At 43.7% G+C, this 240,462-nt stretch overlaps 1 protein-coding gene across 25 annotated transcripts; it reads right to left on the bottom strand.

The window, feature by feature from the left end:
* Positions 1 to 16,856: 16,856 nt before the first annotated feature.
* Positions 16,857 to 198,771, bottom strand: ANK2 (ankyrin 2). 25 transcript variants are annotated; one of them, XM_066184811.1, is made up of 52 exons: positions 198,666 to 198,771; positions 132,533 to 132,634; positions 125,944 to 126,042; positions 125,324 to 125,422; positions 112,422 to 112,520; positions 109,131 to 109,316; positions 108,657 to 108,680; positions 106,741 to 106,839; positions 105,481 to 105,579; positions 97,481 to 97,579; positions 96,671 to 96,868; positions 93,766 to 93,864; positions 93,495 to 93,593; positions 90,995 to 91,093; positions 90,572 to 90,769; positions 88,876 to 88,974; positions 88,229 to 88,327; positions 86,682 to 86,879; positions 85,568 to 85,666; positions 85,362 to 85,460; positions 82,689 to 82,787; positions 80,464 to 80,562; positions 75,457 to 75,529; positions 74,102 to 74,182; positions 68,822 to 68,966; positions 64,470 to 64,572; positions 63,845 to 63,948; positions 60,406 to 60,447; positions 59,479 to 59,514; positions 53,334 to 53,558; positions 51,839 to 51,937; positions 50,452 to 50,606; positions 49,480 to 49,691; positions 48,439 to 48,643; positions 47,668 to 47,764; positions 45,274 to 45,502; positions 43,856 to 43,981; positions 42,915 to 43,037; positions 42,106 to 42,135; positions 40,100 to 40,121; positions 31,911 to 37,619; positions 30,427 to 30,501; positions 29,888 to 30,019; positions 29,363 to 29,509; positions 27,937 to 28,216; positions 25,958 to 26,237; positions 24,404 to 24,496; positions 23,904 to 23,987; positions 22,765 to 22,929; positions 21,658 to 21,840; positions 20,695 to 20,786; positions 16,857 to 19,080 (listed from the first exon to the last, which is right to left on the bottom strand). In XM_066184811.1, the coding sequence occupies exons 1-52, from the start codon at positions 198,744 to 198,746 to the stop codon at positions 18,897 to 18,899; spliced, it is 12,003 nt and encodes a 4,000-aa protein (XP_066040908.1). In that variant the 5' UTR covers positions 198,747 to 198,771; the 3' UTR covers positions 16,857 to 18,896. The 25 variants fall into 25 exon arrangements, with proteins under 25 accessions (XP_066040908.1, XP_066040909.1, XP_066040911.1 ...); XM_066184812.1 differs by lacking the exon at positions 198,666 to 198,771 and adding an exon at positions 144,185 to 144,545; XM_066184814.1 differs by lacking the exons at positions 31,911 to 37,619; positions 60,406 to 60,447; positions 74,102 to 74,182.
* Between the last annotated feature and the right edge of the window lie 41,691 nt (positions 198,772 to 240,462).

Genomic DNA, 240,462 nt, shown 5'->3' with positions numbered 1-240,462 from the left:
ATATCCCTTTTACCTACTTTTTTTTGCTCAATTTTTTCCAGTGAGTGGTATTCCAGAAATCAGTTTGGTTTCCATTTTAACCGCGCTCCGGCATAAAGCTGTTTGATAGCAGCGGAATTGCTGCTGATTTCAGGTATGCAGAGAAGAGAGATCAGTGGATAAAGCAAAATGTTCAGCAGGGGCATGGAGAACCCATTTCCTCCATATCAGGCTGAAGATTCGGGAGAGGGGCAGGGTTTGGGGGCTGGTTTGGGGTTTTTTTAGTGGTTGTTCTTTTATAGCACAAATATTTAAATCTGCTGCCTCCTGGTGGCTTTGTAATACTGTTTTCTGTTTAGGAGTGCACGAGAAGAGGCTGTTTGCTCTGAGCAGAAGGGAGCCCACTCCTTTCATTTATTCACTTTCTAATGAGAGTAAGGAACACAATATTTCAGGGTCTGAAAATTACTATTTCCTGGGTCTTGAATATACCCTATACATATACCTGAGGTAATCAGATGGATTCTGTTTTCTAAAAACGCCCTCCCAGGACACGTTGAAGAGAAGTAACATTTCCTAGGACGGTGTATTACATCCAGAGTTCCTTGTGTCTAGGATTAACTTTACTGTTTTTTCAGTGAGTTATTAATCCTTGGTAATTTATCATCTCCTTGGGCTATTCTCTCAGGAAACAGAATTACTTCATGCTTCTCAGGGCTTTTCTTTCTTCTTAAATTTGTGCAGTCATACTTTATACATAACCCATCGTAAGAAAACACCATTAGTTTAAAAAATTAACTGTAGTCATTGAGGAATTGATCCAAATCGCTTCAGGAGTTTCAGCTTCTTTCTTCCTTACAGATTACTGGTGAAAGACAGATGTGGGTGAACTGGAGTTCAGTGCTGCGAGGTCCAACTGCTAAAGCCCCGGTTCCTGCAGGGAGAGCCGTGGGCTGACGCCTCTGTACAGGAGTATAGGGAGGTTTGGATGCTCACAAAAGGGGAGACTCAGTAATCCTGCAGCCTTTCCAGGCCTCACAGGAGAGGAAAACCATGCAGAGTAGACCAGAAGCCTTCCCTCCCTTCCCCTCCCTCTCTAGCACAGATCCATGTGGCTGAGCAGGACAGGTTGCAGGATCCGCTTCCAAGGCAGCGTGCACGTGGAAGGAGGAGGAGGAGGAGGTGGGAATTCTGGGTGCTCACATGCCTCAGAACGGCAGTGCCAGAGCTGCCTGTTCCAGCATGATCCTGTCCAGACCCAGCCCAGGCCAAAGGCACTGCAGACTGTAGGTTTGGAGAAGAGGAGAACATTTAATCAGTGTGGGGGGAAGAAAATCAGTGGAAAAAAAAAACCCAAAAAACAAAAACCACAAGCTGATAGAAAAGGATTTCCAAGGCAAAGAGGTAGAAGAGCAGTATTTCTATGTTACAGCAATGTCACATTCTTTCTTCAAAGCTGTTGCCACAACCCAGCTGTGGGGCTGGACTGTCTTAGGAGCTAATTGGGAATCAGGCCCTAATTCATCACAGTGACCTCTAAGTAGTTATCACTGTTAAATGGCAAAATGTGACAAGTGGTTGAGATGGGGTTGCTTCCTTAGAATAGCAAAGGCTGAGTGTGTGTAGCCACCCCCTGAAAAGTTGTGTTAAATTGCAGCACAGCATTTTTTGGGAATCCGACACACCTTACTACAGCTGAGGGCCTTGCTCTTACTTCTGCTATCCTCTTAAGTCAGCCCATAGTGGAAAGGTGGTGTTTCATGTCAGGACAGGACTGGCAACAGTGTCTGTCACCGAGTCCCCTGCTCACTGTCAGGAAATTCCCAGGAGCCAGCAGGCTGGTGCAGGGGAGGGGGGAGTATTAATTCATTAATACACAACCCACTGCACTGGGAGAGAGCTCATGGCAAACAGAACGACCCTGGGGGAGAAGAGACTGCTCAGCTCTCTTGCCACTCCTTTTCCCGCCCTGCTGAGGCATCCAGGGCTGGCTGTCAGAGAGGACAGCTGCCGAGGGTGGTGACACTCACGGGACCTTCAGTAACTCCAAGGGACCCTGCTAGCAGCAACCAGCCCGAGAGCAGAGGTAAGAGCCTGTCTTTGGGAGCCGCACAGCTCCTAAAGTACCTAAACACAAATCAAACCCTTAGCAGGGATGGAGAAGAGAGTGCTCCCAAGCACGCACCTCTGTCATGTTAGAGCAAGACATCAACTGAATTAAACATCGTGTTGAACCGTTGCTGTGTCCTGTGCACCCAGAAGAGGTGAGTACCAGAGCAAGAAGCAAGAGTTCAGTTTAAGGTACTTGGGTAAGTTCCTCAGACAAAACGGGCACCTGAACATCTGCTCCCTAAGTACAAGTGGTGATTTCTGGGGGTTTTTTTCCTGCACTAAACTTCAGAGAGTAAAGCACAAAAGTGGGGTCATGCCAAAATTTGCCTGCCTTTATTCATTGTAGCAAATGGAGTTAGGGAAAACCTTCAGGAATGAATGAAGTTTCTCAAATGGATACCTCAACTCCCATCAAGTCTTCACAAAGAAAAAAATCCCAAACACAACAAGTATGTTGGAAAAGTCTTGTTTGTATCCCACTATGTTATCAAAATTCTAAATCATCCAGCCCCTGGATCACCCTACCAAGATAAACAATCAGAAGTTGTAAAGGTAGTAGTTCAAATCAATCCTCCACCAACACAGGAAGGGCTATGGAATTTAACCTTATAGGCATTTGCACTGTCATATAGGCATTCTTTTGGCTTTAATCGAAAGTAGATGATTTTAAGTAATAGCATTTAGTAAATTATTAAAGTAATTTGGAAATTGTTTGGAAAGGAGATTAGTGAGGGGCAGTATATATTCTAGGTGAGTAATTGACAGCTTTGCATGCTTCTCTCACAGCAGCCTCCGTGTGAAACCCCCAGAGACAGCACTCCTTAAATCACAAAGTAAGAGAATGTTTGGGGTTTGAAGGGACTTCTGGGGGTCATCTAGTCCGACCCCCTGCTCAAAGCAGGTTCACCCAGAGCAGGTTAATGTCCAGGCAGGGTTGAACATCTCCAGAGGAGACTCCCCAGCCTCTCTGGACAGCTCCTGCCAGTGAGTGCTCTGTCCTCCACAGAGCCCCTTCCCAGCAGATCAGGCTCTCACCTGCCTGAGTGCATGGGGTTACTCTGCCCGAGCTGCAGGACCCCACGCTTGCTTTTGTTGAGCTTCCCTGAGTTGCTCTCCAGCCTGTCCCAGGTCTGGCTGAATGGCAGCACAGCCTGCTGGCCTGTCCTGCCCTTTTGGAGCTCTGGGGTGACTGGCTTTCCTCCATTCCTCTTCTCCATGACCTTTCAAAGACACACCGAATCGAAGATAAATCTAATCTTACCGAAACATTATTCCAAACGGGATTTTAAAGAGCACCTTTACACACACCTAGAGGGATTGGTAGCATGGCCAGCCTTCTGTTGGCAGGCTTGGTTTCTGATTCTCTGGGTGGCCTCAGGCTGCCTGGAGGATACGGTGCTGATCTGAGCACTTGCGACTGGTGTGGCAGTTCCCATTTCCAGCCCTTCATGGCTATTCTTTGCGTGGGTAATGTTCACACCCTCTCTCTAAACCCTGGAGAACTTGTGGATTCGAGGATTCTGTGGCAATGAACAAAATTACCTTCTCTTAAAGACTTAAATTCGCTTCCTGAAAGTATTTTGAGCAACATGAGGAAATTAACTACTTCCCAGCATCTGAGAGGGTGTCGGCACATCCTTGCGGGGTCTGGTTGTGGAGGCACCGTTTCAGTCTCCTGTTGGGACCAAAGCACTGTGCATAGATAGTTAAATTCTCAGTGATGGAGCCAAATAAGCAGAGCAGCAGTAGGCTGATTTCAGGGCCTGGATTTAGGTCCACTGACAGGGATCTGGGAGACACGAGTGGGAGGTTTTGCTCTTTTTGCATTCCGGCCAGGAATCTGAGCACGTGTTCCTTGTGCAAGGTCAGTGCCATAACTACTGAGTGAATATCTGAGACAGTTTTTGTCTATTTTTTTTTTTCCCTGAAAAATAAGCAGGGAATTATCTAATTTTTGTTTGGATGCAGTTTTTTAAAACATGGTCGAAATCTGCCTGACAACAGCAGGAAGGGTCCCTTTCCCTGTGCATTTGTCAAGCGAAGGTGCCCCAAAGGCTAAAAAACGCCCAGGACTGAGTAACACAAAGCTGAGAGCAAGAAATATTACAAGTCTCTTTTCTTAAACAAATGGATGTGTTTGAGGATTGCAATATGTGGACAGATAGAAAAACTGAGGCTTAAAAAGCCCCGGTGCTTTGCTGATCCCTCCTTCGCAGTGGGTTTCCAAGGCTGGAACCCTGAGGTGCACTGAGAGTGTTTCATTCTCCCCCCTGTAGCTGAGTGGGGATCTCAGTATTTGTGTCTCACCACATTCACACCTTTCTGTAAACAGCTTCCCAGTTAAGACCAGCTTTTCACACATGACAAGGCAGAGCTACTTTACAGCCCACGGTCTTGCACTGCCTGCCAAAAGGATGTAAGGGGGATATTTGGGAGAGTGGAAGAGCCGGGGGATGAGGAGTACCGTTTTCATTAAGAGGGCTCAGCAGCTCACGCTACTCGTCTCTGAGGAGGAGTAGCTGGCACAAAGATCCAAACATTTTGGTGGCAAGAGGAGACGGCAGGTGGAGGCTTCTCTTCTGTTAGATCCTTTCACCGCTCCATCCAAACGCCCCTCTGCTGCTCCGTGCCCCTCCGTTCGGATGCTCGCCTCTTACCTTGCCTACTGCTCCTGCCCTGCCTTCCTTCCCTTCACAACCTTCTCATCTTCCTCCCACGTGAAACCCTGAGGTTCTTACCACATGGCGTTTATCTCCTTGAAACCTGCGCTCCTTGGAATGAATCATTTACTTGTATGGCTGAAACTCTATTCCCCCATCCTCCTTTTTTTTTTTTTTCCCCCCCACTTCTCTTTTGTGTCTCCCTTTCATGTGAGACCCGTGTCCCAGGACGCAGCCTGGGACAATAGGCAGTGTTCCTGGGAGCGGTGTTGCCGTGCCCTGGTGTTTGACTGGGAGCCTTTTAAAAGCATTAGCTAATTACTCCTCACGGTGTCACTGCATCAGCCTAAAATCCCGGCGGCGTGTAATTTGCCCAAGGCCACAAAGTTACTGGACGCCGGGGGTTTCTAGGTCCCAGGGTGAGTTTCCTTCCCTGAACGAGAGTGATTGCGGGATGCCTGTGAAGGATTTATGGCCAGAATTATAAGGAAAGCTCAAAGAGTCTCATGCTCTCACTCACTGCCCGGCGCTAGCCCCAGGTGAGCTCCCTCTGAAAAGGCAGGTTCACATCCATCCTGGCACCTGGAACTCTGCAGCACTTCCCAGATCTGATGAAAGGCACATCACACTGTTCTGAGGGCAATACTCGAACTGGGGGCAGCAGCCACACACCGCTGTCCTCACAGAGCAGGAATATCCGGGGACTCCTGAATGTCACACCCGTTAATCATATCAGCTAAACCTGGCTTCCTGCATTTCTCTGGAATTCATAGGTAAGACAGCTGTTAAATATTAGCACTGTATTGTCTTTGCACGTTCAGAAAAAAAGGCAAAGAAAAATAAAGGACAACCACTGAAAATCCTTCCCAGGAAAAAAAAAAAACAACCAAAAAAAAAAAAAAAAAAAAAACCAAAAAAAAAAACCCAAACAACCCCAGAGTTATTAGGGTTTATTATTTTTTTTTCTTTTTGCCACTGATACTGACCTAAATGTTTAGATGCTAGATGAATCTTTTTGAGCTGGCAGTTAGACAAAGGGAGATTTGAGGTGGGGATGAACGATGGAGAAGATACAATGACAAGGTTTTGGTTTCACAGTGACTGGGTTCAAATGTGACGCTACATGGCATACACACACAGCCTGGGACACAACAAAAGGTGCTGTTATATATTTTTGCAGAGGTGGCTTTTTTGAACCTAAGGGGTAAGAGAAGTTTCATGACCAGCCCAAGATCGTTCCGCTACCTTTACTAGGAGATGATACCAAAATTTCTGGGAGCTACTAGCCACTTGTCCAAGTTTAAGTCACCCTAGGACACTACTCCAGGTCCGTGAGCACAAAAAAATCTGTTTTGTTCATAGAATAATAGAATCCCAGAAAGGTTCGGGTTGGAAGGCACCTAAAAGTTCCAACCACCTACCGTGGGCAGGGACACCTTCTACTGGACCACACTGCTCAGGGCCCCATCCGGCCCGGCCTGGAACATTTCCAGGGATGGGGCAGCCACAGCTTCTCTGGACAACCTGTTCCCAGGCCATTGCTGTGAGATCCTGTCCTTTGGCCCCGATTACAAAGAGATCCCGCTCTGTTCCATGGGCTGAAAACACCTGGTGTGCTGACACAAGAGAGGTGATCGGTCAGGTAAGTGGTGTCCTCAGCTTGTAATTTACTGCGCTAGAAAAGGGGAGTTCAGGATTGTAAAAACTTCTATCCTTCACCCTTTCACTAGCATCTGCTTACAGAGGTGAGTGCTGGGGGGGTATTACCTTTCAGAGCAGGGGCTGGGTGACAGAGTTTAGGGCTATCCTTAGTTTTTGGAGTCAATTCCCTACACTTACCTCCTTCTTCCAGGAGGCAGAATTTACACAGCATGAAATAAATCTCTCCAGTTTAGGCTTTTCACTATATTTCAGGGAGCACGTGCGCTTGTGGGAGGTATGGAAGAAAATTTATTCCTATTGCCTGCTTTATTCCTATTGCTCCCGAAAGCAAATTTATGGATGCAAATGGGAAATGAGCTAAACCAGTGCAATGCAGGTATTATTAGGGTCCAAGTCCGTTTGAGATGATTGACAGTTTGAGATGTCCACAGCAGAACTCGTACAGCTGCAGTGAGGTCATTTGGGCTATGCACAAATGGGTTTGACCAGAACTGCTCATTTTGGTAAAATAACGCAGACGTTACGTTGCACTGTGGCAGGAGTCTGATGTGATCAGGTGTCCCACCATGGCACAGAAATAACCCCAGAGGAGTCATTCATCATTTCTGTGGTGGTTTATTGGAGCACCCACTTGTCATTGTCAGCAGTGACAGTGATGGTGATGATGAAGAATCTGAGCACAGCCTAGAAAAATGCATATTTGTATTTATGAGAAACGTTGCATTTGCTTCCACTGCTGCCAGCCAGTCTGTCTCCCCTCAGGAGTCAGTGGAGGTCAGATGAGTGAGGAATGAGATGCTTTTGATTCATAACTCAGGACAACATCTGGGAAGTTTCTGGAATACTTTTTATACATGAGCTGCAGCTTCTCATAAGAGTTTGGTTTCAGGGAATGAAACAGCACTTATGTAGAGAGAAAATGGGAGCGTGAGGGAGAGAAATATTGTGTACATGTCTTCCATTTCCTCTTTAGACTGTAATTTTCCCCTTCTTTCTCCTTTGCAGTCAAAAAGTAAAAATGTGAATTTAGTGGCAGGTGAGAGTAGAGCGATGATACAGACACAGCACAGGCTTAGTCATCCTCTTCTGCTACACATACCTTCTTTGAACTGCACTTAACCGTGTGAAGGGTCTTACATCCTGACGAGCAGAGGAAAGCTCCAGAACAGCACAAAGAAAAGCGTATCGGTATTGTAAATAAAATAAACCCAGCTTCCATTTGGCCAAAGAAGGCCATTGTCAGACACATGTAATGATACTAGAAGCGTTACTCGTGAAAGTACATTCTCCACGTTGGGATGAACGTCTGACCGTTTTTCTCACTCACATATAAAAATACTACCTGGTTGTTTTTCGTCTCTATTCCTACTTAAGGGTCGGTATTTTTTTGTGACTTGGGCAGTGCTTCAAGGTGTGCACAGAATACGTCGTGTGCAGGCAAATAGCAACCCACAGGGTAAAAGTTCTCCTAATGACTGATGTGACAGTTCAGGCGACATCAGAAATCAGAACAAGTAGATAAAAGGCTCGCTGTAATCAGTGGAATGGGAAGGTTAAAGGAGTGCTGAGTGTGAGTGGTGTAAAGACTTGGCACGGGCTTAGTACACTAAGGGACTTGGACTCTGATGTAGTCCTTGGTATAAATTTGGAGCTGTGCTTGGTGATTTATAATGAGAAAAAAATTTCTGTTGAATATAATTCAAGTCTGATAGCAAAATGATGCTGGAGATGGTTGCAGACATAGGCCAGAGCTTAAAAGCTGTCAGGGATATAGAGGTCCTGTCACTATCAAAGTGGGTCTGAATTCCCATATGCGATTTTGCCAGTCTCCTCCTACAGAAGTATTTCCACACCCTGTGGGATGAGGCATTTTGCTGTTTCTGCAACATATTTATTTGTAAGTTTTGTCCCTGCACGCAGCTTTCTGTTCTACACTGAAATACTGTCTGTTCAGGAGACCAGCCAGAAACCAACCAGGACCATTCAATATTCCAGGGACTTATTGTCCGGAATCTGCAACAGCTTTTCTGGTGCCTTTCAATTGTCAGGCAAGGCCATAAATGCCACCCTCTACAAAGTGTAACTCAGAGTCTCTGTTGTAAAGGCCTCAGAGAAATGGCAATGTCTTTTTCAGCGTGTTGGGAGTAAATGCACAGAACCTGCTGTACGCTATTCAGTCATGATACTCAGATAATAAAATAAGCGAGCTAGGGAAATTTAGTGCAGAAGCAAAGACCTCTAGGCAGCAATGTAACATAATACAGAAAAGATATAACTCAATTGGAAATAGCCAGCTGGCACTAATGGTTCATTCGTTTAGACTCATATTTCTGGGCTGTCTGGCGTTTCGTGAGATGGGAGCAAGGAAAATCACGCCTGCCTGCCAAGGGCTATCAATAAAAGCGCTATTAAGCAGAGCCCTGCTGCTCAGGGGCCAGTCCAAACCACCTCGATGATTGGAAATGGTTTGAGGAGACGGTCAAGGACCCAAGCTTTGTCTTCTCATCAGTTTCCTGCGGTACTGAGGGAGGTTTGGATAGCGTGCCACTGCTGGCGGTGGGAATGCACCACACCTCGCTGCACGCAGCCACGACGGAGCGCTCTGCTCCGCCCACGAGGGTGGCCTCATCTGTGGCCAGCCTGAACCAACTAAACCGCCTTTTGTGCCTCTTGCTGGGCCTGACAGCACAGCTTGGAACGACAAGCCCACATCCAGAGCCTTTAGATGTGCTGGAGGAAGGGCGAGAGCAGTGGGAAGCAGTGGGCACGGACCATCTGGCTGGGAATGGGCTGTAGCACAGGATAACGTGACGCGTCTGTCTGGCCATTGCCATTTTGGGATGGGATGCATCATGTCTGCCTTCTTCCCCCCCCCCCACTCTGGACCTCCTGGACACAGGAGCTGGTTTGACTCCTTGGTCAGGAGCATGGGTTTTGTTTCACTGTCCTGCTCCACCTGCTGTGGTCGAGCCCAGGCCCCGTTCACATACCTTTATTATCCCTTCTCCCAGTGTTTGGCCCCTCCATTTTGCCATCCTTCTACCTCACTTCCTTTCCCTCAGTCCCCTCCTGAATTAACAACCTGATCACTTTTTCCTGGATGATCCCAGTCGGAGTACCTCCATAGCCACACTTGGTATTTCTGATGCTCTCACCTAGAAGAAATCATAGTAGTAATAATAATAATAATAACAGCAGTAACAAGGTTATTATTATGGGGTGGCTGACTCTTTTTGCTGGCAGGTGTCTGTGGCACAGTGTTTGCAGCTGTACACAGGGAACAGCCGGGCCACAAACCTGTCTAAGAGGAGTCACCAAACATTGGAGCGAATGACCCAAAGCTCTTGGAAGCAAAGCACAGGGCATAAATATGTCCTGTGGCACCAGTTGCAAAATTACTCATAGAGAGCCATACCCGAATTTTGGGTTGGAGAGGACCCCAAAGTTCATCTAGTCTAACCCCTCTGCCATGTGCAGGGACACCTCCCACTGTCTCAGGCTGCTCCAAGCTTTGTGTAACCCGCTCTTGGACACTTCCAGGAACGGGGCAGCCACAGCTTCTCTGGGCCACAGCCTCCCCATCCCCACAGGGGACAGTTTCTTCCACATTTCCAATCTAAATCTGCTCTCTGTCCATTTGAAGCCATTCCCCCTGGTCCTGTCACTCCACAGCGCTGCCAGAAGCCCTTCTCCAGCTTTCTTGTAGCTCCTTAGCTGCAGTGACTTCACACGTGTGTGCATTTTCCGGGGTTTGTTCATTATTTTTTTTTTTTATTGTTCTCCTTTACTATTCCAAAGAGTAAACGTAAGCACACTGGAGCTGGCATAGGAGGGGCTGAGTTGGCTCTCCCGAGGTGGTTTGGCCCTGCCCCTCGTTTCGAGGATTGGCTTCACCTGGGCATGCCAGGTGCTCCTCGTTTCCCATCAGGAGGGAGCACAGTTGCCTCATTTCTCTGAGGGCGGCCGGAGGGAGAAGGTCCCTCGGTCTGTGGGATTTGTTCTCTGCTCCTCTGAGAGGAAACTTCCAGAAATTTGCTGTGGAACTTGGGGCTCTCAAGCCTTCAAGCCTCGGTGGGAATGAGCAGCTTTTCCTGTGAGAGTGGTCTACAAACCGTGAGTTTCAGCCTCGGTGGCCTTGGTGTACATTGTGTGGGGATGTGCTGTGGCAGAGAACATATCTGGGGGACAGTGCCCGGGGGGAAAGGCTGCCAGGAGCTGGTGAAGCTCCAGGGGTGATAATTTAAGAGTTCATGTCCTGCTGATCTGAGCTTCTGGTGGGAAAGCAAGGGTCTGATCCTCTTGTGCGGGGATTACTCTGTTGTGAAAACTTGGATTAAAGTTGTGATTTTTCATGGTTTTATTTTGGGGGGAGGTTGGGGCCCTCGTATGTGAGGGGTTTGGGACTTTGTGTCCTGCACAGCAAAGAAAAGAACCCGGCGGTGATCTGCCACTGAATGTGCTTTGCTTTGCTTTGCTTCCCATGCTGTGAGGAAGAGGCTTTTATTTTTTAAAGCGTGTTTTATGCCTGGAAAACAGAGTATCAGTTGGCCAGGCAAGCTTCCACCTGTGTTGGGACACAGCTGCTCTTGATACTCTACCGGAGCACATGGGCCTTTGTTTAAATGATGTGTTTCATATTTTGGGAGCTTTCAAGTCTGCCCAAGACGCAGCGTGAGAGCAGCTCAGTTAAATGTGCTGGTTTATTTTCGCAGCCTTGGAGTTAGGTGTCCTTTCGTGAAAAAGGTACTGCTGCTAACGTTCCTCTTGAATGAAAACATAGTTTCCGAGGGTAATGGGTTTTAGTGTTCCTAGGAATTTTGCTGGATGTTTGCCAGGACTTTATTGTTGATGAGTTTTTGGTATGTTCCGAACTGGCCACACCTTGATAAAAGCAAAGGAGCTGCTGGAGTATTTTGTGGTTCTTAAAAGATGCTGATTGGAGTTATTGTAGAGCTTAAAGAAATTATGTAAATCCGCTGGTTGCTGTTGATTATTTCCACATGTTCTTGTTTATCCTGGTCACACTAGAAGGAAACGAGAGTGTGAAAATCTTTCTTTGTTATCAGACTAATAGTAGTGGCTTACTCTTTATAGAAGATAACTGTTACGTTAAATTTTGTTTCCTCACAATTTTTTCATGGATTGATAAATGCTGAAATACTTAATTGCATTGCAATTATTGTAAAAGTGTGCTGGTTTATGTGAGGTTCACTTAAAATATCCCTTTTCTGGCAATGGCACATCAGTCACTGCTATTCTGGTACCACTGTGGAGAGATGGAGCCACAGCTGAGCTCTGATTGAAGTTTTTAACTCGTTATCTCAGATGTGCACGTGACTGAGATGTTCTTATGTGGTTTCCATTTCAAAACAAATAATTTGCTTTGCTAATAAAGTTGAAATGCTGGATTGTGGCCTGCTAAAATCCTCCTGGATGAAGCAGACGAGCCATGCTGCAGTTTCCACCACTGAAGTGCTGTAGGAGTTGTGTTTCTCCCTCCATCTGATAAGTAAGAAAAGATATGTTGTGGTTTGAATTATGTTTGCCTAATTTCAGCCTTGTAACTGAAAAGAATCTGATATTGTTCAGTGATTCATAGACTGCAGGAAAAATGATGAAAAGTTATTTATTAAAAGTGAATGTGAAGCTGTAATTGTGGGGTTTTCACATGTGGGGAGGAAATAGGGGAGGGGAAAGTGATGTTGGGGGTTGTACCCCTTCCCTTTTCTGATTTATTTTCAAATGGTTTGTTTGATAAGAGTCTTGAAATACCAGCTGAACAAAATATGGTGCTGGTTTTTAGTTGTATTGATTAGTTAACTGTTCTGATCTTGTTCTAAGAAACACAAAGGAACTAAAGATGTTATTAAAATGGTAGTGATGTTATTTTACTGAAGCTGTGATTATCGTGTTCTTTAGAGGTACGTGAGGAGGAAGGGGCATTTGAGTGAGTACCAGTTGAATTTGTATCAGCAGAGGATGTTATGTAATGCACGGTTTTCCTGGGGTTTTTATGGATCTGTCCATTTCCGTGAAAAATAGCTTTGTGCAAAATGCAATTAAGAACCGTGTTCTTAGTCGCCACTGACAATTAGCCTGTTCATTCGTATTGCAAAGGGAAAAAGTATCAAATCCGTGAAACTGTAACCTGGTCTCCCAAACTTAAACTGCAGGTGGTCTCTCTGTGTGTATTTCTCCGTTTATTTAACTCTGTTTAAGCACTGTTACTGTTGTAGAAAGCCACAGGAAAACTCTTTGGAATATACTTTAGAGTCAATGAGGATTTTCAGAACACAGACGGTGCTTTCAATGCAGCATCTCCAAGTCCCGTTTGCCGGGGTGGTTGATGAGACACTGAACAGTTGGAAGTGCAGCCGTTTAGGTTTGGGATGAAACTTTCTGAAGGGTCAGGTTGGGCTGAGCCCACAGGTGGTCCAGCCTGTGCCTTACCTTTACAGCCTTCTCTGGGTTTAGCCAGCTAAGGTAGAAACAGGAGGGCAGAAACTGTTCACCTTTTCCCATTTTTTTTTATTTCTTTTAAATATTCTTCGTTGGCCAGAGAATGTATTTGTGTGACTGTAAATTAATTTAAGAAGGGGAAAACTTTTGGGGAGCTTTACAGATTGGGAAGAAAATACTAGGGGGGGAAAAAAAATACCCAAAACCACCAAAAAAAAACCCCCAAAACTGTTACACCAACACCCCAACCGCAGAGGGTTGCAGCCAGTGGTTCTAGACAGATCAGAGCACAGAGTCCTCGTGTTCCCTGGCTGCAGTCCTTCGAATCAGGTGAAGGGTGGGAACAGGGAAGCGCTCTGAGTGCAAATAATTACATACGGTCTTTAAATTCTAAAATTTCGAATAAGGGATGGGAAGTTTTGCGCCAATAGTATCTGACTGCAGAAAAAGCTAAAAAAAATCGTGGGAGTATTACTCTGGATTTTTTTTTTCTACGAAATACTGATGGTTTGCTGCACTCTAGTGGTGTTCAGTAGAAAGCCGGGCCAGCTCTGCTCAGAGAAAGCCGGGAGGTTATTTCTGTCTGACTCACGGAAGTTCCACCGGCTCTTTTAAGCTGTATTTTGGCACTGGAGATAGAAATAGAAATAGGTACTTTCAGATGCTCCTCGTATTATTCTCTGCGTGTTTGGGGAGAGTGGATGAGGAGGGACCGGAGGTTTTGTCCTCACTGCGAGTTATGACTTAATTAATTAATACTCGATATTATCAGCTCAGTCCTGCTGATTAGCACCGGTGGGTTTCCACTGTATAGCTTAGACGGTGCACAAGAAAAAGGCCGGGACTGACTCACTACTCTGCAGTATTTCAAGGAATGGTCCTTTAGGCGTGTGGGATTCATATTTCTTTAGATGTCTTTCCCTTCAGCCTGGTATTGTGCACCTCGGAGCTAAAGCAGCCTCACATGGAGGAGGGAGGGCTGGTGCAGCCTGTGTCCTTACCCGGCATGAACGGCTGGAAAGATTCTCCTGTCTTGCCAGCAACTCCCCAGCTGAAGTCACAGGGGGTCTGCAGATAGAGCAGCTGGTTCTGTGTACCCTGGGAAAGAACAGGCTCTCTCCAAGGTGGCTTCCCCCACGTCCTCTCCAGAAGTTGGGTTAATGTTGGAGCAAATGTTGTAATTCACATCCTCTGGAGTTCATGGAGAGGGACGCTGTCCCGGGCAGAGTGGGAGCTGCAGGCCAAGGTTAGTGGGGAAGGGTCCAGAGCTGCAGAAGGGCCTGCAGGCTTTCCAAACCTCTCCTCAGAGAAGGGTCTGGGTGCAGGCACATCCAGGCTTTGTGCGTGGTCTGTGTCCAAGGACAGGTGTAACTGAAGCTTTACCCTGCAGGACTAAGGATGGTGAGCCACATTTATGCATATAAAACAGGAAATGATTTATTATGGTAATAAATAGACTAAAAGACCTTAATGAAAATGATCTAGTACCCAGTGGGGGTAGCTGGAGGTGTCAGTATAGTGCACTCTTTCTGAAGGAATACGGAAGCAATGATTTTAAAGCTAGTTGGTAAGGAGAGATGGGTATTGCTCATCCATTCCAACAGCTGTGGGCCCATCTTATTTCTCAGCCTTGAGGAATAACCTTGAGGGGAGATCCCACTCGAGGGGAGGCATCTTCACACCCCCTGGGAAGGGCCGTGGTAGGAGACCCCCCGTTTTACTCACGATGTAATTCTGATATTTCCTTCTGGGGCTCATGAAGCAAGAGGGTGTTGTGGGCAGTGTGGGAGTTTCAGACAGATTCGTAGCGCTTCTGTAGGCTTTCAAATGCACTTTTGATTTTTTAATTTTTTTTATTTTAATCCTATTATTCTGATAGCTCCCGTGGGGTCCTGTGGACACAATAACACAGATCTGAAATGATAGGACAAAGGGGAAAAGATAATCCTCACGGTCAGCCAGCTGCTGAAACAATAGAAGCAGAGGAAACAACAGTTAATTAATTTGGTCGAGATATTTCTTTGTGTTTATTTGCTCTTTTAAATTTATTTTTGATTTAATTATAGGGAAGCGAGGTGACAGGTGAGCTCAGCTTTAGCCTTAAGCTCAGCAAGAGCTGTGCTGGGCCTGATATGATGATCACTCAGTATCGCTTTAGTCAATAGACAAAGGAGGTGTTGGATTTATTTAAAAAAAAAAACCCCACAACCTAATTTGACCAAAAAGGATGTTGATTTGATGGAACAGATCCAGAAAGCAGGGGAGAAAAGGGAGTCAGTTGGTTTTGGAAGCAAATGGGTGCCCTCACTAGACAGTCAGTGCTCTGGAAATGTCCTGCCGGCTCAGCGGGATCGATGGGTTCAGGTCTGTGGTGGGGCGTGAGCAGGTTTCCTGTCGGGGGGTGGTTGTGTGGCCGCATGTCCTTGTTCGGGCTGTTATTGTTTCAGCTGAAGGAATGAGCTGTGGGTTCAGTGTTGCGTCTTCACAGCCCCGCAGCGTGCAGTCCCCTGGCAGGGACAGCGGAGCAGGAGTGTGCCTATTGCTGCTGCCACAGCTGAGGACAGGGTTAGGCCTGGCAGGACAAGCCAGCTCTGTGTAGGGCACTGGAGAACACAGCAAAGGCCGAGGATCCAGCTGCTCTTTCTGGCGTTGTCACTGTGCTGACAAGAATCACAGCCACTGACCTCTTTACCAGATATTTTGAGACCTGACAACTGTCCTAGCTTTGGGCTGTTCTCAAATGCTCCTTCCCGTGCCAAGTGTTTGCAGCAGAGTCAGACCTGGGACATGGTGAATGTTTTAGGGTGCGGGTGAAGCCGTTTGGGTTTATTTCCTTAGGGAAGCGTACTGGATGTGGAAGTTGCCCGCTATCAAAGGCCTGAAGGTACAGGCTGTAGTGTGTGGAGTATATGGCTCATAGCTACAAAATCCATCGATTACCCATGGCATGACCTGTCAGCAGAGACATCTGTCTGTTTTCCGGCTCACTGTATTCTGTGTTGTGAATCCATGTGTTCTAGGAAGCGCCCACAGGATGCTCCACCACTTGTAGTCCAATTTTATGGAATATTAAGTGAAAATATAAAGTCATCAATGGAAGGAGACAGGTACCACCCTTTGGTGGCACCTACCACTAAGGTCATCGGGGACAGTGGAATTGAGCCAACAGCTCTCTGCTGGTCATAGAGCCCCACCGGCATCTTCCAGGGTTTGCTGGGAAGAGAGGCAGGACAGAACAGGCTCTGCTAATAAAACCCATTGCTGGGCTGTGTTATGTTCGGACTAGAAAAGGTTCTGGTTCATATACTTTGTAGGCAGAAATAGAAAGCCTTTTGCTTCTCAAGGTGGAATGCAAGAGTAACTTAGTACTTGAATTATTGCTGCTACTTGTGAGGGCATGTCCAGTGCAAAGTCAGTCCCTGGATTTCATGACTTGTTTGTTAAAAAAAAATATAAGAAATGAATGGGACTAGAGGAAAGGTGTTTAGGTATTAAGGAGAAGTGGCCAGTGTCTTTCAGTGAAATAGTGTTTCTGCTTGGGAGTACTGACGTTGTCGGGTGAAGCTGACCGGGTTGGGATTTAAAAACATATAAAAACCAGTGCTAGTGTCTCCATTTCCCTGACACTGCCAAGCTCTCCAGCACGGGCACCGAGGCTCACTGGGCCGCATGCATCTCTGTAATTCCCCAACAGTTATCCCTGGCTGTTTGTCCCTGCTTGTCCTCAGGCCAGCGTGACAGTTGCATGCCGGAGGGGCGCGCGGTGTCATTTGAGGTTTATACACAGTTGCCTGTCCTTGGAAAAGGAGGAGGAAGAGAGGAAAGAGGAGCTTTAGGCTTAGGGGCTGGCGTTGCTGTGTCTGTGATGGGCGAGCAAGCTGGGCACAGAGGGACCGGGGCTCTGACGGTGCAGCTGAGGTCGCCGCGCGGGCACCGCCCCTCGTCCCACCACAGCAGCAGTAAAAGCGAGTGAGCCACCGTTGCTACATTTAACACTTGTACATTTTTATTTAGTTAAATCAGCCATTGTACACATTGCAGCTATGTATTGTTAGTGTTGTATCTTTTTAATTTTTAACTAATACATGCCCTCATAGATATATTCAGTTAGTGTTATCACCATGGGAACAAGATGCTGATTCGTCAACTTAAAATTCACTTCTTCTCACAGTATTCAAGTTCTCTGATAACACAGCAAAAAATCAAAATAAGAGGTGAATAACCATTATGCTGTTACACAGAACATCATCTGCACCGCAAATAACACAACAGAAATGCATTTCTTGAGAGCCCCATCCTTGAAGACCCTCCCGTGCTGTCTCGGACAGTCAGGAAGCCATGATGTGCTGTGAGATGTTTCATCACGGGTCTCATTCGGTTTGGCTGCCAAAACACTTTTTTTTTTCTTGTAGTTTCCTTTCTGGCCTGCCCAAAAAGTGTCAGCATGGCACCTCAGGTGGTTCTGCCCACAGGAAGCCAGAACTCCAGAGATGTTTCCATGCTTTTGGCATCATTACCTTAATGAGGAAGTGCCCTTGTTCTGAGCACTGAGTGAGTCATTGAAAAAAAACCAAACAAAAACCCAAAGAACGCTATAATTGTAGAAGGCCAGATAAGCTTGGACAAAGGATTGCTCCTAGAGGAGAGGGTCGGTTTTACTCTGCTGTTGAGTCTACTATTAAAAAAATTAAACAGCTGTTTAAAAGCATTAAGTTGGTGTGTATGTGTGTAATGCTAAAACCCTACAGAGCTCCCTCCATTAAATATTAAGGTATAGAACACCCAAAAAACATCAGATCCCTACATTCCCCTTTTGGAAAATAAAAGTGCAGACATGCTAATGTGGTTTTCAGAGGGTCGGTTTAGAAATATATATATATATAATATAGTTACATAACAAAATATGAACAGAAACCGTCTGCCGAGGATTGTGAGCACTTGTTCTTTAAAAAACACTTGATCAGAAGATAAAAACTGCTCGCTCAGTGCTAAGAGGGCCAAGAAGCTGACATGGTTCTAGGAGGGTTTGGTTTTGACCTTCAAATGCCGCATGCGTGTATCGGCTAAGAGGCAATCTCGATAAAACACGGTGAATTAATTATTCTCCTTGTATAGTGGGTAAGTCTTTGTCCCGTAGGTATCTACAGTGCAGTGGCCAGCAGGAAGCACCCCCAGTTGGTCGGTGAGGTCGGCTAAGCAGTGATGGAAACGGGAAACTACCGGAGTTAGGATTGTTTAACACACCCTGCCACGGGTCCAGATCTATAGGCTTTAATGCCGTATGCGAAAGTGCCGCAGGTAGAGCTGCTAGCAACTCGGATACCTAGGGGGAGATTTTTCTTTCTTTTTCTTTTGGAAATGTTTCAGTGGCTCTCTGAAGGTGTCTGCACTATTAATGGCCACAGGCAGCTGTGATTCATGTGAACAGCTGCCTTTTGCCTGACTCTCGCAGCCTTTGCCTAGACCAGTTCTCTAAACAGTAAGTCTTAGTACTCGGTAGCTCCGCAGCGCTTCCTCCTGGGTCAGTCAGCGTTCGCGGTCCGGGTGGTGCCGTTCTGTGACCGGTCACTGCTCCGCAGGGTCACCGCACCTCGTAACCCACGACGGGCAGTGAGCGTTCCGCGGTCTCGTGAGTTCAAATACTCTGCTATTTACAGTTTACACGTCAGCTCCTTTGTACGGTGCATGTACACAGTCAGTGGAAGAGGCCTGTCGATGAAGTCTGCTTGGCAAGGGCCGTGTCAGTAAGCGAGCGCCAGAGCGAAGGGACAGGGACGAGTGGCGACGCTGACCGGGTGCCAGCGGGGCGGATAAACCATCCTGCCTGAAGGATGCTATCTTTGGTCACAAATTAGCTTACAGGGTGAAAAAATCCTAACAGCACAAAATGAAACTTGGGAGGGGGGAGAAATGAATTCACTGCAGCTGCACAGGTAGGAGGGGCAGTGACGACTCTGCTACCCGGGGACGGTGACGGCTGCGTACGGGAGGGGTCACGTGGCGCTGTGTAGGGGCGGCAGCTTCTCACTCGGCCTCCTGTGTCCAGTCCTCTTGGCAGAAGTGCCTAAGAAGCTGCTGGAGGTCATGCTGGAGGTCATCCCTGGGCAGCGCTTCTGGGGTGTCTTCCAGCTCTTCTATGTGAACATGTTTTCCATAGCGGTCCTTCATCACGGTCCTCTTCTGTGTGCTGGCTTTACTTAGTATTGTCCTGGAACCAAAAAAAAGGAGAGACCTGAGTTAGAAAGGCCACAGCTCTGGAGGTCTGAGAGAATTGTGGTTTTCAGCATTTTCCAAGGCAGAATTATACATGCTGGAGAGAAGGCACAGCAATGTGTAACCATTATGCAGTTGTCAACTCCTATGGATTTTTACCCCTTTTCTTTTATATAGTCTCTGTATTCTTTACACATATATTTGTAGCCTATTATCATAACTGAGCTTGAGTATTTTCCTAGGCAGAAAGACAAAACAAATTCCAGGACCCCTATACTGTCTTGGTATTCCTTAGACTCCAAGGTTGATATCAGCGCTTTGAGACAGATTTTTACCAACAGGGCCAAGTCCTCATCCAAAGGAGGGTGGCTTTAGGAGGTACTAGAGACCGGGGGCATTACTTCACTGGGTGTGCTTTTAACTGGGGCCTCTTGTCAGATACGCTAAGCTGCAAAATCAATGAAAAACCTTGACACGCGTCATGCAGGGTGCGCTTCCTCAGCGTTTTCCACCTGAGGATTCTTGTTACCACCCCATGTCCGCCTCTCTTTTCTAGAACCACAGAGAAAGGCATGAAAGTGGATGGAGAGTGAAGGATGAAGGTGTGGAGACTGGATGATGAATGGAGACTGAAAGATGGGGGTATGGTGTCAAAGCGGATTGAGAATGAATATTGCATGGTAATTGGAACATGGATGGAGAATGATGATTGGAGCCTGGATGAGAATGAATGGATGGGGGGTGACCATGTGTGGAGGAGGCCCACCAGGGCCTGGACCTCCAGAGGGACTGAGTGAGCTGAGGTAGCCACGGCAAGGACTTGCTACATTTACTGCTCTGGCTTGCACCCCTCTGAAGGAGAAAGACCTCTGTGAGAGAGCCTTCTCTGCCAGAGGAGGGGAGGTCATCTCCTCTCTCCTGCACTCTGTTATCATCCGATTCATTCTCCATCATCCAGTGATTCATCCATTCTCTCAGTCATCCAGTCTCATTCAGTCACTGTTCATTCACCTAGCTCTTCCTTCATTCTCCATCACTCATCCAGTCATTCCTTATCCATATCTTTATTCTCCATCATCCTGTCATTCATTCATTTATGCCTTCAGCCATCCAGTCATTCCATCTGCTCATTCATTCTCCATCATTGATCCCATCCATTCACCTAGCCCTTCATTCGTTCTCCATCATCTAGTCATTCCCCATCCATCTGTTCATTCATCCATCATCCCTTCATTCTCCATCATCCATTCTCCATCCATCACCTATTTATCCATCATCCCTTCATTCCCCATCATCCATTCTCCACCCATCCATTCCTCTCCCTTTCCATTAGAACTCTGCTGCTTTGCTGAACTGATCAAACTCCATTCACCCCTTGTGCAGGTGGGCATTTTCCCCTATCTGGCCCCGGAGGCCTGCAATACAGACCAGCCTTTGTACTAGCTCCTGTAGCAGTGGTGTGTGAGTGCTTTATTTCAGTGTTCTTTATGCCATCGCCGCTGCCGGGTTAGTCACTGCTTTAGTTCCACTGCAGGCACTCACTGCAATCCACTCCTGTGACACTGTTAATTTGTTTGCAGTAACACACCATCAGCTTGCCAAGCCAAACCTTTTAAGCACTGATCCATCGTCTTTCTTGATTTCTTTCTCTACCAGAGCAGGGACGTGCACTGTCATGTGGTGACCTGTGTAGCTCAAAGCCTCCAACGAGAACATAAACTTCAAATTACAACACACCCCAAACACCTGGGTTTGTCCTTCATGTTCACACAGCCCAATGCTGAGAAAATGCTGAACAGGCACCTGAAAGTAGCAACTGCATCCCTTAAAGCATCCCTCCCTCCTGCAGACACATCACATACGGTTTCTCCTATGGGGCAGTTTCATTTCAGCCATGCTTGTACCAAAGCGTGTCACAGTAGTGGCTCCAGACTTGTGGAGTTATTGAGGTGGCAGCTGGGAGCTAAGTGTTCCTTCCCAAGCCATTTCTTTGAACCATTACCAGACAGTTCTGGCCTCTGTAAGGGAAGGGGAACCAGGCTGCTCGTCCAGATTCCTGGTCACAAAACCCAAACCGTATACCCGCATCACTTACTGCGGCACAGCTTTTATCTATTTCTCTATTTTGTGTATTTTTTTCCACCTCTAAGACATGCTAATCAAGGGGAGAAGAGACTGGATCCAGGGAAGGAACGCATCCATTTACCCAGGGTGGGGCTTTACTGTAACCACTTCTGCAGTTACCTCCATGACTGGTAGGTAACACACGAAGGAGTTTTAACTGCACTCACACCCAAGACTTGTAAGAATTTCACACAAAGCTTCCATGATGTTTTCCTTTGGTCTTAGCAAGTGTCTTACCTAATTCTGCAATGTCAGCTTTCACTACACATTCTTTATTTATCATCTTTTTGTAAGATGAGTCTAAGAACAGAGTTACACTCAGCTTAGGACTCACCAGCTGAGTCTGCTGGGCCACCAGCAAAACCTTTCAGGAGAGCAGACTTTGTCCCTGGGGTTGTGGAGACACTTGCTGAAATGCTGTAAATGTATCAGCAAAAGTGATTTTTACCTCTTCGAAGTCCTCTTTGGCTGACGGCAGATCAGAAGCCAGGCTGGCATCCCCCAGGTGTTTCTCCGTCCTCTCTCCATGCACTACCGTGGTCTTTATGACCTTGCTGACTTTCCGGCCCTCCACTGGTTCGGACTGGAATTTGGAGGCACTAGAGAGAACAGCAGGTTCGGACAGGGTCACCTGCAAGGTTAGAAAGCACAAGTAAGCTGGAGATGAATTCCACCCTTTGGGCCAAATTAACTTCTGTGTCCATGGGCTCCACACGGCAAAGTGTAGATCTGATAGGGTCAGCTGGAAAGAAAAGGAGAAAAAAAAAAAAAAATAAGGAAAAAGAGAAAAAAAGGAGGTGGGGGAAGAAGTAAAAGGGAAAAAAGAAGGGAAAAATGGGGATAAAGGAGAAAAAGAGAAAAAGAAGGAATTATAAGGAAAGAGGGGGGGAAAAGGAAAAAGAGGAAAAAGAAAAATGGAAAATAGAAAAAAGGAAAAAAGGAAAAATAGAAGAAAAAAGGAAAAAGGAAAATAAAAAAGGACAAAAGATAAAACAAGGAAAAAGAGGACAAAAAGGAAAAAAGGAAAATAATGAAAAAAGGAAAACAGAAAAAAAGAAAAAAACAAAAAAAGGGGGGAAAGAAAGGAAAATAGAAAAAAAGGGGAAAAAATTAAGACTTTTTTCTTATTATTTTACTCCTACAGAATTAATTCTGCTGAGTAATTCTGGCAAGCAAAAGTCTCAGCGATGTTTTTCACAATTCCAATGACTCCTTGCTCCACCTTGCTTTTGGCCCAGCACTGCTGAAAGCACGCCCCCACTGCCAGCTTTTGCCCTCCATCACAACTCAGCTGTGCTGATCCAAATGCCTGTAGGGCCAGACGGTGCAGCGTGGCAGGAAGGCACTTACCTTTCTGGGTGTTTTTTTTGTTTTAATCACCTGGCTCTGAAACAGTTTTTGTTTCAGTCACAGGAAGAAGAGACCAGCAAGGTAAATTTACTGTAGCCGTGGGGCTCTAGGAGTGAGTGGCAGAATGAGCACGCTAAGCCACAGGGACGAAGAGCCCTGCTGGGGCGCTGCTGCTCTGTGCCACGGCAGGCAAAGCACGCCCTACCTCCGAGTGCTCACTGTCACTCTTCAGCACAACTCGCTTCACCACTTTGGAATAACCATCTCCCTCTTCCACAGTGACGGGGGCTTGCGGTGTTCCCTGCATTAGCACTTCCTCTTTTTCCGCGCCATCTGGAGCAACGTAGCGCCGGATGATCTTCCGAGTCACCTGAAGGAATGGAGTTTAGTCCCCAGAGAAGTAGCAGTAAAAGATCCCTCTTTGTTCTCTATCTAGTCTTTGCTGCTCAAAGGGCATTTTGTCCCACGTGAAAGAACCTGCATCTAGATGGTTCCTTGTTCCATTCCTCAACACCTGCTCAAGAGGCTCATCTGGTGCTAAAGCCCTCGAGGCACTGGCTGGCAAAGCAGGAAAAGAATTACAGGGTTCAAGAAGTAAAACTGCTCAGGAGGAGGATGGTTGTGCATCGTTCTGTGGATGACCCAAGCCTTTATGCTCACACCTGTGCAGCATGACCAAGGAATCTTTGCCTGGGGTGGTTTACTCTACCAGGAATTCAAAGAGGTTCCAGAGCCACCCTATCCAGCTGAGGGGGTGTGATGTCTTCTCTGAAGACAGAACACGGGCTTTGCCACCGGCCCAGCTCAGCCAAGTCCTAAGCCAAATCGCTGAGCACCGAGTTGTCAGATAAAAAAAGGAACACAGAAGTTCCCCTTTCACTTCCAGGCCGTGCAGATTTGCTTTTCTAAGCAGGATCTGATTTTGAACACCTAGACTCTGGGCTTATCTGACCCTTACAGACCCAGCCTTCCATTGCTTTCATTAGGACAAGCAAACAAACAAACATCTCAGATAAGACTGTGCTGGAGTGGGTTTTTTGGTGGGGTTTTTAAACAAGAATCTTTCTTCTAAAATGTGTGGTTCTATGCAGAATTTTCCTTAGCTTTTAGCGAAAGTTAACAAACTACATCCTGTTAGGTTATACACTGCAACGCAGAATGGTTTTGAGAATCTAAATTGTTGTTCAAACTTTGGTATCTCCCATGAGCCGAAATTCTCATTCCTTCCACTGTCTACTCTTTGAACCACGCCCCTTCATAGCAGGAAGTCTGGCATTTCTGTGGATGATTTTTCCTTCCTTTTACGGAGAGGAGGAAGGTAGCAAGGGGCAGAACTGACAATACCTTCTTTACCACTGTGTGGCCATGTTCATCTGTGTACTGCTCTTCTGTGACTGTTTCTGGTGGCATTTCAGGCATGCTATCGGCCTGTACGACAAAGAACAAAGCTGTGTGAAGTGAGGCCTTCGTGCGCGTCTTGAAATAAGCCGTTTTAAAATCAGTTAATTGGTTACAGAATGGAAAGAATCAGCAGCGTTAGGGAAAAAAACCTGTTCTGCAAATAAATCCTCAGAAAGGCATGCAAGGAAAAGTGATGCCACAGCACACGGGCAAAGATACGTTAGTTGACCTTGTTGTGCATGGGGCTGACAAGCCTTCATCCTCCTCCTACCGAGGCATCTATGGAATTTAGAGTGGGGTTAGCAGTGTTACTGTAATCCTAAGGTATTGGAGCGGCGGTATCCAATGGAGATGCATTCTTTGGGAGCATCCCAGCTTGAGGAGCAACACCAACTCAGGGCCTAAGGCAGCACAGGCTCATGCAGTCGTTCAGCACTCGGTACCTGAATGATCACCCGGCGCCGGATGACCCTGGTAGTGACCATCTCGTCCTCGTCCGAGCTGAGCTCCAGCTCACCTAACTCCTCGGCTAACTCCTAGGGGAAGCACGGAAGCAGGACTCTGTATGTGGCACTAGCAGTAGCTACAGCTTCTGTCTCCCTACACCAGCTCTGCGATTCCTACATTTTGCATATGCTTTCTGGGTTAATTACACAGAAAAAAATATACAAAACCCTTTTAATCCTCCACAGGGGGAAGTGCAGAGCGCAGGGTACAGACAGTAGGACTGAACAGTTTTAACTAGAGGACAGTGTAGCAGTAGCCTCAGAAAGATCAGGAAAAATTAGTAACAAGTGCTGAACTTGTCTATCCTGCATAAGGAAGAATTAAAAATTTAAACCAACGCGGCAGAAGGCAAAGAGAGGCAGAAAAGAATCAGTTGGGAAATAGGTCCAGTATAAAAACATAAAGGGGAAAATAAATAAGGGGAGGTGGGGGGTGTTTTTGGTGGTACCAGCTGCTGCTGTTGTTTCACTTCAGTGAAAGAAGAGGAAAAGCAGTGCATTGTTTGGAGGGCAGCCTGTCCTCCAGCAGCCCTTGTTCTGAGCCCTGCTCTAGATATTCTATCAATCGTCTGATACACTTTAAATTCCACCTTGCCCTGAGATCCCAGAGGCAAAGCTTTGAAACCCTTCATTCTAGAGGTGATACCTTTGGCCACATAGCAGCAAAGAGAGAAGGGCCTGTTTCTAATGAACGCAAAGGTGAAACAATTTCTTCCTCAGCACAGCTCCGCCTTCTCTGCTCTGACTTGACATACAAAGCTCATTTCCTGCCCAAGGATGCCTGCTCCTTTTCTTCCACTTAGAATGGGAAAAGCAAGCTGTTTCTTCTTAAACCTTCATCTGCCAGGAAACTTTAATTCTCCACTAAAAGCCGTATGGTTGCCCTCTTTCCTTGCTGGTGGATGTCTTCCCCTCTCGGAACGCTGCAATGCGGTCCCTTCATTCCACACAAGACCTGCCTTGTACAGTTATTGATATCCTCTTCACTCTCCCGTCTCTGTATCTCTTTACTGCCTGCTACATAAACATCATTCATCCCCTACATCCTCAGTACCCTGCAATGCATTGCTGCTGTCTCTTTTCCATCTCACTGATTCACAGACCTTTCCCACCATTTCTCACGCTGCTCTGGGCTAGCCTTGCCTTTCTTCATGAGCTTTACTTTTATTACTTGGCCCACATGACATCTGTTTCGGTTTGTTTCTGCCCCTATTACTGACACTCTGTCTCTCTCAGGCACAGATGTAGCTGTCACAGGCTGAAGAAGGGTAGAGCGAAGCCAGAATTACCAGTCTAGACTTTGGGTTTGCTTCAACTTTGAAAACCTCAGGAGAAAAGCCTTTACCTGACCCTTTTAACCGCAGAGGGAAGGAGAAAAAAAACTCAGTGCCAGATGCAAATTCATCACAAATATTCTTATCTTAAGCAATGAGCGAGACATAAAAATTGGTTTACCGTGTCAATTACATTGAGGAAAAGTTGTTCATTTACCTTTTCTAAAGATTGCTCTTCATAGTCCCTTCCAGAGTTCTCCGTCTGCTCCTCCGTGGACTCCACTATCACGAGACTAGATCTCCTTGGAGAGAGGCTTTCCCGGTGGAGCTGGGGCTCCTCAGGCTCTTGGACGATGGGGGAGTCCCCTCTCTGTGCCGAGGACGGAGGCTGCGGGGGCGCTCTCTGTGATTCTCCCTTTGCCGTGCTGGAGCGCGCGGATTTTCCGCTCGCTGCTTTTCCAGCTCCCACGGACTGCTCCGTTCCTGGAGTCGTGACACTGTGAATTACAGGCCCAAGCGAGTTACCACCACGCAGTGCTTCCCAATTTCCAGCAATGGGACATTAGGCACTGGCTTCATATTGTTATGTTGTCTGTTGTCCAGCAAAGTCTAGAAATAACTGATACCCCTTGACAGGAGCTACAGAGTATTCTGGCTGGGAATCCCACCCATCTTCCCGAGCAAATCTCCAAATGGATATCCAACCCCTCCGTGCAATTCTGCAAAACTTGGCATTTGTAAAGTATTTCAGAGAGCTTTGCTGTCACTTGTGCCCTCACATCTCTACATATTACCATTTATTTTTCTAGTGGGAGAGCCCGGATCACTATAGAAGGATGTGAGGCACCTACAACACTGAGCACAAGCTGTGCAGCTGCAAAGTGGAAAAACCAACTTTCACGCAGAACTCTGGAGCTTTAGCAAATAGAAATTGAGTAGAGGTCCAGGTTTTGTTTGTAATGGTATTTTCATGGTTGAACCCTGCTATGATTAATCAGTGCCCCAAGTCTGTTAAACCTACTATTATATATATGTTACTATGTAACACATATATAAAGGAAATACATCTGCATCAAGCATCTGTACATTCAATATTCCAGGATAATTCCTCTTGGAGCATGTTCCTTACAAGCTATTTAAATCCAGCCTGATTTTCCACCTAATTCATATTTGACCTTCGGAGCAGTGATATTCCACTGTCATCGTTACTCCTGTGTGGTGTCAGCACTATTGTCTCACAAGTATTCCCTGTTCCTCAAAGACTTTCATTTCCTGATGCAAATCCTTAGGGAGCATTGGTATTTTTGCCTAACACTGCAACAGAGGCTTTCCCTAGATGATCTTTTCTGTCTCCCACACTCTCCCCCGGCATATCCTGAACAAAAGAACCTCCCAAAGTCCATTTTCTGGACTCAGCTGCCCTTTGACTACTGGGAGCTGCATCTCGACATCAAAGCTAATCACCTCCAGCAAAATCACTCCTATGGATGGGGATTCTTGATATTTTACTGGCTTATTAACACCCGACTCTACGCTGCAGAGAGGTCTCAGCATGGGCACATAATCAGGGAAGCTGTGGAGAAATAAACATGGTCTATTTCAAATTCCTTTTCAAATGACACCAACCCCACTGACAGCCCCACCTCAGAATTCAAGTTTTTGCTGCACAGGTCTTCTAAACGTGTACTCTATCATGTGTTATTTCTTGTGTCTTGCCTCTGTAAAACCCTGTTTCTGTTCCTCTGGCCATCTGAAATGCACTTTTAAAAGCCCAGTTCTTAAGAGGTAGTTATGAGTTTTGTAAATAATGATTGAATTGAAAAAAAAAAAAAAAGCCTCCATTGAAAAAGCCATCCTGAATCTGAAGACAAGGTCCTTTAGGATTCCTTTCATTGAGATGTCATCACTTGTCACCCAAAACATGAAAAATATCCATAAACTCCCAAACCCCCCTCCACTTCTCTACTAACCCTCTTTTCTTACTGGACACAGTTATTGCTTTGTGTTCACAGTGACAAAGTGACTTTCTCTCCTCAGCCTTACGGTTTCCTCCACAAGGATTAAAAATTGAAAACCACAATTGGAGGAAAATTCTAGTGTGTTCCTAAGTTTCAAAGGCAACTGTAAAATCCCCTTACTACACAGAGCAAAGAGAGCCTGTTCCCTATGGCTTCATCCCGGTCCTTTGGCACTTACAAATATTCCTGTTGTGAAGCAGACGGTTTCCCTGGCACATCTTGAGGTTTCCCTGAGAATTCAGCTTCTACTTGTTCCTTGTGTGCTTGCCTCAGAAGCTCAGCCATGGACACTTCTGCCTCGCTCCTGGGAGTAGTGTCCTGGAACGGGGAATAACTGACAGACACGTCTTCCTCGGAGACCAGAGGGGGATGCTCGGTTGGCTCGCCGTCCTTCGATACTCTCTGCTGTTCTTGCTTGTGCCTGGAGCTGTACACTTCCTCCTGCAGGGCTGAAAACCCTGGCCAAGACAGAGACGAGAAATATCCTTACGAGTCTGACCAGAATGCACAAGTCTTTCCCGTGCTCCGTGTGCGCTGAAAATCCCTCGGCTCAACGTGTGACCTCAAGTTCTCGAATGCCTTGAGTGGGAGGGCACCTGGCCGCTAGGAGTAGCCCAAGGAATGCCGGATTGCCACTACTATGGCCAGATTTGAACAGTAACAGGCAAAGTAACATTGACCCAGAAATCTGCCTCAAGTAATTCTGCTTGAAACCCTCTAAGTATAGAAGATACACAACAGATTTTTTTTTTTTCCAGCTGATTAGGATAGATTTTAGTGACTTCCCCCCCATATCCATTATTTATCTGCTTCTGGGAAAATAACCCATATGAAAAAAAGGACAAAAACACTTCATAGAGGGCTAAGGGCAAGTAGCTCATTGATGTACCATATTCACTGGAAACCTAGTGAACTCTGAGGAATAATCTGGGGGGAAACAGGAAAGCTTGTACTGAATTTGAGCTGGACGAAGAGGTTAACATTCTAAAACTATGCACCTGTGATAAGAGGACGCTAATTGTAACAAACAGCCTTCTATTCCTACATTCTCTTCAAGACTGGGACCTCTGCAGCTGTCTAATAAGCTTCAATATTGAGTTATACACACAAAAGTATCACTTCTGGAAAACAGGATTTTATGCCAAATAATTTGGAGGTGTTTCTTCAGTTTGAAACCACTGGGTCTAATCCACTAAACTTTCAAACTTAAGAAATGCAATAGCATCCTTACAGAATTACAATATCCTGGATACTCAAATCCAAAGGGGTTTTCTATCAAAGCTCAGAGTAGTTTTCCTTTTTAATATCTCGGTCAAATTCTAATACAACTTTCTGAACTTTCATGAAAGCACTAGTATAAGCAAAAAGACCCAAAGCCCAAGGTAAACCGGGCAAACATTGCTGGCTTGCTTCTGAAGAATCAGCTAAAGCACAGATCTTCTACCCGGTGAAATGTGACCCTTGCGATGCCATGCTCGCATCCACCCACGTTGTGCTTTCGAAATGGGATTCGTGTGCTGTGACAGATGAGCCTGGGCCAACGCTCTGAAGCAGAGCGATGCTTAGAGAGGTAGCCCGGGCAGTGTGGGTCAGGAGCCGCTTACCCTCACTGTGGTCCAGGGCCAAGGACTGCTCCGTGTCCGCGTAGGCGCGCGTGCCGTGGCCCTGCACGGGGTCAATGCCGCTGGTCTCCATCAGGTGGACGATGTCCATGCGGTTGATTTTGGTGAGACACTGGGTCAGATTGGTATCTGCGCCATTGGAACGACACCGTGCAGCGCAGTTAAGAACCAAGCACGCTCCCTCCCTTCTCCATGGGAAGGGCATATACATAGGGCACTGACCAATACCATATATAAATTACAGATACGTTTAGAAACAGTGCTATGTAAAATCTAAAAGGAACCAACTGGCTGCCTAGAAGAACTAGCACTCAGTTTTTTTTCCTTTTAACAAATTTGTTGAGTTGCTGTGTCATAGAGAAAAGAGTAGAAACAACATTGAGTACAATCCACAGTCATTCTTTCTGTAGCCTAAATTTTCCCCAGATTTTCTTTGTGATTACAACACACACCTGTCACCTCAGTTAGCAGACTGGAGACAGTCACACACAATAACTGGAGACAAACCTGTTGCATGTTTCCCATCCCTTTCAAGCCAGTATTTGAGGAGTGCGTGGCTCTGGTCTTGAAGCGAATTGGGATTTTCAATTCGGATCTGGTGAATTTGCTCCTCTGTGAAGTCCAGTTCTCTTGCTAGCTCTGAAAAAGAAATCCACCTCTGTAAAGAGGTCTGCTACTATACTAGACCCCTAATTTTAAATCCAGAATTTAAATGGTCTAATTTCATTCAAAGAAAAGTAAATGTCTGCGAATTACAGTTTAACCCCCAAACCTGAGAAAACATCTGATCCCATTCCATGTTACTTTCACTTGTCTCCACTATTGTTTGCTGCCTCAAGCCTATTAAATCCACAATATTTAAAGTGATTGTTTAGAACAGGTTCCTTGTCAGCCCATTTAGGACTCTCAGTACCCCAAAGACAATAAGCTTCTGAAATATTTTTATAAAACATTTTTAGATAATCAGAAAATCATCCAAAATAAACACGAAAGGAGTGTGGACCATTCCCCTTCTTTCTCTCTGGAGCAAACAATGTGCACTTTACCTGTCCAGCTGAATCCAAGATGATCCGCAATGTGGGCCAGTCTCTCCTCTGTCCTTTCCTGATCATCCTGTTGATCTAAAGGTCAAAGAGAGCTGCAAGTTGCCTTTTGCAAGTTAAAAACCCTTTCCACAGGAGAGAGAGCCCAAGAAGGGGAAGCGCTGGTTTTTTTCCTAACTGAACATGTCTAAATGTGGACAGGCTGCATAACTCAAGTGAGGCCTGTAAATCCCTAGGTTGGAAATGAAACCAAAAAGCTTGGTTTCTCAAAAAGCACAGGACTACCTAGCTTTTCTGTTTGAAAATCAGGCGCTCATGTGAAAACATAATCTAGGACTGAGGCACCTACTACGCCAATTTTGGCCAGGCATTTGACTCTAAAACTTCATTCTAAAGTTCGGTTGAAGGCTTTGACTAAGTCAAGAGCCATAGTTTTCCATGCCTCCTTAGTAAATGCCAGGGTTGAAGAATTCATCGGGGCAGCTCTTCTGATCGTGTTCTTTCTGTTGTAAGGGCAAGTTTTGTTCAAACACTCCATACAGCCCTTCAGATTATGGTCTGTATTTGAGATACTGTTAATTTCAGTGTCTTCGACCCTTTGGATGGGAGTGAGACAAAATACCGACAACGAAGGCAAGGAAAAATCAGACGGTCATTCGTCAGTCCTCATTCACTTCACTAATGGTGGGACTGACAGCTCCTCCCATCCCCAGAGCTAATTTGAGGATGGTGGAATTTGAGTTTTGATTTTCCCTGAACGCACACGTGGATTGAGACACCTCCGAATCAGGAAATTGCTTAGGGTTCGTGATATGCACGTGTCATTCCGGCTCCTGGTTTCCACTAGGGCTACTCAGCACAAGCACACAAGTAGGCGAGAGGAAAACCAAGCACCAGAAAACGTGTACTAAAGTTACTGGTGACTCAAGAGTTTTCTTCAGACACAGACTGTCAAAAAAAAAAGGAACATAAAAAGCTTCATTCTTTAAAACTCCTGCAGATCTCTGTGTGTACCAACTGCAGAGTCTATAAATTTGCCTGTCTCACTTTCAATTGACGCCCAAGCATTTTATTATTAGTAGAAGTTAATAGCTAGTAATAGGGCCAGGGAAAGTCAAAAGCCAAAATGTGCATGACCTAAGCAATCAGTTTAATGACAAAACCATACATATTTCTAGAAGTGTTTTTGCTTGTTAAGGTAACACTTCCCATAAGCATTTATGGTTTGCAATCTTGAGATCATTTCACAGACAAGAACACAGACACAAAACAAAACAAAACAAAAAAAAAAACCCAAACGCGGTTCACAAGGGGAAAAAAAAAAAAAAAAACCACCACAGCTAACCACCAAAAGCTGAAAAGAAAACGCCACACGCATTACACCTGTGCACAAACGCACACGCACGCACACACCAAAGAAAACAAAGAACAAAAGAGTTTAATTCATGACATGCGTCGCACAGGGAATCCCAGTCGTTGGCAAATACCTTCAGCACGGTCATGGACATTTTCGTCAGGGATACGTTCAATCTGAGTCTCTACAGACTCATCCCAAATGGGTCTGATGTCAAAGATGTCTTCAGGAACTGACTGCTGAGTCTCACTGGATGGCACATTTTCAATAACTGAAACTTCTAGAGCGCTACTGCTTTCATCATCTGAAACTAATTCTTGTTCTCTCTCTGACTGCGTGAGTCTTTCCACTAATTTAGAAGCTTCATCACTAATTTCTTCAAAAAACTCTATGGAGTTTTTGTAAAGGTCAAAAAAATGGTCCTTACTTTCTTTTGTGGGACTAAAAGCACCGCGGGAGCCTGTAGTGCTTCTGCTTTTAACTGGCAACCGAGAAGAAAATACCTTCGATCTTGGTGTTGTTGCCTCATCTGAGTCTAGCTCAAACTTCATCTCGCTCTCCCTCTCCCTGGCCTCTGCCTCTGCCTCAGCATAACTCCTAGCTTTGATGGAACGTTTGGTCTTTGGGTCCACGGGACTGCTGGCGTCAGATTCTGATTTACTGCGGCTGTCTGGTTTCACAGGGACCGCGCTCGTCACGTCGAGCGCTTTGGGTGACTCTGGCCCGCGGGCGGACGTGTCCGCGTACGGGAGCTGTGGTTCAGCTTTTTGGAAAGCGGCTTTCACGGGAATTTTAGACTTTGGTTTCGCTTGGTCATCTTTTCCTTCACACTGTGAACTGTCCGGGAAGTCATCCGGGGAAAGGCTCTCGTTTTCTGATTGTTGCGAGGATTGCGATGCAGCAGCTGTTCTCACAGGGATTTTGGATTTGCTTTCACAAGAAGGCACACTCTCCATTAGAGCAGTAGGGATTTCAATCACAGATCTCGGTTCCTCTGGGGAAGAGTCTGGGGACTCCTCACCCTGTTCGGAACTAACCAATCGAGTGACCCTGGAAAAATCTAATTCATCTTCTACCGCACACTGCTCGGGAGAGATGGGGCAAGGCACCTGACTGCTATCGACCATGTCGGTCTCCGTTCTGGAGAGGGGCTCAGCTTCAGAGGCAGCAGTTTCTTTCTTTGGTGATTTTGAAGAAGCTGAAATACCCATTTTAATTGGAATTCTGGATTTAAGATCTGCTTTTGCAGTGCCTGCGCTGGCACCTTCACCCATCATTTCTTCAGATCTATCACTAGACTCAGGTGATGGGGGTGAATAATTCAATGCATCTTGTTCTTGGATATCTGACTCCTCTGACTCTGAAGGTGCAAATGGGTCCAGTGAGCTCTTCAGCTTTGAAGATTCTGCCTCTGCTGCTTCCTTCACTTCTTCACATAAAGAAGCTTCTTCCTGAGGCTCCTGCCCCACCTGGAAGAAGTGAAAGCTTTCATCTGGGTAGTTCCTTTTGGTCATGTCAATGGCTCCACTTCTAGTCATCTCAAACAACTTGCCTTCCTGAAAAAGAAAAGGATTTTGTTCGCTGAGTGGCGTCCCTTCTTCTGTGGGTGTCCTGGCCGGTGTCGTGTCAGGGGTCGTGCCTTGAGATCGCCTGTCTACCATCAACCCAAATATCTTTTGTTCCTCTTCTTTCACCCGAGCTTCAAAAGCTTCATCGTCTTCACGTATTTCACTCCACATGTCAGAATCCACATCGGTTCTAGTGATGACAACCTGACCCATCAATTTCCGTGTTTCATCTCTTCCATCCTCAAGGGCAGATTCAGATAATTTTGTTGAATCTGAGGTCGGAGACCCTTGTGATTTTGTCTGAAATCCATCCTCTGGTTTGGGCTCTATTTCCATGTACACTTCCTCTGAAGAGCAACGTTCGTTGCCTGTGTCTCTCCTAAGTAAAGCTTCACCAGACTGATCCTTCCCTTCTGCAGCAGAATAGGTTTCCCTAGACAGCAGACTTCTACCAGATCCCACCTCACTTTCAGAGTCAACGAAGAAATGTCCAGAGGACACATTTTCATAAGGGCTCACTATATACGGAGCACTACCGTCAGCAGCATCCGCTGCACAGCTGTCGAGTTCCACTGTGTCAGTGGCTAGGGACGAATACTCTGGTAAGGGCTCCTCAGCATGACCAGCCCTGTGAGATGTCTCACAAGCTGGATCTGCTTTTCCCAAATCCCCTGCCGAAGCAGAATGGTCAGCGGTGTCACCTTCGGCCAGCTTGCCATCGCATGGGACAGAGTACTCGGTGGTACCGTGTCCACGGGAAAGACCATCTGCCTCCTCTGACACAGCCCCTGTAGAAATGAGATTGCTGCATGGTACCGGGGCCGTGGGTTTGACATCTTTTTCAGTAGCATGGCACTGCCCCATTGTTAGGGAAGGCTCAGCGTGAACCTCTTTTTGAGAACTCTCACCAACGGAGTGACAGGGAGCACACCCAGACGGTGTGACTTCCTCACAGTCGCCCGTACCATCGCAACATTTGGATTCCGCGCTTCCTGCTGATGCACAGCCATTGGAAGGACAAGTGCCCGTGGAAGGCTTACAGCTGCTCCCGAGGATAAGCGGCTCCTCTTTGTCACCTTTGCCTTGTGCTTTAACCTCACCTATCCCGACAGAGCATGGTTGGGAATCAATGGGTTGGAAACCTGCTTCGTCAGGGCTAGAGCTGGAGTCAATACTAGGTGGTAAAGGTGAGGGTGGCTGCACTCGGATCACAGGCTCCATTAAGAGGCCTGAGTCGGCTTCTTTTTTGAGCCGAGTCAATTCTGGCTCACTTTCGGAAGAGGAAGAACTCTTTCTAGATTCAGCGGCAGGTGTCACCACTGCGGGTATGTCCTTTTCTACTACAGCAGTCGGCTCTGATGCTTCAGCCTCACGTGAGGCTTCTGAATTGGCAGCCACAGAAGATTCATCCGGCTTACAACTCTTTCTATAATCTCTCTTCTGTTTTGCTTCTTGTTCCAATTCATCAAACATTTTGATTTTGGTCACCATTTTAAACATCTCCTCCTCAGGGGTGAACCTCTTCTTTGGTTCACTTTCCGAATCGTCCTCTGGTTCTTCGTTCACTTCGGGGATGGTGGCTGACTTCGGTATGTCTGCCATTTTAGGTGTGATTTCATAGCTAATTTCTTCCGAACTAGGAGTTTCGGGGGAAACGGGGCTTTTCCCCGAACTCTCCATGAGGGATGTTTGTTCTAGACTGTCATCATCAGCACTCCCCTCAGGGTCACGGAGAATCCTGGAACGCACCGATGCCAGCTCTGGGCAGGCTTCTGCTTTGCTAAGAACGGACGGAAGAGGACCCTGCCCCAAAATGCAAGCCTTCACTGTTGGTTCTACGGGGCTGCTTTCAAGGGAATCGCGGCAGGGGGACTCTTTCATAGGACTGGGCTCCAGAGAGTCAGGTGTTTTGTGTGATGAGTTATCTTCTAGCACTGGGCTTGCTTCCAGGGAGTCTTTATGACTTATAGTCAAAGAGTCATCTGCAACTGGGCTAAAGCCTTCGCTATCATGGCTAGCAAGTGAAAGTTCCAATTTCTGGGGACTTCTAACTGTAAGACGGCGTTCACAGGCTACATCCTTTTCTTTCTCTAAGGCAGTGTCATGTGTTTCAGAAGACTTAGTGAAATGTGCAGTGGTTCTGGATTCTTTATCCCTGCTAATATCTTTCATAATGGAAGCTGAGCTACTTTCTTTAAGTTTATCAGCCTCTTCTTCAGAGGCTGGAGGTACATGCTCTTCTGATACATGGTCAGAACGAGACTCCCTAGTCTCAGTAACAGCATCTAGCTGTCTCTCAGTAATACCTTTTTCATCTTCCTTTGAGGAGAGTTCCTTCGTAGAATGTGTTTCTGCTGTTGCGTGTACTCGAGCCGCTCCTTTCGCGTCTTCGATTTGCCCATCAGTTTTCTTTGGTGAGAATGAAAGGCTTTCTGGGCTCGTTTCGGGAGTCTCTGCCAGACCCTCATGCTTGTAACTTTCCTCCGAGCTGATCTGAGGGGTTCCATCGAGGAGGCTACCCGGAGAGTCAGCCACACCTTCGTGTTTAAGGCTCTCTGAGCTCCCATCAAGAGCAGCACTTTGCAGAGAAAGAGCAGGAAGGAATCCGTCTTTCCCATACTCGGTGGGAAAAGCAGCACCAAAAGGACTGGTCAGTACTTGCTCCAGGTTAAGTTCTCCCTCCTCTGTCACTGAGAGGTGTCGGAACTGTTGGTATTTGTCATTATCCTCCAGCTCTTCTTTAATGACAGCAGAAAAGTCTGTTGAGGTTTTCCTGTCAGGGCTGATCTGGAAGTCAGGATCTCCCTGATCATCAGCAGTCCTACCCTTCCCAGCTGCCGTTTCTTTGGCACTTTCAGCGACTATTACCGGAGGGAGAGGTTCCGTTGGCTTTTTGCTGCTCTGCTCTTTTACTTGGTTTTTGCCACCAGCTTTCTTGGCAGTTTCGATGGTGGAAGTCTGCGTTTTTCCTTTCTTTGATTGTGGCTCTTTCTCTGCTTTTGATACCGTGCTTGGTTTGTCCTTCTGTTTGTCTGTCTTGAGGTTCGACACTCGCCTTGCTTCACTCTGTGAAGGAATTGTTTTCTTGCGGGGAGTTTCCTTCTCAGGGGTCTGTTGCTTCTGCTTGACAGATTTGTGCTCAAAGAGTCCAGAAATATTCTTGGATGGGTCTTGCCCTGACTGGAAGGCTTTCATCAGTTCCCGAACAGACATGGTCTCTTCGAGTGTCTCTGTCTTAGAAGAAGGTGAGACGGGCGGCTGGGCTTTGTGTGCTGCTGGCTTTTTGACTTGCGCTGGTTTTTTAGGTGCCTTTTCAGCAGGGCCTTCTTTTGCCTGAACTCTGACGGGCAGTTTTGACCGCACTTTTTGCTCATCTTCCACTCGTTTCTGAAGAGCTTTCACTTTATCTTTTATTGAGCCGATGGGAGTTTCCTCGATAACAGGGGACACGGCTTTAGGCTCTGGAGCACCTGTCACCTTTAGGCCAGGCTCCGCAGCCGGTGCCTCCTCCGCAGTGAGCTTAGGCAGTCTCAGTTTCTCTCCGCTGCTGTGCGCCTTGCCTTCCTTTGGCTTTGGCTTTTCTCTTAGTTTTGCCCTAAGGGGCTTTTTAACTTCTGAGGCTGCTTTCTGTTGCTCCTGCGAACTCGGTTTCCCACTTTTTGGAGATTCTTTTCCTTTTTTTTCAGAATCCCTGCTTACTGCTACAGCTTTGAATTTCTCTTCTGCTACCTCCTCTCGTAAGGCCTGTGGCTGTCCCTCATGAAGAGGAACGTGTGTTTTTACATCCTCTGCAAGGTAATCCATGTCCGACTTCCCCTTTTTTGTTGTCCCTTTGTCTACCCTGACTTCTACGTGGCTCGGCTCCGTGACTTCTGATGGAGCATTTCTCCTGGCCTCTTCAATTTCTTCATCGCTGACAATGATCCATTCTTCTTCTAAGGGCTCTTGTCTGGCAGTGGACTTCTGCAAAACACGTTCCTCTCTGACGTAGGATCCGCCTCTCAGAATTTCATTTACTTTTTCCAAGTCCTCTTTCACTCTTTCGACTATTTCAAAAGGTTCTCCCGGCTCTTCTTCAGTGGACTTCTCAAGATCTTTCACTTTAATGGAGGCCGATTTATCAGAAGGATCAGTTGTCAGGATGGCAGTCATTTTGATCAGATCTTGTTTCATCTCAGAAACTTCAGACAACAGGTCTGGACTGGCTAGTACAGGGACTTCATTAACCAGATGGCTTTTCAGGACAGATGTTTCTGTAGATTCTGTCTCGTCATCTTTGATGCGAATGAAAAACATTGAAAGTAAAATGGAAATCAAAAATAGAGATTGGAAAATGTAATCAGGACTGAAAATGACAGTCTTTGGCTGTAGTGGTAGGAAGGTCAACAAAATGGGCCGGGAATGGTGGATCCACAAGATCTGAGGGTACAAGAGCAAAGCAAAGCTAACGGGGGGCGGGGAAAAAAAAAAACAAAAACTGAAAAGGAAAATGGCAGGAAATAACTTGCTTCACTTTATCGCTAGAGCACAACCACACATACAGTATCAAAGCTGGAACAAACCAAATCAGGACACCACTAAAAAAAAAAACCCAAAACAACAACAACAAAATTTCAAATCAAAACCAGAAGAAACACAGTGAAGTTACACAAAGAGAGGCATCTCAAGATTGTTCAGATGTTACAGATCAATGTTCAAATAAAAAGAAAAACAAGAAAAAAGGGGGAAAGCATTAGAACTGATTGAAAGTCAATTTCCTCTAAGAGAAAGCCAGTGTTAGCAAACTGTCAGAATAACATCGGGTTAACAGTTTTGTTTTTCTTAATGACCAAAATAAAAAGCGAAAAGTAATTCTGCAGTAATCTAAAATATGATCAAATACGTAGAGATCTGAATCAGCTGCAAACCGGCATTTCATCTAAGGGGATTTCACACCTACACAATGAAACAAACAAGCTTTTGGTTTTAAGAGGCATGGTCCTTTCCTTGGAACATCCTCATTGACAACTAATGAACTGACTGAGGAAAGAGAAGACAGAGAAGAAAAGGAGAGATAATAAGAAAAAACTGTGAATCAACTTAGAAGTGATTTCAGAGTTTTAAAAAATGTAATGTATGGCAACCCAAAGTCACAGACAGTCACACTAGACACATACGTACAATTCATGTAAGGCAAGTTATTTCCATGCAAAGCAAAGGTGTTGCAAATGCTGCTGGGTATGTAGCTTCGGTTAAAAACAAGAGCTCTAAGAATTATTCATATAAATTAAAGGTACGTGAAAATACTGTAAAACATACTGTGGTGAAATATTTGTCTAATCTGGCAATCAATACACAGGAAGGTGGCTGCAGATAATACCCATTCAGCCATAACTGCCTTCTGGTAATATTTCATTTCAGCAAGGGCTAGCAGAAAATGGATATTGAACAGAACAAAACACTGGAGAACTGAAGCAAGTTGCAAACACAACACAATGCTTAGGAATCACAGATGGACATTTTCCCTTTAACGGTAGCACGTCACATGGAACCGCACATTTCGGCACCCCAGTGAAAGTCAAAGAACTAATGCAAATAAGGAGACCTTAAGCAACACATAATTAGCTGTCGTTGTAAAAAAAGATCCATTTTGCTAGGCTGTTCTCCTGGGTGTAACAAATGCTAAATATTTGCGCTGTACATTAATTAGAGCCAGACTGCTGCAGGGTATTGTGGTGCTGAAAACGTGGTCTTTTGGTGCTGCTGCTTTACAATGAACTGTCTGGTGCACACCGAAATGCCAGCCAGTAATTTTGTAAATCTGTAATATGTACTTTCATAAATATCAAATGTATGACTCTTTCACTGGCCAATAACAGAGTTAATCAGCCTGAAGCAAAGCAACTCCAGTGGGAAATAAATTGGAAGTGCTATCCAGACAGTGTGTGGCTGGAGGAGGAACACTCGCTGGGTTCTCTGGGGCCTTGGGGGACTCAGCAGTGAGGAAGCAGCAGGAGAACATTGCACTCCAAACTAGAAACAAGACAGATGTCGTTCTTTTCCTGAACAGATGCAAGAAACGGCTGCATTCGGAAGCACTTGGTTAGAGACACTTCCGTGTGTGCAGAGATTTGTTTGATTTGCCTCTCCCGTAAGGGAGATGTTTGCGAACCCCTCGCCCGCGGTCTGTCATGGTGACGGCCTGATTGTGCGTGGACAGAGGGTGCCTGTGCTGTGCCAAGCTGTCAGCTCAGATTTCCAGCCATATTTCACCACAGTAAAGGGCGGGGCAAGGGAGGGAGGGTTAAACAGCCTGATTCCTTTGGACAGTATCACTTTTCGGCATGGTTGTATTCCATGAGATTAATGAAATAGATTGGAGTCCTCATTAGATTTTCATTAAAAGTGATACTGTCATCTGTCTCAAATATGAGGCAAGAATGTGTGTCAACAAATGGAGAAAACAAAAGAAATGGAGGGATGAGCATCCATACAAGCAAAATAGCAATAGCAGGTTCACTAGGGATGTCAAAGGAAAGTAAAGGCTTAGATGAACCGTTTTTAACTGTATTACTTGTTAATTTACATGTTAGAGTGTATTGAATTGGATAGCTGCTGAGATATTAAATCGGTTTTTATTATGCTTTTAAAGTATTAATGGTATTAGCAATAGCAGTTAAAACTTAGCTCTCTTTCATGCTTATCTTTACTCTTAACCATCTCTCATACAAATTGCATTATAACATTCTCAAGGAAAAAAAAAAGAAAATCTTACTTTTTTCAGAAGTCATATCAACCTGGAGGAGGAAAAAGCAGGAGATTTAAAAGTTCAAATATAATTGCTATGCAGAAGCCACGGGTGAAGTGCTAGTTCTATGGAGACACATGGACTTAAATGGAACCAAGAATGCATTTAAAATAACAGTAAAAGCATGGCTTAATTTATTTAGGGTCTCTAATACCAGGAAAAAAATGCTTACTTCACTATAGCTATGATCAACAGTAGGTGCAAAATGTTGCAGTGTATTTTCTTTAAACGCTCTGAGCAAGGGTGGAGGACCTAAACTTTTGCATTACCAGGAGTTTGGTTGCATTGCTGTCAATTTATTTCTTCCTGTCTAAAGCAAAATACTCCAATATGGTTACATGAAGGCATATGGTCCATCTGGAAGGCAACCAGGAGGTTTCACGCATTGTGTTCCCTTGGACACGTTCATTCTGAGAGCATGAATTGCGTTTTTGCCTCTGTGCTCAGTGACGCTGAAATGCAGGTGCACCAATGAGGGCAGAACTGCCCGAGGCATGACCTGGGGCTGGATGCCACTAATAGTTATTGATACCTTTAAATGGAAGCTGTGATGGCCCTCACAGGCCCCCTTTTTGATTTTTCAGAGTTTTTTGGGTACAGATCAAAAAAAGCCATACGATTTTACTGTTATTCAAAAGAAAACACAGTCCTCGTCAAACAAGAATTAAACAAAACACAATCTCAGACCATGAAAATCCAAGAAGCAGATTTTTGAGGTTGCTTTGTGATTTCAGTTTATTTCAGTTCTGCTAGCATTTGTCCACACCAGCACATGTTGTTTAAATTTGGCTATGGAAAAATATGCAAAGTTAGAAGTAGCGTTAAAGCTTTAATTTTCTATACAAACTTGTGGTAGGGGTAGGACAACTGTGAAGAACGCAAATCAGCTGTGCAGTACTGCTGGTACAAGATACTGGGTACGGTAAAGCCCCCAAGGTTTTAGTGAGTGCTGAAAAGGTTTAAGTAGTTCAAACTACTCTTTATAAACATAAATACGATATGTTGTCTCAGTCAAGATGTTAGGAAATCCTTGCCTTTCCATGAGCTGACACCGAACAGAAGGAAATCCCTGGCCACATGTGCGTGTTCGTACACGCCTGGCAATCCTTCAGGATCCCATAGTTACAGCTCACAGTCAGCAGTGTGCGTAACAGATCCATAACAGCCTGAACTCTGATGCACACATTGCCCGGCATGGAAACCCTGCATCCCTAGGATGTTCCAGCTTCCCTTACTTTCAGTTCTTCCTCATCAGTCCAGATTTATGTCAGCATACGAATTAATACTATTAACATAAAAAAATTAATGAAGTCAACAAAAAATAGTTTAAAATACTTATAGCCATCAATGAGCTTGTCTTTTTGTGCTTTAGTTTTCTATACCAAAATAGAAGTCATATTTACCGTAGGAGTGGTAAATATTTTTGTAATGATAATAGGAAAGTGCAAGCCATGCCACAGACCTGCTGAATCTGTTGTGTAGTGCATGGAAAAGATGTCCATTGTCTTTGGGGAGCTGGCTATTCTCACAGTGTTTCCAACAGCTGAACATCATCAAAATGTGAGGACGCTTTTCTCCTGTTACTCATTCGTGTAGGGGTCAGAGCTTAAGTAACCTAAGTGCCAAAGCGGGGCTGGGAGCCCAGGGGGGAGCTGATACAATTTTAGTTCATGCTGAAGATGAAAATTCTAAACCTTTTACTTGTTACTCCTGGGTTAACACTGATTCTGTACTGGACGTCAGTCGTCCATCTCAGTAACCTGTAACATCCAGTCTACTGGATGTTATAAATGGAGAAGACTGGTCATTCCGACACGGGGGAAGTTCAACTCTGTCTATTCCCAAAGCGAGTCTGTGCAAGGCTCTCTTTGCTGTGTTTGTAGCACTGAGCTAAGGATCAATTCTGAATGGTGTCTGTTAGTTGGGTTTGAGTAATGCGTGAAGGCGAGAACATGCTGATTTAGCAACATTACCTCTTCTGGTTCTGGATCTGAATCTGATTCCTTTTGGTCCCAAAGTGCCATGCAAAAAGAGAAGGGGGAAACAGAGCAGGCAAAAGGCAATTTTTTTAGAAGAGAGTTGGAAAAAGTTAACTTCCCACAACATTTAACAGCAAAGAAGAAAACGCAGCACATTTCTGCAGTATGATCTCTTATGTCCAAAAGCAGCAGAACTAAACTGTCAATTTAAACACAAGAGGCTACAGAATGGAGCAAAATACAAACAGAAAAGTTAGATGCCTACTGATCCTTATTTGTACCAAAACTTTAAATATCTACACGCTTTCTCAGCCTTAAATTAGCATCTATATACACTTGAAATATTCAAGAAGAATCACCATTTAAAGTCACAAAATGTTGAGATGTTCTGTTTTAAAATTATATTAAAATGCTATAATAAAGATTTACTACATTCTAAAAATGCTGAGAAGAAAATCACCACTTTGGGCAAATACGTCCCTAAAAGGCACGCAGCTTCTAATGTGACCAGGAAAGAAAAAACCTTGTGTTTTCAGAGTCAGTTTTAAGCTGACACTCTCTAAGGAGACAAGTGTTTAACATCTGAGGGCGCTCCCACTCGTCTCTTCTGAGTCCTCAGGAAATACCTGATAATGTCTTCAAACATTAGGAGTACCAGACCCAAGACACCGAAACCCCTTGCGTGGAATTTTTTCCTCTTTCAAACCCCTGCCCAAAAATCCTTAACCCTGTTTTGCCCTCCTCCTCATTTCTCGTTTGTCTGATAAGGCTGATGCCTACAGCTGGGTATAATTTCACAGTACCTTTGTGTAAATGGGTAAAGTGATGTTTAAATTACATATGGCTTGATGAACGAGGCCTCTGGTAGATTTTGGCTCCTTCATGAATGACAATCGTCCGCAGGGCTCTTGAGTGCTATCTCGGACCTGGCACAGTAAAAATACACACATTTAAACCTGTTGCTCTGCTCTGTGAGCTACTTGTGTCTCTCAAAACTATTCAGCAGGAGGGACCAGGTGGAGAGAAAAAAATCCATGTAGGCAAAAATAAAGTGTTTTCACTTTTTTCCCCCTGCTGTTTGTAAATGCGCAGACGGATGTATTTGTGTATTCGATATATGTTGGATGATGCTGGTGGAAAATTCAGCAGGCATTGAAAATCTGCAAAGCCAAAGGAAGGCAGAGGCACAGACAAAGTTGTAAATTAAAACAAGCTTACAAAATATTGCTGGTAAGGAGGGAGAAAGTTTAGAATTTGTCTAGCAGCACACAGCAAATATAACACAATGATGGAGTGGGTTGGTTTTCTCCACTTCCTGCAAGTTTCCATTCCTAAATCATTTCTCCAAGACTGTCATTTATATAACAGTAATAGTTTCCTCCTTTGTAGTCAGAATGTCCGGGTAGAGGGATAAGTTTGTGGAAGAGGTTTCCAGTGCTCTCTAATCTCCCTCTCAGAAGAGGTGGTGCTGGTGGCTCGGTGACAGCAGCCTTTCTGACCACAGTGGGTTAACACAGTACTTAATTTGAGGGGAATGAAGGGTTTTCACTTTGGCTTTTATTTTACAATTTTTCTACTCATAAAAAAGGGTTGGGTTTTTGTTTTTTGTAATGGAATAGTATAGAGATAAAATTAGGTTACAGTTGGGAATTTATATAAATTAAGTAGTTTGCTTTTCCTTTGTTCACAAAAAATATGGTGAAGTGATAACTTGAAATATCCAAAATGGAGCCATCAACATTACCTTGACAAACAGAGGAAGTCTATTTTCTTTGAAGGCAAAGAAACTGAATATATGGTGTTGCCCACTCTTTGTGAGTGGCACCAAATTGCCAAAGCAGTCAACGTAGATGGGTTTTCCTTCCAATACCTGTTGGAAAGGAAAAAAAAGCAAGCTATCAATTAGTCCTTGTGAGGTGATTAGAATTCCTTTTTTAAGGATAATTCTGCAACAGTTCAAATAAATTTCTGGAATTGTTAGGACTTGTCAGCATTTACAAGATTTGTTCTTAGTGACCTAAAATGTGTGGAAACATTTCAGGTTATTAAATTCCAAAGAGAATAGTTTGTTAATTTAGTAACAATAATGCAGCACTTTAAATGACAACAGTGTAAGAGTTGTGTCAGAAATCTGGGCAAACTTTGAAATCTAGATTTTCATTTGGATTTTCGATTGACTCCGATTTTAGCACACTTTCATAACCTGTCCTCATCACCACAGTCAAAGAAATATTTTCTTCAGCCATCAGAATTCAGAGTGTGTGCCTACCGAGTCCATTTATTTCAGCTGGATCTGTAGAGGCCTAAGAGCTTTTGAAAGGCAGGCCTCAGGTAAATATCCCTCTGAAATCTCTCTATAATGGCATTTCTTGTATCTTCAGATTGCTGCTCTTACGGCCTCTCCACATGTTTGAATATCAGATCAGCAGTTTGGGAGATGTTCTGTTCAAAATGCCAATCCATTCATGGCTCACCCTTACTTTCCAGAAATTCAGCCTTGTCATTCAGTTTGATAAGCCCGTATTTTTTTCTTGCTGCTCTGCACAAGAGATGCCTGGCAGAGCTTCAGGAGCAGTGAGGACACTTCTTTAAAAGGTGGGATTCTCATGAAAAAGAGACTGAACTAAGCAGAATGTGCCACATACGTTAAAGCACCTTCAATTTGTCATCCCTTCTGAGGAAGCTGACAGAGCCAGAAAAACTGCATTTAGCAGGCAGTTTGCTGAATTCCGCATAGGAAAGCTTTTGCCTGCTCAGCAACAGATTTAATGTAATTTTATTTCTGTAAAGCAGAATATTAATCAAACCTGCTGCTTTAACATCTTGGTATGTGAATGTGCTGGCAAACTGTGACCCCGTCAGCTGCCTTTCTGGTTAGTGATGTGCATTTATGGGGTTACTGGAAGTCGGGATTTAGCCACTGTTTGGGGCTCTGACCCTCTCCCTTTAGCCCTGTGGACTGGGAATAGGGTTTCCTCACTACTTTTTCCTTACACCTGACTAAAGGCCAAGTTTCCATCTTATCGTGGCTGCTGATACTGCATTGTAACAGTACTTGTTGACAGATTATTTTTCAGTCCTTGTGGCAGGCAGAAGATGGAAAATACTAGTTTAAAAGCAAACACTAGAAAATGGAGAAAACATAAAAGCCTCGTACAGTACCTCTACGTCCCTGCTTCTGGCAACTTCAGCAAAGTTTTCCTGTTGTTCTAGAGTTTTATCCACCTTGTCGTCCGTCATGCAGAAACACCTTAACCGTGCTTCAATGGGATCATGGGATTTGGCAAACACCACAAATTTGGCCATGTAGGGGACACAGATAATTTCTCTGTACACTTGGGAAGCAAAAGTAACGGATTCTTGTGTCTGACGACAGTCTATCAACCAAAATCTGTAAAAGAAAATGAAAGGTTTTGCCATCAGTAGTGAAGGATTTAAGAAAGGAAATTCTATGTTTCCCCATCCTGGCAGCGTTAGCTGGTAACCACAGCAATGGGAGATAACAAGTCAGAATAGAGTAGAAAAAGAATTGTCACTCTTGGTTTTTGCCTGCCACCCAGCTTAAAGGAAATAGCAATCGATTCCTTATGTACAACAGCAAAACCTGAGGTCTTTAGGCGAACGTAAATGACTTTGTCCACTGCGCAAAGCTGCATGCAAAATCAAAAATTATTCCTATGTGAATTCAGTCACCAAGCATTTTCCAAGGAGTGACACATCCTGCCTTCTTTCCCAGCTACCACTTGAGTTTCTCTGTGGAGCTAATGCCATTTCTTTTCAATAAAATCCACCGTGTGGGTGGAAAGCTCAAGCTTCCCAGCCGGCGGATGAAGGCTGAAGTCAGGAGAGGTCAGAGGCAACTCAAGAAGCTGCTCTGATCTAGAGGGGTGTTATTCCTCCCGGTGGATTACGTGGCATTATAACCCCAAAGCACACCTTTGGAGTGTGACTGCTCTGCACTTACTCATCGGCAGCTGAGTAACAGCAAACTCCATGCTGCGCTCATCTTTAGAACACTTAACAAACGCACGGCTCAAAACCCCAGGCTGCTGACATTTGCAAGAGGGAAAGCATGTGTGCTACAGAAAGGCTCTGCTGATCCTTTCCTTTTCCTGCGTGGGAGAATTATGCTGTGCTGGACTCCAACTGGAGAGGCCACATCCTCTGAGAAACCACCAGATGCCTCAGTGATTTGCTGTCAAACACCAGGGGCTAAAAATCCCCAACAGATATTAAGTCTTTTAAAAGCTGCAGCTCAGGAAATGGAAAACAACTACTGGGCCTCCAAGTCTGCAGTGCAATTCACATGGCAAATATCTCTTTCCCAAGCTCATTTTGGACAGAATTAGTTTCACGAATGGTAAAATTGTTGTCCATCATTAATGCTTAACTAGACATAAAAAATTACTGTGAATAGCAAAGAGTTGGAAATTCGATGAAAAATCCCCTTTTTAAACTGCACCAGCATTTCAAATCGTGTTTGGGACAGAGTAGATAGTTGAACATTCATTTAGATTAAAAAGAATAGGCAGAAGCCATTAAAATCTCTGCCTGTATCACAGAATATTAACAACAGTAAATTTCATGTCATCATCAGGATTAAGAAAGATCCACTACAAACATGGATTGTAGGAGCATAAAATGTCAACCTCATCCTGAACGTGTCCCCTGCTGCTGGGGACTTGACAGTTTTAGGGATTTGGACCTCTCAGAGTCTGCATCTTGTTTCCACACGTGGTTCTGAAATTAAATTCCTGCCATTGCACAGACCTCTGTGGCAGCAGCACTGAGCTGAATGCACTGTGAGATCCCCCTCTGGTGGCCACTGCTGTTGCAGAGGAATGTTCAGTTACACCAAACAGAAATGTCAGCAAAGCAGCCAGCTGAACGGGAAAACAGCCCGTTCTGAACTGAGAAAGGGATAAAAAAATAATGCTTTATTTCACCTAATGTTAAATTGGAGGTTGGACTGCAAGAGCTGATCTCATTTTAACACTCAATGAATAACAAACCTAATTAACAGCAGTAACTGCCCCGGACACTGAATGCTCGCACTGAATTTCATGGCAAGTTATCCGTGATTCTTTTAACTGTTTGCTGGAGTACACAGTCTGGACGGAATACTTTCCAGGTCATGGACTGCATGTCCTGGTACAGGGGAGGAGGTTTTCGGGCATTTCTGTGATACGCATGATGGACACAAACTAAAATGCAGACGTACATTCATACGCAAATCTGTTTTCAGTAAGAGAGCAGTTAAATCTCAACACCAGAACAGATATATGGAAGAGATGCTTCTAGACCCCAGTTTGGCACAGCTACAGGCCCTTTCTGCCTGACTTCTCAGTTTTAGATATTCTGGAAGTAATATCTCTTACAAGATGTATAGTGAGGTACCCAAACAAGGCATTTCTGTTTCCATGGAGATTTGCATAACAATCGACATCTCTGTTCACTCTACTCTCCAAACTAAAATAGTTTAACAGAAGTATTTGTGGAACAAAGGCATGCATTTGAGAGTATTCCTGTAAAAGTCCTGCTTGCTTGTGTAGGTACCTGGCAGACACGTTTGTGGTGAAGGAAACACATTCATTAACAAATGTCAGTGGCGTTGTCCCAGTGATGTCTTCCCATTGAGCAGGGGTGGTTCCTCCTGAAAAGACAGAGGTTTAAAAATAAAATCAAAACCAAGCAAGTCTGCAACTTTTTTGCTTCTAAGATATTCATTACAGTTTTTAATTGCCACAAAACAAGTAATAATCTCAGCTATGCTTTCTCCTTGGGTCCGCATTGTTGCACTAACACTAGTAGGACTGGGTGGGCTTACCCTGAAAAACCAAGTGCCCAAATGATTTTTTAAGTGATGAGTCCTGTAGCACAGGATTAAGTTAATCAATTAAATTAAATGCTTGCAGCTCATTTCTCTCTCAACGGAGACTGAAGGAGAGGCTAATCACTTTGGAGCCACGGAAAGTTAAGTGTTTAACTCCAGTATTTTCTTCCTAAGCATCCTGAAACATTAAGTCCGTATTGTGCCAGGCAGAGGTGTGTTGGTTCTCAAGAAACAAACTGCAAGGAAAATGCAAAAAAACCCCACCAACCCCAAAGTCTGTGATTATATTACACATCTCTTGTTAGTGCAAACAACAAATGTTATTTCTGGTATAAAGGAATTGTTTGGGAAGTAGCTTATTTTCACAGCTTCTCGCCCCAATCAGGTTTCCATCCAGCTTCCCCTGGGTGTAATCAGCTCAGCATTTCCAGCCCCCTGACAGGGGACTGACAGTTTCAGGATGCTCATGGAGAGCTCCAGGACTGGCATCCTACCTGTTATGCTGCATAGTAGCCTTAGAGTGGGCGTGTCGCCTCCATAGCCGTTCATGAGCCCATCGCTGGAGGCCTTGGGCACGGGAATCGTCATCGTGATGGGCTTATGGAATTTCCTTCTCCTGGGCTCCAGCGTGACTATGGGGCTGAAGGTAGCCTTGTTGCCCAAAATCTTCTTTGTAAGTTCAGTGTGCATAGGTTGAGCCTTTCCAAAGCAACAGGGAATAACAGAGAAGTTACTTGAAAACAGTTTGATGATGTGTAAAGAGCTGGGCCCCTATACTGCCCACAAACCCCTTAACTTTTCAAATGGCACAATCTCCCAAAAAAATCTGCAGACAGAAGAACTGACTGCCAGTGAGAAGGGGAGACCTCACTTTTTCAACTTCCCCATGTCTGCCCCTTCTTCCTATCCCCTCTCTTGTTGCCCATCAGATTAATTTAACAGCATTAATTTAAATTCACTTAATCAGCAGCAAATGCCAACCTGGTCACTTTTTTCCCCAGAGAACAAACTCTGGCTGTTTTACGGTGCTATTCAGCTAATCCCAGGAGATTTGAACAAGCACAGTCTCCTGCACGAGGTAAATCATGGATGCATGCAGCAAGAGGACAAGATGGAGACCAGAGGAAAGACTTCCCTCTCTGGGGAGTGAATTGCTACACTGGTTCTTTCACATTGAAAATCTGCACATTTAATAATAGCAGCACGTTTAATTATTGCAGCACTTTGTACTTCTCTGATGCCTTTCATAAGAAGCATTTAGGAAATTCTATGCCTTACACTAATATCAGCATCATCAACAACATTTCTTCCCAAACTTCCATAGATAGTTAACAGACAAGACTCTGAACTAACTGGAAAACCCAAAGCTTTACCGCTTGCTTCGACTTTTGCGTGAATGTTTTTCTTTTATTACTTTTACTAGAAGTGTTGTAGACGACACACAACACGACGAGCTGAGAATGCTGGTTCTCCATTCCAAAATGGTGATTTGCCACCAAAAATAAAACCAAAGCCCTGTGAATGCTTCGCCGTACCTGGAGGCCAACACGAATCCGCTTGGTGAGCGCCCCTTCTGGGAAGACAGCCTGCACCTGTGGGACCACGGTGCTGCTCAGCACCCCTCCCTCGGGCCCGATGAGGTTGCTGTCCTGTTTGATCCGGGACACCACTGCGAAGTACTGGGGGAAATCCCGGGTGATGATGCGACAGATGCGCTTCTTCTCAAGCTCCTCTGGAGTGTCGAGTACTGAGGGCAGAAGAGGGGGTGATCAGAAGACCAGAGTTTCATAGAAACGGTGCAGCCACCTTCAAAATGCACTCAAGCTTTTCACAGCTTTGTGCAACTTACACAAAGTATTTTGTCTAGAAACAATGGGAAAAGGAAACGCACCCCTGTGTTCAGCTAAACCAGAGCAATCAAGAAAGAACAGACACACAGAGCCACAAACTGAAGGCAGCAAACAGAACACATTGACAATATCTCCAAGATCAGCAGCCAAAGAAGCAAAGGGATTGGTTCCAGCCCCTTCTACCTCACCTATTTACAAAGTCCTATGAAACCAAACTTCAAAACAGCATCAAAATTCGAGTTCAGTTTTAATGCTGTGAGTCGTCTTGTTTACTCTGGGATCTGTGATGTTTTTTGAAAAAAACCCAAATTAATAACAACTTCTGCAGCTCCTAAACAGCCCAAGGCCATTCTGTTCTTTCAAAAAGCAAGAGTACCCAGGACTGACATTTCCTCCCACACATGGAGCTACTCCGAAAGGATCAGTGTGGTAATTGTCTTGTTTTGGAAAAAATGTTTGCTATGGAAGCTTTTTTGTTTAACACGACGAGGAGAAAACACAAGTCTGGAGTCTAGTGTCAGCTTCACAAAGGGAGACATCCTGTCCCACTGCTTCAGCAGCCCATGCAAAGGAAGTGAGCCCCAAATTAAAACCTGCTACCCCCGGGGTACAGAAGGAACACAGGAGCAGGACAAGAAGCCAAGTGCCGCTGGATACCTTCATCCATCCCATTCAGGATTTCATTCAGCTCATCCTCAGTGTATTCACAGAAATGCTCCTTCCAGCTGTCCCCGTTCTCGCTGCGCAGGATCACCAGCTCTCTCTCCTTCCCACGCAGGGCAGCAAAATGGGGAATCTCCACAATCACGGGCCTGGCACAGCAACACAGCGCATTAAATGCACACGGGAGAGAGGAAGAAACAGGATTAACAGCAACTCTATTCAGTCTGCTACAAAGTGACCTGGAATTCTACCTATTTGACTTGGATACTTTGGCATAATCCTAAACTAGTAGGTCACTAACACAGACTAGATTGTTACAGGGACCCAGGAAGTGCTGAAGGACAGATGAAAAAGTGCATTCACCTCTTTCCACAGTGTGAATGAGATTTGGTAAGATAATAGTGCTTATCTGGAAATTTGGTGATTGTTTTCGCAAATCTATCAAAAACTCATGCTTGTTTTTGTTGTCACTACTGTCTGGGTTAAACTGTGCAACTTCATTTCAAAGAGAATCTACTGTAACGTATAGGAATAGTGGGACAAATTCCGATCTCACTTATACTAGTGCAAATCAGAATAATTTCATTGCAATCCATAGGCGACTGTGTCCTGTGCCAATTTCACTTTGTCATTCTATATATTCCAATGAATTTATTCCTGATTTACACTCTGGGAGAGATACAGGAAGTCTGAGGAGATGGTCTGGGTTACTATTGCAGTATAAGAGATAAGAATTTGCCTTGTTGCCTTGCAAGTCAACTTCTGCACCAGCATATGTGCCCATATATATAAATATATATATATACACACACACACATATACAGCACATATGTGTACATATAATATATCGGTATTGAGATGAACGTATACATACATACTCTTAGAAATAAAGAGAGAAGATATAAAGATATTTGTAGATACGCTTCTCTAATTAGAGGACTCACACAGGTTACCAGGTATGTGGTAAACGCCGTGTGTTCTATCACACTGGTGGTATCTAACAGATAACTTATTGATTGATCGGTCCTTGATACAAAAAAAAAAGTTTAAAATTTACAGTAGATTCTTTTTTTTTTTTTTTTTTTTGTGGTCCCAATCCAGGTTGCTTTGCTACAGACATCAAGCACAGAACTAGGAAGATTTCATGCCAAAACAAAAATGAAGGCCACAGTACTTGAAGAAAAAGATACAAACATACCACCAAAACAAAACCACAAACCACAAAGGTTGAAAAATGGTCCACTAAGGATTAAGTGTACAAAATTTCAAATGATAGAAAGGGACAATATCATGGGCATAATGACATAAAAAAATCATATTGCAGAAGGAGGAGAAGAATGGGGAGGTCAGCATCCATCAATTTGTTTCAAGTCTCTCCTACCCAAGGAATTTGGTCCCAGGAGGCCCCAGCTGAAGGATTCGGCTGACCAAGCTTTCTCCCTCATTAAGTGGGGGAGGAGCCGTAGGCAGATGAAGTTTACTGAGTACATCCAAAGCAGCAGTGAAAGAAAGAACATAAATAAATTTTATGTATTTTTTGTGCCAGAACGCCAGTGCCACTGTCTGGTCCACAGAGTGGAATTAGGCTGTACACTGAATAAGGTTCCGTCCTAGCCACGACAATTTGGTGACCCAAATAACGAAATTCGTTTTGTTAATTTAGGATCTTTTCTTTCTTAGGGAGGTTTTGGCTGTGCACTCAATAGGAGCAAGAACTGGACCTTCGAATGCACCCCTGCAAGCAGTAGCGATTTTCTGATCTCACTGCCAGCACAACACCTTGGAAAATCCTTCCAGGAAGGGCACAAAGATCTGAGAATAAATAAACTACACTATAGGCTTGTCTTGCAGGGGAGACACTCTCACCAGATAGGGAAACCATTGAAAAAAGAATGGGAGACATACTTAAAATCCATTTGTGTGCGACAAAGATAATGGGAAGACTCAATGTGACAGCACAGTATTTCTTCCGCTCTTTAGGTTTCTTTCTCCTTCTTTTTAGGAATGACCAAGATGTGAAAAGAATAAGTGGTAGCACTAACAAAGATGGTGGCTCTGATGACTGCCTGTTATAACAGGATTTTAAAGCAACTGAGTTGTTTCCAAATGGGTTTAAACTATTGGTGTTTACAGCCGCTTTTTTTTTTGCAGTTTCTGAATGAAGTTATTTACGGCATTAGAAGGGGTTCCTTCAGCCATCCACTTTTGGATGTCACAGTTGATAGGGAGAATAGTTGGTAAAAGAAATTTTCAAAATTGCAGATAACTGCCGCTTTCAGCTGAAAATTGCTAAAATGGCTCAGCAGCAGACACAAATCTGATCCTTCTATGGGCTTTGCAGCATAGGAAGTGAGAAATGGCCAAAAAAACCCAGAGCTGTCCTGCTGTTTAATTTAGCAATTTCAACCCCAGAAAAATCAACAGCACTGTGCTTCCCTGACAGTCCAAATTACCGATATCACAACACAAGACTCTAAAATAAGCTCCCGTACCTTGTGCTGTGTAGGTAGCAGGCTTCACAATTGGGGGTTGGATCAGCACAGTACTATTAATTTTTGAAATATAGCATGAACTGCCTTTTCTGGCTGCAAAAGTGTTTTCCCACCGTAATATCACAACACTGAGCAACAATTATATCCAAGGAAGCACATTAGCCATAGCGCTGACGTTTGAAATCCCCACTCTGACCAAAGAGGCGTAAAAGCTTTGCGAATCCTTCCCTGACAGCTGCCCTGCGCTTCACACGACTGCTCTGTTCGTTACCACGCGCTACAGAGACCCTTCTGGGTTCAAGTTTGCCAAAGGAACCGTTTCAGTGCAACGCGAACGCAAGCACAGGCTGAAGGTTTCCCTTCGGGCCACGCGGCCCCCCTTACCCAAGGAACTGAGCCCCAGAGGGTCCCACTTCGATGAGGCGGCTGGCCAGCCCTTCTCCCTCCACCATGGGCGGCATGGTGGCCAGCCTGTGGCGCTTCACCAGGCGGCACGTCACGCGCGTCGGCGCCGTGCACTTGCGCGGGGGGATGATGATGCGCAGCCCGTTGTGCCGGCAGCCCCGCATGGCGCCGCCGCGAGCGTCCACCATGAAGCTCACCAGGAAGCTGCAAAACCAGGGCAGACAGTGAGACCTAGAGCACGTCGCCGACTCCCTCGGTTACATCCCACATACGTACAAACGACGTATGTCAACGGAGCTCTTGCTCAAGAGGTACAATGAGAAAAAAGCCTTTCTCCCACGTGAAGCGCTAAATCATGCTGAGTTCATCGTTAATTAAACTGGCAGCTGCTACCCAATAGTTCTTCACAGAAAGTCTTATGTCACAGGGCTGCTGCAGACGCTAGTAAACGTGAACACGTGTACCTATTGCAGAGTGCAAATATCACTACTCTGTACCTGCAAGCAGCTGTATTTAAAGTTGTCACTCTTTAAATACTTCATGGGCAAATACATCTTATTGAAAAAAATATATTTATTACTCAAAAATGTAAAGCCAATTCTGATTGGATGGCTCAGGTTTTTAGGGTGGGTTTTTTTGAGACTCTCAATATAATTTCCTAGTTATTTGATAAACTATAATTTCTTGGAAAAATGGGCTTGGATAGTAAAAACAAATCAAATTTCAGTCTTGAACGCATGAATATAATTCATACTCCATCGGTGGGGTTATCACCTATTTATGTAAAAAACCCCAGCGTGTTGTTACGGTTTGAAGGCAAATTTGGGGGGTTGGTCAGATGACAAGAGCTAGAGTCACTATATAAAAGTTTATTTATGGATTTGGGATTTCCTGTGTTACCTTGGACAGCAATACAATGTCCTATTGGAAAACTTCGAGATGCAGAAAGGCATCTACAGGGAGTCTACTTCTAGCACAGGGTAAACTATTGATTCTTTTTTTTCTTTGAAAGGGAGAAAAACATTTCAATTTGTTTGTAATTGTATTGAAATTTGTAATTTCTCTTGTGCTGAATGTTTTGTTGTTCCACAGATACCAACGCGTAGATTTTGACAGACTGGGGACATTCTAGGGAAAGGTGTAGAACTACTTCCAATTTTTTTTTTTTTTTTTTTACTGTTTGATTACAGGATCATGCCTGATATGGGATGGTAATGTCAGGTTGCTGGAAGTGAAAATAAGAGTAGATGAGACAGAACGGTGTCAGGCCTACTTCTAGCCACTAATATAGAACCAGCACAATGGGGAGTCGCAGAAATGCTACTGAAGGACCTGCAATAGAGAAAAGCCCTTATAACAGGAGTAACAAATACAGGGATTTTTTTCCACTGCCCCCTTGACCGTTCTGTGCAACAAACATTGCATCCATTCATAGTCCACACAGCGACAAGAATTCCACATGCTGTAAAAACACAACACTCGACACACCGTGCAGGTCAGAGATGGACGATGGGAAGGAGCCACAAGCGCCAGTCGGAAGCACACCATGCACCACGGATGCCAGTCTGTCTCACACATGCAGGCTCCTAGTCTACTGCCATTCAGATACCTCTAGGCTTTGCTTAGGGTAAAACTCTGGGTAGTACAACCATTAGCTCATTCCTTAGAGGTTGGTGTTTCTGTGGTTTTAACAAGGGGGAAAAAAAGAAAATGAAAACATTTTACAGCTTCGATTGTCTGGGGATTTGTTGAGAAAAAATGGGAGCTTCCTTCACAAAACACATTCTTTGTACATATTAGAGCACAGATGAAAGAAGAGCTTAAGAGATACTAAACGCTCAATTGTTGCACTAATGCTCTTGGCTTGTGCTGCAATTGCCCCTGAAGTACACGAAGCAGTGTTACCAAAATGGTTTTGTGTGATGTTTCAGAGAACGTGTCCAAGGCTCCAGGGTGTGTTTGAGGCAGTCAATGACACTGCTGGAAGAAGAGTTTCTCATTTGAAAGCTACTGCTAAGAGCAACACAAACACTCCCCCACAACTCCCAGAAGCTAATGAGAGCTCTGACTGAATTAAAGCAGCGTTCACATTTCTCATTGTGCAAGCTGTCATGAGCACAATAGGTAGGATTCAGTTATTTTCATTATTTACGTAATGCTTTAACACCAGGATCACCTTTTCTTGCTGTCCATCACTAAAATGTTAGTGCTGGGTCACCTGCTATCCCATGTTCTCCTTAGCTTATCTCCCTGCTTGCCTCAGCAATGCCAAACCCACTGTTCACTGCTGGAATGCAGACACGCCAAAGGTGAGGATGCAAACCCTGTAATCTCCCTTCTGACCCTTCTGGGTTCATTTTTTAATACGGTTGCTACTCCTTTCCATTTGAGTTTACTGAATGTGCCTCATGGGTCAGGACATCTATCAAAGGTCTATCTCACTGTCCATCTCAAAAGTCTCTCAAGCCGTCTCTCACTGGAACCAACCACGGCTCCAAAGAGTGGAAAAACAGGCAGAGGTAAGTCTCACTGGGAGGCAGACACAAAGATAAGAGTGCTGGGATAAAACCAGTAGGATATTACTATTATTTCCTGTAAAAACAGCTGTTTCTATCAAAGATCACCTAAGGTTGTTATTCAGACAGCACAGAAAGATTAGTGTCAATTATCACATTAACTATGGAGGAGCCAGTTCCCAAACCCAGCTACAGAACACTACGGAATTGCTGGAAAAGGGATTTTGGAGAACTAGCATGAATATAGCCCAAAGGAAAGAAACTGAAGGGGAAAATTTCTGAACTTCAGACCTGTAGCATAATCCTGGAAGGACAGAACACTGACACAGGGTTTGCAAACACAGAGTGTAAAAATATATCCTTTTCCACTATACAACTCCGCTGATTTCCCACCTTTTTACTACATTCATTTTTTTCATCCACTTATTTAATCCGATTTCTTTTCATCCTTTTTTTTTTTTTAAATCAGCACATTTCACATAATTTTAGCTATGCAAGAGAGTGAAGCAAATAATTCGTAAGAAAACCTTTTCTGAATCACAGCAGCCTCTTATTCTGTCTATTTGCTACATAATAGGGCATCTGGATGAGGCCATTGCTGTTCCAGGACCAGAAAAGCTTTTCCCTTTTGAAAGGAGCGTGTCTATCAATATACAAATAATTCATACAAAACTAGTGCATGACATAGAACATGCTTTCTGAAGTGTACGTTTAGGAAAGTGAAAAATTTGCATGACTAATATAGAGTACATGTAAAATTCAAGCTAATTATTTTGTTGCCCACGCACACGCACATTATTTTTCCTCTTCCACTCTGTTACCAAGTGTTGTTAAGTGACGAGACTGAGACAGGAAGAGATTGCACTCGACAAAAAACACTAGCAGGGATAAATGACAGATGAAGACATCACTCTGGGAAGTGACACCTTATCGTGCTAAATTCCCGTGGCCAAAAAGACACTAGTGCGTAACACTAGCATATGAATAACCCTAACATCTCATACGCTCCCTGAAGCTAAGCAGCAAACTTGGACCTTACTCCGTGTTCAGCTGCATGGAGCACTACTACAGCACTGTCAGCCACCTACACACAGAGAACGAAGGGGAGAGGGATCATTACAGAGAAACACAAACGGCGGAGAAGAGTTCAAGAGGGGGGAAAAAAAGAAAGAAAAACCCAGTTAATAAAAGGGATTAAAGGAACTTTAACTTAAAATTCAATTAGATGATGACTCAAAGTCAAAGCAGATTGCAGGTTAAAGCTGCATCTTTCTCAGTACTAAGACAGCCTCTGAGTAAGTTTCGTTTCCAGTTTTAAAGGTTCCATTAGAAACGAAGCACGACACAAACATGTGGCCCTGGCAGTCTTGCGAATTGGATCAATACTGAGATTTCCTGAGCTTTGGCAAGGTGGTAGTACAACATAATAGCCAAATTGGTGAAACAAATCAGGGAAATCATTGCCTTCTCCCTTTTAAAGCGAATGAAGGGGAAATCAGAATTATTTTTCTAAAGAAAAAATAAAGTGTAAAAGCAATTCTCTTATAGGAATCAGTTACTGACTGTTGGGGAATCTATACACGCTTCTGTTAAGCACACAGCAGTCAGCTCAAGCATCATCCATTCTTTCTCAATTTAGCAATCTTACTCATAAATTAAAGAGGCCATTTCATTCTCTTCAATTTTAGAGTAATTAAGAACTACATGCTTACCATATGAAAGATACATCAAATAACACTGGCTGTAGTGGCCTTGTGATTGCGTACACACACAAAAGGCCCCTAAATCCTTCAGGCTGTTCCCACACCTTCTACAGAAAGCAGAGCTAACAGCTCTTGGGGTTTCTACTTGATCAAAACACAAAAGACAAAATATATGCATAGGACAGAAGGGGCAATACAGTTGGGGTGTATTTTCATGAATTATTTGTATTTTAGATCTGAGCCTGAGTTGTTATTCCCTTTGCTGTTCTTATTCGTACAGAATTAACTTGGGTTTACTCTGTATCTATCCTCACGTGAAAGATAAGAGCAGGACGAACAAAGGCACTGGAAACTGGACGTGTCGGTGCTGGAGGGGGTGAAGGAAGCCACCTGTGTGCTTTGTGAGGAGTCCCTGTCATGTCAAGAGCTTCGCAGAGGCAGAGTTTTAGGCGGCCGCAACTGCAAGCATGGGGGCGCTCATTCTGCAGGGTCACCGGGAGAGCCATGCAAACCCAGCAGGTGAGGGGCCTTTCTAGGACAGGCAACAGTTCTTGGAACACATGGAACCAAACTAGAGCAAGTCTCCACCACCATTTCCACACACTGGGCTCGGGTACGGTTGCTCTTCCCGAGCAGCTGGGCGGCAGGCACACATGCGCTCGGCAGATAGCAGGGAACAAAGCTCCAACCAGAGCACACCCGGTGTAGACACAGTCAAAAACTTCTTGGCACACATTGTCTCAATTTATAAACAGAACCGGGAAACAAGGAGATAGCAGCATTCAGTGTTAGTCGCAGTGTGAAGAAGCAGAAACGAACAATCAGGGTGCTTCGGCCATCGGAAAGTGTTCAGCGGGAGAAGGAAACAGGAGAGAGGCTGAAACTCAGAAAAAAGGCCTTGATCCAGCTCCCACTGAAGTCAACAGCAAAGTCATCCAACTACCTCAGAGTGCTTTCCAGCAGGCTGCAACTATGCCATCCAGAAACAAGGCAAAATTCACATTCCAGGAGGACAAAAAACATGATCCTAACATGGAAACCACTACAATATTAACTTCTGACAGCATTCTCTTCACTGCCTTAGTCAACTGCTGAGAAATTCAGTGACGTGGCCTAAAGAGATGGGTTGGTCGTTTGGGGGTTTAATTAGCCACTTCATAATTTTTCAGAGCTTAATGTTTAAGGCAATTTTCACCTTTCTAGGGTTAGGCTGAAGGAGGTGAACATGTACTGTGCCAATCAACAGTCATTTTGCCAAGGGAAGATAATCTCCTTTGGGAAGGTTCAGCTTCAGGTGTTCTGTGCCAGTGGTTCAAGCACTAACTGACCATCACACAAAAAAAATAGGTGTGGCATGAAAAATAAGATATATTAAGTCTGGGCTGTTATTCAATTAGCTCAAATATGGTGGCACAATTTGGAAAATGGGGCTTAGAGAGTGGCTCTGCAATATTCTTTACACAGACAAGTGAGATAAAAGGCCCACTCACTAATATAATAATTACAATGGTTTGTTGAATTCTCTGGGGGGGGGACTACTTCTTCGAATATTAATATTAAACCATGCCACCAACAAAGAAAAGGTATGGTTAAATACATCAATGGTTAAAACAAGCCAGGATGGTATAAGGAGCTTTGTTTAGACTTTCTGCAGTGGGCTTATTAAGTGTCCAGAATTGTTTTGTTATAGATGCCAAAGCAGATGGGAGAAAGCGGACACTTACTGCATAAGAGAAGTAGTGCCATGCATAAAACTATTACTGCTGATTAGATTTATTTTTTTTTCTCTTGGCTAATGGGCACAATCAAAACACTAAAGCATCCTGAAGTGAGGTAAGAGGGGAGGATAAATAGGGTGGGTGAGAAGTGCAATGTATTAAAGAAAGAAATTATGCAGAGGTTCACCTGCTGTTGTCAAGATCAAGACATGGAGAAGAGCATCTGCAATAGAATAGATGGTTTAACATCAAAAAGGAACAGGAAGGGGGGGGAAAAAAAAGAATGAGTTATATGAAATACTGGAAAAATGAAACAGATTTCTAAAGCAAACACATGAACATATACATAAATATGTGCATATTCCTCACATGTGGGAAGGTAGGAGTATGGAAACCAAGCCCATGTAAATACCCTCAGTTCCGAGTGGCCACTATCAGTACAGCAGTGAAACTGGAGGGATCTGGGTTCTCTACAGACATTCTCACACTGGAAGCCAGACACCTAAAACGCACAGTTGGATTCTGAGTAAAACTTTCAGAAGCAGATAAGGGGAAATGCTGGTTGGTTTAGGTCTCCACATCTGAAATGTGGACCGTGGGATACCAAAGTAGGGAACCTATGGCAAGTCCAGCCAGCGTTCCTGACAGCACAATAAATGATGTTTTTCTTTTCTTAAAATCCTCTATCAATACATTGCCCTCCACTTCCTTCTATTTCAACATGTTTCTTGTCCTCCTTTTGTTCTACAAAACAACAAATTTCAAACTTATTTTGACCTGTTTAGGCTCTCAGTAATCACTCAGTGCCACATGGGCAATTAGCTTTCCAATATCCCTTTTTATCATATGGATCTCCATTGCCATTTTCTTCCATTAACATGCTTTGCTATTAGTGAAATACACTCACAGTTTTTCCTCAACGTAACTTTCTGAACAAAGGCCATAAAGCTGAAGCATAATTTGAAATCATTTAGACTTTCAGATTTAAGAAATGACTATCAGCTGGTCGCTGCCAGGTCCTGTTTCCATAACGATTTCCAGGAAATCAATCTCACATCGGGGAAAAAAGTTATTATGGATTCAAAATACAACACTTGAAATATATTTTGTTTACCTTGTTAGCAAGGATCCAGCCTCCTTTTTTGCAGACATGCAGCTAAGAATGATAATTCACATTATTTGTCACAGTACGAGCTGCCCAATCCCTCATCATTTCACTGGTGGAAACAATGACTTCCAGCAAGATAAAATCACTAATAATATCCCAACTGTGTAATTTATTTCAAGATACAAGTAGTGACACTCTGACCATCCGTTAGTCAAACAGGGTCTTCTTCAGCAAATTATATAAAAGAAAGCAGGATCTTTCATCAGCCAGGAGTTTTACTGTGAGTCAGAGCTGGAAAACCTGCAGAGCTGCTGTGTATTTGCTCTAGGACTCAATACCGAGTTAATATCAAAGCACGGCCCCAAAGCTCCTTCCTCACAGCGCCGCGATCCTGACAACACGTCAGATTTGCTCTCTTATCTACCGTGCCTCCACACAGCTGTGAGGAAAATTCTTAGAAACAGAATCTATGCAGCTAATTTCACTGTATCACCAGAACACAGGTAAGAGAACAACATAGTTTTGCACACCATTAATACTTTAAAAATCTTACACTGACCCTTATCTTCACTATTCATGCATATTCTTGCGGGAAATAAAAACGTGGTACCGCCAAGCAATGCCTAAACGCTGCAAATCTTTCAGTTTGGTGATTTTTTTGGCCTTCAGACTTAATAAAAATACACATGTTCTTCCACAATAGGATATTGTGTGGTATGAGACTAAAACCGTGAAACATATTTGTGTTTATGTAGGCAGTAGTTCTGTCTTTCACATTCCAGCAGGAAATTATAAATTGTATCCCCTGATATCAGCAGCAAAGTCATAAAACTCTATCCTATTGGATATTCAGCACCCAAACTTTTTGGCATACTCAGAGATCCTTAACTTTGCTCAATATGTAAGATAAGTAGTTTTATGAGAAGAAGAAAATCTGATTTGCTTGAAAGATAGTTTAAGTGCAAGAATTTATTCTTTTTTCTTCAGCCAAATTAGGAAACTATCTGGAAACTGTCAGCTGGGTAAAACGACCAGGAGACCTTTATGTTGAGATTTTGAGCCCCACAAGAACATTACCTCTTAGGAGAGAAATATTTTGGGGGTTTCAAAATGGTTGCCAAAGACTCTGACCAAAGAACTTACTTTTTCTTCCTTCCTGATGAAATTATCAACAAACTGAAGGAATAGTTATATTTAAAATTTAAATGGATGGCTAAAACATTTTCCCTTCTAAAATTTCAGCCATGGAAGAAGATTTGGTTAGTTGTGCAAAGGCTGAAATACCTGTGAAGTTCCACTTTGAGAGAACAGTTCTCTGTGAATTTATCTTTTTGCCTGGGGGTGTTACACTGTGATCCACAGGAACACTTCCCTACAATGGGAAATTAGTAAGAACCCTACAGCAATTTGGGGTTCACCGCTGGAGTGATGCAGGGAGAGAAGTGGCATTTCTCTCCTCAGATTGTACAGAATACAAACTTACTGCACCTGTGACAAATAAATTACCGTCCGATACTTTGCTGATGTGTTATTTCTCAAAAACAGCGTCTGAATTGAATGCGTTTTCAGTGTCTTGGGCAAAACCAAGGCCACACCCTTGCACAGGACCACTGCCAATGTTTATCTAGGATTTCTTTGAAAATTCTAAGAGTTTCCTTTCGTGATAGGTAACTACTAGTTCACTGCATGCCCTAAATGTCAGCAGTGCTGCTGCTTCATAAGAACCCACTAACAGCGTGTGTCTGCATGTGGAGTGTGGCTGACGACAGGGCTGTGAATCACAAATACATCTGTTGTTCCAGCAGAGTGAGTGCACCAATCATGAACTTCTACAGCTGTTTCACTTTTAAAACAAGCTCTAGTAGTCAATGTGCTTTTCTAAGAAAACAACTGCACACCAACAGTTTATGAAAACTTAACGACTCAGACCAATCTAAACAAGATAAAAATGAAGTGTTGTACGGTCTTTTTCAAAGGCTGAGGAATTGTTATTATGGGTTTCTTTGTTACAATATTTAGCGTCAGGTTAGTGTGTATATACAGAAAGAAGAACATAATTTGTGTTGTGTTAAAATTCACTATTTCATATAAAGCTGCAGAGAGTGTTGCTCCGACTGAAATCAGATATTTTATCCTACCACTAGCATCCCAAAAGATGGGAATATCACTCATATTTTTAAAAGAAAGCAACAAAATAATTGCACACCCAACAAATAAATGCCACTCTTCTAGAAAGTATTTAGTTCATCCTCAGCAATCACAGGAAAGACTTACCTTTTGGAAAGAGTAAATTAATACATCCTTTGGAAAAAATCTGTAAACTCTCTAGGGTTAGAATAAAGCACCAAAGCAATTTTAAAGCTTTCATATCCATATATATATATAAGCAGACACATACTTTACATAGTAAGTATTTTCATTTCATTTGTTAGTTTTGGAGCTCATGAGAAGCAAATCCAAACAATGCTGGTCAGAATCAACTATCCTATGGTCAGCTAGCAAACAATATTCTCATTTATGTTATGTAAGTCAATCTGGCAGTATGTTTCCTCCTCTAGATCTGAATTGCCTGTTACTCCAAATGGGACTCCAGTGCTATTTTTTAAAAACACAGACTGTAAGATAGTTGCAAACTCATTTGAGATTCACAAAATTAATCTTTGCCCCTGGGCTGTCCAGTCATGCTATGTACACAGCCCACAGAGACTAAATGCTTTTTAATTACTCCCGTTTCTTCTGAGTTCAGCTGCACGTTCCCCATCCAATCTGATGGCAGGACACAAATGTAGAATTCAGCGTGAAGACTGAAACGGCTTAAAATGCAGTAAGAGCATTTAAAACAAATGCAGTCACAGATTTTAAGGCCAGCAAGGATAAGGTTTGTAAATATGATCTGGGCTGGGCCTGCATTTTGGCCTGCCTTATGCCTTGACAGTGAGTTTGCCTAAATGCAAATGCTTATCAAGAGTCAGTTGTACATGAAGAGAGTGGACAAGTATGTGCAAAACACGTGATGTTTAGGTTGCTTGTCTGTTCATGTAACTTAAAGGCAAACACTGGAGCTGGTGCCCACCTCAACTACCTCACCAGCATGGTAAGTACTGACCATCTGGAGTGATTAGGCACTTGGTGTCAATTATTATTAACTCTCAAAGGCATTGTACTTATTTCTCCATAAAATGCACACTTATGCCTGCGTGTTATGTGTCATTTATCACATTGATTCCCCTTGAACTTGACTGAGGACTCAGTGCCTTGCAGTGATTTCAGAGAATAGTCTTGGTCCTCAGGCTTGCTTGGCTGTCAAAAGATCGTAACACTTTATTAGCAGCTCCAGGAGGCACCGAATTAAAATACAGCTCCTAGTTAAGCATTAGTTGAAGCTGGTGTCACTGCAGGTACTCTGTTTCTCACTTTGTAATGTAATGCTAATTGATACACTTACCCTGAATGAATAGGGCTGGAAGAAAGAGCCACGTTGTCCAAGATTTCAGGGCCCAAGCTTAAGCGATATGAATTCCTTTCAGCATCTTTGGCCAGAGTTGTTACCTTGGGAAGCAAAATAACCCCATTTTACTACAATGAAGTCAATTAATGAACAAAAATGAGATGCATTTTGCATAGTAATGCCTAAAGCATTGAAACATTTTCTTTTAAAACAATGCAGTACTAATAGCATTAAGATACTAGAAACCCTTATTGTAGCATTTTGTATTTCCCTGAGGTAATCCTATGTTAGTGGTCTCAGTGAAATGAATGCTACGATTTAACTGAGAAGGCATTTCCTAAATCCCTTTTTTTAGGACAATGGCTATGAGTTCATTACATAGCCCAAACGTGAACATTAGAAACACAGCCCCTGTGCTATATTCACGCAGCTTATCCATTTATTTTGGAATAGAGTTCAATACTGCACAGCACACTATGCCATTAAACACACTTAGAGAGATCTGTACTCAAACAAACCAAGCAGCATGCACCACACAGTCTCACCAGAACAATCTGCAGTGCAAGCCTTCCCTGTTTCCTGATCTCTGCAGGCAAGAAGGGGCGTTGGGAGGTTTGCTCACCTGCTGGCTGGGGATGACCACGGTGTCGTCGATCATGGCGCTGTCGCGCAGGTAGGAGGCGTGGCTCAGCGTGTGGGACCTGTCGGAACTGAAGGACCGCAGGCTGGGAGGTTGGTAGGATGCCAGAGCAATGCATCAGCAGCACACAGGATGTTGCAAAGGTGTCGTGACAGATCGAGCGGGAGAATGAGAAAAGCGTGCTATTAGCAACAACACCATGCAGCTTCCAGGGGCAGCAGAGCACAGTCAGGGGAAACACAGCTTTACACATCTGTGCTGTGCCACCTGTCCGACCGCGGGCCACAAAGCCTTTGCACTGACCTATTTGCTTCCAAATGCAGAATCTAGAGATTAATCTAGGTGACAGTTTATTTTTTTTACTCACAAGTACTTTAGATTTGGCTTTGTGGCGTGATGGTTTCCTTATAACACAGAGCATTCGTTTCTGTTAAGGCTCTTCGGAGAGCTTCTCTGCTGCATCACACAAGCAAACCACTATGGGAAAGCAGGACGCTACCACCTGAAGAAAAGCTGGAATGACACCTTCTGAAGCTTTTAGGACCTACTCTCTCCCCCTCAACTGTAAATCAGCAGGCCTGACATTGTCCCCTGGAAGGTACACACAGCAAGGCGAAGTGCGGCCAGCCGCAAGCTCCTGTGTAAAACAGAATCTTCCCCTGAATCCCAACAGCACCTGCAGGGACACAGCCCCAGTGTGAGCACTGATCTCGCTGTAAGTACACACAGCTCTACAGAGCACTGGTTGCTGTAGCAATGAGAGGTGCAAGGCAGTAAATAAGCTGCTTCCAAGCACTGGCTCAGAATGTAGCTGCAGTATCCACCAGCAATAAGCAAAGAAAAAAAAAAGACAAATAAGACGCCACAGAAGGACATATTGAGGTAAATGGGGTTTCTGCTACCAAATAGCACAAGTTTTGTCCTTTTTTGATATTCACCAGCTGCAGTATGGCAACAGTGATTTTTAAAACCAGATCATCCACCTTCAGATATTGTGCGTGTACTCTGCGATGTTGAGGTAGACCTTGAGGAGTATCGCACCTCTAACTGAAGGAAGCAGTTTTGTGTTCCTGGCTTACACATCCATGAGTGGTGCTCATAATGACTAACATGCTGGATCAGAACAATAGGCCATTTATCCAGATGAACAGAGTTTTAAGGGAAAATTCATTTTCAGCATTTAGCAACAAAAGTCATGCCTTCATTACAGACATGAGTTTCAAATGCATTAAGTGCATATCAAATACCATCTGATTCAGACCACAGCCTTTTTAAACAATAGTTACATTCACTCAGTATTTTTTGATCCATTTATAGAAGCAAATGGTAATCTTATTTTTATTAGAAATAGATGACATTGAAGAATAATCAGTGCTGTTGATCATTATCTTATACCAACGGCCTGTTCAGCATCCCAGGTGGATTGTACAAAACTGGAAGCAAAGAGGGGTTACACAACCGTCAGCCTTCTGAAAGCCTTGAGAAAAGAAAACAAGCCAAGAATGAACATTTTTTCTTTGGTTGAGGAATGAGCCTCAGTAGCAGACCCCATTTGCCATCATTATCCTGTGTTCTTTTCCATGTTTGACACCTCCAGAACTGTTTTGCTGAGCCATGCAATGCTTGTGAGAGAGTCACCATCCAAGTTGTAGGTTCTGCTATTCAGTTAACACCACTCCCTGGATAGATACCGAATGAAGGGAAGTCTGAACTGCATTTGGCTGGTTCTCCTTATGGTCATTCTGTCCATCCTCACTGCTACTACCACCACTACGAGTAGCCCAGTGCTATTCACTGTGTACACCTGTACATAAGCTCTAATAAATACGTCAGGGAGATGGGCTTTATCTGCAGTCAGGGTGGGCACACTCATGACTGAAGTCTGCGGGTTTAAATTCCCTGCTACACTCAATTTCAAAGGTAGTGCTCAGATGGCACTGCCCCATCTGTATGTTGGACCAGCTCAGTGAAGAGAAAACCAGGAGTTAAAAGGTCTGTGCTGCTCAGACTTAGGAATAGAAGTACTGATTGAAATGACAGTCTCCTCATGGACTGAACATGGGATTTACTGTCTATTACTGTCATAAGTATTCAGGAATTCTACCAAATGTAAAAAAGCCTACCTAAATCAGACACAAGACTAACACCTAAATGCAGATTCTTCTCAAACGGGGTTGATAAATCTGAAGTCTGAAGGGTTGTGGGACCAATAGCACTCAGCCCCAGAGACAGAACCGTGGAACCCAGGAATGCTGCAAAGCTCCTGAACCTAGGAGTGCAACTTGTCTGTGTGCACAGGCACACATCACCCACCTCTAAGCCCTGGATAAGGCCCTGGGGGTATCCAGAAAGTAGGATCAGCATCCCCACGCCGAGTTTCTAATCTGCTTGACTGAGGGGCTTGCACACACACCCACTTCCCAGCCTAGACAGAGACCTAACAAGCTCCAGTCCGGCCGAGCACATCTCTTGTTCACATGTAAGTGTGTATTTCCATAGGTTCTTTCAGAAGCTGAGAAAAAACCCTGGGGTCACTGAAAACTGTATAAATCAACCTTGAAAATGTTTCTCAACAGCAGCATCGTTCCTTTGGTTCTCCAAGTCAACTTTCTGCATAGAGCAGGCCTCCAAAGTGGATGAACAGAGACAGGTGCCATAGGAGGAGGTAGAGACAACAGGTGTTCATGCTATGTAATACCTACCTGGGCATGATGCTAATGAAAGCATATGGAAAAGAAAAACGAAGAGGAGAGAGAAATAAAATAAACAGGGAAGATGGTTACAAATGAAAAAATGCATGTTTTTAAATCAAATTGTTTAATGCACAAGATTACATGAGTCTAGACTACTAATGCTATCTTGCTTTACTGAATTTCCTGAAAAAACAAAGTCATTATAATGCAATGAAAATCACATTAAAAGGAAATGCAAAACGACTGAAGCAGTCTCTGTGAAAAATCTCAAAATCAGTAACCTAAAGGCGACAGAAAAGGAGACCACGTCGTTAGAAAGATGTCTTTCTTTCATTATTTCTTCCTTTAGAATTTTGCTGCATCTCAGTATAATTTTGCTTGATACAGGATTTGAAATACAAAATAAACCATATCAGTGACATGTCAGTGAGAATCTACTGAAATCCACTGACAAGATTTAAAAGCTCAAACATTCTAAATGGGAGCTTAACTTGCACTGGCTTAATGCTTGCCTGCACAATCATTTCTGTACAACATCTTAAAACCTAAAAAACTCCCAAACTTTGTTACCATTGAAAGAATGAAAGGTTCTGATTTTAGGCATTCTGATGTAGTTCACAAACTTCCTCTGAGAGTTAAAAAGCCACACAGTCACTCTGTTTTCAGTGGACTCACTGTCTAAACACCAACAGAGACTCCAGGCTTGCAGGACCTGAATGATGGGATTTACACATGCTGTGAGGCAAACCAAACTGTTTCCTGACATCTTTTGTTCCAGAAGCAATTCCCAGCCTACTCAAGCAAACAGAACGGATCCTAACGATTCCACAGAGCTTCAGAAATGCTGCCAGAATAACGACAAAGAGTGGAAAATGAGGTAGCTTCAAAATTCTGTTGCCAACATTTCAACTTTCTTTCTTTTATTCCCTCTAGCGTACCCCAGTTCTAAAGGCAGTGAGTCTGGAGAAAGTGCTGATTTCACCCAGGAATGTCTGGGTGCCTATTCTGAACTAGAACTGTGGGGGTTAATCTGCCAGTTTGAACCTTCACTAATGAAGGCTTTCCTTTTGGGAAGGGAACTCCATATTTTTTGTAGACTATAATGACACTCACCCCAATTTAAAAAAAAAAAAAAAAAAAAAAAAAATCAAAGCTGCAGGCATTATTATTCCACAAAGACATCTAGGCTTAAGTTCAACTTGTTAGAGATAAGCAAATCAGCACGTTGCCTGGACTGAACACACTAATGTTTCTATAACTGTGTCAGTAGAAGGATGAGTACTCTCTTTGCTGCTAATTCAACATGAGTGTGTTGCAGACAGCACACTCACTGCCAGTCCAGTGCAGAATGACCAAGTCCATTGCTCCTCTCCTGATCTCTTGAGCCAGAAAACCACATCAAAAAGTCAGCTCACCTGATGCTCAAAGCCCCTGTCCACCCATCCCCTGACTCGTGGCAGCAGGAGAGGAGGGTGACCACACCTTCCTCCTGCAAAGTGGTGACTGCCACGCTGACACACCAAGTCCACAAGTGCTGACCAGTGCACCCCAAGCAGAGAGACCCTGCAAAGGGATTTCACACGCTTACAGCACAACGAGTGCAGAAGTATCATGAGGAAAGTTGTGTATCCGGGCAAATACCTGTCCGAGCGTCCTCCTTCCAAGCTGTACCTCAGGTAGTTCATTCCATCTAAGAACTGGCTGCTTGGCAAGGAGTCATCTCCCAGTTCTCGGAGGTCTTCTGGCCTCAGGTACTCTCCTCCATCTCCTGTCATTGTGTCATCACCTGCAAATCAACCACACAAGGGATAAGCACACACAGGAGTTTGATTCCTTTGGCACCTCAGGATCCAACAGCTGGATGGCCCAATGAACAGGAAGGCGTTTTTCACTCAGGAAACACTGCAAACCACAAGCAGTTAATGTATTTAATCAAACTGGCACATCAAGCAAGACATTTTGAAAAATAAAATTAAAATCAAGGTGACTAATCAATTAGACTTCATACACTTTTTGCTGTTGGACACACTGGCAAGGAGCTCATTTCTTTGCTGTGCTCTAAAGCATGTTTTTTCTGTTCTTTAATCCATTTCAGCTTTCTGGACACAGCTATGCTGTATCCCAGCTTGACAGTTTATGGTCAAATATCACCACTTATTTGACTGTAATCTACATGTTTTCAGATGAAAACATGTTTTCTGTGGCCTTATGCCATACAGTTGCAAAGGCTAATTTAAACTCTCCACTATCCAAACTCCACATCATACAAGGCTCTGTCACTCATATTCCAATATCCTTCTGTGATCAGCAACAATATTCATATTTCTAGAACATGGCAACATCCAGAAACTGGAAATAAACTCACTTGCATAGATGAGAATGATCATAATTCGTAATGAATCCCAGCTTAAATGATCATTTGTTATCTGACACAGCAATCTCCATGCATATACTCTGAATAATGAAATTGAATCCCTTTTTTTTTTAGGTCCAGGATTCTTTTCCCCAGGAAATTCTGTCTATATGAAGTCACAGTTTGCTTTTCCCCAGCAGACTAACAAAACAGATTCCATTGCCAAGCAACGTGTAGATGTTTCTTTTCATTCCCACTTGCAAGACGCTTCCTCTCCACAGTTTGTGCCTGGATATTTCAGTCGTTTTCCCGCCCGTAAGTCACTGCAGTGTGAGCCTGCCAGAGGCTTGGTGTGACCCACAGAGCCACACAACAGGACCCCAGGCCACCAAGAGCTTCAAGCCTTCTCATTTTCTAAGCTGTGTGGGCAAAATGAAGCTCATCTTGATACTTGTTTTCACAAAGCAAATCAAGCTGTTTTTTCTAGCTTGACATTGCAGGTAAGAAATAAATAATTTATTGTTTGTCATCTAAAACTAAGTAAACTTGGGGGGGGGGTGCATTAAGATTTTTATGCTTACACAAATATTATATGCAAAATTGGGTCTTGAATCTTTTCAGTATAACAACAAAAACTCTTGAAAATTCCGTCTGCCCACATTAAGAGGGAGAAACTGGGCACAGTTTCACAGAAAACAATAAAATGCACTTAATCATTTCATATTTCCTGTCTTCTGACAGATGATGCCTCCTGTTTCCTGGGAATTTCACATTAAAAAGCACAGGGCTTAGTGAAAACTTGGAAGATATTAAGGCGATGCTGTTAATCAAACAGCAAAAGGAATTTCAAGTTATATTTCAAATAAACTAGATAATTATAATCATGCCAGACATTCCATTTATACTAGAAACAAAGGCAAAATCTTTACCGCTTTCATCACACCCACAACCTTTAAAAAAAAACAACAAAACAAGTCCAAAGTCTACTCTGATTTCAGCTTTGGCCTCTCATCTGAGAGTTGTCAATGGCGGGGCTCAGTCGCAGCGTTTGATGTGATGGGACATCTGCAGACAGTAAGAGGACCACGCACAGATCCCTCACAACAGCAGGCGAGGGCTGAGGGAGCCCCCCTCGCCCCCTGTGCCCTCCCTGAGACGAATGCCCCGAACAAACAGTGCCTCCTAGCCCATGGAGAGAAAAAATAGGTATTTAACTCTAAAAGGCTCCGTGTTCAGCTGACCGAGGGCTTCCTGACACAGCAGATCTCACCAGATGGTCACCTCGTGGCAAGACAGGAACTGCCTTTTTTCATCATGCCAGAAACAATCCTTCTGCCAGCTCATTCCCCAGCAAATTAGTGCCAGGAACATTTCCACCGCTCGCTAACCACTTTGTGACAAATATAACCCTTGACACTGATGCCCCGTGGTTTGCAGGGGCCATCTATGAATCTGCAAAATTGCAAAGTACAACTGCTGTACGAGAACTGCTCTGGAATTGTTTCTCACAAAACACAGAGAAAACACAGAGAAACATTTAAAATAAAATAATAAAGGGGGCTGGGCCAACCTGCCAGGAATTGCTTCTAATTGATTTCTTAAAGCCAGATACAGTTATACGAGTTTGCCAAAATTATTGTTTTCCCTGCGGCATGCAGATAAGTCTAAAACTCACCACAGAAGCACTGCAGATGGAGAAAGGGCAACCGTGGCAATAACAATTTTCATGGAATATATATTCCATAACTGCAGAGTTTATCTGACACTTTGTTTGGACACTTTCACTTCCCTAAGTCAATCCTCCATTTAGTGGCCCGCACTAGAAGCTTCGCTGGATTACAGCTTGGCTAATGCTTTAACTTTGTTTATTCCTAACCAGCCAGGAAAGTGGGGTTTCACATGTGGCTTCAGATATTGACACGCGACTTAAAATGAATCATCGTGTCAGCTGTTGGGATGTCAGGGCACCACTCACAGAATGGCAGAAGGTGAAGCAAATCTCAAAAAAAGAAGCGCACTTCTACCATCAAGGACCTCTGGGGAGGGAGAGACGCCTTGATTTTGCTTTCTTGCATATTAACTCTTGGCAAAAAGAATTCCAGTACTTGACAGGTGGTTACTGTGGTCTTTAGGAAGTTGCTACGTTGGATCTAGGTAAGAAACAATAAAATAACAAACTACCCCTACACCCCTAAGCCCCCAAAGCTTTACTTCTGTAAATCAGTATCCTGTGGCTACATTTTATACTACTGGATACAAAGTGCTTTATTTAGAGGATGAATTAACTCAGTGGTGCTATTCTAAACTTACTGTGTTTTAATGTGCAGCAACAGCAACGTAAGTCTATTAAGAACAATTCCTGGCTGCAACTTTAACTTCCAGGTTTAATAAAGGAAATTAAGTCTTCCCACTAATCCAGGTGTTTCTTCAGAGGAATTATGTGCACGTACAACAGCAGTGGATTCTGCCCAGACTTAGCCGCTCATTTCTCACACGTATATAGCACCATTAGCTACTCCAAGGCCATGTGTGGGGGCACTCAGGAAATTCATTGTTGTATTTAAGCCCCGTGGGCGTTTTTTTCCTTCTAATCAGAAATCTGATGCGGCCAGATGTAGGATGAGCTGGGAACTGCTTCCTGGAATCCAAGGTCACTACAATGCAGTAGTTCACAGATACGACTCCTTGTCTGTGAACTCTTTGCAAGTGACAACCTTTGTCTATCCCTTCTCTGCAATTGCAGTGTCAGCACTAATTACAGCTTGGGGTGAGTCAACTTCCCTGGTGGCCATCACAGGCCATGCTGCTCCTGACGGTGTTTCACCCTCTACTTCAGCCTTTCTATTCCCTTCTGCCTGCAAAAGTTATTTTCCGGCTGGAAAATAACTCATCGTTTTCAGCCAGATCAGTTCTCTGGGCTGGGTCACCACATGGTGAAACGTTTGTGCTGCCAGAATGGAGGATGTGGGGCAGCACGGTTAGAACTTGAGACAACTTCTGCAGCAGCCAGAACTTGGTCACGAGCAGACAGTGAAACTACAGCTTTTGAAAATTAACTGGTGATGAGGAGGCTCAAAAAGAAACAAATGAGAGCTCTTGAACATCCTGTTTTGCTGGTTGTATTCTCTCTCCACAGCACTGCACTTACTGCACTATCTCCCATGGGAGTCTCAAAGATAAACCACTGTTGGTTTGTGTAGCTCTTCAGCCACAAAAATGAGGCATGGAATGAATACAGAGGAGCATATTAATATATGGGGAAAAGAAAGAAACCAGGCTCCTGCCTTTTCTAGATTTTCCCGTGTGGCTACACAGACTCAGCCCTAACAAAAATATTTGCTTGTGCTTAACTTCACCAATTCTGTAGACATCACTAAAACACATTTCACAAGATGCTTTGCAGTAATTTCCCTTTACTCTAAGGATCCCTCAGCAGCAAAATGCTTCTTTTGTGGTGACAGCTTTAAAGCAACTGAACTTCACAGCAATACAGCCAAGGCAGATACAATGATAAAGATGTACAAGGTTTTTAGTGCAGCTTTATCCACACTGAACATTTCTGCTGGCAGGGGCACATGTTGCACAAACCACACCACTTAACAGCTCTGCCTATGGGAGTCTGCAGTGCAATCCTCATCAAGAGGGATTGAATGCCATTTAAAATAAAAAAAAAATACAATGTGAGTCTGTTCAAAAGGAAGATTTGGTTTTGCAGGTACCGTAAAAAGTAAAGAATTCTGAATAATAGTTCAGTGAATAAACACAAAAATGAAGAAAATCGAAGAAGAATTAGAGGGGCTCTCGGTCCATTAATGATATTTTAGAATAGGCTACACAGAGCAGGACCTTCCATACCAAGCTGAGTTATCTGATAGACATTTGTCTTTTATTTTATACTGCTAAGACTGGATGTTAACTTTGTTTTAGGAATATGAATACAGCATACAATTATGCAATATAACTGTTTTCCAAGCAAAATGCAAAAATACTTATCATCAGCGATGAACATGCTGCACAATGGGACCTGAAATACTTTGCTCAAGTATTCTTGTGTCCGACTTGATAATAATATAAATACAGCTGGGAGGTTTGCAGCAGCACATCGATTTATTTCAGGACGTATTCTATCACTTGAAAGAACACAGCATCACAGAAACCCTACTGCTGGCCTCTTGTGAAGCTACACCACCACTAAAAGGTTCATCCTCTCTATTAAACAAGTTCTGCAGCTTTCCTGTCCCCAGCTATTTTAAGCCACTGTGACAAGCACCATCCACGTTAGGAGTTCTTGCAGTGCGTGTTAATTCAAAGCACGGGAGAGCATTAGTCATGCGGGACAGCCCCTTCAAGTTCTGCCAACACACTCAAGATATAGGTAATAAATCTGAGATTTTTCTGGCCTCTCTTCTTCCTCCCACCTTTCAGGAAACACACATTCAGCCACACTTCAAAAGTAACAGAGAGGAGCACTGTTAGGTACCCAAATTATGCAAACATGTGTTGTTTCAACACAAAAATTAAACCAAACAGTCTGAGTTAAACAAAAAGAGAAAGTCTGTAGGTCTTACTCCACGAACTCCTGCTAACAGCACCCGTGCCACTATATGCCTCCCCATCACTGAAGGGTTCCTCATCAGAGTGTTTAAAGGCTGCACAACACACAAATTGGTTTAAGGAGAAGGAACACCCTGGATTAATCCTCTAGAAGCAGAAAGACATACCAGGCTTTGTGGATTTAAAGACGGTTCAGTGGTAGATCAAAAGACCAGGAGAAAATTAAACAAGGTGAACATAAGGCAATAAGCAATTTAAAGGCAATTCAACATAATAATTACACAAGCAGTTGAATGTTTCTCAATCAAAGTAACAAAATAATTCCACCGGTCGTGATGTAGCAAAAAATAATTGATTTTAAATTACACTTGTTTGCTTTTGCATTTTGAAGTAAAAAGTTGCATCTGGAGCCTAAGCATCATATTTTCTCCAGAGTGTAACTCATTTATCAGCCTAAATCCCATTTCTAAAAGCAATACAAGCACTTGTAATTAATGAATGCCATTAACTTCGTGCACCATTTAGAACCACAAGTGCATCTGTGTTCTTTGTGAAAGAAAAATACCAACCGTGTAACCTGAGTTTCCAGATTCCTAGGACTTTCTGGAAACTACTCACTCTACAAATTATTTGAGTGAAATAATAACAAACACCATAAAATGGCACACAAAGGATATTGTACTATTAACACTGCCAAGTGTAAAAAGGAACATAGAAAATCCTTCCAAGCGTGTTTGTATTTATTAATACTGCTGTGACTAAAATTTCTAAGAAGTCACGTGTGAATTTCCTTGGGATGTAGCTAAGAGGTGCAGCACATCTCCTGTCTGTACATGCAAAGGCCTCTGAAATCCCAGTCCCAAACTTATCAGCATGTTGTTACTTTTTATCACACCATGTGAGCCCCCCCCCGTGCCAAAAGCTCCCACAAGGGAATGCTCCCCTCACCTTCCACCTTATGCATCTCCTCACACAAATGTTTCCAATTAGGCAAAATTCCTGGATATTTGTATCTGATACAGGTGGCACAGATCCAAAAAATTTAGCGCTCGGATTCCTATTTGTGGGAGGGTCAAAGCCAACTTTGGGACAGATCTACAGTGAAATTTTAATGCCTGGAGTCGGGATGGTCTCATTTGCCAATTTGGTTCAGATAAGCTTTTTCTGGAAAAGATGTATGGGTCCAGGATTTCGCTTCGTTTCAACTTTTGGCATCTTTATACAAATACCATAAAGATTACATCATTTAAAAAAGAACTTCATTACAAGCACAGCAAAATGAAGATGTCAGAGTACTCAAGCAGCTTCTTGAGCCTATAAAACAGGTTACAAAGGTGATATGGAGGAGGAATTTAGCAAAGTCACTCACCTTCCTCGTCTGACACATCCAGGACCTCAGTCATTGTCTCGGGTACATTTAGCTTGTGCTTCTCTGTTACAGTCTGCAACGACAGAATCAGTCAGAGGAGCAAAGGGGATTTTCAACAGACAGCAGCGGGATGTGCTGAGGCATTTCACGTGTTTCCCCTTCCCCTAACTTTCTTTTTCATCTTTATTCCAGAAGCTCCTATTCCGATTGCTGCATAAGGTAACATTTCTTCTGGCAGGAAAGTGCAAAAACGTAAGATAACGAGCTGGTCAGAGAAATCAAATTTATAAATGGTGCATGTAGAACAATTCAGCTCAATGTTTCCAAGATGATTTTAAAACGAATTAGGTAATGTCTACAAAAGAGCTTCAGAAAGTTGTATGGGGCATATGGAAATTATTAAATTGTAAAGCATTTGGAAATGAAGTTATGAATGATGTGAAATTCCTAAACTAAAAAAAGATGCAAAGGATTTACACAGATCACTTGAAACATCTCTCCCCCCTCTCCAGAAAAAGGTGGCTACAGTGCGTATTAATTATATCCTTTTCATAAATCACGTATATTCCCCTAAGCACATGTGTATCAGAGGAAAAAAAAGAAAGCCATTTGAAGATTCTGAAACATCTTGTGCACCTAAAAGCTCAAAATATTGTGAGTCAAGGCAAGTATGGACTGAGGAATAGTGGGAGGATTCTGGTTAAGCATGAGAGCGCAGAGTAGGAAAACATTGGATGTTCAGGTTTTTTTCTTTTTTTTTTTTTAATATAATTTTATTTTCATAAATGACTTCTGGGAGGAAACAGAAGATGTCCAGGGATGGTGAATTAAGAATAAGGACATCCTTTATGCATCCAGATTCAGACTGGAGAAGGAGATGAAGAACATCATGAGAGAAACTATAGGAAGCGCAAGAGCTGAAAAAGTTGCCTGCAGAGAACTCCTCAGTGTGTTATGAAACAGGGGAAAAAATGCCAAGGGCTTCAAAAGGAGCAGAGATCAGAAGTGCCTTGGTCACAACTAAAAAGTACCGATTTCCCTGGCTCCTCCCAGCCCAGCTGGGCAGCCAGCACACGGCCCTTATGGATGTGTGGGAGCACGGGTGTCCCTCTGGCACAGAGAGCAGTGCCAGGAGGCCCCGTGTCCCCCCTGAGAAACCCCCTCGGAGGCAGAGCTCACTCCCTGCTGCACTTACAGTCTATTGTGCACACGTGAACGTAACATGCAAAGGAGTGAAAGCCTTTCGTGGGAGGGATCATTCAATCAGCCAAACCCCGAGGCCCTTATGCAATATTCTTTGGGGAAAATGCCTGCTGATATCAAGAGGTGAAGTCAATAGCAGCTTTTGTTGCACAAAACTTACTAGTTATTTCCTGATCCTGGTGTGTGCTTCTCTGTTTCTAACAAACGGACAAAGCCAACATTCTTGCTCAGTGTAAAATACCGCACTTTCATAAATAACTAAGTTACTAAACGTGTAATTACTTCAGAAATCAGTTTTTAAAGTCTGATTTATGTTTCTGAAATCTATTTAACTCTGACAGCAGTTCCACTTTACCCTCCTGAGGTACAAGGAAAGAACAATGCCCTTTGCCTCAACTGGCAATCCCAATTAGGCTCCTAAATTCACTCTTCCCCACGAGTAAAAACAACTAATTATTTCTGTTGCAGCAGAACACATGTTCAGGGCTGCAAATTCGTTTATATTCACCGAATGTCCCTACCACCGGGACTGACTTTTCCCCCATATTCCCATGGCTTTCCTGGGATAGAAATGTCAGGCAGCAGTGGGGTGACAAGGCCAGCAATGACAGATGGGGAGGTGCTACCATTCAGTGACTTTGTCTCTTCAAGACCAGAGTGAACAAATAAGTTGAGCAATCAGCTAAGTTAAAGCACAAGCTACAGGTAGAGAGGATCACTGTCCGCCTTTCTATCACCCCGGTAACCAAGGTTTATGGACCACTACATCCATTTGTTACTTACGTTTTTACAGGCCGCCCATATAAAAACAGTCTTGTCTCTAAGGCTTGCAGATATTATTATCTATTTACAGGGAAGCAAGGATACTTTATTGACTTCCTGGCTTTCCCATCAGTAAGAAAAAAAAAAAAACAACTTCATAATTTAACAGTTGAAACAAAGCTTGGAAAAGAGATCCAAAAGAGTGTGTGTGCACATGTACATTACAAAAAAATCTTTAATGCCATCTTTGGAACACTGAACTCAGCAAGAATCATTAATTCCACATTCATTCTAATCCCAACTACTTCTGTTGAGAATTCATGCTTTTAAAGGAACTTCTAGTGTGATAGTAGATTGTTTTAGTTGATAAGCAGATCAAATACTCTCAACATTTAAGATCCACATCCAGCCCCATGAATGGCCCACACAGAAAATCGCTCAGTGTGTATTTCTCAAACTCCCTAAGTTTGGTGCTACTGAGAATTCCATGATGGAGTTTACTTCAGACTTCTGTATTTGAGCCTTTCGTTGTAAGGCCAGATTTTCATTGGGTAGCACAGAATAATTCCAATATATAATTCAAGTATGCAAACCCATACGTGCTTTCAGCAATGACTTACTCACAGCAGCATACTGCAAACAACCTCAAAGCTCCTCATATATTCATCTGTCCACAGGAAGGCTATGCTTGGTTGTTTCAATGACCCCAGACTTAAATGCACAGCAAACCTCTGAAAGTCCAGTTTATTCTCTTTTCCTATTGCTCTCTAATCTGCCAGTGGAAAAAAAAAAAAAAAAAGCGCGCTTTATTCTCTCTATTGCTGTATATTCTTGTGGCTCCACTAATAACAGCACCAATGCAAATAAGAGGAAGATTTGTTCCAAGTTAGAGCAAAGAAAGGCTTTGGCACCGGGGATCTTTTCCTCATCTCAAGTGGCAGTGACTTGCATATCAATCACGCGTTGGGCTGTGTACCATCCTCGGTGCAGGGCCCAGCCCGGCCTCGGAGAAGGAGGTAGCTATGGTGACAGCACCTTCTCCCCGGGCTCAGCGCCGCGCTCAGCTCCGGCAGCACCGTCCTCACCATCTGGAGAACGTGCCCGCAGGGAGCACCTGCTACTCAGCCCTCCTTTGCAGGACTTGTTCTAAACGATGGTTAATCAACACCACCCTTCCCCCCAAACACACCATTCCATACATCCCTAAGGTACAAGGGTTGGATGAATTCATAGCTGGAGAATCTGATGAGTTTATCGAGTGCTCCCACCTGACTTTTAAAGTATGCAGACACAGATCAAGATTTCAGATTTCTCTTATGTGCGAGCACTAAAGGGCAACTCTGCAAGAAAGTTTCAGTATTTGATTCAGTCCTAAACCCCGGGCGTCAGGTATCTGGTAGAAAAAACCACTAATCCTCAATGTTTAAAGAAATTTTTTACCCGAAGTAAATAACTCACACGTGCCTTTCATAGTGCGATTCCCATTATTTCAAAGATCTAACACTTACATGAGACAAGGCCCAAGGCTGCACAGTGAAACACAGTGGAGATGAGAAAGGAAGTTACTTTATCAGACAATAAATGAAAAGCCTGTGCCAGGACACAGCACAGAAGATGTGACAAAGGTGTCCTGTGAAATTTAAAAATGCAAGAACTAAAGTTTCTCAAAAAAATTTCCCTAGGTTTTATTTTCCTAAACGTCTGATTAGATACATACGTGTTTATGCACGTGTGATGTGCTTTGTGATTAAACAAGAACATGGAGTAATAAAACAGAGACACACAGTCTTTATTAAGAGACTTCTGGAATTACGCTGGAATTCCTTCTCCAAACCTGACTCAGCCCGCTCTTTTCATTAATAAAATATGACTCGTTCTATTTGCAACCTTATGCCATGTTATCTTTATTGCATCTTCCTCAGTTCATATCAAGTGGGATTTGCCGTCAGCATGCGACAAATTCAAAATTATTTTCCCATTTCTTTAGAAGAGATTTTGGACTTCTCTTCTAACCCTCTCCATGACTGAGCAGCAGCATCTTTTTAGTAATCTATGGATTTTACAGCTCTGAGCTCCTAAATGTCATCTAGAGCTGATTGGGTTTCTAGACCACTAATCTTGCATTTTAACAAAATCAAATAAAATGAAAAAAGCATGACCTTACAGCAGTGTTTCAAGATAAATGCAGTAATTAAGATTTAAATTAAATCTAATTCCTTAAATTATGCACTATTTCTAATGTTCTACCTTCCTACCTGCTATGACATTTGTAGATGGGAGGTAAAAGTGCAAGAAGGGAAAATCTTCTCCCCTCAGGGTGTCCAAATAGATCAGCTTTTCCTGGCTTAAAGCTGCAGTACCACCTTGCTGATGTTCAGCATACACCACTCACGAACCCTGGTGTCAACATAGAGACTGCAAGAGTGTGGAGCACTGAAAGGACTGAGCCCATAAGGAAAGATTCCTTTGCAGTTTGGAAAAACGGGATCTGTTTGAACTGGAAGGGACTTGAGCAAGAATATGATGGATGTGATTCACAGCCATTCAATGAGCATCAGTAGGTTTGGCTCCAGGCCATGGCTGGTGCAGTCCAAACGTAGAGATGCTGCAAGGACTGAGCCTCAGGAGGTGTCAAAAGTGTGGAGATGTAAGGCCAGATGGGAAAGGAGAGGTGAAAAGAGAAACAGAAAAACACGGCAGGATCCAAACAACGATGCACAAACTTCTGGAAAGTTTGGGTTTGCAGCTCAGACCCAGGTCCAGAAACAAGTTCTACTCCGAATTGTTGTTTCCCATCACTGTGCACACAGATTTTGCTCCCTAGCTCAGGGAAGCCTGTTGCCTTGCACAAACTTCTACACTACTTATAAGACACGCTCAAAGCACTGTAGCAAAAATGTAACAGAAAGGGAAGGGGGGAGGGAGCTAAAACTGCCCAAGCAAAACAGAAAAGGAAAGAGATGCACGCAGAGCCTGAGGGAAGAGCAGAAAGACAGCACTCTGAGTTAAGAAGAGCCACATTTGAATGCATGCGCAACTCACAGTTGTGGTGGTGGTGATCTCCTCCGTTACAACCTTCAGAGTATCGACCACGGAGATGTATCCCAGGCGCCTGGCGATGGCTAAGGCTGTGTTACCATTCTGAAGGGAAGAGAGAGGGGGAGAGCGCGCTGAGAGAGAGGGAGGATTGTGATGTGAACCAATGAGATCACTCTCCACGCTGCATGAGCCAGCATTTCCATCCAAAACAAGGCACAGCCTAGGAAAATCACGGCTTTTTTACCGTTACATCTGACTCTGTCTTTGTAACTTCTTTAAGACTATAGCCCCAATTGCCATGGTAACACAACACACTTACATCTGCCAGCGACTCCAAATACTACAGGGCTGTATGGTTTAACCCTTCAGGGCTCACATTTCACTATACAGCGTGTCATGCCTGCACAAGTTTGGGGTTTATTTTGCAGAAATACTCTTCTAAAAAGTAGAAAGTATTTTAACTTCTTACGGTTTCATTTCCAGTTGAAACTGTTACACCTTTACCAGCTACAATTCCTTATCTGGGGTATATAAAATTACAGCTGTGCTGTCCACAATGCTCCTATTCCTTCACACAATAAAAATGTATTTCCATTACCAGTTCACAAAACCTAATGATTTAAATACAAACCACAAAAAGGTGAGGAGTATAGTCCTATTTAAATACATTTATTTGCAGTTTAAATGCTCATAATATAGGGACATGTCCTTCATCGAATGGCCACTAAAATAATTTAGCAAGAGTTTAGGTCTATTTATCCCCATTTCATCTCCTGGGACACTGGCAGTCCACAGTCCCTGTGTCACTGAGCTTGAGGAGGGGAGGAAGGGAAGTGCTCCGTGGTTTTTTGTAAAGGGTTCTACACAGAATTGGTCCATGCTATTTTGCTCTGAACCAAGGGACAACACGCTGGCCGCCTGAGGAATCATGGACTGTCACTGCACCGCTCTTTGCACAGAAACGATTTCTCTTGTGACCCCACTGCACCATGTAGAAGGTTTATCAGCCTGAGGGCTCTCTCCTCTTTAGCAACAACTTCAGTTATCTATAATTTGAACTCTTCTGTATTAGTCTAGCTCGGCCACCCCGAAGCAACACAGAGTTTGTGGATTAGCAGCACACGATGAACAGATTAGCATCTTCACAGCACAAATTATTGGACTGTTACTGTCCCTTGCACATTAGCTGCTCATACACCACTCCCGTATCTCCCTGCAGATGTCTCAGGTTGAAATTCTCTCTTATCTCAAGCCAGAGGTTGCTCTGTGTGGACAAGGACAGACTGAGTATCTGAGGAAGCAGCCAACTCTGCAGCAAACACACATCCCTAAGGCTGCTTGGACTTGGGTTAGATCTGGGCATGACAGCCCCGATGTGAGGACTGAAACCAGGTCAAGAGACCCTCAGCTGAACACCCCAAACAGTACCTACAGCCCCAGAGGCTGACTACAGTGGTCTCTCACTTGATGATCCAGTGCACAAACTGATACATTGGATAACTCTCACACAAGATTATTCCATGTGATTGTTCCAGGACCAAACATGGTGCCAATGCCGATTTAAGCACACACGCTAAAGGCATAGAGAAATCTGATCCACTCTGGGGGATGACAGGAGTTTTGGACACTCTGGCAGTGTTCTAATGATCACCCAATTAGAGGTGACTAGTAACAACATCAACGTGAAATAGGACAGTCACATTCCTGGCTGGCTGACTGCAGAGAAGTTGTGCCAGGAGCTATTGACAGTCTTTGAGGAGATATTAACTTCACTTAGTTCACTGAGGTGAACTCAATAAGAACCTGAAACCAATCCAATGGATAGAGGAACAGAAATTTGGGTCTAAATTAAAAACAAAAGCCCAAACCAACAAGTTCTGAACTGCCCTTGATTTTTATGGAAAGCTCCTTCTGGAGTTACCAATTTCCAGAGAGAAGTGTTGAGGCAGAGGGAAACTGAAGGAGCCTGGCACAGACAGCTGTGTCCAGCCGGATCCTGCAGCTCAGGAATCTGCTTCTCTGCCTCACGTTTAGCTCAGCGCACAGTTAGGTCACATGTGAACTACCTTAAGAGGATAAGGAAAAGCAGAGGAAATTACATTTCCACATATGCCAACCAGCTGTATGAGGAATACTTTCACCAAAGCAATGGCTTGCTCCTGAGCCCTAAGGAAGGCAGGGAAAGAACTGTCCAGGGAAGCAAGCCCCCAGTGGCACGTCAGACTTACAGTGGTGATGGCGTTGGGCTTGGCCCCGTGCTGCAGCAGGACGTTGATGATGTGAGTGTGGCCTTGCTGAGCAGCCTGGTGAAGAGGGGTGTACCCGTTCTGTTATCCACCACGGTGACAGCAAAAGCAAACAAACAACAAGAACCGATTATCAGATCAGACATTTCCCTTCACTTCCTTCTGCTCCTTTTGAGCCACAATATGACACCAATCGACCCCAAAATAACAAACCTTCAGTAATAATAATTCTCCTTCCCCAGGTTAATGAAAACATAAAGGAAGGTAATTGTTCATTCAAAAATAATTTCTCTCACAATAAAAGAAATCTATGAAAAGACATTTCTCCCCCATTTTCTAAATCAGAGGCAGGAACAAGGAGGAACAGCGAAGTTAAAGGGGCATGCTGAGGGCATAGAATCATACAATCATAGCTGAGGCAGAGAGCATTCCTCTTCCTCTCACATCCTAGTTTTCAACAGAGGGCCCAAGATTTGCCTTGAAAATATGTGAGTCAATTAAAAAAACGCATCATTTTTAACAGCAGTGATTAAAGCCTGTTTGCTTTTTAAAAGGCTAACGACACATACCTATTACAAATGTCAATCAATTTTAGGTTCACTTAGCCTCCAAAAGGCTGGACCAAGCTGTAATTACACTTAGAAACTTGTACACAGTGTCTACCTTAATAAACATGCTCAGTTCAAGATCCTCATCCGCTCCAGTGGTTTGTTCTCGTGTCACACAATACAGAAACATAACCAAAGTGTGCTTAAGCTGGCTGATCTGAGATGGTATTGTGTAAGCCCAGTCAGGCAATTGATTTACAAAATTATTCACAATTGGCTTTGAAAGCAGGCAGAGAAGAAACTGGAAGAAAACCCTGGGTTGATCTCACTCCACAGTTACGTAAAGCCTGGGGCAGGCTCTGAAAACGTGCTCTGAGAGTTATCTCTGCTGCAAACAAATAGATGCCAGTACTGCTTTGCACTGCTAATTAGACAGTGATAGTTCAGAACTGCCACAGTTCTTATATTGCCAGTACGAGTGCATGGACTGCTAAGAGCTACTGCTCACTGTAGCTTCTAGTGGAAAATAGATCCACTGCCCTTACGTGAATGGTGCAATCCTTCAAAAATAGAATTCCAGTGTTCCTTGCACAAAGCATCGTGCAGGCTTTCTCTAGTGGGAGCTCAAGCTGCAACAGGGGTTATTCATTCTTTAACATGCCTATCCTGAATCCAGGATTTATCCTTTTAAACTGAGTTCACGACACCAGTTGAAAGATTGCCAGTATGTCTAGTGGTCCCTAGGTGTGAGATTTTGGAGAACTGCTTCCTTATATAAACTTGCTGACTATAATGAAATTATTCTACATAAGTAAAATACCTGGGTGAACGGAATCATAATCTGTCCCAGTGGCCCTTTAAACTCAAAGAGAGACCTTATACTAAAGACACAACTTTGACCCTTGAGTTAGCCTCCGAATACCTCAGCTGAATGTCTTGGCAGCTATAGTTTGGATCCTGCTAGTGTCTGCTTTATTAATTCTCATCAGCTGTTTTTCTAGTAGTGTTGCCTGTCCTTTTGGAATCCCCTGAGTTTTGCCCATTGATTTTGGGTGAGCCCATGAGGGATGGGCCAGAATCTTTTATTTACTTGGCTGTTTCTTACCACACTGAGCTGTGAACACAGTGACAAAATCATGTTACTTTGAGAAATGAATCATCCCATAGGTCCCAGATGGGGACGGGGGAGCTAACCAGAGGGACCAGCAGACCACAAGCCAGGGATTTTGATGGGATTTTAAAAATACTATCAGTGGGCTGCTTCCTCTTGGTCCCAAGACATCCAGCACGAAGCCAGCAGCCAGCAATTGCCCGAAGTCAGCTTTAACCAAGCTGGAGCCCTGCAGTTCCTGAGTGAGCCTTCTCTTTCTGATAACGGTGATGTGATGATTTCCAGGATGCAACACACTGTTGCTGCCATCAGAACCTCTCTTTGTATTCTCAGAAGACACACAGTTCTTGCTACAAAATGCCTCCTATTCAGCTGGTGTGCCCACCAGTTTATCCCTGGAGAAACTGTTGAAGCCAGTGGGCTTTGTTCAGACTTTGGCTACAGTGGATCTGGTCAGATTTCAGCAGTGCCAGAGTCCCCTCAGAAAACCCCCAAACTCTCCTTGAGTAAACCGCATTCCCTTACCACAGCTGCTTCCTCTCCCAGAGTCATCCCACCCACACACTGAGCAGCAGTAACTCTTCCCACTCTTCTCCCAACATATTGGAGAGAACCTGGCATCACCCTCAAAGTGTCTGAATTGTTACTTGCTAGTTTGGCAGCACACTGGTGTTACAGCGGTGTAAACCATGTGGAAATGAGATCAGGAGCAAGGTTTCATTTGCTAGTTTGCAAGTAATAAGAAAAAGGAAAACCGATGAAATTGATAGCCTGTGCATTTTTTCGCAACCACAGAGTTATCTGGCTTTTTTTTCTCCTGAACACCACAGCATGAGATGGAGCGCACAGAGGGCATTCCACTACAGCTACCATGGATTGACACTTCCCATGCCATGGTTAGAGTTCCCAAGGGGAAAAGCACACGTGTCATGTAGGAGTGCCGGGTTCCCATGTTCAGAATAAAGAGCAAAAGCAAAGCAATGGAAAATTCTTTACCTTCGTTTTAGCATTGACATTTGCTCCGTGCTTGAGGAGAAAATTCACCATTTTGATGTTTCCATAGTGACAGGCCACAATTAAAGGTGTATAACCAAGCTACAGGAGGAGAACAAAGAAGTAAAACTGCAAGCTCAGTGGAACATTCCTTGGGCAAGGGTAGCACCCTTTGGCATGCTGGAGACAGCAGCCACTCCGTGATTTACCTTTGTCTGAGCATCCTGGTTTGCACCGTGTTTGGTGAGTATTTCGGCTACATTCACTTTATCCTCCTGAGCTGCAAGGTGTAAGGATGTCAGTCCAGCCTGGAGATGGAATACAACAAGTAAGTAAACAAAAGATAGAGGTGAGAATAAACCCCTACTTTACGTCAGGAAAAAATCTAGACTTTCCCACTTCCTCATCTTTAAAACATGATCAGATCCTAACTATAGCTTCTGAGTATGGGCGGTGTTTTAAAACAAAGTAGAGTCGATGCTGCCCCTGTTCCAGCTGACAAACAGCTCCAAAACAATCACATCACCATAACCATGGAGGAAAACTTTCACACATGAACGCTCAAGACTTCCTACAATAATGTAATTTGGGAAGCTGAGATGCCCATTAATAAAATGTGCTTCCCACTCCTCAGACAGAAAGGGGAACCTTGACAACGGCAGGCACGAGCCAGATGAAGACATTAACTCCAGAAATAGATCCCACTCAAATTCCAGGGAAAAAGGATGCAGCCTTTAACTGACAGCCCACTGTGATCACGTGCAGTGCTTTCCCGTGAACAAGGCACTGAACAGAGTTTATATAAGAAATGAAAATCACCTTGTTTCTATTAGCAGAATATATTAACTCCACACAAGGAGAAACCTGAGTCCTCTACTCTAACTTGTATGAGCAAAAGCTGCAGGCTTTTCACCTGCATAAATCAGATTTGCATACATCCCTGGATAAACTCAGTGACCCATGAAGATTTACATGGTAATGGTTTGGCAGGTTGTTTTTTTTTTAATGACCTTGTTTTCTGTAAAAAAGCTGTCATGCACAGTCATTAAAAAAATTTTTTTGCAAAGGTCTTCCATAGAATTTTTCTCAGTCTGCTCCAGTAATACAGCTGTTTCCTTATTTGCCAGAGAATGTAAATTTCTACATTTATCACTGAAGGATAAAGACATGCAGAAAAGTGCCTTTGCTGGTGAGTGCACTGAATTATTTCAGACAGGAGCTTTCAGGTTTCTGGTACAAATTGTTAAACCTACCCACGGACACAAGCGTTGCATCTTACTGGATAGTCCCACCCATAATACTTTGTTTCCAATTGTGAGTTACCTTTGTTGCCACGTGGATGTTGGATCCTTTCTCCAAAAGCAAAGTCACCATGTCAGTGTGACCTTCCTGGGAGGCCAAATGAAGTGGGGTGACTCCCTGCTTCGTCAAAATGTTGGTCTCAGCCCCGTAGTTCAACAGAGTGGTAGCTATCTGCATCTGGTTTTTCTTGGCAGCGATATGCAGAGGGGTGTATCCATTCTGACATCAGCCAGGAAAAGAAAGGAAAAGAAAGTTACTACAACAGCCACGTAAGCCTAAGAAGTCAGGCACCGTACAACACTATTATTTGGTGTTATGCCTGCTACTAGAGATGAGAGTTCATTAAGTTTTCAAGGCCAGACGTGCCCGACACGGGCCTGCTGTTGTGTTGCTTTGTCCAGCTGTGACTCTCGCAGATAGTGAGGGCAAGACTGTTCCACCACTGCCTTCAAATTATGCCGAGTTCGACACCTACGTTTTGTACAACCTACGTTGCAAATAATCCCTTTTGACTGGTGAGTGACATTCCCTATGATGAGAGACACGGGATGCACACCCTTCGTCACGTGCTTTCTCAGAGCATGTGGGTAAAGATGTGTTTGCATATGGAATTTTGATACGGGTGTCAGTCACAGGCTGGAGACAGCAATGGGGTGGAATGTTTTTGTGATCGAATTAATCATTTAAGCACAGAAGAACGGCATTTTCTGGCAATAAGACAACTTCCTAGTTGCTTTGTAACATTTTTGTGTTATAAAGCAATTAGGAAACGGCTAAAAATTGATCAAAAATTAATTTTGGAGGGGAAAATCCTGGGTGCCAGCACAGAGGTCCTGTGGGGGGGAGCTTGGCTGGGTTGGCCTGTGGTTGTTTCGTCGTGTGTTTTTAAATGGGAGTTTCCCAAACTATCCTGCTTTCCGTGCACTGCCATGGAAACCACATTCCCCACACAATCCCTGAGCACTTCCTGAAAGCCTGTAGATCAGCAGCCTTGCACAGGGCAGGACAATCTCTGTACTGCACCCACCTGATCACCGCTTTCCCCTTCCAGCAGCTTTTGCTTCACACAGCACAACACCCACTCCCAAGCCCGGAACGACCCGTGTGCATGGTCAGAATACACATTTCTAAAATCATTGCCAATATTACCCGACGGTGAGGTGACTTCCAGCGGCAACCAAAGCTCTGACAGGGCTGGGTCCCCTCAGGGCTCCACAGTGTCCCCTCAGAGATCCCCTTACCTGCACAGTGATAACACAACGCCGCTCCCAACCCCCGGAAGAAAACTTCTACCGTCACCGCTAACATTGCACAATAACGACGCGCCAGTTTAGCCACGGTTCCAGCTGCGACTAAAACTCTGGCGGGGACTCGGTCCCCTCAGCGTCAGGGCCGCCCTCGGCCACGCAGCGACCCCACGACACCGCTCCTAAACGCGAAACGAACACCCCCTGCGCTCGTTCCCCATGCTCCCGGTCAGAACGCCCGTTTCTCACGGCGCAGACAGCGACTCGAGCATCGAGCCGCGGCGCCGCCGGGCCGCCCTCGGGGCGAGCGGGCGGGCTCACCTTGGCGGTGGCGTGAGGCGAGGCGCCCTTCTCCAGCAGCAGCAGCGCCACCTTCTGGTTGTCGTAGTGCGCCGCCACGTGCAGCGGGGTGAGGCCGTTCTGAAAGGGCGGGCACGGGGTTAGCGCCTGAGGGACGCGGCGGGACACCGAGGGACACCGAGGGACACGGGGTTAGGGGCGCTGAGCCGCGCCGGGGGGCTGCAAGGGACAGGGGAGAGTGGTGGGGGGGGATAGGGATGGACAGCGAGCGAGGCCGTGGCAGGAAGCTGGCTGTTAGTGGGGAGAAGCAGAGTACCAGGCGAACCAGGGTGGCAGCTGCAGGCTGTCGTCACGCCACACACCAGGGGAAACCCGGGCTTGGCCCCTGTGTGTATCCATTGGGAATTCGGGCAGCTTGATGGGACCGGTGCTGCCTGAGCCACAGACACGCACCTGCCCTCGGAGAGGCCACGCTGCCTCCTGCCAGGGATCCAAATTCAACACGCTGGGCGGCAGCACTCCGCCATCACCCGCGGGAGGCACGACCCCAACAAAGCCACAGCCACCATGCAAAAGCATCTGCAGCCTTCTTGGGGTGCGTATTTCACACAGTTCCTCCTTAAGGAAGAATCCAACACGCTTCTGGACTTTTTGTTCCCCAGCAGTACCTTGCCAGCAGAATCGGGACAGGCACGGCGCTGCAGCAGGAGCTTTGCCACTTCCAGGCTCCCATATTTGGCTGCCACATGCAACGGTGTGAATCCCTTCTGAAAAATTCCAGGAGACAAAAACGCAGATGTTTGCGTTAAAGGTCACGCTGACGTCTCTTGTTCACGTGTTAAGCGCTTCCTCTCCAACCTCCCAATTGATAGTGAACCTAGAAAAACCTAGAACCACCTTTTCTTGTTGCACGACGACAGCTCTGCAAGTATTTCCTGCATCATTTGTTGCCAGTAACAACGAAACACCAACTAAATTCCTCGGGGAAAAACCCCCAAACTCAAATTCCCCTCATCCAGTAGGGTTTGGTGAAAAATTGTTTGTACTCGGATTAGCGTATTCGTACAGTCACAAAGTTCTACTGATGCTAAAAAGAGTCCTTCTCTTTGCCTGTTTTAATTAAAAAATCAGTAAGGGAAGCCCATGAATGCGTGACAGTAGGTGGCAGCCTGCACCGCTGCCTGACAGTAATTTTGGGAAGCTGCAATGACCTATTTGCCTGGCACGTGAGTGATGTTTAATGTTTATTATCATCATCATTTAGTTCCGTTAATCCCACCTCAGAAAGAGTTTATATGGGGTAATCTCAAACAGTTTCAGTTCTCAAATCACAGGTCTATAAAGATATTATCTAGTGGGCTCCATCTTCTCCTATTCATAATCATAGAATGTTCCTGCAATACTAATTGCCATCAAGCAATATGGGAAATTAGGAAAGTATTTAGTGTATTTTTAGCCATTCTAATGTGATTTAACAGCTGGATAAAAGGAGAACAGCAAGCCCTCCCAGTAATCCATGGATCATAATTTGAAAATTGCTGGTTAAGTCTTTTAAACCCTAGAAGACATGACTTTGTTCATAAACATGTTTCAAGCTCCAGCTGTAAAACCAAGGGTATTTTTATAAAAAGTGAAAATTACATGATTCTCACTTATCAAATGCTTTAAATTTGGAAAAGATATCTTGGTATATCATTCTCTTCACAGCTATCTACTTTCTTACATATTCATCTCTCTGTTAGGAATCTATTGGTACCGTTTTTTGGCTAAAATCCCCACTAGTGATTCTGGAGAGCGTTTCTTTCATAATGCCAGACAAAATGGCCTGTTGTGTCACATGACACCTCATTTTAGAACCACTGAAAATAGATGCAGCATTCGATGTGACTAGGCAGATGCTGACTTCTGTTTTAGGAACATTCCTTTCAGCTAGCACAGGGCAGAATTATTTTGCTATTTAAGTAAATAAGTTATTGAAGAATAAAAGGAGGCCTGTTCATAAAAAAAAAACGTGTCATTGCCATCCCCCTTTACTTTTTTGGAAATTCTGCCCAAAAAAGCTGTGCCTGTAAGACAAAGGGAAAGTGAGAAACAAGGACATTTAGAACCTGTTGGGACCGTATATTTATCAAGATCTGCATTTGGCTTCAGTGGCAACCAAACCCAATTTTAGATGAGAGCAAAGTAAGTTGAAATTCAATTAACTTGTGACACGTTACTCCCGTCTACCGGATTGTTGCCGATTAAACGAGAACACAACAAAAGGCCCAAACTACCTCAGTTTCTCAGTGTGAAAGCACACTCGCCACGAGGCAGACCCGTTCCTGTGCCACTGGCACGCGGACGCGGAGAGTTTTGCCTCACCTTGGTGGACATGGAGTGCGAGGCGCCCGCCTCGAGGAGCACGGAGGCCACGTCGAGCTGCCCCTCGCGGGCAGAGATGTGCAGCGGGGTGTAGCCGTTGGTGGTGGCGGCGTCAGGGTGGGCCATGTGCTGCAGCAGCAGCTGCACAATCTCCGTCTTGCCCAGGCGAGAGGCGATGTGCAGTGGGGTCTGTTCTTCCTACAACTCAAATCGAGTGGGTCGTTAGTGCTACGGAGCCACCCTGAGCACAGCGTCCTCCCCGGTCCCCACAGACCTTCCTATGCATTTGTCTTGCAGAGTCATAGGAAGCGATAACAGGAAAAAAAAAACAAAACAGAGTAATGGAGAAGAGGAAGGTGGTGAGTGATTCTTTCCACCATGGTTTTAAGAGGAAAAAAAAACCACTGTCAGCAGAACACCTACCCTGGCTCGGGCATCAACCAGGGCGCCGTTCCTCAGGAGGCAGCGAACCACTTCCACCTGCCCGGCACGTGCTGCCATGTGCAATGCAGTTTCTCCACGCTGCAGGAAAGCAAAAGCATTTCAGTGTCCTAAACCGAAGAAAGATCTTTGCCAGTGTCAGTCCCACCCACGACTATTGGTGCTGAGACCCATCCTTCTTGCCAGCTGAGACTCTGGCTTCAGCTCCAGGGCGAGGTGTACGCGTCACTGCAGCTGGGAATGCCTTGGTTTGCCAGCTGCCCAATCCCAGACAAACACAGCCTCAACCACTGAGAGCCAGAATGAAAATCCTGGCTTAGGAAAATTCTGTCAGATAGACCGGCCCTGGTGACATATGTCCCTCAGCTTTGTACGTAACAGGGCATCGGCTCGTGTGCCGCACAGGAGCTGAGAGAACACTGAGCCTGTCTCTCTCGAGGGATTGCACGGCACAGGAGCCTCAAGATGGAAGGGATTTTTCCAGATGGTCCCTTCCTGCGCACTGTGTGGAGCTGGCAGCATTAAGAGGCCTTGCAACGGCTGAGCACGACTCAGTCAGCACACGCAACATGTAAAATCCATACTCAGCAGTGTGGCTCTGTCTCCAGGCTGTGGAATCAATCTTGTTTCAAGCCTTTTGTGGCCCACAGAATTTGAAGAATATGAAATTTTGAAAAGCTGACTGAAGCAATATGGAATTTCAGATGAGGAATATTCAAAGCATTTACTTTTTTGGATAGGTTTTCAAAGAAACACTGAAAATGAGGATTTGTTGAGGACAGCATTCCTAGTTTAATTGGGCTCTGTCCTTTGAGTGCAGTGGTCCCCGTGCAGCTCACCAGCATCTGGCACATCAGGTCCTGGGACAGCTCCACGACCAGGAGCTCCATTCATCTGTTACATCATGAGATCACAGCAGGAGCCACCATTTCTCTGTGTTAGTTGTTCATATTTCTTACACCAGAGCTGGAGAATATTCTCCTTTCTCCCCTCAACTACCAATTAAACTGCAACTGCCAAAACGAACACTGTAGTCAAGAAGTTTTACATCAGAATGAGGAATCGTGTCTTCTTGTCCTTGTCTAGAGGCAGCCTTAGCTACTCTGCTAATAGGAACTTTTAATTACAGCGAACCCACTTCACCAGGAGTCGACTTAGATTGTCATTTAAAAATAACATTGTATTAGCAGCTGTGATTAGTAGGTATGCAACAACAAAATCCCACAGCCCTAGCTACAAATTTTAATAATTTTAATAATTCCATCTATATATAAATTTTATTACCTGAAGGATGAGCTGTTTAATATGTGAAAAACACTCTAAAGATCAAATTTCTGCAATGACCCTTTTGTGCATGAATTAGCAAAGCAATTCAGGTTTTGGAAACAGTAATTCAACAGGGAACCTCAGTTTACTAAGTGAAAGCCAAGACACTTGTGTAGGAGAAATTGTAAAGTGTTAAACTGTGCACACAAATGCCTGGTAACACAATATTTTTAACAGCTTCCACAAGAATTTTGTGTTTGTTTTTTATTATCAATAAAGTTCTTCTATAAAGACTGCTTCCATAACAAGGTATGAAAAGTCTGTTCTAATGATTCACATAAACAATTCGGCATGCTAACAATTTCACTGGGTTCCATGTAAGATTTTTCTGGCTGAGAAAAACTAATGAGTCCAGTGTACCAGGATTACTAAATTTTTGTTGTTTTTGTTGTTGGGAACACTTACCTATAACCTTATGTACTGGAAAAAAAAGCTGCTTTGCAAGTACAGGTTGTCCCAAGTTGAATACTTTTTTATACTGACAAATTCAAACAGCAAAATATCTTATGAAATACATCTCAGAAAATTATAATGTTGTTTTTGATGGGGTGGTTTTGGTTTTTTTTTTTTTTTTGGTAGCTAGGCTGTTGGTATACAAACACTGATTTCTATGGTAAGTCAGGTTCTGCATTTTGTGTTATATCCCAAAGGTCACATTTTCCAGATTTAAATCACCAGTCCCTGGAATTTCCTGTCTAAAAGGAGCATCTTGAGTTTCCCAGTTTTGCTTTTTGCTTATTTGCTGGGGTTTAAGCATTTGATACTCTCTCACTGACAGGAATGACACAAGTTCATGGCAGCCAGCAAAGTTATGCAGGCAGAAATTAGAGCCATTTGGATTTGAATTTCATCCCTCAGAACAGAAACACAGACTTTGTGGGATTTGGCTTATAATCCATTTTGGATGTTTTTGGTGAGCGTTGTCTGTTTCTAAGGAAAACTTTACCTACTCAAACATTGTTGTAGAGCACATGAAACCAGAGATGGCTTAGGACACATGCAGCCATCACTTTCCCCTCTTCACTAAAAATGCTGCAATAATTTGCCCTAAAATGCAAAAAAGCATCATTAAAATGTGACCTTGGGTTGAGCTAGATGGTAACCAGAGTCTTTCTGTGGGTCCTGAGCAGATGGTTCTAGTGAAAGCCATACTCACAATGTTAGTGACATCGGGAGAGGCTCCGTTCTGCAGCAGAAGGAGGACTATGTTCAAGTGGCCCATAAATGCAGCCACATGTATTGGTGTGAGGCCCGACTGCGAAACAAAGCAAGAGCAGTTTTACTCCTCTGCACGGCTGGAGGGGTGGGCTTCTTCGTTTAAATAAAACATACGGGAAAGTGAGGAGAGACGGAAAGAAGGAAGCAAAAAAGGAGAGAGAGAGAGAGAGAGAAGGAATGTTTCTGCAGGACACGAAACATTTTGCTACCTCTGTTATAGCCTGGATTGAGGCCCCATATTTCACCAGGAGTTCCATGACTTTGATGCGATTTTTCTTGCAGGCAATGTGCAGTGGAGTAAAACCATTCTGTGCAAAAGACAGTGATGTTAGTTAGAAACATGCAGCTACACTTCCCACGCAGCTCCACGCTGGCACACTGGGAGCACGAGGGTTAGACTACCACAAGCAACTGTTCTCTAAGCACAGCAGGTGATAAATTGCAGACATCTCCCACTATCTGAGGCACAACGAAGCAGTTCTGCTGCTTTCTTCCCAGGCAGTGGGGAGAAAGAGAACCTCCGCCTCCACATTTCACAAACATACGTCCGTCCTGACTGCCCACTCTGTGTGTGTGTGTGCATGTGCTTCCTGAGGCTGCACAGGTGTCTGTGAGGAGCGTTCCCAGCGCTTCCCAAGGTGGCCTAACACAAGGGAAATCTAAGGAATTACAGTGAACACTTAAGAATCAATGCCTTTATAAAGCGTTTTCCATATCTCTCTAGGAGAGGCGTGGAATCAGGGAAGGTTTGGGTTGGAAAATCCCATCTCGTTCCACACGCAGGGACGCCTTCCATTATCCCAGCTTGCTCCAAGCCCCATCCAACCTGGCCTTGGACACTTCCAGGGATGGGGCAGGCACAGCTTCTCTGGGCAGCCTGTGCCAGGGCCTGCCCACCCTCACGGGGTAGAATTTCTCCCTAATAGCTAACCTAAATCTACTCTCTTTCAGTTTGAAGCCACTTAAACCGAGAGAGAGAGAGGAACCAAGTACTTCTTCCAGATTCCACCTTAATCTGTCTTTTTACTTGAAATCTAAGGATCTGTGTGTGTTTATTTTTATATTTATACATCAACCTAAAGAGCAGTATCCATGTGTGTGTGTGTGTGTGTACATTCTGAGGTACCTAAAACAGAGAACCACCCCTTCAGCTGCGGTGTCATGATAGTCTGATGACAGTTAATGCAGGTTAAGTGTGCGTCTGAAGCTGAACAAACACGTTACTCACGGCACGTGAACATTTTAGTCAAAAGCACAGGTAACATTTTTTTAGCTGGTGTTGAAAAATTGCTACATTTTCTAATGAAGAGCATCAGTATTGCCAAACAATCAACCAGCAGTAACCAGAACCTAGCAGTGAAATCTTAGTTTATGGGAAGAGGTAACCACGTGACAATTATTCTACAGGCCGCTTCTGTTAAAGGAAATATTAATTACTAGCTCATTTGAAGGTGCTCTAAAGCATATACACATTGAAAAAGGTGAGAATTCACGTAGTGCTTGTATCCCCAAAGCATTTTGCAAATATTAACAGATTTTTTTTAACGTAGCTGCAAATGAATTCTTTGTAATATTTATTCCATCACTGAACTCTGTTTCTCCAATTTCTAAAGAAAGAATCAAAACCATTTGATATTTTACCTCCCACACAACATCTCTCAATATATTTCATAGGGAGTTTTACTGTTTCAGAAGTTTCCATATTTTTCACTGAATTTCACGGCCTCAGTTGATTTAATTTTGCCACTTCTATTTCAGTGAGAAACAGTTTGACGGGGGAGAGGAGAAGGCAGACAAAAATGTATCACTAACAGAAATTACGAGCTTCATTTAATATATTAAACACTATCAACAAGCCAAAGGCGACAAGTCCCTGATGGGAGAGAGAGAAAATGAGGGAGGGAGGGAGGGGAGGGTAGAGAAAAACCAGTTTGGTGGGAAGAGGCAGCAGCTCGAGGGTGTTCTCCTTTTGTTTCACAGGGAGGGAGGCAGGGAGAAAGGGGAACAGAAGATATATTTCTGGCCATGGAAGGAAAGAAAGAAGAGGCAGGGAGTGTGTGTGGGTAGCTGAGGAAAGTGCAGCTAGAGTTAATCCGAAGACTGGCAAGAAAAACAAGCGAGGACAAAAACAGTGTCAAAAGAGATTGACCAAGGGAGCATGGCACTGAGAAAAACAAAGCAAGAAAAGCGTAAGAGGAGGAAGCAAAAGGGGCTATGGGATTTGTGGGTATGGAAAGGCCAAGAAAAATGAGGGGGCAGAAGAAAATGGTGTCAGCTCCAAAGAAGTAAAGGACAGGGAGAGCCAACACAGAAACCCAGAGCGGGTCCTGCTGGGGGATGCACCCAGCAGTGCCCTGCAGTGGGGCTACTGTGGAGGCCCCAGTGCAGCTGGCAGTGGCGGAACTCTGGCCACGCAGGAGCATCTCAAGTGTTCACAGACTCTCTCTCCCTGACAGAGTGCAATTTATTGGTACCTGAACTCCCAGCCAGCTAACAGGTCCTAGTAGAGAAAATTGTAATCTGCTCTGTCCTTGGATACATAAAAGGCTCAAAATATTTACAGAGTCAAATGTGACGTTTTCCCCCTGTTAGGGGCAATGCTTTGATCAGTGAGAAAAAGGAATCATACCTGGTGTCCTGTAAGCATAAGAATTGTTTTTTGGAAAGAAAGAAAAACGGCACCTAATAGAGGGAAACGTCATAATTTGATAAACGCAGAAATACTAGCTTTATAACACGTTTTCCCTATGCCGTTTAACCTACTAATTCAGTTGCAAGCCCAGAAGTTATTTGTGCGTTGTATCACCCGCTTTGGAAAACTGAACCGTTAATTCAGTAAAACACCAACGCATACATCAACATCAGCCGGAACCAGCTGTGACTTAAGGGACTCTGCAGAGCTTCCAGAGCCGACACTACAGCCACGTGCCACGGGGCATGTTCCGTGACCAGGCCGAAGGATACAAGGCACAGCACTGGGAGCCAGCAGGTGTGACAGCCCCATGGCTACTGCACCTATTTAAGGCTGTGGAGTTGGCTGAGAGTTCTCGCTCAGCTTTCCTGGAAAGAGCTAGCAGGCAGCTTTGTTACACGACCCAGGTGGGACAGGTTTACCAGGGCACGGGCGTTGGGGTTGGCTCTCTTGTCCAGCAGCAGTTTGGTGACACGGTAGTGGCCGCAGTGAGCGGCCACGTGCAGGGCAGTCAGGTAGTCCAGCGTCACGTCGTCCACGGGAGCCTTGTGCTGCAGCAGGTGCTTGACACATTCCACGTGGTCCCCCTGGGCCGCCATGTGGAGTGGGGAGAGTCCATTCTGTGACAGAGGAGAACAGAACAGCAGCTTCTAGTGACCCCCACTTCGACTGGCACATATGAGAAGGACGTTTGTTGCTGTGAGCCGCTGCTCAGTGGGCTCTGATATTTCACAACTAACATCCTCTCACTAGTTTCACCAAAGAGAGAGAACTTGAAGGAAACGCGTTAATTTTAGATGTTATGTTTTCCAGATGTGAGAAAGGACACACTGAAATGGTCCATAAAAACAATCAGGAGAAACGGTCCTCATTATCACATACGAGGGATCAGAAAATATGTACCAGGAATCACCTCACAGGAGTGACTGACCCAGTTTCACATCTCTGTGTACTACAGGCTCAGGAAGCAACACAAGGGAAGTGCTGGCAGCAGCATTCCACATCATGTGTTTAGTCTCAGACAAGAGAGAGGGGCAAACAGGTGTACACTTTTCATATATTTGAGAAGGATTATGCAAGAAAACCTTATTTTGGACCATTCTACCCATTAATACATCTCCTTTGGGAGGACAGTTACACTCCCGTCTTCCTCCTTGTCCTCTCGGCGGCACTGAAGGCTCTGTGGAAGGTTACAGGGGTGTTCCATGCTCTAACAGGGCGCACACACACACCTTGGTCCTTGCCAGCAGCGGGGCACCTCGCTCCAGGAGCAGCTCCACAACCTGGTCGTGGCCACTTCGTGCCGCACAGTGCAGTGGGGTGAGTCCATCCTTAAAGTAAAAAGGAGAGAAAACAAATGAGCACGTCCCCAGCTGTTTGTCCCGGCACTCTGGGGAACAACCTGACGGGAACGCAGCCCCACACGTGTGAAAAAGCTCCTTTTTTGACTCCTAACTGAAGCTGGCTCCACAGCATGAAGTTTCATCCCTGTTCTTCCTTGCACCAGTAAAGGACACTCTGAGGTTACTGTTTGAGAGAGGAAGCCCATTGTGTGCTGAAATTCCTTCTCAAAGGATAACGTGAGGGTGCACTCCCCTCCCTCCCCTCTCCGTGGCTTTGAGGCTGCATTGCCTCTCCCTGGATAATGCCTGCTGGGGTTGAGGATGCTCCATAAAGCAACCAATGTCCTTTGGATTGCTTTGGACGCAGGGATGAAACAAGTGATATTCATACTAGAAAAAATCTGCTCTAGAATCTTCTTTTGCTTTTAAACAGGCACCAAGATAAAGAAGATTTTAAAACAAGAGAAAAAGAAAGAAGCAAACGGAACCAAACCTTTCACTTCTGAAACTGAGGGGTGAACACAGAGCTGACAATTCTATTCTAAAATTGCTGTCAGACCACCAACTCCACAATAGTTTTTTTTTCCATTGCAGAACACCATTCTGCACCTAAAGACTTGCTCAGGCTACTAGTAATGATCACAGCAGTGGTAGCAAAAGACGTGTTGATGAACTACTATTTGGATGGCAGAATGAATTCCAGGTAGCTTTCGTATAGTTTGGACTTCATGCAGAAAAACAGTACGAGGCTAGAAAAACGGCTGTGAAAGAATGTTAATGCTGAATGACAGAAAAAAGGTAACACATAGGACATGAAAAGCCAAGTTTTCAGCTCATTAGCCCTCAGAATTGTTCCAGCACGCACTCGGGTGTCATCAACACTCACTCAACAGGGGTGGCTTTACAAAGGTGAAACGAGAGGAGTTTTTAATCCCAAGAAAAGCCTTCTCCCCTTGAGACATGCAGCTCATCTCGCGTTACATCGACGCTGTTATTCTAAGGGGCCCACTGAAGAATCCAGTAACAGCTTGATTAAGAGGAGAATGTACTGGCCTGAATTATTCAGAGGCTAAAAAAAGTAACAAAACTGTAAAAACACGGCACTAGGGATGAGTCGGTGACCCTGCTTCATACGCAGATGGACTGTTTACCTTGCTGGGGTTTTGGAGGGAACCTGCATCACTATGTTTTAAAATTCCAAGTCGCTCTAGACTCCACAGTGCCATTGCAACCGCAATCTTATCTCGGCGAGCACTGCCCTGTAACACCCTACAAAAGACAGCTCTGAGAAGCAGAGCCTCTCTCACGCCAGGTTTCCAAAGCAGGGAGCCCTTTCCAAGTGAGCAGCGCCACAAAGCTCCACAGCTGCAAGGAGCTCAAGTCTGCAGGAGGAATTTTTCTCCCTTACTCGTCTACTTTTTCCAGAGGCTTTTGAGACACACCGATGGGGTTAAGCGTGCCTTGGTGCTCGCTGTCCCAGAGGCATCCCTAAATCCCACAGACCCGCGCTGAAATTCCACAGATGGAAGATGGAACCCAAAACCAGAACTCATGGCCTTCAGCATTGGCAGGTGGGGTCGGTGTGAAGAATTAGGTGGAACTACTTTACTTGGTTTTTTTATGCACTGAACCTCCAGAGTCCTCTACACCGAGTCTTTGACCAACGGAGGTATTTTATCATCTCATTACCAGAGGGATTCCTACAGATATCTCCCACTGGCATTAACAAGGTAAGAATACATTCCAAATGCATTTCTAGGGAAGGTATTTATTCGGTATTTCTTTCCAGTTTCTGGCCTTTTGTGCTCTACATTTTTAATCTACGTGGGAGGTTCACTTTCCCTATCTGCATGGTGGGTTTGATGTTACTCTATCTAATAAAACAGCAAAAAAAAAAAAAAAAAGAAAATTGTGTGAGTCCTTGAACAAAAGCAGGACAAATCCCGAGAGGGAGAAAAAGAAGAAAAATATAAGCTAAGAAGGACATCAACTCCACAAGAATGTCTGGCTAAAATAAAAATAAAAATAATAAAAAACCAACTTTAAATAATTTAAAAACATGATTTCTTCTTTGTTCTTATCTACAATTCCCTTTAAGAGCAGAGATAGAAATTTGCTCCCCATCCTATTCTACCCTGCCGTAGCTGTTTTGAGGACTTCCCACAGAACCCTCTTCCCTTTCTTTCTCTGCTCTGAGGAAAAGAACATATCTATTTTAAAATCATTGCATATTTAATGCTTTAAATTCTTTTGCTTATATCTTTTATTCAAGGATGAGGGAAATTGCAAAGAGAGGGAGCTGTTGTAATAGAAGAATTAGTACAGAAAACAGTGCAGACAAGCTGACATAAGCTAACAGGAAGAGACACACCGGTGTACCAAACTAATCCTTTTTTTGCACCATTGTCTCTTTGCCATGAGCCTCGTTGCCCTCAAATCAGCTTCAGGAGTTGCCCTAAGTACTTTGTCAATCATTCCTTTGCTAATTGAAGAAAATACAGTGACAGGCACATCATTTGGCAGGACATCCAGTTCTGGGTCAGAGGGACGCAGACTTTGAAGCACAGATAACGGATATCCTGTAAACACAAAGGCTGCCATGCCAGGAGACAAGAAATTCGGCAGTTTTGTGTTTAAAGAAGTTCAACAATTACATCCTCACCCTGGATTGTGTGGAATGAAGAGCTAAATGTTTCCATCTCCCCAGTGACGTCGCACACCTGGTGTTCTGCTGTTCCCACACGTGGTTCTCTCCTAACTCACACCCTGTGATGTAACCGACGGCTGGGTCACCCCTACAAATGTCAATGCAATCCCTTCTGTGCTCACGGAAGCCGGGAAATTCCACCAATCCTAACCATCTCTAAAACGGTTCTCAAAATAGAAGGAAAACTTGCACTTTTCTCCCTTGAAAAATCAATCACCGGTCATTTTTTCAACCTGCAAAATTAATTCTGAATTCTGTGCACGACTCCTAACGGTACAGCTCAGAAAGATGAATTATTCGGTCATTTCACAAATGCTTTCTTTCAGCTTGGCAGAGACGCTGAGACAAAAAAAAAGAAGCTGTGCTTATGAGGGATTTTTAATGGGGAATGGTGTGGGCAGCACATTCACAGGACAGTTGCTCACATTCAGTGCTCATCCCACCAAAAACTGATGATAGACATGAACAGCAAAGGCCAAATTATCAACCAATCATTCTAAACCGCAGTTGCGTGCTCTCATTTTCATAAGGGTGAAGTAAAATTGCAGCGTTTCGCATGTCAAACGTGCAAAATTGTCTAAATTTTCCTGACAAATACAGGGCTTTTAATTTGTTCATTTTTCATTACGACTAAACCTCATCTCTTTAAAAATGAACGAGGCGAGTCTCCCTCTTGCTCCAAGCTCTTGGCATAATTAAACACGCTGTAAAGTATTCCTCCAGGTCTGCCAATCAGCACAAATTTGAAAAATACACCGAAAAAGATACCATGTGCTTGCTTGAGTACTAAGATAGTAACATAAATAACTCCAAATAAGTAATTTTCTACACAACTAGCTTACACAATTCATACAACCCCCCTTCCCACTCCCTTGTAAACATTATACGAAGCCACTGAATTTTTAATAGGAAATATCTGCGCTGTGATTAGATATTTATAATCTGACGTGGCTTTAGGAACAGCAGAAGCTGCCAATGAATTATTGCTGCTCTGTGCACGTAGGAAGATGAGGAGAAAATGTCACAGCAGCATTAGTGCAGGAACAAACACCCCACAGATCGCGGTACCAAGGCAGGGCCAGGATCCTGCTACAGCGGTTACCACTCCCATGTGGAAACGGCAGAGCCGAGCCTATTTTGTCAGGAGGCAGATGTACCAAAGGAGATATTATTACTAATAAATCTCAGTAGGTTCCCAGAACGGGCGTTAAGGGGTGTCTGAAGCACATTCCCCACAAAAAAACCCCAAACCAAACTGACCAAAGCCAAGCTGTGCCGCCCACAATTTCCTTCCCTTTCTTTTCCCGTCGGTACCGTTCACCTCCATGAGTGACCTGCCTCTTCTCTCAGCTGCAGCTGAGCCTCCTCCTCTCCATGGCCCTTCTCCAACCCAAATGGTGCAGCAGACCTTCTCCCACCATTCCCACGCCTATCCCTGCTCCAGCTCCAGCTGCCACGCTCCGGGCACACAACGTGCTTACTTTCTCGCACAATAAGCTTTCCCTTCCGAGACTAGGTGCTCTCTTTCATTCCACGGATTTGATTCAGCTGTAAATATTCAGGATGAAAGCCCGCAAGAGGAGACTTAAGAAAAGTCCCAGAGAAAAAAATAAAAAAATCTAATTTCAATGTTGGCAAGATTGAATAGGAAGAGCACAAAATGTGTGACAGCTCCAGTGGCTGAGACAGGTGAGAATGTTCCTCCCCCTCTGAAAGGGTGTTTGCTGACTCCCACAAAAATGGAAATTCCAGCAAGGTGATAAAAGCCTGTGAATAAACCTGTATTTTAAAAGCCATAAAGCATGCAGAACTGAAAAGGCCTCATATTCTTTTTTCTTTTTTTTTTCCCCATGCAATTTATAGAGAGAGATGATAAAAATAGAGATAATACAAAAACTGAATTCAGAAAGAATATTCCTAAAACCTTGTAACGGCCAGCAACGTTTTCACACTCTGAAGGTGCATACTGTTATCCATCATATGAGGACTTTTTTTAATAGAAATACACGTGTTTTGGCCGTGCTAAAACTGCTTTCAAATGCTGACAATAATTCTCGCTGTAAGAATCCTTAGTGTGCTCCAGGAAGGCTGTAAATGCTTTCCTTCCCTCAAAGTGAGAACTGGTAATTGCCACGCTACCCTTGATCACCTGACGGTGAATTAATCATAAATTAAACTTTCCACCACCTTTCGGAGAGCAAATTTCCCCACAATTTTTCTGACCCCCTAACGCTAACTAATCATCAGAATCTGCACGGCTCAGAATTCTGGCCAAATATTAAAAATTTAAACAAAATTCTTACTAATGTAAGAGAATGTATAGAGAATCGAGTAAAATTTTTATTATGAAATGTTTTAGTACAGGAAATTTTACCCATTAATTATTTAGTGAAAAAAAGTCCAGGGAAGGCTTGTACGTAAATGGAAGTTGCAGAACATTTACCAGATATTATATAATAATATGTGTTAACGTAATAGTGTAATATTTTATTATGACATGATAATTATCTACTGCTAAAGGTGACATTTTGTTATTATATAATATTATAATATTATCTTTAATGGACTGTACTAATAAAAGTACCTTATTATTGTATTTGAGGATGGAGTTTCCATTTTTGCTTTGGATACAACATAAAAGAGAAATCAAATTTCACATTTCAAAAACTTAGTTAAGACTTGGCTGAGAAAAAAAATGGTAGAACTTGCAAAAAAAAAAAAAAAAGTAAAATATTATTTTAGAATACGTAATTGTGTCAAGAGATTTACCAGCGCTTCTACGCTTTTATGGCTTTGTGAGAAATGCCGTAAAATTTCAGCAAACACGTTCTGAAATGTATAGAAACTAAAAATACTAATTCCTGCAGAAAGCAGAGCTTTCCTTTGACATGCTGCATTAACTCCGGAACAGCAGGACACATGCATCATTTACTCCCTTTGAGGAACAGACATTTTAATTTCTATTTTTAGACAACACAGGGGCTCCTAAAGAATCATTCCAACGGAACACTTTCAAACATAGAAGGCTCTCGCAGATCAGCTTTGCAAAACTGAAGTACCGAAGCTCATCTGCAATCCGCTAAAATAAGTTTTTGCATCTTAATTTATGCAGCATCAGATGTCGTATAACAAAGCAAGCTAAAAATAAACGGAACGAAAGCAGTGAGGCCTGTTTAAACTGAAGAGCTTATTTTGATGTGGTGCGGAGCACAAGAACTTGGCAGCGGAACATCCCGGTATTTTAATTCTGCTGTTTCGCAGTGACTGTGACCTGCAGGAAGAAGGCAGGCGGTGCGTTCCTGGGAAGCCAAGGGAAGGCAGCAGGGAAGGCAGGGAGTGTTAGTACCGCCGCGGACAGAGCGCATGCACCGCACCCCTGCCTCCTCCACGCCGTACGGACTCACAGCCAGAGGCAGGCACAGCAGGTGAGTGGACAGGGAGAACAGGGACACAGCGAGATAACAAACAGCTGACGCCAAGACACGGACAGCACAACCAAAGCTCTGGAATCTTCCACACCACGAGGCGCACGCTGACCGCCACCGTGAGCCTGGGAGCAGGGAAGAGGTAGAAGGTGGAGGAGCTGTGCTGGGGAGCCTGCGCAAGCTGGGATACGTGTGCCTCAGGATACCTGTATGGGTTTCCAGGGATATCTTTGCACTGACATATCCAACCCGTGTAGCAGCTGACACAGGGCAGGGAGCTGAGACAATGGGAAGACTCTAAAATTGGTCTGTCCCACCTACGTTGGGCAAATCCTGATCTCTCAGATACATCCACAACTGTGCTCAACATTTGCGGGCGAGCAGGGATGGGAAAACGCCTCAACCCCTTAAAATCCAAAACATCCCTCACAACCATCTGTGTCAACTCGTCTAGAACAATATCTAACTACTGAACAGGAAATAGGTGAATTCAATACTGCCATTCCAAAGGCCACATGAACTATTTCCGTATGACATGCTTAGGGGCATGTGCAATGCCCTGACTGAAGTATGATATTAGCACTTCATGCCTCTTTTCCATGAGATTTTAGGTGTTTATTGTGGGAAATGCGAGCAGGGGTGATTTGCTGCACACCTGCTCGAGAGGCAGCTTTTTCCATCAGCAGTAGTTTTTAAAATAAAATAAAAAAAAAAAAAATAGTGAGATATCATTTCATAATCAGAAACCAAATCACAACTGTATACAGAGCTCAAAACAATCACGACTGTCTTCTGAGCATATGAAGCAACAAATGGTGGATGTAATTAATATCCAAGTAACTGCAGAGGTTAAGTCAACCCCAAGGGTAGCTGACTGCAGTATCTTCTACCTTCCTACCAGGTTAAACGAAAACCCTCATGTCCAGATCTAAACTTTGTGTTCTAAAACACTCTTGATCACTTGGACATGTAATTTTGCAGACCAGCTGCCTAGAAACCAGCAGCTCCTAAGAACGAGCCCTGTGCAGCTCAGGCTGAATAAACGATGTTTTCCCAGGTGATTCCAAAGTCCCATTTGAAATAATTAACCCTGCCCATATAAAATGATGTTTGGGTTGTTTGTTGGGGTTTTTTTTGCCCTGAATGACCGTGAAATCACCCATAAATGAAGGGCAGAGAGATGATGTGACATTTCAACGGGACAACTGGGAGGAGGAAGCCAGTGAGAGTCACCTAATTAACACCCCACACTTCGTCTGGGGAAGAGACACATGGCTGCTGGCACTGAGGAGGTTACTTGTCCCCGTATCAGCTCTCCAACAAAAATGGACTGAGCCCACTAGAGCTTCCACAGGGCACACTGCGACCGGCACAGACGTTTAGGGGTCAGGGGACTGAAAGGCTTAGCTGAGTCCAGACCTTCCATTTCCTCCTGCTATGCATCACGTGTGCTGCGCATCATCTTGGGTCATGTAAAGCTGGACCAACTAACAGGCTTATTCCCTAAAACCCACCAGTTTCTTCAGCTTTTCCTAGTATGATGTAGGCAGGTTATACGGGAGAGTAGAGGGAATAGTATTTCTGTCTCCTGCTATCACTAATACCAGCTGTTCTTTAGTCTGATACCGCAGAAAACAGTCTACATAAAACAAACACACACAAAAAAAAAAAAAAAATCCCCAAAAGCAAGCAAGGAAAGAATCCCAGTCCATTCCCCAGAAGGGACAATATCATATTCAGGGAATAGAAAGACTCACCCTGGTTTTGGCATCGATCTGCCCTCCGCGATCCAACAAGAGCTTCACCATGTTTGTGTTCCCCCTTTTGGAAGCCACATGCAGTGGGGTGATCCCATTCTACACCATGAAAAGAACAAACAATGAGCCGGATGGATCTGAAGGTGTGCAATGGGGGTGAATTTGGGTTCGGATCACGAAAAAATGAGACCATCACATCGGAGAGAATAAACGAGAATGTACTAGAGCACCAGAGCTAGGCACACACCATGTAAGCTCGAGTTAGTAATTCCTTCCTGAGCAAGATACCTCCTCCATTGTTTTGGGGTCCTCGAATAAAGGAAGCAGCGCATCTGCCCAAGCAGCAAACATCGCGGCCCCAGGGCCAGACAAATACACAAACATGTATCAGAGCCCCAATGAGCCAAAGGTCACAAAACACTGATGCATTTCAATCACTGCAACGTACACAGAGGACACAAATGCGTCACTCCTACACAAAGGAACCTTCTTGTGTAGTGCCAAGAGCATAAAGGAGTGGTAGGTAGGCTGTGTAGGCTGAAAGTCCTTGAAAACACTTTGGGTGAGGCAAGAGGTAATATTAGCAGCTACTCCAGATTGGAAACAGGAGGGAGCCAGTCTGGAAGGCAGAACCCTAAAGTAATTCAAAGTGTGTCTGGCAAAATTAAACAGCAAACTTGTGACCTGGGAGCTGGGTTGGGATTAGCAGAGGTTTTCACTTCAAACTACGTAACGTGCAACAGCAAAGAGACCGTACTATGTAACTCTGCAGTCGTTTACCATAAAAGAGTAGTCGGGACTAACTAGTTCTTTAATTGTTGAATTTGTATAATAGCAGTATACTTTACTTTCTGATTCTGAAATACAGCTCTATGTGAAAACATCAAATTAAAGTGGTATAGAAAATACTGAATACCGGAAAGCCAATCAATCCTACACGTATTTCCAGAGTACATCTAACAGAGAGAAGAGAGGGAGGGAGTTGAAGCACTATAAGAGCATCAGCTTGCTGGAGCTGGCCAAAGGACCCTGATTCCTCCAGCTGGGAATACTGGCTGTTACACAACTGCCAAGGCCTCCGGCGCATTGCACGGAGACAACCTTTCAGAATTACTGCAAAAAAGACATCTTTGGTCCCAACAGAACTTCAGCCTTGCTTTGCTCCTTCCTTCACTCAGCTCTTGCCTAAGAGCTACCCAAGGAACCCCTCCCATTTCTGTAGGCCTCCAGAAGCAGGAAGATGAAGGGGTGAGTCCGTACCCTGGCTGTGAAGTCGACGGCGGCTCCGCGGTTCAGCAGCAGCGTGGCCACGTTGACGTTGCCGTAGTGCGCGGCGATGTGCAAAGGGGTAAAGCCGCTCTGCAAAGGCAAACAGCCCTCGTTACGGAAATCTTCTCGTACAAGATCACCACGTGAACTAGAACCTGAGTTTAAATTCTGCCCAAACAGTGCATCGTGCCAATTTTATCCAGACCGTGTCCACCTATAACAGGGCACAGCCTTTCAGGCAGAGAGGCCAGCTTTCGGGCGGGAGATTATCAAAAGTGCTTTTCCCTCTTTCATTCCCCAACTCAGACCCCTCCATCAGTGGCCAATAAAAGCAGTTCTCATCACAGAGAATATTAATATATTAGCCATTCTTAAAGAAAATAAAACATGTTCCTTATTACCATTTGGAAGCAACATGGGTCTTTTAGGCTGCATCTACTTATTAGGGCTGGAAAAATGACCACAAAAGCTGTTGGACTTCTTTTACTCCTCTTAGAAATAGAAATACGGACAACGTATTTCCTATGGGGTTTTTCGGTTTGTTTTTGTTTTTCCAAAGCAGTAATTATTCAAAACGTAATTAAAGACTTCGGTTTACATGAGAAAGTACTTAGTAGCACAGTAAAAGGATCATAGTTATTTGTATTTATGTACAGTTTGGATTGCAAGGGAGCTGAAGAAACTTTGCAATCTATAAATCAAAAACTCACATTTTATTTATTGGGCTTTGAATACTACAAGGTGAAACCTGCTCCAGCTATGAGACGTAGAATCGCTTGACAACAACATAAAAAAAGATTAAATTTTCAGAAACTAGGACAGAGAGCAAGCTTTTTTTCTCGTGAGCAATTCAAGTAGAAAGGGTCTTGCTTTTGAGGTTTCCCTGAAGAGCTTTACACTGACTTGATGGGATCTTGCTGATAGTTACAGAAAGGGAGGAATACTTCTGGCTTCCCAACTACAGTGTGCTCTCAGCTAGGTTTCCTTCCTCTCAGTGTGCAAACCACCATTCTAAGCTACTCCTGGAACAAAGGAATGTGGGCACGTGCTGCTCCCCTTGCCATTTCCCTCAGGGAAGAACATGCCCATGGAAGTTGCCACCCTTCAGTTCACATCACTGCTGCCTCCTGGCAGCCTGCTCGTGTGTGCACTCACCAAGAGGGAAGCACCTTCCCATGGGCACGTGCATCCATAATTCATCCCCTCCTCCAGCAGAGAAACTCCATTATTCAAAAGAAGGTATTGAAACAACAGACGCGTTCTTGGAAATTGTTCTTTCTCCTAAAAGTGGCGATGATCTTTCGGGAAAATCCCCGTCCAAGCCAAATCAACCCCATGATTTTTAGTGGAAGTTAATCCATGTAAGAGCTGTCTTATTTACTGCAGGTAGATTCTGAGTACGTACTGTCCCTGAGGGCTTTGCAAAACTTCATGGAAAAAATGGTAATAAGAAGAATGGTAAAAATAAGCAGATGCCCTGAACAAGTTTTTACCTTGGGGAATTTGATTATGCTTATTATTGTGAAAGACGGAAAATTAATTTTACCATTATTCTGGCTGAACCAGACACCCTGATTTAGTTATGCCAAGTGAGTGCATTTTCATAATTAATGAAATTGAGCTAAAAAAGCATCTTTATCCTCTTAGCTCCATTGCTCGCTTCAGACTCCTTTGGACTGATGTCAGTTCTCAAAAATGTCCTTCAATACTGACACAAATAAAAAGAAATTCTAAGGCAAAGGATGAATAAAAATAGGGGTTGTGAGCCACAAATTTCTATGTATTTAAAAAAAAAAAAGGGTCATATCTTCACTTTTATTGCTAAATAATAAAGAAATATCGGCAAAGAGCAGAGAAAATAATCATAAGTAACAGAAAGAATAATTAAAAATTGTTGATCTCGGTACCTCAGTCGTCCTATTCACCATCATCTGATGCAGCATGGTTTGGGAAAAAGAGGAACAACATTAAAGACTGGCCGCAAAACGAAGAACTATGTTGCTTTTTCTGAAATGAGTTACGCTGTTAATTATGGGAAAAGCCATTCAAGCATGCATTAACTTTAAACGCAACCTATGTTCCCGTGGGCAACAAACCAGTGTCCTGTTTAATAGGGAAGCAGTGGCTCTGCTCCCGTTCCAGTGCCTTCCGGTTTGCAAACAACGAGAAAAAGCCGGTTACCAAAGAAATGGGAGGCATAACTAAAAAGTGAAAAAATGAGCGCTCCGTAATTACCGCGTAACTTAACGCCGCAAACTTAAAGGTATTACTGGTGATACTGGTGGAGCAAGCTGTCCTTTCCCGCCGGAGCAGTTCCGTTGCCCCGTGAGGATGCAGGGATTTCAAGGAGCTGCCCCCGGGCCCGCAGCCCGCCCCGTTACCTTGGACTGCACATCGGCGTTGTGGTCGTTCTGCAGCAGCAGCGCCGCCGACTTGGTGTCGTCCTTCCTGGCGGCGATGTGCAGCGCCGGCAGCCGCACCTTGCCCTTGGTGTCGTTCTCCAGCAGGATGGCCACGGCCTGGTTGTGTCCCTGCTGCAGTGCCACAGCCAGAGGGGTGAAACCGTCCTGGGGGGCAGGAAACGGGGGCTGCTCAGCACAGCCGGACGGCCTCGCGGAGCCGCGCCGCGCCCCTTCGCGCGCGCACACCAACTCGGGGAGCACGCTCCCAGCTGTTTCCCACCTCTGCGCTCCATCTCCAGGGACGTGAGATCGGAGCACAACATTTTTAACTCTTCCAAACACCTTCAAAAGGCTTGCAAACATCTGAAATGCTTTGAAAAAATCTTTTACACTTCCAAGCAGTGTTTTTTTAAGTCAGGCGCAAGCAAAGGATCATTCCACAGCATCTCTCTTAATCACTTCTCATCTTAAAATGGGCCACAAAGCGTATTTTTAGCGCATTTTTGGTAAATTTACTGAGCACTGAACAGTGTCGATGCGAAAAATAAAGAGAGAATGTGTTTCTGAATATCTCGCATCTCTGCAAAAAGGAAGAGTTTTAAATGTGTTTGCTGCTGTTCCCATTCCAAGTTACACACGAACCACGAGTCAAGAAATCCAGATCATGTTTAGGAGCATGATTTGAAGGAGGAAAACATTGCATTATTTATATTTTTTCGGAAAAAAGAAAACCAGAAAAATCTCTTTGTTTGCCATTCATCGTTTTAGCTTTGTTTCCAAATTAGTTTGAAATTGTCTTGCTCCTCCACACGTCCCTGGGATGGCCAGTGCTTCAAAATCCATGATAACATGATAGCAGCTTGCTCTCCTGGCTGAAGTAGCAGGGGCCACCAGATATTTCATTCTGATTTCAAACTGAACCCTCGCTCTGGTCATGCATCCTCCCCAAGCACAGGTGTGCCGTAACCACATGAGAGATGGGACAGCATTGCTTTGGAATAGGATTATGGAAAGATGAGAGAAGAATAAAGGCCAAGTTAGGAAGGAATGAGAGCTAACATGTGTTGAAAGAAACATCTGAAGAATTGCCGAGGCAATTTTTCCCCTCAGTAATTGAATAACTTTCTCTCCCTTTTGCGTCGAGCTGTGGGTAGGTGCGTTGTAACAGCGATACCGCTGTGGGTTCTGCCTGTAATAGAGATTAAATTCTGCACAGTGAATTAAAAAGGGAGGAACAGCTGACAAAACAGCTGAACTGTAAAGATTATTCTGAGATTGGGGCTACATAAGGTGTTGAAATGGCTTAATGCATTTGCCTTTTGCCTCTGGGAACATGAGAACAAATCCTGGATTAGAGACTCTGAAACCCAGCTCATCCTTACTCTCCTTTTTTATCTGCACATATAGAAGTGTGAGAGGAAATGAAACGAATCCAAAGGCAGCGCAAGTTTCAAGGCCTCAAAGACAAGTTCATCCATTCGATTTGCACCATTTCATCTTGCATCCTCTCTCTAGAAGGACACAACTCTTTCTGCCTCCCCTCTCCTACTGGCTCTGGAAACTGAAGCTTGGAGACAGCTTTTCATTTCCCTCACCTCCCATGAGGAGGGCCAACTTTGATGCTAAAGAGAAGGACCTCCTCCCAGTATTTCAGCAGCATCCACAGTTCAGGCTGCCATCCTACCTTCCTGAATGTACCATTTCTTCATCCTATTAACGAGATGAACCCTGGGCAAGTAGGAAAGCCGTGGTGGCTCGGGCCTTCTTCCAGGAACACGCACGCAACCATGGAAACCATCAGCAAGACCTGAACCTACAACTGGCCTAGTTAAGCAGTACAGCGGTCAAGAGCCTTTACTTTACAAACTACACTGATCTGTCTGATGAGACAAATTTGGAGTCAGGGTCAGGGCAGCAATATATTTTATTTTTTCTCCTCTGTCTTTTTTTTTTTTTTAATAAAATCTGACTACAGCGTGAGTTCTGTGGATGTCTGCGTTCAAACAGAGACCACGTGAACGACAACCATCTCACAATTCTTGTAAAACGGATGAATTCCCAGCCAGCAGGAGTTACTGGGAGCTGGCTGCCAGCAGGTGACTGTGGGCCGCAGCAGGGCTGGGCTCCTGGAGAGCCCCAGTTCCACCTGGCTCCTTCAAAGGAGTGTGTTTCTGCCACGTTGCCTGGCAATCCTATGGGATTTTGTATTTCAGAAAGCTGACATGTAATGTGATCGCCACATCTACGAGGGGATTATTTTATGAGCTGTCATCAAACAGTACAGTGTCCACTGAGGGAAGGGACAGCAAGACAGCTGTTAACACTGACAGGTTTGAAGGGAAGGAGAGGGAGCATAAATGCACCAGCATGTCAAATTCATCCACTCGTGAAGGCAAACCATAAAGGGAATCCTGGACAGCCCAGAGAACACAACAAACATGAACAAAAGCTCTGGCCAGAGAGGAATTTCGCTACAGCTACTTCTCCCGGCACATCCACATCCATAGAGCAAACAGGAAGATGACACACTTTGCAGCACAGAGCCTGTGCACTCACTCCCTTGGCTAGGACAAAGAACATTTGGCAGAAGGAGCAATCAGGATGAGCACAGTCCTAATGACCAAGGAGTTTTCTCCATTGCCCCCAAACCCCCTCAAACGCAGAAGGAGGCTTGTGGGATTCAGTTCCTCTTGAGATGGAGTCTCCTCTCTCCAACTTAGGTGTCTCTCCTAACGGAGCAGGTTTACAATCCTGATCCCCAGTTAATACCACCCCTGTGTCTATTTACACCCACATGGTCCAGCAGCAGGAGTAAAGCGTCCGTGGAGAAAACAGCCTGCCAAGCTCAGGGATACAATCCTTGTCAGCCACTTGGTTTCCAGTTTACACTGGTCACAGCCGATAACGAACGCTCACGAGTTACACCGAGTCACAGGAGAGCCTCAGAATCAGTGTAACTTAGGGGAACAGCAGCAAGAGGCTGGAGCAGGTGACCTCCCAGACGGTTCTGTGAACCCACCACCACAGAGAGCCTCAGCACTTCTGAATTGAACTAAAATCCCAAAGAACCAGGTGCTGCGTTAATGGCTGGACTCAATCGGACAGGGGTTTCCCAACCTAAACAACTCCGTGATTCTAAAAGGAAGCCTGCTAGCAACTACCTGTTGGTGCCAATTGACACAGACAAGTCCTCTGGACACAGCCCACACACTTCGGACTTCCACTCATCTGAACACACGGGCAAAGGGAAATATGAGAAAACGCCCTCACCTCGGTAGCTGTGCTTTGGTTGGCTCCATTCTCCAGGAGATATTTCACCACCTCGATGTGGTTCTCTTGAGCTGCCATGTACAAAGGAGTAAAGCCATTCTAGGAGGGACACAGGAGAAAACAGTGTCACTTGGAAACGACACGTGCCAACAGTGACGAACCACAAACGGACACGCAGCTAAAAATGCATTTGCGTTCTTGCAATTGAATGTAAGAAGAACTGGCTTGTATTTTTCCCTTAATAAAGTCACGTTCAATGTCATTTAAACCCACAGAACTCTCCATGCTTTCACACTCATTTTCTTCTGACGTATTCTAAGGAAGCAATGGACGCACTAATTATTAATACAGCTATTCCTTGCTGATAATGCTCAGGGATGTAAAGCTGGCAATAAAGTTTTATGCAAGCTGACAGGAAAGCAAGAGTTTCTTCCATTTATTACATTTACTTAACCGAAGACGTCATCCCCTGGAGACCATGAAGTCCAGACCTTCTGACAAGCTCGGTAGAGATGGCAAAGGCTTAACATGCCATGTAAAATTTTGTAATGCATAAAACATCGCAAAGCATCCGACATAAAGGGTGCTTTGTGATTTATGACTGCAAAGGAACAACTGCATTTCTGACTATACGGCAGCTTCAGCCAGCATTTCGTAAAAAACATATATTAAAATGACCTAAATTTATTCAAAGGATTTGCCCTGGATAAAACATAATTTTAAAAAATTATATTCTAAGCCAACCAATCTACGGTAGAAATGTGACTTCTTCCTTCACAATAAAGTATTTTAATGCAAACAATTGTAATTCATTACCTACAAAATCTTGATGAAAGAAAGGCATGGAAGCGAGCTGTCTGCCTGACCAATAATTTATTTGTAAGAGTTTTTAGGATTTCTAAGAAGACCTTAGAAAATTCCTCAGTTTTCTGTAGATTACTATGTAACATAAGAGAACATAATCGCCTATACTTTTGGCTTGAAATGTCACTTTTAACCAGAAAAAACCCTAGTTTGTAGTTTGTAAAACATGCAATTTATTTGATTTTTTAATATCTTGTGTGCTGTCACACTGAATAACAGGGTTGTGCATTCACAAAAGCAACCAAAATTAATACAAATATGACGACAACTAAAAACCTCGGATCAGAGAATCCAATATTATTCTTTTTAGGAAACCTGCTGTGGAAAACATTCCAATAATTTCCTAATTAAATGAAATCCCATTTTTCAGTCACTAGATACTACAGAGATTGTACAACTGATGTCTTTACAACCCCCCTCTGTGTTTACAAATGCAGAGGACTGTTCAGGCGATAAACATAATTTATATTGTGGATGTAATGTGAGATCTGCCATAAAAGTTGCAGCAAATCTTTTAATGCTGCTTTGCTTAATATTCCGGCATTTCCATCGACAACCTTGGCACGCGGAATTTAAAATCGGCGCCCAGAGAACACTTAACGGCAGCTCAACGCCAAAACCTGGGGGATGTATTTTGAGTGGCTTTGCACAGGAGTCAGTTAGTATCCAACATTCTCAGAAATCATTCAAATGATGGACTCTTATTATAGCCACAGATAGTGTGACCACCGTGGTCTGCAGGCCCATCACACCACAGGATCATCATCTGAAACCATGGCCAAAAGACCTAGAAAGGTAATGGAGTAGGGACAAACACAAGTTTCTGCATTTCTGCTGGAAAAATAAACTGCGCACAGAGGGAATGATAAGTTAGAGAAGAACTCTGCAGAAAAGGCCCTGAAGGTCACTGCAGTCTTCCAGAGACTGGTCACTGGTCAAGGAGCTCATTCTGCTGTAATAAAGACAACCCTTGTACTGGCACAAAAATATATCTCCCTAGGGAAGCTATCTTTCTTTGAGAAAAGACTAATAAAAGGTGGTGCTCCAGCTGGAAAGGGCAAAGTGAAGGAAAACAGTCTCAAAAGGGAAGGGGGAAGGTCTGTTCTGCATGATCATGATGCCTAAAACAAAACAAACAAACAATAAAAAAAAAAGCAGAGTTTACAAGGCTGCTGGAGGGAAAATTCAGGTTAGACATCAAGAAAAGCCTCTTAACAATAAGGTCAGGCCAACAGGCAACTTTCCTCCTCCCAAATCACTGCTAAAACCAGGCAGCAAACTGGAAGCACACAGAGCCAGCCTCTCCCATGCCCCCTCTGGGGAAGGAGCTGGGGACTCAGGGACCTCTGGTCTCCCGGCTGCTGCTCAGACTGCTCTTAACAGGGAGGGGGAGATAAGAGACCCCATCACAATCTAAAACGAAGGAAAGCTGTTCACCGAGTAACTGGGAAGGTGCAGGGCATTGCCAGGCAGAGGCATGAGCTGGCAGAGGGAATTAGGAACAGATTGGGTTGTTTTCCAATGCAGTTGTAGGGAACAGCACAGAGGAAGCTGCAGGTAACCGAGCTGGCTCACTGCTCCAGCTTTCCTTCCCAGTCCGGAAAGAACCAACGTGGCAAGACCACGAGGGAGAAGTCGTAGTAATTTTCCACTCTCCTCATCAGCATTTTAGTGGTAAGGTCTAATCTTTCAAATGTAATACATGCAGTTTGGAAAATCCTTCCAGCTCGGAATATCACAAGGGTCACAGCCACTGAATTGGGTGAATATGACAGCATTCAAGCCACAGTAAATCAATTTGCTTAAAAGCTTCGAAGAATCTTATTTTTTTAATCAACTCAAGTCCCTATGGTTGTGGAACAGAACTAGGACAATAAATCCTGGATTAGGAGACTATAAACAATGCGTCCATGACTTCATGACCTTTTAATACCAAGAAATACTACATGTTTTTCTACACAGACATCCAGAAGAGTGCCCGTTCTATCATACCTGCGCTATGATCACACCTGAAACTAGAGCAATTAGGAGAAAAAAATTCTTGCACATCAAGTCATAGTATCTCTGTTTTCCTTCAGGCTCTATTTATAGTCTGAAACTACTGTATATATTTTGCTGAAATCTGGCTCATTTTGGGAATTACAGCATGCAATGTGAGAAACTGCCTTTTACCAGACACGCTGGAAAAGATTCCCCTGAACTTCTCCCCCTGGCAAGGTCAAGCCTGACTTTGTCTGCTGGCAGGGAGAAGTCTGCTTGCTCAGTCTGCTTTCAGCGAAGCTCTGGTTTCAGAGCTTCTAATTGCAGTGTCCCCATCTGCAACAGTCCTGGCCCTCGGCCAGGAAAGTCCTATTTTAGGATTCCCAATATGCCTGCTCTCCTTGGCAGAGCTGTGCCCAGCGGGATTACAGGCTAGCCCTGCTGGAGCTCTTCCTTCTCCCCTGGCCGCTGGACCCCAGGTGTTCCAACCTCCTTCCCACCCACGAGGTTTCTGTGATGTGCCTGTCTCTCTGTCTCCTCCACAGCAGGTTTCTCTCTCAGCCAGTCCTGCACTTCCTCAATAGAAATGCCACAAAAACTAGACCCTTCCCCAAGTTTCCTTTCCTTCTGTCAATCTAAAATCCCCTTCCCAGTTTCTCAGCTTTTAGTTGCTAAGATCTGTACACCAACACTTCACCTCTCTGTTCTGCTTCTAGAGATGGGTCAAAGCTCAAAATCCCATAGCTCCCCAAACTAAAGAAAACACTTCCCCTTGACTTTTGCTTCATTATCCTGAAGTGTCTCCTGCTGAATCCCTGACATACCGGGAAATGATTCTCCATGGCCATACTGCAAGCGAGACTGACCTCTCCCTTTAGCATATGAAATAGCACTCAGCAAGTTTCTTGGGCCAGTGGTGGGCACTTTTTTATTTCAATAAATTTCCCTGCAGTTTATGCTCCCATGCCATCCAGAATTAAAGGAAGAATGCCAACTGTGACCTGGAAAAGGAGAACTGCACTACGTTTGTCTTTCCCGTAAAGCCCAGCTGTGCTATCATGTTCTGTCTGTATGTTTAGGTTGGGTGCATCATCTGAAAAAATCAAAATTAATTGTGTAATGATATATAACATTCATTTTCCAACAATGGTTTCATCAGAGTACTCCTGGTAAAGGACGGAATACTCCAATTTCATTACCCCCACAAATGTGTACTGCAAGATGTTTACCGCTATAATATAAAGTCAAAATGAGAAATCATCACTAAACAGAGTGTATTTCATATTCCATTCTTTCTACTACATCCACTGATTTACTGGCTAATTGGAGAAAATGAGTAGCTCTCAAATGATTCTTCAAGCTATTAATGTAAATTGGCAAGTCTATATATGACTCAGAATTTGTATCATTAAATTGTCCCCGAGCCCTAATGAAGAACACAGGCTGAAGAAGCAGAGGGATTATTAGAGTGCTGAGAAAATCATGCAGTTCTATGGCTTGGTGGAGGTTTATTTCACGGCAGGCTTTCAAGGAACCAAGGTTCCCCTTTGCATGCAGGACTGAGCTGTTAGCTGTGGACTTCAGTCTCCATATACCTACAGAATGCATACACCTTATGTCCACATATATATAGGAATATATATTTTTTTTCATACTGATAAGAAAAGATAAAATAGAGTCATATGATCTCTACATTTTGCCTGTTTGAGGAGGATTCATGAGAGTTAGCAACATACCCTTTGACTGAATAGTTACCATAAACCCAGACGAACGTAACTATTTTCTTTTATAGGCCCCCAGGAACTGCTTAAGATCCCATCAGATGACAGAGATTACCAGGAAAGAGAAGAAAACTGGCCCCTCATCCAATGGTTTACATGCAAATGCTCATTTCTACTTGGTTTTACTCAATAAAAACAGATATTGACATGAAGGATGAGACAAGGCTGAGACAAGCTTAGATTATTCATCAAACAGCTCACACACATTTAGAAAATCCGTGTGACTCAAGGTCCTCTGCTAAAATACTGTTTCGTGCAGTAAGACCATGAACATTTGGGGGGCTTTCGAGTTCAAGACCTGTTTCATGGTTTTTTCTATTCTTCAGAATATTGCTCCCTTTCAACAAGAACAGTAAGTTCCTGATCTAAATCTTTATTCAGCAACAGACAATTCACGTGTTTTCCCCATTTTCTACCGGTACCAGTCTAAACCGGTGACACCTACGCCTCACCTTCGCAGTTCTACCTGCAGGCACTGGTTTCCTTATCCCAGTTGCCAGGAATGTCTGCAGAAGAGGAAATACCTCCAGCAAAGGTCATTCTATCTCAAATAGGCGAACGTTACGCAGGGAAGGAAAAGAACAGAAGCAGTGGGCACAAACTGAGCATCACTTTTTTACTATGAGGGGGACCAAGCATTGGCACAGGTTACTCAGAGCGTCCATCCTTGGAAATACTCAAAAAAACCAGGACACACTCCTGGGCAGCTGGCTGTGGGTGACCTTGTTCAAGCAGAGGAGGGGACAAGATGAGCCCCAGAGGTGTCTTCCATCCTCAGCCCTGCCATGACTCAGTGAAAAATCCTCCAACAATCCAAGCAACAAACTAACTGGAATCAATGAAATATGAGGGGGACAAATAAATGCAATCTGCAAGCTAAATTCAAAGTACACATCTTGACAGAACCATCAATATCACAATTCTGGGAGCTTTGCTCAGAGCATTGCGCTCGGAGCATTATTTCCAGCCAGTCTATAAATAAACCCTTCATAAGAGGATTATATCCGAGCAGGAAAGATTCTCTGTATAAAAGGGTGAATTGAGGATAGATCAAGGTAGCTATGTTAATTGTTTGAAGTCTCTTTTTTGGTGCTCTTAGCTTACATCAAAATCCAGGATTTTAACACAGCAGTAACTTGAACAATTATTCACCTTCATATTCCTTTTTCCATTAAAATATATTTTCCATGAAACAGATAATCCATACTCTTTTTCATGAAAAAAAGATCTCATAAATAATTGAACTATGACATCTGTATTTGCATTCAATCTAACAGCAACCACGACATTTGTGAAGATAAAGGGATAAGATAAAGGGAAACCCATATAATTTAATTTTAAGGTGCCTAAGGAATATCACTTTGTCGTGCAGTCAACAGGAAGCGGGCTGCTCTGAAGAAAGATTGGGCATGTTCAAATCAAGAGCTCCTATATCCGCATTACGAGAGAGGTTCAGTGAAAACACCTTTTCGATACATCCACAACCCAACGAAATGCTGTGGATTTCTGACGAAAGCACCACGTGTTTTCAGAGCAGAATCTCTCCTCCACTCCTCCAGGCGAGCAGTGCATTATACATCCACTTGCCTGGGCTATCACTTCCTTTTATAACAAAGCTGGAAAGTGCTGGTAAGGATGACACAGAGATTAGATGTAAGTATCTGAGCACATGGAAATGCAGGATGTGGAGTGGCACATCCCTAAGGGGGAAGAAAGCTCCTACACTCTGACCTGCTGTAAAATCCCCCAGAAGAATCAGCCAGTTGTTTAGATGACAATTCTTGCATCCATCACACATGGCAGATGCTGAGGCCTACAGAGCGCCATGGATTCAGGGTGAGAAAGGTAGTCAGGAACAAGATAAAAACGACTGGATTTAAGGAGGCTGGACACTGAACTGGTCCAAACAGTAAAAAAAAAATTAAGAGTATTTACTTGTTTGAGAGAGCAGATGATAAACTAACTTGTAATAAATATTTCTTTTTTAAATGTAGTGACACAGAAGCCTGCACTGGAAATAGCACCACCCCTTCAGCTGTCCCACGAATTCCCTGGTAATATAAATAGCGTTTGCCACTCTAAACTTACACCGTGGCAATCATGACAAAGCCTATGGATAAATGATGCTGCCTGGGCTGTGAAAAACTTGGCAAATTCATTCATGAGGGATCACCCAGGACTCCGAGAGCAGCACCACGTATGTGACACCTGCTGCCTCCCCACTGCAAGGCCCCTCTCTGGGGAAGCGTGAGGCAAAGACACTTCCGAGCCCAGATGCTGAGTTTAAAGAGCACAAATATTCTATTTCTGCAGCTTCAAAGATCACAATTTCTTTTCCTCAAGAACAGCAAAGTAATAACAGTGCCTGAAACACGGCCAGGCAGAAATCAAGATGGTCTGTGCTCTGGGAATGGCATTCTTACACCAAGGGAGCCTGTAATAGAAATGGAGCTGATGGAGAAGAACGGGACGAGAACAGATCGGTCGTGCACAAGAAAACACCACCTTGATACTGGGCACAGGTGAGGGCCCAAAGGCTTGGTCAGGGAAGAGTCTCAGATTTGAATCTGGGCACTCATCCAAAACTGCATCTGAGGTTTGCCTTCTGAAACATGGCAAGGGGAAAAGCAGTCCTGAAAGCATCCATTTATTTGGTGTGGCCGAGAGCTGGAAGGAAGACAATACTGGGCTAAAACAACAACAACAACAAATGTTTCTACGTATTTGGTTGTGGCTCAGTCATCCCCACACTCATAAATATCCATGGCCAACATTTGCACTGCCTGGTTCTCACAGTCACCACTGCATCATCCCAGCAGGGGAGAAATACGGTGTGTTGGTTTGCTGAGCCCTTACCCTTCCGACTGACCTCTTGAGTTCCTGCAGTCTCCTAAAGCTAGTGTGTTCTAAGAATTATTGACTGAAAAAAAACCCCACTTCTTGTTTCAATCAGAATCTTTCCATCTGGACCATTCATCCTTTCGTAGCAGTAAATTGACTAAGATATATACTGTAAATATTTTCGGTTCGTTTTCAGTGTTTATTGAAGCATTTGGGTTTTTTCATTCTTCTCAACGTATTACTTTTGTTTACATCTCCCAAAATCCATATTATCCTCCAGAAGGCATTTCTTCCCATTTTTTTCCCTTCCAGTGAAAAAATAATGGGCCTGCCCCTTTATTACATTAGCAATGACCAACGGTGGCTAAATGACTCCTCTTGACACGCAGCAGCTGAAAATCTGCCTCTCTAAATATATTGGCATAAAAGCAGAAAGCCCTGTCGGCGGAATTAAAACCTTTTGTCATAATGGAGTAGCAAATACTCCACAAAATGCGCTCCGTTCCAAAGGTTAGATTATCCTTACAACCCATGGGGAGAGCAATCCCCGGTGAAGCAAATCCTAGGGCATCGTGACAGAGACAAGCTGCTCACTTCTCTGAGAATCACCTAAATCCTCCCTTTGCTTTTGCGGTAACACGGAACGCGGGCGCTCACGGAGCGCGCATCGGGGCTGGAAAGGCGCCGCTCTAAGGATTGCTTCCATCGGGTGGGAGGTCTGGATGAGAATGCTTGAGCAGTCACAACAGCCTCTCCTGCACGTTGACCTAGGGAGTGGTGACCATAACGGGGGGGAACATCGAGCAAAAATATTGCTTGGCTAAAGTGTTCCCAATGCGCTTAGAGCAGGATGTCGAGGAAAGGAAACCGGAGGGCTTTTAAATAACAAAATCAGCTTGGGGGAGGACTGATTTATCTAATCCTTGCTCTCTGGATCTGGGTCACTTTAAATAATCTGATGATTAAAAGGTAGCTCCTCCTTTCGTGAGGGCCCCCATACAAAGCAGTGGTCGAAATGTAACCTACACTAATGGGGAACACGTTCCACTGTAAACTCAGCGGCAGGAATTTTGAAACTGAAGGGAATCACTTCTTTCTTAGGCCACTCTAGGGTATGACAGTTCCCTTACAGTTCCCAAACAGGAGCAGATTGTATTTCCTCATTTTGCCTTTTACTTTTCAGCTTTGTACCTCAGTCACTTGGCATTTGTCACAGCGCCTCATTCTAGGAGGTGCAACTCTCCACAGGAGGCTTTTCTTCACCTTGTGTGGAGTGGAAGAATGTCAGCACGGACCCATTCACTGAGGAAGGCACGGTCAGGACAGCTCAGCGGGGACAGTCTACAGGGACACTCAGTTATGAGGATTGCTGCAGTCAGGCTATCAGCACACTTGGAAGTGATTTCACGTTGATTTCCAGTGATCAGACATCTCTGATGCTTGCACATGAGTCAGATGGTCCAGGATGACTCAAAGAGAAAGCAACGGGGACAAAGAGTAATTTGTCAAAGGAAAGAGTTGGACTGACTAAATCTGGCGTTGTTTCTTCCACCTGGAGAAAATTCAAGTACTCGCATGAGAATTCCTAATACGTTGAAAACGTAGATCTCATTGAGAGGAAGAGCACAAAAAATACTTTTCTAATGCACAAGCAACAACTAAGACTAGATTTTGGGGAAAAGAAGTGATGCAGCTGTGGAAGAAGGGTAACGCTGGGCTCAGCAAAAGTGTGTGTGATAGGGGAATGGGCGCGGGTGGATGTGACGGAAGTGAGTAGCCAATTCCGCTTCCACGGGTCTGCCTGATGGAACATCCCAATGCTCCCTGAAGACTCTGCCTGAATTTCCCGCTGAAATTCCAAAGTATGTGGAGGATCACCCACCCAAGTGAATACGTGGCTCAGCATGCACGGCATCAGTCATCAGTCCATAGGATGTCGGAGCTTGTTCCGTTCCACAAGAAAACACAAAGCTCAAAGGAGCAGCCTGGATCACCCCCGGTGGATCCGTTACCTACTGTGCATTCTCCTTCACACCATCCCTGCATTATCAACAAGTGCAGCCTGGTCAGATCTACACAGGACCAAAGTCACGGTCAAAGGAGACAAATCGCAGAAATCGAGTTTTCACCTGATGACACCTGTCTCGATCTGCTCACTGAACTGTGTGTGGAGTCAACCAAGCAAAGCGCTTGTAGATACTCACGATATACATACATTTACTATTTGAAATTCTAGCAAAAAATCCAAAAAATCCCACACTTGTCCAGTTCTAGGCGGAAATATGCCAGCAAAGAGCAGCATCTTTGGCCATTCTGGGTGCGCCCTCGTCCCAGGCTTTGCCTGACACGCGCTCCAGGAAGATGTGAGCTCTCAAATGGCACGCACACAACTGGAAGTGGAGCCACTCAATTAATAATCACCGTGCAATTAGGCTTCGCATCAAAATAGAAATTACTTCTCTAAAAATAGCGGCGATGACACGTTAGCTCAAAAGGAACAGAGTTTTTAAAAGAAGAAGAGTAACAAAATAGCAGCTCTGAAGGCCAACAGAAAACTGAAGGGCAACGCAAAGTAATCTGATAGAAACCCAAAATCTATAAAATCAGAGCCCAGAACGCTTAACAGCCTCAGATAGCACAGACGGGGTTTGTAAACCCAGTGGTTACAGTGGCTTTAATAGCATTTCCTGAGATAATTCTGTTATCTTGCTGTTGCAAGGAACTGGAAAATGAGTGTGGTGTTTCAGATGTCATTGCTTGTAAGTTTTGATAAAGGCCAGGCTTTTTATGCAATTAAATGGAGAAAACGAAAGGAAAAACAATAAACTGAACAAGGTCAAGTTGCAACTACTTCTTCATCTACCGGTTCACCATCAGAGAAGAAATTTTGTCACTGTGGGAAATTGTCATCACTGAAAACAAGAATTGCCTTGACAGACACTGAATTCTTTAAAGAGGAAGTGATGCAGCAACCAGAGCAACTCTCCTGGCACCAAATCACTACCAGCAAATGGCATTTCACAGGGGCCTAAAAAAAAATAAAGCGTGAAATAACAGAGATATCAAGGAGAAGATGCGATACACCCTCAATAGCAACAACTTCTGCTAGAAGATTTAGGGGTGACAATACGGCACCTATTCTTAAAAATGGAATTGAGGGAAAATGTAAAAATGAGAAATCGAGCATTTCAGTTGTAATTTCCCACTTTTGTATTCCATTTTACCTTTAATTTGTATTTTTGCTCATTTCTCACTTCCCCGATTAAGCTCTTTCCCAAAATAATTTTCTTCTCCTGTTTTTCATCAGTGATAATGTTTCTAGACAGGAAAACCTGAGATTTTGTGAACTCAAGCGCATTCTGTTCAGTCATTCTTTCTCCTTTTTTTCCTATCCAACTTCACATTTTTCTTCTTTTTTGACCAGCTGTAGTTAGGCATGTTTGAACCTTACTTCATCCGCTATCATAAACCACACGTCTATTCTTTATTAATTTTGGAGTTTCTGGGTTTGTTGGTTTGTTTTTTTTTTTCTACGTAAAAATTTTCTACAACATGTGATTCTAAAACATGTCAATGCAACCCTGAGCAGAACGGCAGCATTCATCAGCCTCATTCCATTCGTGGAGCATAAAAAAGTTACTTTATAATTAAAGGGACACTTTCCACTGGAATGTCTCCTTTGGTGGTGCGGCAGAAAGAGCCTCTGAATTATCTCCTGCCTGAAGCAGCTATCACCCAACTTATCCATCTCCTCTGGAAAAGCACAGCAGGCCAGAAAGACACAACCCCAAAGCTGGATGACACCGCATTAAGGACTCCCACTCCCGGCCAAGTCGACGGGACTTGTTTAATTAAGACAACAAGGCACAAAGGCAGGACATCTGTATGCCAGCAGTTCCAATCCATCCAGCCTGGAGGCAACCAGGGAGCAGTAATGGGGAAAATGTCCAACATCAGATTAACTCAAGTCAAGTAGCAAATGCCTGTTAACAGCTCTGTGTACATGACACAAAGCATCTAGAGCTGACAATATACGTCTTTAAAACTAGAATAGTATAAAAAGTAATACCTGCGAACACATTTTCAAATCCTAATTGGATTTTCTTTTTTTTTAATTTAGCAAACCTCATTTATAAAAGCCCTTAGGAAGACTTTTTGAGGTATAATGCTGCATGAAAGCGTTATTTTTTAACCATAATTTCTCCGACCATGCTCAAAACATTAAAGATTTTTTTTACCCTCTAATGCACATGAAAAGGCTGATAAATGTATGAAGAAATCGTCCAGCTTGTTCATTATGAAAGGAGTTTGCTAAATTTTTGAACAAAGGAAATACATTTCTTGTCTTTAACGGGAATAGAGCATGGGGAACAACAGACCATCAGCTGTCCTGAGAGAGCTGTTCCATCATTTTGGGGCAAAAAGCATAATAAAGGATATATTTTTAACATCTCGGAGTCAGGCAACTTAAAACTTTTTTCAGTTTCTTTCTCTTAAAATGTGCTAAAAGGAACAGACAAACATTCATTTTGTAAAGCCACTTATTCATCTCCTGCTCTCTACTTACCTTACCCTGACCACGGTGAACGTGTAAAATCAAACAACAGGAAACCCTCCAAGTCCCAGGAATGGGTAAGCAAGGTATGGAGCTAGTGCTGGGAAAATGTGGGGTTTTTTGGAAGATGTCACCAGCCAAGAGCTTCAGAACAGTGAAATTTCTTTATTATCTATACCACCTGCTCAGCCCCTCATAGCTACAGACAGCTGCTGTAATTAAGGCAGCATTTACAAACGTTAATCAAATTATTTATTTGATAAATGGTTCTTAATCCTAATCAAAGGAAATAACAGGTAAGGGACGCCACCCTGACCTCTGGTATGTTTTGGAAGACCAGACAAGTTTCATGTCAGTGGAAATAAGAGGGCAGTTTTTACAGCTGGTTTTCCTGCCAGGACAAGGTGATTTTCCCCAGTTCCAATATACATCCCAAACTTTTGATCGAAAATTCTTTCTGATCACACAAGGAAGGAGTTTGGAAGCCTGGAGTAAGTTACCTGCAAGCTTTTAGCCAAAAAATAACCATAAAAAGCGATTGTACAAATCAAGCCCTTGAGAAATTATCTTCTTCGTAACTGCTCACCAAATTCCACTCAAATACAATATTTATACACTTTGAAATCTTTTAGGAATTCCCAGCATGCTTCTGTAAGTTGCTCCAGAAATTTTTCTATCACCAACAACAGGAGTTCCTGTACCTCACAATGAGCACACAATGACTTTAATTCAGCATTTACTTTCATTTTACTTATAAGAGAACGCCTCAATTTGATTCATTTGTCAGGCTTGGATGTTTAGAAGCAGTGTCCAATGCCTCAGATCTTACAAGAGCACACCAAAAAAACTTTTAGAAGTGAGAAGGGAAAAGAGCATCCTACCTGAGATTGTGCATTAATATTGGCTCCTTCCTTCACCAGAACTTTGACAACTTCAGCTTGTCCTGCTAAGGATGCAATATGCAGGGCTGTATTCCCTTTCTGTTAGAGGGAGGGGGAAAATGCAAGTCATTATTACTCTTCTTCAGGAATTAACTCAATCAGCAGGTTTTTTTATAGCATTCACGTGCCCGTGCCTGCCTGTGGAAAGGCTAAAGGGAAAACAATTTATCCCACAGGTGTTTTTTTTTTTCCATTGTGCCCAGGGGTGAAAAGCCTCTGGATATGATGAAGTCAATTAATGATTTTCACAGATTTGAAAAAAATCTACAACTTGGAGCTATACTAATTCTCTTTAAAACAAGGAGGACCTGTCACTGGAAAAAAGGAAAATTTGGCATTGCTAAAAACTCCTAATGCTTCCCCTGCATTATACTACAAATCGTATTTTCCTCTTCATTCACTACCAACGAGCTTCAGCAAAGACAGCTCCTGGGCCATAACAAAAATAACGGTTTAAATATTGGTGCAATACTCATATTATTCTCTTATTCTGTCCTTTTGGGGGTTTTGTCTACGTTTCCCAAATGCCTCGAAGAAGCTTAGAGACGTGCGTTAATTACCTTAGTGGCAGAATCCACAGCCGAGCCTCTTTCCAGCAATTCCTGTACCAGTCCCACGTGGCCTTCTTTGGCTGCCAGGTGCAGAGCATTGAGCCCATTCTGTAAGCACAAGATCCATTACAAATATCAGATCCACATTCCTACCTCGCCCTGGGATAAGGAGAAGATTAGGAGGCGGAATACTGTTACATCTCTTAGCTGACTGTCTGCATAGGTCAGATATTTTGGAGATGGCTGTTGGAGCTGAGGCTCCGCGGGACAAACTTCTCTGAAAACATTTTTCTCATAGCAACAAATTAATCAGAGCAAACTGTGTTTTGTGAGTATCCAGAACAGATTCCTTATTTTCTAATAACTTCCCATTACCACAGACTACTACCTCCTCCCCTGGAGCCCAATATTTCAGAACTTGAGTGCATTTCTGCCTCACTTTACTGCAACCTTATGCAGCCCTGCTGAGGTTCCATCAATACTGATAAATCACAGGACTTAGCCAAATTTACACAGGATGTGTCTACTCAGTCGGGGTTATTCCATGCTGACACAGCCACCCTCAACTCTGGTCTCTCCTCTGGGACAACTGGAATCGAATAGAAACCCAAAAGCACAAATAGGCCAAAACGGCTCTTGATCACTTCTGACTTGAAAACTGATCCTTGATCTGGTGCTTCTGCTGGTGTCTGATGAGCACGTCCTCACTAAACTTCGAGGTTTTGCAATCTCGGTCAAAAAGGAAAAGAAAATTAATGAACTAAAAGCTGGGATCGTTGAAAAGGCAACCTAAGAAAGGCAGCATTTAAATCCTCTCCACGTTAAACAGGAACAGGATACTTTCTCTCATATAAATTCCTCCCATGGAAACTTCATCTCCCTCTTCCTAGTGTCCCCCTCCCGCTCAAGGAAAAAAATTAAATTGCAGTCTATCGTAGCTGAATTGCCAACCTGTTTTCCACAATCCTAAGGTATTTTTCATGCTCCATCAGGCAGGTGACAGCAACAAATACCGCCACTGCCTCCAGCACTCTCCCGGTTTCCATATTGCAGGCGTCAGGAGCAATGCTCAGGTGTCTGAGTAACCAGCAGCCACTTCAGCGCTGTGTGATTTTTATCACTTTGCTCGTCTCTGAGTAGCTCAGAGTCATTTCAATTGTGAAATAAGCAGGCAACTTTCTGACTTTTATTTGTCCATTCACAGAGGCAGTTGGAGCCTGTAATCCCCGGTGAGACTTTAAAGCACTTAGCACTCCACAGGAGGGATTTGATGGGAGTGGCTCCAATGGCTTCAGACAAAGCAATCCAAATGCATTTCGGCACTAACTCCGTTCGATTCCACATGCGTGGAAGCAGCACAGGCAGATTTTGTGGTCAAACTCAGAAGCGGAACTACGAGAAAAGCGAAGGGACTAAAGGCAGGCCACGGTCACAGGCTGCCCAAAGCAGAGGAACACCTTTCTGCAGCCCGGTAGTTCGGAAACGTTAATGAGAAATGCGGTTTCAAACCCCGATATGTGGGAAAAGCTGCAGCAACCTTATTCCAGAGGAAACGCTCCTACTACAGAGCTGCAGAGCCCAGGGGCAGCAGCGGTGCCATGCCCTGGTCAAGGATAAACCCTCAGCCAAAAATACGTGGCGAGGTTGACCATAATCACTGTGATGAGGAATACTGCACATGTCAGGGAATATTTTGCAGGCTAAACGTATATCAGCAAGCTCTGGTCTTTCTTGGGGTTTAACCTCAGCTGAGTATCAACTAACCATAATTACTGCCGACAGTGGCTGAGAGCTTTGATACAGTACTTTGTGGGGAAACACACGGTGTTCTCCTCACCATTTCAGAACAAAGACCCGTCCTCGTATCTGATCTCACAGGTTCTGCCATCAACACTCTCCATGTGAAACTGAAGGGCAGCTTGTCCTCCTCAAGGACGAGCTATTGCTGTGACAGGTTGTTAACTTTCCTCAGTCTTTGGGAACAAACAGCAGAGAGACTGCAAAATTCACGGCCCATAAACACCTCTGAATGCAAAAGGATGAGGATAAGCCTCTGTTTTAGTTTACCACGTGCCAAAATACGGAGAAAGCAAGGCTTGTCCCAGGGCTTAATAGCTAAAAATACTTGTATTCCTACCTGTGAGTCACATACTTGTTGATGCCACATTATGCACCTGAAAGTTGACATAGCTGCATAAATTAAGTTTCTTTGCAGCGCAGGACTTTTTAATTAATTAAAACATGAGCAAAACTAACAGTTGAAGTCCAGTAAAAAGCTTACAGGAGGAAACTCTGGCTTAAAAATAGGACTGTAGACATTCAAATTCCATAATCCCTTAAATAAAGCAAGCTGGGGTAAGCAGTAGCAAGCCCTGCACTTTAAACGCTGAGGGCCAGCACAACCGAAGCCTTAAAGCAACTTTTGTTCTCTTTCTCCCTCATCAGAACCAACGCTGCAATTATTTCCCAGCCCACGTGGCTGATCCCTGCTACTTCTGATGATGGAATCTCAGATTTAATCAATGCAACTCCTCCGTTCCTGTCAACTGGATTTTTGTAGCTCACAACAACAAAGGTTTCTGACACGTCCCTTTTTCTCTGCCCTGCCCACCAAAAAGTTGGGGAGGGTGAAATTAGTTGTCTGCTAAGCAAAACTGTGCTTCATAAGGACAAAGCCTGCACGTGGCGTAACTGCCGTTCTTCTGGAGACCCCTTGGTAATTTGAACTCTCATAAAATAATGCAATACCAAACCTTCCAGGCTGGTTCTTGTTTCTTGCACTTCCCTGCAGTGCCTGATTCCCTCAATTCTCCTTCTCCTCTGCCACTGAGGCAGAGATGTCAACACCTTCCACCCCATGGGGTGCTGCAAACATGCACGTACCACCGACTGCCCACAGCACTTCCAAGGTATTCTCACCACACTGGAAAAGTCCAGGGGTTTCTTGGACGTCCTAAAAATCACCAGCCTATTATTTTAAGCCGGTCCAAAGTCAGTCACTCATTCCCCGTAGGACAGGTACTGACACTGCTCTTGTCTGGAAATCACCCGCAAATATTCCCTGCTACCTCTGCCTTTGCATTCACTTGCTTCAAGGAGCAATCCTCACGCAAGGGAAGCTCTTTCATCACTGCCTGGTTCAGCATCAATCCTGCTGCGCCATTTACTCCTTCTGGGACATCACCCAGATCCAACAGCTTCTCCCGTTCCCACCTAACCCTGGTGTGCCAAAGCAAAGTGACACCACGGAAAAGCGACGTCCTGGCAGAGCGTCAGATCAACCTGTAGTTCAAAGGACATTTTAAATCAGCCAAGTCAGTGTTCTGTGGGTTTTTACAGCCTTCCCTCCAAGCTCAGCTCTAAGTGACAGGTATAGACAATAACTTGGCAGTCCTAGAAAGCTCACCTCACCTTCTGCTGGTGAGACTTAGTGAGGATGATAAAGAACTTAAAACACAGAAATGGGGAAAAGAAAGAGTTTGAAGGCAGTGGGGAAAAGGTTCTATGATAACGGCCCGAAAGCAAAGCATAACTTCAATACACAATGAAAATTAAAAAGCTTTAGTGACTGACTCTGTATGGTGGAGCTAACTCCTTTTGCCAGCAGAGGCAGAAACTAGAAAGCAGTGGCAGGGTCTTTGTTAAACTCAAATACTTTTCTCTCTTTAATAGATAGCTCTGCAAGCCGTCCTCTGAATAAATGTCTTGGGGAAGTAAAACGCGCGTGTGGTAACCTCTTCTCAAGAGACATTTGGGAAAGGGCACATCAGAGCTTTCTGAAGTCCAAATGTTTGTGGAAGTTTTTCCTAAAAATATCACAAAGAAATTGAGTGGACGGTGGGGGGGGAAAAAAAGCAAAACATGATCGGGTTATGAAAATTCTCCCTTTGTGTTGCTTTCTAGCCTAGGAAGTCAAGAAACTGAATTAACCTACGGAGTGACATCAAATGTGGTGCTGCTGACCTCATTATGCTACAGTGCTCCTTCAGACTCTAGCTGGCACTGCTGGGAGAGGCAGAGCCTTTCCACTTGGAGGGAGGCAGGAAGGGAGGGAGTAATTAACAGCTGTGCTCTGTCTCACTGCCACCAAAGAAACAGTAACCACATCCTAAAAAAACTACATTTATAGAGTAGAAAAAAGCTTTAAAGGAAACAGGTATTTCCAATGCCTATTGGTTATCCATCCTATAAAATACCAGGAATTGGATTTTTTTAAGGGACTCTTCATAAAACTGGGGGATTTCATCCCCTGACATTTCTAACTCTCTCCAGAAACAAACACAATCGATTTATGATTTCCAGGATAGATGACAGCGTTTGAATTCAGATTAAAGTAAGCAATTCCGTAATAAGTGAACTTGTTACGATGGTAGCGTTCAACAAAGCATATTTAAGTAATATCTAATCATTAACTATATAATTGTTTCCTTAACCACTCTCTGTGTTCAGTATAACCAGAAACAGTAAGCTCCGTCATATTTTGGCAACAGCTGTGTTGGGAAAACTCTTCGATCATCTATAAAGACATATCAATCTGAAAATTCAGAATCTGAGCAAAAAAAACCATTGAAACTGAAGAAAGAATCTCCTGGTGTTCTCTCCATTCAGGAAAGCTTATATTTAACATTATGTATGGTTTTCTCAGATGAGATCTAATCTAAAAATAGCATTTCACTGAGCAAAAAAACCCTGCACATAACAAGGCTTCATTTTTAAAAGAGCACTGAGATATCTCACTCTTAAAAATAAAACACACCCCTGCATTTTGCACACACTGTGTCTGCTTCCCCCTTTAGACAGCTGGAACACAATGACATGGGCACCCCTGTCAAGCCCTGAGGAGGAGACAAAGGAGGAGGAATAACTTGGGAGGCTGCAGTAGCAGCTGTCATGACTTACTCAACATTCCCTGACCTCTAGAAGAGGGAATCTGCTCCCACTCCCAACAAAATTCACAATACACCAGCGATGGCAGTGACCAGTGGGAGCACTGAGAGTCTTAGTTACCAAAAAACTCTGTGAGCAATTTTATACAGCACCAGAATCGGAACCTGCCAGAAGCTGAAGAGCTTGGTTGTGGCTCAGTGGATGGTGAAAGCTCTGACCTCACTGACACGGTGCAAGAGGAGCTTTGTCACCAGCTGCAGGTGGGAATGCACTTTCCACAGAAGATAAACCTGCAGCAACCTTTGCAATATTCCTCCCATAACCAGCAAGAGAATTTGAACATCGAGAAAAAAAAAAAAAAACTTTATAATTTCTGAAGTAATTATCACATTAACTGCGCTCTGTCCTGGGCGTGAATCTCTCTGTTAATATTGGCGCTTATTATAAAGACTGAAACTTGCTGGATCAACGTGACTCTAGCTTTACTCTCTCCTAACTGGGCAACTTGAAGTTTGCCAGGTCATGTCCCATATAACTTGGGAAGTTTTTCCTTGACAGTAAGTCTTTTAAAGGAAACCTTCTCCTAGACAGTAAGACAAGAACGTTTCTGTGTGTTCACAATAAGCAGAACAGGAAAAGCCCCCGCTCTTATCCTCCTCATCATTAAATTCCTTGGCACAGCAAACAGATCTGCTCTCCCTCCTGTGCCCCAGCATCCAGACACATGCCTGCTTTAATCATCTGCAGCTTTCATTCAGCAGGGAAGGTGAGGAGGCCAAATATTTTAGGTGATTTCATTCCTTATCCTCCCATTTACTATTTTTTTTTTCCTCAGTAGAAATAGTGTTCACTTTTCTGGGGGTTTACTTCCAAACGGCATAGTCATTGTCCAGTTAGTGGCCACTCTGATCAAATCTGGCTAAGAGTTAGGGGAAAGCTGGGCACCATAAACCCCGAGCTGCCAAATTCCCCATCAAAGAAACTGCAGTGATTTCACTAGAAAGCCAAGACACTTCCCAAAACTGATGCGGACACTTATTTGCATATTTAAGTCACAGTTAGAGTCTTATTAAACTTGATGGTTCTAGTCACTTAAATAAACCATGCAAATGTAGGTCCCTAAGCTATGAAACCAAAGCAATTGGACTTATAGGACGGACCTACAAAAGAGCCAAGCCAAAACACTGTATCACATTACAGTCACATCAACCCTGAAACTCCAATAGTCTCTTTTTACAGCAGTAATAACTTTCCTGAAAGGACAGACAGGACCTTAAATGCAACATTTCGGTACCTTTTACGTTATGCTGTAGACATGCTTGACCAGCGATAAAAACACGTTTAGTTTTGTGAAACAAGGTGCAAGCCCATGGCTACCCCTTTAGCCATCAGAGAGTAAGCAGAACTGCATTGCCAGTGCAGGTGAGAGCCAAGATTTTAATCTGCTTGGACAGGAGTTATTTGTGCAATTACAACTACACCCACTCAAGTGCTTACCTACCCCCCTGAGATCTCACAGAAATAACAAGGGAACTCCCAGACTCCCACACCTGAGCTCTCAGGGGATCAGGTGCTTCACGTGGGACGGCTAAGGAAAATCCATGGGCTGAGCACGCCACGTTCAGCAGGATAAAGACATAAATCGCATTTCTACGGTGCCCAGGTTTCTTGCAATTCACTCTTGCAAACTTGGGTCCATCAAATATCTTACCTGATTACAGGTGTTAATGTCTATTCCGCTTTTCAGGTATTCCACGACTTTGTCCAAATTGCCAGCTCTGGCAGCTCGGAGAAAGCTTGCATTGCTGTCAGACTGTAAATAGAGAAGAAAAAAATTCTCCAATTAGCCCCTGCTTAACCCAGAGCAGAGCTTCATCAGCGGTGAAAGGTTTCCACGTTTTATGCTGCGGGAGAATAAAACCGTGAAACAACTGAGTTTGAATTATATCTGCATTAATTAGCATATTTAAATTAGGCAATAATGGCACAAAAGAACTGCAGACCTGTCAGAGTGAGCAAAATAGAGCAATAATAGCTGACATTCAAAACTCAGCAAGAACTAAAAAAACCCTAAAAACCAACCATAAATCATAGTAACTGATACTGTCAACAAAAGAAAAATAAATGCATCAACTTGCTAACTATAGTTTTCTGAGGAATTACATATAAATATACGTTCTCTTTATATACATAATTTTATGTATTATTCACGTATTTATGTATGCTGTTGATAGATTTGTATGGACGCTATTTACAGGTTTAGATCTATTATTTTCAGATGTATGTGCTCAAGGTGGGCGGCAGGGCGGCACTGCACGTGTAGCTAACCTTAGAACAAAGCGGATGAAGTACTCAAGGCTGAGTATCTAAATCCAGGAGCACGCTGTAAACATTCCCATCCCTAAACTGCCTGCACTCGTGCGTTAAAAAGAGGTTTAGAAATCCTATAAAAATACGTGCTCGTCTTTCAGCCAGGTTCTGGGATGCACCACTAAGCAACGGAGCGCGGAACACCTCAGCCCTCTTGCCTTTGTCCGTGACACAAAACCACGTCGGCTGCTCGAAACCAGCCCGGATTTGGGTGTTCCCCCCACACAGGCAAACTGGCTACCGAGACACCTGAGGCAGGGCACAAACACAAGCCGTGCCACGGGAGCAATGAGCACGCAGAGTAAGGGTCTGGGAGCGCGTACAGGGACAGCAAGCGTCGTCCCAGTTAAATGAAGCGAGTGGGAGCGAGCGCAAGGAGCAGGTAGATGAGCCCGATGGCCGGTTCGCGGGGCTGTGAGCCCGGAGGAGGAGGACTGCCCGCGGGAACGGCTCCGGCTGAGCGTGTGGTCAGCTAATCCCATCTCCCTGTCACAAACACCGGGCGCAGCCGCTCCTTCACGTCACGAGGGTAACCTAAAAGCCTCCCACCTCCAGCCACTCATTTCAGCTGCCCGACCCATTCCGGTGCGTTTCTTTCGGCCACCCAAAACTTATCGCACTCGCTTCGCAATCCCCGATTCCAACCTATTTTAATCTGCAACAGATGGATGTCATCCTTGCAACTGTGCTACATGCCAAGACGAAAATATTCTCTTTTAAATTCCTTTCAGAAAACTTCAGCACATTTTCCACATCTTTTACTGTTAGGGAAACGGACCGTCTTTCTAAACGTGCAGCAGGGGGAAAGGGAAGGTAATGCAGGAATTTACAGCGACAGAACTTTTGGATAGCTGCAGGCCTCAGTCAGGGGAGCACTTGGCTGAGGTTTGATGCCAGTGCAGCTTTTGGCAGGAATCTGAAGGTTCCCTTTGAAGACAAAAGGATAGCTGTTGACACCCTTTCCTGGGATGAGGCTGTGCTCATAAAGACACCAAACTATCTTTTAATGTTTAAATATCCTTGGGAAAAAAAAATCGAGTGTCTTGGTAAAAACATTAACCAAGAACAAATACCTGAGTGCATGAGGGGTAAAGCTGGGCACTCCGGTTGGGAACAGCATCTTTGCCCTCTGTATCACAAACATTTTAACCTTCTTTCCCCCCATCTTTTTTTATGCTTTACTACTACGACAGTAATTTACCATTGCAAAACTACAGTCATCAGCTTTATACTTTTCAAAGGTTAAGAAAGAATGATGCAACAAATTACCACCTACAGCTTTGGGTTCTTAGGGATGAATCAATCACTGCTTGTTTTTCTTTCACACAGAATAACACAAAAAAAGCTAAAAATGCTGACATCTCCATCATTGCTGGAAGCTCAGATTGTAGCTAAGCCCACACAACTATATGCCATTTGTTTCTGGCTAAGAAGACACAAGCAGCGCTGTCCAGGTCGATTTTCATTTCCTTGATTCAGAATTTTATTACCTCATAATCAAATTACTGCAGTGTACATCACGTCACTTCATAACCCTTCCCACGCACCAAAATATTGATCAGAATGCAGAATATTAACTTCTTGGCTACATAAAGAGTAATCCAGCGATCCATATGCTTCATATATAAATTCCCATACAAATACCAGAGATTGGTTGCACGAAATATTTAAAAGATTCAGCACCATGTTACAAGGCTTTGAAGACTCAGACGTCGGGAGTACTCAATCAATTTTCTTTCCCAGTTGGCCAAATCTAATTTTTCAGTAGGTCGTTACTAGTTTGGCCTTCTCCCCATTCTTTTAATATTTTTTAAAAGCATTTCTGTCAGCGCTACTGTCTCAGACATTTATTCACTTTAGCACACTCCAAACGCGCATCGACGAAATCCCCTCGGTAAACGACAGCAGCAGTTTCCCGTAGTCTTACCGTGTCAGGAGACAATGAATTTGGATTGACTGTCGGCTTTTCCGATGGATTCTGCAATCTGTCGAAATGTTTTGTTCTACAGCCCCCACCCCCAGTCTCCAGAGCTCCTCACAGCCCATCACAGCCCTTTAAAGCCCCTCAGTGAGAGAAACCACCGCCTCTTGTGACTGGTGAAGAGAAACTGTCAACAAAACCGTGGTTTGAAGGCGCTTCCTTTCCAAGGAAGAAGACAAAAAGCACAGAGCCAGAGTCCCGTGCACCATATGCTATTTATCACATCTCCTCTTCCTAAGCACGCACCCCTGAGGGGTTTTCTTAGGGGTTTTACACGATGTAAGCACATCGCGCTTGAGAGCAAATGCTCTACCAGTGAGGAAAGGTTTACAGGAGAAGAGTTCACTACGTGAGCCCTGTAATTTGGGAAGCCCCAAAGCTGACATGCTGAATGCGCAAAGTCTCAGCTTTGAGACTGAGCAGCTCTGCCCAGCACCCTCAGCTCGGTGAGGCAGCATTAAGGCTCGTGTTGTGTCCATGCAGGGACTGAGGTCAGGCCATCAGATCAATACGTTATAAACCCAACACAGGAGTGTGGCATGAGGGATTAGAAAAGACTGAGCTGGTATTTTATAATATGGGATGAATTCACCATGTGTGGATTTAACCAGCCTTTTCTAATGCACTGCTTTCAATACATTTACAGGGACAGAGCACTACAAGTCCCCATTAACTACTTTTTTTTTTTTTTTTTAATTATGCTTGCAATGCAACTCTAGCACATGATATAGATACAAAGGTAAATGTATATTAGGTAAGAGAAGAAATTGTTCCCTGTGAGGGTGGGGAGGCCCTGGCACAGATTGCCCAGAGCAGCTGTGGCTGCCCCATGCCCAGAAATGTGCAAAGCCAGGTTGGACAGGGCTTGGAGCAACCTGGTCTATTGAAGGTGTCCCTGCCTGTGGCAGCGGGGAGAACTGGATGACATTGAAGGTTCATTCCTAAACCTATGACTTCTGAGGAATATTTGCTGTCATTGGACTTTGTAAAGACCTCCTATCTTTTAACTTTCCTTACGAACTTTTTACTGAGGATAGGTAATTCCAGCTATAAATGAGAATTTTCAGGCCACTAGGAACAGATAAACTACACTGATAAAAACATCAATACAAGCTTAAGTACACTTACAGCCCCAATACAAACATTATCTTGTAACTACCTGGCTGTCAGATATTGCATAAGGAAATACAAGAAATTATCAAGCGGCTATACGAATATATCACTGCAGATTCTCCCTCTTTCTTGCTTGTTACATTGCTGCAATTTAAGCCGAATTTGAAATATATATTTCAATAAATAAATAAATAAATGGAAAATATTATATATAAATATATGGAAATAGGTATTTTAATCAAATACTCAGACCTTCCCTTGTGGTTCCTCTGTCCCCACTCTAGCTGCCCTTCCCATTCCATTACGTACCACATCACTTATCGCACACAGCACACGCCTGTTTCTCGAAGACATTTTAGAGAGAAGTGCACAAATAAATCTTGAAATCATACGCTGTACTAAACCCATAAAAATTTCTCCAAATATTCAAGTTTGCTAGTCAAAATCAGCCTCATACATAAGAAGGAAAGACTAGGGGAATAGAAGATTTCAGTTTTCAAAGGATAGCTTTCATCATAACATCATCCAAACCGTTCAAATATTTGTTTTCAATTGTGTCTGTAGAAAAAACTATTCCTGCGGGTTGGATTTGAGTTTTTCCCCCTCCCAAGTAAGTTGAATGACCCCAGTCTGTCCAAAATCAGAAATATCTCTGTGAGAGAACACAGTCCAGCACGATGGGCCCCTGAACATTTCTCATCTACTAAACACAGTTTGTTAATGGAAAGCTTATAAAAAGTGAATTCAAAACTCAAGCCTAATATCCAAATAATATGCTCACCCCTTAGTTTAACCTATTTGTTTGTTTGTGTATTACAATGTGTATCTGAGCTGTAATAACCCTTTCAGAGTTACTTTTCAAACATGGACTTGGGGATATACTGCTCTGATTTTATGGAGAAAAATTTATTGAGCTATACTTTTGAAGATACTGTCCCCGATCAGACATGAGACAAACCTGCTTTACATAGATTAAAAAACACTCAAAGTGTTATTGGTTAAAAAACCTTTGAATTTAAAGTGAATCCTTGTTATCACTGCAGGTAAAGGCGGCATTAAGCCACAATTAGTCAATATGGCAGGGGCAGGTGACAGTGTTAATGCCATTTACAAACTCCAGAGCTGTGAGGCACTGTTTGTCCAACAGCTGTTTCTATAATTAGCAAAATGCTGATAGCTTGTGAACTCTTCTTCATTAAGAAGCTCCTAATTGACTGGCGGCTCATCATGTTAATATATTCAGGGAATGCCTGGAGTTGAGAATTCAGCTCATGGCAGGAGGAAAGTTGCGCCTTCCAAACTCAGATTTTCCTGGTTTCTTGATGTTATTCAGTACTTAAAGATGCAAAGGGGAAAAATGGCAGGTATGCAAACACGTAGCATTAATTTTTTTTTTATTCCCTACTTTCTAAAGTGTCAGTTTAAGCTCCTACCCTTGAGACAATCGCTAAATTCTGTGAATAACCAGTTGGCTTGGTTATTCTCTGATTTCAGGAACCATCTGTTCCAACCAGCCATCATTTAATTGGGTGCAACTCTAAAAGTGGCACAGGCCAGGCGTTACCATTACCCAACTCACTCGTCACAGACGGATTTTCGCCCATTAAGGAACCTTCTTCCATACCAGCATTCAGATGTAAAAGACGGGAATTCAAATACAATGCTTTTCCTCAGGGAATACTTTCTGTAAAACTTGCCAGCAAGTTTATCAGTGGCTCACATTTTATCTACTGCACACGGAAGTGGTGGTTTGTTTTTTTTTTTTATTGAGCTGAAAATGCAGCTGATCTCCAAAGGGATCACTCCAGAAGATGGAGCAGTGACTGCAAAGAGGCAAAGGCTTTTTCTTTTAATTAAACCCCCAGAGGAAAGTGTGAGCCTGTAGTTCTGATATACATGCCATAATGAGAGCTATATATTCCACTTGCAGTAAGAACAGGCTCAGTAATCAAACACTGATAAATGACTCAAATGAGATAATAACAGCTGTAATGGACACATATTTTCCCAGCCCTTAATGAAATAACATTCATCTTCTGAAAGAAAACAAATACTACAGTCCTTTGCTTTCAAAGCCACTTCCTTCGCCCAAAAAATTTATGTTTTCCCCTCATTCATTTACTGGGAGCGATGAAGGAAGACAGATTACACCACAGATCCGAAAGAAATTCCAGTATCTAAATTCCTAGATGAACAATGGGCCCAATTTTCTTATTTCAATATCAAAACAAGAGTTTTTATCGCTCAGCTTTTCCCATTCAACCGTGCACAGGCATTTCAGATCAGAGTCATCCTGCTGTGTACCCTTGGTTGTACGGAATTTGTTCACGAACAGTTGAACTGAAAAGCCCACAACTGTAAAAGAGCAGCTTTCACTAAGCAAACATCGTGTTCTCATAATCTAGAGCAAGTTCTTATCCAGGAAAAAGACACAACTGATGTTACAATAAATTAATATTTGTTAAGACAAGAGGAATCGCAGGATTTGTGAGATACGAAGAGGAAGTTAAGCTTTCGGGGGTAAGAGATCACTAGCAAGTTAAATACTCTCTGCCAAGATGGAACTAATAGCATCTAGTAATTAATTATTTTAAAATGCCAAAGGTCTGTCTCCTTAGGTTGATATCGACGATTATAAATCCGAAAAATAAAAATATTCTTTAAAGTATGTATTATGAGCCTGAATAATTTAAGGTGCTTTGAGTACTTAGGATAATTAATCATAGAACATCATGAAGGATATGGAAAAGCTGGCACCACCTTTTCTGGCACCAAGCTGGAGCTGCGGCTGGAGTTGCCCTCACCATGCTGCTGCAAACATTGTGGACCTGGCCTCACACTTTGCCACGAAGACTGTTAACATTTTCAGCAAAAAAAAAAATATTTTGTAATAACAAGACGGTGAAATAGGCACAAGAAGAGAGAAAGCTTTTGTGCTACACACTGCATATGACCCAGGATTCAAACAATCCTTGATTCCAAATCAAAACATTTTTAAACACAGAGAATTATTCCCTGACCCAGAAACCTGGGATAGCATTGACCAGATTCCTTTTAGTATACGCTGCGCTCCTCAGAATGAATATTCTCTCATTAGCTGCACTAAGGGATGTGTAGGAGCCCAAACCATGCAATGCCAGAGCAGGTGGGAAGGGCAATGTTTGCATTTATTATATATACTGCTAAAAGCTTTCCTGTGTCAGACAAAGAGGCTGCAACCCAAAGGAGATACAGCATGCAGCAAGATTCAAGATTCAGAGTGTCCTCAAGAAGTTAATTTCATCGGTATGACTGGAGATGGAGAGAACTACGGCACAAAAAGCAGCTCAGAAAATAAACTAGGTTAAGTGATTTATGATTAATGCACATTATAAATAAAAAATGTATTACAACTCCAACATATTTTCATTAACTTCCAGTGATTTCAATATTTGCATAAAACAGTTCTGTGGTAGTTCCATATCTTTTTATGAGACTGTTCTCAGAAAGCTGCACTTAAAAATTACCAAGTTTTTTTTTTTTTGCTGCTACATTATCCCAACAAACACATTTTGAGGAATGTGAGGAGGAGGAAACTGCCCAGGTAACAGCTTTACCTGAACACCAGTTCCTGCTCCACGATCGCTTCAAACAGACACAACTGAACAATCATGCTGATATCGGTACACATGCTGATATGTCCATCAGAAATGCTGATGGACGCTTTTAATTTTTACTAGTCGAAAAGCCAGGCTTCAGCTATTCCAGCTCTTGCTATTGATAGGAAAGTTCTCAATTATTCACAGGGAATTACTTTAATTTTAGGCTGGTTGATATATTTTGACACCTTTGACTCCTTTGCCAACTCTGTGAAATTCCAGAGCTTGCAGGATACCATCCAGCCACTCTTTTCTCTCTGCTGGAATGCACAAATGCCTGATTAGCCTGGCTTTGTTTTTAGCCAGGAGAAGAATAACAGGATATTTTGGCAAACCACTTTCAACCATGCTTAATTTTTACCACATCTTTAAGTCTAATTGATCTCAAACTAAACAGATGTAAGTTATTTGCTAAAGGGGGGGGGGGGGGGGTTAAACACACACTTAACCTTGCTCCTGAATTTAGGCCAATATTGGCAAATAGAGTAGCAGCAGAAAAGGAAGAGAACACTGATGTAAAACCACCCCTTCCTTAGCCAAGAAGCAAATGCCTTCTATAAACCTTTTATGATCCTTAGCTGCCTCAGACATCTGTAGGAGTCCTCCCACTCCGTTCATTAACTTGCCATACTGGCCTGGGCTGCTGATTGTCCTGTGTCAATGAAGGATTTGTGAGAACTGAGGCAAAACCGCATAGCTTTCCGTGGAAAAGAATGGAATAAAAACCTTTCCCCCAGCTGCATGTCCCTTCCAAAGGCAGTACTTGAAAGGACAGAAGTTATTTTAATCCATACTGATTTTACAGTATAAAGCAACGTCAGTTATCAGGGTTCTAATATGGGACAGCACATCGGTACCAGCTGAACTTCAGGCATGTGTAATCCCTGTCCTTCCTTCCCCCTGGGCTGTTCATCTTCTCCAAAACAAAGTTTTTGGTATAAATCCCAGCTTGGAAATGATGTGTGGGTGTCTGAATTACCATTGGCACAAGAATAAAAAACAGACTCTCAAACGTACCTGGGGAACGTGATCTTTGTATTTAAAAAAGAAAAAAGAGGAAAAAACCCCAAACCACCCTGAAAAACAACAAACCAAACCCCAAACTTTCAAGAATGAAAGATTTTATAGTTTGAATAATCCTAAAAACTAGGAATGCCTTCATTACTCTAAAAAGTAGAAGTGTATGATCCTGCTGTGTAACGGGAACGTTTCTTTTGCTGGAATTTGAGACGAAGAATCATTTAATCATTCCCTGAAACTGTAAGGATTTGGGATACGTTCAGAAGAGCCACAGGATTAGTCTTGGTTCTCCTAGCTGACACACACATTTACTGACGTCTCTTAAATACTGATATGGAACCAAGAGTTCCTCTAGGGGAACTGAATAATATTAAAGGAAGGAAAAATATTTAGGATCCTTTGGATACCATATATTGAGCTGCTGAGGTGTTGGTAACAACTGTAGAACTTGGCAGGCATCTAAACGGTTTCCATGGCAAGTTTCCATCACTACTGATGTTCCTAAATAGAGGTAATAATGCTAGAACACCTCTAGAAAGAATTAGGATGCCATTCCAAACATTATCTAGCAGGATAATAACGAGGCTTAAGAAAAAATCCAGGCTGTAAGGGAAGTTTATGACAGACTGTTGACAGATAATTCTATCACTCTCAATTTTTCATTCCCTGTGGCCAAAGTGACATTCCCGAATAAAAGAAACGTGCTAATACCATCCATGCTAGAGAGCCCAACTGCTTCACCCATTAACCGATCGCCCATTGATTCAAAGGTACTGGTTCCATAAAACAGAAAAAACGATTTCATGTTGCTTTGGGATGGGCTAAAATAGATGTAAACAAATGGTGTTCCCAGAGTTTCTAATTCAGCAAGACTCATCGCAGAGGTCTTACTTGTACAGAGAGGCAAAAGGAACACTCAGGTAGTGAAGGAAGAGTCTTGTAATCCTGGGCCTAGACCTTGAACAATTCAGCTCTGGCCAGCAGAAGCTGGAACCAGTTTCACCTAACTCCACCTGCAGAAAAGCAACAACGATGTAAAATCCACCCTGCCAAATCCACTGCCTTGAGCAGGGAGGAAAAGCTATGAATGCTGGGACAATCCTGTGCTGAAACTCAGAGAGCAGCCTGTCCTAGGCAGTCTGAAATACCTGGTCCTGAAGCAGCAGGCTGCATTTCATTCATAGCTGAGAGAAGATTAGATCAGCAAAGCAATTTTGCCATCTGAGTTGGCTGAATATCAGCTGAATTGTCCCGAACCTCGTATCTGCTACAAGGCTCCTGGAGTCATCGTATTCAGCTTGATGTGGCAACTCTTTTTAGTGAGCCAAGCCAGGGAGCATGGTGACAGTTACATAAAGGCAGAGGAAATCTATAACAGCTAACAGGGATACCGTACTCTTGTTTGGGGGAAAAAAATAGATATACAATTTCTCTCTGCAGAACAAAGCTTTACTGACATTTCTAACTTACAGACACCTCTTTGACTTTTGTATGGAATAACAAGGATGACGAGAGACTGCAAACCTTCTTAGAGAAATACGAGACTTTTCCTTTGTAATCTCCCAAGCATTGTAAACCTGAATCAAGACAGACATTCTAAAGAAACTTGGCCAGTCCCTACCAGGGTCACATAAAGCCAAGATCTTATGATTGAACACATCAAAGACATTATCAAAGTGCCTGATCTCTGCCTGCTAGGAAAAGCTGCGTGGGCTGAATGAAAAGTATCCAGAAAAATAAAAAGGAAAAGAAGCCTCAAAGATCACATGCTGCTCAACTCCTGCCTCCTCTGAGGGCTGACCTTATGCCGAAGGGCAACTCAGAGACTGGACGTGCCAAGAGAGCTGCTCCAGTTTGCTTATTTGTGTCACAGGGGCTTCCATACCTTTGCTAACAGCTTCAGAGAGATCCTCTAACGCCCAGTGAAACCATTCCCTGCAAAGGAAGCAGGCCCATCCTCCTCCACAGCCCAAGGAATCCCGCTGTCCCTCCCCCTGACTGTGTGCTTCCCATCACGGACACTGGAGATTACTTGTTAATTCAATCAAAAAGTGCTTGGTAGGAGGAAAAAAAAAAAAAAAAACCCTTCTGCATGCTCAAAGAAGAAAGTTACTTTCATGTTTTATCTTGAAGAAAGTTTTATTTCAGAGGGTTTGGAACTAGAGGGTCTTTATGGTTCCTTCCAACCCAAACCATTTTGTGACTCCATGAAGAATGGGTCCAGCTGTGTGGTTAGTGAAATAAAACACAAAACCGGTCAGAAAAATCCAGCCAAAAAAAAAAATGTGCTACTAGAAAGACAGGACAGCATCAAAAGTGTTTTCTAGGACAATGCAGAACCCCTTGTGAGCTGCTGCGGCGAGTGCCTTGGGTCTCCTCTTCCGCTAGGACCACTGGAACTCAGCTCACCTATTCTGCACTGCAGTAACTGAGGCATGTGCAAAGCATCAGGTCAAACTGAGACTAATTCTCGTACACATCCATTGTAGAGAACGTAAGAGTTGGATATACTGACAGAGGAAGTTAACTGATCTTTCTGTTCTGCCAGAAGTTTCGACAATATACTTCCACTGCCAATTTTGAATGAAATAACCACTTAATGAATTTCTCAAACAGAATGAAACACGAGGGGAAAAAAAGAAAGAAGAGACACTTAATTTGCCATAGAAGCTATACAAGTATTCACAGCTTAATGATTTTTTTTTTTCTGGTTTGCTGCACAAACGGTGACATTACTGCCATAAGCGTGACCCCCTCGCCTGTGCCTGGTCCCACTCACTGTAACCCTCATCAGCATTAGGATCTGTGTGGCTCTGTCTCGACTGCACACAGAAAACAATACCATATACTGGGCAGGCAGCAGCTCAAAAGTAAACTACCGAGTTCAAGTTTGGAGAATGATCAATACAGGATTATTCCTAGCAGCTGTGCAAACCAGGATAACTGGGTAACCTCCATTCATTGCAGGGCTCGTGTCGCCCACATGGTTCTCTCTTCACGTACTTCAACCTTCTGGTAGCTGGCAATGCTTTGAAGCCGCTGCACAGCTCAGTGACAGCTGCTTTTTAATCACAGTAAGGGCAGCAAAGCAAAGCTTCAGCGTGGACACGTTTAGCAGATCCCTCAGTGCAGCAAGCTATCCAGTAAGGTTCTGAGCTAAGAGACCCACTGCAAATGCAACATGCACAACCCTCAGCTCAATTTTTCCCTGTGATTCCTGTTTTCTTCAGCCAAAACTTACCAGGGCTTCAGGCTCTTTACTTTCTTCACTCTTGTATCCATAATAATCAGGAGTTTTATCCAAATCCTGTATGTTCCCTTGTGTCCTTAAGCCCTTTTCTGAATGACAAGCCTGGCAAATCGGTGCATTGCCCATATCAGTTCTTCTGCTCCCTCCGAGCAGGGGGACGGCCGTGGTGCCCAGCGCTGCCCAAGGACAGGTGACGGGCCGGGAGGAGGGTCCCGCCTGCGCTCCGCTCCCCGGCCACGGGTCCCAGACTCCCTTCCCCGAGCCGTCCCTTGTCCCGGAGAACCCGAAACCCCAGCAACTGCGGGCAGCGGCCGGTGACCATTTCCAATTCAGGCGCTGCCCGGCTATTTTTACACCTACCAGGCCAGCTATGCATGTCAATGGCGTGGGGTGGGCCGGGGGACGGCTCTCCAGCACGGAGCCGGAGCCGGCCGGCACAGCTCGCAAAGTTAAAGTCCCGCTGGGTGGAATGCCCTGCGCACACGGGTTATTGAGTTACCCAGTTGCGTGCCTTTCAATGTTTTGATTTTTTTTTTTTCCCCTGCCCTGCTCGGTCTCACTGTGCTTACATAAAGCACTGGATTTCAGAATGTTGCTAATGCCTTCTGAGTTTCTAACTCAAAAATATGATTCGTTCAAGTCTATTATTCGACGTCTACTTGATATTTACAGTCCAAGACAAAGTGGATGAGCACAGATTTCATGACCATTTAATTTCAGTGATTCACATGGTATTTCATGTTTATGTAGCCAATAACTGTGATGAGCCTGCTTTGGATTGATATGTCCCCCGGGTACGATTTCAGATGAGCTCAAACGTATCCAAAAAAGACAATATCTGATGCTAGATCACTTTTGCTCTTGTCTGTGTCATGTTTGGTCTTGTCTGGGAGTTTTATTGTCAATTTGGTTTAGCGTTGGTGTTAATATTTTAGCTAGAATAGTCATGATTAAAAACCGAGCCCAAAACAAAACCCAAAAAATAAAACAAAACAAACCCACCAAAACAAATAAAAAGACAAAAGACAAAGGAAAATAAGACCAATCCCACCAAAACTGAGAATAAGAACATTCACTCTTGGTTGGAGTTACTCATCATGATTGCACACATTAGGATAAAAACAATGTACCGGACTGCACGTTGGAATCTACCCATTATCCAGAAGAGACTTGGTGCAGAATTAAAAACCACCAACACCAAACCACAGCACCAAAACCCAAACAGAACAAAGAGGAAAAGGCAGTTGAGAATTAATTGGATGTTTTGAGGGTAACAGAGGCAGCAGGGACAAAGTGTCTGTAGCTACCACACTCCTGTAGAATACAGCACCACGCACATCCAACCCCAGCAGAGCGGGGCACGTATTTGAAAATTTAAGCCCCAAATCCCTCAGAAACTGAGAGATCCTCAGAGAATTGCAACAACCAGCCAACCCTTCCCCCTTTGTGGTTTCAATCCGTCGGCAGTACGGCAGCACACATCAGCAGACAGTTCTCCACGGCAGCCAATGGATTCCCACCCAGATCCCCTTCACAGCAGCACCAGTAATGACCCAAGGGATCGAGCTCCCCCAGCCCCCTTTAAGGGTTATTGATGGGCACGGGGTTCTCCTTTTTGTTAATTATGCTGAGGAGATTTTAAGGGGCTCTGTAACTCTTCCTTGTTGATGAATGCTCCAGGATGGATCACCTCCGGTGCTGTGATGGATGCATGCCGGAGAGACGCATGCACAGAACAGTTAAATTGCTGCTTTTGCCTTTTTGAGGTTTTTGCCAGCACTTGCCAATTGTCTCAGAGTGTCTGTGCAAGGCTCACTTGCCCATAATGAACTGGTAACAATTTCCTTCAGCTCTTCCAAAGCATCATACCCTGTGACAGTAGAAAGGCACACACACTCTGCCAGAACTTAGTTTTCAAAACAAAAGGATGCAAGAAGGAATCCCACCAAACGCTTGACTCGTCCAAAGTTCCAACATAAACTGCTACTACAAATTCCTGGATAGAGCGAGCTATTCAATATGCAAACAACTTACTGGGAAACACAAGGCACCACTCAGGGGGGAAAGGGGGGTAAAACTCGAGTAACGGGCATTCCCGGGGAAATGCTGCCTGTGGAAAGCAACAATCTGTGTAGCCGTCAGAGGGAGAGCAATGGAGAAGCCTTCTGCCAGAGCCTTTCAACAAAATGCCACTGTTGTTTGTCCAAGTGTCCCAAGACTTTAGGGCAAAATTCTCCGAAAGCAAACACGTGCATGTCCTGCCAGACTCGGGGCAAGTATGTGTTGGGGGGTTCAAAGCCTTTGTGGGGGAACATGCTGCTGTATCTCTGCATTCCCATGCTCTTTGCTCTCTTAGGGCTGCAAATCCACCCCAGCCAGCAGCAGTGAAGAAACCAAGTCCAGAGGCACAGTTTGCAGGCACAGAGCTCATGCCAAAGCACCTCAGTGCTCTTCAGCAGCCCGACAGACTTTTTCACAACGCTAACTCCTAACCTCAATTACTTCCTTACCCAGGAAACGTTCAGAAACTAAATTTAAAGCGCCCGTAAGAAGGAGAGCAGAGTATCCCACGTATTAAAGAACTGATACTAAGTGCCTTAGGGTGCCCTCTTTTCACCCAAATGGGGAAAACATTCTGGTTTCTTCCCTGAGGAGTGTTTCTAAGCCTGCAGCGCATACGATTGTCACCCTTAGGGCTACACAAACCAATAAAGCCCTCAGCAAACTTTAGGAACTGCAACTTTCCCAAGGATTCTGGTAGTAAATGTTGCAATGGCAAGATACTCCCAGTTTGTTACTAGTGGCCATCAAAGAAAGCAGCGTGGTACAAACCCACTGACTTGCAAAATCCCAATGAAGACCTCGAAGACTAACAAGCGAGAAGCAGTGAAACCCCAGCTGTAAGCTCAGCTCCAGAGGGACACTTCATTTGATGGGATACCATCCCACAGTCCAAGAATGGCAAGGCTTGAGTGCCGTAAGACGAAACAGGACTAAGGACAGCCATGCACACCCAGGTAGGAGCAACAGGAGCAAAACTGCTCTGCTGCCAGGAAAAACATTTCTTTATCCTTTTTTTGTCACTCCTATTAAAGCTTGGTTTGTCAGTAGATGTACTGGCATTACCAAATGACAATTCAGGGGGTACTGCAATAGCATGTAGTGCTGCAGGGCAGGGGGGGGAGGAGGAAGGAAAAGAAAAAAAGAAAAAAAAAAAAAAGGGAAAAACAAAGAGAGAAAGAGTTCCAAGTATGGAGACAAATAACAATTGTTAGCAACATAAATCCTCCCTTTTATTATTGTTAAATCTCTCCCCAAAGAGGCATTTCCCACGACACTTTTATGGTTAAAGAGAGTAATTAAAAAAAAAACAACAAAACAAACAGAGAGAGAAAACAGACTGCAGAGGGACCTATCTACTTCTAGGAGATCCCCCAAACTTTGAAATTATTCCTAAATGCAAAGTCTTTCACTCCTGGGGATTTTTTTATGGGAAGGTCAAGTACAACTCAGCTCACTTGCTTCAAGCACTTATTTTGGGTGAGCTCTTGAGCTCACGTAGACTATAAACTCTGATGAGTCATGACTTTATGTCATTTATGTCCCCCTTTATGCTTTACAATAATGACATTGATGAGATCACTATTTCCCAAAAATTGAGCCTTTTCTTCCTCTGGTCACAGAGATCACAATAAGCATTTCCAAAAGCCTAAGCAGCCTTTACAAAGGGCCCATTGTCTGCTCCGGACAAACTAGCAAAGAAATCCTCTTCAGCTTAAATATTTTGAGTCCAATCAATCGCAAAAACCTATTCTGAGCCATTTCAAAGAGGACTTGCTCTGCTTTTGATGGTGAATCGTTTGACACATTAAGCCTAACGATCCTCTCTGGACAGCTCTTTATCCAAGTAGCACCGTATATATTTTAGCCACTATGAAGAAAGGAAAGAGACAACCTGAGGTTTAATCACTGCAGCTCCAGATCCTGTTGGCCCTGGTTCCTACAGATCCTGAAAAAATTATTTTGTAGATAGGAAAGTATGAAATATATAGGAAAAGGCACCTGAGCCTCCAGTATTCCACAGATAAAAAAGATCCTTACTTTGCACATGCGGGAGCTTTTGGATGACAGGTGTGGCACAAGGAGGTAAAAACAACCCCAGATTTCACCGAGGCGACCTCACAGGAACAGCAGTTATGTATCACCTATTTTTCTCTTTAAAAATTGCAGTCGATATTCCTTTCCTCTCTCAGCCTCGGTTCCACCTCACGGGCAATGAAAAGCACATGCTAATGTGAAGCACGGAGTAACACAAGGGATTGTTGATTAATGACAAAACGAAAAATCGATGCAAGGAGATGTATTCCATAAAATCCTGAGGGTAAAGGGTTAAGATGCAGTTCTGGCCCACCCATGCCAACACTGTCATAAAGTAAATTATTACTTCTCATGCCCAAAATAGCATCTTTTTTTTCATTTCAACAGAACTAAGGCGTTTTTTGAGAACTCCATGGTTTTTATATCCTCCTGTGGCACGGAGCTCTAATTGGTGCCTATTTGTATCAGTCTAAATCTAAACCAAATCTCTGGCTCTTTATAAGCTCTGATTTTTCTTCCTTAACACAGACCAGATACTAATTCTGCCTTAAACCATCTTGATGAACATTGTGAAGCTATCACATTGCGAATTGGGAATATCAAGTAAGGCCTCAATTCTCTTCTGCAAGAAAATCATCCAATTTTCCCTTCTGAACACATCAGCAGGATCTCACTGCTGGTTCCGAAGACCTCAAGTCTCCTAAAAGCTCTTGTTGCTGAAGTGCAGAGGCTTCTGAGGTTCTCACTTCTGTTGGATTTCTTACAAATTTGCCACAATTTTCAAAACCAAATATTGCCTATTTTGATATAAAATCAGTTTGTGGAGGGACTACATATTTCACATGTAACATATAAAAGACAATTTGCCTCATACACATAGGAACACAACGTATAAAGTTTGCCACATGTTACATCTTTTGCTTTACTGTAGTTTAACATAATCGATCAGTTCAATGAGGAATGAAGTAACAACGTTAAATAGGTGATTTTGCTTTTGCTAAAGAACACGCTCTCAGGAATCCTCAAAGAATGACGTACTTTTGGTCAGCATTGCGCCCCTGATTTCAGCTTTTCCTCTCCCATTGTACTCACGGCTGCCGTAATGGTGCAGCATTGATGGGAAATGATACAAAGCGGCTCATCACAGATTCTTAAGTGAAAACCCGGAGTTCACTTACTCAGTTTCTATTTTATTTCGCACCTTGTGCCTGTCTTATCTTAGGGTCCATTAAACACATCTGTTGGAAACAAGAGTTACTATTAATCTGCTTTAGAAAATCCTTATATCCTGAATATTAAGCTATTCATTTTAATGATTTGCTCTTGATAGTTAAACCAGAAACATAAAGAGAATATTAGTGCCACTGAAAAGAAACCGAACCTAACACCCCACAATTGCCCACACCAACACGAGTTAGTGCACACTGATCTCGGTACAGGTGCACGCACACTGAATATATCTGTATCGATGCTTAAAACAACCTGGCCATGCCAAGTGCACCCCCTTGTTCAGTTGAATTACAGCCATAAAACCGCAATTTTTCTACTCTTCAATATTACAGCCATGCTTTATGTGCTCAGCTGATCGCACCGACAGCTACTTGGAAAAACAAAACAGAATCCAGCGTTACTGACTCCGAGTCTCTGCCTTTAACAAGGCTCTGGTTAAATGTGCAGATGAACACACATCCACTTTGGAGCGAGCTCCAACGGGTTTATCTTCCCAGTTTTTAAAGAAAGAGTGAGTCACGAAAGGAAAAATTATGCGCTCCATTCATCACATGTCAACAAACAGTACTTGAAAGCTCGAGTTTGTATCACTCCTGTTTAATATTTTGCCTTTCCCCGCACTGACGGAGTTGCAGTAGACAATAAAGAAAAGATGACAATCTTCCAAAAGCAATTCCCTGTGATCAAAAGGGTTCTAACAGAGTACAGTCAAGGATTTTTGTTTCTGTAAGCAAGCAATTTGTGCCTTATAGTTACATAAATCATCCAAATGAGGGCCAGAATAGCGTGAAAAACAAATAAGTCTGCTGAGTAAGTGACTAAACTTCATTATCGCAGCCATACACGCAGTTCTAAATAGCCAATTTGAGATCCTGTGATTGAAAACACACCTCCACATCATTCATCAGCTACTTAAGGCCTGCCCTCCCCCGGAAAAAAACCAGATCACCTCCATAAAGCTAATAGAAACACCAAAGGTCATCGGGAAGAGCACACCATCTATAACCAAGTCTGCATCAAATTCTGCTGTGATTCTGAGTAATGTATGGATTGGAAATTGGGAGATTATGACCAACTGACAAAGCAAGTCCTGAGGCACTGTGAACTCTCGGGATTGTTAAAACCAGCAGCGCCTATAAATTAAAGAGAGCCAAGGAAGGCACAATGACAGAGCTGAGCAGTTTATTTCCAGAGAAATCCTAAGAATGTTGTAAAACTTTCTTCAGCTGCCATTCCTAACTCACAATTATTGTGAGACGCACGTTAGTGGGCTGTTAAACATGAGGCAAAATAGCAAAGGTTTAAGAACTCCACGTTCTTACGTGAAATAAACGCGCAAGAAAGAGATAATCAAATAAACGTTAGTTTTGTAGATAAGACATTAGAAAATTCAGGACAACACTTTTCAAAAAAAAAAAAAAAAAAACAAAAAAAAAAAAAAAAAACCCTACAAACTTCTGAGCTCAAAGAGGAGGAGCTTCACAGGTTCTCTGCAGTTCTCAGCAGCACCCAGCAGATGGGACTTTCACAAAACTGCGCTCAGGGAGCAACACAAGCCCAAATTTAAACTGTACTGCAAACAGGACTCAGCCCCTTCTCTGTCTGGTATCTCGGAAGAAACGGATAACTAATGAACAGTATGCATCTGGCTTGCCTGGAAGCCATAAGCTATGGAAAGGAACGTGTAGCAAGAACAGATCACACAAAGCACTGGTTTCTTGCAAAACCCAATAATGCAATTTTAAGAAAAGCATAATCAACATAAGAACCAAAATCAGGTGCTAGTAAGGTCCATTAAAGGACCACAGTTAAAACAGACAAACCAGCAAAAATCCCAAACATACATAAACCCACAGATTCACTGCCAGGAAGAAACAGAAAAGTTTACTAAATAATCTTGCACAAAGCCTGCTGTTTCCTTTCAAAAAAAGTTTTTACGGCAAGAAAAGGGCTACAGCATTTATTTGAAATTTTATGCTACATTATAACCGCAACATTTGATCATCACCAAAAGCGTTATGCTAATGGATTCTCTTATATACCCTACAGCATCCCAAGACCTGAGAGAACCCTTGGCCACGACTACTCCCCCACCCACAAAGTCCCAAGGCTCCAGCAGGGACAGAGCCCAAGCAGGAGGGAGAGCTCAAACAAGCGACAGAGAATTCCATCTCTCACGACATCCGGCCCTCATCCAGCTGGGAGTACCTTTTCCCACCTGCATTACTGCTTGCCAGCCCTGCTCTGACACTGTTACAGCTCGTTTGTTTGGCCTTCATGGCCTAACACCAAAATTTGGCCCCAAGGCAAGTGGCAAGATGGAAAATAGATCACAACCTCCACAAACCACACCTTCTCTCAATACTGGATTCTCATCTTTCCTCTCTGACAGCATCTTCCCAACACCAACTGGGACAGAAATATAAAAAAAGGTCAACTCCGTGGAATGGAAAATTCATATGTTTCCTATTAGGCAATAGGCAGGGTCAGAAATAGATTTCAATTTATCTGGACCTGCCTTCTGTTAGCCTTCCTTTCTGAGAGTAGCACTTCCTCCTACAACCAGCCTGAGCTGGGAAGTCCCATGGACCTCTTCATTTAAGTGCTCATTAACAGAAAAAAAAATTGCTAAACTGCTCCCTAGTCTGTACTACAGGAAATAAATCACTTTAAAAAACAGGGAAGAGGAACCAAGCTTCCCATCTCATTGGAAGCAACTCCCTATTTTGCGGAATGCAGCACTAAACTTATTCTTTCCTGCAAGACTTGTAGCTTCAGAACTCAATCCAGATGATCTCTCAGAGCAACAGCAAAGCATGTTCTGCATTTGAGACACAAACGTGTATAAAGCGGTCATAGGATAATGCAAATGAAGTGAAAGAGTCCATGTAAATATTTCAGCCTGAGGTCATGAAGATTGCCCCCGACAAAGCCCCACATCTCAGGACTTCATCAGTTTGACTACAATTCCCATCTGAATTTGCAATTTACACTCAGAGTAGTAAAAATAATAGGAAAGGCAAAAAAAAAAAAAAAAGGGGGGGGGGGGAATATGCAAGCTAAACAAGAGCCAAACCCCCAAGATAAGTACAAGCACATCTATTAAGCAATGATACTCTAAAATAAATGAGTTTTGTTGAAGAGGCTACCATTTCCCAGGCCAAATGAATATTAAGGGGAAGACCTCAGGTCCTGTGTGAGAGTTCCAAAAGTCCTGCTGCATTCACAGTGACAAATGAAATTCTTTATGACTGCAGAGATGACTCATTTATGGGGAGATATCAACACCACAGGGGAAGCAGCTGTCTGATTAAACGGATATTTGTCTATTCTTATCCACTCTCCACGAGCCTGCTCTAGCACCCACTGAAGTGAGCCTGATCTTTGCCTTTGGATCTCAGTAGGATCACTTTATCCTGGGCCAGAAGGTCGTCTCTCACTCACTGCTCCAACTCCCTCCAGCACTAAAGGACCGTCAAGGACAAAAATCGAAGAAAATAGACCCCGTGGCAGTTCTGTCAGCCAAGATTCCCTACAACCCACAGCCTCAGTGATCAGCCACAGAGTTACGGAACCATTTAGGATGGACAAGATCCAAGTGTTCCCCCAGCACTGCCAAGCCACCATTAATCCATGTTCTCCAGTGCCACATCCACACATCTTTCAAATCCCTCGAGGGATGGTGACTCCACCAGTGCCCGGGGCAGTCTGCTCCAATGTCTGACAACTCCTACATGGCAAAACTTTGACTCTTTCTTGCCTAATCAGCAACCACCATCTGACGCTGCGCTGTCTTTGCACAGCAGGAAAACATCTACTTTTAATTTAACACTTTCACAAATATCCAAGATAAAGACGCCGATGCCCTGAAGCTGCACTTGGAAAGGGAGGAATTTTGTTCATTCTCTGACCCCGTTTTTATTGACAACAGGGGTCTCCCACCTGCACAGACTCTGAGGGGAATAAAGTTCCACCAAGCTTCTGTATTAATAATCTCAAAGCGTTACTCTTAGTTCCGTATGTTAAGAAGCAATGGGAGATTACAGGATAAAACAGGCAGCAAAACTTATTGCAGACAGTCCTTCCTGAGCTGAAAGGATCATTGATTGGAAGAATCTCAACTGCTGCAAATCACTGTCAAGAGTAAAACCAGACAAGAGTATTTAGAACTTATGTTCAGATGGGCTAGAAGTGCACTAGATGCTGTGCAAGGAAGCATCTCGTTCTGCAAAAGGCATGTGGGCATCTCTAGGAGTTCCAGGTGTTGGGCAAAACCACGCCCACTTTACCCCTCTGCCTCTGCAGATTTCTCTCAAATTCCATTTGTGATTTTCCAGCGCTTTCTGCTTCTCTACTTATTTTAATCATTATTTTTAGATGGGTATTAATAGTGTCAGAACAGCAAGGTTCTTGTGCCAACAACAGGGTGATTTGAACAGGAGGGGTCACAGAACATAGGAATTACGCAAAGAACATTCCGGAGCTCAATGCACATTTGCGTGACATTATTTTCCACCATAAATAATCTGTCCTTCAATCGCAGACCTATATTACCAAAAGTGCACACATGTTTAAAAATTACATTGGAAAACAGAAATCACTAAGATGGTTACGTAACAGGAGGTGAATTATCTCCTGATTGAAATCATCTGGGAAAAAAAATCTAAATCTCTTGAAATCATTGGCAAAGCGTTCAGGGTTAAGTTTTTAAATTAAGAGGTAAGATTAGAATATAGAGTGTTAGAAAACCAAGTGCTCATTTATAACCTTTAATTACAGTTCCCTATCTCTAAATTATCCTTGTCCATCTCCAACACCTCTTCCAGAAGAAGGCTGCTTCCTCTCAAGCCCTCTGCTTTTGTATCATTAAGTTTATATATCGAAGCTGGTTTAAAAAGGATAAAATGCTCCTTCCTGCATTTCACGCTTCTGGGCCAACGATCGTTACTACAGCTACGCAGAGACTACAACATAATGATGGTCTATTGCCCAAAATAACGGAACGTGTGCTGCTAAATCCAGCCAGATGATGTACAAAACGGCGAAACTGCAATAAAGAGAAAACTGGTGTTAATTAACCTTTACAACCACCTGCATGTTCATCAGCCGGAGCAGGACTTGGGCTCCTCCTAAGCTGCCCTCAGACAATTTCCTTCGCTCCTCTGTTTGAAGGGATTTCCGAGCGCCGCTCAGAGCAAACGCACTCAGGTTGGTGTCAGAGCTCTGTCCCACAGCTGCAGGCACAAATCCCCCGTGGAGCCGGCAGGGACACAGGAGCCCCGCGCTGGCATTGCCATCAGCGGTGCCGCCCCGCAGGCACGGGGAGCATCGCCAAATCCTAAACCAAACAGGTTAAGTGCTAGGCTTCCTTAGAAATCCGGGGAAGACAGCCAAGCACGTACTTCCTTAAGCTCGGGAGAACTCGTGCTGCAATGCAGAGCTGGCTCTGGGCACAGCTATTAATTATTTCTGATTTCACTTCTTTGGGAAAGCTTTTCCAGGGCCTCATCATTCACCGGGCTAATACCCTGCACCACTCGAGGGTGCACACAGCTCTGGTAAAGTACCTGGTGCTAATATCCGCATCCCAGGAAAGGAGAGGTTAGTAAATAAATTATTACCAAAGGAGCGGCTGAGAGGTTTGTCTACCCTTCAGACAACGCTGCAGGCTTTGTGCTGTCCTCGCCAAGAAAATGAAAGAGGGGAAAAAAAATGCAACTTGGGGGATTTTTCCTGATCCTAAAAATAGCCCTGATGCAGTCAGTGGCCAGTGGCTGCAGCTGCCATTTGCCAAGCACAGGCAGGCTGCACAGCACAGACGCCGTGGCTGCGGGGGCACTGGGGGCTGGCTGGATTCTCCCAAGAAAACACAGCAACAGCGTGGAGAATATAGCACAGATCTCGTCTAGTTGCTATGGAGTCTCCGTGCGTTTCCTCAGGAAAATTTTGCTGCGATACAGCAGTTGCACTGACCAGTCAAAATAATTTTTTTTTTTTTTTAATCTGTAGCATTTTCTGTCTCCACCAAAGGTCAAATTTTGCAAAACGAATCCGTGCTTATGAAAGCTACCCCACTCTGCACACAGTAGCTTGCCATGGCAATTTAAGGCTCACATCAGCATTTTAGATTTCGCTCAATTCATCCTGCTAAGTCATATCACTGTACCAAAATACTTTCAAAAGGTGTCTATTCACAAGCTTTTCTCTGAATAAGAAGAAGAGAAATGGGTATCATTTGGAAAATGACCGGTTTTTCTTTTGCTGTTACATAAAGTTTTGAGGTCTAGATGTATGTAATGCAGGAGTGTTATTTTAATAGCAAGGGGCAGCAACTTCACACTGAATGAGGGCGGGGCCTGATAGAATATCTGGGGGAAATTCTTCCCTGTGAGGGTGGGGAGGCCCTGGCACAGGGTGCTCAGAGAAGCTGTGGATACTCCATCCCTGGAAGCGTCCAAGGCCAGGCTGGATGGGACCCTGAGCACCCTGGGATAGTGGAAGGTGTCCCTGCTCATGGCAGGGGGTGGAATGGGACGGGCTTTAAGGACCCTTCCAACCCAAACCATTCTGTGATTCCATGACTCCCAATAGTAACTAAACAGAGCCAATATTAAATCCACGGACATGCTGCGGAGAGGCTAAAACTGAGATAACTTGCACTGTTACCCGACTTACCCAACTAAGTGGAACTGAGTCTCTCTGGCCTAGAAATGTGCATGGCAGCAACAAATCAGGCAGCTCTGATGTCCAGCACCACGTTCATCAGCAAAAACCAGAAAAGATTTGCTGACCTTAACTATTCTTCATCGGCACACGGAGGCCTTTTGGGAAATCTTAGTTACTGCCTCCTCTCGCTCCGGCGCTGAGACTATAATCAACAAAATGCACGTGATTTCTTTCCTCCCTGCTGCACCGGTGCCTTTAAAAAGAAATGAAGCAGGGGAACAAGAAGGCTCGAGTGGGTCCAGGCAGTCCCCAGTAAATCACGGCCTGAGCACTAAGGCACAAAGTGCCTCTTGTCTCCCCAAGTCTCCTGTTGCACTGTCAGCCTCACTGGTTTTCAGCAGTGACACGTCTCTGTTAGACATCCTGGCATAGCACAGGCCAGGAGGAGTAAATAATTAAAACTAAGCTTAAATTATTCAACCTAAAACAGCTTAGAAATGCTTGTAATTATGGTTCTCTGGGCTGAAATCATTTTCTACCAGCCTGGGGAAATAAGAGCTACACTCATTTTGGGTGAACACCGCCTGTCAATGCTGCCTTATTTTACATACAGGAATAAAGAGAAGGCAGATCTAAATTATCAGGCCAAAAGAAATCCACACCCCTCCTCAGGTCACGTGCAGGAACAGCATCACATTAATATTTGCTAAATACGAAACACTGCGAGATTTTCCTGACCCAGACAATCAGTCTCACTGGGCTGTTCCAGAGCACAGGCAAGCAGGGTAACTTTTGAAATCTTGTGTTACTCCCCTCCCCTTCCTCCTTCTGCTCATTCTTATCCTATCTTCTTCAGGAAAGGATTCTGCTGAAGGACAAAAAGTTGACCTTAAACGGAAATGTGTACTCTGAAACCTACTTTGGCTCACTTCCCTAAAATGTCTCTTTTCCAAAGCCCTAAGGAGCTAATGAACCTGTTAGATTTTGGGAAGGTCAACATGCCAAATCCTTCATTAGCATCAACAAATAGAAGGTAATTACAGGCATTTTTTTAATTGCAGCCTTTGTTTTCAGTCACTTGTAAAAGGGCAGCTAGCAATCAATCCGCATTGATCCGTATGTGGAAGGTCTTAGCATAGGAATGGGTGTTAACCTGGCTTTGAAGCAAACTCTGAAAAACTATAAGCAACACGGTAAATTTATTTACAATATATGGAACTTCCATGAATAATTACCAAGAGAACACCCTTGAACAGCATCGACTCCGTGAAGCCCCTGAAATTGACTTAATTACATTTGTCAGATTTCAGTAATTCATATTCTATGCTCCAATTCTATATATATACATGTCACAGTGGGGAATATTTAATCCTACCTGGACAACCTCATGGACTGAACAGGAAAAAAAAATCGATTTTAGCAGTCTAGGGCTAAAAGGACAGCTTGCTAACAGGCACATTCATCAGGATGTAGCTAGGTATGAAAGAGCTCATCAGACATTCAAACAAAACTACCGGCACCACGAGTGCACAAAAGGAGCTGCTTGAGAATGATGCAGAGAACAGGAATTGTTTTTTACAAAACCTGAAGTAGCACCTCCGTTCTCAAAAAGTCACCCAGAAGACGTTTTGTGTGCTGAGTCGAGTCAATAAAGTATGACAATCCATCTGACTGCCAGCTGTACCGTGTTGCACCATCTCGGGGAATGGCAGCACTCGTGGTACCCTGCTCAGGGCCATCCCTCCCTGTTCCCACCCTCTGGATGCACTATAGATTGGCAAATACACCCACCAGGGCATGGCTCCAGCTTTCACCATTAAACTGTCAGCTCGGAGCTCATATGCCGCTCTCGCTTCACGTGCCAAACTTTCCCCAGGAGTTCGGTGGAAAAGCCTGAGGGACTAAATTACAGGAGCCAGATTTCAAAAAGCTTGACACTTCACAGTTTAACATCTGACATCCTCATTAAACATTTTTTTAATTGCTTAACACAAAGCCGCCCAAACATCACATAATAATTCCTCCAGTGGTGCGGGAGAAGTCATGAATTTAAAGGACACAAAATATTTTTCAAGGAGGTAAACAAAACCATCCCCAAAGCCAGAAAAGTTTATCAGGGGTGATTTCCTACAACGTGAAAATGCTCTCTCAACTTTCTAAAATCATTCCTGCTAAGTTAAATTTGCAGAGACAGGATAGGTGGACAGTCACCGTAGGCAGGTGCTGACATTTCTCCTCACTCTAGGTTGCTCTTTTAAAAGCTGGGCAGAAGTTCTTCTCACCGATTATGAAAAAGTGAGAGATGGAAACGTGGAGAGATGGAATTTTGGACACTTTCATAACTTCATGGAAGCAATCACATAATGAGTTAATGCAGCCATAAAATCCAAAGCGTCTGCCACGACATTGGATTGCACCCAGCAAGCTCTACAATGCAAAGGGGTTTAGCATTCCAGGAATGTATTTTCCTCCTCCTGTGTCCAGTGTCTCACAAAACAGAGCCGACAGACCCTGTTAATCTTTTCTCCAGTATTCCAGATATGGATTAATTCAACTTAAACTCGTGAAGAGACACAGTCACCCACACCACCAAAACCACACTGAGATAAATGATCTGTGTTCTGAAATACTGTCTACATATGATTTATTAAGACTGAATAAATCTTGTGTTGCAAAAATAACCACGGAAATTAACCGGAATGCCACATATAAATCGAGGAATGATTAAACAACAATATAAAGGTGAGCAAATTTAAACTTGAACATTTCTTCTTTCCCATCAGAAGGGAGGGAATTGGAGACCATCAATCTTGCTTCATTTCAGAACACTGGATTTGTGCCCATGCACATCACACCCCTCAAACGGGACATGGAGAAAACGAAGCAGCAAGTCCTAATCTATTGAGAAGTGCAACGTCATCTAAAGAAGCTCCATTTCACAAGGAAGCAAACTAGTGAGGTATTATTTTCATGTCCATAAATAGCTCCATAAGGGAAATAAAAGCTTGAGATACAGAAGGAAAATGCTCAAAGGGCATCAGGAATAGTCACCTCCTACGCAAACACTCCATTACAAAACACCAAAAAGGTTTTTTTTCATGGCTGGAGAGGCATTTGAAACATCTAGAAATTCTAATGAATCACAGAGACGTTTGCCAAGGCAACAAACACGACACTGAGCAGAGAAGACATATCCAGTGCTCAGGAAAGAACAGCAGGTTAAAGCTGCAATGAACCTTGAAAGCTTCAGTATACAGAGGTCAAGCAGTGAGAGACTCCTTCCCTTCCTCACCCTGATACAAACTCCACAGGGATCCGGCAGCAGGTTCACACCAGGTGAGATGGCGGTTGGCATCCATGAACCAACACAGGAGTGACCAAGAACAAAGGGCTGGATCTCTGCGTGACTTCCTCCTCCTTGGGAGGCCTTTTTCCAGCACACCAAGCACACCTTAATCCTCCTTCCTCACCAAACTCCGGCCCTTTCCAAAAGGATGAACTCTGGGGCTTGCCAGCCTCAGTGCAGAGCCAATGTACCCAATGACAAACACCCACCCAAAGAAGTGCTTGAAATTCAAATGGGCCCAGATCCAAGACAAAACTGACAACGTTTTCTATAATGTGAGAAGTCTTTCATCTTCTTCTTTTGTGAAAAAGAAGATGGTAATGTGAAACAAGGTCTGCTGTTGAGGTAAAACAAAGCAAACTCATTCCCTGTCTCCTGCAGCTCCATAATGGAAGCCACGTACTGCATGTTGACTCTTCCCCACACATGCTGGAATTCTGCTGACAGCAGGATCCCTCCATCCTTGTCTTCCCACAGACACTGTCCAGCAGGAGCTCTGTGTGAGCTACAGCAGCGCTTAGGGTTGCAAGGGAAGGACAAAATTTACCTGATGCTATTGGTTCTCAATCTCTTCTAGCAAACAGTGATGAATATTCCAGATGCTGTGGAACATTTTATGCTAAGAATGCTGAACTCATGAATCTGGCCTTCAAAAAGGTATAAAAGTGTTTAAAACCTCTTAAAAATACTAAATTAAGACCCAACTATATCTTGTAGAGACCAGATGCCAAACTCTGTCCTCACGACTGATGGCAAAATGGCAACAGCCATCAGTTTACCACATCCGTAACATTCGAAAAACCAATTTCATTTGGCAGCAGAACCCATTTTTAGAACACGCTTTTTCCTTGGGATTTCACGCGGGTTTTCGGAAACCTTTTCAGCACTTGTCACACGCAGCGATGGGAAGCTGTGTCTGCTTTGAGAAGTGCTTTAGACAAGGAGAAGCAAGCGTGTGTTACACAGAGCCAGGGGCCAGGCAGCTGGATTGCCTGGCTGTAATTCCAGCTTCGCTGCTGACTCAGTGAGTGACAAAGGGTGAGCCACAGGCAGCTCTCTCCGAAGACACCCACGGCAAGTGGAGCTGGGCTTTATGTAGCCTGAATTTGGGTAAAATGGAATTAGTCGTGCCTGAATTGCAATAAAATCTATACGTTTGAAGGTGCTCACCTCCAGTGTTAGTACCTGGTTTTTAATGCTCTTGATATATCATTTGGCTGTCCGCACAACTGTTCAGAAGGTTGGGGGGGCTGTTTACATACACGTGTTTGCACCAGTGCCCTTCTTTTCAACCTTGCAAGAAAAGCTAATGCCTGTATAAAAGGGAAAATTTCCAACTTGGATGCAAGATAAGCAGACCTGCCCTCTTGTCAACTGGTTTTTAAAATAGCCGAGTCAATGTCAAAAAGAAGGCAGGAGAAGGTCTTCAGCGTGCAAACTCCTTTTCCCGGTTTTTGAGCGTGGAATAATCCTGTTCATCTTTAAAGAACCACTAAGGACGGCCGAGAGGTGATTGCGAGCGGCTTGCTGCTGGGCCTGCTCACAGCTCTGCTGCTGCCCAGGGGTCTGGACAGGCCCAGGGCTACGTCAGGCAGCAGCTGCGACGACATCTCAGAACATTCTGGTCCCACCCCAGCAGCACAGAGGCTGCAGCCACACTTTGTGGTGCTGATGCCCAGACGGGTGATGGTCACAGGGCAAAACATTCAAGAGGCAGAGGCCCTACAGGCCCACAGCCTGCAGCATCCCTGACAGCTTGGAGAAGGATGGAATGGTACTCAGAGATGCTCAGCGTCCTGCCAGAGTGGAAGAGCTAAGGCCATGGCCCCTTCATTTATCCTCTTTTCATAATCAGGATGTTCCAGGGACACAGGAAAAGTTTCTGTCACGAGGCCGAACGAGCGCTTCGTGCACTCGGCACGTACTGGTGCACGGCACGTATCCAAATGAGGGTTGGGAAAGACAGCCCACAACACCTGACACGCTCCCCCACTCCAATGATCCTTCCACAAACAAAATGGATCTCCATTGTCGGGAAAATCCACTCACTGCAGTGTAAGGCCTTTCAAAGGCATCATAAAGCTGGGACCAGATTCCCCCTATGCAGAAACGCTTTTGCTGAGAGCAATCAAAACCATATTAATTTGCATTTTGCCTCTCACGGACCCGCACAGCTAACTTGTTCCTAGCCTCCATTTTCCAAGAAAGTCAACAAAAACTGGGAGGGCCTCTACTAGGAGATAATCCCATTTCACAGTAAAACCACTTATCGCTCTTCAGGAATTAAAGTGACAGATACATAAATATCTCACAGGTACGTATCTCGCTTGAACTGACGACCGAATAAAAAAAACTCTACGTACCATATATATTCTCTGTTTGGGTTGTTCAGTGTACATGATGGGTGTGCATACATAGCCACACATCCGACCTGCTCTACACCCTGCACAGCACGAGCATGTATAGATACAGACATAAACAAGTCGCTCCTGTGCTGCTGTGTGTCTCCTGCAGCAGGAGCAGGACGGAAAAGCCCAGCCTGACTCACCCCCAACCATCTGACTGAAGGCAAGTTTAGGGTGCAGCCTTGTTTATGTAACAGCAAGGTACAGCCGCAGTGGAAGGGAGCCAGGAGCAGGGGCTGAATATTAAAAAGGAGGAAGCGCACACAACACCGAAGTGTTCTCCGTATTTTCTAAGCAAAGCCCACTGGTGATCCCCGGATACAAAAATCTGATTAGGGGCCTGCATCGCCACACATGATTACTGACACAAATGCGGCCTGAGCCTGCCTGCTTGCAGACAGGGATGTGCAGCACTCTGGGAAAAGAGATAGCAGAAGGGGCAGTATTAATTCTATCCAGCTTTAATTAAAGTAGTCCAACAGGCATTTGAACCAAACATGTTGAGGAAATAGGATTTGTGAAAATCAGGAAAAACAACACACGCTGTAATGAAGTAACTGAGATGGGTGCTGGGCAGATAGAAAAAAAAAAAAAAAAACAAAAAAACCCTTCCAGCAAGGACATCCACACATTAAGTACACTTTTTTAAAAGGCTGTTTTGCAGAGGATTCCACAATCAAAAATATAATCACAAAAACTACCGTCTGCTGCAGTGTCCCATTTAAGGGATTAGGAGAGTAATCACAATCTGCCCCAAGCAGCGCTGCCCAGCATCCAGGCACTGCATACATGAGAAATGACATCCCTGTTTTTTGATAAAGACAATTGGGCTGTGACTTAATGAACTCTGCAAAGTGAGCGTTTGAAAAGTCACGGAGATCACACCCAAAGGTCCCAAAGGCATCAAACGGCCTCTGTCGTTTTATTTCAGACATGCAGTTCAGAATATAAAAAGCCCTAAGACTGAATGCAAAACAAATTCAAAACTGCCCAGGTATGCCAAGGGAGCAGATGGCTTCTGAATTCTAGAGATCTGCCAAAAGGATCTGTAAATTCAAATATTACATGGCTGAATTCTAGGCTTTTCTTTTTACAGAGATCTGTGTTTACACGCAGTGTGGCAGAAAGGGTGGGGAGGGGGGGGTGTGGGATTGCCTCTTTATATTTTCTCTTTCAGAGAAATGGATAAAGAATGGATAAAAACACATTGTCGTGGAATGAGTTAATGCATGCCACAAGCTAGAGAATCCAGACACACCAGGAAAAACCAGCAATGAGAAGGCATCAATGCAGGCACTCCCAATGTGTCACAGTCCTAAAGCTAAGGTTAACAGAACCTTCATTTTAGCACTTTCTCCACTATTGTATTTTTTGTGTCCTTGGAAACTACACAGTGATCCGGCAAACAAATCACCTCTATTGATTTTTTTTATTCTCCTCTATTTTGTCATCCCAAGACAATGAGAGCTGCCTTTCCCTCTAACACAGGAGGAAAACAACAGTTAATTATAAATTATGAGAAACCTCCCCTAAATCAGAACCATCTAAAGAGGTACGCCTTAAGAGAACTAGAAATTGCCATCAGTAACAGAGGCAAAGCCGACAGATCGCAGATTGTGGTGCCAGGCCCTACCTAGACAAATACACCTGCAGTGTGCAGTGTAAATACAGGATCCCTTTTATGACACCCAAAAACTGCAACACAGCTCAGCTGATGCTCCCAGCACCCCAAGGCGGGTCCTACACACAGCACCGAGCACTGCCGGGGAGGTGGGAAGCGGAACTAAAAATGGGAAATGGGGGAGAAATGCTGTTGAGAAGTAGAGAAATGCACCTTCACGCCGCAAAGCACAAGCACAGCCACCTCCCTTCCCTTGATAACTTCTCCAGATCAGCCAGAGGCTTGGAACACCCGGCTGGGAATGATGGCAGGGAGCTCCAGGCCTTCTGGGACGAAGGGAAAGTGGCAATACCGGCATGCCATCTTTGTGTGCACGACCCCTGTGCGGCTGTGGGCTGCCATGGCTGGCAGGATTTTAATCTCACTGCAGATGGGCTAAGTCCACAGCAGAGCTCAGAGGGGATGGGAAGGGATGCAAAAGGGAAACGTGATGGGAAAGGTATGGAAAACGAAGCGGAGAGCATTGCACATGGCAGCGAACACCTGTGAAGTGCTGCACAGACAGAGGGTGAAGGGTGAGGGGAAGGGAGAAGGGGGCTGGTTTCCCCCTCATACCTTGCGTTTCCGATCAGCCCTAGAGATTTTCCGCTGTCTTTTCCTTTCCTTCTCAAGGTTTCTCTCCCTCTCTTCGATTTCAGACTCTCGAACTTTTTTAATGGAAGCGGCTGCGTGAGCCATTTTGACGAGGAAAACACCAGCTCCAAGGAAGCTGCTCCCACCACACGCGGATATCCAGGTGATTTCTTTTTTCCGCAAGGGCACTGGCTGCGAGCCACAAGTTCACGGCGTAATCCACTCTTCCTCCTCCGGCACCCCGGGAAAGGTCAGGGCTCTGCCCCAGCCCCTGCAGCACCCATAGCTCGGAGCAGGAGAGCCGTGTCCACACACGCAGTGTGCCAAAGTGCCCGCAGCCACACACACGCGAGCAGGGAGCGGGCAGAAAATCCCTCCTAGCAGGCTGGAAGCCCTTCAGCTTGGCTGTGGCTGCAAGAGAAGGCGGGCTTCAGACTCAGCTGGGAAGGAGGAAAAAAAAAACCGGGGGGGGGGGGGGGGGAAGGAAAAGAAAAATCGGCCTTTAAACACACATCACCAAATTGGGAAGCTCTTCTGGGATTCCTCCAGAGAGGCTGCGTCTTCTGGCTGGGAGAAGGGCTCCGCTTCAGCATCCCCAGTGAGAGGGGGAGGGTGCAGCTCCCGTCAGCTTCTCACATCGCCTTTACGCGGGGTGAGAAGAAAATGGTGCAGTCTGACTTACTGACTTTGCTGCTGCTGCCACCGGCGGTGCCGGAGCCCGGCACACGCCTTCCTGCTCCTCTCCTCCTCACGATCTTCCCTCAGTGCCGAGGAGGTCCGTGGGAAGCCGGGAGGAAAAGGTGCGGGGCTGGGAGAGCCCAGGCTCAGCCCGCTCACCTGCAGGCAGCAGGAGAGACGCCTGGAAAGGGCTGGCAATGCTCAAGTCCTCATTGTGCCTCTGCAGCCACGTGAGGCTGCATCAGGAGAGCTGCATTCAGCGGCGAACCGAACGCAGCCAGGGGGGACAGCGCAGAGCACGCAGGCTCAGCCTGCCCCGCTCAGCTCAACCCCACCAAAGGAAAAATAATACCACCAGGGGTGCTGCTTGTGAGTTTTCCACCCCTAAAGCAGCTCTCAGGCACTTCCTAAAACAATTCCTGAAGACCCGCCTTGAAGATGGACAGTGCTTGTACCTGTGCACCAACAGCCACCGAAAGCCACGGTGACAATATTTTGCTACTTAGTCGCCCCCCCGGTCCCCAAATATCATTTGGATTTTGAACACTAATTACTGGCGTTGATATCTGAGACAGATGGCTCTGTCATTTCCTCATTGCTCATTCCCCCTGCTAAAAGGAGCACATCAAAGTTCTGCTCCTGCCTCCCCGGGTAACTCTTATTACATTTAGCATCAAATTTTACTCATCAAAACAGGACACGGGTAGATCAAAAGAGACTTTGCAGTAGTTGCTAGCAGACAACTGATCCCATTTCAGCTCCCTCCAACACCACTGCTCCAGCCCCTTCAGGCAGGTGCTGAGGGAGAGGCAGGATGTGACTCCCCAGTGCAGCAGAGCCCTCTGCATCCCTGGCTTAGTCACCACCCAAGTCACAGGGACATGGCAGCTCATCGACACCCCCACCAAATCTAAGAAACCGTTCCCTGAGCCAAGTTTCCCCCTGCAATATATTCCCTGACTTCAGGGAATTGTACTGAACTGTCCCTAGAGCCAAGCACCATGAATTTCTTTGTGACACAGCCCCACCACATGAGTGACAGACGTCCTGAGAGCTCTTCATGTGACAGCAGCTCACAGACCAGCCTGAATTCCCCCCTCGCACTGCTGTGGTCTCCAATTCATGGGAAGCAGGACCATTTATTGTCACCGTGGAACCAATCCTCATTGGTGACTTCTGTTGTTACTGTAAGGTCTCCCTTTGAGAATACCACGGGCCGTGGATTGCATATGAAAATTACAAAGCATTATAAAAGCATCTTTAGAACAGGGATATATTTTGTATTTGAGCCAGTCATCTGTGCATTCAATCAAAAACACATTTTCCTAGTGGAAGGAGGCATGGGAAGCAGCAGGGCAGGGAGTGCCAGCCAAGCTTTTTCTGGCTCCTCTCTTCATACAGGCTGACTTTCTCCCAGTTGTTCCCATTTGAGGAAAACTAGGCTACACAAAGCTAATGGCTAAAACAAAAGTGGCTGCAGCAACAGCCACCAGAACAGTGAGACAGGTGGAGGCAGCCGTGGGAATAAAATAGAGGGAGTAATTGGAATCCCTGATAGGACTCTGGCATGCCTTGTCTTCTTCACACTGTATAAACCTCACGGGTGCCATCACTTGTAAAGCAGAAATGAACAGCTGGAAGTCTAGAACTGAACTTTCCTGATACCTTTCCAACCTTTTCATGGGATCTCAAACAAGAAGTTTGAAAATAAGACCAAATCACAAGCTACCCCACCTAAAAATCCCAGTCTTAGGATTTCCCCAGATCATGGTCCAAGGTGTCTAAGCCACTAAATGCTTAAATCCTGAGACACGGTGCAGCAGTAGGGTTTGATACCCAGAAGGCTTTATGGCAGGCATTATTATTAAACAATTTGTCACCTTTTGATGATTGATACATGCAGGTTCATCAGCTCAGTATCAAATAATTATTCTTTCAGAAAACTCACGTAAAAGTTAACCAAGGACTTAATGTACTTTCTAACCCAGGCTGCACAAGAGAAAAACATCAGACCCTGGAACCGAACAACTGATGCAAAGTAAAATCAAAAGAAATAGCAAATATTCTTTATATTTATAAAGAGTATTTATAAATATAGAGAATACTTAATAAATATTCTTTTTATATATTATATTCATAAATATAAATATTCTTATAAATATTTATGAATCTTAATAGGATTATGGGTAAAGAAGAACTTCAGGCCAGCTCTATGAGTTCTCTACTATGTTCCATAAACATTTTCTCCTTAACCTAAAAGAACATATCTTGTCTGAGGAGAAGAACACAAAGTATGTATCAATATTTGACACAGCTTATGTCCCTGCAGGAAAGAAGTGTTCTGTTTTAAGAAAGATTTTCCAAAAAAAAAAAAAAAAGCAGAAACAGGCTTGTCATCGCATTGTGTATACAGATCCTAACTAAACCAAATCCTTCTGCAGACATCAGTCTGAAGGTTACAGTTTCAAGTAAAAATGGAGACTGAGCAATTTCCCCCCAAACATAGAAAACGTATTGTGGAGGTGCTACATCAGAAAAGCAGAATATACAGCGATGCTGTCACAAACGGCGCGTGGGAGGGGAGTGGGAGAGTGGGCAGATGCACAATAACAGAAGAACACAGTTCCAGAAAAAGGGTGGGTTTTCTCTGAAATGCATGTGTCATCCTCAGCCTAGAACACAGAAATAGAGAACTTGTGAGATTCAACAAATTCCCATTCGGGATAATACAGCTTATAAGGCTTCCAGCTGTACAGAGCCCTGGGTGATCTGTGAACAGACTCCAGGTGATGAACCTCGCCATGAGATACCAAGATGGGGATGCTTAACTGGGGTTCCAGCTCCTGTCTGCCTGTTCACAAACTAGCTTTAAGCATCAGCTTCCTGACCTGATCTGCTGATTTCACAGCATCCAGGTTGTGCTCTCTGACCTGCCCCAGCGGCTGAGACACTCAGCACTGGCACTGCAGTGCTGCAATGGCCACAGCTTTGACCAGCACCGGGCTTTACCTGCCAGCTTTCAGGCACACAGACTTGATTTGCTGAGCAAATCAGCATTTGCAGACCATAAAAACCTAGTGGGTGAAACCCAACGGTAGGCGAGTACAAAAAGAGAGGATGTAAACAAGTGATTATCTTCCCTGAAGCATATCCACTATCAGGGGTCCAGCTCACAAAAAGGAGCTTCTCTCCGTATAAATCATGTAGGAAGTGCAAAAACAAAGTTCAAACCAAGCCTAGAAACCATGCCGAGGAAGCGTGACTCAAATTTGTTCCCAAAGGTACAAAAAAAACCAGGGAGGCATTGATGGAGTGGGAAAAGCCTTTCATGCTTCTTAGCCAGAATACAGACTCTTGATTCCAGTTCTAAGCTCTAGTACATTCAGGAAACTGCCTGGAAATCAAAACCAGTTTCAAAGAGCTGAAAATGGGAAAGGGCTGTCCTAGGCAATAGTTGGCCAGGGTGAAAACCGGACAACTCAATATTTTGTCTACTGTCATGGAAGACCCTTCTGGACAAGGCAGATTACAATTCCACAGGGGAATTAGGCTCCCTCCAAAGTGACGCCCTGCCTAACTTGTAAACAATAACGCACGGGTGCATCCACGAGGTGTTTTGCAAAATCTGCAACAACCATCACACCCCTGTCCCTACGAATTGCGCACTGATCCAAACTTCTGCTCCTTGCTGAGAGGCAGGGCAGGTTAGGCCAGGCTTGGAGGCGTGCACGCAGCCGTGAGTGGCCTGGAAACCAGAGAGCCCTGGCTCACTGAATTAGCTCACCTCCACCCACAAGCACGGACGAAGACCTCGCCCCTGCTGCAATCCCAGCCAGGCCAAATGGCAGAGGTGGGCGGCCTTCTCCCTCTGCTCAGGAAGCTCTTCTCTCAACACCTCCTCCTTGAGGGATGCAGATGGAGGTGATGGAATAGTTTTAATAGGCACAAAAATATTTGGAAGTGCCAGAGCGCAGAGAAACAACGTACCTAATTCAACTGTCTAAGAGTATTCCCAGGGATTGTGTGTATTAGCACATCCAGCCATTTCAGAACCTGCAGGACTACGTATTCCTAGAAAAGCAGCAAAGCAATCTTTGCAGAAAGTAAAAGCACAAACTATGGAAGCACAGGCTACAGTTATAAATTGCCTCCTGGATCGCTCATTGTTTAACCCACACCATTAGCTACTAGTCACATACCAGTTATTCTATAGGTATGTAATTCTAAAGGTACGGTAACTCTGGAAGTAAGTTAGCAATCACGTATCCATGCTGTAAAGGTCTCATTTTATATTTCCTGAGGGAAAATACGTTAAGGTTAAAAAAAAAAGCTCTACGTTCTCTCACTCTTATTTTACTGGATATACAAAGACAATGTGTTCATCAAAGTTCTGTGCTGGAAATTAGTGTCACTGAACAGGAACTGAGAAGATGATGTATAAAACTATGTCCTGCCTTTTTCTGTACCTTGAGGGTATCTATTTTATTAATTGAAAAGCAAGCAATACCAAAGAAATAAAAAGAGGCCAGTTGAGCCTAAATCAGACCAGTTTTAACATCTTTCCCTTCTTTCCTGTTAGACCACCAGAGTATAGATCACAGCACTGCCACCTTTAGTGGTCATCACCAAGACCATAACACAGATGATCCAGTAATATTTCAAATACCACCCCCCCACACACACAGCAGGTTTCTGTCTTGGAGGTGTTCAGCTCACCGCTGACAAACATTAAGTGCAATTAATAATTAACCCATGAGGAAGAAAGAAACACTGCTTAGCTACCTCCATCTTGAATGAGCTACTGAACATGGTAATCTCCTCTTACAAATTTATTTTTCCTATATTATGGACAAAGAAAATGAGACCACATGCTCCTAGTAAAATAAGAGCAGTCACTGTGGGATAGGAGCAAAGTCTTCTGGCTCCAACAGTGGTTAAAAACTTGGTATCTAACAAAGAATAGAAAAGGAAAAACAGGGATGATAATTTCAGGTACTCCAGCAGCTTCTGGTTGTTTCAGACTGCCCGGAATCTGCGTCAGGCATCTCCAGTTACTCAGCCATCCTCACCCGCTGTTTTCCACAAATTTGTGCAGCCTCTCTCTGAACCTTTCTGAATTTCCAGCATCCACAACACACGAAGGCCAAGTTCTGCAGCTCAGCTGATCAATCCAAAGTACCACTGTCACAGGTGAGCACTTACGGACCAGCAAGGAGCCAAGATAACATAATTGCCATCATAGAATCATGAAAATCCTTGCAGTCAGCCTTTGTTGCTGCCCAAGCTGCGCCAAGGCAAAGAAAGGCTTTGCACACACCAACTTCCCGAACACCAAGAAAAGGATGCAGAAAGGCCCTTCAGAGACTGATGCCTCTGGTTTAAAGAAATCCCCCAATTATGAGGTAGAGGTATCCCAGCTGCATCCGAGTTGGCAATTCAAGCAGCATATTTGTTTCATCAGAAACCTAAATAAACTAGATAGGCATTTCTACAGTGTCCCCATCCTGTGGTTTCCCAATGATCGCTAAGTTGCATTAACTCCAAATATTGCTCCACTTGTATTTGTTTTCATATTGATTGAAAATATTGATGTCACATTCTATTTTAACTAAGTCAAACAGGGCCTCTTGCAACAGCTCACTAAGGGCAACAGCAGACATTTTATTGATTTCAACGGGTTTGGGAACAGGACCTTGCTAATTTAATTCAACATTGCAATGGGCCTTCTCGTCTTCCTTCCTGCTCCACCTGCATTCACCTTCGTTACTGTGTTTGGTTCCGGCCTTGTGAGGGCAGAAGCTGCAGTTAACACGAAGAAGGATCCAAGGCACCCTCATGAAGGTGCTTCAAGACCTGCCAGGTCTGATTCCCAAAGTGCCCGCTGTGCTCCCCAAGCTCACTTCTTGCCTTCCCTCATGGCTGCAGTTACACTGCTGGATCTGCTGCAAAGGGGCAGGGCCCCACCTTCTGCAGGTGCAGCTTCCCAGCCTGCTGCCTGCTCCTCTCACGCCGGCAAGGTCACCCACAGCCAAGAGCAGGGGAGCTGGCTGGGGTCTGCTTCCGTCCTGCTGCTCCCCCACCACCACAGACAAGTGCTCCAACAGCCTGAGGGAATGCTCCTTCTCTTATCCTGTATCCTGGAACAGGACATATTTCTAGCTTAAGGGTGATCATCTGGGAAAAAGTCACAAAAGCAAGTTACATGCTGAAAGATCCCTGCATGTATTTCACTTGTGCCCCTGACGGATCAATCCTACCACTCGTCATTTACAAGTTCTATTTCTTGTTTTCCCAAAACCAAGGGGAATATTGCCAATGACCAACCTGAGGAGTGGAAAGGAGGGCTCCCCATTCTAACCCCACTGACCTACCTGATGTAATAGTTTAGTCCACTCAGAAACGATCCCAGTACAATAATGTGGCTGAACTACAGCGCTGAATGTAGTACGAACAGGTTAACAGAACATCTGTTGATCTGGAAACAGAATTCTGTTCTCTCAAAGCCAAGAGGGTGATGTAAATAAAAATAACTTTACCAATTATAGTGATATGAAAAGTAATTATGCCAGGGTAGCAAGAGCTTGTAACAGGAAAACTGACTTGTTTGCCTCTGGAAGCCTTAAAAGCCAGTGTGACCCACATCTCTTCCACTTTAAATCCTTTTAGTTGCAACCTTGCTGCTGCACACAATCAGCTCTGCTTAACCAACCTTGCTGTTAGGTGCAGAAGTGTGCCTGCACTTCGGTGTTGGACCAGGTGACACAGGTCCACGTTTCAACAGGTTCTAACTACCTCTAATTCAAAGGTCACCCGCCCATGGCAACCAAATCAAAGACTTGACTGATTCTTACTCACACGGTTATTATTTAATATGTATACATATGGATTTCCCCACTGTTTCTAACGAGAGAAGAGCTGTCTGCTACTTGTTTATAAAACCAGAGGATAACGTTTTGCACTAAGGATGCTCAAAAGCTCACCCCAAATTAACAACCACAGTAATCACAGTAACATACAAAATATTTTTTCTAAGCTAGAAGTTTTTCACCTTTGCCTCACCAAGGAAAGAGGGCGAGATTCCTTTACTTTTGGAGTCTCATCCCCACTAAATAACTTGAGTGGTCCCAACGTGCGACCAAACCAATACAGACACAGCATTATTGCCTGTGGAATACTGAATTCCATATACAGAGCCACACGCTGCCTTTAGCAGACGTTTCTTTGGAAAAGACAGTAGAAGAACGCACGGGATTTGTCACAGAGCGAATCCCAAGGCCGAGCGCTTTGCGCTCCCTTTGGGCACCCTCGGCAGATGTGTCCCGGTGCCTTTGGCGCAGCACCCTGGAGAGAGCCCAGCACCCTGGAGAGCGCCTGGGGCGGGGACGCACCGAGGCGCCGAGGGAAACACCGGGAACGCGAAGCCGAGGGGTCGGGAGCCGCTCGGGACACGTCCTGGTCCCCCCCTCCGCAGCCACTGAAAAGTCAAGTTTCAAAATCTGAGAAAGGCAGACGTGCTTCCCGTGGCACAGGCTTGTTTCTGCTGGAAACATGGAGGCAAGTGAAGAGCAGTCCGTGCTGGGATTTCCCCCGGGAGTGCCTGGGGATGGATGGCAAACGATCCCCCTCTCCTGGTCGAGCAATGCTAAAGCAGCCCCGGATTCACATTTCATCCGGGCACAGAACCATGTGTGCTGGAGGCACCTTAAAGCACAGCCTGTCCCGCCCCCTGCCATGGGCAGGGGCACCTCCCACTAACCCAGTCCCTTCCACTTGCCCGGTCCAGCTTGGACACTTCCAGGGATGGGCCAGTCACAGCTTCTCTGGGCACCCTGTGCCAGGGCCTCACCCTCTCACAGGGAACAATTTCTCCCGGATACGGAGTCCAAAACGACCCTTTTCTCAGTTATTCCAGCCCTACATGCCCCTCTCCAAAGCTCCTCTCCAGCTCTCCCGCAGCCCCTTTGGGCTGAACACCCCCAGTTCTCCCAGCCTGGCTCCAGAGCAGCGCCGCTCCATCACTGAGCATCTGCACGTGCCTGCTCCAACAGGTCCACGTCTCTCCTGTGCTGAGCCTCTAAGGGCTGGAAGCTCCAGCTGGGGTCTCACAAGAGGGGAGCAGAGAGAATCAACCACCTGCCTTGACCTGGTGGCCACGCTTCTGATACGGCCTGTGACAGCTATTTCAGTATGAAAGCAGCCCAAGCACAAAGTTCTGGACTGGCTGAAACACAGCCCTGGTTTAGGGTAAGACAGAACAAGACGGTCCCTGTAGCACAAACGCTGAAATCCTTGGCATCCTGGTGAAATCCAAAGATAGAGACTACAGGGGAGTTTCTAGAGGAAGCACCTGAGAAGATCCAAACACCCAAGGCAGCAGAAATGAAGATGTATTTTTCTCTACATGACAGATCAAAGTCAGAAAGGCAGATATCAACACCAAAGCCAGCAAGAGGCCACAGGCCTCTGACCGGGGTACAGGGCACTGCTGAAGGGCCCTGCCTCCCTCCTGAGCTTCTGTTGGTCTTGGATCAACCATTTACACTCTTCACTGAGCACCTGCCAGGTGACCTTTTAAAAGCATTTCAAAACCTATCACAAATAACTTTTCTAGGTATTACCGATTTTAAAAGTCATCTTTGAGTCAGCTAAATACACACATTCCTCAGAAATCATGCAGGATGTTGTCCTTCTATGACTTAAAAACGTGATGCAAATCTCACTTTCAAATACTAGCCTTTTCCTTGTCCTTCCTAAAAGAAATACTGCAGTATAATTTTTATGTTTTGGCTTCCAGGCCTGTGTTTATGGGATCACATACTGAAAAACTCCTCAAAGACACACACAAAAATATGTTTGATGCACCGCATTTTCTTTCATTGTGAACTCATCAGGTAAAAGGGCTTGTCCGTATCAGTACACCTTCAGTTATGTGAAACAAAGCATTCCCCAGAATCAGGAGATACATCTGACACAAAGTACACATTATCACGGATCTGCTCCCAAAGTGCCTTCAGTTTCCGTTCATTCCTATGGAAGATGAGGATGAAGTATAGGTCTTTTCAAACAACTAAGAGGAGTGGCTCCCAATTCACAGAACAGAGGCAGCAGTGCTCTGTCGAGATTAATCACCTTCACTTTGAAAAGTAGTGTCTTTCTAACAAGAATAACTTCTGAAAAACGCTTTGTTACTTCTTAGGAGCCTTGGGAATAAAGACCTTACGAAAAGGGAGCTGTCTGAACCACTTTCCCAAACAACCTCATACTATTATGGAGACGTGAAAATGCACTGCAGAGAACATTACCAAAAACACCTCCTTGCAAAAGCACGCTGTAATCTGACAGGCCTGATGTAACTGGGAGCCTTGCCGGAACTCAGCTGCGTTCATCACTTCACTATCCCTACAACACTTGGTGATTTAACATTTCACCAAGACAACGGCATTAAAAATGATGAATACAGACTACAGCAATTTACCCATTTCCTTGTCCTTACTCTGAAAGTCACAAAAGGAATGCTCCCCCTTGGAAATCAGACATCTGGCTGATCGGGGTTAAATTGGTTGTGAACTGAGGTGGGCATGGACTGGAAATATTTCTGCACAAATCTAAGCAAAGCTGGCCCTCAGCTGCCAGAGGGCCAGAGGTTCAGATCTGACCCGGACATATCATTTGTACGTACGTGGCAAAAGGGAGATGATTCATTCACACGGGTTAAGGATGAGCTCTGCGTTGGAAAGGGATAAAGGCAGCAAGTAGAGACTTAACGTTACAAAGATGGACAAAAAGAACTGTAAAGGTCTTGGTCTAGACAAAAGACGTACTTCATCCCAGGCTTTCCCTCAGTTTATCATCCTCAAGCTCTTACAAAGAGCAACACAAGCTCCTCTCTCTGCAACAGGCAGCACTGGATTACGGCAGCATTTTAATTCCACTCTGCCCTCCTCATGCCCCTGGAGCACCTGTGAGAAGAGTGTGCAACAGAGGTAATCCTCCCTTCTGGCTCACAGAGCTGCCAGACAGAATTCCTTTCAAGAAAAGCTGATGGCACAATTACATACAATGAGTTTCACCATAGGGGTCAAATGGCCTGTACTGAAAAGGAAAAAGCTGGACTTTCCAGTGAGAGGTAATGAAGACAAACACTAGCTAACATTTAACACATCACCAGGGATGTGAGAAACCCAGATTTAAAATCTCAGGTGTCTTATCACCTCAATGAATTAATGACCCAATTAAAACGCTTATTTATGCAAAGTAGAACAGCTCCCAAAAAAGAAGGAACAGACTATCAGGCGCTGATATAATCATTTGGAACTCCAGAAACCTCTCTGAATCCACAATTTCCAAGCAAAGTCACAACCACCAGCCTTGGACAGAGATTGGACACCATGCAATGAAGCAGGATGTCAGAGTACAGAGCCAGCCAACACATCCACATGACAGAGCACACTGGTAAGGGGTGAAAACAGGAATGGCACCTCAGCACTTTGTGCCCCATCTTTCAGCTGGGTTCATTTGTAGCCTTGTGCTCTCATGCTTATCTGGTCTTTGTTGGCGCTGGCTTGAAGGTCACTGCATTGTCCACTATTCCACAATGCAGAAGAGATCTCCTGAGACATCATCTTTTCTGTACTGAAGGGAAACACCTGCAAAATTTTCAAAATCCTAAATAGAACAACACAGTCCCCAGGATTCACCTCTCTATAACTGCAACCCGCCAGCAGACAGGATTTACAAGTCCCTTCCCCTCCTTTAGGCATCCTCTCTCTTCCTCGAGGACACAAGGATACCCAGCAGAAGGCTTTCTTAAAAAGAATCCGTCTGTAACTCAACATCTGAAGAGTGGGAAGGCATGGCGAAGAAGAACCACCACATGCTGTAGCAGCACAGCATCCCCTGCACTGCTGCAGGCGTGCAGAGGAGCCGGGAGTGAGGGCGGAAAGCTGAGCTTGGGGAGGGGAAAGAAAGGTTTGCTTAATACTTGGGTTGTTGTTGGGGTTTTTTTCCCCCCACTAATAAAGAATGTTTTCCCGGAGTGTCCCGGCAACGCTGGTGGCACCACAAGGGGGCACTGCAGCCCCGTCTGTCCCCAGCCGCCCCGGCACTGCCTGGTCTAAGGAAAAGCCGGCACCTGATCTCCGGGCGCCAACGCTTCACTCTGTCTAGAACCGCGTTCTCAGGCTTTGACACAGTAAATACTACTGAATACTTCAATGCAGTTGAGAGGATTAAAAAGCTGTCCGCTGGGTAACTGGTTTTTACTGCTTGAAATAAAAAAAAAAAAAACTACCTTCCCACTAGTTTTAAATTTCTCTTGGCAAAGGTCCCCTCCACGTCGTCTGTTCCAGAGCAGTGAAATGGCAATTCTGTCCTGAAACACTGCCACAACCACTGATTCCATTCTCCTCTTACCACGACCACGGCAGACAGGTGCTGCCAGTTCACGTTCTCCCACTTTGGAGCAAAGCAGGGAGAAGAAAACGAAACAGCAAACCATCCCGAGTTCCTCCTTACAGAAAACCTGCCGTAAAACTGAGAAGACTTGATGATGAACCTGACGTAGCTGACAATGCCCCTGCTCGTGTCAGGGAGTTTGAACTAAAAGGCCTTTCAAAGTCCCTTCCAAACTAAAACTATTCTACGATGACACCCAGGGTATTTCAACACACTTATTTTATAGAAAATCTGCAGGCAGATTTTCGGCCTGACCCCCTGGCAGTGGGGCAGTGTTGCTCTTCCCACCTGCTGCCCGGAGCTCCTCTGCCTGGCAGCAGCCACACAGGGCTCCCCAAGTCTTTTCCTTTCTAAACACTTCACACTGCAACAACCAGAACCAGCAGCACGAGTCAGCAATGCTGCTGGGCACAGCCATCCCTTACAATGAGCCTTCAGTGTTAATTGCAGCGTAGCAGGTGCTCACAGGCATGAGCAGATCATATGACCCCTAAACACGTGATTTTACACTGGATTTATGATGAACCACCCTGCTTCCACCGCTCTCTGCACTACCCAGGACAGAGCACAGTGCTTCCTGCTTTTTGCACCATCATGCCTTTCTCATTTCTCCAAATCTGCTGCTCTGTCATGGTTTAACACTTCGAGGAGGTTACATCATGCGATCTATGGTGTAGCTGCACACAGTATTCAGAGAGTTTCCCATGGGAGAGAACATCGCTGGATTTCTCACCGACCATCAGCAGAAACGCCTTCGGGATTTAGTGATCCCTTTCAAGACACAGGAAGGACAAATCTTTCCCTTTCAAATGAAAAAAAAACAAGTTCTTTTTTTGCCATAAACACAGGTGCCTTGGAGAGCAGTGTTCTCCACAACCTCATCGTCTCCCAGAGACAGAGAGAAAACTGTACCCAGCGAGGACAGAGAAGTAACCTTTGCAAAGCCTCCTGCTGGCTTTTGCTCTGTATGATCTCAGATTAGTGCTGCTGCGCAGTCATGTGTGAGGGGACTATTTCTGAATTAATTATGCATCAAACTGCATGTGTGTGCAGGAATAGTCACTTCAGCTGCCGGTCTGCACAGAAGGGTACAAGAAACCTCATTATTGCCGTTTTGTCCTTTCATTTCTTCTCCCAGATTCATCCACTGTTGCTGTTTTAACCTGTCCCTATGCTGGGAAAAGGAATTTCTGCAACAAAAATGTGGTTGGCAGGATTCCATGTGTGGTCTCACCTCCTACATCATCTTAAACTGTGAGATACGTACTTAACCTTGCACTTCATAGAAATGCACTCAAGGTGAGACGTGTGGGGGAAGATGCAGCTGGTAGCCTAGGAGAAAAGTGAGGGGGCTGTGCGAGAAAATGGTATCAGATGGGAAACAACATGAAATCCTTGTCCTTTTGAGGAGCACAAAGAGGCACACCTACAGCCATTCCCTTTCTCTGATCTCCTAAGTACAGGCTCAAGGAGGAAATTAACCTCTGTGGTCTGGGAGCTGAACACTGAGTGCTCACTGCACAAAATAATGCAAAGAGGAGCCGTGAGGTTCCTTGATGAGAACCCTCAAGTTGCTCTTCACTGTTCTTTCTCGGGAGCCTTTCAGCAAGTGCAGGGAGTCAACTTCACCACAAAAAAATCCTGGTGAATATCAGATCCAAAGTCCACATGCACCTCTTCACTGTAGAGGGCATTGCCAGAACAGCTTGTAAATAATAATTTCTTATGGACTAATACAGGCACTAAGAGAAAACTCACAATTTTAGCATCACATCGTACAACATGCTTGAAACAGAGCACAGCGTAACAACGTTTAGGTTGCAAAGACAAGCACTTAAAACCTAAAAAATTCCCAATTAAAACCAGAATCTTTATTCAGCCCCGTTACACACGCGAGATAGTCTGTAATTAAGAATCACTCACTAGATATTCGTGAGACCTCTGCCCCTTTCAGTGAGCAGACCCAGGCAGCACACACTTAAAAAACAGCTTCGAGCACTTATTTTCTCCTTGATGCTCAATGGGTGGCAGAATGGCTTTCACTCTGCACAATAAACCTGATTCATGAAGGTTAAATTATTAATTCCTTTATAGGTCGATCTGCAGTTCTCTCTGTTTTATATATATATATATATGTAATAAATACTAATGCATTTATTTTCAAAAACAGCTTTGGGACATGGAAGGCACTTAATCTTCAATTTACAAGGCAAAATGTCCCCTCTAATTTTGTCTGCACCAACCAAAAACACTTCGAACCCTATTTTTTTCAGGATATATTCATGACATGTAGCATTTGTACTGCAAAAGTGATATTTCAATGGGTTTCATCTGCCATAATGGATGCTCCGAATTCGTACAGGTAGACCATGAATCACAAGCCAAGCTGTGATTGGAGGGAACACAGAACTGCTGGCTGTCCTTGAAAAGCCAAATTTTCCCATGTGAGCAGCATCACACACGACCTCTGAAGAGAACAAAGCCAGAATCCACAACTCCAGGGTAGTGCTCAGTTGCCCAAATGTCCAGTTCTGCTCTGTTCCTCACGATCCCACATCTCAGACATCCCTTTTCCAAAACAGCCCAACAAGCCCTTCCCTGATTATTAAACTCACGTGTAACTCAGGTCTAGCTGTGCCCTGTAAAAGTCACATTTATCACAGAAAAATAGAGCACAGCTTCACCACCAGAGGTCTGCACCAGAGAACACACCCCTTATCTCTAGTACTTCTTCATCTTTATGCATAACTGTCCTCAGACTTACTCCCGGGAACGTCTGGATGCTCAGAAATGCTGTTGCACTGACACACCAAGTGCCAGGCTACCGAGTCATCAGCCAGCATCAGCAGTGTCACCGTTTTTACCTGCACCCAGGAACTGGTAAAATCCAGAACGTGCCTCAGATAAGACAGTAAAAAAAACCACACAGAAAGGGAATAACCTCCCATCAGCAAGAACTGTACACAATGCCAGCTCGGCATCCGCCTTCCGAATCAGCTCCTGGACTCAAGGGTCGCCTATTGACATCTCCCTGTGCCTTTTGGCAGCAGTCTCATCATCCCTCTTCCTCAACGCGTAAAGTATTTCCCCACAGCCCTTCTCCCAGCCCTACTCCGCCCTCCCCCCTGGGTTTTTTGACAGCACTTGGTGTTTTTGCAGACGAACAGAAAGCTCGGCTGCAAGCCTGCTTCAGCTCATCCTTCCTGGATTCCGACACCTTCCCTCCAGCAGCGCAACAGAGGCGGGCCCCGGCGAAAGGCAGCAAGGGAGGCTGCGAGCGGAGGGCAGCGCCGGGCCAGCAGGGACCAGCGGGCACACGGCGTCCTTAGGGCGGATCGTCACCGCGGAGAGCGCCGGGCCCCGTGGCGACGGAGCCTGCCATCCCGCACGAGCCGGGCACGGGATGAGCCGCTGAGCTCCGCAGGATGCCCGAACTCCAAGGACCTGCACGACAAATGCTCTCCCACATCAGCTTGCCGCACTCCTACTGACTTCGCCAACCTGCCTCTCGCAGCAAACGCTGCTGTAGAACAAGGGGGAAACACAGCAGGGAGAGACTGCGGTCCAGAAGCTGGAGAGGGAGCAGACACTTGCAGGGTATTTCTGGCTCATCTGCTGATTTTCTGTTTTTCTTCAGGCAAAACATATTGAAATTCTGTAAAAATGTGTAGAGCGCTACATTCTCTGTGGTTTTGCCAAGCACTCTGATAACTTTAGCAGATAAATATGCCTACAAAAGGAAGAAACCTCTGACAGCAGATACATTACTGTACCAATGCACAGAGATAAAAATAGAAATCCGAAGTTCCACACACCTACCATCGTGCGAATTATTTTTTTTTAGCTGAAACCTCCACTTCCCACCACCATTTTTTCCCCCTGCTCTCCAAAGTGGGGGAAGAAAGTGGGCTTCCCTTCCATCCACACATTCCAAGGCATCACAGTACCTACTGTAACACCTTCACGGTAGAAAAAACCGGCTACCTTTCTTCTCTCCCTTTGCTTTGCCCGCTTTCTCACCAGTAGCCTGAGCTACCAAGGAACTATAGAAACACCATAAAACAAATCGCTACATTGATACTGAGTAACAACACCACTTTTTTTTCCCTCCCTCCCTACCAAAAGGCGTGCCATTCCTGGAAACCCTTCCCGGATAAAACATACCGATTTAGACTCTTGCTGTAGTCTGGATTCTCTTGTCTTAAATATTGGGTAAATTGTTTTGTTTCTTTACTCACAGAAGCCACTTTCTATCCGTCTATACATACACAGACATCTGTACCCATATTGACTTAAAGCCTGGGCTAAATTAATCACTGATCAGAGTTTAAAAAGCAGTGGAGAGATGCAGAAATTTCTGCAGGGTATTGCCTTTCCTGCTCTTGACAGGGAGCTTGCTTGCCCTGTCATGGACCCACCTCAAGACAGAAATACCCAATTCTGCAAATGCTGGGATGGATGAAGACCCATCAAAGAGTGACGCCTTGAAAGGTTCTAAAGAACAAGACAGTTGGGGTACAGGGCTGTTGTAAAGTACAATAGATAAGTAGGCTTATTTCTAATTGACCCAGGGCTCAGCGCAGAAGAAAATGAGTTCTTGCAGCCTTTCCAGCTTTATTAAACTCGTATTTCTACAGAAGCCTCCAGCAACAAGAGCCTTAAAACGCATTAGTAAATCATAATTAGGGATTTCTTATCTCTTTTACATGCTTACAAATTAAAATCCAACTAAGTCAAAGAATGGCTTCCATTGACCCAGAAGGCCTTGGAGAATCTCCCTATAATTTTCACTGATGGTAGCAGGAATTGTGTTTATAAAGGAAAAATAAGAAGCTAATATTTTGCCAAGCAAAAACCACAAAGTGTGGGGAATTCTTGCTGAGTATCATTTTGCAACCACGTTTATTCCACTCATCACCTGGAATAAACAATGTGCCCAGAATAGTCGGCTTACAGTAAATGTTTCCTAACACACACCTTACCTAAGCCTATTTACCTTAACCATTAACGGCAGGACACCCACACACACTGCGGTGACCTCAGCGTTAGGGTATCGTGGCTTAGTTCTTCGGGACAGAAAGAGCAAGGCTTACATTTTGCAAATTAAATCAGATTGATTTTTTTTTTTGACCACGATAACAAATTTTTCTAACTGTGACAGACTGCATGGCTCAGCAGCGGGACAGCTGACCAGGCTCTACCAACAGTACCAGTGCTCAGTCTCCGTAGGATTTCTGTGCATTTCTGTGTTGTGACCGGACAAAAGTCAGTTTAGTTTTGTTTTTAAGCCAATAATAATTTGCTTTTTAATTCTCAGAAACACACACATAATATTGAAAAGTAAAATTAAAAACTAAATGCATGTATCTTCTGGCTCTTCTTACACTCCTTGAAGGAACCTCCCAAAGCTACTTTCAAAACATAGACATGTCTTTTACTCTCTTTAAACAATAGTATTCCACATTGGTTTTGTGTTCTATCTCTAGCAACAGGTGGGGGTATCACTTTGGTTAATTTATCTGCTTAATGAATGAAACCCTCTAATTTACAGGAATATTTTGTAGCAGCCAGCATCAGGATACTGAGCTATCGATCCCATGGAGGTGGAAGAGAGGCCATGTGATGCTCAAAATACATGTCCTGATCTAGGGACACAGTTCACTGCTGGGTCCTGGATTCTTCCCTCGGGAGTCAACAGCTCCAGAAACTACTACAAAAAACCACAGAATCATGGAACAGTTTGGGTTGGAAGGGGCTTTAAAGGTCACCTGGTCCAATTCCCCTGCAAGGAACGTAATTTAATGGAAAGTCAGGTACCTTAGGACCTTGCCTGCTTTTAGTCTGAGTTGTGCTCAAATCATTTATTCCATCTAGCAAAAATTAAACACACTGATTCCCCAATATCAAGGGTAAATATTTATAAAAATAGCGAGTAATTCATTACTGTAAACAACTTCTTGCTACCTGTCCAAGGCTCCAGCAGCAAAATAAACTGACAACTCTTCCAAACACAGACAGAAACAAGCACTTCAAAGAACAGAACCCAAAGTAATTGGTTTCCTATTCCTGCCTCCGTTCTGACACTTCCAGCTAAGGCAGAACAGCAATCTGAGTGTGAGGCTTTTGGTGTCTGAGGAGAAGCAAATTGTGGCTGCTCAGGATGGGGATTTGCACCCTGTGTGGAATCGGATCAAATAACTTCCCATAGAAACTCCGGAGTGTTTTCGATAACTTGCAGTGAAAACATCTGTCTGCGGTTACAAAAAATTTCTGAGTGAAACTTTTTAAGGTGGATAATGGCTCTTCGGTACAACACTCTTAATGAGGCATCTTAGCAGATCATAAAAATACCTAGTTTCCACTGTAAAAGTCATCTTTGCTTATTATAGATGGGGAGAAGAGAAAAAAGAAAAAGAGGGAGAAAAGCACAAGAAATAACTTTCACCCTGCTGAAAGTTTCTGCAGAGGAAACTCTCATTTTAAACAACAACAATCACTGTCACTCGGGACTCAAAATTAATGAGGAACCTAGGGATGAGGAAGAAAAAATCCCCAAGCTGTAACTATTTTTGGATGCTAAGCACCATGCAGCACTCGGGAGAGCAGTCTGCACAGGGGTGTAAACAGCAGCACAACCTGGGAGTCAGTTTACCTGCAGGCTGATTAACCTGCTCTAGATCACCTGTTTTGATGTTTTACCTTGATTTGCCTCAGGACATCTCTATAAAAAAAGTCTAAAAACCGCTCCCACGCTTTTCCACTGAACTACCATGCCAGAAACTCGCATCATGGACAATGATGCCTCTGGCTCCAGTAAACATGTTGAGACATCCTGAGATGTAAGGTGCAAAATACAACTATTTTTTTTTGTATTTATCACAAAATTAACATATTTACAAATATATCTGTAAGATTCACACACATCTGCTTAACATTCCAAATTTAATTCCAAGGTGAAGATACATCTTCAGGTAGCTACAGAGTAGGAACTCGTGTAAACGTTACAACCTGAGCGGCTGTCACTGGTGTGACGTACTTTTGCTTTGTTTTAAAATCACATTGCACCAAAGGTCAGCCCTCTGTTATCACCTGATGTGTATCCGGTGGCCAAGCCAAAGGAATCATGCTGATTAGAGCTTGGTGAGGACCTGTCCTTGGAGATGGTCCCGCAGTAGAAGGAATGTGGTGATTAGGAGAGTTTCTTTCCATATCATTTCAATCCTCTATCAGACGCATTTGATCACTTGCAATACGGCACCTTAGCAATTTTCTTCCACCCCAGGGTGGTAACATCACTGATCCAAAAGCTGTGCCAGGAGGCTCAATAGCTTCCTCTGAAAGACTGGGCTAATTACTATAATCCCCTGCAGTGTTACTGAGGTGCCAAAACCTCAAGAGACTGGAGCTGGTGATCACGGAGTGACAATAGGCTTAGGGACAAAGGTTCTATATTGAAAAACTGGCTGTGCTCAGTACCAGCAGCTGTAACTAACACTGATTTCCTTTGTTTTCCTTATAGTCAGAAGGTATAAGTAACAGCAGCAGTCAAATAGGTTGCTAACCAAGCTGTGGAAAACAATTCAGAAGCAAGAAAATACAGCAAAGGCTGCATTTTGTGATTTTTACCAAAGTTCTGTAACAAAGAAAATGGAGAGGAGGGGAAAAAAAGGAAAAGTCAAGCTCTGGAACAGGCTGCCCAGGGCAGCGGTGGAGTTAGCATTCTTGGAGATATTTAAAATCCGTACAGATACAGCATTTGGGAATATGGTTTAGTGGTAGGCTGGACAGTGTTGGGGGAACAGTTGGACTCAATTATATTAGAGGCTTTTTCCACCCTAAATGATTCCATCATTCTACGCAGAAGACAGCAGAGAAAGAGGAGTTCCTGGCTGACCCACCAAAATTTTGATACCCAAATAAAAAAACTAAAACAAAAAAAATTAAACCAGTCAAACGGTAAGGATTTTTGAGCAAGGCCCTGCTGGCCTACCTAGGAATATTTCTGCCCTTTGAGATAGATCTCAAGTATCTGGGGACTGGAAAGGGCTCCCTGCTGACTGGAGCGCAGGGAAAATTGGATAACCTTCACAAACCTACACAGAGGACTTCCATAACAATCAAGCAGCCCTGACATAAAGGGAATAATGATCAGAAGGAGCAGACGAAGTCAATTTTTTAAGAACCTAATCGTGTCAAATAAATTATGATTTCTGGCGTGGTTTTATTTTAATAAGATCTTTCAAATGGACCTGCATAAACAAACTGGTATGGAATAGATGGAGAAAAAATTACAAAAAAACCCCTATTTCCTATTCTTTGCTCGGTATGTCTGAACTGTGAGTGCTGGAGATGAGATACTGGATTTGTAGAAATTTCAGCAGCTTGGAAGGTAAAACACACGTGGGGAGCAGCTTCAATGAGAAGAGGAGAGGATGGGCTCAGATTTTCCCTGCTCATCACATTGCCCAAAACCTGGTTGAAATTTCAAAAATCAGAACTGGGCAAAATTAGACAAAAAAAAAGTCTAAAACATATCAATCAACAATTCTACCCATCTGAGTGAAGGTTTTCTGGTTTTCTGCCAGTACAGATGATACAGAAATACGGCTCTACACTCACACATTTCATACTTTCTTCAGCTCTAATTGCTAGTGTTCATGCAGTCAGCTACTAATTGCATTACTTGTTATTTCCACCACAAATACAGAACAGAGATATCTCCTTACTCCATTTGTCTCTTCAAAAGCATTGCCTGGTCGTGCAAAAAAAGCCTTCAGAGGAAAATAATCAGAGGAAAAACTTCCAAGCCTGCTGCAGATAACGCTAATTCCAACTAGTTACGAAGATTTGCCTTTGATTTGGACACTTGTTTCAAGAAAAATTGACATACAAACCAGAAACTATCATAGATAAGACAAAGGATGAAATTAATTCTAACATTTCTGTCTTGTCTTTTTTTTCTACTTTATCTTAGTAAAAATGGGGACTGGTGCCTTTCATACACCAACTACGAATTTGTCAGGTGAATTTTGGTACCATCTAAAGCGGTCTTTGTCATTCAGCATCAAAATTACCATCCCTTTGTTAACGTGCTCCCACTCCTTTGTTGACACACGAAGGGTGTAACAAAGTCATAGAACCGTGGAATGGTTTTGGTTGGAAGGAACCTTAAAGATCCAAGTCAGCAGCAGAGGTTCATTAATTAGCAACCAGTTATGCTTTAAAAAGCCTAATGAGAAAGTGGGTCTTCCAAGTCAGAAACATGAGGGTAAAATAATGCTTGGATCAAATTAGACGAAATTATTTCCTGCTCATTCTGTGCATGTTATTAAAATTGCTAAAATTTCTCAGTAAATCACAGAGCTGATAGTCTTAATGTTCATTAAAGAACTGCACTGAGAGAAATGCTGATTTAAAGCTGAAATGCCCCAGTGTGAGATGCACACGTGCACCTACAGGAAAAAAAGCACACACACACACACCATCCCCACTAATCACCTTTTTTAGAAAATCTGTTGATTATGTCTCAACATTTCTCAGCCTTCCTCATTTGCAACTTCCATTACAGCTTTCTAAAGTCAATCCCTCCACTTCTTGCCTGTGAATAACCACCAAAATAGGCACGTCCATCCTTCACTCCGAAAGTCATTAACGAAGAACAGAGTTTATCTCCAAGATTCACTTTAAAAGCAGCACTACTGATGCTAAAACGGCACGGCAAAAGCACCGAAATGTCTTTTACCAAAGGGAATTATAAGCTTGCAGCCTGCAGGGATTTAAGAAAGCCTCAGTGACATGATATCCTTTTAAACTGGCTGTGATTAGCAGGTTACCCTGAACATTCTCAGCACCTTCAGCTGTACGTTTCTGAGGTGACAAACACACAAACTCGTACCGACCCAGGAACGTTTAAATAAATGCAGCCAAACTGATACAAACCCTTCTGAAAAGCCTCTTGCAGGCTTTTAAATATTAATTACTTTTTAAAAATGTAAACTACAAGAAATAAATATGTATAGGGTTTCAAATTAATACACAAATGCAAATACAGAGCAGATGACATGAAGCTCAAGTGTCATGCCCAGGTTACTCTGAACAATGACACCTTGAGAGCTCCAGTACAGAAAAACAAAAAAATGGGGAACCTGAGACAGAATTAGATCCATTTCAAACTATCTACTCATTAAAATATCAAAAGAACTAAAATACCATGCTGCTTGATAGCCTTCCACTTTTTTGCAGCAGCAGTCTAAATCAATTCCGATGCTATTTGCCCTCTTTGGTATATCCTCAAATAAAACACCACCTGGCTTCATGGAGCACAATTGAAAATACATCACTCATTGTGGAGGAGCTGAAACTCCTGTCACCAGTGCCAGGAGGAAACAAGAGTCTGGAGCTCCCAGATTGAAAGTCTCCCCAAAATCTACTACATGAATTACAGAGGGTTCACTTCTTTATGTTCTAAACCAAAATGAGATCTTTTTTCAAGAAGTCTAGAGTGGGAATGCACCTTTTCTGCTAAAGACTGGGAAGGTGGTGGGGAAGCTGCTGTCATTAATCTTGGCCGTGCCCAGGCTGCCACTGCCTGCTGTCACACTCCCTCTCGGGGAGCCCAGCACCTGCATGGGGTGACAATGCCAGGGGCACAAGGACAACAGCTTGGATAAACTTTGAACAAAATGCTTGGCTGGCAGCCGAGGCCAGTGAGACAGGGGTTTTAGGCATATTCTGTAACAATACCAAGAGAAAAAATGAAGGAAAGGGGTGATAAACCGTATTTTCAAAATTATGTCTACAGGATAGAGTGATGCTCATAAAACCCCTGCATTTTTTAGAATCAAAACACAATTCTTTTTTTTTTTTCAAGTTATTCCTTTCTGGCTTTCCAATTACATTCCGTAAAACTTTCCCATTATTTTCTGTGAGTCTCCATTTTATTTCACTACAACTATATTACGTGCCAGCAATCCAGTTGTGAAACCCCTGCAGTTAATAAGTTCCCAGAGGCTACAGAAACATTTCTTGATTTAGAAGAAATAGATCTTTATTTGAGCAGACAGACACATTGAAGGGATTTAATGACCTAAGAAAAAAAATCCACTGAACACTGCATGAAGTGACAGCGGCTGGAGTGGACAAAGGGCTTCAGCAACCATTTGAGCCTTTGAGGCCAAACCTAAAGATTCTGATCAATTTTAACAGAGGTTGAATGCGATCAGTGTAAAGAAAGCACATTCCTTTCACCTCTCTCCTGAAATATTTTGTCAGATAAAAAGCAATTAAAGCAGAATAAACCCCTAATAACCCCTGCTGTTATTTATAAGGGTATTCCACACCTGGAATCTTGTTTGCAGTTCTGTATCAGCAGCTCATCCTCTCCACACTCATTTCATGCTCATAACCGCCTGCATTGCCCTTCCCAATGCTCTCAACCACAGCCAAGTGGAGATTCAAATTCCGGGCACCAAAACCATGTCACAGTAAGTAAAACTTGACTATATCCTCTGTTAGCACATGCATCCGATGACATCATCCGAACCCCTTGACACCACTCCTGCACCGACAGAAATCTGTCACAAGTGCCGGCTGTTCTCAACGCTCTCACAATTTATTCATCCTCCCTGCCGTCCTTGGAGCACTACACTGATGTGCCACGTCTGACATCATCCTCGAGGCTGTACTGCCTGCACACCAAAACCCCGAGGAAGGATTCCAGCCACGCAGAACAGTGCAACAGCCTGGGTGAAGTCACCCTCCAACCTCCCACACCAAACCTGCCACAGCCTGGCGGTTTTGTCTGATGTGGCGGGGCAGTGTCAGAGCGTTCAGATCCAAACGCAAAAAAGAGGAGCCTCACTTCATTTTTTGGAAACGATGACGCAAACTGATTGGCCAAAAACTCATCCTGATTTCCAACAGTACTGGGAGGCTTGTAGGAAACCAGAGAAACAGAACTCTCTAAGTTAGAAAAAATAACTAAAAAAAAAAAAAAAAATCAGTGAAAATAACTCTCCAGAAAAAAACTCTTGTAATGCCACCCGGGATAATCCACCTATACATTTCACCACCTCAAGGCAGTATGTGATAGACTTACCCAGTCCTTATGGCTGAGATACAGTAGGTCAGAGCTGAGAACTGCCTTTAGAATTTAAAGGTGAATTGAAATGTTTCAGGAAGAGAAGTAACTGCATGTTTCCACAGGTATCTGCTGGATTTTATGGCACACACTGGGACATGGACTGATAGTATCACACGTTTTCCACAAACACCAATATAGACTAATGGCTGTCATTACTACTGCAATAAAACCAGCCAGTAATTTTATTAGGTAACCAGGAAAAATTTTCCAGAGAGGGATTAAACACTGCGCCCCAGAATCTATCAATCTAAAAACCAGTCCTAATCCAGCTAGTCTTGTAGCCATAAACGTCAAGGGTGAACAAGAAAATATTCAACTTGTTCTTGAATGTATGAATTTCAAAGCCAATAAAAAGCAGTCAAAATTACTGAAGTTAATAGAATCCTTCCATGAAGTTCAGCAAGCTTTGACTCAGGCTCTAAAAATCAGCTGTGGGTTTTATCTGAACACAGCTAAGGTAAGGGTCCTCTTTCCACGGTACATCCAACCTGAAATGAGTCCCTGAATACTTTGAGTAACCTCTGAGAAAAGACTTCGGGCTCAGAAGGTCTTTGGGTGAAAAGTAAAGAGCAGGGAGAGCACAGAGAAGAGGCACGGCTTTAAAAAGAAGAGGTGTGAGGAATAAAGGCCCCTGGAGATGGTCCCCAGCAGTAGGAGGCATGTAGAAGAGCTGAGGATCACCGGATCCTCAGCCTTGTTTTGGCACTTGCACCTGAGGCTGCCCCAGGCAAACCACTGCGAAGCAACCGCCTGCAGTGACAGCAGTTTTCTCCCCAAAGCACATTAGCTGCAGTAATGAAAAACGCTGCTCGAGAAAATGAGTTCATACTAATATCACCACCATCAGAACGGCAGCCCAATCTCAGTTGGTCGGACCAAGCATTACAGCAATGTAAATCACACTCTCATTTCATGTTCCTGCAAATCACATTTTAGACGGAAAGAAAGATCTAAATAATTACCTGCTTTTCAAGCTGTACCAATAAAGGGGGTTTGTAAGCACATAATAGTGAAAAACATCTCCCTGATGATCTAGTCAAGCACTGAAACCCTCACAAAACAAATCACCCTCACCTTCTCTACGCTCCCAGCTGCTCATTTCCATCTCTTCCCACCCTGTATCCTGTAGAAGAGGGAGCTCAAACCCAGATGAATTTCTAACTCTGCTTCCCAGGAAGATCATTTCACTGGTGGCAGCATGGTCTCACACCATTTGTCCAACTGTGGCCTCAGGTTTGGAACACAGAGACCCAAGCTCACAACCCAGTCATTTTCAGAACTTATTTCTAAACAAAATTACAAATGCCACTGCTGCATTACGGCCTTTGGAGACGGGGAAGACTTTGGAGTCTTTTCAGACTGGAACCTGAGGCATTTGATTTCCTTCTCTATTACCTAGGGCTTCTCTTTTGGGGAGTTCAGCTACATCCGTTTTCTCAGAAAGTTTCAGTAAAAGCTTAACTGTTTGTTCCCTCTTTTGGGAAAAATAAAATAAAATTCATCATCACGTTAATCCTCTCAAGAGGACGGGTGGGAGAAAAGAAACAAAGGCCCGAGTTCAAATGTGCCTTCCCATGTGTATCATCCCTTCTCTATGAGTTTCAACATCCAACACACGAAGCTCCCCTTTCTCCAACACATACTAAACCAGTTCGTAACCGTGTCTTCATCACTTTGATTATATCAGAGAGGTGAATGTCTTTAACTGTATTTAACGCTTACATTCAGTAATCGTTTGGTTTGGGGTTTTTTTTAAATGCATCCGGTTTCCATTTAGAGCAAACTACAATGTGCAGAAGAGATTTCCAGCTGGACTTCTCTCCTCAATCAGTGAAAGAAATTGGGATACCATACACAGAAGTGCAATCCAGACTGTACTATTTCTGTTCAGAGGTAAAACCTGGTCTTTACAATGATTTCTAGGAAAGGCATGCTGTACATCACTATCCTAATTGCTGTCAGCCACATTTTGAATGGGCCACACTCTGCAAAGGAGCAATCTTGAATCTTAAAGTGTACATCAGCGCATAATGAGCTCCTGGCAGCTGTTTTCCAACTGAAAGCCATCGCCCGCTGCTTCTGTTGGGGATGTGGCTGTGAAAAAAGCAGTTCTGCTGACGAGCAGCGGGGAGAGAGGCGTGTACAAAAACACAGCATCACATAGAATTAACCACAAGCCCTGACACACTTACGCCTCCAAACGCAACTGCAGTGACTGCAAGCTCTGCGAGGGCTGTGGTTTCCTTGAGAAACACCTCCCGCACTATTACAAGAGATTAATTAAAAATGAATGCAACAACAAAAGCCTGGCTTGTCTTTCAGGCGAGGAACACAAGGTGCAGGAAGGAATATTCACACCTTTCCTCCCCAGCTCTGAAGGCAACTGTTGCCAAAGAAAATAACTCTACTCTACACTTGACCCATTTAACTTGTATTTCACACCAAATAAGAGGCTAACAGCAGATTCAAGGGCTGAGTGGGAGGCTGTGATCTCTAACCAGGTCAGTGACCTTCAGACAAGGCACAGAACACGTTCCCCTCTTTCCCTTCCCCTTGTTTTCATGAGTGCTGCAGTCATCGTTCTCCCTTCGGCCCGGGTAAAGCAGTCAAAGCACAAATGGAAATGCCAGCTCATAAAGCGCCTTTCTTCAGTGTTTCAAAGCTAATGAGCATGAATCACAGATTGATTGGAAAATCTGTGCCCATTCCAGAGCTTGTGCTTGTGATATTCACCCCGCTCTGCTCTGTCAGAGGTGCACAGCAACAAGGGTCCAGCTCCTCGCTGATGGCAGCCGGCTGTTCCAAATCCACGCTGACATCCAGCACAGACTGGAGCCCACTGTGCTCTGTTGCCATGCTCCGGAAAAAAACCAAACATAAACAGGCTGGGACACAGCACCACACCACACACACATATCCCAGGGCCTCCTCCTCCTGGTGTTTATGCCCATCCATTCACTTTCTCATTAGATCATACCAATGTCCCCACCAGCACAGTCAGAAGAGGTTTCTAATGGCTCATGCCGTGAATAACTGCCACTGTTTCTTGACATTTATTCATTGACATCTGCTCTCTGATACTGAAAGCTGCCAGATGTATTAGACATTTAAAATGTTTTAAAAAGGAGGACTAGCAGAGTCTTTTGATGACAGGAAAGCAGCACGATTTTTAATACAGGAAGAGACAAACAAGGTTTAGAATTGTTATCCTGTAGAAGGGTGCAAATTGTTTATAAACACCAGTTCCCACTTCCATTCGCGTACTTCAAAACTATCACCAATGTTCTTTGCTGCCTCCACTACACCGATACACACTTCAAACCCTGCCTTATAAAGGAGCCCTAGGAGTGGAGCAATTAGCAGATTTAATTGGTCATGAAGCTGTACTGTTGCAGGAATCTGTGCATTCCTGGTGCCAGTTGAAATCCATCCGCTCTGCTTGCTGAGATCCAGTACTACAGTGCAATCTAAATGCACAGCAGCCAAGGCTGAATGAAACAAATAAAAGCAACCAACCCCTTCTGAACCACTCAGCTTGTGGCAGAAACCTATATGCTGTTTAACCTGGAAAATCACTTCCAACTGCAATTACTGCCATTTACTCTATCCTTTCCTTCGGAGCTGATCCTATTCCCCTGAAAGCACTTCATTCATGGGCTAAATTGGTGTGTGTGTGTGTGCTAAACCCAGAGAAAACAGAAGTAGGCTACAAATTGTCTACCTGCTTGTAACCTAAGTGCAGCCAGCTGGAAAGAACCACAGAAGAGGTGAGATAACGTGGGTTGGTGTCTACTTTTGCTCTCCCTAAATTGCTGCATGCCCAAGGAACATTTTTATTTCCAGAAGGCTTGGAGAAGACAAATCGATTCCCAAATTGACTTGCAACGCCCAAAAGGATACACTGCCTTTTTGTGTAAAAGGTAAAGACGTAGTACTACATTTTCCATCATTCAAATTCATGTTTAAAATAGAGAAAAAGATGAATTTGACAATCAGTTACATGTCCTTTCCACTATGATTTTTTTAATTAAACTTAACCTGAAATAATTCACTGTCTCTCACACAATTTTAGAAACTGCTTTGAGGGAGCCTTAAACATTGGCCCATCTCTATCAACTTTTTAAATATTTTCCCCTCCTGTATTTGGTGCCAGAGAGCAATGAAATGTAGTAGAAATAAATGAGAAAATGAAAAGCTACTAGAATCCCACTGAATCAATAACAGTACTGCAAATTTCTACTGAAAACAGAAATACTGGATTATTCCTACACAGTGGAAGCATAACGACAGGAAGTTCAAACTTTCAGCTCAGCAATTTGTGTCACCAAGACAAAAGAATCCTACTTAATCAGCTAGGAAAGATTTTGAAATAATTAATTCCTGAAAATAAATGAGAATGGAAAAGCCTCTGGCCATCTTAGTATTTTTTTGGCCTCCCTCTGTTCCTTGCATTTCAGAGCTCCAGGGCTCTCAGTGTCTAACCTAAATATCTACGTGCCGCAGATGTCAGTCTCAATTTGTAAAGTGAAAAAACATCCCTAGCCAGAGATGTCACCAAAAGCATCAACACAGCATGGCCAGTGCAGGCAGGGACACAGCGCCACAAAACCACGGCAGTTTTGACAGGGACAGGCAGGTAAGAGAGGTGGATGCCAGGAGGGCAGGGAGGCGGAGGGAGCAGGCGGCTGCCTCCAGCACGGCCCCGATGTCCCCAGAGAGGCTGGACAAGGCCACTCGGCCTCTGTCACCGCAGGAAGGCATGACAAGGCTGCGAGATGCGTGAGCTCGATGCAGTATGCGTGATGCTTGGTGGCCCCAGGCACCCTGCAGGGAGAAAGGGAAGCTGGCTGGGGAAGAAGGGACTTGGCTTCTCTGACTCGGTTGGTGTTTGCCAAACATTGGTGAAAATGAGCAGGAACTGTGAATGATAAATTGGGAGCCTGGAATGCACTGCAGGCGGATGCAGGCTCAACCAGCCACACCATCCCTGTAACAATCACCACTGATCCAGATCATTCCCCCCGTGTTTTCACAGTATTTAATCTGTGAAATGCAGCACTGGCACAAGTCTGCTAACACACTACAGCAACTCCATCCCTTTGCAGATTCCTATTACTCCGTTATAAAATCAAGAACATTCTTAAAACATTTTAATTAATTACCTTTAAAGGCCACAATTAACAAATTTAACCTAAGACTTGGCTCATTGCATTGATTCAATAGAGCACAGTAATGGCTGAAGTGACCCTGTTACATCAGAGCACAGGGAGCTAAAAAAGCCAGGCTCAGCCACGGGGCCCAGACCATGCACATTCTCAGTCTCATACACTTCATGACGCTAAAAAAACAACCACGAAACCACAAAAGGCTCTAGTTCAGATGTTCAGGTCTAGCACACATCATTATTTTCCCTGTCTTGCTGCTCTAAGTGAATGGAAATTATTTCTCCAGAGTGTCACTCACCATGGAGTTGTTTTGATGGAAGCATGGAGTGCTGATGCAACTGGGGACACAGAGGTGAGACTTTCTAATCCATCGTGGGAGAAATACACATCATTTTTGAGTTGATACCATCACACATAGCAACTAAAGCTAAATACAGCAAAGCATTTGAAGCTAAAATGTTAGTTTTACACCTGGCACAAAATGTGCTGGGAGACTCGTGACAGGAATAAAAGGCAAAGGGAACAAGCAAATCCTGATTTCAATATTGCAAGAATAGCAGTGGAGTTGCATCAGATTAACGATAGTGCAAACCATGTTAAAGCACAGAGCAGACATTTAGGAATACAGCTGGTTTGACCCTTAACACTCTTAACAAACCTGTCCATGACTTTAAAACAAGTTTATCTTTTTCCCCTATGTATTCTCTCCTTTACAGAGCAAATTCTAGAACCATATAGCTGCCAGTTTACTTTCCTGTACACTGGATTACAGCTCTGTACATCGGATTATAGCTCTTCTGAAAGCAAAGCAGTTCCAGTTCTCTCCCACTGGTTCAGCTGAAAGAAGAAGAAGACCTTACAGCAGCTGTGTTACCAATAAAATTAGCAATACTGAGCACCAGTGAATTGGGTTAACTTGAAACTACCACTTTTCCTTTGTGATAAGGTCTTTCAGACATCTACTGCTGAAAGAAAGAAAAGCCTGTGGTTTTTCTCGTTAGCTCTTTTCTGCCTGTTCGATTTACTGCTTATTGACTGAAGGAAAACCTTCTTTCTTCTACAGCTAGAGGACGTGATCTCTCTAAGGTGGCAGGCTCTGGTTTCCTTCTGGTTGGGTCACCAAACAGCACAGCTGAGAGCAGTGTGGCCACAGCCATTGGTCTGTCACCAGTAATAACAGCAGAGCGGGGCAAAGAGCAGCAACCAGAGAAGGCACGGTGGGACTTTGCAAGCGTGGGATGAAGGCAATTCAAGGAAACACCACCCAGAGGACTGGAACTGCTGTCCTACCAGTCCTCACACCAATTTCAGGAGAGATGGTCACTGGCTCAAAGCCTTCTTTTGATGGCACTGAATTTTCCACTAAATTCGGTAGTTGCAAGAGTGAAACAACCAGGTAAAGAAGTATTTTAAAATATTTAAATAGCCACATTTACCACCAATTAAAGTGCTGTGTAATATTATTATGACACTGTAAATGACGCAGAGGAAAGCACAGAAACATGGGAGCAAGAGGGGCCTCCTCGAAGGAGCTGAATCCAGTCCAGTGATATGTTAGAGAAATCATCTCTCATACATAATTAAGTTTCTCTTGGCTTTTTATCTGATTAAGCGTATTAGAAGGCTGCAGAGGAGCCTCATTTCCTTTTCCCCTCAGGTTGCCTTTGCTTGAGCACACTAAAGCCGAGCTCCTCTGGATTCGGAGTAGGACAGGCTCACTCTTCCGGCAATCCCTCTTCACATGTTTTGTGTACATAGGGATCCTTGTTCTTAAACAGAAGTGACCAACATGACACTTGTATTCCAAAATGGGTGTCAATTACCTTATGCATGGAATAAAAAGTCTTAAGTAATCGAAATTAATTAAAAGGATTAGCCTGTACACTGTGATGATTCCATTAGCAAGCATACAGCTTCCACTGGAAGTACTTCACATGATGCAGCCAATTTTAATTAAAACAGGAGATTATGCTTAGGCTAGAAAAGGAAGTCTCATTTCTGTTCCTTTAAACCAACATTACAACTTCCTCCAAGTCTTCCACTATGCGTCTGATTCCAAGATTTTAATTTTTCTTAAAGAATGAGCAATACAAGTAACAAGACTGGAATTCTGCAATAAGCCAAAATGGATTATTTCTGCATTGATCCACCAACAGTGTGGTTTATTAAGAACCTGTAAGTTTAGGAAGAACTTGTGGCTCCTAGAAGTCCCTCTGCCATCAGTGCTTTCAGTACTAGATATAGAAACATGCTTCATTTTCCACATGATGACCAACAGTAGTTGGTTTTCATCTGAAACACTCTAGAATTTAAAACAACATCCTTGAAAGGAATTCTAAGAATTTAGTCCTTGAGCCCTTTGCAATAGACTTGGCAAAAGACAGAAGGAAAACACTTATATATTACAAATTCTAGATCACTCACTGCGTTACTCCTTCAACACCAATCTCCATGAAGCTACACCAATAGCTGAACGAGTTCCGTCCACAACTGCATCCAGTGCTCTCCAATACTAGAGCTGAGTGAATACGGTCTTTCTTCCCAGGAACACAAATTTGATCATATCCCAGTTATCACAGGAAGAAAATACCACAGGAAAACCGCGCACAACCGTACCACTGGATTAACCAACCTATTAAGGCAGCCCACTGACTCGCAAGAACACACAAAGCCACAACCATCATCCCCACGAGGACTAAATTCGGCTTTGCATAGGTAAAAAATTTTCCCCATTCTATGAAAACTCCGATTTTTCCCATTCCGTGTTAGGACAAAACTGAAGCCATCTCATTTTGAAGTGTGCACACATTTTTTAAAGAAGGGTACTGCTGAGAATTAGAGCAAGTCCTACTTGGCTCCCTGGCTAGGACACCCTCCTGGAATAGAGAAGATCCAGTTGAATGCTGTATCCGAGAAGAGCCGCTCTCTGCCTCTCCCAATACATAGATCAAACTCATCAAGCCAAATTAATATTTAATTATCCACACAAAAGGGATCAACTTCCGCAGAACAGATAGAGGGCATATTGGCTGGCGCAATGCAGCTTTGTTCAGCAAAAGTAGTTCAGGACCTGAAAACAGGCTACATTACTTGGGATTTTGGAGCTCTTGCACATGGCACTTTTGTCTCTCTTCCCAAAATAAATTGTGCCTACCTAGTCAAAAACACAGAGGAATTCAACCTGGAATTCTTGTACTCTTAGTTATTCCGGAGTTTATTTCTCTCATCAAGAAAGTTACCAATTTTGAGGTTTTCAGAAAATAATTTATAGACTTTTAAAAGAAATATCAAAGGCAGGAGCTGTATTTCCTCACGAAGTCACTAAGGGTGAGGATTGGTGAGAGCTTATCTAAAACCAGACCTGAGCCACCAACATCTAGGGCATCCAAACGCAGGGATTCACAATACTTTCACTCAATATCTGTCAACTGAAAATGCCCCGTTAATATTTTCTAGTTGTAAAAGAAGATACCCAAGCATCTATTATGCTTTTGAAAAATGAAGATGAATCAGCTGTTGGAAGACTCTGAATATGGAAACTCAATATAAGAGATGCTTTCCAAGCATTCATTTGGCAGTTGTTGCAACCTTGGAAGGCTGTGGGCTACTTTACTTGGAAAACAATGGGAAATAAAGAAAGCACAGACACAGAGATTAAAAAAGAAGCAATGCAAACATCCGCTTTGACTCCTCAGACCTTCAAAACCTCTCTCCTAGTATGATATTGTTTCCAGATAACTTAACAGTTCAATTAAAACGTTGGCTATGCACTTAATCGTTTGATTTTTGCTTCCTTATACAGTTTTCCATAACCCCACAAATAAACCTTTCAAATTCAGAGGTGAGAGGAAGCAGATATCTTCTTTCCTACTAGGTTCTGCTTAAATAAAAGGCCAAGATGCTATATAAAATCCCCCACTGTGTGGAGATCCAGGCAATATTCCAAGCACAATGGGGTGGGGTGAGGGTGGTTTTGTTCAAATTCTCGTTTAGACTGGATTCTCTCATTCCCTTGTGGTTATAGGTACAAAATCTTCCCTCTGTGATAAAAAGGAGCCTAACAGTGTCACCTATTGCAAAAGAGCTTTTCGTCGCCGGGTCCAAGCCCATGCAGAAATCCCTGAACACGTCTGCGTGTTATTACAATCTGTCTTGCTCGTGCACAACGTTGGTTAAAATGCAAATTCTATGCAAAATGAGGGACTGAAGAATTCATTAGTATATGCTGTGTAGGGATTAAATAATTCTTTTCCATCCTGTAAGCAGTCCCCCACATTTCAGCGGGGTAACTCAGGTTCTAGCAATAGACATAAAAGAAGGGGAGGGGAGAGTAAGTGTAAACCCGTTTATGTCATAATTATGCAGCACCACAGGCATCTCTCCTCCTAAAGGGGAGAGAAAGCCCAAACAGAAATAAATAGCTGCCTGCAATTAAAGCCATTAAAAAGAGATTACCTCAAGCAGGGGGTTGAAGCAGCGGGCACGGCAGGCTATACCTTGAAAATCAACCATTTGTGACAGAGACACTGGACACACAGAGAAAGTGCCCTGGGAACTGGGTGTGGCTGGACAAATTCACGTTTTTTACCCAGTTACTTGTCGTTAGCATCACCAAATTACCTCAGATGGTACAATAGCCAGCAATGAATCTCCCTATGACTGTTTACAATACGACCTTAAGAAACATCTCCGGAAAAAAACAAACCAAAGGTTTATAAACCTCCATCTCTGTAGACCGAAGGAAAAGGGATGTGTGGCAGCACACGAGCCAATACCACCTTCTGTCAAAACAAACCACCCGCTCTCTTAAGGGCAGCCGAGGGAAACCTGCGCTGAGCAGCATCCACGACACCAACTTCAACAGAACAAAAAATACAGAAAACCGCCTCGCCTCAGCCATCCGGCTCGGTTATCGCAACGCTATCGATGCCGCATAGAAACAGATGGGGAGACACCCCCTGCCCGCGGAGGAAGGGCAGGAGCATCCCCCCGGGCTCCGCGACCCCAAGCACCGCTCCCGCTCCCGCTCCCAACCTTCTTGGGTCTCTTCCTCCGCTGGCTGCCGCCGTTGCACTTCTCGCCGCCGTCGCTCTTCTGGGCCGCCTCCTCGTTCATCCTAGCGAGCGGCACTGCCGGCGCCGTGCCGTGCCATGCAGGCTCCGCGCCCAGCCCCGGCCGAGGGTGGCACCGCCAGGGCAGGGCCGGGGGCGGGCACAGCGACAGCGGCGGCGTTGCCGTGGTGGCGGCGGCGGCGGCGGGGCGGGGACGGGCGGGGACGGCGCGCCCGGGCAGGGGGTGATGCTCCGGGGGAGAAATGCTGTTGGAATCACAGAGCGGTTGGGGTTGGAAAAGACTCTTAAAGCTCATCTCCTAGTTCCAGCCCCCCGCCATGGGCAGGGACACCCTCCACGAGATTCGATTGCTCCAAGCAACCTACCCCGTCCAGCCTGGCCTCGGACACTTGCAGGGACGGGGCAGCCCTGCGGCACGAGATGCTGCTCACACACCTTCCCCTTGTCCCAAACCCATTCACGACAGCGAGGTGTTTGGCCACAACTGTAACATCCAAGAGATGATTCACTGTCACTATCAAAGCAGAAAATGGCAGCATGATTGGCACAGCACGAGGCGTTGGTTTGTACTACTAAACCAAATCACCTCCTCCTTAGGTTAGGAGAACAACACAGCAACATTCACATGTAAACGCACTCTTCTATTTCTTCTGACGAACGCTTTAAAAACAATTACACTCTTCCACTTCCAACTGAAGAAAAAAAAAAAACAACCAGCCAAGTAACTCACCCTGCTTCTCAAACAGCAGCGAAGGCTGGGGAACAAAAGAAAAAAACTCCCTTTAACTGCTTACTCAGCAGAGGAGAGGCTGGAGAAAGTGGAAAGGACCCAGTGAGGCATGAATTCACTCTCCCACAATCACGCTGTCTGCGAACACAACGAACATCTGCAGCACAACAACAATGTGAGCAGTGTAACAACCTCCACATCTTTTTTTCTTTTCCTTACTTTAAGAGCAACCTCTTTGTTACTGCGAGCAGTAGTAAATTCTAGACTAAAATGAGAAAACTCATGTAGAAGAGGAGCTACAGATCTTGAAGAAGGCGGGTGCTATACAACACTGCATCTGTTATGCCATAATTAGAGCTGCAATCACAGTCACAGCAAGGATTTTGGGGAAGACATACAACAGTCATTTGTTATCAGCGTCAGACTTCCACGGAATTCATTCGGGGAACCTGTGGAGATGCAGCTATTCTTTTAATTTACAAACACAGAGGCTGGTTTTAAAGGGAGAGGTCATCTCCCATTTCTCAGTTTAGTCGAATTTTGTACAAATCCATCCCCCTGCCCAGCCCTTTCTCATACCAAACCAAGCCATTCACAGTCTTTGTCCGACATTGTTTATTCCCAATAAGTGATTCTTGGGTTAAGCACATCGTTGAGGTACGTAGGCATTACGTATTGTGTGTTTTCTTCTTACAGTGTTTCCTGCACTATTAAAAAAAACTAAATCACTGGCATTTCTGAGCGTAAAGATGAAGCAAACTTCAATCACACACGATGGTTCTTGTAACTAATAATCGTGCACGATGATTCTGAAAACCCAGAGATCGCGTGATATTGCAGTGATGTAAAGGGGATGAAAAATAAACTCTCTCACTCTGCCAAATCCATCACTTGTCCCTCTGTCCCTAGAGATGGACCTTCTTATTATGTTTTAATTCCATATTTACTTCTATTCTTCAGGCTGAAAAAATCAAGGAAACAGGATTGCCGGAGACTTCCATGATAGCCAGGAAATGAGCTGGTCCTCCCGAGAGACTTAAATGATGGAAGGTTTGATGCCTGGTGAAAGGAAGAATTCTCTGGGAGTCACTGTGGGTAGCAAAAGGGCAGCACTCCAGGGAGGCAGCCACTGCTAAGTGCAGGCTGGAAGGTGTGAGGGAAGACTGAGACAGAAAGACACAGTTTGAGGATTTCCAATTTCCATCCACATTTCTCACTTGACCTTTCCCTTTTTTCAACCAGCGCACGGGAGTTGCACTGTCCCACAACTCCCTGGCAAATCAAGGGTACAGTGTGACAGTGCCCACAAACAAAATAGTGAAAAAGCCTGTCGTGACAAGTATTCCACCTCCAATTCACAGGTACAAGTTTGCTGAAGGATGACAACCTCATTAACCTGAACTTCTCCAAGCACCACCCTCCAAATCCTGGGCATTCACCTTTGGCAGTGCTGCTTCAGGTGTAGACAAGGAAAACAAACTCCTGCTCAGTAACAACTCATCAGTACTCTTCATTTCTCACGATCCCAGAAATCCAGCACGAAACCAAACGAACCTAACCCGCCCAGCCTGGCAACCACAGCGGGTGTCAACTGACAACAGGTCTAATAACAGCACAAAATCAGCCCTAAGAACTACACAGGCTGCCCCAGAAACACCCAAACCAAGGAAGTCCTAAATATTCAGAAATGCTGAAGGCATTCATACGCATTAAGGCAGTTAGGAAAACAATACTGTAGTATGCATATTCCATTTCCTTCACAAAATTTATTAGCCAGAAAAAAATATATAAGCATAAACTTTCAACACAGGGAATTACATAGAAACTGATTTTTAACTCGCTTGAAACAGGGCTGTAGTCACATACCCGACCAGCCCTCAGCAGTCTGCACAGGGAATATCAGATCTCCAAACCACATCTATGCACCCACAAACCCAGGAGCAATGGCTAGTGATTAATGATGGGACGGTTCCCATGAAGGAGGGTTTAGGTGAGCGGGTGGATTACTCTGTGGAGACTTCCCATCGGTTGTGCTGTTTCCAGGCTGTATTCATTACACCTAAGACCAGCTGCTTAGCTCGCCTTGATCCACCCCACATCTGAACCCCAGCCTGATGTTACAGCCTGCCAGGTTAACAACATACAATTACCTCCCCTCAGACAGCTTCGATCGAGGGGATTTCACCCCTTCAGCTTAAATTTACTTCATGAAACTGAAAAGAAATGATGCAAAAGTGTGAAGCAGCTCCCTGAAAGTCCTTCAGCAGCGTGCTGGTCATTCTCTCTGAAGCACTGCCAGAGGCTTCCTGCAGTACATCAGCATCCAGGGCAGCAGCATTACAGGAATCCCTTTAACTTGCTAAGTGTGGGCAGTCAGAGGGGCTTCCTTGCCGAGTTTTGCTCGGGTATTTTCCAGACCCAAGACTCTCGGTCCCAAATTCATTCCTAATTGTCACGTAAACCCAAGGCAAAGGAGAATGTCCTTGTTACAGCTGCTGGCAGATGGCTCCAGGATGCACCAAGCACTGTGACGGTGCAGCTGGGTCACTGCTGCTGTGCAAGATAGCAGGTTTATCACTACCTCGGGCATGTCTACACTGTCAGTCTGACACAGGATTTCCCAGTGTCATTCCTTGTATCAGCATTCTAGGTGGCTTCGGCAATTAAATATTTAATCCTACAAGAGCAGCTCCATTCCCACTGAATTTAACAGCGGCAGATCCATTAAGATGTTTGTAGCAACAGTCAGAATTTACACAATGAAAATTAGAACTCTGTATTCTAGTTGAACCACATCTTCTTTCTACATCCTGACCTTCCTTCGTATTCTGCACCTGTACTACCTATGGATGAAAAAACATCGAAACAACGTTGTCAGCAAGTCAGAGCACTCCCACATTCACATTTTGGGAACTGAAGACTAGGGGTATCCTATCAATGTGTCAAATACAAACGGGAGACAGTAAAGACCGAGACAGGCTCTTCTCAGTGGTATCCAGCAACAGGCACAAGTTGAAATGCAGGTAGAGAAACACTCTAAAAGTAAAGAAACATGTTACCTAGCTACACTGTGAATTCTTAATCCTTAGGGATACTCAACACTCTACAAGGCATGGTCCTGAGCAATATGCCCTGGCTGACCCTGATCCAAGACAAGGATTGGACGATCATCTCCAGAGACTCATCTCCACCTGGCCTGTCCTAAAAGCAAGCCCTCTGCATTTGTCACGTAACAGTAGTTGTTAAAAGCATTAAAACACTCAGCTATTCCAGCTGTGTAATTGCAAACACTGCCATTGTTAAAATGGTGACACCTGCATTCCCTCAGTCGCTTCAATGCTTATAAATAAAACCTCCTCTAAATACCATGTGTGCTAAGTGCTCTGTGTCTACTCAGCAGTGCACCACAGATAATCATGCGGGATTTTATCGACCCACCACTGCAGGAGTTTCTGCTGGTTACCTTGAGCTGAACCTCAGCTTCCATCTGGCCCACCCTGATAAGAGCGCAACAACAGAGCAAAGAACGGGAGGGGGGAAAAAGCTGCCTATGGTTTATCACCGAGTCATTAAACTGAGCTGTATCAGCAAAGAGATAAACTATGCATCTATTTAATTATATTTAAAAATCTGAAAAGCTTTTTTTCTGATGATTAAGGAAAGCAACATTTATCACCCAAACAAGAATTCTTACACACTGTTACGTGCTCCCTATTTATTTCCTCCTCCATATATAAAGGACAAACATAAATTACTAAATAGCAGATTCCTCCAACCACATCATAGCTTTCCATTAAAAAAATCATAGAATCCTTACAGACCATCTTGTTCCAATCCCCCTGTCTTAGGCAGAGACACCTTCCACTAGATCAGGTTGCTCCAAGGCCCATCCAATCTGGCCTCGGACATTTCCAGGAATGGGACAACCACAGCTTCTCTGGGCAACCTCCTGAGCCAGAGCCTCAGCCTCAGCACCCTCAGAGGTGGTGCCAATTTCCTGCTAATGCCCAATCTAACCCTGCACTCTGACAGTTTGAAGCCATTCTCCCCTTATCCTTGTCCTTATAGAGAAAGTGTTCAAGAAGTACTGGAATGCTACAGAGTTTGACTCTAAAACACAAAACAAAGCGATCTTCCTTTAATCTGGATTTCTGTCACACAGTCATGATTGACTTGGCGTTTAATCATCTCAGGACAGCAGGATAGCCAAAATATAGGCAGCTGACTTCCAGGAAATACATCTGATATATCCTTCCATTGTTTTAACAAATCATGATCGAAAAGGAAAACCAGAAAGAATACAATAAATGAGCATTCCCAGCTCCATTTCTGAGGAAAATAGTTCCGGAGAACTCTTCAGTTCAGCACCTGTGCCTCGGACAGCAGGAGGAGCTAAGCCCCTCTCTCTGCTCCAGGTTGGAGAGGGTCTCTGGGAATGGACCCCCGACACCTGCGCTGCACCAACACCTCACATCACAGATTTCCACCCAGCACAAAGACAGCAAATATTTCTGTGGCAAATACACTCGGCTGACTCATTTCCTCGGAGGAGTAGCTGTTGCTGGTAGCAACCTCAAAACAAAGAGGATGTCTCTGCATCCTTGTGTAAAGAACAATAGGTAGTAGTACCCTGTCATCATCTGTCATATATGACACAGTTGACAATGTGCAGTCATAATGAAAGGGTGGATTACAGAAAAGCTCCTTCTTTCAAAGGTAAATATTTCCAAATCATGAAAATTTAACATATGAGTTTGATACTGTTAACCACTTGTATATGTGTTTAAAATATATATATTTAATCACTTGGCTCGATTCCTTATTGCTTCTGTCCTCTAGAAAAGCATCATTCAATGAAAGTGGCAAGGAAATATCAATATTTAACATGTTTTAGTGGGATTCTCACCAGCCTTTAAACACCCATGGAAGTCAAGTCAGCAGTGCCATATGCTGGAAGGAATCAGAGCCTACCTATCCAAATATCCAGTAAAAAAATTAAGTAATGCAGAATGCAAATATGACATTCTTTTCTTTTTAGAAAGAGTGTCCTCTATTTTTTTTCTTGTTATTGAAGCCAAGCCACTACACTCACTAGACACGGGGAGTAAATGTGAAAAGAAAAAACCTAACTTTAAAACAACGGGTTATTTTAATGCAACACTAAGCTTCTTTGTCCCTCAATATTAACCCCTCTGAGTTGCTGGGATCCTACTGTTCTTCTGCATTAAAATTATCAGCCAAGTTCTGCAGAGATAGGGTAACCCGCCTAGCTCAAAGTGCCCCACAAAACACACACGCAGCAATCAGTGCTACACAAACCAATAGTCAAAACATAGATTTAAAACATGCTAGACCAGGGAGAAGAAATTCCTGCCCTCAGTTGTGGTGTGCTGTAGATCAAACAAATTAAAACCCATGAACTGAACGCACCATTTTGTGCCCAGTGGGAGCTGCAAATTGATCGTTCGCATTATCCATCCATCTGGGAGTCAGGATTGCGGGGATGTGACCTCACGTAACACCTCTGTTGAGAAGACATCAAACTTCAGCAAGAGAAAAGGCTCTTAAGTCCCCTGCAATTATCATGCTGGTCACATGCTCCATGGCGATTGCTATAGTAACCAGACACTTGCCATGGAGACTTTCTAGCTCAAAGCATTCTTCTCCTATGCCTTCAATTATTTTTCTTCTGATAACTGTTAATTTATGTTTTATTTTGGAGCAAAGGAATTGACTTTTTTTTTTTCTTGTGTTCATCTGGCAAAGAAAAGACTACCAGAAATTAAATCTGAAATCCGTTATAACAGAAAGGAAAATTACAATACAGCTTTGTGTCATAGGTTAATAAAATACAGTATTTATATTATTTAGCATACACAAACGACAACAGAAATGCGTCACATTTTCGGCAGAATGTAACAAAATTGGGATTTTTTTTTTTTTTGCCAAGTACTCAAATGAGCTTCTGATGTTGCCATTAGTTAGTAATGTTAGATAGTAGGCTGTTAGATATGATTGCATATATAGAACCTTCTCTCGTTAGGTGCCATTTTCCTTTTCCTGTAAAATATTCCGATCAAATTTCCATCTCTGGAATTTAAGGTTTTTGATACTGTCTCAAGTGGAATTTGAAACGCTTATCTGAAAGAGCTTAGCTATCAAAGGTTTTACATCCACGTGTTTTGGATCAAAAAACACAAAGAGGGTAGCAGGATTGCCAGCAATGTTAGCAAGAAGAACCACCAGGGCTGAATCTGGGAACGGTACTGGTGGCATAGGATGGGCAGAGAAATTACCCTGGAGGTTGAAAAAGAGGAGATGGACAGAAGAGTCAGTGCTTCCTAAAACTGCTATTTTCCAAAAGCGGGGAGGAAAAGGTCAAGAGGATCGGATGCTTGTCTGCTGTTCCAGAAGTAAGGAAAACTAAGTAGCAAAGGCACCCACATAGCTTTTGTTCTACCTGTATTAATGCTCTAACATACTCTAACAACATAATTTTGGATCCGTTACTTCACAAGAGTCACGTGGTTCTCCGGGCTGAGACGGCCACACCAAGGGATCCACAGGAGATTCAGAGCAGGGGCATCTGGTGTGTGATTTGCAGATAGTTCAGAGAAATTGGAATACATAGTGTAGGACAAGGAACGGGACAGTGTTTTATCAGCCAGAGCAGCCCATCAGCACAGCAGATAACAGCACCCATGCTGCTCCATCTGTCCCCTCCTCATGCTTCATACAAGACAGGTGCTTAAAAACAAGCTGTTCACAGAAAGTTTCTCATTTTCTGGATGCTCCTCATCCACCTTGAGATCTTTTCCTCCAAGGGTTAAAAACTCTCAGGCATAATCACAGTCAAAAGGACAGTTTCAATCTGGGATCCGTGAGATGAAATACACTAACTTGAAAAAAAAAACCAAACTTGTTTTTATCAACTATGGGTCCAAAGACCCCAAATTTTTGAGTATCATTTATCTCCCTGTCTTTCAGCATTCCCTCCACTGAACAGGAATAATTGTGTCTCTTCACTTAACAGAAACATAATGAAAATTAATTAATTATTTTCCACACACTGCATAGGACTTTGATGAGCACGACAGATGAACCCTGAGGGACTAATAATTCTGTCTTCAAAGGGATGTTTAAACAACATGTTCTAAATAAGGCCTGGGGCCACAAATCGAGCAACGAGTGGGAAACAAGCTGCGGAATAGCTGTTCATTAAATGTGTATCATTAGTTTGTTCATGGAATGCAGCAGGAGCTGGTGGAAAAAGTATTAGGGGCATGTGTAATTGAAGCCTGTATGGTGATGTTGAGACGTGACTGGGTCAAACAGAGGTTGCAAAAGCCTCTCCTAACCCTGCACTCTCCATTAACTCCTTCCAGTGTCGTTTTGAAGTGTGTATATGTACATATACATATACAATGAGTCAGGACTCAAACATGAGGTAGGGTCAAGAGAGTGAGATTTCCTGATTCGACAGCCCCTGCCATTTCAGTGATCTCATCTCTTAGGTATCAAATGTCAAATCCAGCATTAGAAAGTTGTTCAAAACAGGAAAGGGCTTGCAAGAATTACTTCAGAAGCAAAAGAAAGGTTAATTAACTGAAGATATATATTCCACAGGCAAGACGAATCACAAGCTCTTCTCCCTTAATCCACCACTGACACCAGCTCCTTTGGCTGTTAACAAGTACCACTGGAGCCAATCCTTGGCACTCCAGGAGTGGCTCTGAGGCTGTCGTGTCCAACTGCTCCACACACCAACCCCATCAGGGACATGATCAAATGCATCTCACTACAAACTGATTTTGTGAAGGCCAAAGAGGAGGATGAGTACAGGACACAGCAGCAGTTTGAGTCCACCCACAGGACAAGGAAATGATTCACGCAGAGGCCACTTACAGCACAGAGCTCTGCGCAGCGGTGGGGACCTTCTGCTAAGTCACGATCTCTTAGAAGATTTTACTGTTCTTCACAAGGTTTTATTTTCAATTATTATTATTACTGCTAAATGACAGATTCCTTCAAGCTGTTCCACAGTCCCATTTCTTCATGCCCAAGGAGGAATCACAAAATACCTTGAATGATACCTGCCCCCTAAAAAGCTTCAAATTCTCTGCCTCGCTACACTGGCATCTCCTTGCACCCCATTTCTTCCTGCCACAACGTTCCATTTTGAAGCGTCATAGTCAAATATCTGGGTCAGTTCCTTGCCTTGAGTGAAAAAACACTTCCTCCAACTTCCAGAGAAAAACTGCATGTCTATATATTTAGCAACAAAAACTGGAGTAACGTTTAACAAAGAATTTGTTCTTCCCTTACTGTAAAAGAAGACTTCGGCTCGTCAAGCTGACATTCTTCTACTGAAAACCCATCTTGTTAGAAAATATTCTCTTTGGAACTGTACCAGTATCTACTTGATGAAATACGCATTTAAAAAGTAGGAAGCACTTCCTTTTTATTTTCACCCACAGGTATTGTAGTCTGTAAAAAATATTTTTAAAATAACCACTTTCACAACATTAGGAAAAAAATAGGAGTTGTAAGTTGTTCTCTTTGTTTTCAGATAAGACACTCGGTGCACAGAGCTGTTTAGATCCTCAGTGCTGGACTGAAGACAAGCTCAGGCCCAGGCTGTGCTGGGATTTTCTGTGGATGTGCCTTGGTCATCCAAGGTCAACAAGAGATCCCTCCCAGTCCTGAGGCTGCTCTGAGCTACTCTGGCAAATGACACAGAAGAAATTGAGTTTCAGATGACCCTTTTGCTCTGTCCTCAGCCAAGCACCACATCCAGTGATCTTTTAATGCAGTGAAGCATTTAATCACATTTAAGTGCTTCTCTGTATCATGATGATCTTAAAATGCATGCTGGAGGGGGTAATTATAAAATAACCTCCCACAGCAGCCTGTAAGTTTATCTGTCCTGCAAATTACAGTGTAAAACAATGGCACATCATTTCTCTGTAGTTTTTTACCTTGATTGAATCATTTTTAAACTAGAAATGTTTTTAGGTCGGAATTCTTAAACAGTATGAAACAAATGCTGTTTCATTTGCACTGGACAGGCAGAACTTACTCAAGATATAGAACAATTTACAAGTAAATTATATTTAATAATCAAACCAATGATGAGTCCTAAATAAAAACATCAGCTTAACATCAGAACATGCTGTCCAACAGCGAGCTCCATTTTGGAAACACACTGTAAGGGACCATCTTTTATAGCTGACACTTCGTCCAACAAAAATTACTGCATGTACCAGCCTGACTCTCTCAGATTCACCTTGTGAAGGTGACACTGCTCTTACCATGTGGCAATTAACACTCCCACGGCGAGTAACAGAACGAACCATTCGAACAAAAGCAAAAAATCCCCAAATTTTTCAAGGGAAATGGCTACACTGTCTACTCTCCTGCTTTCAAATGGATCATTCCTTCACACACCGTAATGCAAACGGCCCGGCTACATTGGATTTTAGAATCACTCTGCTGTTTATAGTACCCTAAGCCAAAGCACATAAAGCAGTGAATGCCTTTAACTCCCTGTCTCAATAGGAAACTCTGAAGAGCAAGGACAGTGTCTGGACCCCTGTTAACACCAGTGCCAAGCCTGGGGGTGGCGTGGGACCCCCTGGCTCTGGGAGACAGCGGTGTCTGGAGCCACCGCTCACAGCAACCAGAGATGATTTTCACATCATTTTCCCCAATAAATGCTCTGCCCAAGAGCTGTGTCGGTGTCATTGCTGCCCACACACGTACTTGAGATGACCTGACTTACTCCATCTGATCATTTCGGCTACTGGGAGAAGTCTTCTTCTTGTGTAAAACAGGAAGGGGGATTAGAGGGAACAGAGACACCTCCGCTGCACACCAGGAGCTCAGTTCAGTTTAGAAAATAATAATAATTTTTAAAAGAATACAAATACGGTGCTGGAGAAATGTTCATTTGCAAAGCTCTGGAGGATGAAGGTCATCTAAAAGATGTCTACGTGATGTAGGATAAATTTGCCCATAAAGAAGAAGTTCACAATTGCCGTGGTTTGAGACACCTGCTCTGGGAAATGAAGGAACAGATTACAAACCTGAGCTGGTTCTCAGACAGTAGGATTGAAAAGCTTTCCAGAAGTTATTGCTTGTTTGAGGAAAACCCTTTCACTCCACAGCAACAGAACAGACTTGGGGAAAAAAATGTTATCCAAATGTTATCCAAATGTATTCTTCCAAACAAACCTTTGGTTTGCTGAGCCCATCCTTCATCCAAAAAGAGCTCATTTTCCCACAAAATCATTTTTCTGCTGACATTTACATTAGTTTAAGAGAAGGGAAGGTGACCTCCCCCCTCCTATTTTTGCTCATCATATTCCCAATTTTTTCTTTGCTTCCAGACCATTTGCTAAACTTATTGCATTTTATTTAGCTTTCAAATGAAGAAAAAAAAATCCACACTTTTGGGTAATATATACTATTTATCGCCAAAAATATTTTGGTAAATGGTCCATGTCTTTGTCAATTAAAAAACCTCTAGAACATCTATATCTTGTGAGGTACTGTCCATTTTTCTTTAACATAACTTTGGGAGAGTAACTATCTTGCTGCATTTCTGGTGGTATCACAGCAGAGTGAAAAGTCCAACTTGGAAAGTCACTAGAAATAAAATCTGGGAAGGAACAAAACCACCCGAAGAACTTCATGGCACAGGGACAGTTCTGCTGCAGCCACAAGAACAACTTGCCCTTGAGACACAAGAGTGGAAGATTCTGGGGTCAGTCCAAGCACAACAGGAATTTATCTACTGGTGCAAAGAAACAAAACAGAGAGGAAAGCAAATAAACTCAAAGACAGTTCTACCCTCATCCATAATTGATAAGACACCATGAAGTTGGTGAATTAAATGAACAGAACCCAACTTCAGAGTGAATCCAGAAAACTCTGAAGAAAGATCTTTTATCTATAAACTCTGGGTTATAAACACACAGTTTGTGGATCAGCAATTAACACATGCAGTTATCTGGGGGAAAGCCTGAAATGTTTGAGTCCAATGAAAGGAAGACACACAGCAGGTAGCAAATAAATTTGGATTATAATATTACAGAGTAGCTCTCACTGAAATAGGCAGTATGCATTTAGTACATGTTTTGCTGCATTTTTACAACAGAGATACATTAATAATGCCTTCCTTCTCCTCTGCACTGGAGTCAGGATTCTTAATGAGCACAGATGGAGTAGAGAGTGGCTTTAGCATTTCTGTCCCAGAAAACCAGCTACAATAGCACAGGCAATTTTGAAATCCAATCTGATTTGAAACATCAGAGCTAACAGAACACTTAGGAAACTGGTTATTTTTAACTCTCTGTAACTGCAATTGCAAATTTTCATGCTGGAAACACAGGCAAGATTTCCACATGCAGGATAATCAGAAAAGATAAACAAAACATTTTTTGTAAAATAAATGGATGCCTTCTCCTGCAAAGACTTGAAAATACTCCCTGTTGCCAGCAAAAATACTCATAAAATTTGGAATGTGAAACAACAGCTGGGAACAGTTAGCTACAGGAGAACCAGTCTGGTTTGCAGTCATCTTGGAAATCAATGCGCAGAGTGGCAACCAGAGGTTTTCATTTCCTTTGTGATAAGCCTTTTAGAGAGAGAAAATTCAGCAGTATTTTTCCCCGCCATACTTTGAAAGCTACTATGAATTTCATAAGTTCATATTTGAAGGGTCTAAAGCAGACTTGAAAGCACAATAGTCAAAACAACCTGGAAAGCACCGTGCAAGGGATGAAAAGGATCCCGAGTCATGTGGGAGCATAAAAACCACCAGGGAGCACCAGGCTTGGCCCACAGTCTCAGCACTCACTCCAGGCATCTTTTTTACTGACTGGCTTCTTGATTCTAGCAGAGTCAGAATCAGTTTATTCATCTGCCAGATGAATTTTTTTCCTGCAGCAGATGTACGTCTTATCTCACACGGCTTTTTCACTCTTTTTTTCCCCACAAACACGTTCTTGATTTTACTGCACAGGATGAGAATCAAAATCTGGTACAAGAAAAGGACTTTCAATTCCACAAAAACAAGTACACAGCAAATAAACCTCATCAGTTGTCAAAAGACAGATTTGCTTCCTACCAGAGAAGACAAACATTATTCAGATGTGTATGCCCACAACTGTTTTCAGATTCTAAATACAGAGGTAGAGAATCATATCTGAAATGTGAAGAAATTAAAAAGGCTAATGTCAAATATGCAGACTTTGTTCCAGCAGAAAAGCTTTCATTAATTTCTCACTTGATGATGAGTTTTTGTTCATTCCCTGCAGAATTCGTAATGTTAGAAAAACACTCTGTGTTTTGATAACATTTGAGAAACACAAGAAGTCAATTTCGTAACTCTTTCTAGTTTTCAGTTTTAATGAAAATATTTGCACTGCTGACATTGGCATGAAACCTAGGCAGCACCTCTGAATGAAATAAAGGCTATGGTGAAAAATGGGGAAAAGCGACTGGGAAACAACATTACTCAGTATAGAACTGGGCTTGTTTTACTTTTAAAACATATGTTTTTTTAAAACAGAAAACCGGCTTGGGTTTAAACACATAAGGCTGCATTAATCCAGCTGCACATTACCATCAAGAAGCAAAACCCAAGAACCTCACATAGGGCTTCTGATACAGAAGTGCTCACTCTACAAAGTGTAGAAAATGTTCAACCAAACTAAACAACGCCTTGGTAAAGGCTTTTATTTCCTCTTTTTCAGCAATCCCTACAGCTTGGTGTAGTCTGTTGAATCAATCAGAGATGGAGGCGAACTCTGCATTTTTATATTGTTGTCTATGATTTCGTAAGTTATATGACTTATTTAAAGTGAAATCAAGGACTGATGTTCAACACAAGAGGAAAATTAAACTTCAAGTCCTTTCATTAAGGAGAAGAATCCTAAATACAGATAAAAGGATTACTATTACATTTTTTTATCTCATGTTAATACACAGAGTTTAACCACATCAAAGACTGAGATATAACTGTTATTATTAGAGGCCTGGAAAGAATTCACACAGAAAACACTGACAGATCAGTTGTCCCATATCCAGCTCTATATTCTAACAGGATCTCTTCCCTCCAGAGCTGCTTTCTGTTGTTGATCTCTCCAATCAATAGTGCTTCAGAACATAAGCCAGATCTATCTGCCCACAGCTGCAAAGGCCAAGCTGATCATAAGACCAGTGTTTTAAGGAAGAATGGATCCAGGGATTTCGACATTTGGGAAAAGGAGGAATCCTTGAAAGAAGATCCATTTGCAGCAGGCCTCTCCACTGAAGGCAGAGGAAAGGCCAGGGTGTGCTGAGGCTCCAGCCAGGGTTCACACTGCCATGCAGAGACTCAGCAGGGTCAGTCTAGAACTGGTGTTGTTCTCCAGCACATTTCTGTGAGTACCATACATTTTGAAAACATGGACTCCAGAAAAGTTTGGGAAGCTCAAGACAAGCAAATTCCTTCAGAGAAGGGGCCATAGAGGCAGGTCTAGGGGCTTCTGCAGGGACACAGGAGAAAGTTCAATTCTCTCAAGAAGATGGATAACTGCCTTGGTATCACCTTCCCACTACATAGTATCCTGTTTCTATACAGTTGTATAGCTGTCTGCTGCAAATCCTCCCTTGGTTTGTAATTCCAAGTGTTTTGACTTTTACTCAGCTCCTCCTGTCCTACATACAATTTTTTCTGTCCTATTTTTTCCACTACAAATTCTTCCCTTCTTTCCCTCCTTCCATTCTCTTGTGTTTCCCGTTAACAATTCCCCTTTTAGCTAAACTGCACCTAAATATATATATATGTATATATGTGTGGGGGTGTATATAGAAGCGTATGTGTATGTTTATTAATAATAACACACTGTGAGTGTTTACCAACCCTCCTGCAATTTGTTTGTTCCAGGCCTTCTGTTGCCCTGTGTGTGAATCATCCATTTAGGCAGCAAATTCTTCAGGAAAAGGACTGCTTGTTGTTCCAAATCCATACAGTGCCTAGTACATACGGCCCCATTCTTAATTATTATAATAACTGCACCAGTGCTCTTGGTTTCCTCACTCCTAGAATGCTGGATGCATGCTCTGTGTGCCTTCACTTCTCTAACAAACCCTTAAGAGAAAAACTACAGCACAAAGAGCACGTGTGACACAGCAAAGGCAGTGGCCAAAACAGGTCCTGCCCATTCTCCCTGCACAGAACATCATCCACAGCTCCCAGCGGAGCCCTTGATGCACCCTCTTTTCCCAGATGAAATGCACAATTCCTGTTAACATCCACACCAATTTCACATGCACTTTTTAAGGAAAATTGAGCCCATTCCAAACGAGCGTGACCTACTGAAATCCAGCCCTGGTGGAAGGGCAGCAGCAAGAGGAAGGAATGGCATGTTCTCGCTCCCGGACACTGCAGGACACTCTGAGCTCTGCCTTCACTAACAAAAGCTTCTTTTCATTAAAGGGTGGAAAAAATCCCCTTTTATTCTCTAGCCTTTGAAGGGCTTACATCATCGCTTCTTCAATTTCAGGATTTTAGTGAAAACAAGCTTTCTGCAGGGCTGGTCAAATGACTGTTAACTAAGAATTCCTGGGAGTGTTTAATCTACACTCTCTATTAATTTATCATTAGGGTACCTTCTAATAATGACTCGTCTAATGAAGAAACAAAACCACCACAGAAACCCTCCCTGTTCCTACAGTATTAGTTACAATGAACCTGGGCATCTCTCCACCAAAGCAGTCACCGTACATCTTTTTTTTTTTTTTTCCATCCCCCATATAGCCCCAAGGCTTCCAAGGGAAAAATGCCACGAGCTCTACATATTGCAGAGAAAATATTTGAACACTGGCCTTTCATCACACACACAAGAAGAAAATTTCATCGTCGAGCTTGTGTCCAACAGCTGCTTTGAATGTGATGACAAACTATTTGTGAACAGGAATAAAATTAATAAGGGAAAAAGCAGTTGCACCAGCCTTGTATGGTTTTTCACCTTGCATTTAAATTTTAAAAAACCTATTTTTTCCTCAAAGATGTTTCCATACATGGGCCTGAGATTCATTCCTTTATGAGAAACCTATGTAACCCAAAGTAACACAGCTCCAAGGACAGGAGCACATATTTAACTTTCAGCAAGGAAATCCTGCACTGAAGACCAAGGGAAGCTCCAAATTAAGGAAAGTCTATCTTTTATTAGGAACAAATAAGTTGTGCTAGTGATTTTCAACAGAAGGCTCTAAATGTGATTCCTCCCATGAGCTCTTCCACCTCTGTTTTACTATTTCTACAGCACAGGCTGCTTGAAAGAGCTAAGTGTACCCAACAGCACCAAGGCAAGGCAAAGCCACCACTTCACCTACTTTCCCCGTCACCAGGCAAAGAAAATCCTCTTGGGCTAAAAGCTATTTGTTATACCTCAAACAACACAGGGCCTCTAGAGAACAAATAGCAACAGTTTTAGATTTCAGACTAGATGCCGTGCTTTTAGTTATGGTTATCCTGAAACGCGAGAGGGAATTACACCAATCTCGGCCCAAGCCTGGGCAGCAGTTTCCATCTGCCCCCTGTAAATAAGCTAACTTCATGAAAGGCTCTGCTACCATGAGCTCGTCACCTTCAGTCAGTCTTTGTCTTGACCCATGCATTCATCAAACCTGCCTGCAAGCCATTCCTGACCAAAGGTTGCAATGGACTCAACTGTAATTTGCTATAGGGCTTTCAGTAGGACCCACATAAACCCTGGGCCACTTGTTTAGACTAAGCAAGTGTCAGTTCTTTTGGGTGACACAACAGCCTGGCTGAGAGCAAAGCCAGAGAGCTGGAACAGAAAGGGCCCATCACAGGGATAGCACCACAAGGCACTGGGTTGTTCACAGTTCTCTGCTGTTCAGCTCAGAACTCCAGCATCACCCAGACTTGACTGACCAGATCTCGACAGATGCATCTTGGAAAGGTGGCCATCCCCAACAGGCAAAGAGCCACGGAAAGAAAAGCTGTGTCTGAAAGGGATAAGTCAGAGATGCATCTGCATCCTCTGTTTTCAGAATATGTGCCAGTAAGCAAAGAGAGAATGTCACTGGTATAACTTAGAGTGCATCGATCACAAGATGTGAAATACTTTACCAATTAGGTACTTGTTTAACCTACAGGACACTCACTAATACATATCAGCTGTAATTAACTTTAGCCTACAGAGCCAGGTAATATTTAAAAAACGAAAAAAGGCAAGCCAACTTTCACAGACACAGATTTAGACATTCTTCATATATTTTGTCTGTGAAATTAAATTGCAGTAAGAATTGTTATCTGAGGTGAACACTAAAGCAACAGGATTTCTTACAATTTGTGTGCTCATTGTCGTGCCCCACAAGTGCTCACAATCCAAATCTCTCAGTGTTAAACTAGTAAAAGAGACTGAACATAAAATAGACCTGAAGGAATCTGGAGCTGGAAACAAGCCTTGGCCCAAAACCAGGAGGGACTTTCTTCATCTTATCAACTGGAATGAAAAATTTAAACATCCAGCCAAGGAATAAAACAAATGCAACCTGATTATTCATATGCTTGTCCCTGCAAATGTGTCTCTGACCTGGCCCCTCAAGCACTCCCTGACTTCACACAGATGCTTTCTTTCCCCCTGTACCAGACTACTTAGCATAGTCCCTAAGGATTTACTAAAAGATACCCTTGGGATCAAAAAATTGAGGTTGACTTCCCAACGCGTCACAGGTAGACACTGGTACTTATGAATTCAGATTGATTGCAGGGAAAAGTTTTTCATCCTGGCAACACGGTTGCCATGGTGATCTGGGCTGATCCGATATTCTTAGCAACCGCTCCTAACTCTCCATCCCCAGCACTCCCCGCTTTCCTCCAAGGTTGAGCTGCGTAACCTCATTTCCAAAACCCCACCGACCACCAGCAGAACCACTAGAGCAGCACGAGCTCACAGACTGGAGTGCCTGCTCCACAGGTACCCCCGATGGGTACCTCATACACTAGTACAGCATACTTGGTAAATGAGAGGACATGGAAAGCACGCTTGGCCTCGGGACACTGAGCAGGGGAGAGAGTCATGCTGGACCTATTCACTAACATTTTCAGATCCTGGGGACACAAACAGGAGAGCAGTGAGGGCCTGTGATGTTCCGAGACCACAAAGAACCGCCTTATTATTTCACACACATGCCCAGTTCACTATCATTCCTCTGGGCTAAAACAGTATTTGATAAAGTCAAACCGAAGCTGTGTGCTTGAAACCACAAGAAGACGCACAGAAGACCTCACCTGAGGTTTTACACCACACAGCAATGGAGCAGTTAATTATTACACTATTAACAACTGTCTCTATTGCACAAAACTAGGCACACTGTACTCCAACAGGCTTCTGAGGCAGCCGAAGATAAATCAGGAACTGGCAAACCACAACACCTGTGTTACTCCAACTACACACGCTGCGTTTGGCAGCCGCCCTCGCTTCCTGCCGGAGGCTGTGTGCCGCCACCGCTGCACAGGGCTGGGCTTCCCTCCACTAAACCTAAAATAAAGCCTGAGTTCTCACGCCGATTCCATGGAGGACCGAGTGACTTACGAATCCTCACGCCGGTAAAGCTTTACGGAATTCATCTGGGAACGCAAAAAGGAATAGCAGCAACTGCTACTCTAGTGCAGGTGGAGGGGGAAGCAGAATGGATAGAGCAGCTGCTAGTTAAACACAGGTTTGCGCCTGCTAGCCACTACCAGGCCCAGATGGTACCACTAGAAGCACTCAGTAACGCCAAGAGCAATGAATTTGATGTGACTGGCGGCTGCACCACAAAGCCTGATGACCCAACTGCTCTGTTCTGGACTGCTACTCACTAAACATATCGCTTATAAGATCTGTAACAAAAAATTAAAAACCTGCTTGAAACAAATAAGCCATTGCAAAACATTAACCACATGCCCAAGAAATAAGAGAAGACATTTTGCAAGTTTTAATGCATGTGTTAATGTTTGGGCTCTGATCCCAAAGGTCTTCTCCAACCTAAGTGATTCTATGGAAGCAGACCTTCAGGGAGGTCTCTCCAAAGGGAAAGTCTAAAAGCAGAAGGCAAACAAACAAAAAATAATATGTAATGGCACATTCCAAAGTAAGAGCACCAAATCACAAAGAAGCATAATTTAGAAGGTCTTTTTTGACTGTACTTGCAAAAGCCAAAGAATGGCAATTCTCAGATGCTCGCAGTGTCAGATCACATTTTTTCTATCGCTACGGTAAATTACAAGTTTCAACTAAGATTAAGGACTCAAACACATTCACATCACAAATGCGGAATAAAAGACTGTCATTAAATGAGGTTATTCAGCGTTCCCGGTCTAGAAAACTCCTGATACATTTTTGGCTCCCTTCCTGAACAGAATCCTCTGAAGGTTCCCTGCTGTAATAATGAAGCACGTAGAGTTTGCCACATGAAATCCACAGTTTGTGAGAAACATTGCAGGAGGACAACGGCTGCTTGGCAAACATCCTGATCTTGACCTCGTACCGAGGACAATTTTCCAGAACCACACTGGCTTGCCCTCAACACACCTGAATAAAATGGAGATTGGCCTGGACACTTCAGTTTTGCTACTTTTCATCAAGTGCGAGATAGCAGAATTCTGCCAGATGCTTAGCTAACACACGGACAATTTGATAAACATCAGTTAACGCTTCACTTCTCCATTTCCTGCACATTTCTCTTCAGAGGGATCCTGGGAAGATGCAAGACATAGCATTGCAAAGTGCCCAACAGCGTTGTATTTACTTGGACAGATTTTGCGGTCTCTTTCAAGTGTGCTATATATAGCTGATTATTTTGCTTTCTAGTCTAGAAAAGGAAAATCACAGCTGACACAGATTTCTTCTCAGCAGTCGCCTGCAAGCCCTGGCTGCAGATCTCCTCCCACAGCGCACAACAAGCAGCAGAGTCCTGCAGTTGCAGGTGCTCTGAGCGTACACTGGACATCTACTTGTGTTGTTTTCTGTCCCCGAATTAAGCACAGATAACAAAAGGGAAACGTTAGAAATATCAATGCTTCAGGTCAGTTACCGATTTATTGTGTTTGCAATTTAATCCAGCCGTCAAACAGATTCCACAGAGCATATCGTATTAGCCATTGGGCTTAATGTATTCTGGAATCAAAGCTAAGGCTGCATATATTGCAGTATCCAGTTTATATACACAAGCTTTTTTCTCCTTTTCTTTTTTTTTTTTCCTTAAGACCAAAGAAATGCCTATTGACAGCTTTTCACAGTTATGTCACTTTGATGGTGCTGAGCCAGGACCCCCATGTGAGGAACCCTTACATAATTTATTCTGGTCATTTTCATTCTGAATAGGTGAAAAGAAATATTTTAAGGATTCCACCTTGAAGACAGCAAATTTCCCTTTCTTAACCTTTTTAAAGTGCTTTTAATAAATAAAAAGAAGGCTGATGATACCACAATCGACCCAATACAATTTATCCTCTTTACTTTCAATAACCTCCTTATAAAGCTCTGTTTTTCAAGGTGAGAAAATGTTAGGAGCTCTCCATCAGTAGCATATGGTGCATTAAACAAATTTGCTCATGTCACACTGAAAGAAACGGTGCTAAAAGAACATCATGACTGCAATTCCATAAACTCATGCAGTAGGAAAGCCAGAATCACACAGCTTAGATCTGTCCTTTTGTATATATCAATGTTGTTTATCACAATACCATAGAACAGAGTCTTTTTTTCCATAAGATCCAACAGTAATTAGGGGATGCCTCATCCAATCACCATTCCTTCACTCTATTTTTGGCCCTGTTCTTTCTTTTTATCTGTTGTTTTTTTGTCAGGTTTTTTTTTTTTTTTCTAACAAAGGGCCTTTGTCCAGTGTCAGAGCTGTTATTGCTCCTCACCCAGTCCATGTGTGCCTGCTCCCTCCTTACCCACTGCTGGCCTGGAATGCCCAGGCCACCGTCCCTCTCCTGGGCAATTCTCCTCTCCCAGCAAAGGATGGCAAAATCAAGGCTATCTCTGTAGGGTTTTTAATGCACATTCTATTCATGCAAAATAGAAGGACTAGGAAGAGAAGATTCTCAAACCTTCATGTGTGACACAGCGAGGCAATGCTGTTCCTATCAAAGGTTATTTGGCAATTTTTTTGAATAAGAATCCTGTAAAAGCCCAGCTCCTTCTGTAACTTAACATTGAATAGGCGCACCACAAATATAAACAGCGTCAGAAGAAAAATCTGGTGGGAAATATGCTAACAGCAAAGGTCACCAGCAGCTGAAGCAATAGGGCAAGAGAGGCAGCCAGCAACTGCAGCCATCTGTGTGCTGGGGTGAGAAGGTGACCCAACCTTCACATTACCAAACCAACACACACTGCACGGTGGAGCACCTAGGTAACGTCATAGAATCCCAGAACGTTTGGGGCTGGAAAGGACCTTAAAGATCATCTTGGTCCATGCCCCTGCCCCTCACTTCACAGGTGAAAATCAGTGCCTAACTCTAGGACTACCTTCAGAGTGTGATCCTGCAAACCTGCACGGCTTCATGCTCTTGCCTTGGAAGACACACACTTGCAAATGTAGCTCCATCTGTTACTGGGTAGCAAAGAAACAGACTTAGGTTGTTCAGTCTTATCCCTACCATCTCAAGCCTTAAGTTGTAATAAAATAAGAGACACAGAGTTCATAAGAGTTTCTCCATAGACTTATAACTTGGAATAAATATTTTAAACTGGACAGAAGCCTGAGATTTATTCCCTGGACGTTCCATGTTTGCAAAAAGACAGTAAATTACCTACTTACTGGATTTTTGGGAGGCAGCCGGGGATGGTGATGTTAGTCTAGAGTGCTTGAGTTTAAAAAAAAAAGGGAACCAAATGAAAATCCTGTCCTGTAGCACCTGTCCCGATTAACACTTATTTTCAGACTATACTCCTCAGTGATACTCCAGGGAGAAGATAGGGTTATCCCCAGGCTTTTATGTGGGTTTTTTCTGCACATTTTAATATTCAAGATGTCAGTTTTGCAGGAGCTGTTAAGCCTTGAGCTCTAAGCCAAAGTAAATAAATAAATACAGAAATACAGGAAGATTTTTATGAAAACCCTTTTGGGATATGCCCTACATAGCTGAGAGAGGCCAAGATTTTATACATATTTAGCTGAGTTACTCTAAAATCTCCTTGATAACAGAGATGCAATGCTGGCCTGGGCACTGGGGAGGTTCATGGCCATGGCACAAGAGTGGGAATGCAGCAGGCTGGTTCCAAGGAATAACCAAAGCATTGAGGCCATGACACAAGGAGGAGGGAAGCAAAGAGGTAAGAAATAGGAACGCTTGTAAGAAGGACAAAGAAAATCAGACCGTAACAATAATTGTCTGGAACAATCAGATGCTTACAAAGCAAAAGAAGTTGAAAGGCTAACTCTGAAGAGAGAAGTTATGAAACGAATTCTCAGGACACCAGCTATACACTTATTAAACCATGTATAAACATTCAAACAACAGCTCAGCACTTCTGCAATCTTTCCAAACCTTCCAACTGTTAAGAAAATACATTAAAGGGAACAAAAGGGGATTGCCTTTAGTTTTCTTTACATGGAAAAATCCTGACAGGGAAGCAAAAGCCACATAACTGCTATTCTATAAAATACTTTGCATGAGAATATTCACTAGTTCTATTAACATCAACAAGCTATAACTCAGGTGGCCTAAAAATCTAACAACAACTCAATCCTCTTGATGGATTTGTTGTTTCCTCATACCAGGCCACTGTTTCTGATTACTTCAATAGGTTACTACTGGCAATACTGTATTCAGGAAAATTAGGCAATAAATTATATAGCTAATCATGTGGTCACAGGAATCATATAAATGTCATATTACCGTGTCTAGGAAACTGCCTGCTGCTCTGCTTGGAACTTAAGTAGAAAATGAATAAAATCTGTCACCAGGCCAACCGAACGCTGGTGTTATTTTACCATTGATGCCTCGTTTAGCTCGATGCCCTGCAGGCGTGACCTGCTGAGACGCCAGCACCCGTGGCAGGGTTAGTTCAGAAACAGGGACAGCAGAGCCAACGCAGCAACCCAGGTCAGGAAAGACCCCACTGCTGCACCCCACGACAGTGAGGAAAGAGGGAGGATCTGGGACCTCCTGTCCCAGAACTTCCAACCTCTTTCCCTCCTGGACCTATACTAAACAGGCAAGCCAGAGTCTCACCAAATCTCCATCTGCTTACCAGTTGACTTTCCACTGCATATTAACCCTAAGAACTCAATGCAATAAGTCAAAAAAGGTGAAAATATTTTATTTACAGGTATCAATTGTGATTAACGGGACCACGTCTCTGCCACAGGACAGAACTCCCTTCCCTGACCTAAGACGGAGCTCTTTTAAAGAACTGTGCGTAAAAAAAATAAAAAGGAAATAAATTCATCAAGTGTTGGGCCCTGTTCTCCCTTCCCCCAGCTTCCTCTTCCCATACCAATTTCTCTCAAGGCATTGAAAAGGCTCATTGAAAATACAGCCGAGTGGGTGATACAGTATCTTCAGGTTTGGTTCACGTGAGATTTGACTGGGTCAAAAGATTTCCTCAGTAAATTTTCATTTCCCTTGGAGCGAGATGTACATACTAATGGGGAACTCCTGGTGTTTTTAAGGTGAGAGATCCACATTAATGCTATTCCTTTTATTTCTGATGTATTCTTTCCACTGAGTTGCTGCGGGGAACTCAGGGAAGGAAATGCTGTTTAAAAACAGGGTAAAATTTTGTTATCACAGGAACAGAAAGTAACTCCTGAGAAAAAAGCAGGAATTCTCCAGTACTCCCCTCACTGCAGACTGAAGAGATCCTGAGCCATGTCAGCTGTCAGAGGCTGGCTCCTTTAGTTACACATGAATAACCTGAAGGCTGATCTGGCTGTACTTTAACAATTTCTAGCTAAAACTTTAACAGCAAAGTTTGCCAGCGGGTTCTGTAGTGTATAACTCAAATTTGCATTGCTATCCAGAAATAGGTCAAGGATCGAATTTACTTGTTTCTACTTAGTCTGTTAAATTGATAAACAATCTTCCTGCAAAATTTTTTACCTAAAATATGTCTATGAGGGAGCGTTATTTTAGCCATTCTAGTCTGGTGTGAACTCAAGTTAACCAAACTTTGGAATTTCCATCCAAGTCCAAAGACAAGATGCTGAGAAAACAGAAGATAATTATTTACCTTCTGATTACAGAATCCTAGAATCATTTAGGATGTATTTAGGATGGACAAGACCTTTAATACCAAACCTTCACTGAGCACTGCCAACACCACTGCTAAATCATCTTCCCAGGTGTCACATCCACAAGCCTTCTGAACAGTTCATTATTTCTGCCAGAATGAGTAACCAGCTAAAAAGAATTCCACTTCTAAATATTAAAGCACTGTCCAAAGTGGCAACACTCTGGAACACTCCAAGCTTTGCAATGCTCTTTCCTCCCTAAGGAGAGAGCTGTGTGCAAGTTATTTTTTATTTGTGCTAAAACCAGCACTAAGATATGGAGCAAACACACACAAATTCCAACCACTTATTCCTCAAATTCTGCAAATCTCGTTCTCCTGTTTCTTTGGCTACTGACATGAGAGTGAGAGATACAGAACATTCTCTATATTAATTTGTAATTAATTCATTCATTATGAATTAAATATGTATATTAACAAACCGCATCTTTACAATTTTTATAGTGCTTACTTTATTGGAAGTTTATTAATTTGTGAGTATTATTTCAGAATTATATATAAAGTATATCTATATGAAAACAATAATGTAACTATTGAGCAAGCATGAAGAGACACCTCTCTCCTGCTCTGCTTACTTCAAGAAGTTCACAACCCTAAGAACTCTCACAAGAAAAAAAAATAAAGTGATGAACTTGACTATAAAGTGAGTAAGGTCACACTAAAAAAAAATCCAGAACAACAAAAGCCTAGGAGATATTAATAATGCACAGCTAATACCAAAATCTAAAGGCTTGTCAGAAGCCAGGCAAGCCCATGTTAATTTTGCAGAGATAATAAAAAGAGAACAACAGCAGGCTTGTTTGTAGTGACAATGAACCCATAAAATAGCAACACACAGAATAAAAAGATAAGGCATAGGAAAATGTAAGTAGATTAACAACATTTCAAATTGCAAAAAATTAGGAGTTTTCATACAATGCCACTACATATTATCTAATACTGCTGAGTGGGAGCATCAACAAAGCGGAGAAAAGGATTTAGGGCAGAGAAAAGGCTATAGTGGGTAAACCATCCAAGTCCTCCTGATAGCTGCATCCCTGTGCTCTCCACAGGTTGAATGTGTTGGAGTGAGCCAGAGACATGAACCCAATCCCCTCCCCTCTGCAGCTCTGGTAAAATCTGAGGGGCAAAACTTGTAAAGCATTGTTCTTCCATGCAAAAACAAGATGTACTATGCATAAGAAGATGGTTATTCAACTAGGTTGGAAGCCTGGATTCAAATCTCCCAAATCAATGACAAAAAAACTTTGCAGGTTAAGTTTTCTAAACGAAATGATCTTATACTGAACTAGGGCTGTATTTCTTCCCCTTGTTTTGCATTGCTGGGTTGAGGCAGCCGGTACACACAGCCTTGCAGAGGTAATGCAGAGATATCTGCCCTCAGAATATGCTTTTTCTTTAATTTTTAATTCATGCTAACAATACTGAATCTTGTGAACCAAACAATATGCCGCAATGGGAATTCAAGGGTACCTGTATTACTCATAGGCAGTCTTAATACTGAGTCTACTCCACCTTTCAGACCCAATCTTTAGGTGGTACATTGTTAAAAATCCCTCAGGGTAGGTGCTCTCAGCTCCAAAATCGTTGGAAACTGCTGGGTTGTAATCCAATGCCTTGTCTCTCTACTCACTGGATATGTGCCAGGGCACAAACTGTATCGACAGGCAAAATGAATGGCAGTCAGGAGCTTAAATAACTTCAAAAACCCTTCTCAAGCGCCACAGCGAGATGCTTTCTCATACACTGAGATTGGGAGCTCGAATAGAAAGGCACATTTATTAATTTATCTTCTCAAATCCTTCATTTATCTAACAGAAGTGTGATGACCGAATACCAAAAAGCAATTTTATATCTGTTTTATACACTCATATTGGAGCATGTACTAACACACCATGCCATCGTGAATACAAATAATGTTCAGCAGAGCATGTTGTGGTGTAGTCAGAGGTGGTATTCTTCAATCTAGTTATTCCACGCTGCTTTTAACACATCTGTTTCTCTCAGCTGTTAAACTTGGGCTCAGTTTTCACATATTGGCCTGTGCTACTGGTCCAAATTAAAACAAATTATGAGCTCCCTGACCTGGTAGTTTTCCCCAGTCAGCTCATGGCACAGCTCAGTGTAGAGTGGAAAGTGCGTCATTAAAATCCAGTGAAATCGAGCAAAGCTAAGTGCTGCATGCTAAATGAATTTTTCCCAGGGTGGACAGACTGCTTCACATATCAGATTTTTTTTCTGCTGGCATTTAAAAGTATGGCATTGTTTTGTTCTTCAAGCATGCAAAGCTCACAAGGTGGGCAGAAAGAGGTAAGGCAATGTTCTAAGTAGACTCTCCCAAATACACAATTGTTTGGTCTGCATTTCCATTTCAATTTGTACACTCACTGGATACACCAGGTTTTTTCTTTAAAAAACACAAGTCTGCTAAAGTGGTAACACAGAATTCAATTCAATGCCATCTTCAATTAACTTGAGTTTTAAGTCACTCCTTGCTAATTCAGGACAAATCTACACCACATTTAAAGTTTGCATCAAGTCTGCTCACCAAACTGTTGGTGATGCAGAATGGTGCATGGAAAATGGTGATACACAGTGAATTAGTCACTCAAAGTTATTTCTACTCCTTTGTTTCCTACACAAACAAAACCTAGAGAGGTCTTGAACACCTTCTCCATGTCCTTAAAACAGCCCTGATGGCAGGCTGCTGCCTGCCATAGGATTAAAAGAAAGATCTGCTTCATACTAAAAAGGGTTTGCCGCTTCTGCTTGACAATAGAAAGGGTCTAGAAATTTTTTTTGCAAAAAGGACATCAGAGGAACCAAGCAGCACAAAGGTGACAATAATCAATTCCCTAAAGTTCCTTTATAATCTATAAATGGTTGTAGTTTCTGTAACATAGGCGCCTGATGTAGATACTAATTAACATATCTTACTAACGCAGAATACTCTTTGTAAAAAAAAAAAAAAGTTGCAATAGAATTACTTGCTTGAGTAAAAGCTGTTGAATATGATTGTCTAAAACCACCTAAGCTTCTAAGGTCAGTGGCTTCACATTGGTGAACCCTTCTGCTCATATAATTACCCCAGGCAGTTATTTGACTTACACACCTTACCAACAGTCACCACTTTCATGTAGCTTAAAAAACATTTTCTATAATTTCTCCAAGTGGAAGCATGTTACTGAATGTAATACGGGTTTTTTATTCAACTTAAAGGTTTGAAATAAATGCTACTTCCTCAAAATAGTAAAGAGCTAAAAATAGTTTAGAACTCCTCCTACTGAGTAGCTTCTTTTCCATAGTAATTTGCAGCGTGATGATGAAATGAGACAAAAACATAAGGGGAAACTCATATCCTAAAATACCAAAGCAAATATTAGTTAAAAGGTCATGAAGTGACAGCATTATCTCACACAGAGATCAAAGATGAAAACAGAAGCAGACTAAACTGAAATAGAAACTCTTTCAATTTTTCTATCAAACATTCAAGCCATAGAAAGTTCAGGGTAGGTCTCTGAAATGGGTTTTTAATCACTTGCTTATTTTATTCCTCCTCTAATGGTATAATTATTCTCCACATGATGAGTGAAAAAGCAGAGACCTGTCAGAGCTCTGTTCAGAAGCAATCTTGCAGGACCAGATATGAACATAAAAGAGCCCTGGAACACAGCAAGTGTCAAGAGGACACAAGCTGCGGGGCTGATTAGCTATTTTGATTCTATATTGAGAGGATCTGATCCATTAGCATGAGGAGATTAGAAATCGCTCTGCTACAGCTGTGGTTCTATACCCCTCCTTTTTTATTTTTTTATTATTATTATTTTTAAACTTCAGGTTAAGTTCTAGCTGGTCCCTGAGTCATCAGCTGCAAGTGAAACGGGAAAGCAATGAAAAGAGAATTGCTCTAAGAACACAGGAATACACGGAGGAACCACCAGAGTTAACAGACCCCTTAGTCCATTTAAAAATTAAGCAAATCAACAAAGCCAATATAAACAACAATGTTCAGGAGTTGCTGTATTTAAGTTTCGGCATTCAGGATAAATATTATTTATACAAAATTAATACGAAACTTGGTCTCTCTGTGAAATGCTACAAGGGAATTTCTTTTGTGCTGCTGATGTAATGGAATATTTATGAGCACTGGGAATCAGGGCAGTCAGAATTACGACAAAGAGAGGTCACAGAAGGTAGGATTGCAAGGTTACATCAGTTGGGTTTTTCTTTATGTTTGTTTTTTACTGAATTTGTGCAGCATGCCTCTTCACAGATATTTTTATTGTCCTGAAGAAAAAAAAAATAAATAAAAAAAAGGCACTGTTGTGAATTTGTCCAGATGTGACCTGGATATATGCACTGCAATAGCCATTTTTATTTATTTTTAATAACCATCTCCATTTTCACCCGTTTCCCAACACACACACGAAGACCCCACTGCTTCAATGCAGTCTTGGTTTTAACCACGAAACTGCCTGAAGCTAAAAATCAAAACCAAAGAACAACAGAGGGATCATACTGAGCCGGGCGCATTGGAAATGTATAAAAGGTGGATGGACACAACAGTAATCACTACAGGAGGAATGTTCTAATGCTCTTTTTGATTCTATAGACAGTCACCAAAAACTTCAAAACAGCAACCAAAGCAAGAAATTTCGTCTCAGATCCAATTTGCAGAGCATTAAAATATATACCTGCACAGAACAAAAAAATGTCTTGACCTTCAGCAATGTTTCAGTGTTTTGTTCATAAACTGGGGCAGAATCCATTTACTACTTAGTAAGAAGATACAGAGTTTACCGTACTACTGGAACATACACTCATCTTCTGTTGTTTTTCTTTGTGTCCACACAAACAACCCAATTGAGCAGGGCACTGAGGGAATCTCTCCAGATGGGCAAAGTTCATGAAAATATTCATAGGAGGAAAGGTATGTCATTATCCCCAGGCTCTGCCGACTGGATTGTAATTAGAAAGATCCCTCTTTTTTAGCAGATGGGTCTCCTGGCCTCTTTCCAGTCTACACTTCATGTTGTCTATTGTGGCAAACCAAACTGTGAAGGCAAGAACTAAAATAAAACATTTCCTAGTCTACCTTTGGACAGAATCAACTCTCATATGTGAATACAATTTTTTAATCAATTTTAAGTTAGAGTCACAAAGGTTCAGTAAATTTCTAGCTGGCTAAAAGATTACCCCAACAAGCATAGCTGGATCAGAGCTTGTTCAGCACTGCAGGGACAGGGTCATTATTCCATGACAAGCTGGTGATCTCTTTCTAATTCCTCCAAGACAAAGAACTGGCATAAGGATCACGTGTACAAACACAGCCCTTGTCAGCAGCCCTAGCAGGAAGATCAGACAAGAACTGAAGGGCCTGTTCACTTCTGCAACAGCTTAGCCAAGTCAAAGCTGGAAGCTTGTACCAGAGCTATCTGCCGTCCCAGTAAACAGAGACCTTCCAGGCTGTCCAGTTTACCCTAATCACAAGCATTTTCTCCCAGCCCCACCAAACAAACCGAAGAGAAAAGACACTGGTTCTGTTCTGGCTGGAAAGGAGCTAAGTAGTGGAATAGAATCAATGCCCGTGGAGAAACGGCTAAGGAGGAAGGATACCACAGCAATATCCACGAAGCGCAGCACATTTTTAGGAACACGACAGCAGGCGCAGTAGAAGTGGTACCATAAAGCTTTGTGTGCTGTTTGAGCAGCATTTCCCCAGTGAGTTCTGACAAGAACCAAACCCCGCATGAGAACAGCGCTCAGACCGCAGCGCTGCTCGGTCTCTGCAGCGAGCGGGGCCCGTCAATTAACGTGAGCTGTGGAGGTGATGCCAGAGATGGGGATGCGGCTGCCGGAGCTCCCCGGAGCCCGTCAGGCTCATTTTACACAGCCTATTAGAGCAGCTATTAGACGGTGTCAATTTTCCCTCACTGTTACAGCTGAACAAATAATGAGAAAAATTATACGCAAACATCCCCATGACTTCTGTATGATTCTGCTCCAACTGCGTTCCCACATTTGCTGTTTGCCATGGACTCTCGACATTTTAAGGGAGGAGTTTGCTCTCAGCATCCTCTCAGGACCACAAAGTAAATCTCGCTATCAACAGCAATTTTCACGGGAGGAGGGGGGATTATTATGCACAAAATTATGATAAATAACAAACAAGTTTCTCAAAATTGCAATCTGTTTGCAGACAATCTGCAATCAAGAAAGGAGGCTCATTCATCAAGCAAATTGTTACTGGAAATTGTCTTCCTCGGCTATAATCACATACCCAGGGCACTTGCAAACAGAGGTATGAGAGTCCTGGCACTGATTCCTGCTTTTATCTGCTTGTCCCAAAATGTACACTTAATTTGGGAACTCTGTATGTGGAATGAGTACCACAAAACATGCAATCTCGAGTAATGAACTTCAGCGCTGACACAGCACACACTCACTAAAGGCTCAGGCCTGTCACACTTATTTGGATTCTGCCAGAGCTTCCACTAACACAGCTACTACCTACAAGACTCCGACTCCCCCCCCCCGGAAGCTGGAAAAAAGCTTCTGGAATGATTTTGGAGGGAGATCAGTCATTTTGGAAGAATCACTTCTGTCTGGCATATAATTAGTTTACTTGGGGAAAATCATTTTCTCCCTCTTCGCCCACAAGCTCTTCTGTGTGCCTGGAGCATCCTGAGAGGAAAGATGGCTGGAGGTTAAAATTAGCAAGGAACGCAGATGCCATTGTCTCCTCTCATTACCTCCTCCCACAGCGCACGTCTCGCATCCAAACCGAGAGGGGCTGGAAAACACAAATCTGAAGCAAAAAGAACAAAAGAGGAACATAACAGAAATAACCCCTCTTCAAAATAACAGATACATCAGACTCTTCTGGTCAGCGACAACTCTGCAGATAATTTTCCAAGCAGTAATGACAGTATGTGGTTCGTTAGCATCTTAGGGTTGTACTTGCCATTGCCTCATGTCAGGATTAGATTCCATTACCTCAAGACAAGAAAATCGGGAGTATATGACAATTAACACTTCAAATGACTTGAAAGAAAACAAGGAATCTTCTGAATAGTCTGTTTCTAGGATGACACACTGTAAACAAGAACGTCAGCACTGACTTCAGCTCAGCTGCCACAGAAAAAAGAGCATCTGTTTTTCTTCTTGGCAAATATTGATCACCACTGAAACGTTCTTATATATTTGAGATATACTTAACACTTTTCAAAAATATAATTAAGGCAAAAAAAAAAAAACCTTCTATGGCCTCATGTTCAAATAATTTTCAGAGATCTATGTCTAGCCTGACAAAACAGTGAATAAGACCAGTGAATTCCAGCACCTTGAAAAATATTTCTCCTCAGTGGGTCCCGCTCTGTGCATCCAGAGAGCAAATAATATCTGGGTTTAGGACTTTGCTCTTTGCTGCGTGCCAATCTTACCCACATAGAATGTGACCAGTGAAGCACTTCTGAATGCAAACAAAATGATCCACTGATCCATAATTTACAATCATGTCAGGCCATACATTATTGAGAAAATGGGGAAAAATACACACACTCAAATTTTAGATGTATGTGTGTGTATACAGAAAAAAAGACTGGCATAACTGCTGCGGGGAAAGCAGTTCTAACACATTAAAGCTCTTGTGGTTTTGCCCAATCTACTAATTCTACACAGACCTGCTAAGTGCACTGGCTGGCAGGCAGCTCTCAACAACACCAAGATGTTTCTAAAATATGTCAGGAGCCTTAATAGTGCCAAGTATCATTAGTAAATTAACCCTTCTATCAAATGGCTGACAGCAACATAAAGGGTCAGGGTTTATACACACAAAAAGACTCCTCCTGAAAAATGACTCAGCTGTCTCCTGCTCCCAACCAGAAACCAAGAAAAATAGGGTCTACACTGCCCTTAAACAACCCAAAAAAAGCAGATATTTGCTTACCCAGAAGGACCTGAGACACTACCAAAGGGGGGCGGAGGGGGGAGAAGAAAAATCTATTAGAGGAAAATCACTTTAATAAAGATACGAAAACAAGCTTCTGATCGCAAGGTTTACCCAGAAATTTATAAGCCTCCAATAACATAGTCCCTATTAAAAAATTATAAAGATGTGGTTTGTTAATGTAAGTATTTCATTAATAATTAATTAATTACAAATTAACATATACAAAATGTTCTGCACTTCTATAAGCCTCTGGTATCTTCAATTAAATAAATTCATGGAGATTTCCATTCAAATCCAACAGTACTGCCTATTCATAATTTAAAAAGCAAGGGAAAGATGCTGTTCTTGGACGACATCACTTCATACCAAAAACTTGTTTAACACAGCATCAGTGGTCACATAAATGCAGGGAACTTCACTGGCTCTTGGGTTATAGCAGATTTATTATCAACTTAAACAGAGAGGGACCAGAGCCCTTTTTTTTTGTGGAAAAGGCTACACAGGGCAAGGAAAGCCATCACCTAACCAGATTCCTTCTGACTATTTGAGGGATGGTGCAGAGAGAAAGGAATGGGAAGCCAGCAGCTTCCCAGAAAACAATGTTCCTGGCTTACACAACTGAAGTTATCATGTAAGGAACAACTCCAAAATCATTAAAAATTCGGTTTTTGGAATGAAAAGTCTGGCATTTTTCAATTCCAAAAGCTGACACTGCTAGGAAAAAACAGCAGGGGGTTTCGACAGGATAGAAGGAGCAGAAATACAATTAAGGATAAAACATTTCATTTTCAATTAAAGACTAGAACTGAACAGAAATTGAAAAGCAGAGATATGTTGGGATTATGACCCCTGAAACTATGCATAGCTTAATGCCAGGCTCTGAATTGAGCTAATGCAGCCTCAAAGGGGCATTCCTCAGCTGGCTGGGGTTTAATGCAGCAAAGGGATTCCACAGGCATTAGTATTGATGAGGAGAGGAGGTTATAAAGCATGTGCTCTCTATGAGTAAAAAGGGTAATGAAATTATGCAGCTTCTCTCTTCCCCTGCCCTCAGCAGATCCTGCAGACTCATAATCAATGCTTTTGGCAGCTGGGAATCCATCCAGGGCTTGGAACGCTGCGCTAGAACATCCCACCCCTGTGGCTGAAGAGACACGGGATCTACACAATAGCAAACACCAACTTATTGCAAATAGAGGCTAACACTCGCCATTAGTTGTGGTATCTGAACCTCTGGAAAGTACGCCAAACTCACAGCTGGAGCCATGGAATGGCCACTGGGACACTAGAAAAAGATGAGCATTTGTACACACCCCCATTACACTCAGGGTCTCCTAATGGATTTCTCTACCTGCCCAGGAGAGCATGCAACATGATTTTCCACCCTGCCAATCAGCCCAGGAGTCACATGTGTGAATCTAGGGAGCCACTGCCTTGACCTTCGCTCGCACAGAATGAAAAGAGCGCTTCTTGTACTAAAACATTAGGGAATAGGTTTGTGCTCTAACAGCTGATGGCAGCTGAGTTGCTGTGGTCGCTCTCCTGCTGACCTTCTTTCGTTCATTATCTATAGTGCACATTTCCCAAAGAGACAGAGTAAGTTGGAAGTACACGGTTTATCACTGCAACAAAGACATGTTCTTAACCAGGATGCACTGACCCTCACTTGAGGAAACATTACAAAGCTTGGGAAAAGATTCCAACATCTAGATACCACAGCAAATCTTCAACTATTCCAAAGTATAAATTACACCCTTTGCCTTTTATTAAGGACATGGCACATCGTTATCCCAGGGACCTTCAACTCCCACCAGAATGCACTAGCAAGCAGGACAAACCTTGGTCAACCTTTCCCTACTCAATCTTCTTTTCTTTGTTTTCTCCTATCTTCCTCACCCCATTCCTACACCTTTTCCCTCTTCCATTTCTGGTGTTACTGTCTTTTCTGTGATTAATTTGATTCCTAGTTCCATGCTCCCAAGTCAAACACAGCTCTAATGCATCTATCCACTTGTCACAGCTTGTTTTGCCAAAAGACGACCAAAAGGATCCTGTTCCTTCCTGCACTTGCAAATAGCTCCACAAGAGTTAAGCACAGGAGGAGATTCGAGGATACAGCCTCGGCAATAATGGCCATTTACCTCCTGACACAGCCACGACTTGATGAGGAACCCAGTGAACATGTGAGAGGACACAAGTTGCAGCTCAAACACATCTGCTGCCAGAACTTCCGACATCAGACACACGCAGGCCTTTAAAGATTTCTGGCAGTATTTTTTACCAGCAGCAAGAGACATTCCACCATTTCCACTGAAGGGAAGCGTTACCTCTATGCTCACTGAAATAAAACCTGGACAAATGGTGAAAATTTGCTCCATTTTAGCACTGGCTCATCCAAAAACTCCGAGCAGATGTTTCATTCTGCAGCTGATACACACGAGGTCTGTCCCTCATTTCACGAGGATCTCGATTCAACCTAACAGGACGCTACCCCTGACCAGTATACTGAGGACATTTCTACTCTGTTGGACAGACTAGAAGTTAACATCGTTAGCCAAACTAAGAAAAAAACCCGTCTTTTCCAAGCCACAGCGCAAGAGCATCGTCCAGGGTAAATCAGCATGGGAAGTAACACATGTGACTGCTGCTGCCACCGTGCATGGGGTAGAGAGTGCCCTGAAGGAAACCAGAGGGAAGGCAGAGCTACACACAGAGCTCCAGGCACACTTTGCATGCAGTTTAAATCTATCTGAACATCAACAGTGACTAATTTAATCTTAGCAGGCAGTTTGAACATCCTTCTTCAGTTTTAGCCTGGGAATCTGAGAAAGAACTGGATTAAGATGCTCAGTCTAAAGTTCCAGGGAAGTTCAGCCCCTGAACTTGCTAAATCCTCTACTTGTCTGCCTTTTCCTTCATTGCCTTCCCCAAGAGTCTCAGCAGCTGTCACCCAGCCACATGCCTGTTTCTTTTAGATCCTGACTCCTCAGGGTTAAATACCAGGACACTGAGCAGCCAGCTCCTCACTCCAGTTCCCACTAAAGGGCAACCATCTTGTTCTGCAGGTCACAGACACTTCTTTGGCAAAAACAGACCATGCCCTCATCTGACCTTTGATTTTCTATGCACAGAAACGCAGCTGGGATCCAGCCTCTGTGAGATAAAGAGGGGAAAAAACATCCCCACCAGCTCCTTATGGGAGCAAGAGAGCAGAATCCAGTTCTGTGCATCTGTACAGCAAATTCAAGACATGACAATGTCCCACACATTGAGACGGACAAGTTACACGCAAATTTTCTGTACATCAGCTGGCACTCAGGTTCCCAGAGACAGGGCATCAAAAGCTCATCAGTACTTCTACCTCCTCTACTTCCTAGACAAAAACTTCTTCCCAAAATAGTTTGCAGAATCTCATTTTATATAGGTTTGGCTTCCTTCATATGATGCAAAAAGATTCAGTAACTTGAAATTCCCATTTGTTCTGTCTAGATAATCAGAAGGAAGTTTTCCACAATCACTCAGAAACGCCTTGTGGAAGTGCCCAAGGAGACAGTCAAAGACAGAAGGCCTCCATCCAGTTTTCTGACAACTTGGATGAAACAATTTGACATGAACGTGCCCACAGAAATCACCACAACGCATGGACCAGACAACCATTAACAAACACTTCTGTTTCTGTTGGATTGCACTGGCTCCATCAGAGCTTAGTGTTACACTAAACCCAGAAAGTAACAGGGCAGTTCAGAGTTTCAGCCCGTGGAAGCATTTGATGCATCCTGTAGCTCCAGACAGAGACCAAGTTCGATCCTGATATTTTCTCGCCTAAAAGTCAGACGTTACATCAGAAGCAAAGGTGACCCTCTGACTGTCATGCTCTGGTCTATTGAAATGCACCTTCACGAAGGAAGGTTTAACATGCTCCAAAAGAAAATGTCAAAGCTTGACTAAATGTCAAGATATCATTTCACTCTGAAACAATCACTCACTGAAAAACAGTTGCAAGCCAGATCAAATTTTAAAATACATTTAGTGATACTGCACTGGAAAACAATAGAAATATACCTATTTTTAATGGTACTAAAATACAGATTTTGACAAAAAGTGAAATGACACTTTGTGATCCCCCAGTTATTTTACATTAGCAGCATGCTAATTTGCAATTGTTAAGCCTTAAGAAGGCCACTGCAAATTACAGACCAGATACCGATGAGGTTGTTATCTAGTGCACTATAAATTAAAATAAAGCAATAGAAGTTGACATCCAAGAAATGCCAAACTTAAATTTCCCAAAGCAATGGGAAATCAATGAAAACTAAAATAGGAGCTCCTGAAAAGAATGCTACTGTCATAGTTTGAAAGCTAATGCAATAACCCCAACAACTGGAAGTGTAATCACATAATTTGTGCAAAACAACCGTTATTTTGCAGTATTTATAAACACAGGTAAAATACGATGCATTTGGGGACCTGCCATTCTACCCTTTATCACATACTTCCTGATAGCTGGTTGGACTTATTTGTCCTACAACTCTGAATTCTTTATCCTCACAAACTGCAGGTGTTGAGCAGACAAAAGGAACCTGCTATTTGTAGCTTCTAAGTAAGAGGGGAAGAAGAAGAAACAAGTGCATAATGATACACCTGCTTCCTCCTGTGGATGTCAATCTGTGAAGTTTCAAGGCTGATTCTCTTCCTATCCAACTCTCCTGGCTAAAGTTACCTGTTAGGAACATTATCAAGTTTCCTCTGTTCCCTCTCTATCCTGAATTTTACTAGAGAATGAATATGCCTTTCAGCTAGAATTTAAACAGCACGTTATTTCCAGCATTTTAAAAAAGGACAGACTTTTACTAGTGGCATTGCAAGGGAGCTGATATTTTCTATTCCTCTCCTCCTCAGCTCCTAATGGAACAGCAGGAGGTAAAGTCACTTTTCAGGCCATACAATAAGTCATAAATGCCGAAAGGGTAAACATTCAAGGGAACATTTCCCAGAGACCACCAAGTAGAAATCTTCAGAACAAATCAATGCACTTTAAGTAATCAATTCTACTTCTACAATTGCTTCTCTTCCCTATTAAAGTGTCCAAAGGCTAAAATTACTCTCAGATTCTGCAATTCACAATGCAATAAACAAATATTGATGCTTCAGTCTGTGATTTGTGAGCTTTTAAGGTAATGGAAATCAGACTGAGCTGCCCTGTGCCAGAGAAAAGGCTTACATCTTAGTTTTTGAAGTGATGAAAACTATCGCTCATTTTGCTATGGAAGACATTTTCCTTGTCTTATCTAAACAGGACTTTGCATTGAGGAATCCAGAAGAGGAATTGACGTATCCTTTTGGCACGGCTTCCCTAACATGCTGTAAAATCAAATGTCATCCCCAATGCAAGTTCCCAGGTGCAACACATAACTGCATCGCGAGTGCAGCGGGATGATGGATGAGCAGAAGGTGGCAATAGAACACCAGATCTAAACCCATATACACTTTATTCCCAATTAGATGCTCGCACTCACCACAGCACACACCCTGTGTGTGAGCTGTGTACCTCCACTGAAAACCCAACATGATACAGGTGTGATTTCTTATGGCTACATTACCCCTGGGTAAAAGCAAACGTAAAAAGTCTACTTTTCTCCTCAGGTAGGGGACATAATTACAAGACTTCCATAAGCACTTCAGTGTGCTGTCTGTATCTACTGGAAAATCACAGGAAACAGGGGGTTGTGTAGTTTGTCAATAAAAAGAAGTTATTATAAATCTTTGTACCTCCTCCAACTGAAAAGCTAAATTACAAGCACTTATCTTAAAGCTAGAGTGGAAAAGAGTTATTACATTTTATACAACAGTATTCCCCTTCATTTCTAAAAAATCATCTCTTGAGCACTGGTGGAAAGTGTATGGAGAACCTTCTCTTATCTTTCCAACATTACGAATACTTTGGTGTAACACTTCACTGTTAACCAGGTAACCACAGAGAAATCTGGCTCATCTGAAGTTTGGGGTTAAGCCTTTAAGTTTCGGTCAGAAAGTGCCATTTCATACAGGTTTGTGAGACTTCCCAAATACGCAAGGATTATCTGAAATGCTCTCTTCCATTTATAAGCACTTAGGAGGGATTCATGAAGGCAAAGACCTCCCTCTTTCGGCCAAAGGGAGGCGAGGCAGGCACACGCTGCATTTACAAGAGATGTTAAGGCGAACAGGATTGGACTTATTCCCCCACGTTTCTGACTGAGACAAATAAAACAGGATAAAATAACATGGGGGGGAAAAAATTTCACTGGCGTCTCATGTGCGATATTCCCAAGTTGCAACTTATAACACGACAAGCAAAGACTGATTTTCATGCACCACAGAAAGCAGTTTTTTCTCAAGTTCGACATGGCATCATTATTACTATTATTATTTTGAAGCTTTGCACAGATTTTCTGGTTTCAAATCTCTTGAAATACATGTTTCTTAACATGAACACGGCAGTATAAAAGATTTTTTTCCTGCCCCGCCTTCCCCTGCTGGAGCCCAAGATGCTGCCCACAGCTGGACACCAGCCCCAGCCCTTCAGGGTCTGAAATGGCCCCTCTCTGCCCAAATAAACCGCACAAAATTAAAGCCCACAGAACCACGCTGACCAGCAATTATTTGGGTTTAAGGGCTAATGTTACAGGTGCCTAGAGCTGAAACCCCAGGAGCGTGCATCTAACTTACACATTTATGTGTTCCCTCTGCACACACACCACGGGTGCTCCACGTCAACCAGGGTCACTCAAGAGTGGGGTGTGCGAAAGCAGCCTGATGAAAAAGGGGCAGTGGTTGAACTTCCCACCTCACCAACGAAGAGAGGAGAGCCGAGAAGCAAAACATGAGGAGGGCGAGTCTCCCTGGCTCAATGAGCAGCGCCCACGGCCAGGACTGGCAGGTCACAGTGGCCCATCCATCAGCTGAGCTGGAATCCGATACGAGTCTCCCTCCGTGTCTGTACAGTGATTAAAACGTGCTAAGTAACCATTCCTGGCCGCAGCTTCAATGGGCTGGGACTGTATCTCCCCCAGCGCTGCGGGCTGGGCAGCTGGGTGAATAGCGAGCTATAAATACAGCCACGGGTTTGATCGCTGCTCACCCATTGCTAAAAGGATCCCTCTGCTAGACACATTGTTTTCTCTATCACTGCAAAAGATCAGGTTTTAAAACACCAACAAAATGAAACAAATGGCAATAGTGGAGATATCTGACATCCTAAAAAGCCTTCGAGACTTAAAGACATCATCAACAGTTATCCAAGTGGCAAAGAGAACAAATTTGGGATTTCAAATGATTTAACATTCTAGTGCACCATGTGCAGCTGCCCCACGTATCTGAGAGCAATCCTTAAAGAAAGATTTTATCAACTGACCATTTAAATGATAAGACACACAGAACAAGCAGCAGAGGGAAAATGAACACACAGAAAAGACATAGTAAGGTATTTACGTGTTCTGCCAAAATAGTAAAGAAAACTCTCTCAGCGCCTATAATTTCAGGGGGGTTTAGCATAGAAATTGTCTGATAAACATCCTTTCTCCACTGAGATTAAGGAATTAAAAAAACAAATCATGACAATGATCCCCTCAGCAGCAATTAATAAAATTGTTAGTAGACACTTTCTGAATGAGTCTGCTTTGCTTAAATACTGTTCACTTTTTATTACTGACCAAAAAGAAGCAACTCAAGTGTAACACAGGAAACAAAACTGTTGACTACATACTGGATATTCTTCTAAAACAATGTTAAAGGGTAAGCTATATAACAGAGCAACCAACACTTCAAATGTCTTAATTATCAGTGTTTTTAAATAACTGCATTTCACTGCTGTCCCAGCTACAGCTTCCTGACTGGTTCACAGATAAAGAAACTTATTTCAACGCTATTTCTTGCCCTGGCTTGTTGCCTGGCTTAGTGACAAGATGACATGGTCCCCACTCTGCAGCAGGCTGGCAGGGGACCATCATTCCCATTTAACCTTCATTCCAGAACACTGGCCTTTGTCGGAGAAACGCTGCCCTTCAGTCCCATATAAACAACTTTGCTTCCCGGGAAACTGGGATTTGGGCATGCTTTGGGCTTTAACTGCTTCTTACACGCTACAACTACATTAATATGGGACTTCAGCTGAGGGAAATGATGAGTACGATACAGTTTGCTCTTTGGTGGTTGGCAAGCATAAAGTCCATCAAACAGCACAAACTAATGAAGCTTTTTCATTTTGTTTAAAGAAAGGTACAAAGGACACTTCTTTTTAAAAAAAAAATTAATAACTCCTAAACATTTTTTTTTCTGAATTCTTTGTGTCCATCCCTCTTAGTAAGTTATAAGTGACTGACAGGTCACAAAATCAGTCACACACTCAAGAATAAGCTTAAAAATCATTGACCACACACCCCCCAAACCTTGGAAAAACATCATTTTCAAGCTGATTTTATCCCAAGAATGTAACAAAAAAAATTATATATATATATATATGTTTGGAGAGAGCAGCTCAGCTTTGAGAGAATATCCCAAGTTTTAAAGGAATAGTAAGTAATGGAAGAGTCACTGTGGTGCTCAAATAAATATCTGGCCTTGTATTTTATGCAAGGTACTGTCACTTATGACTCAAATTCAATTTCTGTTATTATACAAATGCCTTTTGGCAGTATTTATGTTAACAGCAATATAAAATAGCACTATGATGAGCTGAACTATTTAAACATCAGTTCAGCTCTCTGCATTTTCATAATTCCACCCACTTGCAATTAAAGTACAAATTGTTTAAAGAACAGCAAAGCATTTTCTTAAAAGTCCCTGACCAGGGACTAGACAAACCAGAGTAAGTTCTTACACCAACAGCTGGTACTGCCGTGGTGCAGACAGCAACACTTGCAGACTGTCCAGTGATTTATGGTATCAGGCATGTTGCTTCTTATTATACCAGATTTAAAACCCTCCCAGTTCTTGGCATCCATCTCAGGCTGACAGTCTAGGCCTATAAAAAAAACTGTGTGTGCAGAACAGCTTATTTTAAGAAAATTCTCATCACCCTTTCGCTGAAAACCTGTAGAATATTCATGCTTTAGAGCACAGATTTAAAATCTGGCTGCCATATCAGGGATAAATAGGCTTTGTGCTTTCCCCAAGAGAATTCATCCAAAACTGAACAAGCCACAAACGTCTATAACAACAGCTTACAGTGAATATTCCAGCATCTTAAAGCCCAGAGGTGTCCTGGTGCTCCTGGGCGTACTGTGAGGAGGGAAATAAGGTGGGATATACTGCTGAGCAGTCCTACCTCAGCAGGGACCCACCCAAAGGGAACTGACTCCATGGTATAATGCCAAATAAGGTCCATTTTGGATGATTTTTCTAGTTTTCTATACTTTAGCAAAGTTCCTTTAAAACCAGGAAGGTACCAAAAAATAGAAAACAAAACAAAACAAACAAAATCATTATCAATGTTTGAAATGAAAGACAGGAACAACACAGAATGCCAAAAATAAGAAAATCAACTACATTAATTTCTTGCGTTATGAAATCAATAGTGGCTTTTTCACAAAACTCCTGCATCACTCAGCACACAAAATGGATGGAGCTTCCTATTTTATCTTCCCTTTTTAAACCCAGCTGTGACTACAGTTATTCATTTCCTGATGGCTTCCTTCGGAAAGCTAATATTTAATAAATAAAGCCATACTTAGGATAGCAAGAGAACTGACAAGACAAACAGTCGAGCGCTGCCAAGACACAAATGCCT

The sequence above is a fragment of the Chamaea fasciata genome, unplaced genomic scaffold (assembly GCF_029207755.1).
Source record: "Chamaea fasciata isolate MVZ Bird 193981 ecotype frontalis unplaced genomic scaffold, bChaFas1.0.hap1 SCAF_6, whole genome shotgun sequence".
NCBI classification, from domain to species: Eukaryota; Metazoa; Chordata; class Aves; order Passeriformes; family Sylviidae; genus Chamaea; species Chamaea fasciata.
The sequence above is the reverse complement of the archived record's forward strand: the minus strand, read 5'-3'. Positions and strand labels throughout refer to the sequence as shown.

Coding starts and splice junctions, on each gene's coding strand:
- ANK2 (XM_066184812.1), bottom strand. CDS start 144,319: ATGGGCAATGCACCGATTTGCCAGGCTTGTCATTCAGAAAAGGGCTTA. Junction 82,788..85,361: donor ATGTCAATGCTAAAACGAAG/GTAAAGAATTTT, acceptor GGTGGATAACAG/AACGGGTACACCCCTCTTCA. Junction 26,238..27,936: donor GCTTCACAACAGGAATATTT/GTAAGTGCCAAA, acceptor TGTAATTCACAG/TGTCACGACTCCAGGAACGG.